This window comes from Rhodamnia argentea, chromosome 7 (genome assembly GCF_020921035.1).
Source record: "Rhodamnia argentea isolate NSW1041297 chromosome 7, ASM2092103v1, whole genome shotgun sequence".
Taxonomy (NCBI): domain Eukaryota; kingdom Viridiplantae; phylum Streptophyta; class Magnoliopsida; order Myrtales; family Myrtaceae; genus Rhodamnia; species Rhodamnia argentea.
In genome coordinates, this window is record NC_063156.1 from 22255529 (window position 1) to 22510135 (window position 254607).

Sequence of the window (254607 nt, forward strand, 5' to 3'; positions counted from 1 at the left end):
AAGATTCATTTATTCGAAGTTAATATAAACCTAAAAGAGCGAATTAGTCTTCTTATTATTTTTCTTGTTAAGGCTATCAATTCACCTTATTTCGATAAAGTTGATTTCAACTTTTAGAGATTCGATTATAACAAGTTTTAGTCATGTTTCAATTGATGCAGTCTACTTTATTGTTAACAATATTATATCGATGAATATTACATTACAACTCCTACTGCAATCACACAGGCAAGCTTATACCGTTGCGTGTGAGAAGCTTTCATGTGGATTTTCATATGCTTTCAAATTCTATATTATGGACACTAGTCCGAAGCGATTTTTCGTTACGATCTTTTATGTGAACACCCTAAACTTATGGACATCCGAGGGTCCTTACTAGAATATAAATCTTAAAAAATAAAAAAATTTGTGTGCGAGGTGAACTGTTTTAGTTTTTGTTTAACATTAATTAGAGGAAAGGCAGGTCTAATCCCAACTTAAGAACAAGTGGCAAAATCGAAATGAAGACAAATTCAGTATGACACTTCACGAGAAATAAATATAATGGAAGAACGATGGTGCTCCAACCAAGTCTTTCAACTCCACAATCCCAAGAATGGAGAAAACAGGAAGCAGAAGAAGGCATGCAAGGTGACATCAGCATTAAGCTGCCACTTTGGACCAATCAAATTGCGAAACCTCTCTCTCTCTCTCTCTCTCTCTCTCTCTCTCTCTCTCTTTTAGCATGACAAAGGTCGGTGGTAATTTTTCTTATTTTATTTAAGATCGAGCGCAGCAGCCCGCCGACAAAGAAATTACAGTTTTTCTTCTTACAAGACGGCGAACTCTAATCATGTCGTGAACGAACCGTCGGGTAGCTCGAGCACTGTTCAATGCATTGAGTGGCTCGGTCTCGTGGCTTTCATTCAACTATGGAAGAGGAAGATTAGAATGGGGAATAAGAATGAAAAAAAAAAAAAGACAGAGGGGAAAACCACAAAGTCCAACAGGCCAAGACGAAGAAGGAACACGTCCAAATCAGTCGCGATCGAAAGGCGAGTGGGGTGGCGATCTACCGTCCGCAAAGAATTAGGAAATGTGTTAATTACGGTTTAACGTGCTAATCTATGGCAGGAACATGGTTTAAATATTATAATCTTTCGAGTGTAATGAGGTAAACATTGGTTAGTGTGGGGGACTTTGATAGGGTTACGCCGGGATCGACATTGACTTTTTTCTATGATGCCAAGATTGAGTTTTATTTCCTTGTGCGGTTCCGATTCCAGTTTCGATTGATGAGGTTGATATGCCGGTTTAAGCATCAATAGTGATCCTTGGATGCTGCGCCGATTGATTGAGTAGCGACTATCAAATAAATATAACCCAAGCGGTCTACCTCCCGGGGAGGACCCCAATCGAAAGGCGCTAGACGGACTAACGGCAAGCGAGGTAAAGAAAGTAGCTGGCTCTATGTGTAAAACCTCGCCAAGGGAGAGTCTTTCTCCAATGAGAAAAAAGAAAGTTTTTGGGCAAGACACGACCTCTCACTTCGTTTCGTTCTTCTTCTGTATCGTCGCTTGAATGAAGAAGATACCGGATCAGCCCGATTGTTCACTATAGGAGGACTCACAGGAATAGTCTCGGGGTCCTTTTCGCGTTCGGAAGCGCTAGTTCAAATCCAGCTCGTGACAAAGGCGGAAGTCAAAGTCTAAAACTATAGCCTCGGAGATATTACAACCTGTTCTTTTCGAAGATGAGCGAAGATAATGGGACCGCATGCGAAACCGGCTTGAATATCACCAAGTGGACCGACATTTGACTCATGTCGAAAGACGGATCAACCAAATTCCGTCTCCATCCATCTCATTTTGTCTAAATAGACAAAATTGCCCTTAATCTTTCTAGTGGAATTTAGAGTGATGAGCTCCAAATTTATTATATTCTTCTCTTTTTAGTTCTCTTTCCCATGTAGGAAGCATAAATTGGGTAGGAAAATTGTCCAAAAATTCATAAATCTATTGCATTTTTATTAATTTAGTCATACAATTTTTAAATTTGTCAATTGAGTCTTAGAATTTTTTACCTTTTTTGCCAATTGAATCATATTGGTCGAGAATCGTTGGCATAAATGCCAGCAGTCCTACGTGGTACGATCAGGATCGACTTGGACAATCTTTAATCATATTTCAATATATCTTTCGAATGTTTTATATTAATTTTTTTTTGTATTTTTTTGTTTTTTCTTTGGTTTTCTTCTTCAACGGATGACGAAGGTTATCGGGCCCTTGTCGGCCATTGGGCAAGAGTTGCCTAGCCCTCGTTGGCTATGAGCGAAGGCCGCAACACCTCACCCGGCATCGCACACGGCCTTAATCTTTCAATCTCATTTTTCCCCTTAATATTTCTATTGGAATTTAAAGTGAGGGGCTCCAAATTTGTTATATCATTATCTTTTCTGATGGAAACATAAATTGGGTCTTATCGCATATTACAATGAGAATTTCACGCTTATACATGTTTCTTTTTCTTCGAAGATTTGTCGAAAGTATAGTAACAATCACATCCTCAATATGAAAATGTCAAACATTATCACAAAGCTACTCCAAAATCGGCCTAGTTCCAATACGTAGAATTTATGTCGAATCACCATTCAACAGGTTTACTAGGACTTGGATCTCTTTTTTAGGCGGGTCATCAAGTACACGTATCTTTGCCAATTAATCAATTTCTAAATGCCGGAATAGATCCTAAAGAGATCCCACTTCCTCAAATTTATCTTGAATTGGGATCTTTTGACTTAACTTTATCCTTAAATCAAACTCTGCATAAAATAAGAGGAGCTTTAAAATGACGACTAAATATGATTCGATTCAGACTAAAATAAGAGAGAAGGGATCGGAGGGTAATTTGGTCATTGCAATGTGAAGGTGGTGTTTTTTTTCGCAATACTAGGAGCATAGGAGAAATGCTAACTAAAGGTTGCGAGAAAGAAAAGCTTCTCCAACGTCGACCGGGTCAAATCAGCCAACCCGGCGACCGGGGCTCCGACACGTGAGGACCCATTGGGCCATATCAACTTGCACGTGGGCCCACAAGCCATCGTGTCAAAGGAATTCGAGCTTATCGTTTTGATTGGCCTCATCCGATCACTTGAAGCTTGCAATTTCTCTAATTAATTTTTTTATTGGATATGTTCTAGTCGATCGATGTCTTGTCGAGATGGATTGGATTTTAGGTTGCAATGCACCTTTCAATCCGCCTTCACTTCCTCTAGTTTTCGTATTGCCTTGGGAGTGTAGTGTAGCGTACCCAATTTTCATAATATAAACGAGACCTTAACTTTCGCAAAAAATTCTTATTATGAATACGGGTCTCCTCGCCAATTTAATAAGGATAAAACAAATTCGAGACTCGATAGACTCTCGATTATCCAATCCTCGCCTCTCCTATTTCAAATCGTAGATATCGACAGGACAACTGCAGCCGATGTGTAATCCGATTCATAATTCTATTTTTGCAATATACGGATAGTAGATACGTGCGCACACGTGACATATTGCACGTGTTTGCTAGGAGTCAGATCCAATCCCCTTTTCAATTTGGGCCTATTGACAAAAAAAAGAAAAATGGATTTTGGGCTTGTCTCTTGATCCATTATGGTAAGAAGCAAAAGCCCAATAACTAAAACGGTTCATTATTTTTGAAATAAGTATTTTTTCGGATCAAATATGAAATGACTTTTTAAGTTATTGCATACTTTTGAAAGGATTTTTAGGGAAGAGCCTGAAGTGTCATTATTTTCTTAAATAAGGGCATAAAGTGGACTTTGTTTCAAATAAACACATGAACTGGCCAAATCGTATTAAATAATAGTATGAAGTGGACTTTGTTTCAAATAAAAGCTTAAAGTGGTCATATTAGTCTCAAAGAAGAGCTTGACCTCACTGGTCGAAGGGTATTTTTATCTTTTTCCTTAGTGTTGTTTTTTTTCTTTTTTCCTCTTCTCTTCGCCGGCCATTGCCGGACTCAACAACCCTCGCCCAACGCTTGTGAGGAACGCCCTCACCACCTCGTCGAATTTGGAGAGGGTGACCCTCGCTGGAGGTCGTTGATGGCCGTCAATGGTCGACTATGGCCGAGAGGGAAGGAGAAAAAGAAAAAAGAAAAGATAGGAAAAAAGGAAAATAAAAGAAAAGTAACAAATAAAAGATTTTAGAAAATTATATAGTTAGAATTTTTTTGACTAAAATATCCCTTCTTTGATGGCCGAAATAGTCACATGCTCGCCACATGGCCAAAAGTCTTTATTTGATATGATTTGGCTACTTCGGGTTTTTATTTGAGAAGATTTGGCCACTTCAAGATCTTATTTAAAATAAAGTCCATTTTATGCTTTTATTTGAGAAAATGAGAGCACTTCGGGTCTTTATTTGAAATTTTCTCGAAAAATAATTGAGAAGTTCTTTTGCGCTAACGCGCGAGAATATGAATTTAAGCTATTGTTTTGATGTATCAAGAGGCGAACCTTTAGGTGGATGTCGATCTCAAATTTACCCGGGATTAAATTCAAAGATTGATTTGAGTTTTGGAAAGTGAGTTATGATGCAAATTCGTAAACATCTTGTATCTCTCATCCTATGGGCATTTAGATAGATTTTCCCAAATCTTAGATTTTCTAAGCATAATCCTATCCGATGAACGTCTCATGATTCGGGGATTGCGGTGACATTGTTTCTCATTTCAAAATAATTTCATCGCATCTCACTCTCCAAGATGAAAATATCGAAATTCCATTTAAATTTATAGATAAGTATCATTCAAATTAGTTCGTGGATGTGCTTCCAATCTCGAATCGGTTCAACTTCACGATCGACCCGCCACTCTCACTCAGATATTTGTTGCTTTTTCATCACCCTTCTTCAACAGGACGCCGAGACAGGCACGAAGGAAGGACGAGGGAGGTAAATTTTCCACCTTTGTTCTCTCGACGTTCCAGTCTCCACTTGGGTTTCTAGGAAACTTCAGGTGGGCACCATGTGCTCGCTTTCTTGATCATGGCGAATCGTTTTCTTGATGCAATCTGTGGGTTTTGTGAGTCCACAATCTGCACAGAGCGCGCGAGTTAATGTGCTCGTGCCTCTAATTTGCGACTGTAATCTCATCAATGTGTGAACGTATTGGGAACAATGCGAACTCAAACAAGTAAAAGCCAACTCTGATTCAGCTTGTCTCTGCGTGACGCCTCTGAATTGTGATTGGTAATAGTTGTTCTTGTAGTCTTGATTAGGACTTTCTTGTACATTGATTGTTGTCCTTTTATAGAGTTTTAAGGAAATATGCTGACGTGAATGTTGAGGTCTATCCTTCATGGTGGTCCGACCAAGAATAGTTTCTTAGGATGGAAAGCAACATAGTTGTTTCCAAAACTCTTATTATCCTTGTAGAGGCACAGCTCAGATAGTCAACCACGTTGTAGCGAGAATTTCCAAGTGGTTACCTGTTGACTTCTCATACGCTTTTATATCTTGATCTACGAAAGTGTTTTGAATTCTCATCTTAAGAGCGAACATCGTTTCTGAAAGCAATCAACAGCAGCATTTCTTTTGGTCTTGAAGAAGTCATTCTGTGCCCAGCCCTCCGAAGCTTTGCTCCTGAAAAGATGTAATTCCTTGTCTCTGCGTGTGTGATTAAAATTTGCAATTCCTAATTCCTAAATGGTGGTGGGTGCATCTTATAATTCCTAAATGATCCCTATAGGGACAATCCTACTCTTGCTCTCCATTGCTCCTGATGCATGTTATTGTGTAAAATATTATGTGCTTTTGATATATAATCTGGCCTGGGATAATTAGTGTTTTTACAAAACGTCCACTTAAATTACTGAAATATGCATACTTGTTCTGTCTATGATACTTTGGCACATGATCATCTTGGGTGAATTATTTCGTCGCATCTGTTTCCTTTTCAGAGTTATCTGGAGTGGTTGGTATGGCGTTCGATGTCTCGCCTTTGTTGTTGTCTCATAGGAATCGTAGTACTTTAGGCTCTAATGGGGATCATCTACTTGATGTTGCAAAAAGTTTGCTGATATTATGACTTATTATTATCTGCACAAAAAGAATTGGATGTGCCTCTAATTTGTCAGTGTATATTCATCAACGTTTTCAACCCAAGAGACTAAGTATAGCCTTGATGAGTAAAGCAAAGTTTTTTTTTGGTCAAAATAAAGCAAAGTTAGATTTAGCTTTCCTTACACAAGGACAAAGATAAGGGCTTCAGACTAACATTGTTTCTGTTTATGCATTAGCTGCAGTAGCAATAAGGATTGAGTGCAGAATCCTTTTCTAGCTATTTGGAAGATATTTGTGACATGACTTGTAAGGTCTATCCAAACTCCAAAAAGTGGTCCAAGCATTTCCTTTTTCTCCTCAAAATCCACTTATATATATTATTTTATATAATTATTTTTTTCCTCAATCGGTCTTGCTTTTATTTTATTTATTTTTTGGGTTCATCGACCGCCGATCCCAACTAGTTTGGGATAAAGGTGATGTTGATGTTGAAGATGATTTCTGTGTAAGGTTAGAAATTTACATAAATGTCAATTTATGGGAGGAAAATTAAATTGGTTGTACTGTCGATTCCCTTAGCTGGTCACTTCTATATTTATGACACACACCACAAACAAAGTTGCAGGCTAAGGTCTTTTAATGGGACATTGAATTAAATGCATTTACAGTGCGGGTTGTTCTTATAAGAAGTCTCTTATATTCATCATCCTCCAGCCATTTTTCCATCCATCTTCTGATATACAGTTACTGGCGGTAACTCTCTCTCACATTGTCCAAGTTTTATGGCATTCTTTCTCTGTTCCTTGACTTAATCGATCTTTCTTTCTCTAAATGATGCCATACCCTTTCTCTTATTGCGATTTAGTTTGCTTGAGGTGCACGAAATTTGGAGCTTTTTTCTGCGTCAATTGTTTGTTATGATATGCTTGGCATTAGATATTTCGCCTTTCCGTACACACATTGGTTAGGACTTAGAAGTAATGGTATAAGGAATGCAAAATACTATTTGAGCAGCATGAGCTGATGAGAGGTAATTTGCTGCTGCTTTTTGTGGACGATTCTTTTTCATGAGACACTTTCCGGGATTCTTCTTCTACTTGACATCCTGTGTGTCCTCTGTTTATCTGAATGGAAATGGTCTTTCATCTAAATGTATTTTTTTTTTCTTTCACTGATCTTGTGGTTCAGTTGAAAGTAAGATAAGATGGGTAATCTACTCTGCTGCATTCAAGTTGACCAATCCACCGTAGCTATTAAGGAGAGATTTGGCAAGTTTGAAGAAGTAATGGAACCTGGGTGCCATTGTCTTCCTTGGTTTCTTGGAAGTAAGCTCGCTGGCAATCTCTCACTCCGATTGCAGCAGTTGGATGTAAAATGTGAAACTAAGACCAAGGTTTGTTCAACCATGTAAATTTGTGTTGCAAAGTTATCTCCTTTTTATTGTGCAAACTTCCATCAGCATCTAAATTTTATTCTAGAGGATTTTGCTATAGTGCACAAATGCACCCGTGATCATCTTACTGGGAAACAAAAACATGTTTAAATTAGCACGTCGCTCTTTAAATATCCCGTGCTCTAACCATCATGAAAACTACATTTTCGGAATTAAACTAGCTTTCATGTTTTTATCTAGAAGTATTAGTACGGGTTTATTAATGTTAACTAATTTGTGAATTTAGAGTTGAATGTTGATGAATTAGTCAGTTTCCTTTTCTAGTTTCAGTTTTGTCACATCTTGTCACTTGTTAACAGTGGCACGTAAATGCTTGAATGGGCAATGACCGATATTCTTCTCACAGGACAATGTTTTCGTTAATGTTGTTGCATCTGTGCAATATCGAGCCCTTGCAGGCAAAGCAAATGATGCCTTTTACAAGCTCAGCAACACAAGGAGTCAGATCCAGGCCTACGTGTTCGATGGTATATGCCAAATGAATTTCATCAAATCCATACAAATATAATATTGGAGCAAATTTATGGTCCAAGTAACATATTTGAGTCCTTTAATTAACACTTCGAGTAAGCAACAGTTATTGCATTCTTTTTTTTTTCTTATCAATCATTGCAGTGATCAGAGCTAGTGTTCCAAAGCTAAACTTGGATGACGCTTTTGAGCAGAAGAATGAAATTGCCAAAGCTGTCGAAGATGAACTTGAAAAGGTTGTCCACTCTAGACTCCTTGATATTATTATGAGAGTTAATCTGACCTGGAGTTCTTTAAATTTCGCAGGCCATGTCGGCCTATGGATACGAAATTGTGCAAACCTTGATCGTTGACATTGAACCGGATGAGCGTGTTAAGCGAGCTATGAATGAAATCAATGCAGGTAACTGCAAAGTTCTTGAAATCCTTGAAATTTCAATCGCCAATTGATCCTAGATAATTGTTCAATATCGTAAAATTTCTGAAATGGTTAGTGATACATGTCGTTTGCAGCTCTAAGAGGCCATATGTCAAAGGTTTAAAGTTGTACTCACTTACTATGATTATCACTAAATACGGCAGCTGAAAACTGTGATAAATTTGATATGTGGTCTCCTTTCTTAACCAGTACCTAGTAAATCTCATGCTTATGGAGGACAAGAGAAGGATTTGCATGAAGCTCAACTATTGGAACCTTTTTTTTCATCTGCATTGGATGAGAAATTAGACTTTGTTTGGTGCTTAAAAGCTGCTTATCAGTAACATAAAAGTATATTTTGATCTGCATCAAATTCAAGTTTACTGCAAGTTTTGATTTTGTTTTGGTAGTCTATCTCCAACAATTTCATCTTTTTCAGCTGCAAGAATGAGGGTTGCAGCAAACGAGAAGGCTGAAGCGGAGAAAATTCTGCAAATCAAGAGAGCTGAAGGCGAGGCCGAGTCCAAGTACCTTTCTGGGCTGGGTATTGCTCGCCAGCGTCAGGCCATTGTGGATGGTTTAAGGGATAGTGTCCTTGGCTTCTCAGAGAATGTCCCGGGAACAACTGCAAAGGATGTCATGGACATGGTTCTCGTGACTCAATACTTTGACACCATGAAGGAAATCGGCGCGGCATCAAAATCTTCTGCCGTGTTCATTCCCCATGGTCCCGGTGCAATCCGTGATGTGGCCACCCAGATCCGTGATGGTCTTCTCCAAGCGTCGACACAGTGATTGTGATAGTATAAGTCTGTTTTGGCCTCTAAATAATTGAGATATGAACTGTTCTGTCTCAGCCAGTGTAGATATTTGCTTCAGAGTGCTAGAAACTACCATGTTTATAGGATGATCTATGCTTTTACATTTGGTTCTTATATCTGAGAATTTGGTACTGCAAATATGCATCTTAATCTATGATCTACTTAAGATGTTAGCTCTTCCATTTCCCTTTTTTTCAGTCAATAGTAAGATATCTTAAACCTTACGCAGTTGCTTTGTGATATGCTCCAACAGATAAGGTCCATTTTGTTGTGAAAAGCCAATTCACGCAATGCTATTTTCAGAAGATAATTAGTGATCAGGGTAGAACTGTTCAAACTGGTCTCATTACATCTTCTAGTACTTCTTCAAGAAAATTTTCCTCTGAAGAGTCTTAAATGGTGGTTTACATTGTGTCCTCGCTGCGTGTTTGTAACTATTTTCGATGCTATGCTTGTGCTCCTGAGCCTGATCCGTCGTAAACCTATACCGTTCATTGAGTGCATTTGGTTTCTTAAAGTTCCTTTCTTTTGAAAATTTGATCCGGGAAGATGAGACTTGATGGACTTGTTTTCGCCCTGAAAGTAACGATGAACAGGGCAACTAAATGAATGGTCATTATTTCATGTTCTTGAGGGTGCTCTTATTGCCGACTACATCTGAGACATATAACCTCCGGATAGTAAATCATTCAAGTGCTTTCTCATGGCCACCCAGATTGAGTTTACACGATACCCAGACCCCGAGAGAGAATGCTAAAGCAGCCGTAATGAGAACTCCCCGGTTCCTGTTAAGCATCTTCATTGCGCTGCTGAAGATGCTCCTCTCTTCTCCCCATTTCTCGATGATCTCATTGCTGTAGCGACATTCTCCACTAGGTTTTCTCCCTCTTGCTTCGCTCTCGGGTGGCTTGTGGGCTTCGTCATGGCTTTCTTTGTTCGAGTCTTGCTCATGGTGCACGGTCTCTTCCTTCTCCACCACGGTTGTAGCTCGCTTAGGCACCGTCACGGTGAGAATTCCATCTTCAATTCTTCCGCTCGTGTTAAGGATGTCCAAGTTCTCCGGAACTTTGAAGGTTTCTTCGAAGAAAATGTATTTGTTGTCTTTCACCAGTCTTTCCCCGCTGACCGTTATGTGATCGGTGCTATCGGTCTGAATCTTGATGTCATCTTTCTTGAAATCTACAATTTCTCGAGTGGGGGAGGAAAATCAGATCAGAACCCAGCATCATCAGTGTAGGCTTGGAGGGAAATTCTAACAGCTCACGAGGATCATTTTAGATGTAATTTCTCAAAGTCTTCTTCTACATAAAGTAGTTATGGGAGACTGATTAGAACATGAACTTCGTGATCTCCTCTTATTTTTCACTTCTTACGTGGGAAGGAAGAGAGCGAAAAATCATAGCACTCCCAGAATAATGTTGCCGCGAACAGCTCTAAGAATATTTTCAATGAAAGCAGGAATGGTCGGCACTTTGCCGAAACTGAACTCATCATGTCGAAACATGGTGTTTCACTGCATACAAAATGGTTAAAGAAATCATCATCACACAGTTTCCGTACCAGGAAGATCAACAAGGAGGTAATGGCAATTCGAGTCCTCGACCCACTCGGAAGAAGGTTTGAACTCTTCAACCGTATGGTCTTTGGAGCGCGTTCTGGCTGCAATACTCGCCATTTTTTCCCGAAGTTTTTTGAGATTAACTCGAGCTTCTCCGTGTTATCTAATGGTGTTATGCCGAGTTCATTTATAGCAGTAGATTGCTGTTGGAAGATATAGTGTTCTGGATGCGTAGAAATACAGAGATAGATTTCCTTGTAAGATTAGATAATCTTTTATTCCAAACCTATTCATCTAACCCTAAGAACAGATGTGTCAAACTCAAGCAAAGGGACGATTCTTTGCTTTCCTTGTGAAGAAGTACAAGCGTGCATAAACTCGCGTCGGGCTACCTTTGATCCCGCTTGATCGAACCAAAGAAAGATAGGACGAAAAATCAATGTGAACTCAAAACGAATGTTTGTAATTATCCATGGATAGAAAGAATGACCGAGAAACATCGCGCATTTGCGACTTGATATTGAATTGGAACATCCTAAGAGATCCCAGGTGTAGTTTTCAGTGAAAAGTTGTTTTTTTTTTCCTTCTGACTTTTTGTCCTTTTTCTTTGACCAACTATATTCTTTCTATTTGAAGCAATATTGCACTGCAAAATTAAAATAATATCTAGATTCGGGCATGTTGATAGATATTGCACTTTATTCAGTCTCAACACATTATTAGGTCTTCACAATCTATGCTTTGCCTATGTTTATCCGACTCTAAATCAACAGTTTATCAAACAGTAAATTGGATATGACAAAATCCTTAAATTTCTTATCATATTCTATCTAGTCTTGTCATTACTAGAAATCCGCACAACCATACGCAACCTCACTTCTTTTCTTTTTTCGCTCTTTTGGTGCATGATTAAGCGTCACGGGAGACTTAGATAGGTTCATGGGCTGGAAATCTGGGAAACAATCGAGTTGTTTACGGTTCGATTGCTCGATTGAGCCTTGAGCTTACTAGTTTTAATTGGGAACTCAACCGACTAGGCCGATTTACGTGTAGAATCGGTCTTGATCAGGGCATTAACTTTTTCCTAAAAGGTTTTGCAAATAACAAGTGAACAACTTGTAGTGAAAAAGGAAAAAAAGGCAAAATTTCAAAGAAGGGCCCGAAGTCCTTTCATTTTCTCAAATAAAGGTCCCAAGTGAACTATGTTTCAAATAAGAACTTGAAGTACTATCATTTTTTCAAACTAGGGCATGAAATGAACGTTATTTCTAATAAGGGCCTGAAATGGCCATGAAATCTCAAAAAATGGCTTGATTTCAAGGGCATTTCGGTCTTTTTCCTTATTTGATTTTTTATTAGATTTTTCTTTTTTCTAATTCCTTAAAAATATTTAAGAAATACGGGTTGGGTATGGGTTTGTTCAACCACGTAAATTTGCATTGCAAAGTTATCTTCTTTTTATGTGCAAACTTCCATCAGCATCTAAATTTTATTCTAGAGGATTTTGCTATAGTGCACAAATGCACCCGTGATCATCTTACTGGGAAACAAAAACATGTTTAAATTAGCACGTCGCTCTTTAAATATCCTGTGCTCAAACCATCATGAAAACTACATTTTCGGAATTAAACTAGCTTTCATGTTTTTATCTAGAAGTATTAGTACGGGTTTATTAATGTTAACTAATTTGTGAATTTAGAGTTGAATGTTGATGAATTAGTCAGTTTCCTTTTCTAGTTTCAGTTTTGTCACATCTTGTCACTTGTTAACAGTGGCATGTAAATGCTTGAATGGGCAATGACCGATATTCTTCTCACAGGACAATGTTTTCGTTAATGTTGTTGCATCTGTGCAATATCGAGCCCTTGCAGGCAAAGCAAATGATGCCTTTTACGAGCTCAGCAACACAAGGAGTCAGATCCAGGCCTACGTGTTCGATGGTATATGCCAAATGAATTTCGTCAAATCCATACAAATATAATATTGGAGCAAATTTATGGTCCAAGTAACATATTTTAGTCCTTATTAACACTTCGAGTAAGCAACAGTTATTGCATTCTTTTTTTTTTCTTATCAATCGTTGCAGTGATCAGAGCTAGTGTTCCAAAGCTAAACTTGGATGACGCTTTTGAGCAGAAGAATGAAATTGCCAAAGCTGTCGAAGATGAACTTGAAAAGGTTGTCCACTCTAGACTCCTTGATATTATTATGAGAGTTAATCTGACCTGGAGTTCTTTAAATTTCGCAGGCCATGTCGGCCTATGGATACGAAATTGTGCAAACCTTGATCGTTGACATTGACCCGGATGAGCGTGTTAAGCGAGCTATGAATGAAATCAATGCAGGTAACTGCAAAGTTCTTGAAATCCTTGAAATTTCAATCGCCAATTGATCCTAGATAATTGTTCAATATCGTAAAATTTCTGAAATGGTTAGTGATACATGTCGTTTGCAGCTCTAAGAGGCCATATGTCAAAGGTTTAAAGTTGCACCCACTTACTGTGATTGCACTAAATACGGCAGCTGAAAACTGTGATAAATTTGATATGTGGTCTCCTTTCTTAACCAGTACCTAGTAAATCTCATGCTTATGGAGGACAAGAGAAGGATTTGCATAAAGCTCAACTATTGGAACCTTTTTTTTCATCTGCATCAGACGAGAAATTAGACTTTGTTTGGTGCTTAAAAGCTGCTTATCAGTAACATAAAAGTATATTTTGATCTGCATCAAATTCAAGTTTACTGCAAGTTTTGATTTTGTTTTGGTAGCCTATCTCCAACAATTTCATCTTTTTCAGCTGCAAGAATGAGGGTTGCAGCAAACGAGAAGGCTGAAGCGGAGAAAATTCTGCAAATCAAGAGAGCTGAAGGCGAGGCCGAGTCCAAGTACCTTTCTGGGCTGGGCATTGCTCGCCAGCGTCAGGCCATTGTGGATGGTTTAAGAGATAGTGTCCTTGGCTTCTCAGAGAATGTCCCGGGAACAACTGCAAAGGATGTCATGGACATGGTTCTCGTGACTCAATACTTTGACACCATGAAGGAAATCGGCGCGGCATCAAAATCTTCTGCCGTGTTCATTCCCCATGGTCCCGGTGCAATCCGTGATGTGGCCACCCAGATCCGTGATGGTCTTCTCCAAGCGTCGACACAGTGATTGTGATAGTATAAGTCTGTTTTGGCCTCTAAATAATTGAGATATGAACTGTTCTGTCTCAGCCAGTGTAGATATTTGCATCAGAATGCTAGAAACTACCATGTTTATAGGATGATCTATGCTTTTACATTTGGTTCTTATATCTGAGAATTTGGTACTGCAAATATGCATCTTAATCTATGATCTACTTAAGAAGTTAGCTCTTCCATTTCCCTTTTTTTCAGTCAATAGTAAGATATCTTAAACCTCACACAGTTGCTTTGTGATATGCTCCAACAGATAAGGTTCATTTTGTTGTGCAAAACCAAGTCAGGCAATGCTATTTTCAGAAGATAATTAGTGATCAGGGTAGAACTGTTCAAACCGGTCTCATTACATCTTCAGCACTTCTTCAAGAAATTTTTCCTCTGAAGAGTCTTAAATGGTGGTTTACATTGTGTCCTCGCTGCGTGTTTGTAACTATTTTCGATGCTATGCTTGTGCTCCTGAGCCAGATCCGTCGTAAACCTATACCGTTCATTGAGAGCATTTGGTTTCTTAAAGTTCCTTTCTTTTGAAAATTTGATCCGGGAAGATGAGACTTGATGGACTTGTTTTTGCCCTGAAAGTAACGATGAACAGGGCAACTAAATGAATGGTCATTATTTCATGTTCTTGAGGGTGCTCTTATTGCCGACTACTTCTGAGACATATAACCTCTGGATAGTAAATCATTCAAGTGCTTTCTCATGGCCATCCAGATTGAGTTTACACGATACCCAGATCCCGAGAGAGAATGCTAAAGCAGCCGTAATGAGAACCCCCCGGTTCCTGTTAAGCATCTTCATTGCGCTGCTGAAGATGCTCCTCTCTTCTCCCCATTTCTCAATGATCTCATCGCTGTAGCGACATTCTCCGCTAGGTTTTCTCCCTCTCGCTTTGCTCTCGGGTAGCTTGTGGGCTTCGTCGTGGCTTTCTTTGTTCAAGTCTTGCTCATGGTGCACGGTCTCTTCCTTCTCCACCACGGTTGTAGCTCGCTTAGACACCGTCACGGTGAGAAGTCCATCTTCAATTCTTCTGCTCGTCTTAAGGATGTCCGAGTTCTCCGGAACTTTGAAGGTTTCTTCGAAGAAAATGTACTTGTTGTCTTCCACCAGTCTTTCCCCGCTGACCGTTATGTAATCGGCGCTATCGGTCTCAATCTTGATGTCATCTTTCTTGAAATCTACAATTTCTCGAGTGTGGGAGGAAATCAGATCAAAACCCAGCATCATCAGTTTAGGCTTGGAGGGAAATTCTAACAGCTCACGAGGATCATTTTAGATGTAATTTCTCAAAGTCTTCTTCTACATAAAGTGGTTATGGGAGACTGATTAGAACATGAACTTCGTGATCTCCTCTTATTTTTCACTTCTTACGTGGGAAGGAATAGAGCGAAAAATCATAGCACTCCCAGAATAATGTTGCCGCGAACAGCTCTAAGAATATTTTCAATGAAAGCAGGAATGGTCGGCACTTTGCCGAAACTGAACCCATCATATCGAAACATGGTGTTTCGCTGCATACAAAATGGTTAAAGAAATCATCATCACACTGTTTCCATACCAGGAAGATCAACAAGGAGGTAATGGCAATTCGAGTCCTCGATCCACCCGGCAGAAGGTTTGAACTCTTCAACCGTATGGTCTTTGGAGCACGTTCTGGCTGCAATACTCGCCATTTTTTCCCGAAGCTTTTCGAGATTAACTCGAGCTTCTTCGTGTTATCTAATGGTGTTATGCCGAGTTCATTTATAGCAGTAGATTGCTGTTGGAAGATATAGTGTTCTGGATGCGTAGAAATACAAAGATAGATTTCCTTGTAAGATTAGATAATCTTTTATTCCAAACCTATTCATCTAACCCTAAGAACAGATGTGTCAAACTCAAGCAAAGGGACGATTCTTTGCTTTCCTTGTGAAGAAGTACAAGGGTGCATAAACCCGCGTCGGGCTACCTTTGATCCCGCTTGATCGAACCAAAGAAAGATGGGACGAAAAATCAATGTGAACTCGAAACGAATGTTTGTAATTATCCATGGATAGAAAGAATGACCGAGAAACATCACGCATTTGTGACTTGTTATTGAATTGGAACATCCTAAGAGATCCCCAGGTGTAGTTTTCAGTGAAAAGTGGTATTTTTTTTTTCCTTCTAAATTTTTGTCCTTTTTCTTTGACCAACTATATTCTTTCTATTTGAAGCTATATTGCATTGCAAAATTAAAATAATATCTAGATTTGGGCATGTTGACAGATATTGCACTTTATTCAGTCTCAACACATTTTTGGGTCTTCACAATCTATGCTTTGCCTCTGTTTATCCGACTCTAAATCCACAATTCATCAAACAAGAGATTGGATATGACATAATCCTTAAATTTCTTATCATATCCTATCTAGTCTTGTCTTTACTAGAAATCCGGACGACCATATGCAACCTCACTTCTTTTCTTTTTTCCCTCTTTTGGTGCATGATTAAATGTCACAGGAGACTTAGATAGGTTCATGGGCTGGAAATCTGGGAAACAATCAGGTTGTTTATGGTTTGATTGCTCGATTGGGCCTTGAGCTTACTAGTTTTAATTGGGAACTCAACGGACTAGGCCGATTTACGTGTAGAATCGGTCTTGATCGGGGCATTAACTTTTTCCTAAAAGGTTTTGCAAATAACAAGTGAACAACTTGTAGTAAAAAAGGAAAAAAAGGGAAAATTCTAAAGAAGGGCCCGAAGTCATTTCATTTTCCCAAATAAAGGTCCCAAGTGAACTATGTTTCAAATAAGGGCATGAAGTATTATCATTTTTTCAAACTAGAGCATGAAATAAATGTTGTTTCTAATAAGGGCCTGAAATAGCCATGAAATCTCAAAAAATGGCCTGATTTCAAGGGCATTTTGGTCTTTTTCCTTATTTGATTTTTTTATTAGATTTTTCTTTTTTCTAATTCCTTAAAAATTTAAAAAAATTTAAAAAAAACATACAGAGGCGAGAGGGCTATCCCTCTTGCCTCGGGTCGCCGCCCCACCGCCGGGGGAGGGGCAAACGAAGGTCGGCGAGGTCGCCAAAGCCTTGGAAAGGGCCGACGACCTCGCAAATCTTAGGTGAGGGCCTACTGGCCCTCGCCAAAATAGGAAGAGGGTCGAACCCCTCTTCCGGATCCGGGTGGGGGGTCGCCGGCCCCTACCCCGACCCGGGGAGAGGTGGCGACCCCCACCCTAGTCAAGGCGAGGACCGGTGACCTCGCTAGGTCATGGGTGGGGGTCGTAGGCCCTCACCTTTGGTCGGCAGGATTGCCGGCCCGAGCCGAGGCGCCGGCGACCTTGTCGGCCTTTGTCACCCGCTTCAACCCCCCACCAAGCGTGGGCCGGCCGCCACGGGTGGGAGGGGCAGCTCTCTTGCCCATGTGGCTATTTTTTAATTTTTTAAAAATAGAAAAAGGAAAAAATAGAGAAAAAATAAACAAAATATCAAAATGGGAAATGACGAAAATGCCCTTTTTGAAACTCTATGGCAATTTTAAGTCCTTATTTGAAATATACTATGCCACTTATTGTTCTTATTTGAAATAAAATTTACTTGGGGACCTTTATTTGAGAAAATGAAAGGACTTCAGGTCCTTATTAAAAAATTTTCCAAGGAAAAATGACCACTAAGATAAATGCACAAAATCATACCCAGGCCCCCTAAAAGAAAGGGGGTTTTTTTTTTTCTGTGAAATAGATGGTCAAATGGGTGAGTGGGGTTGGGTTTAAGTCCGATCGAATATGGTCCGACTTATATTGATTTATTTTCATGCAGTACAAATTTCTCGACCCATACCCGACTCGACCTATACTCAACCCGTATTTCTTAAACATTTCCATAATTAGTCATATCATACAATACTTTTATCTTATAACTTGATAAAAAAATAACATCGCTAAAAAATTTAATGCATTATAATTTCAGTGATTTTTTTTTAAATTTTTTAAAAGTTATTTTCATTTTTATTTTATTTTATATTTTCTTTTAAAATATATAAAATGGCCAAATGATTCTTCAATAATAAATGAATAAAAAACAAACATGTTGGCAAAAGAAAATGAAAACTGCAAGAACTGTTTTCCTTGGCTAGGTCAAAGAGATGGTGGGACCCACCTTCAAAACAAAAGGGAGAAGGTTGAAAAGTCAAGAAAAGTAAAAAAAAAAAAAAATTGTTGAAAAGTCTATAAAGAAAGAGAAAAGTGCACGTACTTAAAGGGAAAAGAAGAGAATAGAATGCAAAGAGAGAAAGAGAAAACACAAATAGAAAGGGAAAGAGGAGGAAAGAAAGAAGGAAAAAAAGAGGGAAGAAGACAAGATAGGTTTCGCATACACGCCACGGAGGCTTTGTCGTGTCTGATCAACTACGAATCGCAAGCTCGATAAGTGCTCGCATCCTAGGTTCATCTAATCGGAGTAATATTTTGGGTTAGGGCTCAAATTCAAAGCCTAGTGAAATTCAAGCCACGAAGTCCAATTTTTGAGTTTTTGAGTAGTGGGATATCATGAAAAGGGTGGATTACGGTTTTGTAGAGCTGTGGGGTTTGATAAGAGTCAATTTGGGGCGACGGTTTGGTTGGAGCGAGAATTGAAGAGTTTCGCGTTGTGGACGGATTGAATAATCGCTTTGGTTGTTCGATTTGTTGGTGCGTATAAGTTATTTTATTAGCATTTCAGCTGAGTTAGCCGATTTGTAGTTGTTGATAGCATTTTGCTTAGTTTTGATGTCGATTCTCATTTAATTGTTAGGATTACGAGATCGATGGCTCATTTAGTTGCATGTCGTTCATTTTGGGTATTTCCAGGTGAGTGGTGCTATCTATTCTTTGAGTTTGTAAGCTCATATTTCAAAAGCGATGTGGATTGAATATGTTATGAATTATGAAATAACATTTTTATTGCATAAAAATATAGATCGAGCATTTACTACTTCTTGGCTATTTGCGAATAATTTAGAAAATGTGTTATGCAATGTATTATGAAGAAATATATGTATGTATCGCCTTGCGAACTAGTTTTATGGAATGAGTTATGAGATAATTTGAAAAACGTTTTGCGAAAAATGTTACGGAAGATTATATGACTAGTTCTACAAAATGATTTGAGAAATGCTTTATCGTAAGTATTTCTAGCGGATGAATTTTGTTTATGGAAGGATTATGAGCTTCGGTTTGTGAACCCAATTGAAGATATACATTTGATTTGGCTTTGTGGTTTTGGAGGATACTGGTATTAGTTTGTTGGTGCTCAATATCACTGTGAACCCATTGAGGGGTTTGTGGGTATGCAAATCGATTTTAAGATATATCCTTATGGGTCGAGCCACCAGTATTATAGGTGGAGACCTTGTCAAGGGAGGAATCTTGGTCGTCTTTTGTCACAAGCGTTATGGCTGCGTTTGGTCGTCGGGATTTCTGGTTAGGATAGGATTGGATAGGATAGGATAAGAAATCTAGGGATTTGGCCATATCCTATCCATTGTTCGGTGAACCGAGAGATTTAAAGTCGGATATTCTCATATCCTATCATATCCTGCATTTGGTAGAAACCGTATATCAATATAAAGAACATATATGCCCCTATGTGATGCTCATGAAATATTCCGATCTTATTACTATAAAAATAACGTTCTCATACAAAAAAAAAACTTGAAAATATACACATTTTATTAGATTTTCAAACCTCTTTGCAAAAAAAAATAAAAAAATAAAATGAAAATAGAAACAAATGAGACAAGCAAGTTGTAATCATTCTAAAAGTTAACTTTTATACGACGGATAAGAGAAATCCTATCCGACCTTATCCTACCCCCTCCCATCGGATTTTTTTATTCGGGTTATATCCCTTCTATATCCGACATTATACTATCCGGGACACCTACCAAACACGGGATAGGATAAAACATATCCAATCCCGAGTTTTATACAGACGACCAAACGCAGCCTATGTGTGATCAAGGTTAGATTCTTGAGCACAAGATTGGTCAATAGATGGACCATTGGCACGAGTTTTTGACTAGATTGGTCAATGGAATAGATCGTTGATGTTTTGTATTGCTATTTGTTGACACCTAAATTTTGATTTTTAGAAAATCATTCATAAAAATGAGAGTTATTCATAATTCTCACAAAAAATAAATTTTCGTGCATTGCATATTTATCGTCATGTCGGGTAGGTCCAGAGATGAGTCAATTAAGCATGATTCCAACGGACGACCGAGTTAAAATTGACCCGAAAGTCATTAGGGAGGGTGCGGAATTTTTTACTATGATTTTGGACTCAAAACAGCCCGTTTGAGATCTTAAAATTGCAAAAAAGGCCTTAATTAATTACCCATTTTATTAGTTAAGGTCTAGGTGAGTCCGGAATCACAAAACGAGCCCATAAAATATTGAAAAATAGCCCATTTCTCCCTCCTCATTCATTTGGCCGAAAATTGTAAGAGTCTAAGTCCAATAGGACTCTTCAAGATCAGAATTTTCGATCTAACGATCGATATCTAATTGGAGCTTTTGATCTAACGGTTTAAACCCTACAACTCAAAGCCCTAGTTTTCTCTATAAATACATCTTTATGCCTAGGGTTAAAGGGGGATTTTTTGGATTCAGAAAATTGAGATTCACGTGAGATTGAGGGAGACCAAGGAAAAGGCACACACAGCTGAGAAAAGGCAAGCGCAAGAAGAGGAGAACGAGGCGCGATCGAAGCTGCTGTCCATAGGCGTTTTTGCATCGAATTGGTTCGAGTTTTGTCTCGCGAACTAAGGTAATCTTCGTATACTTTCAGCCTTGATTCAAGCATGTTTTTTATCTTGTTTTTGCTGCTATTTCACACTAAAAACCATCGCTGTTTCATGCTGTTTAATGCTAAATTCGCCATGGTTTGATGTTTGATTTTTACTGCCATTAACGATACAAAATTGCTGCTGTTTTTGCCTCTGTTCAATGTTGCTATTCGCTTTATTCGCATGCTGTTTCGCTGCAATTTTCTTGCTGAAATCATTGTTGTTTTCACGTTGAAATCACCGTTGTTTTAGCACTTTTTTGGCTATTGTTTTAGGCAGGAATTCCTGCTGTTTAGGATGTTTTTGCATGCTGTTAAGTACTGGAACTTGCTGCAGTTTAATGACGGAAGCTACAACTGTTAAATGTAAAAACTTGTTGCTATTCATGGTTAAAATCAGCCGCTGTTTAGGGTTGAGGTTCGCTACCGTTTAGCGTTCGATTTGGCCGTCCCTCGTGTCGTTTGTTTGCTGATGATCATTTTTTTGGCACTTGATTTTCTGATCATATGCGACCTTTTGCTTGATCCATCGATATGCTGAAGATTGCTTGTTTGATTTGTTTATTTGGTGAATCTGATCACTTAACTTTTTTTCGAAATTGAGAATATATTGAGCATGTTATCTTCGGTCGATATATATTTCTGGATTTTAATTATCTTGCGGTTCGGATTTCGAAGGATCCGAACCACAATCTTTATCTTGAGCATTTACGTATAATCTGATGATCCTTGGAAAATTCGAAAATTAGAGCATTTAGGGATAAGAACACACTGGATTTTGAGGCAATCATATCTTGTAGAATATTGATATATTTTCGGAATATTCAAATAACTCAAGATTCAATCTGATTTTTTTTTTAGATATTGAACGCATCTTTAAAATTCGGGAAATTATCTGATATACTTTGAAAAATTTCAGAAGATAATCTTTCTAATTTTTAAAAGATGTCGATCCTTTTTGGATAGGAGCTTATCTCCTTGAAAATTTCAGAATCCCTTAAGGATTTTAAAAATTCAATAAATATTTGCACATCTTTAAACAAAACTGCCCATAACAAATGCTCCCTAATTGTGCCTTGTCCCTCGGAAAACGTACATTAAAGGCAACATATGACTTCAATCTCGAAGTACGATCGTGCCCGTACGTGTGAATTAGATATCAAATCATCGATCTCGAGGAGCGGATCGCTAATTCCTAAATAGAATTTCAAGGTTTGCCCTATGTATATAGGGACGACGGTAATTCTATAATATATTCACTTACTAACCCTAATCTCGGGGGATGTTGTGAATAAAAATCGGAATTTCGGATTTAAAGGTGTTTTATGGGCAATATTATTTATTTTTGTTCAAATTTCATTGTTTTCATGGTTTAAATAAATTCCTAAAAAATCCCAAAAAAAGATGTCACGTTTTCTTAAGCTAAATCACATTTCTCTTCACTTTTTGCATGAAAATAATGTCTAATAAAATTAGGACTTTGAGAAATCAATTTCTTAAGTTAAATTAGATGTTACTTCACATTAGAGTAGTTTTTACCTTTATTTTTTCATGACTCCGAAAATACACAAAAATATACCAAAAAAAATACCATCCACGTTGCATAGCATTATAGTTTAGTTTGCATTATTATATTTTCCTTGTCATGCATATTTGCCACGTCATTATGCCATGTCACGTATTTTTGCCATGTCATTACATCTCACATGTCATATAGGTAGATTGCATTAGCATTGCATTTAATAAAAGAAAACCCCAAAAAGAAATTTAATTCAAATCATCAAACTAAGGTTTTTTCATGAAAATCGGGTACCGAAAGGGCATTAATTGAAAAGTTAATGTAACCAAGTCCCCGAATCCATTTGATCTCTGGTTCGTATGAAATAAAGTATTTTCTCCCGAATACTTTATTTAGGTTTCTAATCTACCTACCATAAAAGATTAGTGGCGGCTCCAATTTAAAATCTTGGCATGTAATTAAACCTAAGTTGCGATTCGGTAGGACTTGGGAGAGTCCGAATTATGTTAGTTAATCTAATTAACCTAATAATCCGTTAACCTAAAAAAAAAAAAAATTTTTAGGTCGCGACACTATTATTGAGGGAATTAGTTTGTTGTAAAGATAAGCCTTGTTTTTGACCTAGTACATATGCTATATTGAGAATTTCTAATAAGTATGTAGTTTTGTGGAAGATATAATATGTATTTGGCATTACATGTATACGACCTGCGGTATTTGAGAGTAATGCGTATCGTAGTGTTGTACTACTCACGTGACCGCTTTCTTTATTGTGTAATTCATTGTTCTTTTTAATTGTACGCGTACAAATATTAGCTGGAAGTGAATAACTTATATTCGAAGTTGTACGTATATAATGAATCGAAATATTGAGTTTCGTTATAGTTTGTAAATATGTATCGTGGATGCTCGATTTGCTTAGAAGATATACGCACTACTCACTAAGCTGTGGTTGCTCACCCCCCTTTTTATTTCAATCTTTCCAGGTTCCCCGGTTAGTAGCCAATAGAACGAGAGCGATATGATGGGGACTTTGAGATTTGGATTTTAGGTGGTTTGAGGCTGCGTCCTTAAAGCGGAAGACGGCCATGTCATTCCCCCATACTTGATGGATTCGGGATGTGATATTTGTTAGTATCAGAGCTTAGGTTGTGATTTTTGGGTATAGATTCTATTGGACGTTGTGAGCTTGTGTGGTAATTTATAGTGCAATAACCTTTTGTTAGGTACTAGGATGTACAACTCATTTGGGTCCTAGGTAGTCATCGATTCTAATTTAGAGAAGTATGCTTAGTCTTGTAAGGGATAACAAAGGCAAGCGAGTTGTTACATTTGATACCGACAATGTATCTTAAGGTTTTTGATGTTTGTTTTGGCGAGAAGATAAAGGGGGTCATTGTGATCTAGGCTCTGACTTGCAAGAAGTAGAGAACACTAGATAGGGGTCTTAGTACTTTATGAAGTTGAGAACAGATATGGATGGAATGAATTTTTCAAAGAAAAGGAGAAGCCTTTAAGGTGGCTTGTCCTAGACCAATTCGATGATATCCTTGTTAAGATAATTTTTGGGTTTTCCATCCATTTCATTTTATTAACCTATATGCATGGAAGTGAGTTGGGTGATTATGGTATTGAGACATATGTTGAATTCTTTATGGTTATGTTCATTTTGGTAATCAATGCCATTGTCGGCATGTGGCAAGAAACTAATAACGAAAAGACACTTCATGCCCCAAAAGAGAAGCAATGTGAATTTGGAAAAGGTCTGAGGGATGGGTACTTTGTTCCTAATTTGCCTGCAAGGGAGTATGACCCAGGGATATATAGTGAAGGTCGTCTTTTCTTAGTTGCAGGATTGCCAATTGAGGTCGATCTCAAGGTCTTAGTTGAAAGGATGGGAGTTTCGGATGCTAGGAATAAAATTGATGATGCAAGGTTTGCTACAAAACTACTTAATTAATAGTAGATCGATGAATTTAGGCTGTTGTGATTCGTAGAACAAATGATCAAGGCGAATTGCCATTTCAGAGTTTGATTGCATTCGAAAATTAGTGAGTGTCATTGCCCGAGAGCCAATAGGGCGCAATCGCCTTCTTGTAAAGGGAGCTGTGGATAGCTTGCGGATTATAGTTAACATTTATAATCGACGGATGGATCTATTGTTCCGATTGATGAACCTTGCAATGAATTATTGCTTTCGGGACTTATGGAGATATCTTCAAAGGCGCTGCAATGCTTGGAATTAGCATATAAGGATGACCTCGGAGAATATTCGGACTACAATAATGATAGCCATCCAGCCCTTGGAAAGTTATTGGACCCCGCCTTCTACTACTTGGTTGAAAGTGACATTTATTGTTAAGTATGATATCCAATCTACTAACATGTCTATTAGAGTTCATGCTGTTAGTAGTTAACAATGTATGCATAGTAAGCTTGTAGTAGGTAATGGTCTCATGACAATTACAAGAAGAGAGAGCATTAGAAGTTTTTCTTTTTGAATATGCCGAAGAGGCTGAGGAAGAAGAAGATATTAGTCTATGGACGAAGATACGTATGCGCTTGATGGAGAATGCTCATGTCCTCAAATGCATGCAAGATTTCTGAAGTTGCTCGAAAGTTTCTTCTAAATATCGTAATTGTTGTATTCAAGGAGCAAGTTGAGAAGGCTTTTAGAGAGGGAACAGCACGGCAAAATGCATGCAACATAATTGTCCGTTTTGCCTTGAAGTTGCTAGAAGAGTGTATGCATATTGCTTGCTAAGGGATTATCCTATTACAAAAGCACTATGGTTGTATGGATAGATCTATTAGGTAGAGCAGGATATTTAGAAGAGCTTGAAAAGATAATCAAGAGCTTACCTTATGAGCCTAATGCAATATATTGAGCTCTTTCTTATTTCTGGTAGATACTTCAAGGATGTGATAAGAGCGGAGAGAATTGTAAGCAGAATAGTAAATATGGAGTCCCGGAATGATGAGAACTATGATATGTTGAGAAACTTATATGTAGCGGAGTAGAGACGGACTAATGCAAAGGAAATGAAGAGGTTAATGACTGTAAATGGAGAAAATAAGGAAACTAGTTGCGGTGTTATTGAATTAACGGGACAAAGAGTGAGCTTTTGGTTGGAAACAAATTGCACCCACATTATGAGATTATCCATTCAACATTGAGTTAGTTACTTATGCATAGGAGGAGACAAGTCATTGATCAAGCACAATGTTGATGGTAATGCTATGCGCATGATGATTAATGGGGTTTTGCATGACACTTCATTGCAGAGTTGATAGTGGAAAGAATTTCCGCTCCTCTTGATTTAAGTCTATGGTGGCTTTAGTAATAAATCCCCATATTTGCAAGATTCATTGTCAACGACTTTATTCCACTTTCACCAGATTACTACAACACCGTGAAAATCTAATACTTTGGATAAAAACCTCAAGTCATGGATAACGCCATGGACATTGGATTCAACCTGGCCGAAGCTATAAGCGTAAAGTTGTGGGAAGAATGTGCAGGGTGTCGTTTCCCATTATAAGCTTGATTCTCATGAGAGATATAAGACGACTTGTGGTTTATAGGTTGGAGTGATAGGTATGATATTCATAATCATAGCTTGTGAATGTTTTTTAGTAACATGTTAAAGAGCTTTGTGGAACTAATAGGCTAGGTCAATGTTAGTTGTAATATTGATTGATATTATGATGCAAGGCGAGTGCGTAAATCATTGATATAAGAAGTGATAAGTGATGAATCTTTATGTTAGAGAATTGAGGATTCGTTGAATTTAATGGAAAATACATTCCAATCTTGGTTATCTAGGAAGTTATATGTATTCGATATTAAGTGATGATCTCTTAAGTTGTGATTTTTCTTGATAAGATTTATGTAGTCCTTGTTTGGAAACCTTACATTCTAGAGAGAACTATGGTCAATTTGAAGAAATTGATCTTCATCTTAGTGTAATGATTATAAGTACATAATAGTCATTTTGTGATGATTTTATAGATCTTGTCTTGGGTGAATTAAGAGTGAATTATCTAGTTATGTTATGTAGGCAAGTTTTGAAATAGTGTTATCAATAATCTCTTCTCGTGGTGTTAGTAAGAACACAAAAGCATTTGCAAGTTTTTGTGCGATAGATAAGAGTGAGTTGCACTAATCTTTAGGTGGATGATGTCGTATTCTTAAGCTATGTATGCAATTGACGTGAGTGGAATGTTGAAAGGAGAATTGATGACTTGTGAAAATCCATGTTGTGATGTATTTTGAATGATGGATATTTTGTGGATTGTGTTTGAAGTGTCGACGGATGACGGTGAACTTTATGATAATGGGGAAAATTATCGTATGAGATTTCTTACGTTAAGTGATGATCTTGAGAGATATTAGAGACTATGTAGAAATTAATATAAGAAAAACAGTGGTGATTAGATGCTAGACTACTTCGTTATGTGATCCTTCAAGCATGTGAAATTAACTTACAAATTTTGGTGGATTGGTTCGAGGATAGTGATGTGAAATGGAAGACTAAGCAATGACTGCGAAATTAGAAATGCCTAGAGAATGAGATGCAAAAAGGGATTTTAGGATTCCGGTGATGCAAAAAAAAAAAAAATTAATAAGAAAAGAGGACAAGTTTTCATTGTTGGTGATATGTCCCCATTCATTCAGAGTGAAAAAGAAGATCTTGCAGAAAGTTCATAGATTTGATTCTAAATTCAGGGGAGATATTAGGATGTAATGGAATTATACAATTTACTTATGATATAATCAAATGAAGAACAATATTGGAGAATTTGTTGATCAATATTTGATTTGTCAGCAAGTGAAATTGAGCATTAACAAATGCATGAGCAGTTACAACCTTCTTGAGGTATCTAAATGAAAATTGGTCTATCGAGAGCGCGGAGCAATAACAACGTTATATCGTCAATTATTAATTGATTGAGCAAGGCCATTTGAGAACCTGTGATGGAAGCAAAATGCAAATACCAGCATTTGTTTGAAAGTTGAGGTTAAGTTCAAATTTCGAGGACGAAATTTCTTTTAAGGAGAGTAGAATGTAAGAACCGTTTTCCTTGACTAGGTTAAAGAGATGGTGGGACCCACCTTCAAAACAAAAGGGAGAAGGTTGAAAAGTCAAGAAAAGTAAAAAAAAAAAGTTGAATAGTCAATAAAGAAAGAGAAAAGTGCACGTTCTTAAAGGGAAAAGAAGGGAACAGAATGCAAAGAGAGAAAGAGAAAATGCGAACAGAAAGGGAAAGAGGAGGAAAGAAAGAAGGAAAAAAAAAGGGGAAGAAGAGAAGATGGGTTTCGCATATACGCCATGGAGGCTTTGTCGTGTCTGATCAACTACGAATTGCAAGCTTGATAAGTGCTCGCATCCTAGGTTCATCTAACTGGAGTAATATTTCGGGTTAGGGCTCAAATTCAAAGTCTAGTGAAATTCAAGCCACGAAGTCCAGTTTTTGAGTTGTTGAGTTATGGGATATCATGAAAAGAGTCAATTATGGTTTTGTAGAGATGTGGGGTTTGATGAGAGTCAATTTGGGGAGACGGTTTGGTCGGAGCGTGAATTTAAGAGTTTCGCGATGTGGACAGATTGAATAATTGCTTTGGTTGTGCAATTTGTTGGCGCTTATAAGTTATTTTGTTAGCGTTTAAGCGTAGTTTAGCCGATTCATAGTTGTTGATAGTATTTTGCTTAGTTGTGATGTCGATTCTTATTTAATTGTTAGGATTACGAGATCGATGGCTTGTTTAGCTACATGTCGTTGGTTTTGGGTATTTCCAGGTGAGCGGTGCTATCTCTTCTTTGAGTTTGTAAACTCGTATTTCAAAAGCGATGTAGATTGAATATGTTTTGAGTTATGAAATAGCATTTTTATTGCATAAAAATATAGATCGAGCATTTACTACTTCTTGGCTATTTATGAATAATTTAGAAAACGTGTTATGCAATGTATTATGAAGAAATATATGTATGTATCACCTTGCGAATTGGTTTATAGAATGAGTTCTGAGATAATTGAAAAACGTTTTGTTGTAATATAACAAACTCACGAAGCACAAATCGATTAGTGTTCAAGCCCAAGGCAATAGCTCGCGCACGATCGAAATACTAGAACGTCCCTCACGTCCTTTTCTCTTTCTCACATGGCTGCTCTTCGCCTTTTTTTCCCTTGGGCGGCTTCGGTCTTGTATTGTGCGGCCTCACTCTGCACAACCTTTTCTTTTTGTCCAGAGAAAAGTAACCTAAAAGCAACTCACTCTCTTTTTATTTTGCTTTTCTCTCTCTGACAAAACTTGGCCCCACAATTTCATACACATATAACTTACGAAGGCTTTTCTTCCCTTTTGAACTCTCCGGGGCCCACAATAACATAATAAAAATAATATATATGTACCTCTTTTTTCGTCCCGTAGTGCCAATAACAAATCTGGAGCAAGAAGAAGGTTTTCGCTGCACGCGTATGCGAGGATTGATTTTCCTTTAATAAACCGATTTAACAAATCGGTACTTATCCACAAACAATTTTAAACTCGAGATATATTTAACAATTCTCCACCTTGACTCGATGTTTGAAGCCAACTCATTATGCTCATTATCCATGCTGCTCTCCCATTGTCCCAATGGACGATCACTCTCTACAGACGCCAATAGTGCTCAAGCAAAACTTGAGCTTCGCCAAAGGAACCGGCTTAGTCATCATGTCTACTGGGTTCTCTGCTATAGCAATCTTTTTCACAACTTTACCCTTCGCTAAGACATCTCGGATGAAGTGGTACCCGATATTGATATGTTTCGTTCGCTCGTGATAAACAGGATTATATGCCGGATAAATCGTACCTTGGTTATCACAGTGTATGTTAACACTTTTCTGTTCTAACCCAAAGTCCATGAGCAGACCTTGTAACTATATCGCCTCTTTCGCTACAAAGGTTAGTGCCATGTACTCCGCTTCAGCCGACAACAAGGCCACGTGGTCCTATAAGGACGCCTTCCAACTAACCGCACCCACCGCAAGCGTAAACACATACCCCGCTAAAGATCTGTACTCATCCAAGTCACTTGCATGATCAGAATCCACAAAATCAGTGGTCTAACCGCCATCAATGTCCCTCCCGTATACAATACCAACGCCTGTTGTCCCCTTCAAATATTTGAGGATCCATTTCACAGCTTCCCAATGAGTTTTACCCGGACGCTTCATATAACGACTAACTACACTGACGGCTTGTGAAATATCGGGCCTAGTACATACCATAGCATACATAATACTACCCACGGCACTAGAATAAGGAACACGGGACATATGTTCCTCCTCCTCCTCGACCTGCGGTGATAACTTAATTGAAAGTTTAAAATGCTTCGCTAATGAAGTACTTACGGACTTCGCTGATCGCATATTAAAACGTGCTACAATCTTCTCAATATATTTCTTTTGAGACAGACGTAATAATCCTGCAAATCTGTCACGCAAAATCTTCATACCCAATATTTTCTTTGCAGCACCTAAATCTTTCATCTCAAACTCAGCACTCAACTGCCTCTTTAGCACATCAATATCGGACATATTTTTAGTTGCTATCAACATATCATCAACATATAATAGCAGATATATCAAAGACCCGTCCTCCAATCTCCTAAAATAAACACAACTATCTATCTGACTCTTCGAATAGTCCTGACTAGCCATGAAAGCGTCAAACCGCTTGTACCACTATCTAGGAGATTGTTTCAGCCCATACAAAGATTTCTTTAACAAGCAAACATGGTCTTCCTTACCCGGAACAGCAAATCCCTCTGGCTACCTCATGTAAATCTGCTCCTCCAACTCACTGTGAAGGAACGCCGTTTTCACATCAAGCTGCTCCAACTCGAGATCCCGTGCAGCAACTAAGGCAAGTAAAACACGAATAGAAGTATGCCTTACCACGGGAGAAAACACCTCATTGTAATCAATGCTCTCCCATTGGGTATATCCCTTCACAACAAGCCTCGCCTTGTACCTTGCTGCCTCGACACTAGGAATGCCCTATTTCCGTTTATAGACCTATTTACTTCCGACAATCTTCTGGCTCTTGGGTACTTTAACTAACTCCCACGTCTGATTTCGATGGAGTGATTCCATCTCTTCACTCATAGCTCCTAGCCATTGCGACGACTTAGAACTAGCCATCACCTTAGAGTAAGACGAAGGTTCATCTGTCTCCACCTCGTCACCTACGATCAAAGTATACGCAATATATGTATAACCATAACGTACCGGTGGTTTAATTTGCCTTCTTTGTCTATCTGCGGCTATACTATACTGCGGTTGTACTGGTTGTTCATTATCACCGTCTTCGGGAACTGCGGCCTCATCTGCAGTCTCAACATCTGTTACTTCCGAGGTCTCCGGAGTCTCCACCTGAAGCTCCACCTCACTACTAACACTGTGATCCGTGCGCTTTGCTGGTTATGTCTCGGAACTCCTCTGTTGAAGCATTGCGGTCTCGTCGAAGATCACATCTCTACTGATTAGAAAACCGGGTGATGCGGGATCGGTGCACCACAGCCGATAGCCTTTCACCCCATGTGCATAACCCGTAAATATGCACTTCTTCGACCTCGACTCAAGCTTACCATCACTCGCATGAACATATGCGGGACATCCGAATATTCGTAATCCGGAGTAATCAACGGGTTTCCCCGACCATACTTCCTCCGGAGTCTTCCACTCGATAGCAGATGATGGAGATCGATTAATCGTGTAACAGGCCATGTTCACTGCTTCGGCCAAAAATTCCTTGCCTATTCCAGCATGCGAAAGCATGCTCCGAGCCCGCTTAAGTAAAGTTCGTTTCTTCCGTTCTGCCATGCCATTCTGCTATGGTGTCCCAGGTGCTGTGCGGTGTCTCACAATGCCTTCTCTCTCGCAGAACTCGGTAAAATCTTTACCACGTAACTCCATGCCGTTATCGGTTCTCGGGCACTTGATCCGTTTATCCGATCGCTTCTCAATCAATGCCTTAAATTTCTTGAACCGATCAAACACATCAGATTTGTGCTTTAGAAAGTATACCCATACCTTCCTGGAATAGTCGTCGATAAATGTCAGCATATAACGAGCACCTCCTTTAGAAGGAACCGGAGACGGGCCCCCGACGTTTGAATGAATATATTCTACCGGTTGCTTAGTCGAATGAATACCCGTAGCAAACTTAATCCTGTGTTGCTTCCCAAAGATGCAGTGCTCACATAAGTCTAACTTACTTGTCTTCCGACCCTTTAACAACTCTCTATCACTCAGCATCGTCATACCCGCCTCACTCATGTGCCCTAGACGCATATGCCATAAACGAGTTAAATCAGAATCTGACTTACCCGATGAAACCGCAGTAGCTCCTGTCACGGTCTCTCCCAGTAGATGATAGAGAGAACTCACTTTCTTCCCTTTCATCATTATCATAGCACCTCGAAAAATCTTTAGCACTCCACCTTCAGCGGTGTACTTACACTCGATATCATCGAGTGTCCCCAGAGAAATAAGGTTCTTCTTGAGCTCTGGTACATGCCTCACGCCTGTCAATGCGCGCACCACGCCATCGTGCATCCGAATCCGAACTGTCCCTATCCCCACAACCTTACAGGCTGCGTTATTCCCCAACAGAACTCTACCACCATATGCAGCCTGGTAAGTAGTAAACCAGTTCCTATGAGGCGTCATGTGATAAGAACACCCCGAATCTAGCACCCATTCATCTCCCGACGAACCCGCAGTCACACACAAGACAACCTTTGCATCACTAGTGCTCTCTTCAAGAACGTTCGCCACACTAGTTGTGGCTTTACGCTTATCACCTATATTTCTCAACTTAGGACAATCTCTCCTGATGTGCCCCTCCTCGTGATACTCAAAGCACTTCACGCGTCCCTTGGACTTTCTATGGCATGACTTAGATCCGCTTTTATCTCTGCTACTCTTGGACCCTGGTTGTTGCTCTCTACCCCGAATCACTAGTCATCGCGCTAGGCTGTCATCTCGCAACTTTCTTTGCCACTCTTTAGAAAATAAGGCGGACTTTACCTCTTCCGAGGTAATCGTAGTACGCCCCCGCAATAGTGAATCAGTAAAGTGCTCCCATGACTATGGTAGGGAAGCCAACAACATCATGCCCCGCTCTTCATCATCAAGTGTCTTACCGACATTCTTCAAATCCATATGAGTTTATTAAATTCATCTAGATGGGTTCTGATAGACGTACCTTCAGTATATCCGAACCGGAATATCCTCTTCAACATATATAAGCGATTGTTCAAACCCTTCGTTACATAGAGCGCTTAAAGTTTTGCCCACAATGCTGCGGTATCCTTCTCCTTGCCTACCTCTATTAACACTTCATCCGATAAATTCAACATGATTAAACTTCTAGCTTTTCTCATTACCACATCATTTTCAGCATCTGTCATCGTTTTGCGCAATACAACCTTGCCCTCCAATACTACTGTTAAACCTTGAGTTGTCAATAATGCCTCCATTTTAAGGCTCCATAACTCAAAGTTGTTCCTCCTATTAAACTTCTTAATTTCAGCTTTCACTTCAGACATAATTGCAATCACAGGATATCCAGATAATAATTAGACAAGCAAAAGCCCCAAATCACAATCTAGAATATCCGAACCTGGCTCTGATACCAATTGTTGTAATATAACAAACTCACGAAGCACAAATCGATCGGTGTTCAAGCCCAAGGCAATAGCTCGCGCACGATCGAAATACTAGAACGTCCCTCACGTCCTTTTCTCTTTCTCGCACGGCTGCTCTTCGCCTTTTTTTCCCTTGTACGGCTTCGGTCTTGTATTGTGCGGCCTCACTCTGCACAACCTTTTCTTTTTGTCCAGAGAAAAGTAACCTAAAAGCAACTCACTCCCTTTTTATTTTGTTTTTCTCTCTCTGACAAAACTTGGCCCCACAATTTCATACACATATAACTTACGAAGGCTTTTCTTCCCTTTTGAACTCTCTGGAGCCCACAATAACATAATAAAAATAATATATATGTACCTCTTTTTTCGTCCCGTAGTGCCAATAAAAAATCTGGAGCAAGAACAAGGTTTCTGCTGCACGCGTATGCGAGGATTGATTTTCCTTTAATAAACCTATTTAACAAATCGGTACTTATCCACAAACAATTTTAAACTCGAGACATATTTAACACGTTTTGTGAAAAACGTTACGGAAGATTATATGACTAGTTCTATGAAATGATTTGAGAAATACTTTATCGTAAGTATTTATAGCGGATGAGTTTTGTTTATGGAAGGATTATGAGTTTTGGTTTGTGAACCCAATTGATGATATACATTTGGTTTTGTTTTGTGGTTTTAGAGGATACTATTGTTAGTTTGTTGGTGCTCAATATCCCTATTAACTCATTGAGGGGTTTGTGGGTATGTATACCGATTTTAAGATATATTCTTATGGGCCGAGTTACTAACATTATGGGTGGAGACCTTGTCAAGGGAGGAATCTTGATCGCCTTTTGTCACGGGCATTATGTGTGATTAAGGTTAGATTCTTGAGCATAAGATTGGTCAATGGATGGATCATTGGCACGTGTTTTTGAAGAGATTGGTCAATGGATAGACTATTGACAAGTGTTTTTCACGAGATTGGTCAATAGAATAGACCGTTGATGTTTTGTGTTGATATTACTAAGGGAATTAGTTTGTTGTAAATATAAAACTTGTTTTTGATCTAGTACATATTCTTTATTGAGAATTTTTAATAAGTACGTAGTTTTGTGGAAGATATAATATGTATTTGGCATTGTATGTTTACGACTTGCGGTATCCGACAATAATGAGTATTATAGTATTTTACTACTCACCCGACCGTTTTTTTTTTATTGTGTAATTCATTGTTCTTTTTGATCGTATGTGTACAAATATTTGCTGAAAGTGAATAACTTATATTCGAAGTTGTACATATTTAATGAATCGGACTATTGAGTTTCGTTATAGTTTGTAAATATGCATAGTGAATGCTCGATCTACTTAGAAGATATACGCATTACTCATTGAGCTGTGGTTGCTCACCTCTCTTTTTATTCCAATCTTTCTAGGTTTCCTACGTTAGCAGCCAATAGAGCGAGAGCGATACGATGAGGACTTTGAGAATTGGATTTTAGGTGGGTTTAAGGCTGCGTCCTTAGAGTGGAAGGATGATCATGTCATTTCCCCATACTTGATGGATTCAAGGTGTGATAAAAACCCTAGCCATTTAAAATGCTTGGGTTTTGGGATCTCGACGGCGATTACCTCAATTCGACGGCGGTGGCCCCCGACGACAACCCCTAATAGGATAAAGCTTGAGAAGGCTGGGGTTACGGACTTCAAGGGCGGCTAATCAACCCGATGATGGCGTCCCCCCCCAATGGGATGAAAAGCCATCAAATTGCGGGGGTTCGAGCCCCTATCGCGCCTTCGCCGCTGCCATCCACGTCCTCGCGCATAACAGACTTTTCATTCAAGGCTAACCATGGATGCCAGGATCGACTTTTTTCTCTCTCTACACCACAGTCCCTCTCTTTCTCTTCACTCTCCCACTTTTTCGTTTCTCTCACAGCAAACCGAGCAAGAAGCTCTCTACTTATCGAAACAGAAAGAGAACAAGAAGCTCTCTTTGAGGTGGACTGAATCGTCGAGTCTTCGGTGAACTTCTCCGCCTTTTGTCAATTCTGTTTTTGTTTGAATCTATTGCCTTTGTGTTCCATGAGCTTCCTTTGATTCCATCTGTTAGATACATCGTGCATAACAAAGCATCCAATCGAATCGCTAACCACTTCCTTGGAAGGGATCGAGTTCATGAGATCGCGAGGGTGCTTGTCTTGCTCGGACAATCAAACGATCCAAAGGAAGGGGTGGCTAGTGAGGGCAAGGCCATGGGTAAGCTCAGAGAATTTTGGGCTCTACCGTGTTGAGAATATGATCTCCGGTGCCACGGCTTCAACCAAGGAGAGAGGAGGAGAAAACCAGAAAACCAGCGGCTGTAATTCCCAATACGTGTCAACTGTTGAGTGAAATTCCACATAATGGCTTTCTGTTATGAGCACTTTCTGTTATGAGCGAAGGCAAAGATTCCACGTTCTGTTATTTTGTATTTTCTCTCTGCTTTTTCCCCGTACATGAACTATTGCTCCAGAATTGGTTGAGATCTATTCATGTAATATAAATAGTAGTGACGCAAGATAGAAGAGGTGCTCTCGGATGAAGAAAAACTAGACAAGTTCTCTGTGAAGATGATCAATGGAAGCGTGAGTTCATTTTCTGCAAGTCTCATTCTTCCTTTTCCTTCTATATCTCAAACTTTCTCATGGTATCGAGCCTTTCTCCCGAGAGCATAGCTGTGTATTCTGGTCTCATTCATTGAGAACACAGCAATGGCAACAAGAACACCACGATATCCTTTTCCTATTCATGTCAACATTGCGAACTTCGTTACGATCAAACTTGCTGAAGACAACTTCCCGCTCCGGCAAGCTCAGTTTTATAGATTCATTTGCAGTCAAGAGCTATTCGACTTCATCAATGGTGAAATTCCACCACCCTCTCGGACGCTACAAGTTGAAGTCGATGGACAAGAGGTAGAAGCGATTAATCCCGATTATGCCGATTGGGTGAAAACCGACCAACCGGTGTCTTCATGGATAAGTGGTGCAATTTCTGAGAATATCCTGGGGCTAATCATCGGCCTGGAAACATCTTATGAGGTATGGCAGACTTTCTTGAATCGATTCACACGTAAATCGGTAGCTAGGGAGTTTGAGCCGAGGGGGAAACTTCGGGCACGTCAGAAACGAAATAGACAACTATCCGATTATCTTAGGGAGTACAAACCGATTTGTGATCAGTTGAATGCAATAGGAAAACCTGTGGATGAAATAACTAAAGTTTTTGGCATCTTGGAAGGACTAGGATCGTAGTATGAAAACTTCAAAACAACCATGTATTGCTTAAAACCTCAACCTGATTATGATGAGGTGATATCACAGCTAGAAAGATTTGAAGCAAGGCTGCAAAACTACTCCTCGAACTAGTTTAATCCTAACTTGGCATATTTTGGAGAAAGAAATGTAGAATTGGAACCGAAGGTAGTAGTTAGCAGAGAACATAATCAGCCTAATCCGGTGTTCATGGGACAGAGAGGTGGTATCAGAGGAGGACGTAACTACGGCAGAGGTCGTTCCTTCAACAATCGAAATCGTGGTTATGGTTATCAGGGAAGAAGTCAGAATTACGGACCATTTAGTCCGAATCGGGAGCAGGAGGTTCAACATGTTAAACCACGGACTAACACCTATAGTGCGGGACACGGCTTTCGACCTCATGCTAGTTCATCACGGAGGCATCAAGAGACCACGTCTTATCCCTCTCAAAACTCAGCAACTTATAAGAACCTGCAAGTTGAGAAAGCGACAGATGGAGTTCGCGTAGCTTGTCAAATCTGTGAACGACCAGGGCATGATGCACTTCGATGCTGGTATCGGTTCGACAACTCTTATCAAGACGAAGCTATCCCTCAAGCTCTAGCTGCAATGCATCTTGAGGATCCTACGAGCGGTGAATGGTATCCCGACACGGGCGCCACAGCTCACATCATTGCCAATCCTGGTATAATTCATAACCTCTCAAAGTATACTGGAAATGATACTGTCATGATAGGAAATGGATCATGCCTTCCTATTACTTATACCGGTAATGCATTCTTACATTCTGAGCTTGATGTGTTACCTTTAAATGATGTACTGGTGGTTCCCGCAATCAAGAAGAATCTTCTTTCGGTTTCGAAACCGACCGATGACTTTCCTTGCTCCTTTGTGTTTGACAAAAATGGTGTTTATGTAAAGGACAATCGCACCAACACCACGGTGATGCTCGGGAGGAAAGTTGGGGGGCTCTACGGAGTGGATCAGCAGGAAACTAAGGCTCTGTTTACACGGAGAAATAAGGCAATCGAAGAGGAGATATGGCATCAACGACTTGCTCATAGCAACTCACGGATCTTGAAGCATCTACAACAACAACAAAGGATCTGCTGCATTAAGAAAGCTTCACCTGTGTGTGGTAGTTGTCAACTTGTCAAAAGTCTTGCACTACCTTTTCCTCTATCAGATTCTGCAATTAAAGTCCCTCTAGCAAGGATACATTGTGATATTGGGGGTCCATCACCGGTAACCTCATTTCGGGGATTCAGATTTTATGTTGTCTTTGTGGACAATTTTTCTCGCTATAGTTGGCTTTATCCAATGAAATTGAAGTCGGACTTCTATGATGTTTTTCTTGTGTTTCAGAAGTACGTGGAAAACCAACTTGATCATAAAATCAAAGTGTTTCAATGTGATGGGGGCGGTGAATTCACTAGTACCAAATTTCAGAATCACTTGGCAACTTGTGGTATTAAACAAGACATTTCTTGCCCCTACACCCCTGAACGGAATGGAATCTCCGAGAGAAAACATCGGCATGTAGTAGAATTGGGTCTGACTATGCTCTACCATGCTCGAACTCCACTACAATATTGGGTTGATTCCTTTTTGACCGCCAATTACATTATTAACCTACTTCCGACTCCAAAGTTGCGGATGGACTCACCTCATAGCAGATTGTTTAAACAAGTGCTGAGCTATGATCATCTCGGGGTCTTTGGATGTGCTTGTTATCCCCGCCTCGGACCCTATGCACAACACAAGTTTGATCCTCGCTCCCTTACATGTGTCTTCTTGGGATATAGTGAGCGCCATAAGGTTTATCGTTGTCCGGTCCCTACCGATGGTAGAATATATATCGGTCGAAATGTGAAATTTGATGAATGTTTCTTTCCTTTTACCAAGAAACTAAATAGCGACTATCCTCACTACACTTCTTTGTATCGAAAATGGGTTGATGAGGTAGACTTTCCGGATTCTAACAAGTCGAGCCCAATGCGACACCCTCCCGTCTGTCCCACTGGTCATTTACAAGAAAGTGGAGTACTGGAAGTTGGCCAAATTCGTGTCCCATACATCACCGAGCAGTGTCGACATATGTCACTGTCACCATCACATCATACTAATGACCTTGAGGCATCGGGGAGTTCCGCCCCAGATATCGCCATTCCTGTTGATATCCGTGATCAACCAAGTTTTTCCATCCATCATCTCTGTGACACCTCTGCTCACCCTATGCGAACTCGCCTCCGATCCGGCATAGTTAAACCAAACCCCAGGTATGCTTGCTTAGCTGAATACAATGTTCCAAGTGAGCCAAAATCACTTAAATCAGCTCTAGCCCATGAGGGCTGGACTCGAGCCATGCATGAGGAAATGAATGCCCCGCATATGAACCACACTTGGATATTAGTTCCAAGGACGGCTCGGATGAATGTCATAGGTTGTAAGTGGGTGTTTAAGAAAAAGTTAGCATCGGATGGAAGCCTTGACGGGTTGAAGGCTCGTCTGGTTGCTAAAGGGTTTCACCAAGAAGAAGGGGTAGACTTTCTTGAAACCTTTAGCCCCGTAGTAAAACAAGCCACAATTCGTATTGTCTTATCGGTGGCTATGGTAAAACACCGGCCCATTCATCAACTAGATGTCAAAAATGCCTTTTTACATGGCACACTCACTGAATCTGTCTATATGGAGCAACCCCCTGGTTTCGTTGATCCCACTTTGCCTCACCATGTATGTTTACTCAAAAAGTCTTTGCATGGTCTTCGACGGGCTCCACGTGCATGGTTTGAGAAGTTCAGCAACTTTCTTCTTGAATCAGGTTTTTTCCGCAGCACCATCGACCTTCTCTCTTTGTGTTTCATCAAGGCGCCGATACAATCTTGTTGCTTCTGTATGTTGATGTTATAGTGCCGATCGGTAGCTCACATCGGTTGCTTGCCGACTTCATCAAATCCCCGAGTACCTCTTTTCACATGAAAGATCCGGGCTCGCTTCACTATTTTCTAGGGATAGAGGCCAAACGTACTTCAATTGACCTTTTTCTCTGCCAAACCAAGTATGCTATTGACCTTCTTACACGAGCTCACATGCAAGACCGCAAACCAATAGCAACTCCATTATGTGTAAAACCCCTTCACACGACAAATGATGACATCTACCTTGCCAATCCACTTGAATATAGAAGTTTAGTTGGAGGACTCCAGTATCTCACCATAACTCGTCCGGACCTTGCCTATGCCACTAATCTTTTGTGTCGAAAAATGCAACGACCGACCATTGCTGATTTTCATAAACTCAAGCGAGTTCTTCGATATGTTAAGGGAACCGTGCATCCGGGAATCTTCCCGCACTCTCAACGTTCTATGAACTTATACGGCTTCTCCGATGCAGATTGGGCCGGCTGTCCCGAAACCGGACGCTCCACCACCGGCTTTTGCACATACCTTAGTTCCAATCTCATTTCCTGGTCTGCCAAGAAACAACCGATTGTTTCTCGTTCATCTACCGAAGCAGAGTATTCAGCCCTTGCATTTGCTACTGCTGATCTTACATGGATCAGTTTTGTTCTATGTGATATTGGCATCTCTCTGCACTCTCCTACAACTCTGTTTTGTGACAATCAATCTGCCATATCCCTTACCGCCAATCCTGTTTTACATGCTCGAACTAAACATATTGAAATTGATTTTCACTTCGTAAGGGAAAAGGTCTCTTTGGGTTCCTTACGCGTCCAGTATGTCCCTAGTCATCAACAAATTGCTGACATCTTTACCAAGGCTGCATCACGGTTCAACCGCCGTACTCTCGGAACCAAACTGGGTTTGGGGTTCAAACCTGTACCCGGTTTGTAGGGGGATGTTGAGAATATGATCTCCGGTGCCACGGCTTCAACCAAGGAGAGAGGAGGAGAAAACCAGAAAACCAGCGGCTGCAATTCCCAATACGTGTCAACTGTTGAGTGAAATTCCACATAACGGCTTTCTGTTATGAGCACTTTTTGTTATGAGCGAAGGCAAAGATTCCACGTTCTGTTATTTTGTATTTTCTCTCTGCTTTTCCCCTGTACATGAGCTATTGCTCCAGAATTGGTTGAGATCTATTCATGTAATATAAATAGTAGTGACGCAAGATAGTAGAGGTGCTCTCGGATGAAGAAAAACTAGACAAGTTCTCTATGAAGATGATCAATGGAAGCGTGAGTTCATTTTCTGCAAGTCTCATTCTTCCTTTTCCTTCTATATCTCAAACTTTCTCATACCGTGAAGCGATGGGAATCCAGTCCTAGTAATCCATCTAGAATGTTTAGACAAAAATAAATGTTAGTGACGAAAACCTAGTTTCAATTCTAGATTGAAAACTGTGAAAATAGGAAAAACAAAAAAAACAAAAATAGTCTTCAATCTGCATGCAAATTACCTAAATTTATGCTAGAAATTTAATGATTGTTAAATGCACTGGCCATGCTTTTGTTGATCTTGCTGAATCTTCCATCTGCAAAGGATTCGTTGCTATGGTTTCTCATTTTTCGTTTGTTACTCTTAAAGCTTGAGAAAAGACCAAAAATAGAAACAAGACATGAAAATCAAGCAATGGATTGAATCTGGTCAGCATTACGTGGGAAGCCTGCAAGTTCAACGAAGAGCCTGAGCTTCAAATTTCACCCTAGCCCACAAGCGCAATTAGTGACACGTAACGAATAATGTTGTAAGTAATTATGAAAATCACCAGCTACAACATAACATGAGTTTCTATTTATGTAGTAGCGCTTGCTAACCACAATAGCTATACATTTTGAAAGTATAGTTTTTTTAGGTAAAACGGAAACACATCGTAATCAATTTAACTCACTTAGTTGGGTCAATAGGTGAGAATTCACGCAGAGTCTAAATCCATCACAAGGTCGGCTGAAGCTAGCAAAGAATAGAAGGTCATTGATCCTTGGAATGTAACATGGGACCAATGAGAATTTGAAGTACTTATCCATATTGAGCAAGAAGGGACCAAGAAAATCTAGGTCAAAGTGTGTGTACGAATCTCAAAATTGGGGAAAAGTACACTAGAAGTGTCATAACTTTTGTACGGCTTTCACTTGAATGCCATAACTTTCAAAACGTTCACTTAAATACCATAACTTTTAAAAATCGTTTACTTGAGTGCCATGTTGACATGAACGCTAAAAAAGTTAACATAGCAATCGGAAAACCGACGTGGTTCGTCGGAAAGTTGAAGTGGCATGCCGCAAAAGTTGATGTGGCACTCAAGTGAACGATTTTGCTCCGATGTGATACTTAAATGAACGATTTTTGAAAGTTATGGCACTTAAGTGAACGTTTTGAAAGTTATGACATTCAAGTGAATATTGTATGCAAGTTATGACACTCACGGTGTACTTATCCCTCAAAATTGTGTTCCTGGGACACGAACATATGAGTCCTTAGCTGCTAAGTCTCGGCAAGACCCCAAAAGAACAAAATAAGATTTAAGATATGAAAGGGGGTTGTGGGCGAGAACTATTTTTAAGAGAGAAACTAAGATTTTCTTCTTGGAACTTTCTTAGATATTCACCAAATTTTCTTATAATTAAAGGTGACGAAGAGGGAGAACCAGAGGTAGGAAAAATTATCAAAAAAGTTCTAAATTTATTGTAATTGTACCAAGTCAATCCTAAACATTTTTTTTTTCAATTGAGTCCTAAACCTTTTATATTTATGCCAATTCAGTCAATTCGACTAATTTCAATCGAAAATCGCTGATGTTGCGTGGCCGATGCTGATGTGGATAATTTTTAATAATATTTTAATATTTATTTATTTATTTTTCTTGTCTTTCTTTTTATTTTATTTTCTTTCTTTTTCATTTTTTTTCTTCCTTTCCTTCTTCCTCCGGGCGGTCATTAAGGTTCAGCCGCCGGCTAGAGGTGAGGGCTAGTGAGGTCAACCTCATTAGCATTTGGCGAAGTCTGCCCTACCGGTGGTTGGCCGGGGCGAGCTTTAGCCAAGGCCGGCAAGGTCGAGTTTTGTCGACCAGCTAGAAGAAGAAGGAGGGGAAGGAAAAAAAAAAAAAGAAAGAGAAAGAAAAAATAAATAAAAATTGTATTAAAATTTATCAACGTCAGCGATTTTCTGGCAAAAATTAGCAAGATGTATTGAATTGACACAAATACAAATTGGTTTAGGACTCAATTGGCAATAAAAAAAAATTATGGGTAAATTGGTATAATTGCAATGGGTTTATGACTTTTTTGATAATTCTCTCATCACATGAAAATGTTGCTCCTGATAAGTTCTTGCATTTGAGGTGAAGTTGCATGCTCTTAGTCTAAATTTATATGCCATTTTTTTGAATTCAAAGGTACTTAAATGTTTGTCCCTTGAATACACGTGTTAAGTTGTGAAGAATTGAGGTGAAACTTGAACTGAAGAGGAGTGGAGCTTGCCTTCCGAGGAGAAAATTATCCAAAAAAATCCTAAACTTATTATAGGTGCTCAATTCAATCCTAAACTTTTTAGTTATGTCATTCAGTCTTAAACATTTTCATAACTTGCCAATTTAGTCCTAAATCTTTTGACGAATTGCCAATTTAGATAATTAATGATGCGGAAGCTAGTTGACCGTCGGCCATCCTACTCTTGTTGAAGCAGATATTTTTTTCTTTTTAAAATTTTCTTTTTTTTCCTTTTCTTTCCCTTTGGCCAATAAATGAATTTTTTTTAAAAAAAAAGATAAATTATCCATTTTCGCATTGGCCACGTAGGATGGTCAGAGTCCACGTCAATTATTTTCAGTCAAAATTCACCAAAAGGACTAGCTTGGTAAGTTCTCAAAAGTTTTAAGATTAAATTGGTAGATTTTCAAAAGGTTTGAAACTAAATTGACGCAAATGAAAAGTTTATCATTAAACTAACACATGCAAAAAGTTTAGAACTAACTTGACCACCATACTATAGGTTTAGGACTTTTTGGATAGTTTTCCTCCTTCGAAGTGCCTATTTTTTTTGCAGGTGTAAGACATTTAAGAGCAATTCTAAGTACGGATTGCTATCTATGCTTAGTTCGAGGCCTAAGTCATAGACTCTATTGGTAAGACATTTAAGTCTAGTTCTAAGTGCGAGTTGCTATCTATGCCTTAGATGGAGGCCTAAGGCATTCATTCAATTGGACTAGTAACACCACCAATCTTCAATCTCTCCCTCTCTCTCTCTCTCTCTCTCTAGATGGCTCGCTCGCATATCCGCATGATTAATGTAATTTCCAAGCGGTGCTGTTGGCCTTTTCAATTGTGATCTCAAGCCTCTGAATGAACATGAGGCTACTGAATCACTGGTGAATCATTAGCGATGCTGTATTGCATTATTGTATCATTAATAGTATGACTGTAATAAACAATTATATAGCTAATTAAAATTCAATTTCTTTGATTACAAGTTAACATGTTTATCAACTTATAATGCATATTTACCGCCCAATAATAGATTATACATCTTTGACGGGTTACGGTTCATAAATAGCTTGAAGCCAATGATAAGAGGACGAGAATTTGAACCAACTAGCCATCCAACATTTAATAGACAACCGCATTTATTGACCACGTTCCAAATCACCCACAAATTTAGCAAGATCTATAAACCTTGCGTACCTTGATTTTGATGTGCAATTATCCTAACTTGGAATCTGAGATCAAATGGATCAAATAGACAACCACGCCGATTAATGGTCAAGACCATAATGGACGTCGTTTCACATAGTCTATATTCATGCATCCTTATAACTAGGATAGTTATTTTTGCATATAGTTTAATTGCATCTCATATAGTGTAGTTTTGCATTCACATACAAAGAAAACTAAAAAATAATTATTTCATTCAAATTTAATGAATTATTGTTTCATTCAATGTTAATTAGAAATCATATTAGGATTTTCTATTTGATTTTTATTTAACAATGCAGATGCTTACTTTAAGTATTTCATCCTAATCCTTGCAATTTATTTAATATTTTTTATTGTTGGATGTTCAATACTTTTGTGCATTCGTGTGATGGACTAGCTTAAAATTGATCTATGTTGTTCGTTAAATGTTTTTCATGAAAGAATGGTATCGAAAAGGCGTTAATACAAATATTACCATAATCAAATCCTTGTACTAATAATCTCTGGTTCGTGGAGATAAAATAGTTTCTCCCGCTATTTTATCTAGGCATCTAATCAATCTACCATAAATGATTAGTGGTGACTCCAATTAAAAATCTTTATAGGTTAAATAATTAAACCTAAGTTGCGAATTGATAGAGTTTGGGAGAATTGGAGCTATGTTAGTTAATTTAATTGACTTAGTAATCCATTAGCCTACTTTTTAGGTTGCGACATATTTAAAACTAGAGGGACTATTTTGTAAATAACCAAAAGTAGCGTGAAACCCTAGTAAGCTCTATTTAAGCATGCTTAAGTCTCATTATTTTTTATTTTGGTCAGAAAAAACTTCCTACATTCATCAACGGGAGTTCGTAAAAAACATAGCAATGGGCTACGGAAATTGGACAATTATGAGACGGATAAAGTGTCTGAACGAGCTGCTTTCGCTAACCAATCTGCGACCTGGTTTGCGGATCTGCTGCAATGGGCTACGGAAATATTCTTGCAAACGTTGAGTTGGGCTTCGGCCTCCCGGACTTGAGCCTCTATTTCCCAAGGAATAATATCTTCTCCATGTACTGCTTTGACCAAGGCTACGTTGTCTGACTCCAAGTCCACCTTCTCTTCACTTCTAGATCTGAAAATTTTCACGCCTCCAACAGAGCTTCCGCTTCAGCTTGGATCGGAGATAAAGCTCTGATCTTTCTCACAAAACCCTCCAGTAGTGCGCCTGAGGAGTTTCGGAGAACCCCAGCGATTGACCTGACGAGACGACTAGCAACAAAGGAGCCGTCTACGTTAACTTTTAGCCCTCTGTTCTTCGGTGGGATCCAGACTGGTTGTGGGCAAGTTCTATCTCTTTCTAGATCAGAATTTTTCTTGTTCCATCTACTGTAGCTCCTAAGCACAGCATCTGCCGAATCCACTAGGGCTTCAAGTTGGGGGCTTTTCAGCCGAAAGACCTTGTCATTTCGTGACTTTCAAGAATTGATTTTTAGGACTTTCAGCCGTTTGGTTCGCCGAAAATGACTTAGTCATCAAAAAATACTTTTCAGTTAATGAAAAATTCATTGATGAAATTAGGAAAGTGCATTCCCCAATCTTAAGAGGTGAAAGCGCTTTCTGCATTTGCATCCCTCAAACTTTAATATATGTAATAAATACTTATTATTTTATTTCCTTTTTTTTTCTTCTTGATATGTAGGTTGACAAACCTTGGCAACTGGCCACATGAGATTGAGCCTCGCTAGCCACATGGCTGCTCGAGCTCGTCAGCTGCCTAGCAAGCTTGAGCCTCGCCATATCCAGCGAGGTCCGGCCTCGACACCCGGTGAACTCTGGCTAGCTAGATACCGGCGAGGCTGGAGCTCACCGGCCATCTCGTGTGACTGGTCCCAGGCCATCACCGAGGCTTGCCGATGATCAACGAAAGAAGGAAAAGACAAATGAATATAAAAGTTCAATTTGAATTTTTAATTAATATAATAAAAATAAAAATAAAAAATGCTTTTGATAGGAAGAAAGAAAAGAAAATAGAAAAAGAAAAACAATAATATATATATACATATACATATATATAATACCAAATAATATAAAATGAAAATGAAAAAATTGAAAATTGAATTTTTATTTTTTGGCCTCAGATAAAGCCATGAGATTGAAATTAATTATCTTACAAGTGACAAATAAACACCAAAAAAAGTTTTCGGTATCAATAACATATCACCAAATAAACGAAGACAAACCTTAAGATATAACAAGCACGTTAACAACTCACTTTCCTTTTTCATGAAGTTTTACTCCAACCAAGCGCACCCTTACTAATAGTAATCACGTGTAAAGATTCAAATCCTGAAATACCTCAATGTGAGTTGCGTAAATTTATAGTGGACTAATGAGTCATGTAGATGACCTCAAAATATCAAATGTGCCTGTGTCTTGCATAGCAACACATTTATGCATATAATTGAACTTGATTTTCCTATTCTTTTGGGTCTGTTGTTCTTCACAATATATCTCGATGATACTCAACTGTAAAATATTTGAAGTCGTGACATATTAAAGAAGAAGTCTCGGTGAAAGTCACCTGTAGAATATTAAAGCAGAAATCACAACCCAATAGGATTTGTCCAAAAAAAAAAGCTCATTTGTATAGATGGATTTAAGAGACCTAGTTATGACGATGCACTTACTTTTATTATGTTTCAGTTTAAACACTATATTTAAGGATAAGCTCACCAAAGGTCTTGAAATTTATCATAAAAGTTCACTTGAGACCCAAATTTGCAAAAAAGTATAATTGAGTCTTAAAACTTGTCAAATTAATACACAACAAACAATTATTAATGAGCTGAAGCTAGGTCAACCTTGATAGGGCGTACCACGAACTACCATAGATCAAGGTGGAAGTTTTTTGTTGCGGGGTTGGGGTGGGGGGGAGGGGGGTGGTTTGGGGAGAGAGAGAGAGAGCCACATTATAGGCAAATTTGTGTCGTTGAAATACAACCCTAACCTCATAGATCACGTAACATGCGAGCCAAACGTTCATGAATAACTCAAACACGGAGTTTGTTCGCACTTATTTTTTTCGGTCGACGTTTGTTTGCGCTTATTAATTAGTGAAATCATGTTGTGCATGCAGCTAATACAAAATAATATGATCACGTCTAATTAACAACAGAAGCGCAAACAAAAGAAAGTGTGCACGTGGACAAAATATATAAATCAATAACATTATTGCATGTGTCGTATATAGAACTGAGCTGCAACAATCTCCCAAATTATGAGTCCCAGGTTTCTTTAATTAGGAGTATCTACATGAGGAACCATGATTGCGGATCGTCCCAATATGCAGCGCAAAAGGCATTACAATAGTCATAGCATATCTTATCATACTTTCTACTTTGCTTATCTTTGTTACCGCACTCTCTTATGTGATAACATACATCTTGGCAATCACGTATCTGTTTCTCATAAAACGTCTTGAGTTCGTGCTTATCACGACTTGAATCTGGGGTTACTGCCATGGCAAACTCGAACAACGTGATCGCCACAAGAAATCCCATAATCACTTGCTTCGTGGACATATTTTTCAGTTTCTGTGAGGGTGCCTGCAATCACACGCTAAGATTTTTGAAATCATAGTTTTTGGTTTGTTTAATTCAACAAATTTTCTACGATGAGGAAAAGAATCAAGAACCCTGAGGATAAGAATGGAGAATACTCATTGATTTCAGTGTTATTGTAGCTCACACACCGATACAATCTTGATCGGAAAGTGATTTTTTTTTTTTAATTACTCAATTCGAAACAACCATTTGTATAGGAGTAGAGAGATGAAAGTTTAACGTCTGTATTTATTGAGTTATTAGATTTTCTTCTAACCGTCCTTCATAATATCTGCTTTCAATCTGCACCCGCATGATTTTCCAACAACTGAATGTTAACGCCCCTCGTTCCATTATATGAGCCGCATTAAATATCTTGTGCATACAATTTTTAATATTTTATTTTAATTTTTTTTTCAGAATATTTTATGCATTTGCTCTATTTACGATTATCTTGCTAATAAAATTATTTTTTTTGGCAAAAACAAAAGAAAATAATTGATCCACTTTGATGAATGGAGGCCTGATGTGAGCTCCTTTTAATTTCCATTTGCAGTTAATTTATTCACACAATTTTTATTAGAGCTGCACTATCTTGACCACAAAGGTTTAGTTATAGTCGACCATAATTTATATAGCCACGATTATTATTGAACATACCTCCAAGAAAGAGAAGAGAAAATTTTAAATTAGGGTTTGAAGTGCTATCGTTTTCTCAAAAAAGGGACTTGAGATGGACTTTGTCTCAAATAATGGCCTGAAGTAGTCATTTAGTTTCAAAAAAAGGTCTTGACTTGTTGGCCGGTCAAATTTTTGCCAGTCGCCGAGCACATGCATATCACATGCATATTTTGGCAGCCCAGACATTAACTTCTAAAGAAATTTTAAGTTTTTCTCGCTTCTTCCCTGTGCATCTTCTTCTTTGTCAATCTTGAGCATGGGCGCTAGAGTAATCCCCAGATCAAGAATGCCAGAATTAGTTGATTGGAGTCCATATTTTTCTTTTCCCTCTACTCATTTTCTTTTGATTCTAGGCCACGGCAGAGTTCCCGACTGTTCGTCGGAATGCTGCTGCACCTACGGAAATCCAAAGCAGATCCCCGTCGGCAGCAGACATTGGTGATGGACCTATTTTCATTGTAAACATCTCGCACCTTGGTGTGCAAATTGGAATCATTTGAAGCATGCATGTGTTGGGAAATTTAGCGAATGGGATGAACAAACGAATTTGACTTTGAGGCGTGATAACAATTATTTGTCCTACGATGTTGCTAATAGCTACCGGCAAAGATCCTCCCGAAGACAACAGAGTCTCAAACGAGAATATGAGTATCAATTCTAATATTTCTCCAAAAACTCTCTAGGAAACAATCGAAAAAGAATGATGTATCTCTTTAGGAAAGAAACAAAAAATATGAAATTGAAGATGTAAGTTCTAAAATGGACATAATAGTTGTATATATAATGAGAAACGGACACATCTTTTCGCGTTCAAAAAGTAATTAATTCTCATGCAACTATTCATGTCCGAAAATAGTTTTTCTGAAAGATTGCAACTTTTCGTATAAAAAATTGCTAACTCAGCGGACGCAACTCTTCATGCCCAAAATGTCAAGTATGAAGAAATGCAACCATTAGACATAATTAATCATTTAAAATTCGAAATTAATATTAAAAGTAACCACAACTCCTAAGTCAACAATTGCACTTTTTCGGAAGGACATTACAGTTAATTTTATTAAATTTAATTTAAAATTTAAAATTGATAAAATGATTGTTGATTAGTGTCGATTATTACTCGCGATTGCACAAGAGTGCCAAGTGCTAAGTGCGCCTAATAATTAGGCAGCTTCACGTGGGTATAGTGGGGTCTAGTCCACTTGCCAATTTCTTTATTTGAAAGACTATAGTAGCCTTCTAACTAATAAAGTGACTTGCACTCTTCCCTCCACCCTATGTGAGATGCAAAAAGTCACTATTTTGTTTGTTTTGCAAACAAAATTCAACAATCCTCCACTTTATTTGTAAAAAAAAATTACAAAAAAAAATTTCTCAAAAAATACAGCCAACATTTCCATGAGATTAATATGCCTACATAAAGGTCTCTTTCGAGTTAAACTTTTATTTAGTACAAGTATCTCAAAACGCTATCAAAGTTACAAGTAGTCGTTGCTTTAAATTGTTATTCTAAATAATAAAATCGGACATATCGCACATATACTAATATCTTATTTCAGTGAGAAGTTCATAATTATTCAATACTATCGTGGTTGTATGTTTATTCCTATTTCATGAGCTCTCTATAAAGTAACCCTAATTTTCATAAGAAGCGGTACCACTTCTAAGCTTATGTAGGAGAAGCATTACTATGTGTTTCTGTTACTAATAAATACGTTACTGAATCGTATTACTCAACCTCTAAACATAATAAATATTGACTTCCCATGACCGAACTAGTGTCATCACCAAACAATCACTTTCAATAACTTATTTTTACTCATTAAATCTTATAACTAGTGATATGCTAGCATTAGACCGGGTTACATTATTGGTGATTTTAAGTAAAGGGTTTCATCTCCATTTCTTTAAAGGTCACCATTACCACATCTCTTAGTAGAGTCTTTCTAAAGAGATTGGCCAGATTCTTGATTAACCTCACGTAAACAATTGTTATGGTACCATCATGAATCAATTATTTCACGTACTCATATCTTAGACTGACATATCTAAACTTACCATTATAAATGTTACTATAAGCCTTTACCAAAGAAACTTGATTGTAATAGTGAATAGAAATATGAGGCATAGGACTAGGCCATAATTTAATGTCCAGCAATAAATTTCTTATCCATTTAGCATCTTTTCCACTTACTGCTAAAGTAATAAATTCGGATTCCATTATTGAGTGAGTTACGCATGTTTATTCCTTGCTCGCGCTAGATACAACACATGCCTAACGTGAAAATCTATCCAAACGTGAAATGTTTATCTCCCACACCAGAAATCCAACTAGCATCGGTGTACCTTTCTAATATAACTAGATAACTATTATAGAACAATCCCTAATTTTTAGTTCTCTTAGGATAACCAAAAATTTTGATGACATCGCATACATTAAAGACCCTATAGTACTTGCATATTCAAGCTATGTTAGTGCTCTACCAGTATTATAATTTAATTTTATAATAGTATCAAATGGATTACTCATTTCTTTGAAATGAAGATGTCTCAATTTTTTTAACATCTTTTCAATGTAGTCACATTAGCTCAAAGAATAATTCTCACTATGCTTTTTAACTTTAATACCTAAGATAGTATCTACTTTACCCAAATCTTTCATTTTAAATTTTGAAGTTAGATACTTCTTAGTCTTAATGACTGGAGTCGTACTAGTTCCAAAGATAAGCATATCATCAATGTATAAGCAGACTAAAACACCATAGTCTTTAGTGAATTTAAATAAATACACTTATCAGGATTATTACGCTTGAAACCATTGGACAATATGATTGAATCAAATTTCTCATGCCAGTGCTTCGGTGCTTGCTTGAGCCCATAAAGAGATTTAACTAATTTACATACTTTCATCTCATTTCCAAGAAGAACAAAACTCTCTGGTCGTTCCATATAAATTTTCTCATTTAAATCTCCATTTAAGGAATCAATCTTGACATCTATTTGATGAACGTAAAGGTCATAAATGGATGCTAAAGTAAAAGGAATTTGAATTGATGTTATACATGCTACAAGAGCATACGCATCAAAATAATCTACTCCTTCCTTTTGTCTATAATCCTTAACTAGTAATCTAGCCTTGAAAGCTAGGATAGAACCATCATAATTGTATTTTCTCCTGAAAATACATATGGACCCAGTAGGTTTAGATCCTTTTGGTAAGTCTGTTAATACCCAAGTATTATTAGACATAATTGTATCCATTTCATTATTTATAGCTTCTGTCCAAAAAGAAGCATATCTAGAAGACATAGCATCACTAAAACTTTAGGATCGTCTTCTAAATTTGATATTAATGGATATTTATTTACCACGTTATTTTCTCTGTCTCCTTCAACAAAACAAACATGAGTAATAAAATCTAGACCTAAATCCTTCGCTTTTCCTGCTCTAGTGGTTTTCATAGGTTCAATTACATCTTCGGAATTATTTATTATTTTCTCATGAGAATCTACATATGTTCCTATGGTTTTGAGTTATTCTTATTTTGCAATTGAGCATTATTTTCAATAATTTTAGAATCAGTAGAACATTTATTCTCAAAGAATTCAACATCTCTTGATTCTACAATGACATTTGAATCTAAATCAAGAAACCTATAAACTTTACTATTTTCAGCATATCTAACAGCATGCACTTTTGATAGCTCTAGGACCAAGTTTCTTCCTTTTAGGGTCAAGTACTCTGCAGTATGCCAAACACCTTCACACTTTAAGATATGACGGGTTTGATTTCTACCTTTCCACAATTCATAATGGCTGATGTTATTTCTTGTGCATGGTATTCTATTATGAATGTAATGTGCGGTAAGCAGTGTCTCTCTCCAAAGATTAATTGGTAGTTTCGAGTTCGAGAGCATACGGTTGATCATTTCTCCTAAAGATCTATTCTTTCTTTCAGCCAAACTATTTTGTTGTGGAGTGTATGGTGCTGAAGTTTGATGAATAATACCATGTTCTTCATAGAAGCCTAAAAACTTATTTAGACAATATTCTCCTTCTCTATCTGAATGAAGGACTTTAATTTTCCTTTCTAATTGATTTTCCACTTCAGTCTTATATTTCTTAGATTTGATAAATGCTTCCTTTGATCTTAGGAGATAGACATATACATACCTAATGTAGTCATCCACAAAAGTTATGGAATACCTTTTACCACCACATGTTAACATGACGTTGAATTCACATATGTCACTATGGACCAAATGTGATAAATTCCAATTTCTCTTAATACTAGGAAATAATTTCTTTTTCAGTTTGGACTTAGCACAAATTTCACATTTATCAAAATTGCCATTAAAGTTTATTAAGTCTAACTTTTGCATATTATGTAAATAGCAATAATTAAAATGTGCTAATCTACTATGCCATAAATGGGGAGAATCAACAACATAAGCAGAAGATACGATATTCTTATTAATACTCTTTGATACATGCCATCGTTGGCATAACCCTTTCCTACAACTAGCCCATTCTTTGACAGGATAACCTTGTTGAACTCAAATAAAACCTGAAACCCCCTTTTACAATGCAAATCAATAGAAACCAGATTTCTACTGATTTCAGGTATAAACAGTACATTAGGAAGGGTGACCTTTTTTCTAGAAGTAAAGTCTAAAATGACCAATCCTTTGCCAGCAACCTTTGCAAGAGTTTTATTTGCCATCTCAATCTCTTGAAGATGCATGTCAATAGTCTCTTAAAAGTGCTTGAACATTGATCGATCCCTAGACAAGTGAACTATTGCACCATAATCTACCCACCAAGTAGATTCGACAGAAGCAGAATTAATCTGAAAAATCATGGCCATAAAATTGTTAACATTTTTAGAAATATTCAAGTTCAAAAACTTGGTTGAAACCATAGCCACGTAGTTCTCTTTAACCATGTTTACATCTGCCTTCATTGTTGAAGTGTTCTTGTCTTTGAATGTGCTCTTGCGGTGCCTGCAATCCTTTACATAGTGACCCTCCTTGCCACAACAACGTAACAACGTTTTTTTCTTCTTCTGCGGCTTCTTAAAATTTGGCTCTCTCTCGTGTTTCAAGTTCTTGTGGATTTCGGATTGAAATCCATTTCCCTCCATAACATTCACTTTGGTATCATACAAAATAAATTTATCACGTAAATGTGACTCTTCCTCGATGCAAAGATGTTTCTGTATTTGGTCCAAAGTGACGTCCTTTGACTTATGCAGCATCTTCTTTCCATAATTTGTCCAACTTGGAGGCAATTTTGCAATAATTACTCCAACTTGAAAAGATTCTGGAATGTTGATTTTGAGGATTTAGCATCAATGAACTTAAAGTTAAAATACTTCGCAATCAAATACTTGTTCTTACCTTTCTCTTCCACTTTGTACTTGAAGTCGAGTGCATTCCATATTTCTCTAGTACACTTCATCTCAATGAATAAGTCATAGAGACAATTAGATAATGTGTTTAGTATATGGCCTCGACAGAGCAATTCATCCTCTTCATGTTTCTTCCTCTCCTTGTTGACCTTTCAACATATTATGCACTAGGCTATCCTCTTTAAGATAAAAGGATCCTCTATAGGCAGCAAATTAGGATCCAATATGTAGGATCTCTTTAAAGCTATTAGAAGAAACATCATTTTGTCTCTCTAACATGCGAAATTATTGCCATCGAAGTGATCCAATTTCACCATATCCCGGTTCTTGACTTTGATTGATTCTGACTCCATTGTTGTGCGGATAATTCCTCAAAATTGTTGGGAAATTTAGTGGATGAGATGAACGATGAAATTAGACTTTTAAGGTGTGATAGCACTCTCTTAAAGGAATTATTTGCCCCACAACGTTAACTGTTAGTTATCGACAAAGATCCTCATGATACAATAGAGTTTCAAATGAAAACATTAGATAACAATTCTAATATTTCTCCAAAAACTCTCTACGAAATAATCGAAAAAGAAGGCTGTATCTCTTTTGGAAAGAAACGAAAATATGAAATTGAAAAAGTAAGTTCTAAAATAAACATAATGGTTGAATATATAATGAGAAACGAATACACCTTTCCGCGTTCAAAAAGTAGTTAATTCTCATCCAACTCTTCGTGTCCGAAAATAGTTTTTCTGAAAGATTGCAACTTTTCGTATAAAAAGCTGCTAACTCGGATGGATTCAACTCTTTATGTCCAAAACTGTCAAGTCTGAAGAGTTGCAACCATTGGACATAAGTAATCATTTAAAATTCGAAATTAATATTAAAAGTAACTGCAACTACTAAGTGAACAGTCACACTCTTTCGCTAGGACATTACAGTTAATTTTATTAAATTTAATTTTGAAAATAAAGAAGTAATAAAATGATTATTGATTATTGCCTATTATTGCCGCGATCGGGCAAGCGTGCCAAGTGTGCCTAATAATCGCGCAAATACTTTCTCACCCGCATGCGAGTATAATGGGATCTAGCCCACTTGTCCGTTTCTTTATTTGAATGACTGTAGTGGCCTTATTACTAATAAAGTGACTTGCACTTTTCCTTCCATCCTATTTGAAATGTAAAAAGGCACTATTTTGTTTGTTTTGCAAACAAACTTCAACAGCATGTAGTGCACTCACTCCAATTCCTCATGGTGTCAAACTTCGTTGAACGCAAGAAGCAATACGGAGTTGGGAAACTGAACCCTATCCTCAATCCTTGGCGACAACGAGAGCGTACGATAGTTGGGGCAAACGCGATAACGTGGAGGCGCCGAGGATGAACAAAACAATATCATGAAGGTGCCTGTGACATCCTAGATTAACTTATTTAGGCGCCTTTTGATGTAACGACAATATTTAATGTTAAATTAATGTCTCGAGTTTGAGTCTGTAAGGACACAATAGTGGGCACACTTATTTTATAATTGTCGTGACCTAAAAATCGATTAAGACCTTAGGTTGATAGATTATTATGCTAATTAAAGACTAACATAGTACGGACTCTCCCAAGCCCTATCAAATCACAACTTAGGTTAATTCAAATGATTTTAACTTTGAAGTTACTGCTAATTATTTATGGTAGATTGATTAGAAACCTAAATAAAATAGTGGGAGAACTATTTTATTTCTATGAACTAGAGATTAAATGAGTTCGGGGACCTGATTGCATTAATTTTTAATTAATTCCCTTTAGGTACTAATTTTATTTCATGAAAGAAGTTTGATCAAGCAATATTAATTGATTTTAATCTAAGTCACTAACAAAGTGACTACACGGGTGCACAATCAATGAACATAACAACCAGAATTCATTGGTTTGCAACAAGCATGCACCAAGCAATTATTATTATTTTTTTGGAATTTTATTTATGAAAAGTTGAAGAACTAAAATATATGCAATGCATGACAAGAATGATTTTTTTTTTAATTTTTCGGATTTAATTACAACGCTAAGTAAAACTATGCCAAAATACTTTATTTCTCAAATATTTTAGATTTGAATTTCCCTAAACCCTAACTTATTATAAATTAAGTATTTTTAACATGAATTACCATTTCAGAGATGCAATTTTTAAAGAAAATGCAATCTAACCTAAATATTTACAAGATAGTTTAAACATGCAATTATCTACATAATGTCAATTTTAAAGACACAATCTTTATCTTGACACGTCAATTGATGGATGCAAATATTTTAGAATTTTCAAGAAAAAATATTACATCATGTGACAAATATATTTCAAAATTAGATATGCAATCAATCAATTCAAATCAAATCCAAATCCAAATCCAACCAAGAAATTGGATATATGCCAATCAATTTTTTTGAAATATTTCGCAATATTTGAACCAATCTTTAATTTGTAATCTTACGATTAACAATTGAATTCAAATCCTTACCTAATCGAGTGTTCCATTAATAATCTTAGAGAAGGACTTCCTCGATCGTGTGGAAAGTTACGGATTCCGACAGATTTCCTAATCAACCTGTATTTTAAAAACAATATGCAAGATATGCTCAGATATGCAAATATATGTTATGCATATATGATATGCAAAATTTTATGCAATTATGGAAAAATAGGCAAGTGAATATTCTACAGATACTTAAGATAAAAATTTACTTTGTCTACAGATTACCTTTTCAAAATTCAAATCGAATCAAATTGGCTAGATCACGCTTGCGGACAGGCGGATGGATGAGCGGATCAGTATGGATGAAGATCTGAATTGAAACAGCTCGCGAGGTTGCTCGAGGGCTCACGGCCAAGGCTGGTTGGTGCGCGTTAATGAAGAAAAGCTGATGATGTATTTCTTCCTTCACTTGTGCTGCAGCTGTTGCTTTTACCCCTAGACTACAGTTGTGAGTAGAGTTGAACTTTAAACTTGTTTCTGAGCAACCATCTCGTAATTGTGCATTTGTTGTTGGGATTCATCAATTATATTTGTTTAACCTTTTGTTTCCCTTACTCCTTCTTTGGTGGTAATTAACTATTGTCTAAGATCCCTACTGAGCATATGAACCTATAAGGGCTAAGAACACCTTGTAGAACCTTGATCTTCCTGAGTGAGATACTTCCAAGGATTGCTAATGTATGTTTACCTTGTCTTTGTGCATGTGATCTTATTGGTGTGAATACAAGCCAACTATGGAACTTAATAGGATTGTAAAGTTGAAATTCAAAGAAGCAATAAAACATCATAGGTCAAGAAATTTGCGGAAGAATTGTATTGAAGATGAGAAGAGCAAGAGAGTTGCGTGCAATGGAAAGAAGAGCTTTAAGAAGAAGAACGAAAGTGGGATGTGCAAAAGAAAAAATAAACAAAATAACAAAGAGTTGATCAAATAAAATAAGGAGACCATTTTTTTTTAGAATTGTAACAAGAGTGGTGGGCCATACAAGAGATATCGCTAAAACATTAGAATAAGGAGTGTCAAAGCCAAAGAAAGAATGAAAAAAGCGCCACCACCTTGTAGAAATTATTGTTGACTATAAATAAATCTTTGGGATCAAGATAATGTAGCTCTAGTCTCTTTAACTTATGGTTTGTTAATGGTTGTTTTCAAGCATTGAATTTCTTCTCGAAAACTCTCTCGCCGCAGCTTCTACTTTGCGGGGAGACCAATAAAGAAATAGAGGGGAAGGAGAGAAAGAGAGGGTTTAACTCGACGCGTTAATGTGCAAATGTAGGAAGAAGCAATTGACAAGAGGACAAGAACTTGGACCAACTCGTCATCCACCATTCGATTAGAGAGGGACTTCCATAAATCCTCCCTCTCTACGCCCATACGCAACCAGCACTCATTAACCACGTTCCATGTCCCTCACAACTTTAGCAAGATCTGTAGCACCTTACGTGCCTAGACCTTGATGTGCAATCATCCTAACTTTGAACCTGAAATCGAATGGGGACTGCACAGATGACCACGCCGATTAATGGACAAGAGGCATCACAAAAATCATGAGATGGTTTACCATACTTTCTATTGGGCTCCTTTTTAATACACTCTCACGTGATAACTAGTATCTCGGCATACACCTTTCTGTTCTTCATGAAGCATTCTGATTATACGCTCGATATGACTTGACTCTGACTTTGACCCTAGGTTTATTGTTATTGTGTAATCGAACAACATAACGGCCACAAGCACTCCCATGATCACTTGCATCACGGACATATTTCTCCTGTGGGTTCCTGGAATCACCGGTTGAGATTTTTAAATTCATAAATTTTCATTTATTAAATTCGAGAAAATTGCTATGTATGAGGAGAAAAAAAAGATAAAAATGGAGAATAAGCATCGGTTCATTGTTATTGTTGCTCACCCACCAATAGGATCTTGAATCGAAAGTGATTTTTGTTGTTCTATTGAAGGAAAATCATTTTTATAGGAGTAGAGCGATGATATTAAATGCACGTATTTATTGAAGAGTTATTAGCTCTTCTTTTAACTATCCTACATAATATCAGCTTTTAATTCACACCGTTCAGTCCAACTGATTTAATGTTTATACTTGTCTAATGTATGTAGCTATTAAGGGCAACGAAGCCCTCGCCAACCACAGTAGGATAAACAAAGAAACGAAAATAAAAAAATAATAAAATAATAAAAAATTGTTCACTTTAGTACAGGCCATACCACATTAGATGTTTGGCTTCCATGTTAGTAATTTCTAAGAAAAATTAGTCGGATGGACTTAATTGGCAAAGCGTGAATAGATATATTACTCAATTGGCAAACTTAGAAGATTCGGGATTGAGTAGACAAAAGTGCAATAGGTTTAGGATTTTTTGAAAAAATTTCCCACCATTCAATATTCTAACAATTGAATGTCCAAGTGCTCGGGCCATTGGTTAAACTTAATCAAATATTCTTTGTATAAAATCTTAACTAATTGACAACTGTCGAGTGTTCAAATAAAATAATGCTTTCACATATTCATATCTTGGAACATATAATGATGTATTTCTTCTTTCACTTGTGCTGCAGCTGTTGCTTTTACCCCTAGACTACAGTTGTGAGTAGAGTTGAACTTTAAATTTGTTTCTGAACAACCATTTCGTAATTGTGCATTTATTGTTGGGATTCATCAAATATATTTGTTTAACCTTTTGTTTCCCTCACTCTTGCTTTGGTGCTAATTAACTCTTGTCTAAGGTCCCTACCGAGCATATGAACCTATAAGCGCTAAGAACACCTTATAGAACCTTGATCTTCCTAAGTGAGATGCTTCCAAGGATTGCCAATGTATGTTTACATTGTCTTTGTGCATGTGATTTTATTGGTGTGAATACAAGCCAACTATGGGACTTTATAGGATTGGAAAGTTGAAATTCAGAGAAGCAATACAGCATCATAGGTCAAGAAATTTGCGAAAGAATTGTATTGAACATGAGACAACCAAGAGAGTTGCATGCAATGGAAAGAAGAGCTTTAAGAAGAAGAAGGAAAGTGGGGCTGCAAGAGAAAAAATAAAAAAATAATAACAAAGCATTGATCAAATAAAATAAGGAGATCATTTTTTTTTCAGAATTGTAACAAGAGTGGTGGGCCATACAAGGGATATGGCTAAAACATTAGGATAAGGAGCATCAAAGCCAAAGAAAGAATGAAAAAGGCCCCACCCTGTAGAAATTATTGTTCACTATAAATAAATCTTTGGGATCAAGATAATGCAGCTCTAGTCTCTTTAACTTATGGTTTGTTAATGGTTGTTTTCAAGCATTGAATTTCTTCTTGAAAACTCTCTCACGCAGCTTCTGCTTTGCTAGGAGACCAATTAAGAAATAGAGGGGAAGGAGAAAAAGTGAGGGTTTAATAATGTGCAAATATAGGAAGAAGCAATTGACAAGAGGACAAGAACTTGGACCAACTCGTCATCCGCCATTCGATTAGAGAGGGACTCCCATAAATCCTCCCTCTCTATGCCCATACACAACTAGCATTCATTACCCACGTTCCATATCCCTCACAATTTTAGCAAGATCTGTAGCACCTTACGTACCTAGACCTTGATGTGCAATCATCCTAACTTTGAACCTGAAATAGAATGGGGACCGCATAGATGATCACGCCGATTAATGGACAAGACCATAAGGGACGTCATATTCGCACATGATGAACCCTAACGCTGTTTAATGGCTCATAGACTAGGAAAAAGATGGACCCCTAATCAATGAATCAGAGTGTCAATGCCCTGAATTAGTGACTTCCTATAGTTGGTTAGCTATATTTTTCTGCGGCATCCTAGCTTTTCAACGCCAATCCACCAATATCAAACCCCAACCTCATGGAAATATAATTCAAATGTAAGCGCATATACATCATAAAGAAGCAAGGATGCCTATAAAATGGATGTTGCACTGACAGATCTAATCACACCATCTTTCCAGTCCAAAACCTCTCTAACCATGAACTCCACCATGCACGGTCTTCTTTCCCTTTCAGTCTTCGTCCTCATACTTTCGCCAACGGCGATAGCAGTTGATGAGGAGGCCTCGAGTGATCGGATCACAAAATTACCAGGCCAGCCGGAGTTGCACGTGGCCCAGTTCTCTGGCTACATCCCTATCAACAGGGAGGCCTCCCTCTTCTACTGGCTAGTAGAAGCTGCTGGCGACCACGAGAAGAAGCCACTCGTCCTGTGGCTGAATGGAGGACCTGGGTGCTCCTCTGTCGGTTACGGCGCGATGCAGGAGCTTGGCCCGTTCCGAGTCTCGCCCAGCGGCGAAACTCTGGTCACCAACCCGTATTCGTGGAACTGGGGTATTTAATTAAGCTGCGTTCACAAACATGAACTAAACTTACATATTCAAAATGCACCTAACATTTTCTTTTTCTCCATTGTTTTCACTCAAATTGCTGGTTTTCCCATGCAGAAGCCAACCTCTTGTTCTTGGACTCGCCCGCGGGAGTTGGTTTTTCCTTTTCAACAGACAACTTCACTCGATACGGAGACCACTCCACTGGTGTGTACATTAATTTTCTTCTTTTTCCGCTCCAAAGTTTTGCCAGTCTTTTTGCCCACCAAAATATAAGAAACTGAATTTTTTCCTTGTCTACTGTGAATGAAATTCTAGCCCATGAATCTTATACATTCCTGAAAAGCTGGTTCAAGAGGTTCCCAGGTTATAAAGGCCGAGCCTTCTACATCGCTGGACAAAGCTATGCTGGTATGGATCATTCGATCCTCGTCTTTCCAAAGCCCAGATCGAGTTTTTAAACTCATGTTTTGATCTTTGATCTCAGGTCATTATATTCCGTCGTTAGCACAGGTCATTCTGAAGAAGAACTCTAGGAAAACAAATCCGGTGATCAATCTCAAAGGCCTTTTGGTAAGAGGGTAGAACTGTCTCATCTGTTAATTCATAACCAAGACATGAAAAGAAGGAGCAGATTAGTACTTAAAACAATTCCTTTTTCTGTAATATTTTTCCAAAGGAGTATGTTTAATGTTGACGGATGTATTTGTGGCCACTAGCCCCCAATAACTGTGCTTCTTAAAAACGTCCTTCAGATGGGTAACCCTAACTTGGACCGGGAGAGCGAACTGAAAGGCAGGGCTCTATACTACTGGAGTCACGGTCTTATCTCAGACGACACATACCAAGGGCTGTCGGGTGCACTGTGCAGCTCTCTGAAGACATACAGAATGGAGGCATGTAAGCCTTACTTCATCACACATTTGCTCGAGGAAGCCGGAAACGTGAATGCATTTGATGTACTTAGGACAGATTGCGAGAAGAACGAGGTAATGTTTCACTGTTTCCTCATGTGTGAAAACCTAACAAATGATTGATATTCGCTTTACTATGTTGAGTTTTCTAACACTGTGATTCATCCTGAACAGGTGTCTAAGTATTGCCTCGAAGGGATTACCTCCAAGTACATGAACAGGAAGGATGTGCAGCAAGCCTTCCATGCAATCCCCACCGCATGGACACTTTGCAGGTTCATTCCTTTTATCTTCCATTATGTCCTTTTCATTTTCGATCATTTTAAGCTTTGAGTAGCCACTCAAGATTATTGAACTATTTCTTCTGCCTTGCAGTAAACCTATACAACACAATTACAGCCTTCCTGCTAAAGACCAGTCGATGTTGCCCACTCTGAAGCTACTCATTCAATCGGGCTTGCAAATTTGGATTTACAGGTAAGTAATTAATGGGATTATCAAATCAAGGGGAAATGGATTAAAAATTGCGCTAAATCGTACGATGAAAATCAAGTTGCGAGAAATTTAGTAATGTCCGAGTGTTTGTTCAATACTACTTTTTCTGAAGTGTGATGTCCTGAATCCTTGTTATAGTAATGGAATCGAAATGATTTCATCGGAAGATCTTTTCAATTGGCTATAATCCGTTACTTGAATGAAACTAGATCTTGTAGATTCATATTGAATATTTGACAACAAATTCCAAAAAAAAACTGATCATTGCTTAGCAACGACATATTGTTGAACCAAATCCAATTCTCTCTCGATATGTTCCTTAAAAAATCCGATTCGGGTGGATTCTTCTACCCAGCTAATGAAGAGATCTTGGCAAAATTGCCATGAAATAGCCCACTTTGTTTCTCGAATGGCTGAGTCGTTTCCTTCTCTTCTCTGTGACTTATGAAGTAGCTGGAGCCCTCTAGGGAAGTTGTGCTTTATGGCTTTGTTCCTATTTAAGGCAGTGAATTATCTGGAAGCCTAGCAGGGAGTCAGAAAAAAAAAAAATGAAAATCATGTTTTCCTGCGCAATGTTTTTGCAGTTAAAGCGGTGATTTATTCGACTTGAACATCTTTTTCTCTGTTTCTTTTTTAATCAGTGGAGATTCCGATTCAGCAATTCCCTTCATAGCAACTCAGACCGCTATATCCAAGCTGCATCTTAAGAGGAATGCAAAATGGTATCCTTGGGGCCATAATAACAAGGTAATTTATTCATTGCTTTAATGTTCTCACGTATTAATAAATCGGGTTGAATTGATTTTTTTTCTCCTTCGCTTATGGTCAGTGTTGACATCAATGTCAGATTAGCGGCTGGTCCGAGATATATGAAGGGATGACCTTCGCGACAATTAGAGGCTGCGGTCATGATGTCCCGATGTACACGCCTGCTCAAGCGCTTTGCTTGTTTGAGCATTTTTTAGCTAATAAGCAATTGCCCAAGTATATTATGTGAAGTGAAGTTTGATGCCTCAGTGGGATTATGTTAAAGTACCAATCCGATTGCTACTATGGAACAATATGCTGTATGAAGTAATATGCTGTATAGAACATGATGTTGGGTTGTCAGATCCTTAACTGGCAATAGACTACAATGCAAATAATCTTTACTAGATGTGACCGTTTTCCCATCTTGATCACACCGAATGATAATATTCATATTGTCGTTATTGGAATCCATTCCATGGCAATTCAAGCTGCCAATGATTGTTTGGATGACAGCTACTAAATGAAAATGCTTGGGCTTGGGATTTAGTTAATTACGCTATTATCAAATATTGGGAAGGAAAAAACATTTGGAAACAAAGGAGAACTTGATCTGACTTATTTTAGATCTTATACGTATGAAAGAAAAAAGGATGCTGCATAAAATTCTGTGAAATATCGGGTCGGGTCTCCTTCTTATGCAGCCAATGTGTATGGAATTGGGTATAGTGAATGGTTCAGTTCGATTCGGATTTATAACCAATATGATCCTTGAATTTTTGGAACATGTTCAACTTTGTCTTTGAATTATAGGAAGATGGTCAATATAGCCCTTTCGTTAATTCAAGTTTAGATACGACATCGGACATTTTCTTATAGGTTAGAAACTAAGTTGAACATAATTTCGGGGACCCTTTCGGACAAATTGAAAGTTCATAGAGCACATTGGGCTAAAGTTCAGGGATCACACTGCACATTGAGCCAAAGTTTATGGATCATTTCTATCATTTTTCTTTATTTTTTACTGCGTTGGTCCTTTTTTATACATGAATATTTTGTTTTATCTCGATATTATTTTTTTAATGACGAGAGTACCCACATGTATAGGCAAACTTGCGTCTATGAAATATATCTCTATGCTCATGGATCACGTAAACCTTGGGAGATAACTCAAACATGGAGTTTGGTCACACTTCATTAGTAATTGAAATCAAATGGCGTATGCACCTAAATACAAAACAATGCCATCACATCGAATTAGCAACGGAAGAGCAAATAAAAGAAAGTGCGCACATGGAGAAAATATATAACCGGATGAAATTATTACGTGTGTAGTAGATGGAACTGAGCTACAAGAATCTCCAAAGTTGTGAGCCCTCAAATTTCTTTAATTTACATAAGAAACCACGATTCTGGATCGTACCAATATGCAGCGCAAAAGGCATTACAATAGTCATAACATAGCTTATCATGCTTTCTACGTTGCTTCTTTTTGTTCCCACATTTATTTATGTCATAGCATAAATCTCGGCACTCACATATCCGTTTCTCATAAAATTCCTTGAGTTCAAGGTCATTACGATTTGAATTTGGAGTTATCGCCATCGTGAACTCGAACAGCATGATTGCCATGAGAAGTCCCATAATCACCTGCTTCGTGTTCATATTGTAATTCTTACTGTGGGTTACCTGCATTCACAAGCTAAGATTTTTTAAAATCATAGTTTTTGGTCGAATGAGTACGAGAAAGTTGCTGCAATTAGAAAAGAATTAAGAGCCCTGAGGGTCAAGAATAGAGAATAGAGTAGTCATTGATCCATTGCCGTTGTGGCTCACCCACCTATACAATCTTGACCGCAAAGGTGAGATTTCATTATTCTATTCGAAACAAACATTTGTATAGGAGTAGAGCGATGAAAGTTTAACGTATGTATTTATTGAGGAGTTATTGAATTTTCTTTTAACCGTCCTACATATTATCAGTTTTCAATTCGCACCGCACAATATTCTCACGATTGAATGTGTGACGCCCTCGTGCCATTAGGTAAGCCTCACTAAATATCTTGCGCATCCAATTTTCACTATTCGAACTTACTCGTAATTTTTTTAGAATATTTTTATGCGTTTTTTCTATTTTATGCCTCGTTTCACTTAGTACGGGCTCAGCGGCACGCGTGAGGTCTAGGCGAGGGCCACCCGGCAACTCTTCGCCGGACTCGCTAGAAATACAAAGAAAACAAAAAAAGATAAAGATAAAAGATAAAAATTCGAATTTTCTTTCAAAAAATAAAAATGTTGTCCACATCAATACCGTTCATCTTATGCGGCACCACCGGTGTCCAAGTCATCGATTTTCGGTTCATATTAGGAGTGAGCAAGTCGGACCGATTGAACTGGGAATCGCTCGGACCAGACCGGATAGATGGCCAGGTTCCCAATTCTAGAAGGCGGCGGTTCGGTTCCCTGTTCCAAAGGTACAAGATCGGACCGGACTGCCCAGACCAGACCGAAAGATTTCATTTATTATTTAATTTCTTAAATGTAACCCCAAGAAGAAATATTAATTTTCCTACCTCTGCTTCACCGCGTCTGCTCAGTTCCTCGAGTGTTCTCTGATGGAGTAATGATCTGCACCATCTTCGCTGCCCCTCATAAAGTAATGATCTCCTCATACCTCGACATTGAAGAAGAAGGAGAAGATGGAGGCAAGTTATCAACTCCACCATCGTCGTCTTCATCAACACAACCCATTGAACTCTCGACAAGAAGAACAAGAACAACTCCAAAGCACCCTCCCTTTTCGATGCCCTTTACTGCTCGGAGGAACATTGAAGAGGAGAGGACGAAGAAGAGGAACTAGTAAGTGATGGGATTTTGTCGGAAGGTAGAGATCACATATTGTTGAGCTCTGGAATCATGCTCGATCAGGATTTGCTTTGGGAAGATGAGTGGTTCTATATGACTGCCTGGGAACCGAACCAGACCTACAGTCCGATCCCCGATTTCGGACATTGGGAACCAGTCCCTCTAGTCCTATTCCCGGTTCTTAATTGGGACCGGACCGGATCGAGAACTGATCAACCCTAGTTCATATTAGTCGGATGGAGTCAATTAACGTCAAAATGTTTGGGATTCAATTAAAAAAATTAAAGTGTAAGACTAAAAAGGAAAAAGTGTAATAATTTTAAGATTTTTTTAATAATTTTTCCTCCTAAGCTCATACCCTAAGATCTATTATGCAGCAAATCACATTAAGTACAGCAATGAATGTTCCTTTACCTCTTCCTCGTCAATATGCCTGCTCTAGCAAACCTTCCACGTGGAGGGTCAGCTGAACACAACAGTTGTGGATCATTTGTAGCTTTTCATTACAATGACCCCCAAAAAAGTTGCCCCTAGGCAAGGACCACCCAGCGACCCTTCATTTCTTTTTTTCTACTGCGAGATGGAAAAAAGTTTTCAAATCAACCAAACACAAATTTATGGGAATGAGAATGAGAATGAGAGTGAAAATGAAAATTGCCTTCAATGGCCATAATAGGTCTACAATATGTCCGATCTAGACCCGAGCAAGTCCTAAAAAGGCTCAAGGAGAGACAGGGGAAGGAACTTCCCAGTATGGTGGAGTGATCTCCCCGCAAGTTCTCACCGGTATTCCCTCTCTACTAGGGAAGAAAAAGATGTGGAGAGAACTTATGGGCTTTTGACAGGGAAAGGTAGACCCCCGGTCAGCTCCAACCGGCGACCGCCGATAGGATGTGTATAGAGTAGCCATCCGTGCCTAGAGTCACAAGAGGGTAGCTTCGGCCACCTGTTAGGTCGATTTGTGCTTCGTACAGTGTCTAATAACTAACTTGTCGGCCTAATACCCCTGGTTATTAGACACCGACTGAATAGGTCTACAATAGGTTTGACCCACGGTAATTATGCTACCATTTTGAGTCATGACCTATACACATCAATCTACATGCAAAACACCTTTTTAAGTCATGACCTATTCACATCAATCTACATGCAAAGTACAATGCATCGTGCTTTTCTTCATCTTCTTGAATCTTCCATCTACAGAGGATTCATTGCTTTGTGAAGAGAACCGATCACAATAACATACCCAATGGAATTACTCAGAAATAACATGCCCAAAATCTTACTTGAATTACTAATCAGATAAGTATATTACAATTAATGAACATATCTCAATAGCCACAGATTAGAGCCCCTCGAGTAGATGAGAAAGAATCTGGATCCAACGATCGCTTGTTTTTCGAGAGAATTCCATAGAGAGTTTCTAGAGAGAGTTTTACGCAAGTGAAAACATTGCTCATTTTCTCCGAGAGAATGTGCAATAAATTGTTCTTTAGAATTGGTAATCAAATCGCCCATTATTTCAATCAATCAAGACCTGCCTTTTTTGTCATCCTTATATGGTAATTGATATTACATATTAAAAGCAATTTCGGATTTGGTCTTTGTGGGCACAATTAATTCCAATATCTCCCACTCACCTATAAAGGGCTAAACATTTCTATTTCTCTTCTCACTGCAAAATTCATATGGACAAATAATCCGTGTGATTAGCATACTCTGAGAGCTCGTTGCCATACATCCGTTAGGAATATATAGCAGCTCACACCGAACATTATTACTTAGAGTAGATCCAGTATGTGGTATCCTAGATCAATCAGTCACATTTATATCTCCCATAATCTCTTCAAAATTTCGATATATATAGTATTCACAATTACGATTAAACTCATATAATCATAATTGGTCGACCCGTGAATACAAAATCATAATGTGACATCAACGACGAATTAATCTTCCTCCTTCCTTCAAATCTCTCCATTTCAACTCAATTCACTTTTTCAGAAATACCCCACTAGATCGAATCATCCATGATCATTTGCAACATTCTAGGATAGAAAATAATGAATCAAAATTTCAAGAATAAGTCGGGGTCGTGAGGGCACTAAGCTGAGGAACACATTTTCTCAAGAGTCTCACACGATCGTAGAGTTGAGATCAATAATCTTGCCAACTCTTCTTGGGTGTCTCGTGCATACATATTATGAAATACATATTATGGTATTCTTTCCTTTCACATGGAGCATATGTCTCTACATTCAATACCGTACATATGATAGTCCAGACATTCCTAATGTCTAAGTTGAGTTCACAAGTCTACTCTCTTCAAAGAATCCATCTAAACTCACATATGGCATCAAAGGCAAATAAAGTGAAATACGTGGGTTACTTCACTTTCGAGCATAACTAATTATGACCTCATCTTAATGATCCATGATCATGGGATCATGGGCATCAATGAACGGTGATAGATTAACTAATTCAAATCAATTAATTCCAACAATTGCTAATAATCGAACAACATGATGGCCACAAGCACTCCCGTGGTCACTTGCTTCATGGACATATTTCTCATGTGGGGTTCCTGGAATCACCGGTTAAGATTTTTAAATTCATAATTTTTCGTTTATTCAATTCGAGAAAATTGCTATGTATGAGGAGAAAAAAGGATAACAATGGAGAATAAGCATCGGTTCATTGTTATTGTTGCTCATCCACCAATAGGATCTTGAATCGAAAGTGATTTTTGTTGTTCTATTGCAGAAAAACCATTTTTATGGGAGTAGAGCGACGATATTAAATGCATGTATTTATTGGAGAGTTATTAGCTCTTCTTTTGACTGTCCTCCATAATATCAGCTTTGAATTCACACCGTTCAGTCCAAGTTGATTTAATGTATAAACTTGTTTAATGTATGTACTTATTAGGGGCAACGAAGCCCTTGCTGGCCACAGTAGGATAAACAAAGAAAAGAAAAGAAAAAAAGAAAAAGTTATTAAAAATTGTCCACTTTAGCACCGGCCGTACAATATAGGATGGTCGGAGTCCACGTTAGTAATTTCCGGCTAAAATTAGTCGGATGAACTTAATTGGCAAAACGTGAAAAGATTTATGACTCAATTGGCAAAATTAAAAGGTTCGGGCTAAATTGGCTGAAAATTTTTCCCATCATTCGGTATTCTAACAATTGAATGTCCAAGCTCTCGGGGCCATTGGTTAAGCTTAATCAACTATCCTTTGTATAAAATCTTAACTAATTGACGAGTGTCGAGTGTTCAATAAAATAATGCTTTCACGGATTAATATCTTGGAACGCACTGCTACAATGTTGTTTTTGTTCTTTCACTTGTGCTGCAGCTGTTGCTTTTAGCCCTAGACTACTGTTGTGTCTAGAGTTCAACTTTAAGATTGTTTCTGAACAACCGTTTCGTAGTTGTGCGTTTATTGTTGATTGTTGGGATTCATGAATTATATTAATTTAACCTATTATTTCCCTCACTGCTGCTTTGGTGGTAATTAACTATTATCTAAGGCCAGTATACCTACCGAGCATATGAACCTAAAAGGGCTAAGAACACCTTATCAACCTTGATCTTCCTAAGTGAGACGCTTCCAAGATTTGCCAATATATGTTTACATTGTTTTTGTGCATTTGATCTTATTAGTATGAATACAAGCCAACTATGAGACTTTAAAGGATTGTAAAGTTGAAATTCAAAGAAGCAATACAACATCATAGGTCAAGAAATTTGCGAAAGAATTTTGTTGAACGTGAGAGGAGCAAAAGAGTTGCGTGCAATGGAAAGAAGAACTTTAAGAAGAAGAAGGAGAGTGGGACCTATAAGGGAAAAAATAAACAAAATAACAAATAGTTTACCAAATAAAATAAGGAGATCACTTTTGTAGAATTGTAACAAGAGCAGTGAGCCATATAAGGGATAATATCGTCAAAACATTAAAATAAAGAGTGTCAAATCCAAAGAATGAATGAAAAAAGCACCACCCTATAGAAATTATGGTTGACTATAAATGAATCTTTGGGAACAAGATAATGCAGCTCTAGTCTCTTTTAACTTATGGTTTGTTTATGGTTGTTTTTGTTGAGATTGATATCTTGTATTCTGTTATCCAAGAGATTATGAGGCGGTTCCAAAAAGCCCCCGAGCCGCCAGAGGCGTTTTATGTTCGATCATAGAAGGATTTATATGGGAAAGTTAAATATTTTAGGCTATGTGGGCAATTTTGTAATTTGTGCCATGTAGGGTTTCGCTATATATATTTATGGCGAAATAGGTCTCTCAAAAGAGAGAGAGGGTGTGAGAAAGAATGGTTGTACACTTTCCTACGTTATTAGTAAAACCGATCTCATCTCCCCGTAGACGTAGGTTGGCGGAACATCTCTCCCGCTGAACCACGTAAATTCTTGTGTTGTGCGAATTTCCACTACTTTCTTGCATCGTTGATAAGATCGAATTTAGATATTCGACAATTGGTATCAGAGCCGGGTTTGGCAGGCTATCAAGATAGCAAGAAAGGGTTCGAGTGTCAAGTACGACATCGAGAGGTTTAATGGAAAGAACAACTTCACTCTCTCGCGACGAAGAATGATGGATCTTCTAATTCAGCAAGGCTTGTCGAAAGTGTTCTTTGGGAAAGGGAAGAAACCAAAAACGAGTGATGAAGATTGGGCGGAGATGGAGGAAAGGGTAGTAAGCGCCATTCGATTAAACCTATCTGATGAGGTTCTGCAGTATGTGGTGGATCTCAAGTCGGCTCCGCAGGTGTGGGCGAAACTTGAAAGCATCTATATGACCAAGTCCCTAACGAACAAACTTTTTTTGAAAAAACAGTTATACTCTCTATAGATGGAGGAAGGCTCAGATCCGTTAGAAGACATCAACACGTTCAATCAGATTCTGAGTAAACTTGCAAGTCTGGAGGTTTCAATGGAAGATGAAGACAAAGCCCTATTATCGCTATCGTCGCTACCAGCATCTTATGATCATCGGGTGACGACACTCTTGTATGGAAAAGAGACGCTTGAGACAGATGAGGTCACCGCTGCCCTATTATCTAATGATACGAGAAAGAGGGTTAACAGTGCTACGTCACATGGTAAGGGTCTCATCGGAAAAGCCAAGGAGCAAGAACGGGGGAGAACAATCTAGCGGGGATCCGGGAATAAGGGTCGATCGAAATCAAGAGGGGTAAAACAAAATTCTCTTGTTATTATTGCAAAAGGGAAGGCCATCCGAAAAGAAACTGTTATAAGAGAAAGGAAGACTTGAAGAAGCACGAGAAAACTTCTGATCAAGCAAGTGTGGATGATAGCTCGGACGGTGATGATGGAGATGTTCTCTCTATATCATCCGGTAAGAATCAGTTCATTGATTCATGGATTTTAGACTCTGGATGTCCTTATCACATGTGCCCGAATAGGGATTGGTTTGATTCATACGGTCATACAGTGGCGGATCTATTCTAATGGGGAATGATGCAGTTTGCAAAACCATTGGAATATGGACTATTAAAATCGGAATGTTTGATGGTATAGTCAAAACTTTGGTAGATGTAAGGCACGTTCCGGATCTAAAGAAAAATTTGATATCTTTGGGTGCGCTTGATATGAATGGCTGCAAGTACGCAGCAGCAGGTGGAGTTCTCAAAGTTATCAAGGGAGCTATGGTTGTCATGAAAGGAGAGTTGACGGGAAGTTTATACAGGCTCATAGGGAGTACATGAACAGGTGGAGCATCCGTGACTACAACTGCAGAGTCCGATAAAGATGACACTCATCCGTGACATATGCAGTTAGAGCATATGGGTGAAAGGGGTATGATGGAGCTTCATAAAAGGAAGCTGTTAAAAGGTGTCAAAAGCTGCAAATTGAACTTCTGCAAATACTGCGTTTTCGGGAAACAAAGCGGGGTTAGTTTCAGAACCGCAAAGCATACGAGCAAGGATGTACTTGATTATGTACATAGCGATGTATGGGGTCCCGCACCGATCAAATCAAAAGGTGGAGCTGAATATTTTGTGACCTTCATTGATGATTACTCAAGGAAAGTCTGGGTCTACTTCATGAAGCAGAAAAATGAAGTCTTCTCCAAATTCAAAGAGTGGAAGGCTCAAGTAGAAAGGCAGACAGGAAAGAAGCTAAAGTGCTTGAGAACGGACAACGGAGGGGAATACAGGTACACACCATTCCTAGAACAATGTAGAGATGAAGGGATCACACGTCACTTCACAACATCGGATACACCACAAGCAAACGGTGTAGCCGAGAGGATGAACATGACATTTTTGGAAAGGGTTCGGAGTATGAGGCTAAATGTAGGGCTGAGTAAAAGTTTCTGGGCAGAAGCGGTTAATATGGCATGTTATCTCATTAACAGGTCTCCATCTACAGCCATTGAATACAGAGTTCCCGAGGAGGTATGGACGGGTAATCCGATTGACTATTTTAGTTTGAGAGTATTTGGTTGTCCAACCTATGTTCATGTACAAAATGGATGTCGTTCCAAGTTAGACTCAAAGTCTAAGCGGTGCATCTTTCTTGGCTATGAGAAAGGTGTGAAAGGATTCAAGCTATGAGATTCAAATGCACATAAGACAATGATTAGCAAGGACGTTGTCTTTAATGAATTTAACATGGTGAAGGCAAGTAAGAGTTCACATGCATATGGTAGAAGTGAAGAAGGATCTACTGTGCGGGTGGAGTCGGGTGAACTAGAAATAGTGGGAGGAAGGAAATCATCCAATAACTTACCGGAATCACAAGAGACGGTAGAAGATACCTACACCATCGCAGAAGGTAGAGGAAAACGTACTCACAAAGCACCTGTGAGATACGGGTTTGAGGATATGGTTGCTTATGCCCTCACAGGAGGTACAGGTGATCCATCTTCCTATCGGGATGCGATATCTGATGCTGATAGTGATAAATGGATGTCGGCTATGATGGAAGAAATGGAATCCTTATAGAAAAACAGGACTTGGAAGATTATGGAGAAACCTAAAGGGTGAAAGATCATTGGGTGTAAATGGATCTTTCGCAAGAAAGAGGCGATGTCTGAGAATGAGCGAGTAAGGTACGAGGCTAGACTTGTAGCTAAAGGGTATGCACGTAAGGAAGGGGTGGATTATAATGAAATATTCTCTCCAGTAGTAAAGCACACTTCCATTCGGGTTCTACTTGCCTTGGTAGCCATATTTGATTTCGAGTTGGAGCAACTTGATGTGAATACGGCGTTTCTTCATGGAGATTTAGAGGAACAGATTTTCATGGAGCAACCCGACGGGTTCAAAGTGCCAGGAAAGGAAAATCACGTTTGTCCGCTTAAGAAGTTACTTTATGGCCTTAAGCAATCTCCGAGACAGTAGTACAAGCGTTTTGACTCTTTTATGGTGAAAATTGGCTCTTTGAGAAGTGAGTATGATTGTTGTGTTTATTTTAAAGTGTCAGATGATAATTCGATTATTCTTTTGATGCTTTATGTTGATGACATGCTCATTTCTGCTAAGGATATGCATGATATTGTCTCTTTAAAGTCCTTGTTGAATAATGAGTTTGAGATGAAGGATCTTGGTGCTACTAAGAGGATCCTTGGTATGGAAATTCATAGAGATAGAAGTGTAAGTAAACTCTGAGTGTCTCAAAAGAGGTATGTTGAAAAGGTGCTTGAGCGTTTCAACATAAATAAGGCTAAACCAGTGAGGACACCATTAGCTAGCCACTTCAAGTTATCTGAACAGCAATGCCCCACAAAACATGAGGAGATTGAGGAGATGTCTCGAGTTCCCTATGCTAGCGCAGTTGGGAGTCTCATGTATGCTATGGTGTGTAGCGAGCCAGATTTATCTCATGCGATCGGTGTTGTTAGTAGATACATGAGTAATCCAAGGGAGGAGCATTGGAATGCAGTCAAGTGGATCTTTAGATATCTGGGCGGGACTGCAGACTTGGGTATTATGTTCGGTAGCGACGGAGGTTCGAAGAAGCTAGCGGGATATGTTGATTCGGACTTTGCTGGTGACCTAGCTAGGAGGAGGCCTATTACGGGATATGTCTTTACATTAGCTAGTGGACCTATCTCATAGAGGGCGACGCTCCAGTCCACAATTGTATTGTCTACTACGGAGGTAGAGTACATGGCAGTTATAGAAGCCGCTAAGGAAGGGCTCTGGTTGACTGGGTTGGTTCATGAGTTGGGTTTAGAGCAAGCAGGTGCGGTGTTACATTATGACAATCAGAGTGCCATACATCTCGCCAAGAATCAAGTGTTTCATGCAAGAACAAAGCATATAGATGTGAGGTTTCACAAAATCGGGGAGCTTGTGTCAGATGGCAACATTCATTTGAGGAAGATTCACACAAATAACAATCCCGCAAATTGTTTTACCAAGCCAGTCACTATTGAGAAGTTTGGGTCCTGTTTGTGCTCAATTAATATAACTCGTTGTTGAAGGTGGGGGACACACTCAATGAGTGTAGGAGTGTATCACTTATGGAGGTACGGGGATGAAGACATCTATAGTTCATATTCTTTCACGGGTGGCTTTACGGAATCCAAGCCAAGGTAGAGATTGTTGAGGTTGATGTCTTGTATTCTGTTATCCAAGAGATTATGAAACGGTTCCGAAAAGCCCTCGAGCCGCCAAAAGCGTTTTATGTTCAGTCATAGAAGGATTTATATGGGAAAGTTAAATATTTTAGGCTATATGGGCAATTTTGTAATTTGTGCTATGTAGGGTTTCGCTATATATATTTAGGGCAAAACAGGTCTCTCAAAAGAGAGAGAGAGTGTGAGAAAAAGTGGTTGTACACTTTTCTACGTTATTTGTGAAACCGATCTCATCTCCCCGTGGACATAGGTAGGCGGAACATCTCCCCTGTTGAACCACGTAAATTCTTGTGTTGTGCGAATTTTCACTACTTTCTTGCATCGTTGATAGGATTGAATTTAGTTATTCGACGGTTTTCAAGCATTGAATTTCTTCTGGGAAACTCTCTCACCGCAGCTTTTGCTTTGTGGGGAGACCAAGAAAGAAATAGGAGGGAAGGAGAGAAAGAGAGGGTTTAACTCAGCGCGTTAATGTGCAAAAATAGCAAGAAGCAATTAACAAGAGGACAAGAACTAGGACCAACTCGTCATCCACCACTCGAATAGAGAGGTACTTCCATAAATCCTCCCTATCTACGCCCCTACACAACTAGCATTTATTGACCACGTTCCAAACCATCCACAACTTTAGCAAGATCTATAAAACCTTACGTACCTAGACCTTGATGTGCAATCATCCTAACTTAGAATCCGAGATCAAATGGATCAAAGAGACGACCACGCCGATTAATTGGACAAGACCATATGGGACGTCGTTTCTGCACCTAAAGGACCCCAACGATGTTTAATGCCTCGTGAACTAGGAAAAAGATGGACACCCTACTCAATGAATCAGAGTGTTAATACCCCGAATTAGTGAGTTCCTATAGTTGGTTAGCTATATCTTTTGCATCATTCTAGTTTTACAACGCCATTCCACCAATAACAAAACCTAACCTTATGGAAAATATAATTCAAATGGAAGCACATATACATCATAAAGAAGCAAGGATGCCTATAAAATAAATGTTGCGCTGAAAGACCTAATCACACCATCTTTCCAATTCAAAACCTCTCTAACCATGAACTCCACCATGCACGGTCTTCTTTCCCTCTGTCTTCGTCCTCACACTTTTGGCGACGGCGATAGCGATTGATGAGGAGGCCTCGAGTGACCAGATCACAGAATTACCAGGCCGGTCGGAGTTGCATGTGGCCCAATTCTCCGGCTACGTCTCCATCAATAGGGAGGCCTCCCTCTTCTACCGGCTAGTAGAAGTTGCTGGCGACCATGAGAAGAAGCCACTCGTCTTGTGGCTGAATGGAGGACTTGGGTGCTCCTCCATCGGCTACGGCGCGAGGCGGGAGCTTGGTCCATTCCGAGTCTCGCCTAGTGGCGACACTCCGGTCACCAACCCGTATTCGTGGAACCAGGGTATTTAATTAAGCTGCGTTCACAAACATGAACTAAACTTGCATATTCAAAATGTGCCTAACATTTTCTTTTTCTCCATTATTTTCACTCAAATTACTGGTTTTCTCATGCAGAAGCCAACTTGTTGTTCTTGGACTCTCCCGCCGGAGTTGGTTTTTCTTTTTCAACCGACAACTTCACTCGATACGGAGACCTCTCCACGGGTGTGTACCTCTACAAAGTTTTCTTCTTTTGCCTCTCCGAAGTTTTGCGAGTCTTTAATTCACCTATATATAAGAAACTGAAGTTTTTCCTTGTCTATTATGAGTGAAATTCCAGCCCATGAATCTTATACATTCCTGAAAAGATAGTTCAAGAGATTCCCGGGGTATAAAGGCTGGGCCTTTTACACCGCCGGAGAAAGCTATTCCGGTAAGAATCATTCAATGGTCATCTTTCCAAAGCCCCGATTGAGTCATAAATTCATGTTTTGATCTTTTAATCTCGAGTCACTATATTCCATCATTGGCGGAGATCATTCTCAAGAAGAACTCCAGGAAAACAAAACCAATGATGAATCTCCAAGGCATTTTGGTAAGAGGGTAGAACATTTTCCATCCGTTAAAGCATGCTTAAGAATTAATCTAGGAGAGCAGATGAGTATGTCAAGCAATTTTCTGTCTTGTATTTTGCGGAGGGTATGTGTTTAGTGTCCATAGGTGTATTAGTTACGGCTAACCCCAATAACGGTGCTTCTTAAAATGTCCTTCGGATGGGTAATCCTACCTTGGACTTGGAGATCGAATTGAAAGGCAGAGCTCTATACTATTGGAGCCAAGTCTCATCTCGGAGGGCTTTTTTCCAAATTATGCAAAAAAACAAAAATACTTACCAAATTACGTATAAAAAAAAGTTATTTACCGATTTAGGGTCCGCTCGGCAGTTTTAGTGCTGAGTGAGAAAGGAATCTCGCTCAAGATTGCTCCGCCCAGCAAAGAAGTCTGCTCTATTGGGCGAAGGACCCCCTCGCTCGGCATTCGAGTGCCGAACGGGGGGGGTTTTAATGCCTACCACCCCACCTGCTCGGCATTCTCAATGCCGAGCGGGTGGGGGCCCCTACGCAAAACACCGCAAAGGTGCCGCATGCGCTACAACACCTTCACGCGTATTACTGAGCCTTCGACTCTGTTTAAAGCAAAGCCGAAGGCTCTCTTCTTCTTCGCACTACGCATTCTCTCTTCTTCTTGATATACGTAACACCATTCTTTCTTCTTCTTCGCACTCAGAACGCCATTCTCTCTTCTCCAAGTTCAAAGCACTCTCTCTCTTCTCCGTGCTCAGACTGCTCAAAAACTCTCCCTCTTCTAGCACTCTTAGAGCTTTCCCTCTTCTCGCACTCTCAGAGCCTCTTGCAGCACCTCCATGAATACTGTCCTCTCCACCTTCACACACATTATAGAGCCATCAGCCTCATTTGTTCGTTGAAGGAGATCCCGCTCCCCTCAAGTGCCTTTATTGATGTTATTATAGGTTGTTAGTGTTTTTATTTTATTGCTAATATTTTCGTCATGTTTAAATTAAATTGGAACTCTTTTATTTTGCAGAAGTTGAGACAAAAGCAAAGCCGGCCTCCTTACTCAGTGCTTTCTTTTAATAGTTTGAGCTCTTTATTCGGCGCGTGCTTACCCTCAATAGTTTGAGGTAAATCTCTTGTTATAGTTATTTTTTGCAGTTTCGTAAGTATTGTTTTATTTATTTGATTATTATTTGTACCCTCAATTGTTATAATGTTTACGAATGTAGGTAAATAAAAAAAATCACCCTAATCTCCTAAAAATAAATTTTTTGGGAGTCATTTTTGCAACTATGTCCATATTCATGTTGACGATTTTCAAAATATGAAAAAGAAATTTAGGAGCGTAAAATTAATTTTTGGGAAAAAAAAAAAAGGTGATCAAATGGCCCGAAAAGCAGTGGCGGGGTTTGACCCGATCCTAAAAATATGTTTTTAATAATTTCAAAATTCGAAAATTAGAAAAATGGAAAATAGAAAATTAATTAAAAATATAAAAAAAGTCATAGAAACTTTCAAAAAAATGAGGAAAAAATATTTAAAAATTCAAAAAAATCGGAAATGGCCACAATTAACTAGCCATGGACGATTTTGGGTATTTTTGGCCTACGACTTTTAAAAAATGACAATTTTGCCCTTCCGGCAAATTGTCTCTCAAAAAAAAATATTAAAAAATTTGAAAAAATCGAAAATGGCCTCAATCAACTAGTCATGGACGATTTTGGGTATCCTGGCCTATAACATTTAAAAAATGACGATGTTGCCCTTTTGGAAAATTGTCTCAAAAAAAATTGTAAAAAATCCCAAAAATTGGAAAATGGCCACAATCAACTGGCCATAAACGATTCAGGGTATTTTGGCCGACGACTTTTAAAAAATGACGATTTTGCCCTTTTGGCAAATTGTCTCCCAAAAAATTGTAAAAAAATTCCAAAAATTAGAAAATAAGCACAATCAACCGGCCATGGACGATTCGGGGTATTTTGGTTGACGACTTTTAGAAAATGACGATTTTGCCCTTCTGGCAAATTGTCTCCCAAAAAAATTGTAAAAAATCTCAGAAATTAGGAAATGGCCACCATCAACTGGCCATGGACGATTCGGGGTATTTTGGCAACGACTTTTAAAAAATGACGATTTTGCCCTTCTAGCAAATTGTCTTCCAAGTAAATTGTAAAAAAATCTCAAAAATTAGAAAATGGCCACAATCAAGTGGCCATGGACGATTCAAGGTATTTTGGCCGATGACTTTTAGAAAATGACGATTTTGCCCTTTTGGCAAATTGTCTCCCAAAAAAATTGTAAAAAATCTCAAAAATTTGGAAATGGCCACAATCAATTGGCCATGGACGATTCGTGGTATTTTTGGCCGACGACTTTTAAAAAATGACGATTTTGCCCTTCCGGCAAATTGTCTCTCAAAAAAATTTTAAAAAATTCCAAAAATTAGGAAATGTCCACTATCAATTGGCCATGGACCATTCAGGGTATTTTGGCCGACGACTTTTAAAAATGACGATTTTGCCCTTCCGGCAAATTGTCTCCCAAAAAAATTGTAAAAAATCCCAAATTTTTTAGATTGGCCACAATGAACCGGCCATGGACGATTCGGGAACTCCAACAGTATGATGGCCACAAGAAATGCCATAATCACTTGCTTCGTGGACATAATTTTCATTTTTCTTGTGGGGGTACCTACAATCACAAGCTAAGATTTTTGAAATCATAATCATTTGGTTGATTTAATTCGAGAAATTTGCTACGATGAGGACAAGAATTAAGAGCCCTGAGGATACGAATGGAGAATAGTCATTGATTCAGTGTTACTGTAGCACACCCACCGATACAATCTTGACCAGAAAAGTGATTTTTCATTATTCTTTTTGAAACTACTATTTTTATAGGAGTAGAGAGATGAAAGTTTAACGTCTGTATTTATTGAAGAGTTACTAGATTTTTTTGAGCGGTCCTACGTAATATCAGTTTAACAATTGAATGTTAACGCCCCTTCCGTCATTAGATAATAAGCCTCATTAAATATCTTGCACATGCAATTTTTAACGATTGAATTTACTCGTAATTTTTATAATACAGCCTAGTCTAGTTAGTAGTTAATGGATGAATGAGTTGCAGGCGTTAAACACTTGTTAGTTTACACGTGACTGCCTGTGAGACTTTATAGGATTCTAAAGTTGAAATTCAGAGAAGCATACAACATCATAGGTCAAGAAATTTGCGAAAGAATTTTGTTGAACGTGAGACGAGCAAGAGAGCTGCGTGCAATGGAAAGAACAGCTTTAAGAAGAAGGAGAGTGGGACCTGCAAGGGAAAAAATAAACAAAATGAGAAAGAGTTGATCAAATAAGAAAAGCATATCACTTTTGTGGAATTGTCACAAGAGCAATGGGCCATACATGGAATAATATCGTCAAAATATTAAAATAAAGAGTATAAAAGCCAAAGAAGGAATGAAAAAAGCGCCATCCTGTAGAAATTATGATTGACAATAAATGAATCATTGGGATCAAGATAATGCAGCTCTTGTCTATTTAACTTATAGTTTGTTTATGGTTGTTTTCAAGCATTGAATTTCTTCTGGGAAACTCTCTCACCGCAGCTTCTGCTTTGCGGGGAGACCAGTAAAGAAGTAGGGAGGAAGGAGAGAAAGAGAGGGTTTAACTCAACGCGTTAGTGTGCAAATATAGGAAGAAGCAATTGACAAGAGGACAAGAACTTGGACCAACCCATCATCCACCACTCGAATAGAGAGGGACTCCCATAAATCCTCCCTATCTACGCCCCTACACAACTAGCATTTATTGACCACGTTCCAAACCACCCACAACTTTAGCAAGATCTATAAAACCTTACGTACCTAGACCTTGATGTGCAATCATCCTAACTTAAAATCTGAGATCATATGGATCAAAGAGACGACCACGCCGATTAACGGACAAGACCATATGGGACGTCGTTTTTGCACCTGAAGGACCCCAACATTGGTTAATGCCTTGTAGACTAGGAAAAAGATGGACGCCCTAGTCAATAAATCAAGAGTGTTAATGCCCTCAAATAGTGAGTTCCTATACTTGGTTGGCTCTATGCTCTGCATCATTCTAGTTTTGCGGCGCCAATTTGCCAAAATCAAACCCCAACCTCGTGGAAAATATAATTGAAATGCAAACACATATACATCATAGAGAAGCAAGGACGCTTGTAAAATAGATGATGCACTGAAAGACTAATCACACCATCTTTCCAGTTCAGAACCTCTCTAGTTCATATCTTCCACTGCTCTCATCTCTCGTTGTGTCTCTTGGACTCTCGTCTCCCTCAATCCCTCCTCTCTAACCATGAACTCCACCATGCACGGTCCTTTTTTCCTCTCGGTCTTCGTCCTCGCGCTTTCCTCAACGGCGATAGCTATTGATTATGAGGTCTCAAAGGACCGAATCACTGCATTACCTGGCCAGCCGAAGTTGCCCGTGGCCCAGTTCTCTAGCTAGGTCTCCGTCAACAGGGGGACCTCCCTCTTGTACTGGCTAGTAGAAGCTGCTGGCGACCATGAGAAGAAGCCACACGTCATGTGGCTGAATGTGAAGGGATTTATCGAAAATGAATCAGACAATCATATAGAGAATCAAGAAAAATTGGAATGACGCACGAGATTACCCAGGTTCACCCCAAGATTAGGGCTACATCCTGCAAAGAGATTTCACTATATTTGTCGATTTACAGCCGATTCAATTCTTACAATGATAAAACCGAGCAAAATATATATGCCCCAAAAACGGGCTAAAAAACCTAAAACCTCTTAATTTCAACCATACGAGCCAGCTTAAATAAAAGCCCAAACCCATAGAGGTTTCGGGGGCGCTGTCCCCGAACCCCCGTCGGTTCACCGGTGAGCGGGGCAGCCGTCCGCTGACCGGGCAGCGGAACCCCCGTCGGGAGGCACCGCCCCTAAACCCCCGCCCGCTGACCGGGCAGCGGGACACCCGTGTCGGGGGCGCTGCCCCCAAACCCTCGCATCTCGCGCGCAGGGATCACATGTCGTTGGGTAACACTTCAGTTTTCCTAAGCTCACGTGGGCGTACCCAGTGTGAGAAACAAGGGTCCCCGAAGTATTCGCCAACTCCAACAGAATGGAGGACCTAGGTGCTCCTCCATCGGCTACAGCAAAATGCAGGAGCTCGATCCGTTCCAAGTCTCACCTAGTGGCAACACTCTGGTCACCAACCCGTATTCGTGGAACCGGGGTATTCAATTAAGCTGTGTCCACAAACATGAACTGAACCTCCATATTCAAAATGCACCTAACATTTTCTTTTTCTCCATTGTTTTCACTCAAATTGCTGGTTTTCTCATGCAGAAGCCAACTTCTTGTTCTTGGACTCTCCCGCCGGAGTTGGCTTTTCTTTTTCAACTGACAACTTCACTCGATACGGAGACCACTCCACAGGTGTGTACCTCTCCATAGTTTTCTTCTTTTCCCTCTCCGAAGTTTTTCAAGTCTTTAAGTCATCTATATATGAGAAACTGAAGTTTTTCCTTGTCTACTATGAATGAAATTCCAGCCCATGAATCTTACACATTCCTAAAAAGATGGTTCAAGAGATTCCCAGGGTATAAAGGCCGAGCCTTTTACATTGCCAGAGAAAGCTATGCCAGTAAGAACCATTCAATCATCATCTTTCCAAAGCCCTGATTGAGTCATAAAGTCATGTTTTGATCTTTTAATCTCAGGTCATTATATTCCATCGATGTCGGAGATCATTATGAAGAAGAACTCCGGGAAAACAAAACCGGCGATGAATCTCCAAGGCATTTTGGTAAGAGGGTAGAACAGTTTCCATCCGTTACAGCATGCTTAAGAATTAATCTAGGAGAGCAGATCAGTATGTCAAACAATTTTCTGTCTTGTATTTTGCAGAGTATATGTGTTTAGTGTTCATGGGTGTATTAGTCGCCACTAACCCCAAGAACGGTGCTTCTTAAAATGTCCTTCAGATGGGTAATCCTCCCTTGGACTTGGAGATCGAATTGAAAGGCAGAGCTCTATACTGTTGGAACCATGGTCTCATCTCAGACGACACTTACCAAGGGCTGTCGAGTACAGTGTGCAGCTCTCTGAAGACATACGGAGTGAAGGCATGTGAGCCCTACTTCATCACATATTTGCTCGAGGAAGCCGGAAATGTCGATGCATTTAATGTTCTTGGGACAGAATGCAAGGAAATGGAGGTAGTTATTCACCATTTTCTCGTGTGTCGAAATCTTCGGACAGACTACGAGAAAAAAGAGGTAGTCACTATTTTCTTGTGTGTCGAAACCCATCGAATGTTAAATATTCACCGTATTATATCTAGTTTTCCAACACTATGATTTTTCCTAAACAGGTGTCTAAGTATTGTCTCAATGGGATTACCTCCAAGTATATGAACAGGAAGGATGTGCAGCAAGCCTTCCATACAATCGCCACCGCATGGACACACTGCAGGTGTATCCTCTATCTTGCCTTAATTCCTTTTAATTTGCTATTAGTTTTAGCTTTTGCTAACCACTTGAGTCTTGTTAAACTGTTTCTTTCGCCTTGCAGTTAAGGCTATACAAGGGAGCCACAGCCTTCCTGCTACAGAAAAGTCCATGTTGCCCACTCTGGAGATACTCATTCAGTCCGGCTTGCAAATTTGGATATACAGGCAACTAGCAATGGGATTGTTAATTAAATGGAAATGGATTCGAAGTTGCGCCGACTTGTACGGCAGAAATTGAGTCGTGAGAAATTCAGCAACGTTCAGGTGCTTCTTTAGTGAGAACTCTTTTGAATCTTCATTTCCATTCTTGTCCGAAAGAGGATGTCCGTTTGGTTGGACAGAAACAATGGAGGCTGGGAAAATATAACATGAAGCTTCATGCTACAACACGGTCCTGGCCAAGGACTCTTTTACTCTTTGTTTCCTTCTGTTCTGCTCCCTAACGAAGCTGGTCAAGCTTGCTTCTAGTTCTAGGGAAGTTATGCCTTTTGGCTTTTCGACCTAGCAGAAAGTCAAAGAAATGAAAATAATGTTGTCCAGTTAAGTCAGTTTTTTATTCACCTTGAATGTCTTTTTTGTTTGTATTAGTGGAGATGCAGATTCAGCAACTCCTTTCATAGCCTCTCGGACTGCTATTTCCAAGCTGCATCTTAAGAGGAAAGCAAGATGGTATCCTTGGGGCCATAATAGCAGGGTAATTCATCACTGGTCTAGTATTCCCACATCTTAAATGAAATCAGGGTTTATACACATATTTTTTTTTTATCCTTTGCTTATGACCAAGGTATATGTTGCGTACGATGTCAGATCAGTGGATGGTCTGAGATATACGAAGGGATGACCTTCGCAATGATCAGAGGAGCCTGTCATGAGGCCCCGATGTACGCGCCTGCTCAAGCGTTCGAGGTGTTGGAGCACTTCTTAGCTAACAAGTCGTTGCCTAAATATACAGAGTGATGCAAGATTTGTATTGAAACGTCAATCGAATTGCTATTATAGAACATCATGTACTATAAAATGGTATCTCGCGTCATCTCTAGCGACTTAATTCTGCAATCCTCCTTGTTATTACAGCACGATTAATGTCGTCTTCTTGTGCGAGTGTCGTATCTGCCGACTTAAGATTCAAGAAGCAAAGATGGATATGAGTCGTGTTCATCTAGCTCACCCTCCGATGTGGACCGGAAAGTGATGTTTTGTTATTATTCTATTCGAACAATTGAATGTTAACACCCCTCATGCCATTAGATAAGCCTCATTAAATATCCTGCGCCATAGAATTTTTTACATTGGAATTTACTCGTAATTTTTGTAAATGCGACTTAGTCTAGTTAGTAGTTAACGGATGAACGAGGTGCGGGCGTTGAATACTTTTCTGTTGAGTTCACCTATGGCTAATAGCAATGGCTAGTTGATCGTGGCTCGATTCTAGTTTGTGGATAAAGATGATCCATGCTTTCCTGATCTACTCTGCATTACAAGCACGGTTTTGTACTAAATTGAACGCCGTGCGAAAGTAACAAGACCATTGAAACTTCGCCTTTGCAAGTTGGTTCTAAATGGGTTGAAATTCCTTATCTGTTAGGAAGTGGGAAGCAGGAGATGGATTGTCGCCGCTCGGAGACGTGAAAGGACTAGTGCAAGAATTTTCATACGTTAGCAACGGCGTATCCTTCACCGGTCGGAGACGTGTGAAGCACCAATGATCATGGCTTTCCTTGGACGCTACTTTGGGCCGCTTCCTAGGAGGGCCGCAGATCGCCGTGCAAATAGGCTCTGCTACAGCCCTTGTTCTTGCTCCGGTTGACACCGCCCCTTATTCCTATTCGTTCAAACATGGGTAAATTATGTTTGGGGACAAGTTCAAGATAGTTCTTAAAATTTGCAGTAAAAGTTCAACTGAGTCACAAAATTTTTTATACCGTAATCGAATCTTAAAATTCGTCAAATTGATGGACCACCAACAACCATGTATGAGAGGTGAAGCTAGGTCAACCTTGGTAGGTTGCACACCACCAATGACCATAAATCGGGGGCAATTTGAGGTCAACGGAGAGAGAGAGAGGGAGAGAGCGGGCGAGAGAGATGTATAGGCATACATGTGCACGTAGATCATGTAAAATGCGAGCCAAACATCGGTGAATATCTCAAACATGGAGTTTGCTCGCACTTATTAGTAAGTAAAATCAAATTGCGCATGCAACTAAATACAAAACAATATGATCACGTCTAATTAACAATGAAAGGGCAAACAAAAGAAAGTGTGCATAGGGACAAGATATATAAATGGACGACATTATTGCATGTGTCTTATATAGAATTAAGCTACAACAATCTCCAAAGTCACGAGCCTCACCTTTTTTAATTTGGAGTATCTACGTAAGGAACCACAATTGCGGATTGTACCAATATGCAGCGCAAAAGACATTGCAATAGTCATAGCATATCTTATCATACTTTCTACTTTGCTTATTTTTGTTCCCACATTTATTTTTGTCATAACATATATCTCTCGACAGTCACGTATTTGTTTCTCATCAAATGCCTTGGATCTGCGCTTATCACAATTCGAATATGGATTTATCGCCATTGCGAACTCGAACAGTATGATGGCCACAAGCATTCCCACAATCACTTGTTTCGTGGACCATTTTTTTTTTTTTTTCTACGGAGTACCTGCAAATGACAAGCTAAGATTTTTGAATCATAGTTTTTGGTTGATTTAATACGAGAATGTTGCCACGATGAGGAAAAGAATTATAGGAATAGGACTTTTTGAGGAGTTATTAGATTTTCTTTGGACCGTCCTACCTAATATCAGTTTTCAATCCGCACAATATTCTAACAATCGAATGGTAACGTAGCTCCCCTCTTGCCACCATTAGATAAGCCTCATGAAATATCTTGTGCATACAATTTTTAACATTTGAACTTACTCATAATTGTTTTTCAGAATATTTTAAAGACTGTAATTTGGCAATAAACACAAGAGGAAAATTACTAATCCACTTTGATGAATGGGGGCCCGAACAATTGTATCAATTAGAGATGCATTATCTTGATCCCAAAGATTTGACAATACAGCTTAGTCCCAGTTAGCGCTAGTAGTTGACGGATGAACGAGGTGCAGGCGTTAAATTGTTGAGTTTACATGTCGCTGATTGCGATGATTAGTTGATCATGGCTCGATTCTAGTCGGTAGATAAAAGATGATCCCCGCACTCTTGATTCACTCTGCGTGCCGCGCACGTCGGTATTAAATTGAACGCCATACGAAAGTAACGAGACGACCGAAATCTCACCTTTTCACGTCGTGCCGTTCTAAATGGGTTGAAATCTAGAAAGCACGGATTTCATGTCGTGTTGGACACTTCGACACTCTCCGACATACGGTTGACACGTCTTCAGTACTCCGGACATTTCGGCGACAAGCGAGTCCAGCATCTCAACACGCCATTTGTACACACACGGGATCAATTTTAAGCATTTTCAATAAATTAGAGATCAAAATATAAATCTATCAAAAATAAAATACTTAAGTCATATACCCAGTTCAAATAAAAAAAATCATATACATAGTCACCCCAAAATTAATATACTCATTTAGTCCAAAAAAAAAAACCTAATCATGAATCACTAACGTAACAAGAACAAGAAACTCACTGTTAATATTTTTATATATACATGATAATTTATCTTATATATACAAAAAATATACATTTAATATATAACATATTCCAACGTGTCGGAATTATCTATTTTTAAAAAAATAAGGTGTCGGCGTGTCATGTCAGATCGTGTCGCGTTGTGTCGATGTCGGTGCTACTTAGGTTGAAATTCCTTGTATATTGAGAAATAGGAAGCCGGTGATGGACTGTCGCCGCTCGGTGAAGTGAAAGGACTGTAGTGCAAGAATTTTCGTGGGTTGGCAACGTAAATCCTTCGCCGGCGGCGACGTGAAGCACTGATAATCATGGGCTTTCTTTGGACGCTACTTTGGGCCGATTACTCGAAAGGCCGCAGATCGCCGTGCGGATAGTCTCTGCCACAACCCTTGTTCTTGCTCCGGTAGACGCAGCCCCTTTGTTCTTGCTTACCGTTGTAATCCGTCTCTCTCTCTCTCGCGGCGCGCTCGCGCGCTCAAGGAGGATCGAGTCATTTTGATTTTTCTTGGTTCTTCTTCGATGGAGAACAAACCCGGAAGCGGGAAATTTGAAGTCAAGAAAGAGTCGGTACAGGGGCCTTCTGAATCAGCAGACTTGTCCACAGACCACAGAAGTGGCAAGAGATTGATGATCGAAGGATACCCAATTGAGGGGTTGTCGATTGCGGGCCATGAAACGTGCGTGATTTTGCCGTCCCTGAAGGTGGCCTTCGATATCGGTCGGTGCCCACAACGCGCCATCTCTCAAGACTTTCTCTTCATCTCCCACGCTCACATGGATCATATCGTGAGTTCCTTCCTTCTTTTTCTTTGAAAATACAGTTCTTTGGGAGAACTTACATAGTGGGTTTCCTTTGAAGAAAATCATCTCAGTCTTATGTCATGTCGGCATTTGCTCTCTATACTGGACAGTTGATGTGGAGTTATATGATGGGATTTTGCTAAAGGATACTCTGGCTCTACATTCAGCTGTCTTTGTACACTCTTGGTCTGTCGAATAGAATGAATGGTCTTTGCAATATCGGAAAGTAGTTGAAATGGTCGATGCTTAGAAGTCATTTGAGGAGTTTTGTAGTTGTTGTCCACTCAATTAATTTCCCAATCTGTCATCTTTAAAACATTCCTTGAATTTTACGTGTTGTTTGCATTTCTGAGACTGCACCACTGTTCATACCGTGGTGTGTTCTTATGGAAAATGCCTTTGCTTTTTTCCTTGGTTATCAGGGAGGAGTTGCCATGTATGTTGCAAGTCGTGGATTGTTTTCTTTGAAACCCCCAACAGTAATTGTGCCAAAATGTGTAAAAGAAGATGTTGAGAGACTTTTTGAGGTTCACAGAAAGATGGACAATTCAGAATTGAAGCATAATCTAATCGGCATGGATGTCGGTAATGTCTATCTTTAACTGAATTTCAGTTTTGAAAGGGATCCCTCCGCTGTTGTTCTCACTTCTCTCAGTATTGTATTACTCTAGATCATTCCGCCTATGCATGCAGGAGAAGAGATTTATATAAGGAGAGATGTTAAAGTACGAGCTTTTAGGACTTATCATGTCATACCAAGCCAGGTTAGGCTAGGAGGCCTCATACTTTCTCTTCTCACTTACCTTAGAAATGCTTTCCCTGCCTTAAGGTAACTGAATCTTTCTTAATTACTTACAGGGTTATGTAGTTTACTCAGTGAAAGAGAAACTTAAGCAGGAGTATGTGGGCCTTCCTGGGAATAAGATCAGGGATCTCAAACTATCTGGTGTGGAGGTCAGTTTCCCAATTTGATTGTTAGAATCATGCCCTTTGAAAGGACATCGTTTCTCTTTTTATCACTTGCAGGCTCTCTGTCGAACTTGTTGTCTTTAATTTTAAGCAATTGCTGATCTCTTGACTATGATCTGAAACGACATAGCTTTGTGACCAATCTATTCTTCTCTTCTTTAATTTTTACCATATTACTTGCGTATTTCCTTCTAAAACTACTTGAGGCTCTTGCCTCTTTATGCATTTTCTGTTAAAAGTACTGGATGTAAAAGATATATCTGATATTTTTTTTCCTGTTAAGTGTTTAATTTACTAGTTGTGTGATTAATTTTGGTAACATTCCCATTGGCTTCACATGAATTGCCTGCCCAAGTTCAATTATCTGCCAGAAAGAAATTTCTCTGACTGAAATGCTTTCAGATAAAAGCTGCAGTCGCCTTGTGGCTTTTAAGTTAACGCTGGAATCAATCGATTTTGTCTTTGGACAGAGAAAATGGCACCTTGTGTGTTTTATTGCCTTTGGATTCATATTACTCATTGGATGCTTCACATTCTCTACGACATGACAATAATTGTCGTTTCTTATTTCATCATCTCCTGTGTTACCACTTTGTTATTTCATCTCTGCTTCATTCTTGCTTTGCCAGATCACATACACCACGACGACACCCGAAGTTGCTTTTACTGGAGATACCGCTTCTGATTTTATACATGACGAAAATAACGCTGATGTTTTGAGGGCAAAGATTCTTATTATGGAGGTAATGTTCCCTTGTCACCCTCTATTACCAAAAGAGATACAGAGTTGTTCAAGGAACACTAGAGTTGTCGAGTTTGAGTACAACGTGAATCGATCTACCCTTGTGTGATTCTTGTTGAAGCTGAGTCTACAGCTTAATTATTATCAAGTTAGTATTTGTCTGAAGTTCACTCCCAGAAATATAACCATCTCTGGCCTTAACGCCGTCCTTAGCATGGAAACATGGGGGTCAAAAAGGGTTTTTTCTTCTTCATGTCTGATCTGCTTGCACATAGATGGATTTCCTTTCTCTAATTGGAAATAAAGAAAAGAACTAAGCTGGAAGGAACTCTAAGAATGGTCACTGGCTATTATGCTGAATTTTCTGTGATTGGAACTTGTATTAGGTTGCAAAGCATGCATTTGGTACATTCCCGGAGAAGGTCGTTAAAGATAACGACTACCAGATTTGCATTTGCTAAGTTGAAAGTGGTTTAAATTTACCATTTGCTTAAGAAGGTAGACTACGAAACATAACACGGTGTGCAATCACTCATATGGTAGGCTTCAGTCTCTCCAATGAAGTCATTGCAACAAGAAACAGCCTTAGCCATGTGGTCTCTTTTTCTAATTTTGATATATGAATTTCTTAAGAGGCTGAACACTTGGGTTTTATTCACAATCCCAAGGGTTGATTTTGTCTCTGTTTTGTCACCTTTTTTCTTTTTTATCATTGATCTTTTTGTACAATCGATGGTTGAGTAGGTGTCGTTATGTTTATGTCCCTTCGTTTGGATGTAGTCTTCTTTTGTAAGAAGAACAACCTAAAATAGGTCATTCAAAGAAAGGGAACATCAACTTACAGTTAACACGAATCAGTTTGGTTGCGTTTACTTGAAACACGCATATGCAAAATTTTAGTACGCATAACCAATAGTAGAAAAAGTAAATGCTACTCTCATTAAGAGTGTTTGACAAGGGGTATGAGGGTTTCGGGTAGCATGAGCTACCCTCTGTGCATACGGCTTTGGATATAAGCTGTGTCCTTGCATTGAAGTGATAGTAATCCAGTCTTAGTAATTCATTTAGAGTGTTTGAAGACAAAACAATTGGAAGGGATGAATCTCGTTTCTCGTGCCTAATTAGCTGCCGGAGTGAGTGTCTTTGAGGGACAACATTTTTAAGCTTCCAGGAAGAAGCACCGTGCTTAATGGGGTATGATTTGACATCCATTTTGCTACTTCTACAGTCAGAATAAGGTATTTGTACCATACATGATATTTATTAGCTAGGTTTTCACGTAGAGCAAATTTGATATGCTATTCCTGACCACAAAAAAAAATGATATGTTATTGCTTATTAGCTTATCATGGTTTTGTTTTCATTTAATTGATTTCACTAGTGGTATTTCTTCATGCAGAGCACCTTTGTCGATGACAAGGTGACAGTAGAACATGCCAAGGAGTATGGGCATACTCATCTTTTTGAGGTAAGTTTCCAAGATCTAGTGTGATTTCTCCCAAACTGACATTGCAGGTTTGGTTGTGCTGCTTGATCACCCTACCTCTATTTCCATTCGATTTGGGGAAACCCAGATTGTTGGCTGTGCAGATAGGTTTGCAAACAAAGCTATTCTTTTGATTCACTTTTCAGCTAGACATAAACGAGAGGTACAACATATCTTTCTTTTTAGTTGGCTTCACATTTCTATGTTTGGTCTTGTGGACAAGTGCCTTCAAGGCATTGGTTAATTAGGCCTCCTATACATTGTGGAGTTTGTGTTGTCAAGGACATTGTAAATGAGAAAGTGTGCACACATCAAAAGACATCATTTCCATCTTTTTTATGGCAGCATGCACTTTTTATTTGTGCTTGTGTTGATTTAATCCTAAATCTTACTCTAGTTAGTATTTAATGGAGGAATGACGTGCGGGCATTAAATACTTTTCTTGAGTTAAGTCACATTGCTACTTCAACCTTTTTATCCACAGAAAGATAAAATATAAACTTGCAATTCTCACTTGCAGGAAATTGAGGCGGCTATCTCTGCATTGGGTCCGCCTTTAGCTGGTCGAGTTTTTGCAATGACAGAAGGTTTCTGAATGCGAATAGCTTATTAGAGCATATGCATGTTGTGAAAATATGGAACATTTCTGGTGATTTTATAGCTCATGATGTTTTTTAGTGGTCATTAACAACTTTGAACATTTCGTGAAATATTAGACAACGCAGTTTCAACCAGTCGATTTTTTTGGGCTCCTAATCATGGTAATAAATATTTCCCTTGATTTTGCATTGTCTTTTCGATGATGTTCAGTGTAAGACTGCACAGTGTAACACTTATATTCTCCATACTAAGTAAACATACTGTACCTAGGGCAATGTTAAGCACACCAGTCTTAGGAACTATTGTCAAGGATTGGTTGTTTCTCGACCGATGGCCAAGTAGACGGACCTCCTGAGCATATATGTTCAACTAGGAACAAGTTTTCTCCAGCATGTTGTTGATTTGTAGTCATCTTAGGGATTGTTGAGAAATGCAGTTCCGCTCATTGGATGAGAGACGTGCGGACTTTTCTCTTACGAGTGCTAGTGTTTCTCGTGAATCCTTAAATTCTCACTTATTAGTATCTCACAATTCCCGCCAAGGCAGCATTTTCGGTTTGTTCGGGCACTATCTTTCATGCATAGCATGCCATGATTTCTTTTTCTTCATCTAAAACCTGCTAAACATGGATATTTCATGCATTTTCCGTTGGGTCTTGCTTGAAAGTTTTTTGAGTTGAAGTTCAAACTTGAAAGCACAATCAAGCTCAAGAGCGTCTTTCCATTGGACGAGACGTGAGTTGTAAGTTACAAAATCTAAGCACAATCGTGCTCAAAGGTCTCAAACTTGTTTTGATGGAAAATGGTTTCCAACATTAACCAAACACGATATTATGGTTTCCACAAGTAAGTGAATTTTTTTTTTCATGTATAAAACTCTGTTTTTGTTGATAAAACATATATTGTAGTGTAAAATTAAGTCGGTTTTCAAACTGAGGAATGCGCGTGAGATGCACGGTCTTCAACTAGTTAAGATAAAATAACTTTTTGCGTAAATTGATAAAAAAAAAAAAACAAGGCAGATAAAAAAAATTGCAGAGTAAAATTGATAATTGTTATCGACTGTGAATCCTTTACAAAGATTTGTCTCCGATTATTTATAGCCAGGTATAAGGTAGTGATTACTTTTGTACATTCTATCATTAGATTCTCGGGTAGGCTTTGGTAACTACTCATTTTATCCATTGGATGATTGAACTTCAGACTTGTCTACTCTGCTTGATCTTCAGCGTCGCGTACCGATCTCGCAGTGTCACCGACGCTTCATCTAGTCAAGTGTTAGCCATGACACGTTATCAGCCGCTAATCTATTCTGTACTATCTGGGCTCTTCATTAAGTTTCCATCTTCAAGATAATCGATATTCACAGTATATTAAGAAATGAGCGCCCCCACGCGATACTTTCAAAAAGGCGCAGTTCCACTATTTATGCTTAGTCCAATTGAGTCTATCACTTAGGCAACACTTAGAACTTGTCTTCAATGTCCTACCGACACAAAATAGCTTTAACTAGATAGAAATGGGCGCTGCAAAGGCAAGCTTCACTTCACTTAAGTTCGTATGAATTACTTAAGCCATGATATAGTAGACATGATACGTGGGTATAAAATCTAATGCTCCGTTTGTTTCGCGATAAGTAATTTAGAAAATATTTTTATAAAAATGATGGCATGTATTGCTCTTTTAATTTTGCCAATTGAGTCTTAAATATTTTCACATTTTTTCAATTAAATCCAACTACTAATTTTGGCGAAAAATTGCTGACAAAAGCCTACCATTGTACGTGGCAACGCCGACATTAATATGGATAATTTTTAACTATATTTTAATATTTTTTTGGATTATTAAGTTTTTGTTTATTTGTTCCTTTTTCATTTTCTTCTATTTTCCTCTCTTTTTTTTTTTTTCCTTCTTTCCTCCCTTCTTCCCTTCGCCGGCCATTGACTAGGCTGTCGATGGTCGGCGGAGGTTGCTGCCCTCGGGCGATAGTCGGTTGCCCTCGCAAGCCAAGGCTCGAGCATCCCGGGCTCAAGGCCAATAGAGGGTAGAAGGGGAGGAAAAATAAATAAAAAAATATTTTAGAAAAAAATATTAAATATTATTATAAATTATTCACGTCGGTACCAGCCATGCCACGTAAGACGATTACAATAGATTTAGGATTTTTTGGACAATTTTCTAGAAAACATGTGAAATAACTACAACTTTCTTTCATTGATAGATGTATATAGTTGAAACATGCATGGAACATTTCAAGCACCTAAGGGGTCTATATGGTAACACTCCGTAAACACGTATGGTAAAAAATTGTTCCAAAAGTGTTCCGAGAACACTTTTAAGAAACAAAAACACTTTTGGAGCAAAAATGAGAAACAACAAAAACTTGTTTCTGAGTTTTGGAGCACTTTTTAGAAACAACTTGAGGGGGAATTTGTGCAAGCCACCACCGCTCACCATCGTCGGTGAGGAGTTGAAGCGGTCGCGGCGGCGGCGGCCGTGGCGGGGGCGGCCGTCGATCGCCGACCGTCGCCGCCGGTTGTAGATTATTCCTTTTGATGAAAAAAGTATTTTTTTTTTGTACTTACCAAACGCATTTATGTTCCCGAAAATCGTAGCCGGGAACAGAAACACACAAAAAAATGTTTCTATTCCAAATATGTTCTCGGGAACGTAAACGTTACCATACAAACCCTAAATGTATAGTTCATAATCTCTGGTTTCTAGAGACAACTTTGCACGTTCACTTGAATTTGGGTAATTATTTTCGACAGGTAATTCAATCAATAGCTTTTACAGCGGTCTCTGGTTAAACTAATAGTTTGTTATCGCTGTAATTGGCTCTACAACTACAATTGCTCCCATGCTAGATAGATAGATGATGATGTATGAATGCTAATACCCATGATTTTGTGATTTCAACGACGGGAGATGGTTAAATTCCCATTTTAGAGTCCAAATGCTAAAAGAGAAGACTAAAGTAAAATGAAAACAAAGTCAAATACCCGTTCTTACTTTCTAAATATATTGCTTTAAAGTCATAATTAATCGGTGACCACTACAAATCATGGTCCGTTAAATTTGTGAAAGCTCTCATAGTACTACGACTACGCACTAACACGTCGCAATTCAAACTTTGAGTTAAGATCAATGATGAGAATGAGTCGAGTTATATGTGAGTTACCGAATTCGACTCGTAGACAATCAAGTCCAACCCGGTTCTTTCCGAGTTCGAGCAGCTTGAGCACTTTATTGAGTTGAGTTTGAGGTTGGAAACACTTGGCTGCAGTACCTCGCCAGTTTGATCTTTTTTGTGTGTGCGCGCGTGTCAAAAGGAACGGTAAAATAAACACGAACCACTATAATTTTTCTTTCCATATATTGGAAGTGTAAACGTGCCCCGCGAGCCACGACCATATGGATTTTAGGCCCGCCCAATCAAACTGGCCCTGACGTTTATCGGCTCGGCCCAGAGCAGAAAAGTTGCTTGGACCGAGATTACTCGGTCCGGTCCACGCCGGTTTGAACGAAAGTATTTTGTCGCGAAAAATTCGAATCATTGGATAATTGAAAGAAATTGCACTATTTAAAGAAGTTGTAAGAATATATTTGAAACAGCAAAAAAATATCTCAAATTTTCATTTCTTTTTTCAGGAAAGTTGTTGCGGGATAGAAAATGTTCAAATTTCAATATTCATGTGAGGGATAAAATAGTTATCTGTTCACTATAAAATAGTTATTTGTTCACGCTTTTATCCATACGTATAATGATATGTAGACAAAGGCTTCGTTTGTTTCGTGAAAAATATGAAATTTTTTAAAAATGTTTTCTTAAAAGTTATTTTCTGGGAAAATGACAACATTTTCTGGTATGTAGTTAAGACATGAAAAATGAACTGGAAAATACTTCTCGTCATTTGGTAAGAAAACTCTAATTTGATTTTTCGGATCATCGTTTGGCCGGAAACCGATGACGTGGATGCCGATGGTCCTACGTGATACGACCGATGCTAACATGTACAATTTGCTTAAATTTTTTTAATATCTTACCGCCTTTTCTACTTTCCTTAATTCTTTACATCAAAGACCATATATTTTGGACATTCTATTTAGGAAAATTTCCAAATAAGGGCACGAAATGCTATTATTTTCTCAAATAAAAGCTCCAAGTGAACTTTATTTCAAATAAGACCCTGAAGTGGCATAACATATTTCAAATAAAGGCCTGAAGTGACCATAAATTTTCAAAAAAGGGCCTAGCCTAAACGGCATTTTTGTCTTTTTTTTCCATTTTATTTTTTTTATTTTTATTTATTTTTCCTTTTTCTATTTAAAAAAACATGGGACGAGAGGATTGTGGCCGCTGCCCTACCTGCGGTGGGGGGTCGGCGAAGGCTTGTAGGGTCGTCGGTTGAGCCCACCAACTAGAGGCGAGGGCCGGCGATGCCTACCCGGCCGACCCTCGCCTTGACCGGGGCGGGGGTCATCGGCCCTCCCCTAGTCAAGGCGGGGGCCAACAACACTCGCCCATATTCGGGAGAGGGCTCGGCGACCCCGCTAGCCTTCAACCCCCTCCCCCGGCGGTGGGGCGGTGGTCCCGTGTGTGTGCGCGCGCGCGCACGCGCGTGTACGTGTGTGCGTGTTTTTTTTTTTTAAGAAAATAGAAAAAAAAAAAAAGGACTAATAAAAAAACCAAATAAAAGAAAATGAGGAAATTGCCTTTGAAATTAGGCTTTTTTGAAATTTCATGGCCATTTCAGGTCCTCATTCAAAACGAGGTTCACCTCAAACCCTTGTTTGAGAAAATGAGGGTACTTCAAGTTCTTATTTGAAACAAGATTCACTTGAGCCCTTATTTGAGAAAACGAAAGCATTTCAATCCTTTAGTTGAAATTTCCCCTTTTATTTATCCTTTTGTCGTATTTATGTCTATTCGCTACTGATGTTATATATACTATTGCTAATACGATTCTTCATTGGAGAAAAGAAGGGAAAAATAATTGAACCATTTTGGTAATGGAGGCCCATTATGTGCTCCGTTTAATTGCCGCAGCAATTGAATCTATACACAGAGACATATTGATTAGAGCTATATCATCTTATTCCAAAAGCTCCCATTAAATTTGACCGTTCTATTTCCATAAGTTTTACGAAACATATCTCCACGAGTAGAAAATAAGAAAATCCATCGAGTACTAGCACATCATCTTGTGATAGAGCTTAAATAATCGCCGACCCGAACCGAACAATGATTCACTGTCTATATATGAAGTCATGGAGCGAACTCGTCGTCCTTTTATAAGTGCGGAGGTTTAGAGGAGAGAGCTGATGAACATTCTATGAACCTGATTAAGTAAAACAGAAATGCCCAAATTGAAGAAATACACACTCCCCCTCTCTTGTCAATCTTGTACGACACTGTCTAGTGTCTACCTACATTAACATGCTAAAAAAACGACAATTGGGCAAGTTTTTTCCTCAGTGGTTGAAGACATGTTCAAGCCCCAATGCTTGCAGATAGGGGAACAAAATGTTCTAATCTAGTAGGTGATTATGTGAATAGCAACTTCTTTATGGCTAAAAAGACATGGACCGACAGGAGGTTTGGTCATATGTAGTGGCTGGAGAATGTGTTCCTTGCGATGAAATTAATTAATCGTCACTATTTCCCAAGTATCTCTATAAGGGGTTTGACTTGGTACCCATCCCAATACTTAGTGCCATCTCCATGTTATTAAAAACTCTGTTTAATTTCACCCTCCATGTATAAGAGAGAGAGAGATGTCAAAGAATCATCTAGTATTATTAATCAGAACAAAAAATATTTGCCCTCACGTCACAATGTTGACAATTTGTGTTTCTCTAATATCGGGTAAGTTTTAAATTTTCATGAAACTGAAATCTTTATTTTTTTCATTCTGCTCCTTGGAGCTCTGAAAAAAAAAAAAAAAAAAAGATCTTTAGCTGCGTTTGATAGTCCAGATTTGAGTACGGATAAGACGACAAAATATCCTATTTAGTTTTTAGCAACATCTTTGGGACCAGATAAACCCAAATATGCCTGGATAAAATGTTGGATAAGAGATCCGAGTTAGAGAAGGGATAAAGTTGGATTGGATAAAAAAATTTGCGGCGACCAATCCGGCCACTACGCGCCTCCATGACAGCCGATTATTGTCACTTTCGACCACCGTGCGAGGTCATCACCTCCGACCATCGCCAACCGTCGTCGCCGTCTAGTTGAACATGCTCCGACGACTGAAGGTGAAAGGAAGAAGTTACAAGTCACAGGATCATCACCATATAAGAACTCGAATCCTTTCACTGAGTGCGCCAAATCCTTCAAGGTCGTCGTCCACAACAGAGGCGTGTTCGCCCTCGTTAATTGCTGCCACAGTAACATGTTTGTATATGTACATATTACTTTGGGAAATTAGGTCATATAAGAGGGGTTGTGTCTAAAAGTATCGACCTAGCTTAGAGCACGCGTTGTTATATACAGGAGAATCATTAGCAAAATTTCACTTACATTTTAACTCCTGTAGAAGTAAAGTAATATGTGGTTGAACTCATTAAGACAGTTGACCTACTAAGAAAAAAAAAAAATACAGATCATCTCCCATGTGTATTTAAATACTAGGACCAAACCGCCAAACAGGGCATCGGGTACCACATCGTCATGTGCTCCGTCTGACTGAAGTTTGACTTTGACGTACAATATTCTATGTACTTCCTCGCGCTCTACTGTTGAAATCCCGAGATGATACCTCTATGCAGCAATTTAATTCTAATTGACGAAGGTGACTAGTTCACCTTTGAGCAACATTTTTTGTACCCTACACTGAGATTTTTCTTTCGTTTTTTTCGATATATAAAGTTTACTTTCTGGTTAGGAGTGGATACCGACGCTCAAATATTCTAATTAAGTTCAGTGGCGTGATAAAAGTTGTTTCTTTACCCTAAGTTACTGTTATCTAAAGTGGTCACTTGAAGTACTCAAATATAACATTTTTTGTTACAATTCTCTCTCTCTCTCTCTCTCTCTCTCTCTCTCTCTCTCTCTCTCTCTATATATATATATATATATATATATATATATATATATATATATATATATATATATATATTTATTTTATTTTATTTTTTTGTATTGTGAGATTCACGATTTTGTAGCATAACAGATGCATGTTTAGGATTTGTACTTGCTTGCTTCTTTCACCTTTTTTCGCATGGACCATGTGTCATGTCAAGTTTCGTACTTACAGGGGCTTGACCGAAAATTTCCGAAATTACTCAAGTCAAAATTCCCATAATTTGGCAAATTAATGCACGATTGTCCGTGCTTGGCAGAATAGAGAATCAAGTACATGAAACCGCATAGATTCGTATACATGTATGGTCATTAAACATTGCACTACCTACTAGACATATAATAAGGTGAGTAAGACGGACCGACCGAATCGGGAATCGCCCGAACTAAGCCAACACTGGTTCTCAAAGGAGCCGGTCCGGTTCCGCAATAGAACCGGTGATTCTTAGTCCAATTCCCAATTCCAAGGGGTGATCTGAACCGCCCGGACTAGACTGATTATTTTGTATTTATTTTCCTATTTCTTAAATAATCCACTAGTTATTTTCTTATTTTTTAAGTGTAAACCTAATTTTAATATATTAAAAGTATAGTCCATATTGCTCACCCCGATTAATAATCCACTGGTCATATTGGACCACCCGAGAATCGGACCAAGAACTAATCACCTCTAGCATATAGTTTAGGGTTTATACCCAATTGTTGTATGCAAGTCTAGGTTATCTCTCTCTCTCTCTCTCTCTCTCTCTCTCTCTCTCTCTCTCTCATGGAGTCCAACTGCGTGGGAAAAGGGCTTCTTTACGAAGCTAAATTACAGAAGAAGGCTCAGATATATTGATCATGTTCTTGCAAGCTAGAAAGCACAAGCGTTACGAAATGTGAACGCACGAGGGAGACACCGAATCTCAGTTGTGTGAAGAAGCTGAAATTTTGGAATGCATATTATAAAACGATATTCAAATGCCCGATCGGAATCGTTGACTAACTCGATTAGAATAACCTCAACTTGACTTGTGCAGCCTCAGAATCTATCACGAAAAGCCCACCGAAATTTGGTGAGACTTAGTTAGGATGCAAATTGACCTAATCAATCGCTAATCCGGCGTAATTGGACCGCGCGATATCTAAGCTTTTGTCTTCTTGCGTTACATTCTGAAATTGGCAACGCAATTGGCTCGAAATCCATTTCTTAAACATACCCTTTGGAGAAGAAACAGATATATCACAAGAGGGTAGATTAGATCGAATGAAAATTAATAAGGGTAGTGCTCTTCTGAGATGTGAAAGCTTCTAATCGCTGGACTAAGAATTAAAGAATGCACGAATGATGCTTAGAAGCTGTGACAAGTAAGGTGCATGTACAAAGCGTTGACCTTTTTGAGGTCTTCCATGCTGATGTAAGGTCACTTGATTAAAATCTTGCCAAATCATTTCTATAATATATAGTTTTTTAAATCGTGCAAATGTAAGTGGCATGTGGCAATGCCGATCCATCACAGTCGAATTTTTTTTATCCTGTGCGAGCATTATAGAATTAGACAAGTCTCCTTCATATGTGTAGTACCATCACAACTATAATCCTCGAAGATGATGGTTTTCTTTCTCTAACTTGGTAAATTTTCAAACCTTGTTTTTCTTTTTGCGATGTTAAAATCAAGACGATCGCATTCTACCTAATCTTGGATTACTATTCAAGTGTGCTTGGCGAAGGAAATGAAGTGTTTGCAAATCCCATTTCAATTCACTCTGCGTCAACCCGTAGAGCAACGGTAGGGATGTGAAGACCGATTCAGAAAATCGAGGTGTGGTTATATGATACACGATGTGCAGTAAGAGAATTTTTGCAATAAGAGTCATATTCGAACCCAGTAAGAGTCTGTAACATCGCTTTGTAAGTTAATATATAAGGTTCAGTTTTAACTCAAAAGAGGTTTTACATGTTCATAAAGTCTATACAGATAATGGAATTTACTCTGGTGGATAAAGAATTGTATCACTACTAATCTTAGTCTCTCTATCCTAATTATCAAACTTACTCTGGTGGACCCTGAATGCAGAAAGTTAGATAGAGAGAGGATTATAGTCATCCTTCCAAATTTGATCAGCCAAAATGAACGGCTTGTGCGTGGGCAGTCCAAGTCTTGTTTCGCTCTGAAAACTTGTCCACCTTCATCAGCAATTGTCGGCCCAAGAATGCATGACAATTACGTCGAGGAGGCTAAGGATAGTGCTTCTTGTCTCTTGCGAAGAAGTCGTGAATTTTGGCTAGGGTTGGCTCATGTCCATGAAAAATATTCTCGTGTTAAATCTTAGTCTATCCTTAGGTTCCATTCACTTTCTTTCTTTTCGCTAGCAGGCATTTCTTGACGTTAATACGTTTCAAATCACCAAAACCATACAGGGTCAGTCAGGACGAAATGTTGAAATAAATATTTCACTTAAAGTATTCTTACTTAGGTTAAATTCAACAATACTCGATGGCTACGGGCTCAATGGACGTGCAGGAGCACATGTTCTTTCTTATTGGTTAAGGGATCGAACTCGAAAGTCCAAGCATTCGGGTGAGCATAATTATTGAGACCCTTCAAATCACATACGCGATCGAGGCATGGTGGTTCAACTCTGGCCAAATCCTTTGGTCGCTTCCACCTTCGTGCATTGCGTAATTCTCGCAGTGGAAACTTCAATGGAAACTGTTCAATGGAAGAACATGCTGCGGCTCGGAGCTGTTAAGAATTTCTATTATGACGATGCACAGGGGATTTTGATAAGAATCATTCAACAGAAGAACAAGCCACGTCTCGAAAATAGTAATATTTCTAAGGCCGCGATCGGTGGAAATCAGATCGATCCAAACAATATGTGCTATATCACTGTAGCTTGGCTGGGCTGGCTTATTCTGATGGACGCGGAATGGAGAAAGTTCAATTCCACAAAAATTATACCAAAGAATTGGCATATACTTGTAATTCCAGATGAGAACGATGGATAACAATATCAAAATTGCCTCAACACGAAAACATTGGAAATCTAATAGGACCGTTAGTGGAAAAAGAATGTATATACTTCTTTGAATGGCACAATACGGAGATTGTCTAAAGTAGCATGTCAATTGAAATAGCTATCATCCATTATCAGTCAATTTCTTTCTTTCTTTCTTTGTCTTGGCTCAAACTTTGCAGTCAATGTCAAATGTCTTATGTCAGACATATACATATGCGAACAATATGCGCTATATCCCTATAGCTTGGCTGGGCTGGCTTATTCTGATGGACACGGAATGGAGAAAGTTCAATTCCATAGAAATTATACCAAAGAATTGGCATATACTTGTAATTCCAGATGAGAACGATAGATAACAATATCAAAATTGCCTCAGCACGAAAACATTGAAATCCAATAGGACCGTTAGTGGAAAAAGAATGTATATACTTCTTTGAATGGCACAATACAAAGGTTGTCTACAGTAGCTTGTCAATTGAAATAGCTAGCATCCATTATCAGTCAATTTCTTTCTTTCTTTCTTTCTTTGTCTTGGCGCAAACTTTGCAATCAATGTCAAATGTCTTATGATCAAACATATACATATGCGAACAATATGTGCTATATCCCCGTAGGTTGGCTAGGCTGGCTTATTCTGATGGACACGGAATAGCGAAAGTTCAATTCCACAGAAATTATACCAAAGAATTGGCATATACTTGTAATTCCAGATGAGAACGATGGATGACAATATCAAAATTGCCTCAGCACGAAAACATTGGAAATCCAATAGGACCGTTAGTGGAAAAAGAATGTATATACTTCTTTGAATGGCACAATACAAAGGTTGTCTAAAGTAGCTTGTCAATTGAAATAGCTAGCATCCATTATCAGTCAATTTCTTTCTTTCTTTCTTTCTTTGTCTTGGCGCAAACTTTGCAGTCAATGTCAAAGTCTTATGATCAAACATATACATATGCGAACAATATGTGCTACATCCCCGTAGCTTGGCTGGGCTAGCTTATTCTGATGGACGCGGAATGGAGAAAGTTCAATTCCACGGAAATTATACCAAAGAATTGGCATATACTTGTAATTCCAGATGAGAACGATGGATGACAACATCAAAATTGTCTCAACATGAAAACATTGGAAATCCAATGGCACCGTTAGTGGAAAAAGAATGTATATACTTCTTTGAATGGCACAATACAAAGGTTGTCTAAAGTAGCTTGTCAATTGAAATAGCTAGCATCCATTATCAGTCAATTTCTTTCTTTCTTTCTTTCTTTGTCTTGGCGCAAACTTTGCAGTCAATGTCAAATGTCTTATGACCGGACATATACATATGCGAACAATATGTGCTATATCCCCGTAGGTTGCACGGGCTGGCTTATTCTGATGGACGCGGAATGGAGAAAGTTCAATTCCACAGAAATTATACCAAAAAATTGGCATATACTTGTAATTCTAGATGAGAACGTGGATGACAACATCAAAATTGCCTCAGCATGAAAACATTGGAAATCCAATGGGACCGTTAGTGGAAAAAGAAAGAATGTATACACTTCTTTGAATGGCACAATACAAAGGTTGTCTAAAGTAGCTTGTCAATTGAAATAGCTAGCATCCATTATTAGTCAATTTCTTTCTTTCTTTCTTTCTTTCTTTTTCTTGGCACAAACTTTGCGGTCAATGTCAAATGTCTTATGATCAGACATATACATATGCTAGTATAATTTTCACGTCAATCGACATCATCGTTTGAGGCTCTCCCACATCTAGACATCAACTAGTTACTATCTTTCTGAAATTACTAAGCTAAAATAATCCAATTCATTGTTGAATATAAGCATGAGCAATGGGTCATCCGATCAATCTCGATTCTTGGGGGGCCATTTAAAAGATAATGTAAGGTTCCCTAAGTCTAGGCAGGCGATGCCCATATGAAGACTTTCGCTTAACGTTTATTATTGATTGCGGTGGAGTTATAAGTGACAGGTTAGATTCTTGAGAAACCCTAAATTACATTCCTATTTTGCCCGATGACTTTGCCATGAAGGATGGGTCAGCACAACTGGATCGGGATGCCTCTGCACCTGATCCGAACTCGATCCATTTTTTGTCTGGAAAGCACAGTTTTAATATAAAAGTCAATGCGAAGGTCGACAAAACTGAATACCCCGCGTATTGAAAACCTTGTTTGACCCTAATGGCAATTATATATACCATGAAAATCAAACGCCCCCCCTCCCCTCTCTACCCTTCTAAGATTAAACTATGGACTTTGAAGGGTCTTGCTATTACAGTCAGTTTCGGTCCCCGGAAGGCAAAATGTAGAACGGTGGAAGACCATGGACCACGAACCCTTCGTAGAAAAGCAAACGAATAGTCTAAAGCACATGTATTTGAGAAGTTCTTTAAATTCCTAAAACCCCTAAAAATAGACAAGTACGTATATCCACATGAAAAATCAATGCCGACCATCTTCGTGGAACTTGAATCCCGGCTATGGCATACCGTGAGGAAAAATTCACGCGGTAACTAATTTTCGACTAATTTCGAAGCCATGACGAGTTTTGTTTTCGAGAACTCGTATATATGCTCGCATTTAACTCTAGAAGTTCGCCTGGTGTAAATTATTGGCGATCCTTTTTTTTTTTTTTTCCCTCTTGATGTGGCGTCACATGAGAATCAATAAACTTGTCTCATGCACGGCGTTTATTAAAGAAATTTGACAGCTGAAAAGACAATATTCTTGTTAAAGAGTGGAGAAAAAACAACGGAGGAAAAGAAAGAGAGGACCTGCGACTTTTGCAATGCAAGAAACTTCAACGATCTTGTCTCAGCATTAGGTTGTGTCCGAGCTTTGCGGCTTGAAGCTCTCTCTCTCTCTCTCTCTCTCTCTCTCTCTCTCTCTCTCTCTCTCTCTCTCTCTCTCTCTCTCTGTGACATGTTATCTCAAACGTTGAAGTTGAATTCTTCCACTTGTTTACAATAACAACCGGGAAATATATTTAAAACAAGATTAGAATAGCCGGTACTATTTCTTCGACCACGATTGGATGGGAGCTGTTGACATTTCTGTGCGTTTTGTGTGCGTGTATTGATGATGCAAGAGGGCAAGAGTTGAAACTCTTCTTTCCTCTTTTCTGGGCTCTGTAGTCAAATACTGCAGGCCTTATATATGCATAAAGAAGAAGGGGGAGGTGCTGTATCTCGGACGCTCTTATTGATTTTCTAGTCTGACCCTAGAAAGGAAAACACAGAAGGAGAAAGAAGGAGAAGAAGAAGAAGAAGAAGAAGAAGAAGAAGAAAGAACGAGAAGGTATGGAGGATGCTTTTGAAAGATCTGGCCATGGAGGTGTTGATGTTGTCAAGGGAGAGGAGACAGTCGATGAAGAAAATCCTGATCATCGTGACGGTGGCAGCGAGTGTAGCAGACAAGTAGTGCTTGCTCAAGAGGTGTGAAATTCAAATCCCTTCCTCTTACTCTATTTCTTCAGTTTAATTACAGCAAATCTTTCTTGGTTTTACTATCTACAATCTGAATATCTTTCCTGAATCTCATTGGATGCTTGTGTATTTCGTAAAGATAATCCTAATTTTATTTTTCCATTCAAAGACAGAAGAATTGATTCTTTTAAGTACTCGATCTCTGTCAAGTAAAGTGAATCGGTTCTTCTTCTTCTTCGGTGTCTTGGCTTCAAGAATGAACTGCCAACTATCCGGTCTCGGAGATCTCGTGCTTTGTTCTTTCGTATTCTTCACCCGTTGTCCTATTTTCGTCCTTAGGTTAAAAATAAAATGCCACAAAAAGAAAGCGAAAATTCAAAGTCGTCTTCTCCGGAGCAGATGATATTGACCCCGAGAAGAAAGGTATGTGAAGATGTAGAATTCTGCACCGTGCCCATTATCTTGATGTTACCCAATTAAGTTTATACATGTAAAGAAGCATCTTCTCTATGTTTTGAGTAAATGTATAGATCTCAATAGTGTTAGTGCAAGCACGTACTCATATAGATATTGCAAATTCAAGGCGTGCAACTCTGCGCTTCCAGAAGTGATGTATATTCTTGATCATCGGTAGGGATTAGCAACATGCTCCTATTATTCATTTCTGTAGTTCCCCCACAGGAGTTTAGTGAACAATTAAATAAAGTTCGGGTGATTTAATCTGGAAACTTCTTTTTCTCGTACAATCCATAACCATGATTGCATAGTTTATGCCATAAATAGATGGGATCGATGAAAAGGGCGAATGGAAATTGAATTTGATAGATGCGGACACCTTTATCTTATATGTTGAGCGGCTGAAAATAGGTGAGAATGGAGTGCATGATATATCATGGTTCAAAATGTGCTGCAGAGATCATTGACTTGGAGCTCTTTTATGTTGAAGATTCGGTCAATATCATTGATCAGTTCATGCTGACCAAAATTGCCGGCTAAAAACGACGGCTGATGACTTTGATCGCCAGTTGATTCTCTTCACTCCAGATACAAACAAAATGCTCCACAACTAGATTGCACATTGCACACCACAAAACATTGATCCGATATCGGTCAATGATTTCATATCGAACTACAGCCTGATTTTTGAGTTTTTGTATGTTTACAGTACATGGTTATGACGCGGCAATTAATTTGATTTATCTGTATTTACTTAGTTATAATCTTCTTTTTTTTCTTGGTGCAGGAAGATCAACATCAGCTTGAATCTGCCAGAGCTGAAATGAATCAAGTAAGAGAGGAGAACCAGAAACTCAAGATGTACTTAACTCAAACAATGAGAGACTACCGGACCCTCCAAATGAAATTCTTCGATGCCGTCAAGCAAGAAGATGACAGTAAGAAATCAGCCGATGCCGCCAAGGGGAATCGCCGAGAGATTGATCAGGAATCCGACCAACTTGTCTCACTCAGCCTTGGAAGAACGACGAGCGATTCGAAGAAATCTTTGTTAGAGGATAAGAATAAATCACTAGGCCAAGTGAAAGAGAATACTAATGAAAATAAGTTTGAAGAAGGGTTGGGCCTCGGACTGGACTACAAGTTCGAAGTGTCGAAATCTGGAACGACAGAATCGCTGCCGAACCCGAGCCCCGACACGAGTATAGAAGAAGCAAAGGAGGAAGCAGGAGAGACATGGCCACCGAGCAAAGTCCTAAAGACAATGAGATCTGGTGGTGATGATGAAGTCTCCCAGCAAAATCCTGTGAAAAAAGCTAGGGTTTCTGTGAGAGCAAGATGTGACACTCCAACGGTTAGTGTCATTTAAATTTATTCATCTCAAGTATATAGGAGGAGAAGATAAGATAATCAATTTATGTTGTTGAGTGTGTAACATGTCTTTTGTGAAAATCATTACTTAGCAACCTATTAACAGAAAAGCTTCTTTACCTAAATATATTTGCAGATGAATGACGGATGCCAATGGAGAAAATACGGGCAAAAGATTGCGAAAGGAAATCCATGTCCTCGAGCATATTATCGTTGTACAGTTGCACCATCCTGCCCAGTGAGAAAACAGGTATATGTCAATTCTTTAACTAGCTGGCCATATTGAATGCAAGGTGATATTTTCTCTCAATGATTGCAAACAAATTCATGTAAATTGTCCCTTTTGACAATACTAACATACCATAATTAACCTCATTCGTTTGCTGATGTGTACATTAGATAAACAACTTATATGAATCCGACACTTAACGGTCGCTCTACTAAGTTAAAAAGTCTCAATGTACCTAAAAGAAAATATTCACGAGCATATATATGACTACAATAATATAGGATATCATGCATGCATGTACTAAATTTGGCCAGCCAAAATTAAGACGTGATTAAAGTAACTTGGATCATATTTAATTGTTGTGCTTGACACTACCTTACCCAAATTAACTCTCTCATATCAAATTTAACACAACTAGATTCTCTCCCTCCCTCCCCTCCCCCCCCTTGGGATTTTGCTCTCAAGTGTCTCTCTATGGAAATTACTGACAAGAAAATCGATTGAAATCTAGCTATAATCTATTGATCTAATCCGAAATATAATCTACTACATTTCCTATTCTTTCAATCATCTTTTAACTCAATTTAAAACATTTAGGTTCAAAGATGTGCCGAGGACATGTCCATCTTGATCACCACCTACGAGGGCACGCACAACCACCCGCTTCCTATGTCGGCCACCGCCATGGCCTCCACCACCTCCGCAGCCGCCCACATGCTTCTGTCCGGCTCATCGAGCTCTCAAAATGGCAGCAGTCACAGCTCATCAGGCCCCACCATGGCACCGATGGCTGCCAATCTCCATGGCCTAAGCTTTTACCCTTCGGAGGCTTCCAAAGCAAGATCACCATTCTATTTGCCTACCACATCATATGCGTCCTCATCCACACCAACCGTCACTCTTGATCTCACCTCAAACCCTTCATCATCGTCGTCATCCTCCTCTCTGTTCAATAGATTTCCTTCACAATACCCTTCAACAAGGTTCTCTTCCACAAGCCTAAGCTTCAACAATTCTTTGGACTCTAGTGCCCTTCCCTTGCCTTGGGGGTCCTCAAATGGTGGCCTCATGAACTATAACACCCCTCAACTCTTCAATAAGAGCCAAACCCTAGACCTTGCAAGGCAAGCTCAAGAAAGTTACCATCAGTCCTACTTGCAAAAGAACATGTCAAGCCTTCCCCAACAAGCACTACCGGATTCCATTGCCGCTGCCACAAAGGCGATCACTGCCGACCCGAGCTTCCAATCTGCTTTGGCGGCGGCTCTCAAGTCGATCATCGGTAACGGCAGCGGCGGAAATGGTAACCAAGGAGGGGTTGATCATTTCGGAAGCTAGAAGGTGGGATCACTACTTGACCCTCTAGCATTTTGAAGAGGACATTTGAATGCTTCGTGGCTTGCAACTTTTGAAGCGGCTTTCTCACTTCTCAGTTCTCAACTCGTTGGCGTGGACTTTGTATACCTGCAAGAACATATTGATCCGCATTTCCTGTTGATAAAAAATAACTTTAGTGATTACTTGAACTCGAAATTTTGATTGTTGTGTGCAGCTCAACATATAAACGACGATGTTTAAAAAGTTTTAAGTGAATATGTCTTACGTGAACTGGTGATCGATGTATATGATCAAATTTTTATCTACTTTGTCTTATAGATTCAGGCTATCCAGCTTGCATTGTGCATAATTAGCAATTTCATACACGTACTAAAAAAATTATATTCCCCATCAATCATGATATACATGAAGCTAGAGGAAGTTTACCAATACATTTGAAATCTATATTATTTTCTACCCTAAAGTCAATGTTTGGCATATGCATGTTGTTGAACAAACCCCTGCTCAGCCGAGCTCACATAACTTAGGAAAATTGAAATTTTTTTAGGTGTAAACTGTAAGCATAGATGAAATACAGAAGCTTGGAGGCATTTCCCAACATTATAAATAGAACTAATAATGCAATAAGATGGAGATAGGAAATCTCCACATAGTAGCCAATACAACATTAGCCTGCGATATCAAAAAAAAAAAAAAAAATTGGCCTGCAAGGGTCCAATATTTTTTGTAGAATGAAGCTCTACTTCTAACGGTTTTACTTGTTCTGAAAACATCTACGGTTGCACTTCATCCAAATGCAATATATTGTTGCTAGGAATGATACATTGATGTGCCTTGCCACCAAGCCATTGCCCAGGCAGCCCTAATCATCCCTTGAAGTTCATCATTCCATCCTCCTACAAAACGGTAAATCCCATATGGTATGAAGATACTATGCCATATACTTCCAGTCAAGTTGCACTGGAAGAACAAATGTGTTCTATATTCTAAACGGGTCATGCAAATATTGCACTGGATATCGAATGAAGGCATCCATTGTGATATGATCTCTGCTGATGGAAGCCTATCTCTGCAAAGAAGCCAGCCAATGAAATTATGTTTGCTAATAGCGCTAGTCCAAATTACGTTATGCCACTCCACAATTGGTCCCACTTGTCTGAGTTCGATAAATCTCTTACAACAATACCTAAAACTACATATGACCAAAGTTAGGGCATGTCTCAACTTCAAAGACCTTGCCAACTCCAGGCCACAATGCCCTTGATGTTGAGCTGCTAATTGAAGCGCCCCTGCATTAAGTGCTGTAAACCCAATTACTTTGTTATGTGTGAAACAAAACATAGTGGTAGTCTATTAAGGTTGGTTTACAAATCAGTTTATGAAATTATATGATAGATCATACGTGAATAATTATAGAAATACTTCATATTTGATACCCATTAAGAGTTTATCATGTTATATATCAGCATATAAAATTTGTGGATTGGTTTATATGCCTAGCATGATTCCACTTTTGTTGATTTACTACATGTGTACTTAAAGAAGAGCGTGCCCTTGCAAAAAGAAAAGGTTAAGTGACAGTCCAGAGGATTGGTCATTTAATTAGGTTTATTAGCTTCATGGGCCATGTCAGAGACTTTCTATCATGTGAATACGTTGATTCACAAAGTAAACAGATTGATTAAGGAGACACCATAGGCCTGCTTGGCTAATTAACAGCTTATGTCAGGAAGAAAACAGATTAATTAAACCATCATTACATCCAGTGATTATGGTGGGAATTGCTGGAACTGCACAGCTAAGCAGCCATTAATTCTTTTCTATGGACTTGCAATGATTACTTTAACACCGGCTAAGAAATTACGGTCAAGACCGGTGCGAGTATGATAAGTCAAGGCCGGAGTTTGATTCTAAGATTGATCACGTGTCTAAATAGAAACGAGATTATTTTTTATATTATTATTACGGCTATTTGGTTTTGGTGTTCGTTTGTTGGGAAGTCAATTTCGAAGACCTTATATTGGAAAGAAGAAAACAGGAATTAGAGAAGAAAATGCATTCGTTCTTCTTCATACATTCTTTCTTATTATAATAATTATCTTAGGCGCCATTTGTTTTGCAAAAACTGAATAATTAAAAAAAATCTAAAAATAATTGTTTATACCATTTCAAATAATTAGCCAATAAAAATAATTTCATTATCGACAGCAATTTATGTGAAAACATTGTTTCAAGTGATGAAAATGTTTTTCGTTTATTCATTTTTATAAACGACACAAATGTCAGATTTAAGAAAATATTTTTCAAACCATTCATTTTTTACGCAACAAATAGAGCCTTAATTAGGGCTCAATTTATTACACGAAGAACAAATGATAATAATCGATTGTATTGCTTAGAAAAATGGATAACTATTAGATAACGTCCATGATAGGATGCGATTGAGAAAGGGCCCCATGAAGAGATTCTTTTCGAATAGGTGCCCCTTATCTATAAAATAAATAGATAACTTCCGAAGGGGTTACATTAGAGAAATAATGAGAGAACGTACAGAGAACTACGTACGTTCATTCTTCCTCTCTCTTTCACACAAACACAAACTAATGCAAATCATTGTTACTTTGAGTAACAATTAGCATTTAAAACAAGAATACTTTCCACTCGTGATTGTATTCGGACTGTCGTGGATTTAAAGATATATAGGTGCGTCAATGATTCAATGGCATTCCTGGGCAATTCCGCAATCGAACATCAATAGAGGTAAGTCGTACTTCTCAATGTTAAAAATCCAGCAATAACAAAAACCAATTTTCATTATATAAGAAAATATTTAATTATAAATTCTTATCGATAATAAAAATATTTTTTATTGGTTAATTATTTCAAACAATATAAATAGTTATTTTAAAAAAATTAGACCAAAAAAAATTACAAATCATTCATTTTCTGTAAAATAAACGGATCTAAATTATCGGTTAGAGTACCAAAACAAAGAATCTAATGACTTCTCTAGGACTAGACGACAAATTCATCCTCGAGAATCGATGTTTATTTTGTAATTTTGCGTCCGCGATCATCGCATTAGGGTAGATGTTCAATGTAAACATGGGTGAGTGATAAAAGTGTGGTTAGAACTTAGAACTGGAAGGTTATATGAAGACAACGAGCATATCAAGAATTAAAAAAAGGAGTGCACGTGATAACTCACATGGCTGGTCGGCTTATGATGTCCTTATGGCAATGACCCTACCCCTACAAAAATAATGATTTCTTTTCCCATGATTTTGCATATGATGAGGAGCTCAATTAGCTCGCATGCCCTTTGATTTTGTCTTCTTCGTTTGGTACACACTCAAGAAAAATTATCGGAAAAGTTTTACCTTTATATTATTTCAATCCTAATATTTTTAATTTGGTCAATTTAATTCTAACCATTTCGGCCGATTTTGGGTAGACATAATGCGTGAAATGGCCTCTGTTGATGTTGATGATTTTTTGCAAATTTTCTGATTTTTACGCTTTTTTTTTCCTTTCTTGTTGTATTTCCCTCCCTCGATCGCTGGCCACATGTGAGGCTGCGACGATCGAATCCGGCAATGGTAGGCTAGGGCATCACGGCTCTCGCCCGTGACCGGCAATCTCCGCTAATCATCGCTGAGTCCTCGGTGGCCGGAGGAGGGAAATAGGAAGACAATAAAAATCATTCAGGAATTCTTACAAAAAAATTGAAACAATCATCTACATCAAAGCTAGCCATACCATGTGGGACAACTCTCGCTGATTGAACTCTACATCCGTGATTTCCAGTCGAAATTGATCGGAATGATTACATTAAAAAATCTTCATAAGATTTAGGACTAAATTGGTCAAATTTAAAAGTTTATGACTCGATTAACAGCCATACGATAGGGTTAAGACTTTCTGGACAAATCTCCATGTGGGTTTGCTCGTGCATATTCGATTTTTGTCTCATTCATTTAACTATACAATATGTTTTTTTTTAATAACCGAGATGTTCGGGCCAGCTTGCACGTACCTCAACTATTCCTCGGGGAAGACTAGCACAGCAACCCATCGCCATGGCCCCCCACTTAAATCACGGGTACTCAACCGGGGAATCGAACCTGGGACCAGTGTGCCTAACCACACAATCTTAAGTGCGCCACGACCAACTGATCCACCCATGGGTGGGTAACTATACAATATGTTTATATACAACAATTTTTCAAAAACCACATATTAAAAATTCTTCGTTTGATTATTATCGTAGCGGTTTGATCTACAGAGTCAATTTATTTTCTTTAATTGGAGTGTTCACTAGCATTTCTATGTATCAAGTGATTGCATATCTTGTAGAGAATGATGCAATACAGTGATCAAGAAGCATTTTGTGAAGCTATACAATCGAGCCAAAAGTCCAAAGCTGAAGCAACTTCATAACATGCTGACCTTGCAGTGCGGAGTGTAGTAGCCTACAGAAGAAATAAACTTCTACAGCTACTCGATTGAAATAACAGCGGTGTGTGTTATTGAGGATAGGCAAGCAGTTGTTTGATCTGGGTCCAGCATGATCCCGTGAACTGGACCTGCGCGGCCGAAGAAACTACAACACACATTTGCTGCTGAATTCTCCGGTAGTTGAACCGACGGAGGAATAGGCGTTTCTGAAGAGTGTCCGGACATACGAACAGCACCGGAATCATCTTGCCCGAAGGACACCTCGACCATGATGCCTCCAGGATTCTCGGCAGATTTTGTTCCAAGGATCCCCGCCAATCGAGCTCCGACTGGGTTCTGTACCAAATTGCAGTGTAAGAACAAGCAAGGTTTTGTAAGGCTGATGAACTTTTTACTTTGATAAACAGGCTAACACAGCCTTCCAGCCAAATGGTAGCCGATATTGTACATGATTTTCCTTTTGGCACATTATCCAGAATGATGTGATGGAAAAGGAGAGTCGGAAATTGGCGCTAGAAAGAAGAGAAAGCCGCACTACAAATAACAAAAAGCTGCCTGCCTTATCTGCGCATTTGCAGTTTTGAAGAAGCGTTTCCAAGCCCACGAATCTGGACTGCATTAGGATCAACTAAGCCTTCTTTTGCTTGTGCTTTCACAGTACTTTCCTCTTGAATCGGTTAAACTCCATGGATAGATCGAGTGACGACCGATCCAGTTTCTTTCAATTGAAAAGTTTCGCTTGTGCATTGCCAATCAGTCGAGAAGGTTTTCATTATTTTGAAAACGGGATGTTTGCCTCTACATGTTTAGGATTTTATCAACGGGAAATGGAACAAGCATGCAATTCCGTGTGGCTTCATAACGCAGGACAACTCGAGAATTAATGACTGCACGAGAGAGACGAAACTACATACTTTTTTTGTGGGTTTGACATTCAAGCTTAATAATACCCTTAAAAAATGACGGACGAATCGCAACTAATGATATATGTAAATAGCTAGATTGATAAAGGAACAAAAATTGTTTGTAGTTCGAAGAAGATGATCGAGCTAATTTTCCGCCAAAATGTGAACCAAATATGTTCCGGTACAGCTAGTCCTTTTACAACAAAATAAATGCTGAGAAATTTCAGTGAACTCTATTATATCTTGTAGAGAATAATTTAATACATTGGTCAAGAAACCTTTGGTAAAGCTATACAATCGTGCAACTAATTCATGGCTGAAGCAACTTCATGGGATGCTGAATTTAAAAGTGCTGATGGTAGTTGTAGTACTCTATCGAAGAAGTGAACTTTTACGGGCGCTCTGATAAAATTTACAGAAGAATTTGTTATTGAGGATAGGCAGTAGTTATTTGATCGGGGTCCAGCACGATCCCATGAACTGGACCTTTGCGACCCAAGAAACTACGATGCATATTTGCTGCTGAAGTAGCTGGTAGTTGAACAGAGGGAGGAATAGGCATTTCCGAAGAGTGTCCGGAAATACAAAGAGCACCAGAATCATCTTGCTGCCAGTATACCTCAACCATGACGCCTCTAGAATTCTCAGCAGATTCCGTTCCAGGTATCCCCACAAATCGAGCTCCCACGGGGATCTGAACCAATTTGCAGTATAAGAACAAAAGCTTTTTTTCAGGCAAATCAACTTTTAGTCAGTTTTTTATAAGTCGTTCTATAAGTCGTTCAGAACTTTAATAGACAGGCTAATACAGTCTTCAAGGACAAATGACATTTTAAAGTAACTTTACCAACGCTGTAGCCTATACTCTTTAAGATTTTCCTTGTATTGAGTTTTACCTGGACTGAGGTTCCAGATGTCAAAGTTAGTGTCGCCAAGCTTCGTTCAGCTGCAGCATTTTCTAGCTCTGCCTGCTTTGCAATATTCAAGAAAACTTCCTCGAGAGTAGTCAAACCAAGTTGGATATCTGCTATGCCAAACTCTCCCTGTTTATCTTGGAGCTCCGCAAAAAATTTCTGTGGAAAGCATATAAGCTGTGTTAGGAAAAGCGGATAAGGAGTAGTATTGCTAGGAAAACAATCTAGATAATCTCCATACAGAAGTTTTTCAACCAAAGTGATTTGAAAATTAGCATTTCAAAGATTGTTTGTATCTATACGGCAGTGATCGATTTATCCCTAAGATACAAAAGTTAAAAGTTGACACTTGAATGAATTTCAGTGCTCCCATGACAATCTGGGCCATTTAATTGCCATTTCCAACCAAAAAACATACATCGGGTGCAACTGGCAAACGATTCTCTTGACTACAGACAAGGAAAATCCTGCCACCAACAGTGCGTCATAAGAAGGGTGTTAACTTCCAACAGAGGAGCATTTCTAACTTTTGGCAACAAGAACATCCTGCTAGACCAGGAAATGTAGCTGCCTACATCTCTCACAGAATTTGTAACAGCATCTGCAGCACTGTTTCCCAAATCTGTTTAAAATTTTAAAAGACAATTCTTGAAGAGCCTGAAAGTATAGGAGCCAGCAATGGGATTAGTTACCATCAAAAGTGCTTCTCTGTCATGGGGTATAACGAAAGTCAGAAAGGCCTTGTTCTCCTCTTTTGGTACAATATCCAGATGCTGTGAAGGAAAAGGAGAGTCAGAAATTGGCATTAGAAAGAAGAGAAAGCTGCACTACAAAGAACAAAAGGCTGCCCTATCTGCTCACTCACAGTTTTGAAGAATTGTTTCACAGCCTCCTGATCGGCCTTCGAGACCACATCTCCTCCAGGAGGACTTGCACCATTGCAGGCAGTGAAGCTCACATTGGCAATAAAGCCTGTTCCGAAGCGGGATTTGAGCCTGATTGAGGTTCCGATGCAGCGAAGTCTGCCCTTAGCCATTATTCCTATACGGTCACTTAAAATATCAGCTTCTTCCATAGAGTGTGTCGTTAAGATGATAGCGCGTCCTTTTTTGGCATCCTCTATTATGTCCCAGACATGCCTCCTTGTGATTGGGTCCATGCCTGTCGTCTGCAGCAGAAAACAAAGTACTTTTCAGAACACATGCACAAACATTTGTCCATTGACGAGAAAAGAGATTACACATCTTCAACGTACAGGTTCATCTAAAACCACTAATTTGGGGTCACCAATAAGGGCTATAGCAACACTTAAGCGACGTTTCATTCCTCCACTGTAGCTCCCAGCTCTCACTTTGCCTGCTTCTGTTAGTCTGACCTCCGCCAGTGACTTTTCAACCACCTGAGCAGAAAACTCAAATGGGTTCATTAAAATAAACAAATGGGAGAAATCTTCTCTTAGTGTAGGATTCAAAGCAGATTCACAAGTTCCAATAACAGAGAGTAAATTAGGAGGGATGTACCGATTTGATTGAAGCAGGGGAGAGCCCTTTAATATTTGCAAAAAGGTAGAGATGCTCTTCACCGGTCAACAAGTCCCAAAGGATATCAAACTACAATTGACAATAAACTCTTAGGACATCTGTTCATTTGTTTTTCCAATAGTTAACCATAACTGCTTGGAGGATAATTGAAATACTGCCAAAGTTATGTAGCAGAATTATTCTCCTCTGATGTATGAACTTAGAAACAAAGGTGATGAAGATGGAGGTGAAAGGTTAACCTGAGGACAAACTCCAATGATTTTTCTGATGTTTGACATGCCAACCGAATTTCTTATTGAATAACCATACACCAAAGCTGTTAACACAAGACAGCAATATCACATTATGGACCTCATTATTGATATAAAATTTTGTACTATGCAAAAAGAAAATAGCCAACTTAAAGCTGTTACCATCTCCCCCTGTAACTGGGGTGATTCCTGTCAAACAATTTATTGTTGTTGTCTTTCCAGCGCCATTGGGTCCAAGAAGACAAAACAGCTGATCTTTAGCAATGTTCACCCACAGCCCCTACAGATAATTTAAAAGTACCAGCAGTTACCCTATCCAAGCATAGATCAAGTTATACAACTCGTGTCTAGTGTTGCATCTGTCATCTGATGATTTCGTACTGAAGTGGTACCTCACGTAAGTTGATGAGCAATTAATAGAGGAAGGAAGTGCAGATAACTGGAATTGCTTAGTTACCTTAATAGCATGGTATGCAGATGTCCTTTTGCATTTAAAGCAACCGATTTGGGTAGTCCCAGGATAAGTCTTCCCAAGGCCATGAATCTGCACTGCAACATTGGTATCAATTGAGCCTTCTTTTGCTTGTTCTTTCACAGTACTTTCCTCTTGGAGAACATCTACGTCATCTGGGCTAACATGCTCCAATGGGGGAACTGAACCAATGCAACTACAAATGCCACCCTCTGTCAAGACAGGGAAGACTACGTCATGAAAACATGTAGGAGGAGGAAGCATGCCCTCACATCAGAAATTTCAAACGCTACCTTGCACTTTGCTTCCACCTTTCCCCGTCCAGTAGCCAGGATTTAAGAAATAAAAAATTGGCTTCCTCACACCAGATGCATTTGGGATTATATTATCAAAATAGATTGCCAAAATAAACCACAGAAAGAAAGTTGCCACAAGCCATCTGTAGATGTCATTCTGTTTGACAATAGTAGAAAAAGAAAGGTGAAAGTTTCTTAGTATGATGTAAGACGACAAGAAACCAAAGTGAAAATGCCTCAGCGGAGATTTAACTGACTGAATATTAATGTAGAAACTTTTGAATCAGAGATACTACATACAATTGATATCACGCATTCTATGTCATTTGGTGCACATTTCGCACGCCTACTCCAGCTAATTCCAGGATCGCCGGGGGTGGAAGTTGCATCAGAGAGCAGTTTCAGAGCTTCAGCAAGGAGATTAGGTGGAAAGAGTGACCAGATGATTCTGTAACCTTTACCAAAGGATTTTTTGTAGGGAAATCCAAACACAGTGACAAGCTGCAAGAGCCAAAAGCAAAGATTCTCGAAATAAAATATCCCTGAATACATTAACATGCTATCAAGTAGTCAGGATATCTTGCCTGAGTTAGAAAGCCAATGATAAAGTTGGAGAAACCCACAGTTGTGGATGAAGAGGCCTTACTAATAAAGGCTGACAACATGAAGGCAAATCCAATCTAGTAACAGAGAAGACCATGTCATCATATAAGGCAATGTCCTTTCTCGCTTGAAATAAACAACCCATTATAACATGGAATAAGACACATCGTACCATGTTCAGTTGGAATAGGAAGAACAACAGAAACACGACAGGGAAGCTGTTGTTCAAGAAAAAATCAAACTGAAACATCATCCCGAAGAGGACTATGAACAATGAAGAAAGAATGGTTATAATTCCCTCCCAAGTGAGCCATGAAAGCCAATAGGCAGTATCATAGAGGCCCATCAAGGTCATTGCCTGCGAAAAAGTAAAAAATGAAGGTGACTGCTCTATAGGCACATAACAATGTTTCTGTAAGCCAGTAGTGTTGAAAGGCAATACCTGGCGGAGTTTCAGCTCCTTTTCTGTGATCAAAGAACTGATTTGAAGTACAAAGCTAAACATGGCGACTGCAAGGAAGAAGGTTGGGCCCACAGTGGAAACTGCAGAGAAAATCTCAACTTCAGGGTGTGCAAATTCCTTCAGCCCAACCACCCAACTAAACTTTGTATCTGCAAAGTGAAATTTCAGGAGGCGTAAACAAAGGAATAGGTCCAATTTCTTCAAGCATAAAAGACTATTCCGTGAAGCAACACAAGGATGGGATACCTCCAATAAGAGACCTTGCAATTTCCCGCTCAGCCGCAATCTGAAGCGGTATCTGAAACTTGAAAGTGGGATCCTCAAAGAGACCTCGCTTAGCAACTGGAGTGGAGTTAGTTTGTATGCCATACCGGATGACACTGGTGTTCATTTCCGTGAAATGCAAAGCTCCAGGACACCGCATAGGATTACTATACAACCATGCGTCCACTTCCTCGGTCGTTCCAAATGACAAAACCTTCAGACACAACTCACAGTTCATCAACTAATCATGTAGCTTATGCACAAAAAACCAAAGTTTCAATGTCGTAACAAGTTTAAATTACCACCTAATTCGGAAGGCACAAACATTACTCATCATTTTTTTTTCCAAATGTTATTGACGTCCTGCTTCAGCAAATTACCACGCAGAAACTTGGAGTTCCACTCCCATCGCTTTCTAACCAAAAGAACCTTCATCATCTACAATGAAATACAAACTAAGCAAAGACCTCGTCTCTATGTACAATGTTTCGCAATTTTTCATTGAGACGTAGGATAGCAGAATGCGGCCTCCGTAATGTCAAAATACTAGTACACAATAAGAAATTGCAATTGCACCGAAAATCTAAAAAAAACCACAAATTGGCACATACACCGACACACCTTACTCTCAGGAATGGGCCTGCCGGGGTTATTGTTCCTTATGCCTTCCACGATCCTCGCGACCCTGTCGCTGCCGTTGCCGCTCCAGACGAAGTCGAAGCAGGGGGACTTGACGTAGAACTTGTCCTCGCAGGGCGGGATGGGCGGGGACACGAGGGGCTTGGGGTCGGCCACGCTCTTGAAGGCGGGGGAGTGGGCGAAGCGGGCGTCGATGGCCTCCTGGATGCAGAAGATGAGGAAGATGAAGAAGAAAGAGGAGAAGAGCTGGAGGAAGGTGGCCGGCTTGTTACGCCAGGCGAGCAACAGGTTCTTCTTGAACAGGGCCCTGTACTGCTGGAGCAGCAGCGGGGCTCCGCTCTGCAACTCCATGGGAAGAAGAAACCTCGAGCCCTCGATCGATCTCGATTTCGTTTTTCGATTTTCGATTCCGAGTTGGATAATTGCGGTTAGATCGAAGTCGAAGTTGAGAGCTTTTTCCGTCCTGATTCCTTCCGAGCTCTGTCCCAGAGAGAGAGAGAGTGTGTGTGTGTGTGTTTATAACGACTGAAAATGGAGATGGGACGTTTACGAAAGGGACGGCGGAGTCGAAAAGGGGTCTAGAGTTTCGGGAATTTACGGATTGTGCCACTGGTTGGTCGGAATGTAATAAACTATACGAAGTCGATATGTCATTTGATGCTGTCGTGTATCATGCAGCGGAATTTTAGCCGTTTGATCGCAGGTTGGTCAGGATGTGAAGTAAGGAACCTTCCAAGCATCTTCTTCTTGGATATATATACAAACAGGTTAATAATAATGAATCAGAGTTAATTAACTCAGTTGAATGGTTTATCTTGAAAGAGCTTTGAAAGGTTTAGGACCATTTATGTTCAAGATAACTCCCCATGGGAATAAAAAGTCAATAGGCTGGCTAACCAATCAAAACTCTACGCGGCTTGGAATTCCATCACATCTCAATATCCAATTTGCATAGTAAAAGCAGATTAGAAGTATCATATCTTTCGTATGGCACTTACCTTGATATCAAAACTTTTCGTATGATCACTTAAGTATGACTTTTCAAAAATACAATAATCACTTAAGTAACAACTCTAATTTGAAACACTAAAAATCCAACGTGACAATATCATAACATTTCTGTCAATTGGCGAGACACATAGGAATGCCGATCAGCATTAATAGCCATGAATGACGTCGTTTAACACGTGGTTTCACAAGAGATCACTTGGGGAAAAATTCAGCACCATCTCAACCCTAACCTCAATATTATGAATTTGTGACAAAGTAACTGAAACTTGTAATAGATGTTTACTATTTCATTTGTGTGATTTTATCTCACCCGAATTCCAACGTTCATAGTGGGATTTTGAGGAAGGATATGGAGTTGGGAGAGAAGAGGAGGAACCGCTTTTGAGATCGATTTGCGATGGATCCTTTCTTTCTAAAAGCTTGAGCTTCAAGCCAAGCGATCTATGCTCTAAGATTAGAGAGATAAGAGAGAAATGAGAGATCGAGTGAGAATGAGTTTTAAACCATGTCATCGTCCACATTGGACTTCATTTTTTTATACAAAAAAATAAATAAATCATGTAGACATTACAATTTCATGAAAAAAGTGACATGGGAATAATTGTCGGAATTTATAGCCGGAGACACTTAAGTATCGTTTTTTTTTTTTTTCCTTATTTGGTACTTAAGTGATTCGACTATAATTTTTGGCACCAAAAGTGAATACCATATGAAAGTTGTAACACTTTTGATATGTCATTTATGTTCACTCTATTTACGGTTGAGAATTATACGTTACTTGCAAACTATACCTAAGCATAATGGGCAAACTTGTCAAAAGGCGAAGAATAATAAAATTCGATAATCGGCAGGATTATTAAAGTCATCTGTCAAGTCAAAACAAAAGGGAAATGTTAAGAAGCTGACGTGAGGAAACGCAGCAACGACGGGCCGGATCACTTTCTCGCACGGCAAGAAACTTAAACGTCCAAAAAATGTCCCGCCCTTTGATCTTTCCTTCTGCCTGTCTTTTGTTCAAAAATCGGTTAAACTCTGTGGACTGTTCAATTAACGGTCGAATTGTCATCTCCACATAGCGTCGCCTCTTTTTGCGCTCAACTACTTTTACTTTCTTTACATCGCTTTTGCCCAAATCTTCCAAACATCAATTTTTTTTTTTTTTTACCAGAGCGACGTTGATTAAAGTTTTTTTCTCAATTGATAAACCCCACCAAAAATATCTTGTTGCGACTCACGTGACAGCTTTTCGATCCTTCGATGCTAAATTGAGTTTCTTTCAATTGAAAAGTTTCACTCATGCATTGCCAATCAGTGGAGAGGTTTTTAGTTATTTTGAAATTAGGATGGTTACTGCTATATTTTTAGGATTTTATCAACGGGAAATGATATAAGTATACAATTCCATATGGGTTCATATTGCACGACCTCTTGAAAATTAACGACCGCACGAGAGAGACGAACTACATTCTTTTTTGTGGGTTTGACATTCAGGCTTAATACCCTAAAAAAAAAAAACCCAACTTTAACTACAATCCCAACTCTACATTAATTTTTTTTTTGTCTCGTAAAAAAACTCAACTTTAAGTCCAGTCTCAATTCTACTATAATTTTTCTTGTCTCATAAAAAATCAACTTTTACTTGAGTCCCGAATCTACCCCCATAAATTTTTTGTCCAAAATCTCCCTTAATGATCTTAAGTGGCATTTCCACGTCATTGTTCTACTTTTTTTCCCAAAATTCAGATCCAAGAAGATGTGTTTTGGAGATGATTTTCCATATCAGCCCAAATAACGTCCTCTTGGATCTTAAATTTGGATAAACACTAGAACAATTGGGGTTAATTTTCTTCAATTGCTCTTACTCTTGAGAGAGTCCTCCTTCCATCTCGCTCGGGGATCTTCAATTTTGTGCTCCGTCTTCAATCTCCCATTCTCGGGAGTGTTCCATCTCTCATGATCGAAGAGCTTATGCTCAAGACACTTGGCTCGAATATCTCATGCTTGGAAGTTTTCTATATCTCAATCGTCAACGAGAAATTTTGGACAGAGCATTAACATGGGCATATTTGGGACTTAAGTTAAAGTTGATAGATTTTTATGAAACTAAAATTGAAAAAAAATTAAGGTAACATTAGGATTGGAAGGCGGAATTGAGACATGATCTAAAGTTGGCATTTTACATGGGACAAAGGAACAGGTCCAATCTCTTCAAGCATAAAAGACTCAATGACTCAATAGGAGGATTGGATACCTCCAAGTGCATGGATTGATAATTATTCATTGCCTTGCTTGAAGGGATTGGACGACTGGGATTATTGGCCATGACAAGACTCTCGATGCCCACGGTTCTTGCACTCTCATTTCCACTCCAAACAAAGTCAAAGCATGGGCGTCTCATGAAGAACTTGTCCTCACATGGAGGGATTGGAGGCATGATTAGAGGTTCGGGACCAAACACAGTCCTCAACATTAGCACAGAGCGAAGGCGAGAGTAGGGGTGTCAATGCCCGGCTCGAGCCAACCCAAAACTTAACAAGACCGAGCTCGGCCTGGCTCGACCCGGCTCAAGTCCGAATTACATGTGCCCCAACTCTTCGAGGCGGGTCGGGTGGGGTTGGATTTTTTATTTTCTTTTTTATTATTTTTTGAAATCAAAATCACTTCACAAACCTATCGAATGAAAGAAAATAAAAAATAAAAATAAATTAAATTAAAAAGAAAACATGGTTGTTAAAAAAAGCTAGAGCCACCCGACTCGAGTACCAAGCCCGGCCTAAAAAGGCCCAAAAATTAGGTGAATTTTGGGGCCGGGTAGGGTCGGGGCTATCACGGGCTTTTTTGACACCCCTAGGCGAGAGTGCCAAGGCTTCTTTTTGCAGAACAAGGTGAGGATGAAGAAGAGGGAAGATAAGATCCTAAGGAAAGTTGGCCTCTTGCTCCTCCATGAATGCCACATGTTGTTCTTCACAAGTGCCCAGAATTGCTGGCAATCCCGTTGGAACTAAGTCCCATTGACAACTCCTTTTCTTCTATGGGTATTGATCTTAGTTAAAGATAAAGAAGAAGAAAGGAATTGAGGAATTTTGTGTATTTCTTGATATCTCAACAATGTACGGAAGGAGCCTATTTATAGGCTTTCCAAGAAAACTAAATACAACAACTAAATAATGCACAATCCATCAGAATGATATCAATTAGAATGAATATTGAGGATCAATTAGAGTAACTCAGAATAACAATAATATCTAACATCTCCCCTGAAACTCAAGTTGATATAGAAGAAGTCAGCTGGAGTTTGGAGAAAAAATCATGAAAGCGCTCCGGTGGATGTGCTTTTGTGAAGATATCAGTGGCCTCATCAGCAGATGAAGTGGAAACAAATTGTACTATGCCATGGAGCACATGATGTCATATGAAACGACAATCAATCTCCAAGTGCTTGGTGCACTCATGAAAAACATCATTATGGGCTATTTAAATAGCGCTCTGGTTATCGCACTAAATGACTATTCCACCATTATGATGGACTCCCATGTCTTATAATAACCATCATAACCAAAATAATTTCCATAAGGTATCAACGAGAGCACAATATTCAGCTTCGGTGCTCGATTGAGCGACAACGATCTGTTTCTTGCTACGCCATGATATGAGTGAGGTACCAAGAAGGAAGCGGTAGCTTGTAGTGCGGTGACAACCAAGAGGGTCACCGGCCCAATCGATATCTGAATAAGTAGTCAACTCTAAAGTAGAGTAGGCAGAAAAATGGAGACCATGAAAAAAGGTTCCTTTGACATATCGAAGAATATGAAGAATAGCAACAAAGTGAGTCATGTGCGGTGCGGTCATAAATTGGCTGACTATGTGAACCGCAATCGGGACGACTAACTGTAAGATACGTGTGTGTGTGTGTGTGTGTGTGTGTGTGTGTGTGTGTGTGTGTGTGTGTGTGTGTGTGTGTGTGAGGCCGCCAATCAACTGTCAATAAAGGGGCGGGATTCAAAAGAACAGTTCCATCATTTTCATTAAATTTGGCATTTGCCTCAATTGGAGTTGTAGCAACCTTGATACCAGTGAGTGCCGCACGAGAAAGAAGATTGGTGGCGTATTTCGCTTGAGAAAGATAATAAACCGAGGAGTCTAAGGCAACCTCCAAGCCAAGAAAGTAACTGAAATGATTTTTCATTTCAAACTGCCGACTAAGATATTGTTGGAGTTTTGTGATACCGATATGATCATCACTAGTAATAACCATGTCATCCACATATAATAATAGTAGAATAGTCCCACGAGATGTTTTCTGAACAATAGAGCATTGTCATGAGGACTGGATCGAAAGCCAAGACTCTCTATGGTGGAGCTGAACTTTGAGTACCATGCACAAGGAGCCTCTTTCGGTCCATATAAAGCTCTGCGTAACCGACAAACTTTATCGGAAGAAATAGTGTACCCATGAGGAGGCTCCATATAAACTTCATCAGTAAGATCGCCATCAAGAAAGGCATTTTTTATGTCCACCTAGAATAGTGACCATAGCTTAATGGCTGCAGCAGGAAGAAGGCTTCGAACCGAAGTAAGACATGCAATTGGAGCAAATGCCTCATCATAGTCAATCCCATACTCTTGAGTGAAACCTTTTGCAACCAGTCGAGCTTATAGCGTTCCACTATACCATCTTCCTTAGTTTTGATCTTATACACCCATTTACAACCTATAGCAGACTTTCCAAGAGGCAAATCAACGAAATCCCATGTATGAGATTTGTCTAACACGCGTAACTCACTTGCCATTACTTACTGCCAAAGAGAGTTAGTTCGAGCTTCTCTGTATGTGCGAGGCTTGTGAAAAGAAGCAATAGTGGAATAACAATGGTAGTCACAAAGCCAAACAGAAGGTTGACTTACACGAGTAAACGACTAGTAGGAGAAGAGGGAATGACTAAGTCGGGAGAATCCGCAGATAGTGCAGACAAATCAAGAGATGCCAAAGTGGGTTCACTAGAGGTACCTACATCAATATTAGAGGAAGACAACTCCAAAGAGGAATATTTGGTTGATGTATCTTCAGGAAAAAGATCCACTGATGGATCAGTAAAGAAGGGAGTAGCAGGAGAGGAGTCGAAGGGACGAAGCGAAGAAAACATCGTATGTTCCCAAAAGATAACATGATGAGATACGCGGAGTCAATTAGAGATAGGATCCCAACATCGATACCATTTATACTCGACTCCGTACCCAAGGAAACAACAAAGACGAGCACAAGGTTCTAACTTCATGCGTTCATTTGAAAGAAGATGGACAAAACAAATATTGCCAAAGACTCGAAGAAGATTGTAATTAGGGATACTGCCATACAACTGCTCATAAGGAGATATATTACCTATAGTAGGGGATGGATGGTGTATATAGCAGTATGAGAAGCTTCTCCCCAAAACTGCTCCGGACAAAAGTCCGAGATTAGAAGAGTGCGAACAACATCTAAGATGTGTTGATGTTTACGCTCAGGTCGACCATTTTGTTGAGAAGTTCCTGGATAAGAACGATGAATGACAATACTATTTCGAGAAATAATTTTAAGAAACTCGTGTCTCTCGTGCTCCATGGCATTATCGGTACGGAAGATCTTGATGCTTTTGGAAAATTGTGTTTTAACCATAGCAACAAAATTAAGACAAATATGAGTCAGTTCAGAATGATGCTTGATAAGATAGATCCACATATAACGAGAATAATCATCCACAAAAATCACAAGGTAGCGAGATCCTCCCATAGTGGGAATAGGAAGGGACTAACTTTTGGAAATTTGTGTTTTAGAGGAAGGGACTAACTTGTTTTGCTGTTCCGGTTACAGCAACTACTTATAGCTGAGTTTCTTGAGAGGGTTTTAAACTTTCAGGTTGATGTTCAACCTAGTACAGTTTACGGAAGCTAATAGTTTAGTTCATTAAAACTGCTGATGTTGTCATCGAGTTCAAAAACTGTGGCCAAAACAAGAGATTCCTGGAAAACTTTTTGATCCGTTGACTCTGGAAAAAATATGATGGCATTTGTGATTGCTAACAGTGGAAGAGAGTACGTATTTGTGAGGGAATTATTATGCTTCAAGAAGAGAAGGTGGCATGGAGGTTTACTTCTGCATTGGAATGAAGCCATGGTTTTGAATGTGCACTGGTGCTGCCAAGCGCTAATCCTGGCAGCATCTTTTGCCAAAAGGAAAAATAGGACATAAATAGAATCTATTCGAAGACAAATTGAAGCTTCTCAGTAAGTTAGGGTTTCCCTCCTCTTATATCCGACTTTGTTCTGTCTTGATCAGGCACCAAACGTAAAAATAGGATAAATTTTATCATGGCTCCGAACATAGAGCATAAGCGAAATTTAAAAGACTGGATGCATTCGGAGCTCACATAAAATTACTAATTAAATTTTCTTTTCTTTTCTTTTCATTTTTTCCCCATCAGGAGCTTACTCTGAGTTCTTTAATGAAGAAGACAAATAAAGAACCTCCGCTTCTTATTCCGTTCCCGGTTTAGAAAAATCGTGAGAGAAACATAAGTTAGGATTGCTGACAGCTTCGAAGTTAGACAAATCACTCACAACTAAAAACTAACAGACAGAATCGTAACTAATGAAAAATGTAAATAGCTAGATTGATAAAGGAACGTAAATTGTTTCTTGTTCGATGAGGATAATTCCGCTGGTTTTCTGCCTGAATGTGAACCAAGTATAATATGAAATAGCACGTCTTTTGACAATAAAATAAATGTTGAGAAACTGCATTAACTTTTATTATATCATGTAGAGAACTAATCAATACTTTGATCAAGAAGGCTTTTGTAAAGCTATACGATCAAAAGCGACTAATTCCTAGCTGACGCAACGTACAGGATGCTGACGTTAACAGTGCTGATTGTAGTTGTAGTACCCTCTCAAAGAAGTAAACTTTTACAGGCACTCTGATAAAAATTACAGAAGAATGTGTTATTGAGGATAGGCAGTAGTTATTTGATCGGAGTCCAGCACGATCCCATGAACTGGACCCGTGCGATCCAAGAAACTACTACGCATATTTGCTGCTGAAGTAGCTGGTAGTTGAATGGATGGAGGAATAGGCATTTCCGAAGAGTGTCCAGAGATACAAAGCGCACCAGAATCATCTTGCTGCCAATATACCTCAACCATGATGCCTCTAGAATTCTCAGTTGATTCCGTTCCAGGAATCCCCACGAATTGAGCTCCCACTGGGATCTGAACCAAATTACCAAATAAGAACAAAAGCTTTTGTCAGCCTGATGAACTTTTAGTCAGTTTTTTGCAAGTCGTTCAGAACATTAATAGACTGGCTAGTACAGTCTTCGAGGACAAACGGCATTTTAAAGTAACATTACCAATGCTGTAGCCTATACTCTATAGGAATTTCCTCGGACTTAGTTTCTCACCTGGACAGAGGTTCCAGATGTCAAAGTTAGTGTGGCCAAGCGTCGTTCAGCTGCAGCATTTTCTAGTTCTGCCTGCTTTGCAATATTCAGGAAAACTTCCTCAAGAGTCGTCAAACCAAGCTGTATATCCACTATGCCAAACTCTTCCTGTTTATCTTGGAGCTCCGCAAAAAATTTCTGTTGAGCAAAAGAGGAGTATCACGAGGAAAACAATTTAGATAATCTACATACAGAAGTTCTTTCCCGAAAGTGATGTGAAAACAAGCATTTCAAAGATGGTTGAATCTATACGGCAGTGATATTACTCCTTAAGATATAAAAGTTAAAAGTTAGCACTTGAATGAATTTCAGTGCTCCCATGACAATCTTGAGCATTTAATTGCCATTTTCAAATCTAAAAAATACATCGGGTACAATTGGCAAACAATTCTCTTGACCAAGGACAAGGAAAATCTTGCCATTGACGGTGTTTCACATGAAGGGTGTTAACTTCCAACAGAGGAGCATTTCTAACTTTTCGGCAACAATACAATATCCATGCATATGTCAAAGGAGATAGAAGTTACAAGAACATCATCCTGCTAGACCAAGAAATGTAGCTATCTACATCTCAGAGAACATGTAACAGCTTATCCAGCACTGTTTCCCAATTCTTTTCAACATTTAAAAAGACAATTTTTGAAGAGCCTGAAAAGGATAGGAGTCAGCAATGGGATTAATTACCGTCAAAATTGCTTCTCTATCATGGGGTATAACAAAAGTCAGAAAGGCCTTGTTCTCCTCTTTTGGTACAATATCCAGATGCTGTGAAGGAAAAGGAGAGTCAGAAATTGGCATTAAAAAGAAGAGAAAGCTGCACTTCAACAAACAAAGAGCTGCCCTATCTGCTCACTTACAGTTTTGAAGAATTGTTTCACAGCCTCCTGATCAGTCTTTGAAATTGCATCTCCTCCAGGAGGACTTGCACCATTGTTGGCAGTAAAGCTCACATGGGCAATAAAGCCTGTTCCAAAGCGAGATTTGAGCCTGATTGAGGTTCCAATGCAGCGAAGTCTGCCCTTGGCCATTATTCCTATGCGGTCACTCAATATATCAGCTTCTTCCATAGAGTGTGTCGTTAAGATGATAGCGCGTCCTTTCTTGGCATCCTCTATTATGTCCCAGACATGCCTCCTCGTAATTGGGTCCATGCCTGTTGTCTGCAGCAGAAAACAAAGTACTTTTCAGAATACTCCACACACAAACAAAATTTGTCCATAAGACGTCATCCACATACGGGTTCATCTAAAACCACTAATTTGGGGTCACCAATAAGGGCTATAGCAACACTTAAGCGACGTTTCATTCCTCCACTGTAGCTCCCAGCTCTCACTTTGCCTGCTTCTGTTAGTCTGACCTCTACCAGTGACTTCTCAACCACCTGAGAGAAAACTCAAATGGGTTCATCAAAATAAACAAACAGGCAAAATTGTCTCTTAATGTAGGCGTAGAAGCAGATTCACAAGTTCCAATAACATCAGAGGAAGTAAGGAGCATGTACCGATTTGATTGAAGCAGGGAAGAGCCCTTTAATATTTGAGAAAAGGTAGAGATGCTCTTCAGCACTTAACAAGTCCCAAAGGATATCAAACTGCAATTGACAATAAACTTTTACAACGGATGTTCAATTGTTTTTACCAAATAGTTGCGACTCCTGGGAGGATAATTGCAATACTTCCAAACCTATGCAGCAGAATTATGCTCCTCTGCTGTTGGAACTTAAATACAAAGGTGATAAAATGGAGGAGAAAGGTTAACCTGAGGACAAACGCCGATGATTTTTCTGATGTTTGACATACCAACCGAATTTCTGATTGAGTAACCATACACCAAAGCTTTTAACACAAGACAGCAATATGACATTATGCACCACGTTATTAATAGAAAAATTCTGTACTGTGCAAAATGAAATTAGCCAAGTAAAGCTATTACCATCTCCCTCTGTAACTGGCGTGATTCCTGTCAAACAATTTATTGTTGTTGTCTTTCCAGCGCCATTGGGTCCAAGAAGACAAAACAGCTGATCTTTAGCAAAGTTCACCCACAGACCCTGCGGATAATTTAAAAATAACAGCGGTTACCCTTTCCAAGCATAAATCAAGTTATACAGGATACTTGTGTCTATTGTTGCATCTGTCATCTGATAAATTTTCGTACTGAAATGGTACCTCACGTAAGTTGATGAGCAATTAATAGAGGAAGGAAGTGCAGATAACTGGAATTGCTTAGTTACCTTAATAGCATGGTATGCAGATGTCCTTTTGCATTTAAAGCAACCGATTTGGGTAGTCCCAGGATAAGTCTTCCCAAGGCCACGAATCTGCACTGCAACACTGGTATCAACTGAGCCTTCTTTTGCTTGTTCTTTCACAGTACTTTCCTCTTGGAGAACATCTACGTCATCCGGGCTAACATGCTCCAATGGGGGAACTGAACCGATGCAACTACAAATGCCACCCTCTGTCAAGACAGGAAAGACTACGTCATGAAAACATGTAGGAGGAGGAAGCATGCCCACACATAGAATTTTCAAACTCTACCTTCCACTTTGCTTCCACCTTTTCCCGTCCAGTAGCCAGGATTTAAGAAATAAAACATTGGCTTCCTCACTCCAGATGCATTAGGGATTATATTATCAAAATAGATAGCCAAAATAAACCACACAGAGAAAGTTGCCACAAGCCATATATAGATGTCGTTCTGTTAGAAAAGAGTAGAAAAAAAGGTCAATGTGCCTTAACATGATGTAAGATGACAAGAAAACAAAGCGAGAACGGCTCAGCAGAGATTTGAATGACTATTTGTTAATGTAGGAAATTTTAACTTCAGAGGTACTACATACGATTGATATCACGCATTCTGTGTCGTTTGGTGCACATTTTGCCCGCCTACTCCAGCTAATTCCAGGATCCTCGGGGGTGGAAGTTGCTTGAGAGAGCAGGTTCAGAGCTTCGGCAAGGAGATTAGGTGGAAAGAGTGACCAGATGGCTCGGTAACCATTACTGAAGCTTTGACTGTAGGGAAACCCAAACAAAGTGACAAGCTGCAAGAGCCAAAAGCAAAGATTCTCAAATTTAACATCACTTTGAATACAATACCGAAATAACGGGTAGTCAGGATATCTTGCCTGAGTTAGAAAGCCAACAATAAATATGGAGAAACCCACAGTTGTGGATGAAGAGGCCTTGCTAACGAAGGCTGACAACATGAAGGCAAAGCCAATCTAGTAACAGAGAAGACCATGTCAAGATATAAGCCCTTGTCCGTTCACTATGGTGCCTCAAACAAACAATACATTATAGCATGGCATACCATATTGAGTTGGAATAGGAAGAACAACAGGAACACAACAGGGAAGCTGTTATTCAAGAAAAAATCAAACTGAAACATCATTCCAAAGAGGACTATGAACAACGAAGAAAGAATGGTTATAATGCCCTCCCAGGTGAGCCATGAAAGCCAATAGGCAGTATCATAAAGGCCCATCACAGTCATCGCCTGCAACAGTATAAAAGAGTGAAGGTGAACGCTCTATAGGTGCATAACGAAGATTTTGTAAGCCAGTAGTGTTCAAGGGCAATACCTGGCGGAGTTTCAGCTCCTTTTCTGTGATCAAGGAACTGATTTGAAGTACAAAGCTAAACATGGCGACTGCAAGGAAGAAGGCTGGCCCTGCACTGGCAACTGCGGAGAAAATCTCAACTGTAGGGTGTGCAAATTCCTTCAGCCCAACCACCCAACTAAACTTTGTATCTGCAAAGTGAAGTTTCAGGAGGCGTAAACAAAGGAATAGGTCCAATTTCTTCAAGCATAAAAGACTATTCAGTGAAGCAACACGAGGATGGGATACCTCCAATAAGAGACCGCGCAATTTCCCGCTCAGCTGCAATCTGAAGAGGTATCTGAAACTTGAAAGTGGGATCCTCAAAGAGACCTCGCTTAGCAATTGGAGTGGAGTTAGTTTGTATGCCATACTGGATGACACTGGCATTCATTTCCGTGAAATGCAAAGCTCCAGGACACCGCATAGGATTACTATACAACCACGCATCCACTTCCTCGGTCGTTCCAAATGACAAAACCTTCAGACACACAGAACTCACAGCTCATCAACCAATCATGTAGTTTTTGTACATAAAACCAAAGTTTCAATGTAAAAACAAGTTTAAATTACCACCTAATTCGGAAGGCACTAACATTACTCATCATTTTTTTCCACAACTCTATTGAAGTCCTACTTATAAAACCAAAGTTTCAATGTCGAAACAAGTTTAAATTACCACCTAATTGGGAAGGCACTGACATTACTCATCATTTCTTTTCCACAACTCTATTGAAGTCCTGCTTCAGCAAATTACCACGCAGAAACTTGGAGTTCCACTCCTATCGCTTTCTAACCAAAAGAACTTTCATCATCTACAGTGAAATACAAACTAAGCAAAGACCTCCTCCCTAGGTACAATGTTTTGCAATTTTTCACTGAGACGTAGGACAGCAGAATGTGATGTCGACATATCAGTACACAATAAGAAAATTTAAAAAACCTACAAATTGCCACATACACCGACACACCTTACTCTCAGGAATGGGCCTGCTGGGGTTATTGTTCCTTATGCCGTCCACGATCCTCCCGACCCTGTCGCTGCCGTTGCCGCTCCAGACGAAGTCGAAGCAGGGGGACTTGACGTAGAACTTGTCCTCGCAGGGCGGGATGGGCGGGGACACGAGGGGCTTGGGGTCGGCCACGTTCTTGAAGGCGGGGGTGTGGCCGAAGCGGGCGTCGATGGACTTCTGAATGGAGAAGAGGAGGAAGATGAAGAAGAAAGAGGAGAAGAGCTGGAGGAAGGTGGCCGGCTTGTTACGCCAGGAGAGCAACAGGTTCTTCTTGAACAGGGCCTTGTACTGCTGGAGCAGCAGCGGGGCTCCGCTCTGCAACTCCATGGGAAGAAGAAACCTCGCGCTAATTGCGGTTAGATCGAAGTCGAAGTTGAGAGCTTTTTCTGTCCTGATTCTTTTCGAGCTCTCTCCATGACAGAGTGTGTTTATAACGACTGAAAATGGCGCGTTTAGGAAAGGGACGGCGGAGTCGTAAAAGGGTCTAGAGTTTCGGGAATTTACGGATTGTGCCACTGGTTCGTCGGAATGGAATGGACTACACCAAGTGGATGTGTGGCGATGTCACGTGATGCTGTCGTGCGTCATGCAGAGGAATTTTAGCCGTTTTGACCGTAGGCTGGTCAGGATTTGAAGATAGGAACCTTCAAAGCATCTTCTTCCTGGAGGCCTAATTCCTTAAAAAAAACCGCCCAACTTGCAGGTTGGTTAATTATAATCAATCGAGTTAATTAACTCAGTTGAATGGTTTAACTTAAAAGAGCTTTCAAAGGTCTAGGACCATTTATGTTCAAGATAACTCCCCATGAAAATGAAAAGTCGGTGGGCCAACCAATCAAAACTCTAATATCCAATTACATAGAAAAAGAATACTATAAGTATCATATCTTTTGTACGACGTTCGCCTTGACACCAAAACTTTTCATAGGTTCAGTTAAATGTGACTTTTCAAAAACACAATAATCACTTCGATAGCGACTACGATTAGGAACACCGGAAATCCGACCGTGACAAAACCATAACATTTCCGTCGATCGGCGGGGCTCGTAATAGCCATGAATGACGTTGTTTAACCTAGGACATAGGGGCTGGAGGAGACGTCAATGAAGGCCGTGGAGCCGCAATGCAAAGAGGAGGAAAAGAGTCAAAGGAGAGGTTGGGGAGAGGGGAATGGGTTGCGCTTGCCGTAGAAAGTGGAGTTGGAGCTGCAGAAACCGCTTTTGAGATCGATTTGCAGTGGATCCTTTCTTTCTAAGAGCTTGAGCTTCAAGCCAAGCGATCTATGTTCTAAAAGGTTAGAGAGATAAGATAGAAATGAGAGATAGAGTGAGAATGAGTTTTAAACCACGTCATCGTCCACATTGGACTTCATTTTTTTATACAAAATAAATAAATAAATCATGTAGACATTACAATTTCATGAAAAAAGTCACATGGCAATAATTATCGGAATTTATTGCGAGAGACACTTAATTATCAATTTTTTACTATTTGGTACTAAAGTGATTCGACTGCAACTTTTGACATTAAAAGTGAATACCATACGAAAATTATGATGCTTAAGTATATGTCATTGATGCTCACTCTCTTTAGGGTTGAGAATGATACGTTACCCGCAACATGATCATGGATTTTTGTTCCACCCGGAGAATGTGAACGTGATGGGTGACGAGGCTAATTCGGTAATTGAAGGTGAAGAGCATGGAGGGCAAACTTGTCAAAAGGCGAAGAATATTAAAATTCGATAATCTGCAGGATTGGTGAATTCAGCAGTCAAGTCAAACAAAAGGAAAATGTTAAAAAAAACAAAAGGTGACGTGAGGAAACGTGGCAACGAAGGGTGCGGAGCACTTTCTTGGCCCGCAAGTAATCGCCCAAATGATGTCGCGCTCTTTGATCTTTACTCCTGCCTGTCTCTTGTTCAAAAATCGGTTAAACTCTATGGACCGTTCAATTAACGGTCGAATTGTCATCTCCTCTTTTTGCGCTCAACAACTCTACTTTCTTTACATCGCTTTTACCTTTCCTTTGCCAAATCTTCCAAACATCTATTGTTTTTTAACGAGAGCGATGTCGATTTAAATTTTCTCTCGATTGAGAAGTTTCTTTTTGTTTTCGATAAGCAAGTTAACTGGTATTTGCCAAGACCGGAAAGGGGGAGAGGCGGCGAGGGCAACCGATCTCTTCATAAACCCCGCAAAAAATATCTTGTTGCGACTCACGTGACGGCTATCTAATCCTTTGATGTCGGATCGAGTTTCTTTCAATTGAAAAGCTCCGTTTGTGCGTTGCTAATCAATCGAGAATGTTTTAACTATTTTGAAATCGGGATGTTTACAGCTGCATTTTTAGGATTTTATCAACGGGAAATGGTATAAGCATACAATTCCATGTAGCTTCATATTGCACGATCTCTCGAGAATTGATGACCGCACAAGAGAGACAAACTACATTCTTTTTTGTGGGTTGACATTCAGGCTTAATACCCTAGAAAAACCCCCCAACTTTACCTACAATCTCAACTCTATACTAATTTTTTTGTCTCGTAAAAAGATCTCAACTTTAGGTCCAGTCTCAATTCTACTTAACTTTTTTTTTTGTCTTAAAAAAAATCCTAGCTTTAGGTCAACTTCAATTTTTACCATAATTTATTTTTGTCTCATGAAAAATCAACTTTTACTTAAGTCCCGAATGTGCCCCCATAAATTTTTCGTCCAAAATCACCCTTAATGACCTTAAGTGGCATGTCCACGTCATTGTTCCAGTTTTTTTCCCAAAATTGAGATCCAAGAAGATGTCTTTCGGAGATGATTTTCCATATCAGCCCAAACAACATCATCTTGGATCTTAAATTTGGATAGAAACTAGAACAATTGGGGTTGATTTTCATCAATTGCTCTTACTCTTAAGAAAGTCCTCCTTCAATTTTGTTGAAGGATCTTCGATTTTGCGCTCCACCTTCAATCTCCCATTCTCGGGAGTGTTGCATCTCTCACAGTCGAAGAGCACACTTGACTCGAACAACTCACGCTTGGGAATTTTTTATTTATCAATTGTCAACGAGAAAATTTGGACGGAGGGTTTAACATGGACAGATTTGGGACTCAAGTAAAATTTGATAGTTTTTATGAAACTAAAAGTTAAAATTAAGGTGACATTAGAATAGGACGGCGGAATTGAGACATGACCTAAAGTTTGGGATTTTTATTGAACAGAAAAAACTTACTGTAGAAAGGGATCCGAGAAAAAGTTGTGAATTTTTTATGGCACAAATATATATATATATATATATATATATATATATATATATATATTAAAATTGAAGTTGGACCTAAACTTGGGAATTTTTTAAGAGATTAAGCCATGGCATTCAAGAAAATGTACGAGAAAAAGAAGTGGGAGGTTCAGCTGACGAACAGTCCACGCGCGCCAATGGCGATGCAAGGATGACTTTGACGACGACTATTGCACACGATAATTAGTTTGCTCAAGCCTGAAAATTTGGAATGTTCGGAATGGATGAATTTGGTCGTACCACGACTCAAGCCTGAAAATTAGTTTGTTCCCACGACAAGAATAAATAGATCCACGAATTTTTTTTTTATTTTTTTCATTTTCGTGGAATTGTCTTTGCAATTAACCAAGTTCCGCGTCGACCGAATATGGCGGAGCATTGACTTTGACTCGATTTTTTTTTGTTTTGTTTTGGTAATAGCTATTCAAGAAGCCAAGCTCTTGACGTAAGCCTTAAACCACACTTAGTTCAACAAAATCGTAAATAAGGTCGATGATATCACATTAAGGAGCATTTACATTTAGAGCAGGCTTTTTCAACTTTGAGTCGAGGGTTTTTTTTTTTTTTTTCTCTTTTAAATAGCTATTCTATAAGCCAATCTCTTGACCTAGATCTAAACCACACTTAGGTCAACAAAATCATAAATAAGCTTGATGATATCATATTAAGGAGCATCAACATCATGGATAAGGTGGAATATGCAAAAACATATGTCCCAGATGTAACTACGGAAATCGTAGATGGCCAATGTAGATTGCTTTGGACATGTATTTAGTTTTAAATAAACAAGGCCCAAATAAGAATGAGACTTTCCCTTACACTTATAAATCGCCTACCAGCCATTTTTATAATCGATGTGGGATAACCTAAACAATCAAGATTTCGATTTAGATGGCAAAAGAGTTTAATTCTTGTCGGGAGCACTCCAAATCCGTCCAAACAGGAGGGAAGAAAACTCAAATGTTGTCTTTGAAGTGCTTTTGCAGGAGGTGTTCTTGTCACGTTGAAATGTACAGGTAAAACATGCCGTCTCATAAGACATCAGTCTTGTCAGACATCTAATAATAAATTTAGAGCGGTGGGGCTGGAAATTGTGGTCTGTTCTGTGGACCACGTCCGAAGTGTGGCGTTGCAACTTGTACAATGAGAACCTGTGAATGCTCATTGCGTGAGTGTTGCAGATGTTGCCTCCGTCGTTCAGACTTCCAGCTAAGCAAACGAAATATCTATTCAAATCTGGTTTGGTCACTTGAAAATGTACTCCCACTTGCATTCTTGAAAATACTTCCGTGGTCAAATATAGTTTAGATACAAAAGTGAGTTGTGTCAAATAAGTCTCACATCAGAGAATTGGTGTTGTGTAGAGCAGTTAATATGTCCAAGTTAGCCCATAACTCATTAGCTTAAATTTTTTAATGAGGTAGGCATAACTTGATACGTTGATAGATTCGGATTTGGGCTCCCTCTTGACTATCTCCTCGGATGAAGATATCGGACTTCTGCTACGCGATCTCAACAGGCATCATTCATAGCGTTTATTTAGCTTTTTACTTTAGGAGTCTTTGACTCAGAACTGCTTTCCTGGAAACTCTGTTCTCTTTAGCATGAAATAACACTCCTAAGAGCTAAGACAATGCACTTTCTTTATTGCTTTTCTCTTGGACGTCATTGCATTTGCATCTGGTATTTGGCCATCATTTTCTTAGGAATTAAGGAAACAGCAACTGCTCACCAGGTTAAGGCCTGCACCACCGTCTAACCTAGTTGACTAATGCTCCATATGTGCACCGCTTTGGTTCTCCTGAAGCCACGAATGCCGAAGGTGCCGCCGTCCAATGCTTGAGCGCCACGTGCATAGTTTACTCGCTTTTTATATACACGAAATCAACATTTCCCATCGCATCTTCTGGCCAGTTTGCTTCTCTCAGCATGTTCCTGCGTGCTTCAATCATGTTTTAACTTGCAGCTTGTTAATGAAAACGACGGGCTTATTCTTCTGGCTGAAGGAAATGGTCAGAACGTCAAAACGTTTTGGCTTTAGACGAACACAAGCGTTTGATTATTACCAAAGCGTGTGGAATTCTGCAAGTATCACCTGGGAGTAGAGAAGTTCGAAAGCTGAGTCTGCTGGAATTTTCCGGTAGTTTCACGGATTAGGTGGCGTAATCTTTGTTTTATAATCGCACGGTCATGCTTTAATCCTCATATGACCTCTTAATCTGGTTCCCCAGTCTAGGGTGATCTTCCTGGAGATTAGTTTCTTGTGGGTTTTAGTAAACAAGCAGGGCCTTCTCGGTGTCTTCTAAGAAACCACATTTTTGCTAATTATATTCAAAGTCAACGTCATCAAATGCATTATAATTAAAGCAGTGTCTTCAGAGGCTGCACGTCATGGCTTAGATTAAGAAATCCCTCAGTATCTTTTGCTGCTCGGATTGATTCTGACCATCTCCGTTTGCTTATTCAACACGGTATTTGTCAATTTCCTTTACACGTGTAGAAACGTTTGTTCACGCGGTTTATACGCTCTATACATACATAATACATACGGTCTCCATCCATATAGCGACGGGAGGAAAAAGACTGGCGGTCAACAAATGGCAATCTACGGTGGGCGAACGGAAGCTGAAGATCAAAGACCGTGACCATCGAACAAGGAATGACGACCGAAGGTTGGCGGCCGAGACGTGATAGGGGTGATTGGTGGTCGGGGATCGAAGATTAGCGATAGGTAATATGGCAACTTGCAATAGGGATGCGTGAGAGAGGGAGTGAGTAATAAAAAAAATCTTATTTCTATTTATGTTCTAAAATTATTTCTAGGTCAAAAATTATTCCTGAAAATAGAACAATGAAATTGCATCACTAAGGCCCTACACGGTAACCACTCTGGTTCTCTGATTCTGTTCTCCGGAGTAAAAAAAGATGAGAATCTTGTTTGGTAACATAAATGATTCTAATTCTGTTTCTGTTTCCAAAAACAGTTTTGAAGCAAAAACAAGAACAAAAAAAATGTATTACTGAAAAAAAAATCACTTTTGAGAATTACAAAAGAGAATGAAGTCCCACATCTCTCATTTTCCCTTTTCGGTTCTCTCAATTTTTCCTCGACATAAAACAGAATGAAGTCTCATTTTCAAAGAAAAATATATAAGATAATAAAATATGACATAAAAATAAAAAAAATGGGAAATTTTTGGAAAAATTCTAAAAAATAAGAAAAATTTCAAAAAATCCCTAAAAATAGAAGAAGCTTAGATTAGGCTAGTTTGACCTCATTTTCATAAATATGGGCCTAGATTCCCTAGATTTTATAGATTTTGTTATTTTTTTGAAAAGTCATAACACATTTGCAATTAAACTCGAACCACATTTCTCTAAGCCCTTAGGGCTTCATTAGGGTTGTATGATGTGATTTATCAATTTTATGATTTCTTGATTGCACACTTGATTTCATTGGTTGTGATTTGCCTAGGTTTATGTACTTTAGACTTAGTCTAGTTTTAAAATTTTTTAGAAAAAGACAAAAATAACCATCGTGAATACTTAGCAAGCTCCCGTTCTTAAGTTTTCGATGAATTAAGACTGAGGTTTGATTTCCTAGAACCAAAAATGCGCACAATGTAGAGCAAGGCATTGCATTTTTTTTGTAAAAACGAAGGTGTCGCTCATGTCGATTGTCCGCTCGCTCAAAAGAGTTCGATGAAACTCCACAGTAAATGGCGAAAATGACTGGTGATGATTATTGATATTTACTTTTACATTTCAATATGCAATATGTTATATAAGAGAATCAATTATGAATTAATCTTCGATTAATTTGATATGTAGGATGAAATTTCGCAAAGTAATTACGTAATTATTTGACTTAAATGACAAAAATTGGAAGGAGCAATTGTTCCAGGGAGCAGAAATTTTGTGCGGTTATCAAACGCGTTTCTATTCCAGGAATAGAAATTTTGGGTAGTTACCAAACACGTTGTGATTCTTTAAAACTCATTTAGGAAACAGAATTAGAAAAAGTCATTTTAATTAGAATCATTTTTTCAAATCAGAATGATTGCCATGCAGGCTCTAAATGGATTTATGTTTCAAACTTTTTCTTCGGATTAGAAAAATGATTAAAAAAGAAGAAGAGGAAAATAGAACGGTTGGTCATATGGCAAATTCGTTATTTACATATGTGAAAAGAAAAGTGCCCCCGGGGGTGTTTCTGACCATCGAGTCAGACTTGAGGGCGGAGCAGGCACTTCGCGAAGGTCAAATCCGGTACATCGCTCGAAGCAAGAACAGTCGCTTTAGTACCAAAACCGAAATTAACGTTGTTAAGAGGGGCATATCCGACAAATGACGCCTGTGTCCCACTGCCTTCTCCTGTCTGACGCCAACGCAAGAAATAAAGAAGTGGGTGAAGTTCAGATTCTTTTAGAGTGCTTCTAAAACTCGCGACTATATATAAATGCAGAGACCCCCGAATCAAGAACTCCTCTTGTGGAAGATTTTCAATAACAGCTCAAGAAGACGCACTTAGAAAAAAAAAAAAAAAAAGGGAGGGGGGACTCTGCTTTGCAGGTTGAATTTGAAATTCCGTTACTCCTCGAGAAGCTTTAACGGTAGTGTTTAGTGCGGGATTCAATGGCGGAGCCGTCGCATGGTCCGGCGAGCTTCTGGACTCAGGCCAATGCTTTGCTCCGCAAGAACTTGACTTTCCAGGTTCGCTATCTCTCAGCGTCTTTTCTTTATGCCGGTTCTTTTCCGCGTTGAGTGGAGGGAGGGGCGCGTCGGCTTGGCTTTGGTGTGCGGTGATTAGAATCTCGAACGCATCATTTCAAGCCGTCTTGATAATACTTTGATTAGTTTAGTCGGGACTGTGGTTGGGTGTATTTATCGTCGTCTTGATGGATGGATGGATGGATGGATGATGCACGCAGAACTGATTCTCGCAATTTCAAGTTTTGATTTTGAGTTGGTGAATCGATAAACTTGGATATTTGCCTTGTTGAGAGTTGCTGTCTCCATTAATTTTAATACTATCTAGTCCGGTATAGCTCGTATTCGACTATTACGAATCTACTGTACCATCTAATACTGAAATACATTGTCTCTCCTCCTTTGTGGCACATGAATCGACTTTATTGGTGCAGTAAGGACCAATAATTTCTACTAAGGATGCGTCTGCTGACATTTTTATATTGTCCATTCACAGAAACGGAATATCAAGACCAATATCCGGCTCATTTCTTTTCCATTTGTCCTCTGTTTACTCCTTGTTCTCCTCCAAAGTTTGGTCAACCATGAACTGAACAAGGCGTCCAATAAGTGTGGCTGTAAATGTATTGATACGAATGGAGATGGACACTGTGAGAAGGTTTGTGGGATTCAGTACTCCACCATTGATCAAGTGGGAACCTGTCCGATACTAAATCCTCCTGAATGGCCTCCCCTGTTACAAATACCGGCTCCCCAATATCGTGCAGTGAAGACGGACTTTATTCCATTTAATGACTTGCCTAATGATTCCTGCAGAAGGACAGGGTCTTGTCCTGCTACCATACTTTTTACAGGAAATAACCAATCTCTTGGAGAAAGTATATTCACCGACTCCTCAATATGTTTTTTTTTTTTTTCCTTTCCTTTAAAATTAAGATGCTGCCATTTGGTAGTAGGATAGACATTGCTAAGTTTTGACTTTGTTTTTAACTTTATATTTTCAGTTTTGGTGGGGAATATGGTACCAACTTCTTCTCCTCTGAATTCTTCTGACGTTTTAGGCAGCTTAGCCCAGAATGTTGCGGTAGGTTTTCTTTTCATCTTTGTTTCACGTTATACTAGGATCAGCAATTACCGTATTTCCCTGCTGCTAATGTGGCTAATGTGGCTTCTGAAAATTTTCAGGGTTCTGCTTCCTGGCCCAACTTGTACAACTATCTTGAGCCTGCTTTTTTCTCTGACAAACCTGTTTATGAAGTTCAAAAGCAGTGCACAGGAAACTCTTCATTTTCTGTTGCTATTCAGGAACCCCCCATAACATTTCAACAGGGTAGGAAAATCCTTTGTTACTTCTTTTTGACGTGTGTGAGATGCATTAATCCTAATAGGTTTGCTGCTAATTCTTGTGATTCTTAGAGAAGGAAACAAAAATATGGATGCACATCAATTCGACAAAGTTGCAATCAGAGGAACTGATTCTGATTGCTAAGAATATACTTACACCCGAGGCACCAAGAAGAGTGAACGGGAACTTGATCAGAAGCAAGAATACTTACTTAAATGTGTGTCTAAACGCGCTTTGCTTTATGGACAATGTTCTAGAAGTGAAGATAATGAGTCCAATAGAAACCTATCCTGCGCTGGTTTTTTCTACTGATGCAAATAGAAAAATAGTACAAACAAGGAACAAAGAGGAAGAAATCGAGATCCATCTAAGAGTGCCTGTTTAGCTTCACTTCACTTTGTTTGTTGTGATATGGGAAACTTTGCATTCCTTCATAGAGAGTGCTAACTTTGTGGGTTTACTATCTTGATATAAGAATGGCTAAACCATCTGGCTGAAAAGGAAAGCCCTTGAATCGGTTAATCATTATATATTTATTCGTGGTCATTCCAACAACACCTATTCCTCCTACCCCTCCAAAACCAAGGGATTAAAAACCTTCACTTTGATAACCATTTATCCTTTTGTTGTGCATTTAGATGTAAGTTGTGCCCAAGGTTTACGTTTGTGGAGAAATAGTTCGTCAGCAGTAAATGATGAGCTATACAAGGGCTATCGGAAAGGGAACCCAGAACGGCAAATTAATGAAATAGTTGCAGGTCTGGCCGCTGCCTTTATTTCTGGCTTCATTCGCTGATTTATCCATATGTACAGACAATTCTAACAACATTTTTTTTTCTCACAGGGTATGATTTCCTTAATACAAATTCCAATAACTTCAATGTGAGCATATGGTATAACTCAACCTATAAGAATGATACAGGAAATGCTCCTATATCATTGGTGCGTGTTGCACGATCTGTGAATCTGGTAACTCCTATTTCTTCCTTTCTTTTTCTTAATCATTTTCCTAGATGTCAGCTTATATATTGTTCAGATAAACTAGGTGCAAGGAATAATCTTGGATAGACAAAATGAAGAGCCCTTTATTGTCTATATGACTACTTTTTTTTCTGTCAAGGAAACAATACATTCTTTCCTTGAATATTGCCCCATGTTCTAGCAGTGCATCTCCGAGTCCAATGGTTCTTCCCTTTGAAAAAAAAGTGTTTTCAGATCCACCTTGCAATTTTTTTGAATAAAGCTCTGTTGAGATACTGAAACCAGAAAGCCTGCTTGAACTTCCCTTTGAAAATGCCATGACTCTTGCACGTCATCTACAGTACTTTATGAAGGATGAGTACATAAAAGTGTTTGTCCTAGGGAAATATCCAAGGCTTGAATTACGAGCATTGATTTATCCAGTTACCATCTCTAAAATCAAACTTTAGTTTAAGGTTGTTCTCATTTGCATTGAAATTTGTCTAAGGTTTCTTTTCTCTTCTAGAGATATGCGAAATTTAGTATCTTCTATCATTTGCATAACCATCAACTTATTAGTTATCCTCGTATATGTCTTCAGGCATCCAATGCGTACATTCAGTTTTTGCTGGGGCCAGCAACAAAAATGCTGTTTGAGTTTGTCAAAGAAATGCCTCAACCTGAAACTGACGTGAGGCTGGACTTGTCTTCTCTTCTTGGCACACTTTTCTTTACATGGGTTATCATCCAACTATTCCCTGTAAGTGGTTGTGATAGTGTACACATAGTTTCAAATGGACGTTTCTGTCTCTTTCTCAGCCATACTGCTGTATTAGTTAAGGGGGGCTCTTGCGCCACAACATGGAGAAGTGTGGTAACTGAGTGGGGGAAGAACTTAAGTGAAAGTTAACTCTTGTGATCATTTCTTTCTGCTGACTTATGTTTTGGAACTAGATATATGATTGTTCATCACTCTGGTTCCAAGTCTGCTTCCCTTCCTGATGCAACCTTAATAATCTGGTGTTTTTTTTTTATTTATTTGCATAAATCCTACTACTAGACCCTCCTGTTAGTCCCAAGCTTTAGCATCTTGTCTCAGTTCATTTTTTTCGCTGATCATTACACCTCTGTAAGCTGCTTTTTTCCTTCTTATGATGCAGGTTATATTGACAGCTCTGGTCTATGAGAAACAGCAGAAGCTGAGAATTATGATGAAAATGCATGGGCTTGGTGATGCACCATATTGGTTGATTTCCTATGCTTATTTCTTTTGCATATCTTCAATCTACATGCTGTGCTTTGTGATTTTTGGCTCAGTCATCGGTAATAATCCATCTAGCTTCTTTTGTAGCTTCTTATTTACTTGCAGTTATCCTAATCGGTTGCAATTTTGCAGGTTTAAAATTTTTCACATTGAATGACTACAGTATCCAGCTTGTCTTTTATTTCATCTACATAAACTTGCAAATATCTCTGGCTTTTCTGGTGGCGGCATTTTTCTCCAATGTGAAGACTGCTACAGGTTTGACCGTGGTGAAATTGGTTTTATGTAGTTGGTATTTTTTCTTCTACCTTATGATTCCAACTAACATGACTGAAAATTTGAAATGTGATGACTGCAGTGGTGGGTTATATTTGTGTCTTCGGAACTGGTCTATTGGGAGCTTTCCTTTTCGAATTCTTCGTCCAAGATACGTCTTTCCCAAGTAAGTAAAAGTTATTACGACAAGAAAGGCAATCTCTAATTAAAATTGCTTTTGTATTCTGGACCTTTTGTGTGAGAATTACTTATTTCATGATGATTAAGGCAATTCATTAGTTGGGTGGTTGATTTCTTAATCAACTCCATCATCCCTTTTTTTCGCAAAGTTCATTCTACTTCCATTTATGTATGAGCTGCTTGTGTTTTTATTTTGCTGACCCCAGACACCACATAAGTGGCATTTTGAGCCACATTTTACATCGGCAGAGATAGATTCTCTTGGTGTATGGGAAGTACAAGGCGGTTCCATGGCACCATCTTCCCTGTGGTGTGCTGCTTGTGTTGGTAGCAAAAAGCAACAACCTAGTAGGCTTATTCCAACAAGTGGGATAAACTACCCAAATATTTGTATGACATTGTTTGATGTTCTTTATTAAGTCTTATGTAAGGTCTAAGTACTCTGTCTTTTCCTATAATCACGTCTTCTCACTAGAATATTTAGAGGCCATCATTCCATGTGTTCAAACCTCCTCGAGCGAGCTAAATCGAGAGAGGCTTGGTGTTTGTAGTAAACATGTAACTTCAGCAACAGTTGAGAGCAGTAAATTTATTTTGATGAGCATAAACTTTCTCCTCTATATTTTTGCACGAGAGTAATATACCTTTAGTGGGAAGACCATTGCTGCTCCTAGGGAAGGTGTTATAATAAGTCATCTATTTGCACAATGTCCATTTAGAGCAAGAGAAGGACTAGTTGATGCTTGCAGGATGTCATTTAGCTCTTTCTTTATGCATCAGGTCAAGTACTGCATGAGGGATTACTTTACTAGATGAAAGTCTGCAGCCCTTCTGAATTCAGTGCTCTGATGCTTTTATTTTTGGCCACTTATATTGTCTTTTCCTAACCAATTGTATTAATCTTCTGCAGGAGGTTGGATTATTGTAATGGAATTATATCCTGGCTTCTCACTGTACCGTGGGTTGTACGAGTTTGCACAATATTCCTTCACAGGAGATTCTATGGGGACTCATGGCATGCGTTGGGGTGATTTAAATGATAGCAAAAATGGGATGAAAGAGGTTCTGATTATCATGTTTGTCGAGTGGTTGGTGGTCCTTTTTGTAGCCTACTATATAGATCAAGTCACGTCATCTGTAAGTGGAAAAACTCCTAAGTTTCTCTTTGAAAGATTCCGAAAGAAGCATCCATCTTCTTTCCGGAGGCCTAGCTTGCGAAGGCAAGAATCTAAAGTCTTTGTTCAGATGGAGAAGCCTGATGTCAGTCAGGAGGTAACTAGTGCGTCTCCTTTAGTTGCTTTTTGGTAGTGGAAATACTGCATATTGACGGTTCTTTTAAACACTGGCCCCAATAGGCTTGACAGATAGATTACTTTTACAATTTCATCATATCTTAGACTGCAAGTGCAAATAGTCTGGTTATTCATATCTTTAAAGGACTTCATTTGTTTTGACAATCTTACATTTAACAGTCTTTAACCTGCATTCTATTTTCGACTGCTGATCATTGGTGGTTGGAGTGTTTCATCGATAATACAAAAAAATTTCTACATAAAGTGGATAATCCATACTGGATGTTCTCAAGTTCTGGGTGTGGTTGTTTTATTATTTGAGTTGACTTGATGACGTGAGATGATTGTTTTTCTTTTGCATGAATTTTTCTAGAGGGAGAAGGTTGAGCAGTTGCTGCTAGAACCAAGCACAAATCATGCTATTGTCTGTGACAATCTCAAAAAGGTGTATCCAGGAAGGGATGGAAATCCTGAGAAATTTGCGGTTAGAGGGTTGTCTCTTGCTTTGCCACCAGGGGAATGCTTTGGCATGCTTGGTCCAAATGGAGCAGGCAAAACCTCTTTCATCAGTATGGTAAGTGCAAATTTTTTCTATTTGGATAAATGAATCACGTCGGATTAACATTAACTTTGGAGCATCCCAAGGGAGATATATTTTGTTGGGAATATATATGTTGTCCTTAAAACTCAAGAGACATCATTCTATCTGTTGACAGATGATCGGCCTTACAAAACCAACCTCTGGAGCAGCCTATGTTCAGGGGCTCGATATACGGACTCATATGGACGGCATATATACCAGCATGGGTGTATGCCCCCAACATGAGTAAGCTGGCATTATGTTATCTTACTGAGAAATTACCAATCCCTCCTTTGTGCCTTCTGATTTTGATTTATTGCATGAGTCCTGAATTTTCCTTTCTTTATTAATTAAGCCTGCTCTGGGAAACCTTAACGGGGCGGGAGCACCTGCTATTCTATGGAAGACTAAAAAATCTCAAGGGTTCTGCGTTGAAACAAGTAAGCTGTTACTTTTCTTTTCTTTCTTGTTCTTTTCTAATGTCTGTGATTAGATAATTGAAGAAAAATATGTTTCCAAAGTGCAGCAAATTCTCTTACACTGTCATGCAACTTCCCGTGAAATAGAATAAGGATGAAAAAATCTCTATTAGCTGGTTACTATTGTATTGTAAGTGAATGAAGAATTGTTTAACTATGCTCCACTTCTTAGTCATTCATTCACTTTGCACACTCATTTTGTTGATCTAGGCAGTGGAGGAATCTCTCAAGAGTGTCAACTTATATTACGGTGGTGTTGCTGACAAACAAGCTGGAAAATACAGTGGAGGTATGAAGAGGAGGCTGAGTGTTGCCATTTCACTGATTGGAGATCCCAAAGTAAGTCTTACAGGGTATCTTATTTTGGAAGCACCAAAGACCCTTCAAGCTAACACTTCTGTACTAATTATTTTTCCTCCAACTTTGGCAAGGTTGTTTACATGGATGAACCAAGTACAGGGTTGGATCCAGCTTCAAGAAACAACTTATGGAATGTTGTGAAGCGTGCAAAGCAAGACCGTGCTATCATTCTGACCAGTATGTATCGAGAACTTAACCGCCCCGCCCCGCCCTCTGTCTCTCTCACTGTGTGCGTTTTCGCGTGCATGCTGCACACATGAGGCACATTTCAGACATTGCTTTAACTAGTTTTCCTGCACGTGCATTAGGGTGTTCGTAAACGCTGAACATAATAGATGCAGATCCCAATGGGTGAACATGTGTAGAGAAACTGAAACATCTTGATTGAGTAATCCTGGCTAAATGTTCCATAGCTTTAGCTATTCCTTCTATGATGAAGGATTACAAATTATATCTCACACTTGGAGGCTACATCACTGAAGAACTTCTCTTATTTTCAGCTCATTCAATGGAAGAGGCAGAAGTACTGTGTGATCGATTGGGAATATTTGTTGATGGAAGTATGCAGTGTATAGGGAACCCAAAAGAGGTAAATAGTAGATAATATGATGTCCCATTGGACTGTTAACTGGATTTTTTGCGTCATTTGAGTATTTTTCTCTTTTTCGCTTTAGTGATAATACAGAAAGATGTCATCTTTCGTTTCCTGATATAGATTCTTTCCTTTGTTTCAAATTTCTTTACGCGTGAACTGCCTGAGGTATAATTTTTCTGAACCCAAAGATAAATCTGGGTTTTGTTCCACCGTATCTAATATTTGTCTGCACCTGTATTTGATTTGGGTTTCTAAAGAAACACATTTTCACTCTGCAAATTCTGTGCAAACACCTGAATGTAAATTTTAACTTTTGACAGCTGAAGGCTCGATATGGAGGTTCTTACGTGTTCACGATGACAACATCATCCACTTATGAGGAAGAAGTGCAGAACATGGTGCAGGGTCTCTCTCCAGGTGCTAAGAGAATATATCAAATCTCTGGAACTCAAAAGTTTGAACTGCCGAAGCATGAGGTCAAGATCGCAGACGTATTCCAGGCGGTTGAGAATGCAAAGAGCAGGTTCACAGTTCATGCTTGGGGATTAGCAGACACGACCTTGGAGGATGTCTTCATTAAGGTTGCTCGCGGCACGCAGGCATTCAACGTGCTGTCATGATTGTTAGAGATATAAATTCTGACTTGATCAGAATGCTACACAGGATTTTTCTTGCCCCTTTTCGTCGTTTTGTAGCTATAGTCGCATCATTTCTCTACAACTACAATATGCACCATCTGGCCAGGATGCTTCTCAACTGGCATACAGATTAGCCCGCATTTAGAAAGTTTCCATGTTCCGTATATGTATCAATTACAGTCTTTTCTTTTGTATAATTGTTACCTCCCTAATGAATGAAATTTTTCTGTAAAATTCACAAACTATGGATCGACTATGCTCTCTCTTGTCCTTCCCGATAAGTCCGGTGAGTATGATTCGCTCCTACTGAAAACGCAGACTAGTGAATGTATTTTGAGTCACCTCATTAGTCATAGCAGGAAAATAGAGAACAGGGTGAAAATTTCTCCCATGATTTCTCTCCTCTGATGTGGGATCTGCAACATCTTGCGTTGCTCAAATCGAAGAATGAGTAAAAAATAGACAAAGACTGAACTTGTGTTTTTCTGTACATGGAGATTGCTTTTCAAGGATCTGAACTAATCATTATCATGGTTAATGATCGCCAAAACATGGATTTAATTGGAGATGGAGATTAAACAGCTTGGCCCTTTAGTTTAATTTGGTTTTCTGCCATGTGACTCGATTCTCACTTCTATGCTGTTCCGGTGAATTAGCTGATATTCCTCTTGGATATGATACCATTGACAAGTACAAGGTCAGGATCGATCTCACTTCCCTTTCTCCCTTCTTCTGCAAAAATTTACCTTTAACAATTTCTTTGAGTTATCTATAATTTTTTTTCTTTTTTTTTTCCCTTTTTCTGGATTAAAGTGCAAAAGGTTTAGGACTGAAATGATAAAGAAAAAAAAGGGTTTATGATTGAATTGACACAATTACAATATGTTTAGGATTTCATGGTAATTTTCGCCTATGCGGGTGTAACAAGATAAGCTAAGAGTTTTGATTTGAATATGGGCCACGTTTCTATAATAAAACAACATTAATCTTCGTGAAAGTATATTATTATTGTTATTATTATTATTATTAACCGACTATTTGGCTCTAATGTTTGGCTGAGAAGTCAAATTTTCAAAGTCCTTATATTGGGAAGAAGAAGAAGAAGAAAAGACATTCACTGTTCTTTCATACATTCATTCATCTCATAACAACGAAATCTAATGATTTCTCCTTGAGTAGACGACACATTCATTACTCTAAATATTCAGTATTAACATGCATCAGTGAGAAAGTGTAGTTGGAACTTAGAAGGTGATAACTCACGTGGCCTATCGGTACAATCTCAATCATAAACTTACACGTCGTCACCGCATGTTTTGCATAATACATTCATTGATTGTGAGATCGTGTGATAAAAAATAATTGAGTGAATCGTCAAACTGTCAAGCTAGTGGATTTCATTAGAAATTACCCCGTCCATACAAAACAAAAATAATTTATTTTCCCATAATTTTCCACATGATGAGGAGCCCAACTAAATGACATTCCCTCTTGATTTTGTCTTCTTCGTTTGGTACACACCCGAAAGTAACAAGTGCTTTGAGAAAATACGACCATCAATTTAGTCATAACATTTTCAATTTGGTTAATTTAGTCCTACACATTTAAATTGATTTCAACATAGTCACTCCGGCCTATTTTGAATAAAAATTTACTAACATGGTAGTCCAGTCAAAGCCGGTCATCCTATGTGGCTCGACCGGCGCTAATATGGACGATTTTGTTAGATATTTCTTAAATTTTCTTTTTTTTTCTTTTCTTTTTTCTAATTTTCTTATTTCCCTACCCTAGTCATCGACCGCAACCCCTTCCCTCGCCTCCCCTAGATCTAGTTAGGACCAGCTAGGGCGTTGAGGCCCTTTGCCTGTAGTTGGCGACCTTCGCCGGCCATCGCCAAGCTCCCAACATCCAACGAAGGGACATAGGAAAAAAAGGAAACAAAAAGAAAGAAAAAATAAGGAAAAAAAATTCAAATTCGCAAAGGAAACGTTCACGTCAAGGTCAGCCATGTCACTTAGGACGGATGGCGCTAACTAGACCGTCATACCATAAATTTAAGACTTTTTGGACAAATGGGTTTACTTGTGCATATTCGATTTTTATCTCATTAATTTAACTACGCAATATGTTTAATTTTTTAAAACAGATATTAAGATCTCTTCGGATGAAATGACTCGTAACAGGGGAGATTAAAAAAAAAAAAATGGATGTCAAAGTATGCAAGCTCTTACGAATAGTTTCCTTCATGGTGGCTTGATCTACGGAGTCAATTTATTTTCTTAAATTGGATTGATCACTAGCATTTCCATGGCCCAAGTGATAGGCCCAAGCCCAATGAAGTCACGCCAGCTTTGATGAAAAAAGAGATTATTGACCTCACCGAATTAACGACTGAAAATGGCGCGCTTAGGTAGATTTCGCGCTTCTGAAATTGCATTGCATCTTCATATCAATTAATTTCATGCTAAATCATATATATTATCGAATTTTCTCTTCGGTTTGGGTTGAGAATCATATGCTACTTGCTAATTGAACGAAATTCGCGACCAAAGAGTTAATTGAGTTGATTAACACACCTGACCTATCATATTACCTCTTCACAAAAATTTGATCGAGGTTAATTAGTCGACGGCGCGAATGCGACTTTTTTGCTCTTAAACTCCAGGACATCCGAAAAAAAAAACAATTTAAAGGATCTACGAATCAAGTGGAAGGAAGGGATTTTATTTTTCTATCCACTGTCGTTGTGGAGCTCGTGATTTTGGGAGGGCAACGGGGGCCGCTGAAGGCTAATTTGGTAATTGAAGGTAAAAGAGGGTAAAGGGCAAAATTGTCAAAAGACGAGGATTGTTAAACTTCGTCTGTCAGAACAAAATAGATCATGAAAAGCTGAAGCGACGATAGTCATCCAATCATATCTCGTCCTTTTATCCTTTTTCCTCGTGCTTGTCTTTTGTCGCTTCGGTTCAAAAATCGGTTAAAATCTCTGGACCCCGTTCCCAGCAACGGTCGAATTGTCTTTCATCTGCGCATAGCGTCGCCTCTTTTGGCGCCCGACACAACCTGTACAGCTTCACTTTTCTTTCTTTTACTACCCGCTTTATCTTTCTTTTTGCCAAATCTTCGTACATCTTCTGTTTTTTTTTTTAACCAGATAAGCATTGCTCGGAACTGGGAATGGGGTGAGATGATCATTTCATAGACTCGCAAAAGCATTTTTCACCGATTCATATAACGGCCGTTAATTCATTACTCGAGTGACGTCGGTTCAAGTTTAACAGAGTCGTAAGCTTTAACATAGAAGTATATATTTTCAGAGGACACGCTTTTTCAATGTCATGGTTAAGGTCGAATGTAGGAAAACATCTTGACTTGGTGATTAAAGCCGACTTCGATCGGTTTTGGAGGATTGAAGTAATGGGTATACTTAGGTCTTTTCATTTGCAGAAAAAAACTGTATTTAAAAACTTTTTTTTGGATTTTCGGATTTTTGGATTACGAAAGACGTTTTCTACGTGCTAATTTTGAGAAAGTTTTTCTTTCCTAAAGCATCGATAGCAATACTACAAGAAAGTTAATGTCATAAGAACTAGGGATATGTGCATTAAAAGTCTTAAAACTTATTGGGAAAGTATAATTGAGTTTTAAAATTTTTAAAAAGTGTAGTCATGTCCTAAAACTTGTCAAATTTGTGCAATTGAGTTTTTCCATTAGCACCGTTAATTTATCTAACGAAAAACACTAACGTGGCATTCTAAAATTAATTTCTCTCTCCTATGTGGCATTTTTACTATGTTATTTTCCAAATCTCATTTAAATTAATTAAAAACCCAAGAAAATGCTAAAATTTAATTTTAGAAAGCAAAAACTAAAAAAATAAAAAGAAGAAGTGCGGCTAGGCGGGGCTTCGACGGTGAGGCTAACCCATTGTTGCCCCCCATTGCCGGCCCCGACCAACGGTGAGCAATCGTCGCCGGCCTCGAGCGATACCTTTCCCGCCCGGCTCACCCGGATCCGGGTTGAGGAAATCCAAAATTGGGAGACACCCGCCCTTGCTTGGGGCCGGCATGCCTTGCTAGCGTTTGTTGATTACACACTTCGAGCTCAAGAATCCATTGGTGCGAGCCGAACTTGCCCTAGAGCTCAACCTAGGTCAAGCAGCCATGTTCACAAGCTCAAAGCTAGAACGGCTATGGCCGAGAGAGAGAGAGAGAGAGAGAGAGGGGGGGGGGAGGAGAGACCAAGGCAAGGGTTGGAGTCGCCCGGTTCTAGCGAGGCTCTCTGGCTCTCACCTAGGGCCTACAAGGTCTCACTTGGGGTTGGCAATGGCCGGCCGCCCCTCGGCCGGGGCCAGCAACCTCCTCCGGCGATGAACGGTGGAGCCTCGCCTCACCAGCGAGGCCCTACCTAGCTACTCTTCCTCTTTTTTTTTTTTATTTGTTTTTGCTTTTTGAAATTTAAATTTTAGCCTTTTCTTGGATTTATAATCAATTTAAATAAGATTTTAAAAAGACAATAATAATAAAAAATACCATGAGGAGAGAGAAATTAATTTTAATGCCATGTCAGTATTTTCCGTTAGGCAAATTGATGGTGTTAATGGAAAAATTTGATTGCACCAGTTTGACAACTTTTAGAACTTAATTGCACTTTTTGAAAGTTTTAGGACTCATTTATTCTTTCGCGATAAGTTTTAAAACTTCTAATGCACATATGACATATTATTGTGTAACTCTAACGAGTATTTGGCAAGAGAGTTTGCTTCTCTCCTTGTGGTCTTAGCTTCAAATCTTGTTGGGAGCATTTCAAGAGCAATATATTGAATGCACCAAGTTGATGTGAGGGAGGGTGCTCTTAAAATCGTTAAGAGAGGTAAATCGGTCGAGGTGCAAAAAGGTTGACTCGGACACTGCCTTAGCTAGGCTAACTAACCCCAATTGAATTGGATTCTAGTAATATTAAACATGTTTAGGTGTGCATGCAAACTGTTGATTATAGCTTTAAATGAATTCTGTTCAATCTGGAATCGCGATTCTCGTGATGCTTGGAGTTTATGCAGGGGCATGGAGACAGGGACGGACGATTGGAGATGCGAGGAAACGGGGCTTGCCTGGCGCTTGGACGGATCAGGCCACTGGGTGGAGCGCCTGAACAAGGAGTGGCCAGGCTGTCGGCAAGCTCCAGGTGCTCGGACGATGCCCACTAGCTATCGTCTTTTGAAGCGCAGTAAGCCAGATGCCCAAGCCCATCTTGGTGGGCATCCAATCCCTGACTCGGCCCGGATTCATAATTCCTAAAACCCTGTTTTCAAGGCTTTTTCACATTATAAACTTGAGGGAATCCTAGAAAACTTTTGAAAAACGTTATCCAAGAGAATTGGAGAGAAGTGTAAAAAAAAATCCTAAAACTATTGCATTTATATTAATTTAGTCCTAAACCTTTTGCATTTGTGCCAATTCAGTCCTAAGCATTTTATTGGTGCTAATTTAGTCGTAAACCTTCAGTATTATTACCAATTCGGTCCTAAATCTTTATATTTATGCCAATTGAATTAATTCGGCCAATTTTGACTGAAAATTGGTGACGTGAACATCGCTTGTCCTACATAGCACGGCTAGCGGTGACTTGGACATTTTTTTAAATATTTTAAATAGTTTTTTAAGCATTTTTTTGGTTTTTTTAGAAATTATTTAAAATATAAAAAAATTAAAAAATATCCACATTAGCGCTAACTATGTCACGTAGAATAATTGATGTCCATGCCAGTGCTTTCCAATCAAAATTGACCTAATTGATTCAATTGACATAAATACAAAATTTTTAGGACTAAATTGGAACTATTGTAAAAGGTTTAGAACTGAATTGATATTAATAAAATGTTTAGAATTTAATTGGCATAAATACAAAAGGTTTAGGATTGAATTGGCACAAAAAAAAAAGATTTAAAACTGAATTGACACTAATACAATAGGTTTATGACTTTTTTGACACTTTTTTCAAGAGAATTAAGAGTGTGATAAAACTCATTTCTTATAATTAATTATTGTGGGTGTATGAGAAAACTCATTTCTTACAATCAATTGTTATGGATTCAGGTATTATCGAGGATTAAGCACCAACAAAAGTTTGAAATTCCCGCCACCGACCTCCTCTCGCGTCCTGTCTCGACGGCGACCTTTTGCGAGCGAGAGAGATGGTTCGAGATCTGGTGAGGTTAATACACTCCGTGAAACGCCCGAGCCACTTTAAGCAGATCCACGCCCTGGTCACCACTGCGTTCCCTTCTCTCGCGTCGTTTCTGGTCAGAAGACTGTTGAGCGTGCCCCTCGTCGACTATGCCCGGGAAGTATTCGATCGAATTCCCCAACCAGATGAGGACTTGTCTAACTCACTGATTTCGATGTATGCTCGGCTTTCTTTGCACGAAGAAGCCATGGAAGTATTCAGATCGATGATACGGAGCGATGTTTGTATAGACTCCTACACGGTTCCGCCTATCATCAAGTCTTGTTTATCTTTGGCGGACTTGGGTTTAGGAAAACAAGTGCATTGTCTGGCGATTGGTCGTGGATTAGACACAGATGCCTTCGTCCAAACTGCTTTGATGAACTTCTATTCCAGGAGCGGTGAATTAGCTTTCGCTAAAACAATTTTCGAAAAGATGGGTACGAAGGATCCCATTGCTTATAATTGCTTGATTTCTGCCTATTCTAATTCGGGTGACGTTTTAGCTGCGAGAAAGTTGTTTGATGAAATGCCCAATAGGTCCACTGCTTCTTGGAATTCTTTGATCTCATGTTATGCTTGCAATGGGGATTATCAAGAGGCATTGAGGATCTTTGAAAGGATGAAGGATGAGAAGTGCAATCCAAATGAAATTACTCTGGCTTCAGTTTTTTCCATCTGTGCTAAGCTTGGGGACCTCAATGCTGGGTTGAGTGCAGAAAAGTTTATTGATGATAACAACCTTTGCCGAAATACGATACTTTCTACTGCAATTATGGAGATGTATCTAAAGTGTGGGGCTGTCGAAGAAGCGCGTCGACAATTTGACAAGATGAATAAAAGAGATGTGGTTACATGGAGTGCCATGATTGCTGGCTATGCTCAGAATGGGAAACCAGAGCAGGCTTTGGAGCTCTTTGAGAGCATGAAGAACGAGAATATTAAACCTAATGACGTAGCACTGGTTAGCATTTTATCAGTTTGTGCTGATTCAGGTTCTGTTGAAGCTTGTGAAGAAATTGGCTGCTATATAGAGAGTCAAGGCATGGCTTCTAATGTCTTTGTAGCATCTGCACTTCTTGATATGTATTCAAAGTGTGGGAATATAAGCAAATCACATCAAATATTCCTTAATATGCCCCAAAAAGACACAGTCACCTGGAACTCAATGATTGCCGGCCTGGCTACAAATGGACTTTCAGAAGATGCATTTGCTGTCTATAAGCAAATGATCAAAACTGGAGGGCGGCCCAATGATATAACATTCGTTGGACTCTTGACTGCCTGCAGTCATGCAGGTCTTGTTGAAATGGGGCTTGAAATTTTCAGACACATGAAAATTGATCATGAGATCGTTCCTCAAATAGAACACTACGCTTGCATTGTGGACCTCTTTTGCAGAGCTGGTAGATTAAAAGATGCCTATGATTTCATATGCGGGATGGAGGTAGAACCAAATGCTGTGATATGGAGCTCCTTACTGAGTGCTTCTAGAATCCACATGAATATTGAGCTCGCTGAGCTCTCAGTTAAGAAGCTGGCGGAGCAAGACCCCGATAGTTCTTGGTATTATGTTCTTCTGTCGAACATTTATTCCAGTACTAGCCACTGGCAAGAAGCACTAAATGTGCAAAAGATGCTGAAGGATAAGAAAGTGCAGAAAGCAGCTGCTTATAGTTGGGTAGAAGTGGATAACAAACTGCATAAATTCTTAGTCGGTGATTCGTCTCTCCCTAGAAATACTGAGGTCCATGGTACTGTCAATGGGTTGGCAATGCAGTCCACATGGGTCGGTCATGATTTTGACTCTAGCCTAGGACTGTAATGTTTCTCACATAAAAGGCTTGAAGATGCTTCATAGCTGAGGCAGCTGGACATCTGGCTGGACTGCGACAAGATCATTTTTCTGCGCAAACAGCTCTTGCTTGCTCGTCTAAGTTGAAGAAATATCTGGTGCTCTAGGAAAATGAGGAACATTGCCTAAACCTTTGAAAAATATTATACACCTCAACTTAAAGGCTGAGATGACAGACAGATATGCGAGAATTGGCCCCCCAATGTTGGTCCGGGAGGAAAGAAAAAGTAGAAACTTGTCTTGGTTTTGGAGCACATGGATTGCCCATGAACATGTATTTAAGTGAATGCTTAATCTCAACCATCCCTTCATTTACGCCAGATGCAGAATGGTGAGGCGATACTTTTGGCATATCAGCAGTGCCACTGCTAATTGTCACAATAGTTGGTTAGCTGCTTAAATTGACGTTCTGCATAAAGCCTGTGAAACTTAAGAGTTCCAAAATTACTTAAGACTCATTATATATGAGCAATCAATCATTTGTTGCTTACATTTTTTTTTCACAGATATGGAGCCGAATTGCTGTGGGTTTACATCATATCAGCCACCATTCAAGGTAATCGGCTCTAACCGTTGCCACGGAAGACAATCGGCGTCTACGTTAGCGATTTGCGATCAAAATCGGCCGGACGAACTCAATTGGTGCAGATATAAAAGGTTTAGGACTGAATTGGCACCAATGCAATAGATTTAGGACTTTTTTTTTTTACACTTTTTCCTTTAATAATTCGCGGCTTTAATGCCTACTGTTGCAAATGTTTTTCAGTCGCGTCCTAAGCAAATGGAATATCCATTCAAATTGATTTGGTCGCTTAGAAATGTATGTCTTATGTTTGGTATTTAGTGGTTTCGTTTTGATAGATGATGGTAATGAAAGTTCCTAAACAATGCAGTATTATTGCCGATGCCTCGAATTTGTGAAAGAAATCTTGTTTTGATTCACCACCCCTTAAATAAGATAAAACAAAATGGAACGAACCAAATCAAACTGTATTTTCGCTTAGGGTCATATTCTGTTCGAATCTCATTTGGGATCGCAACATACACATATTCAAAGGTTTTCGATTTCGTTCGGTTCGGGTATCCCAAAAATCTCAACCGAATCGATCGATTGACGCCCTTTATAATTAGTATTATTTGGTCGAAATTCCTTATGATTTATTAATTTAAGTTTTTGAGTTGGCCACGTTTCTATTACCCATACCATAATTATGTAATTTAAGTACAAACATTGCACGTGGACGGGGGTACATCTGACCGTAAAGTCCCCGGAGGGTTTCTGAACATTCGATTCAGACTCGGAGGAAAGTGCGTGGACGGCGAAACAGACATTTCGTGAAGGGCAAATCCGGTACACCGCTCTAAGCAGAAACAGTCGCTTTTAGTACCAGAACGGAAATTAACGCTGTAATTGGGGGGCATATCCGACAAATGACGCCTGTCTCCACTGTTTTTCCTTTTATCTGACGCAATGCCAGAAGTAAAGTGTTGTCGGCGGGTTCGGATTCTTGGAGACCCTCTAAAACTCGCGCATTATGCAAATGCAGAGACCCCTCCTCTGGCAGATCATCAGAGGAACATTGGCCGAAATCTTTCAAGAACAGCTCAAGAAGAGGCACCCAGAAAACCAAAAAGGCTCTATTTTGCAGGTTGGAATTTGAAATTCACTTACTCCTTGAGAAGTTTTAACGGTCGAGTTTACTGTGGGATTCAATGGCGAAGCCGTCCAATGGTCCGGCGACCTTCTGGACTCAGGCCAATGCTTTGCTTCGCAAGAACTTCACTTTCCAGGTTCGCTCTCTCTGAGTATCTTTTGTTTATGCCGGTCCTTTTCCGCGTTGAGTGGCGGGAGAGTGCGTCGGTTTGGCTTTAGTGAGCCGTGATTAGGATCTTGAATGCCTCTTTTCGTACCTTCTTGATAAGTCTTGGATTAGTTTAGTTGGGACTGTTGTTGGGTGTATTCATTGTCGTCTTGATTGATGGATAATGCACGCAGAACTGATTCTTGCAATTTCAAGTTTTTATTTTGAGTTGCGTCTCCATAAACTTCCTTTTTGGTATATGAGTCGACTTTGTCGTGCGAGTAATGCTTGCCATGTTTCTTTGTGCTCATATTTTAACGGGCTACGGGTATTTCAAGATCTAGTGCTGTATTGAATGGTGCCCATCTTTTGCATTTTCTCTCTTTTAAATTGCATAATTTATTTCAGTGTAACTGCATGAGTCAATGATGCTGTTCATAGAACCATTTGCGATCACAAGTCTTCCCAGATTCCACTAGCATGCACTGGAGTTATTACAAAGAAAAATATCATGCACTACCAATGTCTGGCCTTCTTATCTCCAGTTTAGCCTCGGGAATTTAATCTTTGCTATTTTACCTTTTTGGAATCCAGTGGCCAAATCCTCTTTTGTGCAGAAAGTAGAGAGTTAATTTGAGGCCAATATGACCTTCATAGCTATCAGTATAACTTCTTAAGGGGACCTGGTAAGGCTAAACAGAACATACCCATGCTTTATGTTGCAGTAAGGTCCAACAAATTCAACGAAGGATGCATCTGATGACATTGTTTTGTATTATCCTTTTGCAGAAGCGGAATATCAAGACCAATATCCAGCTCATTTCTTTTCCATTTGTCCTCTGTTTACTCATTGTTCTCATCCAAAGTTTGGTCAACCATGAACTGAACAATGCTGACAATAAGTGTGGCTGTGAATGTATTGATACGAACGGAGATGGGCAGTGTGAGAAGGTGTGTGGGATTCAGTACTCCACCGTTGATCAAGTGGGAACCTGTCCTATACTAAATCCTCCTAAATGGCCTCCCCTATTACAAATACCGGCTCCACAATATCGTGCAGTGAAGACGAGCTTTATACCATTTAATGACTTGCCTAATGATTCCTGCAGAAGGACAGGGTCTTGTCCTGCTACCATACTCTTTACAGGAAACAATCAATCTCTTGGAGAAAGTATATTCACTGACTCCTCTATATGGTTTTTCCTTTCCTTTAAAATGAAGATGCTACCTCATTTGATAGTATGACAGACATTTTTTACTCTATTTTTACTTAATATTTTCAGTTCTTTTGGGGAATATGGTCCCAAATTCTTCTCCTCTGAATTCTTCTGACATTTTAGGCAGCTTAGCCCAGAATGTCCTGGTAGGTTTTGCCTTCGTCTTTGTTTCACGTTATACGAGGATCAGCAATTACCATGTTTTTCTGTTCCTAATGTGGCTTCTGAAAAATTCAGGGTACTGCTTCATTGCCCGACTTGCACAACTATCTTGAACCCGCTTTTTTCTCTGACCAACCTGTGTACACGGTTGAACAGCAGTGCATAGGAAACTCTTCATTTTCTGTTGCTATTCAGGAGTCCTCGATAACATTTCAACAAGGTAGGAAAAATCTTTCTTTACTTCTTTTTGACTTGTCTGAAATGCATTATTCCTCTATAAATAGGTTTGCTGCCAATTTTTGTCATTCTTGAAAAAGGAAACAAAAATAGGGATGTGCATCGATGCGACAAAGTTGCAAGCAGAGGAACTGATTCTGATGGCTAAGAATATACTTACACCCAAGGCACCAAGAAGAGGGAATGGGAACTTGATCGAAAGCAAGATACTCACTTACATGTGTGACTAAAGTGCTCTTTACTTTATGGATAATATTCTAGAAGAGAATATAATGAGTCAATGGAAACCTATCCCGCACTGGTTTTTCTATTCATGCAAATAGAAAAAAAAATGTAAAATCAAGGAACAAAGAGGAAGAAAACGAGATCCATCTGAGAATGCCTATTTAGCTTCACTTCACTTTGTTTATTGTGGTATGGGAAAATTTGCATTCCTTCACAGAGTGCTAAGATAGGAGGTTTACGACCTCAACATGAATTAAGATACCCGGTTATCTTTATTTGTGAAGCAAAGAGAGACAGTCTTTTGAAATACATCGATCCCTAGCTGTGTTATCTGATATCTACCTACCAACTAATTCCTAATAAAAAAGTTTATGTGTAACCCATTAACCTAGCATCTTCTTTGACTCAAAAAGATTGCTCCTCTTACAGTTCCCTGAAATCCAAATGTATGACCTGTTAGACTATATATTGCATATTAGTTTTCTATGAATCCATGCTATTTCTGAGAAGCTTTGTTGATGGGTAAATCAAACTAGAGCAGATTGTTATAAATAAATTGTGGAGAAAGATTGGTGAAGTTCAGTTTCCTTGAATGCACATCAACCTTCAAAATAAAGCTGAATGATGCTTGATTAGTGGTTTTTCCTCAAAAAGTCTTTCTATTGGGACCTTATTTGTAATGTAAAAGGCGCAAAGAATGGTTAAACCATCTGGCTGAGAAGGAAAGCCCTTGAATTGGTTAATTTTTATATACCTATTTATGGTCATAGCCTTCAAAATAAAGGTGAATGATGCTTGATTAGTGGTTTTTCCTCAAAAAGTCTTTCTATTGGGACCTTATTTGTAATGTAAAATGCTCAAAGAATGGCTAAACCATCTGGCTGAGAAGGAAAGCCCTTAAATTGGTTAATTGTTATATACCTATTTGTGGTCATTCCCACGATACCTATCCCTCCTCCCCCTCCAAAATCAAAGGAGAAATAACCTTCACTTTGACAACTGTTTGTCTTTTTGTTGTGCATTTAGATGTAAGTTGTGCACAAGGTTTACTTGTGTGGAGAAACAGCTCCTCAGCAATAAATGATGAGCTATACAAGGGCTATTGGAAAGGGAACACAGAAAGGCAAATTAATGAAATAGTCACAGGTCTGGCTGCTGCTTTTTTTGCTGGCTTCAGTTGCCATTTTATCAAATATGTACTGACAATTCTAATAGCATGTTTTTCTCTCATAGGGTATGATTTCATTAATACAAATTCCAATAACTTCAATGTGAGCATATGGTATAATTCAACCTATAAGCATGATACAGGAAGTAGACCTATGTCATTGGTGCGTGCCGCACGATCTGTGAATCTGGTAATTCTTATTTCGTCCTTTCTTTGGAAGTCATTTTACTATAAGTCATCTTGTATAGTTGTTCAGATATACTAGGTGCAAGAATAATATTCTTGTATAAACTAAAGGAGGAGCTGTTCTACTTTTTCCTGTCAAGGACTCAATACATGCTTTTCTTGAATGTTGTTCCATGTTCTAGCTGTATTACTCTGAGTGCAATTGTTCTTCCATTTAATGATTTTGAGATCCACCTTGCAATTTGTTTGAATAAAGCTCTGTTGACATCCTGAAACCAGGAAGCCTGCTTGAACTTCCCTTTGAAATTGCGTGACTCTTACACGTCACCTCCAGTGCTTTGTGAAGTATGAGTACATAAAAGTGTTTGTCCTAGGGAATATCCAAGGCATGAATTACGAGCATAGATCAATCCAGTTACCATCTCTTAAAAAATTTAGTTTGAGGTTGTTCTCCTGTGAATTGAAGTTCAACAAAGGTTTCTTCTCTTGTATAGTGATATGTGAAATTTAGCATCTTCTTCATGTGCACAACCATTAACTTGTTAGTTATCCTGGTATATGTCTTTCAGGCATCCAATGCTTACATTCAGTTTTTGCTGGGGCCTGCAACAAAAATGCTGTTTGAGTTTGTCAAAGAAATGCCTAAACCTGAAACTGTAGTGAGGCTGGACTTGTCTTCTCTTCTTGGCACACTCTTCTTTACATGGGTTATCATTCAACTATTCCCAGTAAGTGGTTATGATAGTGTACTCATAGTTTCAAATGGCCTGTCCTGTTCTCAACTTTTAACCCATAAATCTCTTTTAGTTAAGGGATTCTCGAGCCTTGACATGGAGAAGGTGGTATTAGACGGAATGAATGGGGGAAGAACTTAAGTGACAAGCTAGCTCTTGTGATCATTTCTTTCTGTTGACTTATGTTTTGGAACTAGATATATGATAGTTCGTCACTCTGGTTCTGAGTGTGCTTCCCTTCGTGATGCAACCTTAATAATCTGGTTTTTTTTTTCTTTTTGTCCACAAATCCTACTACTAGACCCTCCTATTATTCTCAAGCTTTAGCCTCGTCTTGGTTCATGTTTTTTTCCATATCATAACACCTCTCTAAGCCCCTTTTTCCCTTCTTATGATGCAGGTAGTCTTGACAGCTCTGGTTTATGAGAAACAGCAGAAGCTGAGAATCATGATGAAAATGCACGGGCTTGGTGATGGACCATATTGGTTGATCTCCTATGCTTATTTCCTTTCCATATCTTCAATCTACATGCTGTGCTTTGTGATCTTTGGCTCAGTCATCGGTAATAGCTTCTTTCATAGTTTGTTATTTTCTTGCAGTTATTTTAATTGGTCGCAATTTTGCAGGTTTAAAGTTTTTCACATTGAACGACTACAGTATCCAGTTTGTCTTTTATTTTATCTACATAAACTTGCAAATTTCTCTGGCATTTCTGGTGGCAGCATTTTTCTCCAACGTGAAGACTGCTACAGGTTTGACCGTGGTGAAATTGGTTTTATTTAGTTGGTATCTTGTCATTTACCTTATGATTCCAGCTAACATGACTGACAATTTGAATGTGATGACTGCAGTGGTGGGTTATATATGTGTCTTCGGATCTGGTCTATTGGGAGGTTTCCTTTTCCAATTCTTCATCCAAGATACATCTTTCCCAAGTAAGTAAAAGTTACCTTGAAAAGAAAGGCTGAATCTAATTAAAATGCCTTGGTGTTCTGGACCTTTTTTGTGAGAATTACTTAATGAAAATTAAGACAAATGGTTAGTTGCATGATTGATTTCTTAATCAACTCCATCATCCATTCTTTTTTTTTCTTGGAGAGTTCATTCTACTTCCATATGTGTGTGAGCTGCTTGTGTTTTTCTTTTGTTAGCTCCAAACCCCTCACAAGGGGCATTTTCCGCGATAGTTTACATTGCCAGAAACAGATCCTTGGTGGTGCCTGGGAAGTACAAGGTGGTGCCATGGCACCATCTTGCCTGTGGCATGCTGCTGGTGTTGGTAGCCAACAGCAACAACTTAGAAGGCTTATCCCACCAAGTGGGGTAGACTACCCAAATCTTTTTATGACATTGTGTGATATTCTTTATCAAGTATCATGTAACGTCTAAGTACTCTGTCTTTTCCTATATCCTCATTCCACGTTTGTTTAGTCTTCCACCATCACTTTCAACCTGAATATCAACCCACAATCCCGTCTTCTCACTAGAATATTAAAGGCCATCATTCCATGTGTTCAAACCACCACTATATTCTTGCTTGTGAGTAATGTACCTTTTGTGTGAAGACCATGGTTGCTCCTAAGGAATGGTGTTTAATCAGACATATGTTCACACAATGCCCATTTAGAGCAATAGAAGGAAAACTTGATGCATGCGAGATGTCATTTTCACTTTCTTTATGCATCATGTCGAGTTGCATTAGGGGTTACTTTACTGTATGACAGTCTGCAGCCCTTCTGAAATCAGGCCACTTATTTTTTCCTTTTCCTAATCAATTGTGTTAATCTTCTGCAGGAGGTTGGATTATCGTAATGGAATTGTACCCTGGCTTCTCACTGTACCGTGGGTTGTATGAGTTTGCGCAATATTCCTTCACAGGAAATTATACAGGGACTCACGGTATGCATTGGGGTGATTTAAGTGATAGTGAAAATGAGATGAAAGAGGTTCTGATTATCATGGTTGTTGAGTGGTTGGTGGTGCTTTCCGTAGCCTACTATATAGATCAGGTCACGTCATCTGGAAGTGGAAAAAGTCCTTTGTTTCTCTTTGAAAGTTTCCGAAAGAAGCATCCATCTTCTTTCGAGAGGCCTAGTTTGCGAAGGCAAGGATCTAAAGTTCTTGTTCAGATGGAGAAACCTGACATCAGCCAGGAGGTAACTAGTGCATCTCCTTTAGTTTTTTTGTTGTAGTGGAAATAATGCATATTGGCATTGCTTTTAAATACTGGCCCCAATAGGCTTGATAGATAGAGTAACTTGACAATTGCGTCATAGCTTACATGGCAAATAGTGGGCTTATTTATCCCTTTCAAAGGACTTCATTTGTTGTTTTCATCATACGATATAACGGTCTTTAACCTATAACCTACCTATTGTTTTTTACTGCTGATTGTTGGCAGTTGAAGTGTTTCATCAACAAATACGAGAATTTTTCTACATAAAATGAATGGTCTATCCTGGATGTTCTCAAGTTCTTGTGTAGTTATTTATTGTTCGAGTTGACTTGACGAATGTAAGATGATTTTTTTCATTTGCATGAATTTTTCTACAAAGTGAATGGTCTATACTGGATGTTCTCAAGTTCTAAGTGTGGTTATTTATTGTCCTGAGTTGACTTGATGATGTAAGATGATTGTTTTTCATTTGCATGAATTTTTCTAGAGGGAGAAGGTTGAGCAGTTGCTGCTAGAACCAAGCACAAATCACGCTGTTGTCTGTGACAATCTCAAAAAGGTGTATCCAGGAAGGGATGGAAATCCTGAGAAATTTGCAGTTAGAGGGTTGTCTCTTGCTTTGCCACTAGGGGAATGCTTTGGCATGCTTGGTCCAAATGGAGCGGGCAAAACATCTTTCATCAGTATGGCAAGTGCAATTTCTCTCTTTGGAGTAACATAAAGTTTGGAGCATCTCAATGGAGATCTCTTTTGTTAAGAAGAATGTTCAGAGATTGTTGTAAGTTGTCCCTAAAACTCAGGAGACATCATTCTATCTGTTAACAGATGATCGGCCTTACAAAACCAACCTCTGGAACAGCATATGTTCAGGGGCTCGATATACGGACTCATATGGATGGCATATACACTAGCATGGGTGTATGCCCCCAACACGAGTAAGCTGGCATTTCGTGTTGTCTGACTGAGAATTTTACCCCTTCCTCCTTTTCGCCTTCTGATTTTGATTTATTGCATGAGTCCTGAATTTTCCTGTCCATATTAATTAAGCCTGCTCTGGGAAACCTTGACGGGGCGGGAGCACCTGCTTTTCTATGGAAGACTAAAAAATCTCAAGGGTTCAGTGTTGACACAAGTAAGCTTTTCTTTTCTTTCTAGTTCTTTTCTAATGTCTGTGATTCAATAGTTGAAGAACAATATATTTCTAAATTTTCAGCATATTCTCTTTCATCGTCATGCAACTTCCTGTGAACTAGAATAAATACAAACAATTTCCATTGGCTGGTTACAATTGTATTGTATATGAATGTATTAACTGTGCTCCACTTGTTAATTGTCCATTCACTTTGCACTCTCATTTTGTTGATCTAGGCAGTGGAGGAATCTCTCAAGAGTGTCAACTTATTTAATAGTGGTGTTGCTGACAAACAAGCTGGAAAATACAGTGGAGGTATGAAGAGGAGGCTCAGTGTTGCCATTTCACTGATCGGAGATCCCAAAGTAAGTCTTAGACTGTATCTCAATTAGAAAAACCCTTCAAGCTAACACCCATGTGCTAATAATTTTTGCTCCAAATTTGGCAAGGTTGTTTACATGGATGAGCCGAGTACAGGGTTGGATCCAGCTTCAAGAAACAACTTATGGAATGTTGTGAAGCGCGCAAAGCAAGACCGGGCTATTATTCTGACCAGTATGTTTCGAAAACTCCCTCCCCCCCCCCTCTTCTCCCGAGTGTCTCTCACTGCGGACGCTTTGGCGCCCATGCTGCGCACATGTGCATTAGGCTGTGCCTAAAGTTTGAACGTATTAGATGAAGATCCCAATTGGTGCATACATGTGTAGAGAAACTGAAATATCCTGATTTAGGACTCCTGGCTAAATATTCTATGGCCTTAGTTTTTTTTTTTTTTTTTTTCCTTTTTTCATTTTTTTTGGGTAAGATTCCATAGCTTTAGTTATTTCTTCTTCAATGAAGGAATACCTGTTTTATCTTACACTGGAGGCTACATCACTCGAACTTCTTTGCTTATTTTCAGCCCATTCAATGGAAGAGGCAGAGGTACTGTGTGATCGATTGGGAATATTTGTCGATGGAAGTTTGCAGTGTGTAGGGAACCCGAAAGAGGTAAATAATACATGATATGATGTGCCATTGGACTTTTAACTGGATTTTTGCTGTCATTTGAATATTTTCCCCTTTTTCCCTTAAGTCTGCAATACAGAAAAATGTCTGTCTTCATTTTCCTGATGTAGATTCTATATTTGTTTTCAATTTCTTTTTGCATCTACAGCATAAGATATAATTTTCTGAACCCCAAGAAGTACCTGGGTTTTGTTCCTCTCTATCTACTATTTGTCCGCACCTGCATTTAATTTGGGTACCTTAAAAGACACAACTTACTCTGCAAATTCTGTGCTAGTACCCAGTTGGATATCTTTGTGTGACTCGAGGTGACCTTGTTGAGGGGGAACCTTGTGATGGCTAGTCAACCTGATTTGCATGAAAACACCTGAATGTACATTTTTACTTTTTATGGCAGCTGAAGGCTAGATATGGAGGCTCTTATGTGTTCACGATGACAACATCATCACCTTATGAGGAAGAAGTGGAGAATATGGTGCGGTGTCTCTCTCCAAGTGCTAAAAGAATATATCAAATATCCGGAACTCAGAAGTTTGAACTGCCAAAGCACGAGGTCAAGATCGCGGATGTGTTCCGAGCGGTTGAGAATGCAAAGAGTAGGTTTACAGTTCATGCTTGGGGATTAGCAGACCCAACGTTGGAGGATGTCTTCATTAAGGTTGCTCGCAACGCGCAAGCATCCAACGTGCTGTTGTGAGTGTTAGAAAATACCGTATTCTCAACTGGCATACATATTAGCCTGCGTTTAGAAAGTTTCCCCTTTCTGTATATGTATCGATCCCAGTGTTCCGTTTGTATAGCCATTACCTCCTTAATGAAAGAAATGTTTCTGTTGTATTTACTTAGTACAAGTCACATGCCATTGATGTTTTGAATTCCTAAAGGAAATATCCTTTAACTTTTGCCTAATTTTCTGTTCTTAGCATCTAACTGTACCAGAAGATTGATCATGCACTGTGCTTTTCGATCAACATTAAGCATCCACTCCAGCTGCCAAATGGTTGAGACAGTAAGACAGGGACTGGATGAAGATCCTTTGGGAGGTCTTAGAACAGTTACCTTGTATCCAAATAAGCTCCATTGATCGAAGCAGATTACTCTTAAACAGCAATATAAGTTGCAAAGTACGTCATGATCCTATAGAGGGAATCTGAGTTTTCAACCGAATATAAAGTCAGAAAGCTCCAAGAATTCTTTGCCTCGCCATAAGCTATGATGCTCCAGTCATGACAGAACAAATGATTTGGCTGAATTTGGGGTCATCCCAACCAAGAAAAGATGCAGAAGCCATCAATTGCAACACATTCATTGTTTACATTTTTCAAAGCTACAGGGACTTACGGTAGTGTTGTAGCACACCAATTCAGAGAAGTCGCAATTCAAATGGTCATAACTGCACTCTGAGCTACAATGGCAAAGACTAGTTTTCATGTTGTGTTTCTAGTGGAGTTACTGTAAGCTTTTCAAGCCTGTGAAGCAAGCAAGGAAGTTGGAGTTTATGAGCTAAAAAGAGGGAATTTTTCAGTGAAATTCACGAACTGCGGAGCCACTATGCTCTCCCTTATACTTCCTGATAAGTACGGTGAGTATTATTCGCTCGCTACTGAAACACTGATTAGCGAATATATTTTGAGTCACGTCATCAGTCATAGCAGGAAAATAGAGAACAGGAAGCAAATTTCCCCCATGATTTCCCTTTTTCTGGTATGCGCATCATCTTGTGTTGTTCAAATCGAAAAATGAGTAAAACAAACAAAGACTGAACTTTGTGTTTTTCTGTACATGGAGATGACTTTTTCAGGAATCTGAACTAATCAATCTCATGGAAATGATCGCCAAACATGGATTTACTTGGAGATGGAGATTAAACAGCTCGACCCTTTGTTTAATTTGGTTTTCTTCCATATGACTTCCTTTCTAACTTCTATGCAATTCAGGTGAATTAGCTCATATTGTTCTTGGATATGATACAAGGTCAGTATTAATCTTACTTCCTTTTTCCCCCATCCTCTGAAAAAACTTATTTAACTACGATGAAACTGTGGAAGCTATAATCGAAGCCAAATTCCCGTATGAACATGTAGGTTCTAAAGCAAACTTGCTCTCGTTATAACTATTAAGATAAATCTGTCATAGCAGAGCGATCTTTTGTTCAAAAACTGATGATGCATTGCAGAATGATTCTACCTATTTCAGAGCCATCGTCGGCCGAGTTGCAAATAGGATCGGTGGGGCTCAATTCACTCTAGACGGAACTCGCTACAAGATAGTTGCTAATGAAGGGAACAACACACTGCATGGTACTGACAACTTCCTGATCCTCATACAACACCCATCACCATTCATCAGCAGTATCAAATTTAACCAGATGAATCACTTCAGGTGGCCCGATAGGATTTAGCGACGTTATCTGGACAATGAAGAGTTACAGAGAAGAGAGTCATGTAACTTTTGGTTACGAGAGCTATGATGGAGAACAAGGTATCTAGACTTGATTTCAACCCCCAGATCCTCGGTGTATGCTTCGAACTCTTGGTCTAGTATACTTGTTGGGCATACATAGTCCTTTTGCTCAATTGAACATGAAAAGGATGAGTTCCACTCAGCAACCATAAAATCCTGCAACACGGTGTTGAAAGTGAAAAGTGCTTATGATTGCTGTTGCCTCTCTTTGTCCACCCATATACAGGCTTCCCAGGTGATCTTTCTGTCTCTGGGACCTACATGATTATTGAAACAAACAAGCTGGGTGTGAAAACGGAAGCCAAGGCCCTAAACAAGGCCACTCCAGTGAACCTAGCCCTGCACACCTACTGGAATCTTGGTAGCCACAGCAATGGCGACATCCTCTCGCAGACTATCCAACTATTCGCTTCCAAGATCACTCAAGTTGATGAACATCTCATACCCACCGGTGGAATCATAAACATTGAAGAATTGCCATACGGCTTCCTCCAACCACGCCAAATTGGAAGCAGAATAAACGAGCTACCCCATGGATATGACATTAACTACATCCTCGACAACACGGGACACAGACATCTAAAGAAGGTCGCGGTTGTCGAGGACAGCATAACAGGAAGAAAGATGGAGCTGTGGAGTAATCAGCCTGGAGTGCAATTCTACACTGCTAATTATCTGGAGAACAAGAGAGGAAAAGGTGGGTTTGTTTATTCCAGTCATGCAGGTCTTTGCTTGGAGACTCAGGGATTCCCAGACTCTGTGAATCACCGAAATTTCCTTCACAGATTATTAGTCCCGGACAGACTTATGAACATGTAATGGTTTTTTGATTCACGGCAAAGTAAAAGATCTAGACAAGCCGAGAAGGAACAGTTACAATACTTGAAATCTTTATTACATTTTAGATGAGTCAAAGGGAAAAGAGAAAATTGATTTATCTTTCGCATTGGATAGGATATGCAGCAAAGTTTCAAAGGAGATCAGTAATCAAATCTAGTTTGTTTCAAATAGCTAATGGTTGACCTAACAAGCATATTAAATGAGTGCTCCAATAAAAGCATGATTCTCACAAAGCCACATAAAGCAATTCCCGGGAGAGTGTAACAGATACTTCTCTTCAGACTTCCAGTTCAAAATCAATATCTCCAGCAAACCCAAGCAATAGCAATGATGAGATGAAGTTCAACAAACCAAATGAGAAAACCTGCTCCATGACTTTTAACTGTCCATATTCATTTATCAAGACACCCACTTTTGCATCTCCCTAGGTATGACCCATCAGTCAGAACTGAACTCGAAATATATTGCAATGACCAAAGCAGTTGCTGAGCATCAGCTCATCAATGCAGAAACCAATTGCTCGATCAACTTCAAGCCCATCTACTGGAACGTGGCATTGACGACAATCAAAAGAGTGTATAAACAAGTCAAATTCTGCTGAAATCACAACTGTTCACCAAAATCTAACATGAGGAGTACATGTACAAGATGTTCAATAAAAAATATCCCGAGCTATCTAAAATATGAAAAATTCCAACAAGCGAGTCCATGGTCATTTGACAATGACAAAGATGTATAAGCTAGGATTGCTTCAACAAAATAAGACAGAATTTCAGGTGTTACGGTCAAAGCTATAAGTACATAAAATGGCAGTCAATGAGCAGTCGTCGTAGTAGTCTTCTTAAAGTCAATCTTATCGACCTTAACCTCCCCATCAATGAGTTCATAAACATAGACCACCACACGCAGGCCATCAATATCCATGAGCACAAAGCTAGGATTCACGTCGTAAGTGATGCTGCTGTATGCACCAGTAGCAGAACCTGGGTTTATCACGACCCCTCCCTCATGCTTGTAGGCAGTGAACTGGTGGGTGTGACCCGTTACAAGGATATCAACGTCCAGCTGCCTCTGGAGCATGGCTAGAGAGTCCAGATCTCCCCAGGGAATAACCTACAAAGCACCAAAGGAGAGGGAATAAGATAATTAAGATCAATACAAGAAACTTCAGTGTCAACTAAACAAGACACTTCTCTTTTATTTGGGTTCCAATTTCCGAGTGCCTTTCAAACTATTATAGTACTATGACACTAGAACAGGAAGTGGAATTGACTTTGATCACTAGCAAGCAGCAATGATGCTCCATGATAGGGTGGAGATAGGTTCCAAGGAATGTCTTTCGAGGAGCAAGTTAGATGAGGACTTCCTACCATGCACTGTGACTTATAAAGCTATTTGTCCATATCACTAGCCCGCAATAAATTCATCAGATTGATGTCCTTTTTGGCAAAACAAGTTTAGAAAGCTTCCAAGGTTGCCAACTTAAGTTCAAGTTTATCAGGGACAATCAACATAGGAAGGCAGTGAAATATCAACAACTTCCTGATAATTAATCTAGCATCATAATCCCTTAAGCATTCTAAACTTTACTGCTTGAACCATCTCATCTCTGGTTTCATGACACCCATCAGTTTCACAGTCAGTTGCATATTGAACATTGATTAATGAAAAAGCTTCAGCCCCAAGTTCGGATTGCAGAATAAAAAAGTACAAAAAATAAAAATCTTTTGGGCTTGTAAAAAAGTACAGAGAGAGCGAAATAGTAAGAGCATCCAACCTGATGACCGTGGCAAAGTCCAAGCTTGAATTGGCCAATAGTTAATGTCTTAGTCTCTGGATATCGAGTTTCCTCGTCATACTCGCCTCTAGCAATATGAAGGTCCGGGCAGAGAGTTTTCAGGTAATCATGAACTTCCTGAAACACGTCAGAGAGCAACTTTCAGCTAGTAACAATAAAGTGTGCCCAGCTAAGACAGGTAATGGAAAAATGATTTGTCCATGTACCAACTCTAGACAGAGACCGCTAAAAGAAATGTCAAGATCAGGCTAAGAAATTGTTATGCGTCATTTGAAAAGGTAAAAGTAAGTAATTGGAAACTCCTATAGTGACACAAGCGATAATTACTGAGTATTATGACAATGCAAATGTTAGATTTCCTTGTAGACAGCAACAATCAGGATTTCCAACAAATTGGTGACATAATGAAAGAAGGAACACCACCTCAGCCAAGCATTCACATCTGAGGGAAAGTGGTTGTTCTATTCTAATTGGGTTTACCAGCCGTACATAACAAACAGCTGATGGAGAAGGTACTTGCTAAGCTTCATTCAAGATCAAGGCAGCTCAATAACACACTTTGAGAATCCCAAGCCTTCATTTCCATAACCACGCTACAACATATAAGAATTTCAGGCTGCTATAGCTGATCTAAGTTCCTTCTAATTCATACACCACCAAAGACGCAAGGCACATGGTAACTTGGTAGTCAGACTCTTTATGAAAGACAAAACCCTTCATCATAGACATGCTGCATGGAAGACTTCTTCACACTACAGGCAGCACCTAAAACCATTCTTTCCAAAGTGTAATTTTGTTAGAGTTCAGTGGAAGCTAAGGAGGATATGACAGATAAAGACACATTCCTATCAAATAGCACGCCCAACAGAGCTCTCCTTGCAACTCACATGTAAGTGAACTGTCATTTGCAACACAAGTGAGAGACTATGACACAGTAACTGCACAACAAAAGAAGTGAAGAACGTCGCCAATTTCTACAAATCACAGAAACTTGCAGGACAACCAGTAATTGCACAATAAGCCACTTGAGGACAGCAATCTAAACGCCTCCTCTCTCAGGAAATAGACTGACCCCGGGAGTGCCAAGAATGCACCAATCTAGTGATTCTAAACAACACTTTCAAATGCATCCATGAGCAGTAAGGTAAGGCCCCATAAGTAAGGCAAAAATAAGGAAAGAAAAATCACCAACAGAACAATGCGAGTAAAAAAAATCCCTACAATATGCTAGAGGGCATAGGACTAAGATTACATAAAAATGAAAACAGCAGTAAATAAAATAAAATAAAAAAACCATCGCTACATGACTCCATGGGAACTGCAGCCAAAAACGAGAAGGAAAGGAAAAGACAGCATTGACCGAGCAACACGTAATTGATAAAAGAAAACCAAATGAGATCACGATCGTAAATGGGTTGGGGAATCAAATCGACAAGAAGAAGAAGAGAAGGAAAAAGGAACAAACTTTGATACACAAATTGCCGGTGCAAATGATGTGTTGAATCTTGCCAGGAACGAGCATGGACTTGAACTTGGCGGGCAGATCAGGTGCCCTGTGCGGTACGTGCAGATCTCCCAATGCCAACACCAACACCATCTTTCTCGTTCCCCCCCACAAATTCGCTACTCTCTATCAAATCAGAACAACGACGATCAGAAAAAAGGGCCAAACAAACAAAGAAAAATTAATATTTTCACACCCAAAGATGATCCTTTTTCTCTTTCTCCCTCGATCGACCTTCCAAAATCAATCTCTTTCGTTTCCCCTTAATGCAGCGCATAAAATTCAGATTGTGGAATTGGGTATGAAACTAACAAGGTGCGAAGAGAGAGAGAGAGAGAGAGAGACGTTGACTCGTACATACCCTGGAACAGAAGCGGACATGGAAGACCCTCCTCCGTCCCTCGTTCTTGTCGTGCCCTGAAATTTCCCTTTTCTTGGGCTCGTTCCTTTCCTTCCTTCCCTTTGGTTTTTTCACTGTCGGGCTGGTTTTTAACCTTACCATACTCTTGCAAGAGCATGTAACAGTGGCTTATTTTGTACGCGATACGACGTCGTGAGCCCCTGTTTTCCTTCGAGGAAAAGTCAAAAATAAGTTTCCTTCCTACTAAAACTCAAAAATTTTGAGAGATAAGTCTGGTGGAAGTATTAAAACTTGTCACGAAAGTATAATCGAGCCTTAAAACTTATCACGAAAGTATAATAAAGTCCTAAAATTTTCAAAAAATGTAATCAAATCTTAAAACTTTTCACACAAGTATAATCGAATACTTGAACTTTCAAAAATTTCAATTAATGGAAGGATTTGATTTCACAAACTTAATAAGTTTTTTGATTTGATTGCACTTTCGTGATAAGTTTTAGGACTTTATTGCATTTTTTTTTTACAGTAATTGCACTTTTATGACAAGTTTTAAGACTTTCACTTATCACAAATTTTCATTTTAATTTTAGAAATTCTTTTATCAAAAAGAACAAATGCACTGAAAATCCTAAAACTTATCACGAAATTGTAATTGAGTGTTAAAACTTTCAAAAAGTATAATATAATCTTAAAATTTGTAACAAAAGTAATCGAATCTTAAAACTTTCAAAAGGTGCGATCAAATTGTAAAACTTATCACGAAAGTGCAATCGAATCTTAAATTTTCCAAAAAGTGCAATCGACAGAATGACTTAATTTCATTAATTTGAAAAGTTTTGTAACTCGATTACACTTTCTAACAAGTTTTAAGATTTCTAACACACTTATCCAAAAAAAAAAAAAAATCGCCTCACGTGCTAATATTTGTATATTGTAAGAAGTATGAAATCATCATTTCGCAGTAAACAAAAATTTTGTCGTGAGAACTAAAAACTTCAACGGAAGTCATTATTCGTTATCAATTTTTTCCAAGACGTGCATGTATTATAGCACTATTTCTCGTTTTAGTCAGTAATGCGTCATGGTATTTCTGCGAATAAAGACACTGACAGCAGAAATGTGATTTGGATCATGAATGCCAAATTAGATTCCCATGGGAATTGGAGGAAGTGAAGTCTAGTTCCACTCCACCCCAATTCAAAATTTTCCCTCTTACCGTGTTATACAGTTCGTTACAAAACAAAAGCTTCCAAAGCTATGCCTGATCAGAGTCCAGGATGTCGAAAATGGGAAGGATGTACATTGCTGTTAACCGTGTGGGGTACGAAAGAATCTGCCGTAGCTCTTCATTCACGGGGCGATCTCATAGCGGAGCGCGGGGTTCTCGGCGTCACTAACGGGGATGATCCTCTCGGTGTCCTGAACGCCGGCGAAGGGCTGTTGCATTGCGACGGAGATTTCAGTCCTGGAGACGACGAGCCGAGCTGCTGCTGCTCCTGTCTAGCAGGAGCCGTCAACTCTTTTGGCACCGGGATCTTCTCTAGTCTTGCCAGGACCTCGGTCATTGAAGGTCGACGTTTGGCATCACCGATACACTCAAAGGCAAGGAATGCGGCCATAAATGCTCCTTTGTGAGGATACTGCCCCTCCATTTTTATGTCCATTATGCGGTATAGCTTCCGCTTGTCGCTTAAATACGGTTTAGCCCAATCCACAAGATTTTGCTCCACCCCAACTTTTGTTTTATCGACAGCGCGGCGTCCTGAGAGCAACTCCAGCAGCACAACCCCGAAGCTATACACATCGCACCTCGCAGTCAGCCGCCCTGTTCAACAGAAACAGTGTATATCAGGACATAGAGAGCAAGAAAAGTTCCCCAGAACAGGAATTAACCATTCCATTTAATGAGTTAACGACTCATTTGTCAGTCTTTCCAAGTTCCAAACTTCGACATTGATGACATTTACGATATAAGAAATGCCTCATAGGCCATTTTTGACTCATGGATCTAAGTGGTGTATGAGGTGATCAACAAATTCAAGAATTTGACAAACTAGGATTTGCAATTTAAATGAAATGCATCAGCATTGTACTTCTTGGGTATACTTCAGTAGAAATCCAATCACCGTCCACGTTCGGATACCATGAAACTCTAGGTCAGCACAGACCTCATACTTCGTTCGGCAGTGACAGATGTGCTAAGGCCGTTTCAATCAACAATTGTAAATAATTATGGTAGAATCATCCCGGTGATTGAGGAGGAATGGCCATTCAAAACCCAGGTCTGACTTTCAAGTATTGGCATATTGAAGCCATTAAAGAACTCATGCCAACAAGAGCCATATTTTCTGGAATTAGTCAGCGTATCGGTCCTGATGTTCGTCAGTAAAGGATTACCTCACGTATATTATAAAAGACCATGCCAATCGCACCTGTTGCTATGTACTCAGGGGCAGCATAACCTTGAGTACCCATCACTTGAGTCGAAACATGAGTCCGATCACCGGTGGGGCCTGCCTTTGCCAAGCCAAAGTCTGAAAGTTTTGCATTATATTCCTGCATCAATGTGACAATGAACATTAAGTACAGAACCAATTTACCTTATAAAACACAAATGAAGCAGATTTCCAAAATAAGTAGTGTTTACGTGCATGCACTCAAGCATGGGCATGGGCACACATCCGCATGCCCACGCACGAAATCCACAAAACAAATAGATAGACAGAATCTCTCCGTTTGATAGGTAGTTCATTGGCAGTTGCTATTCTTTTGAGTGCACATACTAAATCCAGCAGAATATTGGAAGCCTTGAAATCACGGTATATGACTTGTTGCTCTGACTCGTGAAGGAAGGAGAGCCCCCGAGCAGCACCTATAGCAACTTTGATTCTTATTGCCCAGGTAAGTGGCTGGGCACCCCCTGCATTCATATATAACTCGATGAGCTCACCTGTACATCTCCTTTTGCTGAGCAAGATATGAAATACCAAAAACATTCACTCACTCCGAAAAAGATGATTTTCGAGACTTCCCCTGGGCATATACTCGTACACCAATAGTCGATTATCACCATCCAGGCAGTACCCGATTAGTTTGACCAGATTCGGATGATGAAGTTGACCAAGGTAATTCACTTCTGCCTGCGGCCAGCAGGCAACAACAGTGCTCAGAGTTTTGCAAAGAGAAAACCTAGTCCAACAAATGAACTTACCAACCACTCTTTGTGACCCTGAAAACCCTCAGGCTTAAGCTTCTTGATAGCAACAACCATTCCACATCCTGGCCTTGCAGGACCAAGGGTTTGCACATCAATCCACCCTTTATACACGCAACCAAAGCCCCCTTCTCCAATGAGGCTATCATTACGGAAGTTTCTTGCGGCATTCTTAAGCTCGCTGTACGCGAAAGCTTTTAAATGTGGAGATGATAGTATGTCCCCTTCAGATCTTGGAGTGGGAAGACTTACAGGTTTGCACTTTTCACCTTGAAGTTGAACACTAGGACTCAAAGCAGTTGAAGAATGGATACTGCTCTGAGTAAGTTTTAAACCTCCTGGAAGAAGAATCTTGGTTACTACACAAAAAGTTGAAAGTAGGCACAATAAAAATGTAAAACCATGCACCCCATGACACACTACGTCTTCGTGACTCCTCTGTTGGATGATTCACTCATAAATGAGCAGAGATTCCCCAAAAGAAAAGATGCAACTAAAGGAAGAGATGAAAACAACGAATCAAAAGGTCCAAAACACCAAGGATTATTCCAGTGACTTCTTCCAAGTTTTGGCAATAAGCATTCAATACATCTGAGCAACAGCTAGCAAGAAAAGCAAATTTTTTGTTCGTATTAAGAAAACTGGAGTCGATGATTAAACTTCGGTTCTAACAGAAAGCACCAACTCATCCATAATGCTGCAGGGTAAAGGAGTTCTGGCTCGGACAGAATGATAGCTATATGCCTGATGCAGACTTCCATGTCCATGACGGAGCATGTGCAGCCCGAGGTGAATGAGCAGGTGAATGTGTATTTGTTCTGGCTGGCCAAGCAGCCCTGTCTTTCATAGACAGAACTGATTCTGGCACCGGGGACAATCAGCGTAAATATGAGAATTTGCACTCCTAAAATAAAACCACAGTTTTAAACATCCTTCGTATGCTAGTACCAAAATCAACTCCCACATAAATGCAATAGCTAAATTTTAGGAAAGTCATGAATCAGTTGATTATTTGCCTATCAAGCCGTCTATTAATTCGGATCCATCTGAAAAAATAAGAAGGATCAGAAAACAGTAGGAACAATTAAACCCTTTCATACATAAATAGCTGCTGGCTTTTCAGATGTCAAAAAGTTACAAAACAAAACTGAATCTACAATCTCAATCTCGTGATCTCCCAAAGCACTCTCTGCCATTTTTCTTTTTCAGAAGCAAGATGAATGATCGCCGACCCCAACTAGTTTGGGATAAAGGTGATGTTGATGTTGAGAAGCAAGATGAATGATCCGTCACATACAGTTAATATATCCTCCGTTTCCATAGTCATCGACACCTCGTGCTGTTATAGGTGCTTTCGTCATACGGCAAAGAACAAACATTAGTATCTAAAACCACTCTCTGAAACAAAAAGTCAACCAATTCACCAACACTGCCAGCGTTATCAAGGCATCCTCAAGAAGCGCAGGGGTTGGAGAGGCCACCTCCTAGCACCATGTGGCTACCTCGGACAGTCGTTCTCTAAACATCCACAAGTCAAATCAACACACTGAAATCCTGTTTCTAACTTGATGGAGTGATTCTAAGCTAAAAGCGAAAATTTCTTCGAGTAATGACTCAAACAAATTCCTCTTTATGAGCCACGTAGTGACAAACCAAGTGATGCTGACTGCACACCAGTAGATCTCCTAAAAACATCCAATTCTAACCCAACAGATTAAATGTGGTGATAACCATCCATCCACCAGAAATAGTTCACGTGTCAAGCCAAAGGACGTTATAAATGCACATGAAAAGCAAAGCTTAACAATCATAACCAAACCCATCCTGGGACAATTGTCCACATGGAAAAGCACAACTGCAGCCAACAACTTTGCGAATGGTGCCGCTCTGCTCTTTATTTTCATGCATTTTAAAGGATGGAGACTTTCGAGCACAAAATCACCGCAGCTCTCCCAAGCACTCAGCATTCTTGGGCAAATAAGCACTTGATATTCGGTAATCGATACAGTGCAGTTCATTGAAGTAGACCAGAGCGTAAAAGCACAGCACGTTTCTAAAGACACGTCGGGATAGCGTCAAGATTTTCAAAACCAGCTCTGTTTCTGCGACTAAAGAGATGAACATCGGCCTAAGCGTTCAAGTGTTTCCCAACGTTCAAAAGTTGCATTGCGCTCGAAAACACCCAACACCGGAAGAACAATAGATAGATCCAAGAACAATCAAACAGGAACTTCAGGAAAAAAAAAAAGATTCGAAAACCCATGTTCCTACCGAACCGTTGATGAGAAGACAGTGAAAAGGAAAGAAACCCAAAGCAAGAAACAGAAGTAAAACAACAGAAACGACCAAAATAGAAACCATTTCCGTCGGCAAAAATCTTGTAAACCAAGATGAGCTGAAAATAAGCGAAGCAAGCCCAGTGGCGCTTAACGTGAACATCCAAAGAACTCGGTGAGAACGATTTACCGGAGGTGGTGGTAAGCGACGTCTCCGACTTCGCTTCCTTCTTGCGAGAGCCGCAACAATTTCCCATTTGCCAATCTGTATATCTCCCCCCCTCGATTTCTTCCTAACCAAGAATGAGAAAAAAAAAAAACAAGAAACTCTCGACCCCCAAAGAGCTAGCGAGAGAGAACGACCATAATCGATAGATGTCTACTTCCCAAACGGGATTTTGGTAAGGTCCGTGTTGATGTCTCTCTCCTCCTCGCTCGCCTCCATGGTTCTTCTCCTGCTCTGGAGAGGAACGAACGCGACGAAGAAGACAGAGAAAAAACCGAATTTCCTATTTCTCTTCTCCTTCTTCTTTTTTTTTTTTTTTTGGGTGTTCCCTTTTTTGGATGTTCTGTTTTGTGGAAAACAAGGAAAATGACAGTGAACAAAAGGACAAAAAGCCCGACGTGTAGCGACGTGCTCGCGATGCGGGGAGCATCATCTGCCCCCTCGCAATGACGGAACGAGTGCCCCCTTCTCCGTCTATTTACGGGACTTACCACGAGGTCCGGTCGTAAATAAGTGGTTCTTTCGTGGCCGAGGAAGTGAGCGGGGCTCCGGCGACGAGACGATCTCGGGCACCGGGGTGGTCCACGTGGCGGGCTTGTGGGCCTGGGGAAGGGTAATTTGGACTATTCCGTTGGGAGCGGGGACAAGTAGGCTGTTGCGTGATTTTGACTGCACTCGCCGCTTATTTTTAATTAGAAACCATTATCCGTGCATCTCCATCGACTTGATCATTTAATTAACACTAATGATTCTTGCGCAAAGCTACTCCCACTCTTAAAATAACTAATAATACCGTGCACTAGGACCCATCTCTTGCATTAATTCCATGACTACCGTGGTATCATGCGAGTTCAAAAACATATTTCGAAACGAGCTTCGACCCCGCATTTTAAATTACGTCGTTTCTTATTTGTTACATTTGCTCGATATTCGAATAAACAGGTGCCGAAATCATTTAATTTGGTGCGCTCCACTTACTTTAGAAGTGAAATTTATTTGAGAAAAGAATCTGAATATCGATTAAGCGCGTGAAATCGGGCCACAATTATCACGCACGAGCTTGTCCGTTTCGAAAGTACATTTGGATGTGAATCCACATTGGGGTCTCCATGGTCATGGTGACTAACGTGGGATTCACGACCGACGAGATTAAAATTAAATCTAGTATAACGATGCATGAAAAAAAGGCACGGGGGTTAACACCATGTGGCGTGACCGGCATATTACGTAGGCATGCCGCGTCAGCTGGGTCCACGCGTAGAACGAAATACTTCTCCGGGGCCCACGTAAGAAATCTCCTCCACGGAAAGAGGGGGCCGGTAAGGCTAGAGTGAGGTGGCGTCATCGCGTGGACGCCACGTGGACTCCCTCATCATTCTTGGAGGACCCCACTCGTTGGACGTCACACACAGCTGGCGTGTGTTGTACTCAGGATAGTGGCAGCAACTTTGAGGCGCTGGCGATTGGCGGATTATTTATATTCCTAGAATGGATGAAGGAAGAATTGGTTGCAAGTTGCAACACCAGCCTTCAAGATCCTATGCTACTTAAACGAACTTTCGAACAATTAAAAATTAGGTAAAATTTCGAGAACAGAAAAATTATCAAAATAAGTCTAAACTTTTCATACTTTTGCTAACTCGGTCATAAACTTTTTAAGTATGTCGATTTATACTAAATATTTTTACTTTCAATCCTATTTACCGAAAATCGATAATATGAACACCGGCCATCCAATGTGGCACCATCAACTCTGATGTAGACAAATTATATTGATTTTTAATGTATTTTTCAAAAAATTTTAATTTTTAATCTTTTTTTCTTTCCTTCTTTTTTCTGGGTTTAGAGGTCGATGTCCCCGCGGGCATGGGTCGCCAGCCCTTGCAAAGCCTTCGACTTCTGAACACGTAAAAGAAAGAAAAGAAAAAAGATTAAAAAATTAAAAACTATATATATATGAAAAAAATTTCACTTCAGAGCCGGCGATGCCACGTGGAACCGCTAGCATTCACGTCTGCAATTTCCGACCAATAAAACTAAACCGGCAAAAGATGAAAAGATTTAGGATTAAATAGGCAAACTCTAAAGGTTCAAAACTAAATTGACAAAAGTGTGAAAAATTTAGGACTTTTTCAACAATATTCCATTTTCGAGAACCGTAACATTAATATCGCAAAGCTCATTTCACGAACAAAAGAATGCACTTTCTCTATAACACCGATAAACACACAAAAAAAAAAAAAGGGTTATCTCATACAAAAATTTGTCCCTGATCGACGGCAACAATCGAGGAAAATCGAACACGAGTTCCCCACTTATTCAATTTCCTTATAGTAGCAAGGATTATTTCATGTCACCTTAACTCTACATGCACAAATTAATGCTCGAATAATTAATATTACCAAACGGGTCCAATGCTTAAGGATGTCAACTGGGACAAGGGGTCAACATCAAGAGAAGGACAAGTTCTTCCTTGGCTCTTAGGGATTCCGCGTTCGTAGACTATCTCCAGATGATTAATGCAGGGCTTTTCATAGCGACGTGACGCTTAGGGCAAAAGCGTATGGGCCGAGGAGAGTCTCCAAACAAGACGTCAATCGCACAAATGTTAGGACACGGCATATGATGCGCGGGGTTTAGTTTATCAAATGATGAGGTCCGTACCGCAACTTTAAATAGTTGTTTTGGACATGTTTGTTTAATTTAAAGCGCCTGGCTTCTAGTTCATTCAGGTGTTCGATTAACAACCCATCGCGCCGTTTGACTGTAATTTTGGGTGAGTTTGGCGATGCTTTTTGACGGGAGACATCGCGTCCGCTCGAAGCAAGCATTGCTCGATAAGCGCCACGTGAAATGCAAATCCATGGCCAGATGATCTTCCGAGGCTGCGCGACTCCGAGTGATGATGCGACGCTGCGCCGTGGTAAACTTGCAGTTGAGTCGTGCAAAAGCAAAAGAGTTGACATATCGTAATAACGATATGATGAGTTTTGTAAGCTCTTAGTCCTCTGGTCAATCATTTGTGATATATGATGGCTCTTTGAAACCAAAGAAGAAAAAAAATCCTCAATTTGAATTTTTTTTTTTCCAAAAAGATCCTGAGAAAGAAGCGAAATTTACACTACAGAAAAAAGTAATATGCACCTACATAAAAGTAAAAGCAAATGTCATTGTTATTATAGCATGGAGCATATTAAACAACACTAATGTGATGGACAAATCACTCTATTTTTTCCAGCAAAAACAGTAAAGAGAATTTTAATTCACTTTAAGGAAAGAAGTAGCTTATCGTTGCTTAAGTAAAGAAGAAGAGATTTATTTTTTTGGTCGAAAAAGGAATTCATTCATTAAGCAAAATGAGAGTTACAAAGACAGCTTTCAAGCATAGCAAGTCCCAAATAATTGCATAACAAAGCAAGTCCAAGAAAGTAAACGACAAAGTATATTCTGCAACTAAGAGCACGCTTTCACCCTTTAAGAACATATCTGTAATCATCAATAATCGGTGACCGATCACCAGGTTGGGTGAAAAGCACACACCGAGATCTCCCACACCATTTGCAATAGCTCGCAGTGCGCATCTAGATTCGATGTCCCCATCACCTTCGTCGAGCAATAAAACCAACATCAAAATGTTGAAAAAACATAGATTAAATATCTGTAAGGAACTCTCGAATCTATATCTAGATCTAGTTTGGGATAGTGAAACTCCAAAAACTAAACCTAAATCTAACTCGAGATGGGAGAGTGTCCTAATCTCGGAGTAGTTGCGAAGCCACGTTTCAAACATCTTCCTTGATGGTTGTTGACTTGACGGATGGTCGAACTGAAATTCACATTCACTCAAAATCAGCTGCAAAAAAATTTTCACACAAAAAAAAACTCTCAAAACATAGTAAGAGAGAAAAGAAAGCCAATCCAAGTAAAGAAAACGTGGTCTTCAACCTCCCCACAGAAGATCCCTAGAAGTTCGGTGCTTGAATCCGACCGAAAACTAGTAGAAATCTTAAAGATGGGGGTGATAGCGAGAGGAGGGGGGTGGGGGTTGGCGAGAGGGAGGGGGAAGCAAAGATGAAGAGATCAAAAGAAATCTTTTCAAAAGTAAGCGAATCCAATTATTCCTGACAGCTTAATGAATTGAGTATCCAAATTTATTCCGCCAATAGCAAAATTTAGATTCCATGACAGTGAATAGTATGATAACTTTTTTCTTATTCATGGTGACCATGCTTTCAGGGTAAAATCGAGAACCGGATCAATAGAAATAAGATAGGTTCAAGATTTCAAGAAATGTAAACTAGGTTTCATGTTCCAAAAACTAGGGAATCGGTTCCGACAGGTGGATTCCACCTTCCGGAACCCGGAACCTATGATCTTGAACAAATCTTTGTGCTTTTCTTATTTTATATCTTCGTACGATCCTTCAGTTTCTATGGCATCCGAAGATGAGTGTGAAATCTGAAATCATTTGTTTGAGATACTATTTCTGATGACATTCATGATCAAGACTTTTATTTTGTTAGTTTTATATTTTTTCGTGTGTCTAAATATAAGTTGTAGTCAATGGATTCTAACAGAAGCAAATGATTGTCATTAAAGGCAATAATTCACCGTAATTATTCAATTAAGAACACGGATAAAATCTCAATAGATCCCGAAATCCGTGATATGGTAGATTTATATGAAACATGAAATCGCTCACTGCTGTCGATTATGATTTTGTGGCGAAGGTACGCATGAAATCGATAGTATAAACGCAAGCAATTCAACGCGCGCTTCGCCGCACCACGTTGGACCGGCGATGGGGACTCGAGCCGTCCGATCTGTGGCTAACCTCCACGGGCAAACCGCCAAACCTGTGTAGTCCAGAACCGAAAACGGATTGACTTTTGCGAGACGCGAGACTCCCACGTGTCGTCGAAAACTACGTTTCTGATTCCTCTTTACCAAATCCGAGGAGTTCAAACGTGTTGCGACTCTTCCGGATTCAAATGACTGATGTGGAATATCTACATATAAATATGCTAAAAAGTCGATGTTGTTAATGCCGCAGATGTTGTTGTAGGGACAAAAGAGACGAGGAAAGTACGAGGGGAAATAATCATCATCGGCTCCTTTCCCAGACAACCCTTATTTGTGTCGCCTCGTTGAGCTTGCTTTAAACCACCTATTTTCCCCGTCCCAAAAAGACAGGAAACATCACGTCTTGATTCAGTTTTTCACCTTAACGACAGAAAAAAAGATTGATCAAATTTGGGAGGGTCGTTCTAGCTATATATGAAATCCTTGATTATTAATAAAATGAATAAAATTATTTTTTGTTAGCCCACGAATTACAATTATCTGAAAAAGCTCTAATTTTCGTTATTGGGAGAATTCAAGTACTCACTTTCGGATTGAGGAAACTATTTCATATATTTTTGTTTGTCTAAGGATTCCTAGTAGGGGGGAAACATCACAAGTTGGGCTTTGGCTTCTGGTTGTGTTTAGAAGGCTAGGACCCAACAAAATATACACTTACAGCCCAAAACCAAAGCCCACAAGGTCAATAGAGTCTTTACAGAGTCAATATCAATCCTAACGTTTTTGGGGAAAATTGTAAAAAAAATCTTAAACTTATTGCACTTTTGCCAATTCAATCATAAAACTTTTAATGTTACCAATTCAGTCCTAAACATTTTACATTTACGCCAATTCAGTCCTAAAATTTTTTTGTGCCAATTTAGTTCTAAACCTTTTATATTTGTGTCAATTCAATTCATCCGGCCAGTCGGCTAGTACTGACGTGGACTCGACCGGCGCTAACGATGTAATTTTTAACAATATTTTAATTTTTTTCTTTCTACTGTTCATCTTCTACAATCATTTCTATTCATCTTCTTCCTCCAAAGGACCTCACTAGCCACCAGCACTGTCGCCGCAAGCGAGAACAGGCACCGCCGCTGCTGAGCAAGGCCGGTGCAGCAGCCGCTAGCCACGGCCGAGCCACCCCATGGCTTGAAGAGGCTCGGCCTCACCAGATCTGGGCAAGGCGGACCTCGCGCCATGGCGCTGCGTCACAGTTGCTGGGCTAGCTCGGGTTTGCCAAGTGACGGCAACACCATGGCTAGGCAAGGTCAAACGGCGGCGGTCGAGCTTCTTCGTCGCCCAGCTGGGCGCCATCATTTTGTTTTTCTTTCTACTTTTATTCTCTAAACCCATGAACCACTACACAACAGAAGCACCAAAAACTTAGCCCTTAGTAAGAAATGGCAATTGAAAGTGGATTCATAAGTTTGCTTGTTCGGTGAGCGCGAGCTGGTCTTGAGAGGTGTCGGGGAGGCCAGATTGTTGGGGACAGAGTTTCTCTCACTCTTGAGCTTCGCAAACCACCTAAAGATCCCATTGTTGTCTGACCTCGCCCAGCCACGGCGTCGCCGTTGCTTGGCGAAGCCGAGCTCGCCTAGCGACGGCGACATGTCGCCATGGCTGGGCGTGGTTGGCCTAGCCCAGATCTGGCGAGGCCGAGCTTCTCCCGGCCACAGGTGGCTCAGCCGCTACTAGTGGCAGCTACATCGACCTCGCTCAACAGTAGTGGCGCCAGTCTCCCAGCGACGATCTCGCTAATGGCAGCGACGTCGATAGTCAGCGAGGCCCTTTGGAGGAAGAAGACGAAAGAAGAAGAAGAACAGTAGAAAAGAAAAAATAAAAGGAAAGGAAAAAAATAAAAAAATATTAAAATATCATTAAGAATTGCCTCGTCAATGCCGGTCGAGTCCATGTTAGCACCGATCAGCCAACATTGGTCGGATGGACTAAATTGGCATAAATATAAAATGTTTAGGATAAAATTGGCATAAAAAACGATTTATGACTGAATTAACATAAATGTAAAATGTTTAAAACTGAATGGGCAAAATTAAAAAGTTTGGAACCGAATTGGCAATAGTGTAATAGATTTAGGACTTTTTTGACAATTTTCCCAACGTTTCTGCCATCATCGTCATCCCAACCCCGACCAAATTGCTGCTCCAACGCCGTGATTATTCGAGGGGAAATTACATGAAAATCCGACGAATCTTGGCGAAATCACGCCTTTAGCCTCGAAACTATTACACGATATCCCGAAAGATTTTTCTTTTTTAACTTTCTTATGACCAAACACTTCCGTTACAAAACCCATCCATCGGTGGTCGCGATGGTTTGAGCCCGGTTCCTTTCACGAGAGGTCCCAGGTTTGAAACTTGTAGGCGTCGGTGATTTAAGCGGGGGGTCGTGGTGGTGGGATCTTGCGCTAGCCACCCCTCGAGGACTAGTCGTGCTTCATCGCTAGTTTGAGCCATAGCTCGTCGGCCGCATGGACACTTCGGTCACAAAAAAAAAAAAAAAAACACTTCCGTTACAAATGCAAATTGACTATTAATCGGTCACTAAAGTCTTTGGCATGAACCTGCAGAAGAAATTCCGATTTGACGGACTTGAAAAGTGACGACAAACAATATTCCATCGTAGCGGATAAGCTCATTGGGGGACGGGCATGTTCTCTCGCCCGACACAATGTGAACATTGTCACCAAGTCAAGGCGGCAGAACTGAAGCTCGTCATGTAAAGTCAAAATTTCGGCGAAGAGAGTTGCGTCGCAGCTTTTTTTTTTTTTTCTTTTGGGTCAGTGTTGCGTCGCAGCTTGACAAGGCCTTTTTCCATTTTACTTATTTGTATTCCCACGTGAGATAATTGCCAAAAAAAAAACATATAAATCTATTGCAATTATGCTAATCCAGTCCTCAACATTTTGCATTTGTACCAATTTAGTTATTCATGCCAACTTTGGCAAAAAAACCGTTGACGTGACACGATTGGTGCTAACGTGATAATTTTTAATAATTTTTAATAATTTTCAATTTTTTATTTTCTTTCTCCTTTTTTTTTATTCTTCTCTTTTCCTTAGCCGGTTGCCAACCGGCGACCGGCTAGAGCCGTGGGCGGGTGAGGTCGCCTTGTCGGGCACTGGCGATGGCGCGGCCATGCTCACGAGAGGCGGCAAGGTCCGGCCTCGCCGTCGCCTGGGCGAGGCTAGCCCCCGTCGAATCTGGTGTTGACCTTGCCGGGGGCTAGGCGAGCCAAACCTCATCGCCCCTCCCAAGGCCGGACTTACTAGGGACAGCGGGGTCGGGCTTTGCCGCCGCCCGGGCAAGGGTTGTCCCCACCGGATCTAGCGAGGGCTAGCCTAACCCACGCAGCGGCCGGTGAGCCTCACCTAGGCAATGGCCAGCAAGGTGACCTTGCCCGTCCACGGCTCCGGCCAATCAAGAACCGGCTAAGCAAGAAGAGAAGAATAAAAAAAAGGAGAAAGAAAATAAAAAAAGAAATAACTTTTTAAAATATTATTCAAAATTTGTCACTTAGTGCCAGTCATGCCACGTCGGCAATTTTTGACTAAAATTGGTCGAAAAGACTGAATTGGTACAATTGCAAAAGATTTAGGATTGAATTGACAATAAAAAAAAATGATTGAATTGCCACAATTGCAATAAGTTCAATATTTTTTTGGTAATTTTCCCATTCATACGCACATCGAATTTTAGTGACCTTTATCGTTGAATAATATCTGCAATACCTTTTCTCTATTAGTATTCCAATTAATTTGCTTTCCTCCTTTTTGTTTACTATTTTAATTTGGTAAGAAATCAAGATAAAAGAGATATTTCCCGATATAAAAATGAGATGGAATGCGCTTTTACCCATTGAAAGTCACGCGCATTACACAAGTCTAATAGAAAATACAACGCAGGGTTAACAGTTGTGCCCAAATGAAAGTTCGAGGGTGTAATGTGCAACACTCGGAAGTTTGGGGCCAAACTTCTCGTTCTCGCTCGGGAGCCAAAACCGAACACGCCCTCTACCTACTGTACTGGCCTCAAAGTTCAGGCGAGCCTCGTAAGGTTTTCTGATCATTCGTGTTGGAGATATTTTAGAAATCTTCTAGAAATCTATAGGATATTTCCTCTGATTTTCTATATCTATTTTGATTATGCATATCCTATTTGATTTTTTTTTAATTGAATATTTGATTTCCTTAGATAGTCATCTAACAAATTCCGTAAATAGGCAATGAATGTACTTTTTTCTATACATCGAAATATACGAGAATTCCTATTTTCCGTCTTACATTCTTTAATTATTATTTTCTAGCATGGAACGCCGATTGGGCTTGAGAGAAAGGCTCCTCCTTGTATAAGATATGTCTCCATGCACTCGCACACCCTCTCGTAATTTCTTCCCCTGTTCTTCCTTTGTTTAGTATGAAAGTACGAAAGATCTTTCATGGAGGATAGAAGAGTCAAACAACAACTGCTCAACGTGCTCATCTGATCTGATCTCAACCCCTCCTTATCTTGGCTCGCAGCTCTTTTCTTTTCTTTTCTTTTCTTTTTTTCTATAGAGGCTTTCTTGTTCTCGGGTGCGCGAGCCTGGAATTCTTCACCCATACTCCCAACAACAAGAAGATAAACACAGGTTATACCCATGCTTCCCAGTCCCCACCAAGACAGGCGACTAAATTTCCACTAGGAACAGCAATAGCAAACAGCAAACGTTCATGGGTCAAACTCGATCGGTTTATTACATCTGCTTAACACAGATTTTTCGAAGGAAGTACACGTCTGCAGCTAATGAAAGCCTCTTTCTAATCTGGTGGCACGCAAAAAAAAAAAGAAAAAGAAAAAGAAAAAAGAAGCAGAAAACCCTAGAAAACGAGCCCGAGATCGACGAAAGGGAAAGACCAGGGGGAAAAACAGACAACACCTGAAGGGAAGGTGACACAAAAATGTCCTCTAGAGGACTTAAAGCCATGCCCACCAGCAAATGAACTCCTAATTAATCCGTAAGTAATTGTAAAACTTAGGGTCTACTGCTGCATGAGCAGGTTTCGGATCACGGCAGCTTGGGCGCTGTCGCTGTTGGCCAGCAGCTCGGAGAGTCGCTCGCTCAGGTCGTCGACCTCTCGGTGCAAGCTTCTTATGTAGTTGCACGTCTCCTGCAGCACCTTTGCGGCTGATACCTGCACAGTTCCGTGAAACCCCTTTCATCAACTGTCAATTAAGGATCTCTTTAAGGCTTGCGCTTAGGGCATCTATTGCGCATACTCGTAGTCGAGCGAGCTTTCCTTGATTTTCGAAGCATCGATCGCACGTAACCCGTATATGTTTCCCTTATTTAGTTGTTTAGAAAGTGTCGCCGGCACTATTAGCAAAAGTCGTTTAATACACCTAATTAAGCCTGATCAGCTTTGTCACGTCTAGAAGGGGTAGGAGAAAGCAACATGAAGGGAAAGACTTTCCAGACAAACGACTCACTTAAAGATCTTGATTGTTTCCACAGGGAGTTAATTCCATAGGGTCCAAAGTCAGATTGAACCCTTATCAGCTTGAATTTGACTGCAATAACTTACGTTTGCCCTAACACATAAAGCAACTTTTTTTCATTTTTCTTTGTGAAGGGAAAAGAGATAAATCATTTTGAATAAACTTGGGTACTCTACTATTTGGGAATGCTCGTAGTCTACAACGTTGGAAAACTGAATGATACTCCTTTGGAAAATCCACTGCCACAACTTCCAAGCAAGCTTTGTGTTCAGACAGAAGGCTGTTATTGTCTCAAAAGTCTTCGCGAAGTCATGAAATGCTTCGACCAAAAAAAAAAAAAAAAAGTCATGAAATGCGTGCCTTTTCTAGGCTGGAGAAAACGATATGTATCTCGAGAGATGCGGGAAGTGAGGTTACCGTGTCGGAGCGGCGGTTACGGATTTCGGGGAGGAGTTGCTGCAGCTTGGAGACGAGGTCAATGATCTGGTCATCGCTGATTCCGGAGCTCCCGGATTGTCTCGATCTTGACCTCCTGCTAGACATGGTCGGCTTATGAAACTGAAGCTCAGACTTGGGAGTTCTCCCCTCTGAACTGCTGTAGTAACTGAAGCGGGACAAGTGATGGGTCGAAGAAGAAGAAAGAGCCCTCTTTGTCAGAAAGCAAACGAGACGAGCTGATCTCACTCAGGAAGCTGCAGCCGAGAGAAGTGCCAGACTCTGAAGTCTGAACTCAAAAGAGGTGGATGGATCGGATCAGACAGTGGGGGGAGATACAGTCGACTGTCAGAAGGGAGACCCGCATGGACGGTACATGCACATTAGCTTGGAGGACTGGATTATAGGTGCAGAGAGAGAGAGAGAGAGAGAGAGAGAGAGAGGGTAAGGCACAAGAGAACACAGGGAAGGGAAGTGGGTTATGTGGAGTGGAAGAAGACAATGGTACTTAAATAGGGGTCGAGAGATCGAGAGAGAGAGAGAGGGGCCATGGCAATGCCATGCCATACCGTCTTTCGCTCGTGTTTGAATTGCCATTTCTCAAGTGGGCTTCTTCTTCTCTGTTGACCATGTTTACTTCAGAGAGAGAGAGAGAGAGAGAGAGAGGGGTTTTGAGCGGGCTCTTGTGCCAGCAATGCGGGGTCTGTCTGTCAGACTCTACACGCAATACCATGTTATTTTTTTAATCTGGTTTTTCTAGGACTACTGGTGAATCGCCTGTGTTTTTCCTACTTAAGTCGAGTTCATTATCATTATCAAAAGCCTAGGAAATCTTAGGTTCAATATCCAAAAAAACTCTAATTTTAGTATTTGTGATAATTATATCCAAAAATCTTTTTTTGTCTCGTAAAAATTCTCAACTTTTACTTTTGTCCCAATTCTACTAGTCTAATACCCAAAAAAACGTCGACTTTAGCATTTGTCCCAATTATATCCATTTTTTTTTATTTCATAAAAAATCACCAATCTTTACTTTGATCCCAATTCTACCACTGTCAACCTTCTATTCATAATCACTTTTAGTTAATCCCGGCAATATTTAGGGGAAGCAAGCAACATAAGAGAAGTTCGGGATTTTTTTCATGTTATCTTTGCTGAGGTGCAATTCATTAATGACGTGAAAATGACACGTAAGATTAAATAATGGTGATTATAAACGGAAGGCTAACGGTGGTAGAATTTGGACAAAAATAAAACTTGAAGGTTTTTTATGAGATAATTTTTTTTTGGATATAATATGGGACATATGCTAAAGTTGAGGGTTTTTTGATATTAGGCAGGTATAATTGGGACAAAGGTAAAATTTTGAGATAGAATTGGGACAAAAGTAAAAGTTAGAGGCTTTTTATGAGTAAAAAACAAAGTTTTGGATATAATTGTCACAAATGCTAAAGTTAGAGGTTTTTTTGGGTATTGAGCCAGAAATCTTATGACCTCCGAAGCTAGCCGAGTTAGGCATAAATGATCTAGCACTCTGCAATTTGACAAGTATCCATATGCTCAAGTTTGAGATCGTTAGCAGATCGATGCTAGACATGATAGCGGGACGACAATGAAAGGGTTTATCCTTATCCGTGAAACTCAATCCTCGATTAATCCCGAATGTTGTCAAAAGTCATCTCGAACGTTACAAGATCCGTATTACTCTTGATACTTAAGTACGTTCAAAGCCGGAACCTCGCTTGAGACCCTAGTTTTATTCTTTTGATGTTGTCATAAATCGATACATTAATAAAGAATAAATAGCCTTATCAAATTATGCTAACTATATTTTAGTAATTTGACTAATCGAATTCAGGTATCTGGGTATCGACTAACCATATATCAAATTCTCTAAACAGGATTCCCAACTCATCCTTTTAGCCCAAAACAAAGGATTTGTATGTTAGGAATCATATTTAAGCCACATATGAACTCCTTGATTATGTGTAAGGATTATACGGCTAACGTGATGAAGAAACCAATCTGATGAAGTTGTCTTGTATAATGAAAATTTTGAGAAACCTTTGATTACGTAAGACTTATACCATGGTCAACTCTAATTAGTCGATTAATGGAAATTGGGTTTATGATCATTTGTTAAGGTTTATAACGAGGAAAATTACAAAAAAAGTCCTAAATCTATTTTTTTTTTTGTACAAATTCAGTCATAAACCTTTATATTAAACCAATTTATTTCTAAACTTTTTGCATTCGTGCCAATTTAGTTCATTCGGCCAGCTTTGACAAAAAATTGCGGACATACGCATTGGTCGTCCTACATAGCACAAGCAGTTCTGACGTAGATAAATTTTATAATTCATTCTTTTTTTCAAAATTTTAACTATTTTTTCTTTTCTTTTTTTATTTTTGGCTGGCGAAGGTCGGTGACGGCCCTTTGCGGCGTGACCATTGGCGAGGGTCGCGACCATCACTAGATCTAGCGAGGGTCGCCCTCTCCTAGGAGAGGGTCACCCTCGTGGCCTAGGTGAGGGTGCCCTCATAGGATTTGAAGAAGGCTCGTCCCTCACGGCCGGGAAGGGCCGCCCTCGCCGGATCTACCGAGCGCTTAGTGGCCCACGCCGGTGGTTGAAGATGGCTTGGGCGAGGGTCACCAGCAACCTATGTCGGCAAAAACGAAAAAAAAACAAGAAAATAAAAATAATAATATTAAAAGTTATCAAATCGCGAGCGCCGGTCACGTCATGTAGGATAATTGATGTATACCTTAGCGATTTCCGGCCAAAATTAGCCGGATGAACTAAATTGGCACAAATACAAAATGTTATAACTGAATTGGTCCAATTGAAAGGCTTTATGACTAAATTGGTATCAACAGAATATGTGTAGGACTTGTTCGGTGCTTTCCGCTTAACAACGTTAGACAATGATATGTTTAATTTATATCTTAACACTTCTCTCACGCTAAAATCAACAGCATGGTGAAGACTGTCGGGACGAAAAAGCGTTGGACATGCGATTACTGAATAGGTACAAACACAATGCTGGAGTTGATTGGAGAACTTTTTGTTGGAGTGCATACTTTGGCGTATCAAGCATGTGTGTCCAACCAAATACACCTGGCTAGGCTAGAAAAAATCAGGCAAATAGTGCATCCACGTGAAACTCACATTATCCTTTTGACTTGGACTGGTGCACATCCAGTAAAAATCCAACACGAACGCTAGTGTAGGAGCCTAAACCTGGTTTCGACTGGACGGAACGGCTCCTCTTTTTCCTTACATGGTGGAGTTTCGACATGCACCATGATCGCCACAATTTGTGCCGCAGATCCCACCCGGCTCTACGAACGCACAAGCGCCGAATTCACGTCCGGCGAAATCGAAGCGTGTTCCTCACTAAACGCGACACGCCACCCTGGGAGAGAACTGGCGTGCTTTCGAGATTGGGGAGCTCTTGAAATTAACGTGGATCATGTGGTTAGGAAAATTATTGTTCTTAGCCCATCGTGGATCGATGTTTTGTTTGGTAGTCGGTTTCCTTTAATATTTCGAACGGTGAGAAACGAGGAACGGGGTGTATAGCATGTCTCGACGCTCGACGCAATCGCATTCGAAATGGAAGGGCTCGAAATGTGCTGAAACTGGTTTGTCCCTAGCCAACTATGGCAAACCCAGATCGGAATAAACTTCCTAAATCGCGAAAGTTGACTAGTCAAAGTTGACACACAGCATGCACATCATCGCACAATGCGCCTGCCATCGCGACATGTGGGCTCAGCTTCTTTGGGGAAAATTATCGAAAAAGTCCTAAACCTATTGCAATTGTGCCAATTCAATCTCAAACCTTTTTTTTTGCCTAGTCAGTCCTTAACATTTTGTAATTGTGCCAATTAAGTCCTTCCCGCGAGTTTTGACAGGCCAGTGCTGATGTGAACGTCGACTGGCCGACAAACTAATATTTAATTATTTTTTGATTTTTTTGATTTTTTTCTTTTCTTACCCTTTTCTTATTTTATTATTTTTTCTTCCCTTCCCCTCCCTTGTTCTTCGACTTCAACTTCCCTGCTCTTCTGCTTCTACACTAGTTCACTGTTCTTCTGCTTCAACACCAGTTCACCAAAGAAGAAGAACCGAACCAGCAGGCCACCCACCATGCCACCGTCTACAACCACAACTTATCGTCTCCACCTTCATCCCGCCCTCGTACCTCCTCGCCGCAGCCCTTGCCAAGCCCTCGCCGTGATTCTACGTGTTGAGGGCTACAACGCCGCTCCACAGCACGCACGGCTATGTGTTCGCGGGACCTCGGCGAGGCTCTCGTAAGCCTCGCCATGGCTGGGCGAGGCTCGATCTCGCCCTCTCGGCCGTGGCGAGGCTCAACCTCGCCAGATGTGGGCTGGCGAGGTCAGCCTTTGATCGGCCATGGCGAGGCCGACAAGAGCCTCGCTGGTTGGAGGTAAAATGGGCAAGGGGAAGGGGAAGGAGGAGTTGAACGGGGAAGTGGAAGACGAAGGGGAGGGGAGGAAAACAAAAAAAAAAAAAAAGGGAAAAAGGGAAAAAAATTATAAAAATTCACAAAAATTATTAACATATTGGGTCGCGGGTCCGTCGGCGTCCACGTTAGCGCCGGCTGGCCAAAATTCGTCGGGATAGACTGAATTAGCACAATCGCAAAATGTTTAGGACTGAATTGGAAAAAAAAAGATTTAGGACTGAATTGACATAATTACAATAGGTTTAAGACTTTTTTGATAATTTTCCTGCTCCTTCGCAACGATTCACGGTGGGCAAACGGGTTACGTGTCGTCTACCATGTTATAAAGACATCAGACAACATCAGCACCTCGTAGTTCAGCAACCAAAATGAAAAATTTTTGGTCACGAGCTTTGGATTCCTTTTTAGTGGCTACATATATTTATATATGTAGCATTAAGAAGAGATGTAGAGTACAATTCTGCAGAGAAAAAGAAATCAGTGGGGGGTTGCTCTCGAAATCATTAAGCGACTCGTCGCAGTCATCGCATCATCATTGCCAGTCAAGAGTCGCCCTAGATCTCTTCGTCAACACGTGGCCACCCTTTAAACACAGTTATGATCCGGCGGATCCGTACTAATAGCACATCCAATAAATCACAGGCGTTGAGATTTAATGCACAAACCCCAGCTGGCTCGGTGCAGGGGTAAGCAGAGGACGATCATCTCCTTCATCGGCTTGAATGGTTTCAGATTTTTGCTGAGCGCAAAATCAATCGCTGGCCCAAGTTGGCACGCACTACATGATGCGCACGGAATCACGTTGCATGTTGGGGTGTTGGGGGAGGAGGGAAGATTTTAGCTTTCTTTTTTTTTTTATCTGCTGAACCCCACGAGATCTGCTTCGTTCGAGCCGATTAGATTAGTGAGGATTACCTGAAGATGTTTAGTCATAAACACGTGCTCCGTCCTCGGCCAATGATTCCCAGGGCGCAAGATTCAAATCGAGATTAAATCTCTCTCTAATCAGTGCCAACCTGAAGGAATCTCCAGAAAAATGATAATAATAACAATGCCAAAGCTCATTAGTTTCGTCTCATGTCTGTGTTGAGTGCAAGAACTCTCTCTAATCAATACCACCCACTTGCAGATTTGTGGTCCCTCGCGGTTGTAGTCTTCTTCTTCTTCTTCTTCTTCTTCTTCCACCAACTATATATTAATAGAGGCTGCACCAGCCGCGAGCTCATGCATGTTAAGAACCCTAATTACATCTGCTTCATATGTTAAGCGCACAACTTAAGTCAAACAAGCGCCCGTCGCATCGGTGATGACCTTAAACATGATTGAAGAAGTTTGTTAATAACATAATTGAATACATGAATCACGGTCGATTGGACTATGCATGACTGAGATTTCGCATGCGTACAAAAACCCTAATCCTATCTAAGATGGTCAAATCACATGTCGTATAGTGACAATGAAGAGTTGTGATTTTCTCAAAGTTGTGACAGTTTTTCAGACAATGGAGAGTTGTGGCTGAATAAATTGTTTTCGAACAGGAAGCGTTATGTTCCTTTCTTATTTGTAAATTAAACGATTCTGTTCATTATCAAAAATCAACTTCCACTTTCGTTTTTTTTTCTCAAAGTAGCATTCTTCTCCAATTGTTTCTCTTTAGAAATCTTGAAGAAATATCAAAATTGCTATATGCTATTTTCACTCGAGACTTTGTTATATCCTGAAGGATATTTGCCGGAAACCATTAGCAACATTGTGGGCGCAAATTAATCTTTAAAGAAGGCGTTATCGGGCCTCAAAGTCTGATTCCATTTCATAACATTGCCGACGATATTTTCCAACACCGAGTTCTGGGTCTTGCGTCGTGGTTCACAGGCAGATCAGATTACAGTTTGAAGCCTCATTACAATATGATAGAAGTGAAAATAATCATGGAACTTTGTTGAGGAGGAAATTTGATTACGGGGTTTTGCTCAGCGTGCATCTCGGGCACACATGACAGTAATGACACTGATCCAATGGACAGCGAGGTCCGTGCTCGATGTCGCGAGACACGCCCGTTTCTTTAATCTGTCAAATTCAGTGGGCTTGGCTTAATTTATTCGGTAAACAAGGGAAGACAACAAATGAAATAAGTAAAGAAGACGAAGAACAGTACTTCATGTTCTTGGAGACTCCGAGAAAAATTATAGATAGCGATAAGGAAGCGATCTTCTCAGCATATGCCCTCTCTCTCTCTCTCTCTCTCTCTCTCTCTGTGTACTACTTCCTCTTACTCTTACAAAAATAGATGATGTGCAGACAATTATTGCAAGATTTTTCCCTCTATTTCAAATAAAGAACATCGGGCTACATCTCCAAGTCGGCGAAAAGTCGCCCCTTGGAATTTGGAAATGAAACTTATGTGAGGCCTTCGAGAATTTTCTGTCACCGGGTGAGATATCCATGACAAAGCTTGATGGAAGTGAGAAAGAACAGCACCGACCAAGATGGACGATGCTTCTTGCGAGGGAAACTAATTAATTTAAAAAGTTTCCGATACTAACTATACCGACTTTGTCCCAAAATTCTGATGATTGATTAATTTAGTCATAAATCTTTCAACGATTTGTCACGTAGAGGTCTAGTCAGCGTCGGTCGTCCTACGTGACGGGGGCCAAAAGGAAAAAAATAAAAAATAAAAGGACATAACAAAAAAAAAAATACAAAAACTTGTCCACATCGGCGATTTTCTGACAAAATTGGCCGGAATGACTAAATTGACAAATCATTAAAGGCTTAGGATTAAATTAACACAATGAAAAAGTTTAGGGCTAAATTGATAAGTTGCGAAACTCAAGATTGAATTGGTCGTCGTACAATGGGTTTAGGATATTTTTTCCCCTCTTGTGATATAATTTTCTTAATGAAATGCAGACTGTAGAGAGAAGTAAGTCTTGTCCATACTTTGTATAATGTCCATAAGTAGAGCGCCAAATTGATTAAAAAACACACATACAGTTAAAAACATAATGTCACCCTTTAAAAGCTATAGCTACATCTCCAAAGTCATTAGTCTTCTTCATATGTCTCGTGTGGGACTCACTTCCTTCACCAAATTTTGATGACGATATCCATTATATACTAAGGTTAATTTACTAGTAATATACCGGTTGATATAATTGATTGCAAACAAGTGCAACAGATTCAAGATCTAATAAAACTTTGCCTTATCGCTTAATAGATTGATTTGGTAATTGGATATTGCGAAATGAGGTATACAGGACATATTACAAGCTTCAAAAATTGGGGAACCGGTTTCGGAGGGCAGGATGTAGGCTTCATGTGGAACATAGAAGGAACTTGAAACTTTGAACAAGTATTTGTGTTTTTCTTATTTTATGTCTTTGCGCGATCCTACAATATTCTTTGGTGTCCGATGATGAGTATATGATTTGGAGCCACTAGTCCGAGCTTCTATTTTCGTCAATATCCATAACTGAAATTTTTACTTTGCTAATGTTGTCATACTCTTTGCATATCTAAATATAGGTGTGGTAAGTGGATTGCAATAGCAAATGTTGGCATTTTAGGTGACTATTCACATCAATTGTTTAATTAAGAATTCAAGTGATAGGTTCAGGTTATGCATGATGGGGTCCATATTTCAAAAATTGGAAAACGGGTTAGATTTTAAGTGGAACTTGGATCAATCCTGGAACTTCGCATCAGAAAACTTCTTATTTTTAATTCACTGACTCTCTTATGTCATGTCGTGCGTAACCAGTAGATAATTGAATCATTTTCTTATTATGTTCTGGTTAAAATAGCGTTCCAAAAGTGACTTGTCCACGAGATAATACCGTTCAACACGAATATGTCATCCCCTTTGATTTCTGTAGAAGCTTTGTGTTTTGTCGGTTCCTCCTTCCCATGTCTCGTCTCATTGGGGATCGTGAACACAAGCTCTTAGTCAAGTCACTAGCTAGCTAGGATATGATTTCGACACCTGAATTCAGATGCCGTTCATGAAACTAGCTAGGGTTTTGATTTCCCATGCTACTCGAGCTAATAATGAAGTAATACCCATGCGTTAATTGTCGCTAATCACCTGTTAGGACTCCAGTAATTATCTTTGATAGTTCGGGTGCTCAGTACGAGGAATAATAGGCTAGTTAGTGTATATTCCTACTTACACGTACTGACCCACGGAAAATTCGATCTTCAGCCAAAGATAAAGTGATCCGAGTATAGTAGTTTCAAATGAAAATTTTAAAATAGTAACACGCACAGAGTTTCATTTAAGGAAGGTGTTGTCCATTAAATTTGCATCTTGCGAAAATAACGCACTCATACGGATGAATGAGATGTGTGTTATATATCGGGACTTTGTTAATCGGTATCATGTGATTGTGAAGCTTGACCCTTCCAACAACTATGTGGGCACTTCGAATTTATGCGGCTATCCTTATTAAAGTCTATCACTTGTCGGTAATATTCAAAAGTTGATCATTTTTTGTGCTAACACAAAAATTACACAATTCTCTCTTTCGCATTATATTTATCTTGGTATCAGAGCTAAACAATCTTAAAGTGTGCCGAGTGCTATGTGCGCCCGATGCACACCTGAGTCCTTCCCCTTGCACACTCCGAGCACACATCTTATCTCCTTTCTCAAAGTCGATCTTAACATGTCCATCTCATCCGCTAGCCATGTCGGTCTGTTCTATTGTCACATGGTCTACATAGTAGCCATGACAGGCTCTTTGCCGCATGACAGCCTCCTCATCAAGTCAGCAACCTCCCGCCCCGATGAAAGCCTTCGGCTTGACAGTAGTTTGCTGCCTCAACAAATGCCTCCCGCCTCGATGATAGCTTCCCGAGCAGCAACAACCTCCTACCGTTTAGCTTGCGCAGCACCACAACAACACACAATAGACACAGTTCTCTCTTCATCACACCAAACTACTTGGCGCAACCCATCCGTATGTGTTTTTTTTCAATCCTTTATCCAAACTCAAGTTGACTTTTACGTCACTTTGGAGGGGGGATGTTAGAGATATTGATGATGTTTCCCTTAATTTCTCATATCTTCTGATGTCGCTTACACATAGGAAATTCTCCATTTGTTCATTTGATTGTGCATATACTTGATCGATATACCACATAAATAGTAATGTAGCAAAGCATATAACTATGTTCATGTACTCTTCATCAGAACACAAAATTTACATGATTCTCTATGCGGCATTATCCATAATCTTCAATAATTAAAGAGAACGAGTTGGCTTTGTAGGTGAATTAAACAATTAACGTCCTAAACATATCAACCTAACTTAAAAAACGGTTGATGAGGTTGGCCGTTAATTGGAGTAAGTTAAAAAATAACAGTTGTGGACCCTATGCTAAGGGTCTGAGACTAAGAGTTATAGGCTGCTATAGCTCTAGCTTGGAAGCAAGAGTTTGAATTGGGCAGCGCACGTGCAGGGGAGTTGGACTAGGAAAGCAGCATCTTTCTCTCTTTACCCCATGCATTGAGGGACGAGATTGATGAGGTTAATTAGAGACACTAACCTTGGAATTTAAAACTAATATATTGATCAATCAATTTAACTTTAGCTTATATCTTTTTTGACATGGGTGGCTCCACATATCTAGGCTGCGGATAGACGAGACAAAGTTACCGGTCTTTCGAGGTCACCAAATTTCCCAGAGTTGCAACTCAAGTCATATTTGCTTTTCTGACCTCCTCCTTAATCCGCTCCTCGCATTGAATCTCTTGTAAATCCAACGTTAGCCTTAAAGTCTCTGGAAGTTTCTTAATGACTAGCACTACTAGACATGAAAACAGATAGGTTCAAAACCGAGCAAAGTACAGAAGTACAGATACTAAATAAGAGCTCGTTTGGTTCTTCTCATGGCACGACGTCGTGACCTAGTTATGTGCGTGATTTCCTAACGTTGTTCGAGCGTAGTGCCCGGCCAATGCCATCCGAAGGCAACAAAAGCCCCGCAACAATTGTAGGAACATCCAAAACTAGAGAATCAGAACCAAAATGGGGTTGATTGAGAGAAGTAAAAGCTGGCAGAACAGTCACTAACAAAATTACAAATGGTGGTATGAGCAATATTAGAGGCACAGAATCTCTCTTGACTGAGAAACGAGCAACTAGGGTTTGGTTGCAATGTTCAACTTGGCCCCGAGTTGATGAGGTTTTTTGAATGATTTGTCCAAGATTCTGAAACATGAATTAAACTATGCATTAAATTGGAAAAAAGAAAAAAAGGAGGCAGGCCCTGAGAAGAGGGTGTGCAATTTTTTGAGTTTTTGTATGGTAAGCTGCAATTATTTTTCAATGTACAAGTTAGAGAAATACCTTTTGATAGTCTATGTGGCACGGACACGCCGCCAAAGACAATACACGTGTACGTGTCCGACACGCCGGGACATGGCCGGACACGCAATCCACGTGTGTTCGGACTTTCGATTGTCCTGGCGTGTCGGACACACAATCCACGCGTGTCCGGAATTTCGACATGTGGTCAACTAATAAGACATGTAGTCAAATAGGACACACAAGTCCCAAAGGTAATTTGGAAAAATACTCAATACTTTTGAGGCCATCATTTGCCCTCCTCCACCCATGGGCTTTCTTGATGGCCCATCAACCAATCCAGGCAAGCCTGCTACTCTAGGACCAGCCGCCCCTTTATACTATGTTTTCCTTCTCTTTCTTGACTTATTGGCCAATGTGGGACACAAAAGTAAATGAAAAGCGCGAACTAAGTGGGAGAGAATGTGTTGGTCATGATACTGAAAACAAGTCAGTACCTCACGGACTATGTATCGTACGGCTCTTTTTTATTATTTATTTATTTATTTATAAAATCATAACAAATATAAAACGTGTCCCGACGTGTCGGAATTTTATATTTTTTTTTAGAGATCACATGCCGGCGTATCGTGTCGTGTCGTGTCCCGCGTCCCGTGTCGTGTCCCGCGTCCCATGTCGTGTCAATGCTACATAGCCGACGGTTTAATGCAGTTGGCTCTTGAGGATCTGTGTTCAAACCTTCTTCTTTTATAAAATTTCGGTGGATGGTAGAGAAAGGAATTATTGGGTCGGAATGACTCTAGATTGGAAACATTCATTTCCCCTAAAACTAACACACGCCATGCCATCGCCATCTAAGGTCTTTTGTACTTATTCTTTGGCCCAATGAACGTTTATCTACATCTATATTTAGTCTATTTGGAGGGTGTTTCTTCGCATACAAAGGCGCGGCGGAAAAAAAATAAACGTTCTTATCTATCACTCATTATCCCAATTGACACAGCAGAAATCTTTAAATGGCGCTCGGAATGATTGCTATGACATGATAAAAAAAAAAAGAGAAAGAAAGAAAAAAGAACGTGAATTACAAATTCAACTTTTTTGTGATCGATAACGCATGCTAGGATATGGTTTTGCTAGTAAGCGCGCGAGTTGATTTTTTTATCAACGACTAAGTTCTGATGAAACAAATTTTAAGGTACTCGATATTTGCTTCCCATTTTCTTGCGGCGCTCTTTCGTACTTCGGTGTGCTCTGTCACAACACGAGCATAGTTAAGGAATTGCCTACGTATCCACCTTTGCTAAAATAGGGGAAAGCGAAACTCGACTTCGTTATCAGCAAGTAATCATGTGTAGTCTTGCGATCAAAAAGAAAGTCTTACAAACTATAAAACCAAAAAAAAAACGAAAATGCAAAGGTCAATTACCATGAGAATTTGGACCCCAAAAAAAAAAATTACCGTGAGAAAAGGCCAGTAATGTAAGCCCAAAGCCCAAATGTAGTGAGGCTCCAATTGACCTCAGAACGCAGTAGGCCTGGCGGGCTCATTATGGGCCTCGATTGGAATAAAGAATGGGTCCGTGGGCTTAGGTGGCCTCAAAGTCCATATAAGGAAATAACCTACTCATCACGCCGGCCCAGATCGAGAGGGCCTATGACCGGGCCCGATAATCTCCTATCGACCCGACCCGAGTCTGACTCGATCCTGAGCCCGTCGAGTTACCTTCTCCGTGGAAGCAAACGACTGCTCTCTCTCTCTCTCTCTCTCTCTCTCTCCATTCGTGTGCTGAAATCCCCGAAATACTCGTCGCCGGCGAATCATATCTTCGCGCTCGACGACCTCCGTCGATGGCTTGACCATGGATCCAACGCCAACCGCGCCGGCTCTCCCTCCGGTCTCCGGCCTATCACGCGCCGTGATCTCTTTCCTCGACGGCGAGCTCCGCGAGAGGGAAGCTCTCTCGCTGGCGAGTGACCTCGTTGCGGGCCTTGAGACGCAGTGTCGCGATTTGGACCGAAGCTTAGTGGAATTGAGGTCGAGGCTCGAAGTAAATCTCGCAGCTTACAGTTCGTTCTCTGATCGCGTTCACGGCTCTCTCGGTGGCATCAGTGCGAAGTTCGTCGAGCTTCTCTCATTGGTTGGCCCATTCGATTCTCTATCAGGTTCGACTCTTCGTTGAAATGACATGAACGTAAAGTATTGTAATTTCTTCCGTGTCTCATATGTTACATAATCTGCAAGTTGAAGGACTCGACTCTGGACTTTTTCTATGTCGCTGCATTTTGTGACGTGTAATCGAGGTGGCGATACTGATGAAGTTTATCAATAAGAATTGTTTCTGGTCGTATAGACCGTTTCTTAACATGTGAAGCACTATCTAGATTGAATGGTTGAAATTGACTGAGTCCTTGGTTATTTTGATGATTGTGTTCTGGCCGATTGTGTGTAGATGGAGGAGGAGGGAGGAAAATACTGGGAGAAGAGTTGCCAGCACTGGCTAAGGAGGTGGCGAGGGTGGAGATGGTGCGAGCGTATGCTGGTGAGTTTTTAAATTTCTTGAGATATTCGGGTGCATTCAATGAGTTTCAAGATTTCTCCATTAAATTTCAATCCCCTCTATTGATGATAGTGCAAGTCAACATGGATAAATTTATCAGGGATTTGTTATTGTAAATTCTATGTAGCCAATGAAGGCCGAGTTGTAGAAGTCTTTAGTGGCGGTGGTTTCGTTGTGACATGAATACTTAAGCACTTTTTATTAGACAGATATGAGAATCTGAATTGGGCTATTTGCCATTGAGGGCTACAGCCAAATCCCGAACAGTTTATGTGAGTTCTATTTGGAAGCATAGGCTAAATAAACAAATAAATCATTGAGATGAAATTGGAGGTTGTTTAGTAAAATTAGTGTCTGTATTAGTTTGTTGATGTGGGATCTTCCGAATCAAAATTGCTTGGGATTCAGCCTCAGACCTAGGACTATAATTGAAGCCTTATTCCATGGTTATCAGTCAAGCTTCAATGCCAACGAGGACTGTTTAATTTTGCCCTATTAATAAAGAGCGGAGTTTCTCATCTACTATTTGACAATCAAAAACTAAAAGATTATGAATGTTCTCCAAAAATTTTTTAGGCCTGTTTTGTTGCAAAAAAAGTCTTGGCATGTGTTACAGACCGATAGTGGGTCTCCATGGGTTTTGCCTGCTACAATAGAGTAGTATGTTGAATTTGCATGGCAGAGAGGTTTTGGCCTCTCGTGAGATTCAACACTATACTGTTGTGCTGGCATCGTCATGGAATTCTTTAATTCATCAGGGCTTACTCCTAAGGACCATTGCTAAATACTGATGTTAGCCTTTTAAAGATCGACTGTGCAGACCTCTTCAGTTTTGATGTTCTATCACAAAGTTACTTATCAACATTGCCACTAGCAGACTTCAGGGGCCACATTACATGGGAAAAAATGGGGTGAAATTCATTAAAAAGTCATAAAACTTCTGTAAGGAATCAACCATTTAAGTCCTAACACTTTTTGAATTTATACAACATGGATATCCAGTGGTTTCTCTACCTGGAAAGTGACGCGTGGCATTTTAAAAGGTATGCCATGTGTGATATTCCCACGAGATAAGTTGCCGAAAATACTTAATTGAACCAGGTTAAAAAGGTGTGATAGGTAAATGATTGATTGAGAAGTTTTAGGACGTAGGTATACTTCGTACAATGGTTTTAAGATTTCTAGTGCACTTCTAACAAAGAAAATGGATTGGAAACATTTGCTTCTATCAAACTTTGTTTTGCCAAGAGCTTTGCTGGTAGTCTTTAGAGCATGAGATGTATCATTTGATAAGCAAATCATGGTTTTTGCTAATTCTTCCAAGTAAAGGTCCATATGCTGGCCTTCATGTTTAGAATCTACAGAGAGAGATATAGTGGGAGACCGAGAGAAACTTTCCCTTTCTGTATGGTTTTCCTGTACTTTTAACATTTCTTCTTGGAGATGGCAGAGGGTGGGTCGTTTGGGTGGATATAAATTCGAGAAATAATAGATTGCTCCACTGATGCATGTGTTTATTGGCCCCTGCTTACCAGTTTTACAATTGGTGTTTCCATTTCATTAAAGCGCATCTTTTTCTTCTATTTCTTTGTTGGTCTCTTTACAGTTGGACTTTCTATGGTCAAACAGGTGACCCTCCGTATTAGTTGGCTGATGCATTTTTTGTGACGCCAAACAAAGCAGTCCTCTCTTGATGTATCACTAGTGGGAATACTCACATATACTTTTTGTGTTTTGTCTCCCAGAGACAGCATTAAAGCTGGACAGTTTGATCGGTGATGTTGAGGAAGCAGTTTCTTCGACTTTGAAAAGAAAGCATTCATTTGCGCAAAGTTCCGAAGTGAGAACCAATCTTGATATAAATATTTAGTGGTGTCGGATTCATACATAACTATGCATATTCCCACAATTCAAATTTTTTTATTCCAGCACATACAAACTTGAATTTATTGCATGAAAGTTAGTGAAATAGGTAAAATCTTGTCATTGCAGGAGGTGCGCATGCATGCTATAAGAACACTCAATGAAATAGAAGGTGTTACAACTCAAGTCTCAAAGCTACGGCCTCGATGGACGCATCTTGTGTGTGCAATTGATCACAGAATTGATCGGGCTTTAGCCATTTTGAGACCGCAGGCCGTAGCAGATCACCGGGCCTTTCTTGCTTCACTTGGATGGCCACCGCCTCTTTCCGCTTCGACTTCTGCAAATCCAGATGCAGGGAGGTTAACAGCAGTCCCAAATCCTCTATTAACGATGCAAGGGGATCTCAAGCGCCAATACTGTGAAAATTTTCTCTCCTTATGCCACCTTCAGCAGTTGCAGAGAAGAAGAAGATCTCGCCAACTTGAAGGGCGTAATCGGGAAATCGCTCTCCATCAGCCACTTTGGGCAATTGAGGAGCTTGTAAATCCTGTATCGCTTGCGTCCGAACGTCATTTTTCGAAGTGGATTGATAAACCAGAATTTGTTTTTGCTCTTGTTTATAAGATTACAAGGGATTATGTGGATTCTATGGATGAATTGTTGCAACCACTGGTTGACGAAGCAATGCTAGCAGGGTACAGCTGCAGAGAAGAATGGATCACCTCGATGGTTTCTGCCTTGTCAACATACTTGGCAAAAGAGATATTCCCCCTCTATGCCAGCCAACTGGAAGAAGAGAGCATCACCGGTGTTAGATCAAAAGCTAGAACATCGTGGCTCCATCTCATTGACTTGATGATTTCTTTCGATAAGCAAATAAGATCCCTTATAGCTAATTCTGGGATCTCATTCTCTCTTATGGATGAAAGCAATTTGCAGAAGCTTTCCTCTTTATCAGTCTTCTGTGATCGACCTGATTGGCTTGAGTTATGGGCAGCAATTGAGCTCAGTGACACGCTGGACAAGTTGAAAGCCGATGTTGATAATGAGAGAAATTGGACAAAGAAAGTTCAGGGAGTTGTTCTTGTGTCTGGTCCAGAAGATTTCAGGTCCCCCCTTGTTTCAGATTTCTTCCTTCGGCGTCTGTCATCTGTTGTGGATCGCTCACGGTCTCTACCCAACATTCCTCTCAGGTCTAAGTTTCTCAAGTTAGTCGGTGCACCTATAATACTTAAGTTTTTGGATTGCTTGCTTGTCAGGTGCCAAGAAGCCGAAGGATTGACCGCATTGACAGATGACAGTGCCCTTATCAAAGTTGCCAATTCTGTTAATGCTGCACGCTATGTTGAATCTGTTTTGAGAGAATGGTGTGAGGATGTCTTTTTTATCGAGATGGGGTTGAGGGTAGGTGATGAACCTGGAAAATCGCAAGCAGAAGAAGGTGATTTTGATGGAACGGTGTATGGACCAGGAAGTGGTGTCTTCGACAAGGAGATCTGGAAGTTGGAAGAGTTCATAGTGGAATGGGTTGAGAAAATATCAGTTGTTGTCTTGAGGGGTTTCGATGTTAGCTCTCGAGATTACATAAGGAACAGGAAACAGTGGCAGGGAAAGTCTGAAGAAGGTTCGACAGTGTCTAGGACTTTGGTCGATGCCCTTGATCATTTGCAGGGTAAAATGTCGATAATAGAGGAAAGCTTAAACGGGATGGACTTTGTAATGGTGTGGAGGAAAGTGGCTGAAGGTTTGGATCAGTCTATTTCAAACGGTCTTCTACTGAGTAACATGAAATTTTACGACGGAGGCATTGAAAGGCTAAGTAGCGACATGGAAGTCTTGTTTGGGGTATTTCGCGCTTGGTGTCTACGACCCGAAGGGTTTTTTCTGAGAGTATGTGAAGGTCTGAAGTTGCTTAGGATGGGAGAGAAGCAAGTTAAAGATATCCTAGCGGGAGGGCTGGAAAGGTTAAAGGAGGAGGGCATTAGTCATTTGAGAGTCTTTGAGGCAGAAAAGATCGCAAAGAACCGGGTCTTTACGAGCTGAAGTTTCCGAAGCACAATCTCTCATTAACCCCGTAGCGTTAGAGAAGAGACAAGAACAATGTACCTAGGTGACGACACAATCGGTGTATCATATTCTTAAATTCACTCATTGTTTTCTCGAAGGAAGCTCAATAAAATCCTGTCAGCAACATGTTCTTCCGTTTGAATCGGGGAGAAGAATTGACCGCACATGGACATGACAGGCATACTCCCATGTATTGGCTACTCTTCTCTCCTGTCCTGTGTATATTGGGGTGTGAACATTGAAACAAAAGAAGTGACCTTTGATGTTATTTTATGCTCCCACATTTTGTGCTTTGATGGGAATTCATTTATGCCCAAGAGCTTCCGAAGTTGGTAAAAGATTCACCCAGAAAAGCTGCAAAGCGAGACGTTAAGCTGCAATGAAAAATGCTTAAGATGATGACTTAATTGCGATTAGCTGCAATGATCGGTTGAACCTGCCATTGTCTTTACTTGCTAATGTGAACGCTGATTTTGTTTCTCCCGAATTGGGAAGGACGAACCGTCGTCACCTATTTCGATGCTTGGCTCTATTTTCGCAACCATAGACACCTGAAACGTCGTGGTCGGACAGCAGAGCAACGTCTTTTCTTACACGAATATTTCCCACGGCCTGTCCATGTCAACCAGCAGGGGCAAGGGCATGACGTGTCAAGGGCAACGCACCCCTGGGAGTGCGCCACGTGGCAGGTCAATCATGGGACGTAGCCGCGACAGTTTGCCGAGAATTTAGGGGCGAGATAGGGGTTTGGTAGATGAGGCCAAGATCTCCAATTATTGGGCTTTTCCCCGTAGAAGGCCTTTCGTGTGTAGTTTTAGTCACTCTCCCTGCTTTTCGCATGCCTCGTCACATCCTTTCTTTTTATTTCATCTTCTTCCATCGGATTCAAATGGGTCATCACAACGTTGAAATTACTTGCTCTTTGAAATTAGAGGAATCCAACTTTGTGCAGATCCATTAATCGCCTTGATTGAGCCAATTGGTTATTGTTTTCCATGCACCACTCAGCTTCGGATAAATTGATGTTGCTATTTTTTTTTTATTTGTATTAATGTAGAAATCCAAACCAACATCGAGAGAGTATGACAAAACTCTGTTGCAGTAGAAGGCTAAGTTCTTACGTCAAGGGCATGAGACATAAAAGTTTGTCATTAGCTCTTTTTCAATTGGTTTGGTTCAATCATGACGGCTAGCGGGAGCTTTAAACATGACTTCTTTGAAAGCCACTCCTCTCCAGACAAAACTTATCTAGATATATGCCGCAGAGGTTTCCCCTGTTTCAAATTGAAGTTTGGCTAAGAGATTCTCTCTCTCTCTCTCTCTCTCTCTCTCTCTCTCTCTCTTTTCAGGTGTGCTAGCACACGAACTCATTTGCCGTCCTCCCAAGTTTCCCAAACCCTAAATACCATTTCAAAATGTGTTGTCGTGTTCGTGTGAGGAAAATTGCCAACCGTGACACTGTGAAATAGAATATGGGTGGTGTGATATATTGTGAACCAAGGACCCAAAGACAGAACAAATGGTGTCGGACAAGACCCAAATGTTTATGTAAATGATTTGTAACAAGAAAGCTGTGCAGGGGGACTGTGTCTTGGCCCTAAACAAATGCCAACATGCGACAAGGTATCTTCTTGGTAGCATGTAAACATCGAAACACAAATTAGATTGCGAAACTTAAGCTCACGAAATGACACGTATCCATGCATTGCGAATTATTAAGAAGCGACCTACCTTACATTAGATCACGCACTTGAGTGGCAATTTTTTTTTTCCCAATGACTGAATTGGCAAAATTTGCTGGACCCATTTGCATGTGAAGATGTGGGACAAATTGGGCCCTTCTCAGGTTTTACTAAAACTCACTTGTTCCATGTTTGATGTGTCTTTCCCAACTACCATCACGTGTCTTAGTCTCTCTCTCTCTCTCTCCCTTTATAAGCTTCCCTATTGCTGCCATGTACACTTCCCCGGCTAGTTTCTGAAAGCTTTTGTGAGAGGCTTGAGTGAAAGAAGAGAGTTGGGTCGGCGGGTTGATCAGCGATCGGTGATCATGTCCACAAGGAGATCAAGAACCTCTCAGTTCACAGAAGATGAGATCAATAACCTCATCTTCAAGTTACAGGCTCTGCTTCCTCAGCTTGAGCAAAGGAGAAACAATGGAAGGGTATAGGACAACTAGGACTTCTTCTTCTTCTTCTTCTTCTTCTTGCTCTTTCTCCCCTTGCCTTCTACTTCCAACTTCTTGTTAGTGGCACAGTACAAAAATGAAAATGACTAATGTCTTGAATTTTGCAGCAGCACCTATTCAACACAAGTTTTTCTTTTTCTTTTCCTTTTCCTTTTCCTTGTCCTTTTCATTTTCGTCAAAATTTGCAGCTCTAGGTTCAGCGTAGATGGGTCAGAAGAATAATATTGACCAGAAAAAGGGGAAAAAGAAAATGGAACTAAATAGTGGAAAAGGCCCTAAGGAAGAAACAAAAGGTCTTAATTCGGCTGCGCTAATCCGAGTGCAACTCAAAGAGACTATAATGACAAGCAGCTTCAACGAAGCATTGAATTATGATGTGAATCTGAGTGCCTTCCATGCAAATCTTCCAACTTCTTCGTACATATACACAATGACAACCAATTTTCGCCACGAAAAGATCTTGTTTTTTCCTTCTTCCTCTTGAATTTGGCATATCATATAAAAGGGTTTCTGTTTTTTGTTGGCAACAGGTAGTAGCCCCATCAAAGATTTTGAAGGAAACATGCAGTTACATTCGGAGGCTACACAGAGAGATGGATGAGCTGAGCGAAAGACTGACCTCGCTGTTGGATAATATGGAGATATCTAGTGTCGATGCCCAACTTCTTAGAACTGTTCTTCTACAATAAACCCTTCGTCTTTGCTTCTCTCTCTCTCTCTCTCTCTCTCTCTCTCTCTCTCTCTCTCTCTCTCTCTCTCTCTCTCTACATCTGTTGGTTGGTTTGAAGACAACCCTTCAGAGAGAGACATGTTTTGTATTGTCTACACCTAAATTTAAGTTTCTTCTTTCCCCAAACTTTCAGTCTGGAGTCCACTTAAAATCTGATTTTGTGTAGCACCCACTCTCTCCACTAGTAAGAAAAAGAAGGGAAGAGCCAAAAAGAACGAAAGAAAAGCTCAATCTTCTTTGTCCTTTACGTGTTTTAGATATTGCTAACTAGGTGCTAATAGTTGTGATATGAACATCGAAGTATGCCCCACATAGTACGTTGATAGATACAGTTAATGACCAGAGGCATCCTCTTATGGAATTGATAAATCGATAAAGTCGTCGGTCGATATACTTAAATAAAATTTTTAGGTAATGAGAACACAAGCAGACAAAACAAACAAGGCCAATGCAAGAGGCTTGTTGATTAATGGACTAAATTAATTTGCAGAGTGGTCAACTGAAGGATATCGCTGCAACACATGGGGAAAAAAGCACAGAACGGGTCAAAGGTACAGCAACCGCTTCTTTTGCCGTTTGCATGCAATGAAAGCCATCGTGAGTTTGAAATGAAGCTGATGATCCTAAAGACAATTTCTTTAGAAGTCTTTTGAGTGATTATGGTCAAAAAGGAAAAGAGGAGTTATTGAATCCTACAAGATCCATTCTTTCTTTGTTCTTTCCTCATGGCAAGTCTTTGTGAAAAATCCCCGACATGAAGAAGATGGTGGGCTGTTAGCTAGTGTATATTCTCATAAAGTGTAAATCAACCGGGATCCGTTTTTTGGCAATATGTGTCAAGCAATAACAAAAATATTTTGAGTGAAACATCTCTCACAATCCCTGTTCACTAATAGCCTTTAATGGAAGGAACTCGACAAATTCCAGTGCAAAAAGCATGTAGATCATTCGAGATCGAGATCAAGATTGAGAAAATGTCTTCAGAGTGAGTATTTTGCACCCATATATGTCTCCATGGAGAAAGGGTCATGATCCGTTTCAATTAGGCAAATGAATCCCTCATAAGTTTCTTCAGCTAGAAGTCGCAATTAACTGAACTCGGACTACTAAGTAATCACCTGTAATTCAACTGCCTCATCTCTTGAAATCAATCAGACCAAAAGACATTTTCCCAATCAAAATTCTCATCCTCTACTCTAATAATTGAAATATCTTTCCAGAGTACAAAAGTTCAGACCACAAATAAGGTGAAGGATCTCAACACAAGATGATGACCCGGCACTTTAAGTCACATGAGTAATCGGCCAAACATCAACAAAGCTTAAAGTTCTCAAACTAAAGCAACAGCATTTTAAGCAAAATAGAAACAGCAGGACGAGGTTGGGCAATAGATAATTCACTAAGCACCAGTCCTCCTAACAGAACAGCCTGTAGTTTAATCCTCATCCTCTTCATCTCCATCACCACCAGTAGCCTTCTTGGCGGCCGCCCTTTGGTTCTTTCTCTTTACCCTTCCAGGTCGCCCACCACCGAATGGACTAGTCAGTGAGAAATCAATATGTTTTTGTGAATCAACCCTCACCAGGAAGGACGGGATGTTCACGACTTGCCTACCAACCCTGCCAGCCCAAAACGAGATCCAACATCATGACAACAAAAACATAGTCAATAGCATGATAGCAGGCTGAAACACTGTGACGCAGTAGGCATTATTTTATTTATTTCATTAATGCAAATAAAAAAGAACTACAGCATATACCACGAAAATAACACACCACAGATAATTCACAGAGAGTCATAGCTCTAGATGGGCATGCCCTATAACTACATCAACAGAGATAAATACCAGCACTTCAATCTAACTGACTAATCAAAGCTACCGACATCGTTTATTTGACCAAATCAAAAACAACTTCCTATGCATGCAATGACAAATTGCCTAACCTACTGACATCAGAGGACATTGACATGAAACTTCAGAATTCTAGACTCTAGAGCTGGTATTTAGCATTTTCTGTTCTCGCCAGGGGATTGTTGCCATTAAAAGCAAGATCCAGGAGCTTGGTAAAGTCATAACCACAGGCAAAAACCAGTGATAGGAAGATACTGATGTGAATTAGCATCACGATCTGTCAAATTATCCACACATACAGCATATAACACAACACTCGTATCGAGATATGTCAAAACAGCTTTACCTGATATGCCTCTGCCTAATGAGCACCCTGGCATGGTGGATGGATTTGGCCATACCAGACTTGAACACCAATGTCTGCAGGCGGCGCTCGAGGAAGTTCTCCACAGTCAAGGCCAAGACATAATCAAGCTTATTCTGGCTCTCATCTAGAAGCCCATAGCGGTTCATCCGACGAAGAAGGGCCTCGCCTTCAAAGATACGACGAGGGTTCTTCTCATCAAGGGTCAGAAGCATCCTGGCGTTGTTACGGATCCTACTCAGCACGTACTGAACCCTCCATAACTCTCTCTTGCACCTCAACCCATACTCACCAACAAGTTTCAGCTCAGCATCCAGCCGCTCCTTCTCATATGGACGGCGAGGCTTCTTGAATGTCTTCCCATCTGCATCAAATCAAAACGGTACGCAAAAATCAAGCATCAGCCCACGCTCCAATCATTAGTCAGTGGCAAAGAAGAGCTTGTGAATTCGAATCAGCATCCTAACCAAACGAACAGAAGCACCAAACAGTTTATCTCGATCCGGGCTCGTTCTTGAAACCAAACTAAAAAGATTGCCCAAAAAACGAAATTTCTCAACGATCTGTACTTTGCAGCCCAGTGACGATCGCGGGGTGGACGGCGAAGTTTCAATTGCCGATCCCACAAACAAGTAGAACTTCTCTACTCAGTCGAAAGACACGCACTCCCAAATTTGATACTCACGGCCAAAAGCAGGCGGACGTTATATCCTAAAAACATGCACGTCATGACAGCGCAAGGAACTCAAGCTCCCTCTTAGACGCCGAGACCACAAAACTTCACATCATTGCAATCGATTTTCATTCCTCAGCAGATCCCCCATGGAAAGAGCGGACTGCTTCGAACGGCAAGACACAGCGAAGCGATCGTAAACGCAAGCAGATCCATCCGAAAGAACAAGAAGTACACCTACAATCATAGGAAAGAAGAAAGAGAGAACACTCACAGTTGCGGTAGAAGGAGACGTGAACCATGGTCTCTGACTCTGCTCCGCCGGTGGCGCCTCCGTCTGGTAACTTCTCTACTCCACGGAATGAAGGGGGGGAACACTGGAGAAAACCCTAGTTATGATGCCTCAATTCTCGTGGGACTGCGTCAAAGGCTCTCGGGCTTGATCTTGGGCTTAGGCTGGGCTTGGTCTCCGTATTGGGCTTGGGATATGGGCCTCCATTTTTAAGCTGGACCAGGAGTTTCTAACTTTTCTGCTGATATATGAGTAATCAATGTTTTTAAAACTTAACATTACCCCGTTTTTTTTATTTCGGTCGAAAACATTGCCCAGTTTATCCTAAACAAAAAAATATTTTTTTTTTCTATTAAGTACGCTTTCAAGTTACAAGTTTCCTAATCCGACGATTAACTCGGTTAAATACGAACTTGGTACTTAAAAAAAATTAGGGACGCAATCGATTCATGTGCCTTCACTCTCAGTAGATGACAATGGACTCGAAATTTAATTGAACCGCGGCTCTCCCCAAACCTAAACTCCGTTATCTCGCCTGGACCGTCAAACCTAATGCTACATACAAGTTATAATAGTTGAATTAGAACGCGAGTCGATGAGCGTGCATGCGCCAATCCCCTCCCCCTTCAACTCGAGATCCAAACTTGGCTGATTTGGTCGCCCAAATGAAACTGCATGATCCTATTGCCCCCATGCAGCAGCTTATCTCTTGAACCCCAAGGTACCGAAATTTAGAGCACCGGAAGACCGAAGATCGCCATAAACTTGAAATCTTCCAGGTGACCCTCTCACTTTCTCCACCCAGAAACTTCAACTAAAATGGCTTGATATCGAAAGAGGTAAGGAGAGGAGTTATGAAATGTGGGTAACTAGTCGCCAGTTTTCTGCTCTCAGCACTGAACTTTCGCGTTTACATTGCCAACACATAGAATAATCCACTTCTTTTGAGTGGTTGCAACAAATGACCGTCCTGTAAACAAAGTTGCAGAGGAACACAAAACAAAAACAGCTCGACCAACACGTCATGTCGCAATGGCTAAAAGTGAAATCGTCTCGGAGTACAGCGTCACACGTTTGATCATCGAGGGGCTCAGATAAGGAAACATATTGATCCACGCTGCGCGTAAATCTGAAGCCTTAAAGGAAAACGGCGAATATTCTCGTTAAAAAAACACTCAGCAATCCATGGAGAAGAAATTACAGAAAACCAAAACAAGAGGGAGACTCGCGCTCACTACGATAGCCACTAAAAGACCACCTTACCAAGGTCCTACTATAGAAGTAAAAATTATAATAATGCGTGCAGAGGAGACGCCCTTTGCCATCTCAGTCCTCCTCATCCTCTTCTTCTTCGTCGTCTTCTTCCGAGCCATCGCCATTTTCCTGCGAGTTTGGAAACAATTCAGGGAGAATTAATGTGACCTTGTGATATGGAGCCATAAAGAACTTAACCATCCCATTCTCTTCAATTGTGGAACTGACGGGAATCTTAGATTAGAAAGAGACCAGATCTTCATGCACTCACATAACATGGCTGAGAGGATCCATGCACCCGCATGATGTATTTATGGGAAACAGCAAAGCTGGTTTTTACCTCGGACATGTTTAAAGCGATACAGTACATCAGAAAGGCAGAGTATTAAGCATACTTAGTGAGATGAGGAACCGCTTGGTTTCGACTTTCATGATTGAAATGAGGGATGATCCCAACTATAGAACATGAAACGGTTTTTAAGATTGAGGCTCCGTTTGTTTCGAGGAAAATGAATGGTTTATAAAATATTTTTCTAAAAATCATCACTCGTATCGCTTACAACAATGAATGAACGAAAAATGTTCTCAATAATGAAAACATTTCCTATTAACTAACTATTCCAAGTGATTCACATTGAACTTGCACACATGAACTAGTTGTGAAATTCTGAAAGGTTCTATTATCAATAACATCTATATCATCATAGGTCATTTTGCCCCAGAAAATTTCTTATTTAGAAGAAAATCACGATACTCAATAAGCATATTCACAAGCAATCGGAAAAAGCAGGTGTGGAACAGAGAGAAGACGAAGGGCAATAGAGACAGAATTAAAAGTATAATTATAGAGGAATGCCATATATATCCATTTGGAATTTAGTACAGGTTCATTTACCTCTTCATCATCGTCTTCACCATCAAAATCTTCCTCATCAGCATCCTGCGTCAGAGCATTCGTGAAGTACCAAACAACATGAGAGAAGGAATAACAGCTTCAGATTATAATTGGGAAAGAGACCAAAAATAACATGAGTGAGGTTAACGAAGAAAGGGAAAAAGAGAAAGTTACGTTGTTGAAATAAGTAAGTGGATTGGGCCACAAATCCTCCTTAATGATCTCAGCTATCTGCAATAAGTCAAATCAGCTCTCATTATACAGATGTAGCGCCCGAGAGAATTGGGAGTTGCCAGCCTTGACAAGATAAAGCTTCCACATAAGCCAAAAGGAACTCACCTCATCACTTATGTCCTCCATTTCCTTCTGCTGAATATCAGTAAACCAGTGAAAGAAGCTGCACACAGGATGGCAATCGCAAATTAATTATTAAGAAACAAGCAGACGAAGTCATCCAGAGTATGTCTTTCACCGAAAGAAAGGCCATTTTTTCCTGAATTTGATGATTAAGACGTGCATGAGCAATTAAGAAGAGAAAAGTAATATCTACACCATCACTTCGCATATCTCAATTTTCATACCCCTACTTGGAGCAACGGCTTGGCCCAACTGTGGTCCAAGCTCACCAAGTTTTAAGATTTTCCGGGTTCGAGTCTTACCCTCTCCATTCCATTCATAACAATACAATTAAAGGAAAAAACAACTTTGAACCACAGCAAACCAGACGAGGAGGCATAAAGCAACTTCCAAACTATCATACTTGGGAATAGAATGCAAAAACAAGTTAAATGATAAAACTATTTGCCAAAACTGCAGGTAAAAAGAATAACTTGAATTTAGGAGGAAGATACATCCCCCACACAGTTCATCTTGTAACTATGGAATATTACAAGGAAAACAATATAAGGAAAATGATCGCTTTCATTCAATTAATTGATGCGTAGGAGTAAAAGCCCTACCTTTCCTCAGTCAAAGGTCGCTTATTTCCTTTCTTTTCATGAGAGACACCATTAGGCAACCCCTATATATCAACAAGCACCACTGAGTAAAATCACAAAAGTAAAAGAGCAATCCAGAAAAAAAGTACATGCATAAGCATGGACATCAAGACTCGAGAGCACCTACCATACCCTCCTTCCACTTAATTGGGGTGGCAGTAATTTTTGTTCCATCATCATGGAAGGTAAAAGTCTTCGTAAGCTTGGCATCTTCGAAATAAGGATTGGGATTGAAGTTCTAAACAGACATTGAGAAAACAATTAGCTAGATCATCATAAAGAAAAACAGGATGCTCTTCCGAAGTAAATTGAATAGCAAGAAGGCTGAGCAAACTCACAAAGGTTATAGAGTATCCCGATTTTACGTCCTTAAAATCCTCCACTTCAAGGGAGCTTAGATACTTGAATATCTATAAAGCGAAATGACAAAAATCGACTATGAAGTCAGCAGTGAAAGCACATAAACAGTGACTGAGACCTCAACAGTCAATACTCAATCTCGCTAGTCCCGACGAAAATTGCATCTCAGAAGCTCATAAATATCACTTCTGATCTTTAAGTTTAGATATAATCCAAGACAAACCTTTTGGTCGTCCTCAGTCAAAAGTTCACAGAGAGCGGGATGACTCAGAAACTACAAACAAAAACAGGTAAGTTAAGACAAGACCCTTAGGCAGGTAATGCCAACGCTATCATAAATCCCTTAATTAACCAGAACTGTAACATATTGTAGCAAAAAGATCAGGAGAGATTACTGACAGCGGTCAGCCAGAAATCAGGAATCGATTTTATGATATCGCCCCTCTTATCATAGACAGGCCTCCTTATCTCGTTATACTTCTGCTCTACTTCCAAAACTTTGTCACTGGCCTCCTCATTGATCTGGAAAGAGTCAAAAGGAGAGAAGGGTGAGAAAATATGAGTTACTTCTCTTTAATGGGTTCTTATCCAACCGACAAAATGTAAAGGACTGAATCAAACGGCAGTAACAAACAACTTCCCAGAGACAACCCCGCTTCTGTAACGTAAGCTACAAAAAGATGTAATCACAGCCCTACATAACTCGAACGGTTACAAAAGTGTGAAACCAGACAACTAGATGACAAGCAGCTTATCATCCCAAAATCTACAAATTGAATCAGAGAAAGCCCATAATGCTCTTAGGAAAAGAAGAACAGAAACAAGGAAAGCGCACGGGAATCTGATACGTAGTCCTTGCAACTAAATTGCCCCATTGAAAGAACAATATCTCTCTTTCCCACGAATAATTAAAAAGAAGAACTAAATTCTTTTCATCTCCATCCATTCCCATCTCAACACCAAGGAGAGACATCACACGAATCCAACCCCATAGAAAGAACCGCGACTGAAGATTCCAAATCTCTTCACATGCTCAAAAAACCGAATCTTCGCATCAACTAATCCAGAGTCGAAACAAAGGCAACGTTTTTAGGAATGCATTAACCTTCTCGAGCTCGTCTTGGATCTCCTGCAGCTTCTCGATGGAGAGAACGAGCTCTCCGTCAATCTGCTCCGAGTTGTCCTCCGACCCTTTCTCGCCCACCTTCATCTTCTTCCCCTTGTCTGCAACCATTCTCACCGAACCCTGAAACCCCGCCTCTCTCTCTCTCTCTCTCTCTCTCTCTGTCGAGAAAATTGTGTGGAGTTGAATTCGCTTCTTGCAGCGGTACACTGCCCTCAGCTCTGATGAAAGGAGAGAGAGGAGAGAGAGCGAAGCCTTCAGTCAGAAGTAGAAGTACTCTGTGTTGTGTTAGGGTTTTTGGTGGGTTTATGTAATGAGGTTAATTACTTTTTCTTTTTTTCTTTTCGGATTTAATCGAAGGAACAAAAGGTGATTTACACGTGGACCAACAGATGTTTGACAACTCAGACGGCGGATCTTGAACTGATTCGTGGGACGGCGAGGGTATTCTCGGCATTTCGGCGCTGCGGCCCTAATCTGGTTGGTCGGTTGTAGATCTTTAAGGCGAAGGCATTCCAACGTTAGTGAATCTACTCGGTCGGAGTTATCTTAGCGCTGCCGCAAGCGGAACCCTTTTAAAGTTCTAAGCTAAGAGATGACTCGTCTATTATTAGACAATGGCCTTGGTTACGAGTTATTTTGGTTAAGGTAAGAAAGAATGTACAAACCGGCAACTCCAGCACGTCATGCGTAATCTGTGAGTTCCTATTTTCGCGTGTTGTCGTAATCATATCATGTTAAGTTAGGATTCAGTCCAAATTCGACATATTTATTATCTCCGTGACGATTTTACGAAACGTATCAACTTTTTGTATTGCCCCTTTTCTATTTATAATTGAATTCAACTATAGCCCGAACACCACACGTTCAATAATCGTGTCAGATCAAAATCGCTCTCTTGCATCATTTTCTCAAAAAAGGATCGGCAATCTTGCAATTTAATCCCAATGTTTTCAACTTGACCGCCAACATAAGGAAAGAGACTTAACTTACATATATTGAGTGTAATCCTCCACTCATATTATTGCAAGTCAAGCGCAAATTAATGATATTTGTATATATAAGTCGATTTAGTTTTATAATGCTATCCAAATGATGGCCTAGCAATGGATAGGTCACGGGTTCGCTAACCCATCGCTAAATTGGGTAGTAATACCATCCAAAAGATGGCCTCACGATAGATAGGTCATAAATCCATAAGATTGTTAATTCATCGCTAAATTAGGTCGTAACTTCGTGAAGAGATTTCCTAATCGCTAATTAGTTGACGGTGAAGATCATTAAGATAGCGCATGCAAGAAGTCGGGAGCATTGATTGCTTGTAGGACTAATTAAAATTGGAAAATGCGAAAGCATGCAAAAGGCTGTTTTTCTTTCTAATTTTGAGAAGAAGACGAAGGAAAGGAAGGAAGAATGTGGAGAGTGGGATTTGAACCCACGCCCTTTCGGACCAGAACCTTAATCTGGCGCCTTAGACCAACTCGGCCATCTCCACCTTGGCGGCTGACCTTTTTTAATTATTATCCATTTAACAATTTTTTCTCGTTTATGTAAATGTTCGTCGATCCGGCAACTGCCCTTCGTTTCATTTCATGAAACCTTCGATCTGCCATCAATGGCTGACCACTCTCCTCCATGTGAGAATTACGCACTCCTCCGTCCCACACCAATCCCATCTCTTCACTTGTAGCCCATTCTCTCACCGCCGTCAAGGCTACTCTCGCTTCGCTCTCTCCGCATTACACAGACGCGGTGTCGCCACCGTCTTCGTCCCCACCCGAGCACCCAGCAGACCCACCTGGAGCTCCACGGTCCGAAATATCGATCTTGAAGAGGACCCTCTGCAGGTGATTTCCTTTTTTAGCGACGCCCAAAGGTTCAAGCAAAGTGGGTATCTTTGGGACCCTTACGTGTATGCTTCACTGATCAAAGCCTGTAACAAGTTGTCTGCCACTTTGTTGGGAAAGTCGATTCATTGCTGGGTTTTGAGGCGTGGTATGGGCAATAATGTGAATGTGTTGAATAGCTTGATACACTTCTATTTGAGCTCGAGCAGGTTGGCGGGTTACGCTCGTGCGTTGTTCGATGGAATTCCTGATAGAACTGTCGTTACGGTGAACTGCATGATTTCTGGGCTTATGAAGAATGGGGATTTCACTGCTGGTTTGAGTTTGTTCAGACGAGTCCTGGGTTGTTCTGTTGGGGTGGTTGTGAAGCCAAATCATGTCACTTTGGTGATTGTAATAGGCGGGTGTATTGAATTTGGGCAATTTGGAGTGGGGAAGGTCTCTCATGCATATTGCTGGAAGGTGGGAATGGTTCTGATGATCGAGGTATCTAATGCTCTTGTGGATTTGTATGCAAAATCAGGGTTTATGGAGGATGCAGACATGATATTTAGTGCTATGATGTGCAAGGATCTTATTTCGTGGAATACTATGCTGGCAGGATATGCTAGGGATCATAACTTCACAAAAGCTCGGGCTTTGTTCAAAGAGATGAGAGCCCAAGACATGCTGTGTGACAAAGTGTCATTGATTAGCATGCTCGTGGCTTGTGCTAATAGTAGGAATTCTTATACGGGAAGGGCAATACATACTTTAATTAAAACAAGGGGAGTAGAGGTGTCAGGTGCTCTTGGGGCCGCACTAATCAGCATGTATTCGAAATCCGGCTTGATAGACTGCTGTAACAATGTCTTTGATGAATTACCACGTCATGATCTCGCATCTTTGAATTCCATGATTCATGCTTATGTAGAATGTGGACGAAATCTCGAGGCAATTAGCCTCATCCATGTTATTCGTTCTAGTAAACTAAAACCAGATGAAATGACAATGCTAGGTCTTATCTCTGCTTGCCGAAATTTTGGAGAGATTTGTCACAGTATCGACATGGAATCCTTTTTCAATCAGAATGATCATCTCCACGGAAGTATTGTACTGCAAAATGCGTTGATAGATATGTTTGGAAGATGCAGCTGCATGCCTAAAGCTAAATCTGTTCTCCAGAATATGGTCAAAAGGGATATTGTCTCGTGGACATCAATTATATCGGGTCATGCCATCAATGGCGAAGGAAAGGAAGCTCTTGCTGCATTTCAGCAAATGGTTGTCGAGAATGTAGTGCCAAACTCTGTTACATTCATCGCAGTTTTGTCAGCATGCGCCCATTCTGGCTTGGTTGATGAAGGTCGAAGGTTGTATGACACTATGCGTCACGAGTACCATATTGAACCCAAGATTGAGCACTGTGGATGTATGGTCGACATGTTTGCAAGAGCAGGTCTATTGGAGGAGGCATACAAGTTTGTGACCAACATGCCTGTAGAGTGTAATGCTGTCATTTGGAGGACATTAATAAGTGGGTGCAGAGCTTATGGTGATTTTGATCTGGGGGTAGACTTGGTAAGTAGGCTTATGGATGGAAAGACACGGAAGGATGGTCAGGATCATGTTGCTTCATCTAATATTTTTGCTGAAGCAGGGAGATGGAACGATGTTCTAAAGGAAAGAGGCTCAATGGCTGCGCGGAAAGCTCAAAAGATACCAGGGAAAAGCTTGGTCCCGAGTTTAACATAGATGTATACATGATGACCAGAGGTAGTCACGGTGAAGTAGTAGAAGGGTTGAGGCCATGATTCAATATGCTTATCAGCAATGAGCGCCACCAACTCAATACGAGCAGCTTACGTATGTTATGTTCAACGTGCAAGAGCTTTTCCAGAGGCAGGAACGACCAATGCACTCGCTTGGGATGAGCACTGTTTAATGCTTCCAAAAGTTTCATTCAAAGAGAGGCGATCCGATAATCTGCGGTTAGCTCGGTTGAACCAGCGCAAATAGCGACATTTCATGGGAGTAAACACTGTCAATTGGTTATGGTCCTCTTTCTTAGCTTGGGGAGACTAAAGGACAAGTTGCACCAGTTCACTGAGCATATGTATATTTGCAACTCGAACAAACATCGCTGTTGAATATCGACTTTATCTCAGTTTCTGGTGTGTTGAATAAAACTACAACTGAGCAGATTTTTGCGTGATAGTGACCCGAAAATAGGAGATTAGACCGCTCTCTATGCTTGAATCTTTGTCACGAAGTCCCGAGTAGGAGGAGATACGCCTTTCTTGATTTCTTGATTGCAAGTATCACTTTAATCTCTCCTGGATTTGAATTCTTTAAGAAGTGATGACGATAGAATGATAACTCTGGACAGGCGAGGCGTGTAATTTGGAAGAAAAGAACTATAATACGTTCTCACACGCATTAAAACAATGGGGTGAGCAATAGTAAATGAGATGAAGTTGTCGTTTTTTAGGAGTTTCCACGATTTTTCTTTCTATAAAATCTTGGAATTTCACTACAAAAAAATAAGGATTTAACCACGGATTTTGCCACGAAAAATTGACCAAAATTCGTCGCTAAACCGCTTTGCGACGAAAATTAGCGACAGAAAAATATTCGTCGCCAATTCGGCGTCGCAAAATTTAGCAACGAAAAACTAAAGTTCGTCGCTAATTAGCGACGAATTTTGCGACGACTACTTATCCGTGGCTAATTAGCGACGAATAAGTTTTGTCACAAATTAGCCACGAATTTTGCGACCAATTACTCTCCATGGCAAATTAGCGACGAAACTTATTCGTCGCTAATTAGCCACGAAAATAAATGTCGTCGCTAAATTTAGCGATGAATTTAGAGACGAATTTTATATTCGTCGCTAAATTTAGCGACGAAAAAATAATGTTTCGTCGCTAAATTTTGTGACGCCAAATTAGCCATGAATTTTTTTTCGTGGCAAAATTCGTCGCAAAACCCAATTAGCCACGAATTTTTCCGAATTTTTCGTGGCAAAATTAGCGACGAACTTGTGATTTCGTCGCTAAATTTGATTTACTTTTGGACGAACTTTCTGACGAATTTTTTCCGTCGCTAATTAGCACGAATCAAATTTAGCCACGAAAATATTGTTCGTCGCTAATTTTCCCGAATTCGTGGCAAAAGTCATCGCCGATTACGAATTTGAAAGTTTAGCATCGTCATTTGCAACGAAAATAGCCACGAAAAGTATTTAGTGATGAAATTTAAAATAATTTAGCGACAAAATTAGCAACGAATTTTTATTAATTCTTTAGCGACGAACTCTCCGATGAATATAGTTTAGGGACGAATTTAGCGACGAAATTTTATTTTTTTCATGATAAAATCATTTCTTTTACTTTTCGATCTTAAATTTAATTAAAAGCAAAATTAATTTCTACAATTTATATTTAACATTGATTAAGCACTTAATAATATCAAAATTTATAATAATATGAAAATGAGATACATTCATCTACATTTTTCACAAGAATGACATAAATATTTTTCTTTAGGGAATCTGCACATAATTAGTTCCTCGTATTACAGTAGCTCCTCCATAGAGGTGATATTCACTTGTTGACATACAATGCCATACTGAATTAGACCATCCTTGGCAAATCTCCCCCTCTGCATATCAACACATAGCTCAATGTACTTAAACATAATCCTCTCAAGGGTAGTTTGCCATGCTCAAGATCTCTTTGAGGTAATAAGATCGTGAAGTTCTTGCAGAGCACCTTGCTTCTGCCCAATATTTATCAGCTCTGCATCCACACACGAACATTGCCAGCAAAACTCCATGTCGCATAAAAGGACTGCAGCAAAAATGATAACTATTCTCTTATTGTAACTGTACTGAATATGAGCACAATGTGGGTCAACTCAAGAAATAGACTAAAACTGGTCTCACAACTGACTTTCGCAATTTTTATGCCAATTGCATGTAATTTTTGTTTTTAACATACCAATATGGCATTCAAACTGTACGCATCATGAATTAGTGCATGGAATCATATCAAAATTTTGAACATGGAGTAATAATCAAGAAGAAGAGGATCCAAGTTTTTACCTCCCCTGGTAAACAGTTGATCACCTTAAATTCCCATCAGTAAGATTAAGGAGAAAAACAAATTCCACAATTGTAAGAATTTCATACCTCGAAGCATCTTCTCAATTGATCAAGCTTTCCTCTAACTATACCCTGAAAAGACAAATAACAAATATAAGCACATTCATTGTGCCTCAATTGTTCATTATGCAACAAGAAGTTTGCAACTTCTGTAATATTTTCACTTCTCTTCTATCCAAAGGAAAGCCAGCTACCATTCAGAAAGTAGATGCTCAACCGAACATGAGGATTTGCAGATTTGTATTATTTTTACTTTTTTAGCAAGAGAAATATCTCAATGACAAGGAAAGCCAAAGTTCAAACAGCAAGATGTAAATCATGGTGATGCAAGGATATATTTGACGAAGTCGATGGAGAACTTACCGCATACATGCACTCGTTGATAAGAAAATCTTCAAGTTTTCACACATTTACAACATACCTTTGCCCATGCTGGTTTTCTCCATTGAAGTATGTCAAAACACGTTCAAAGTACTTGACATATCTCTGGAAAGAAAATACGATGATGTTATCAAACATAACGAAAAAGGTTGAGGACATTAAACCAAAGTGTATCACTAATTGTTATTCAAAAAGCAACTCACTATCTAACTTGGCAAGACAAGCCCTTTTTCCATCTACACATCTGTTCTGGTTGTAGTAGTCAATAGACTCCTCAGCAGTGGGGAAGAACTACAAAGAATGTCCAACAAATGAACAATGAAAAATATGAACCAATGTATTCTTGAATCTTGATAAGAAGTCTATGGAATTGACCACATGTCAACCCTTAATCACGAATGAGTAAAGGAACGATGAAATCAAGCCTAAAGGACCTAGAATCACATTAAGTTAACACCATTAGGCAGCCTCCAGAATTGAAACAGAGTATACAAGACCCCCAAAATCACAAGCATTTGGCAAGAAACCAACCCAAGATTGATGCAATATTTTCTCACATGTGTATGTAAGCTCTTATCATCAGTACAATTACAAATTAGGATCAAATGGAAGTTAAGTTGCAGCTCTAAAGTCACGGCCAGCAAATTCCTTTCCTGTTTAAGATGAGTACGCATGTGATTGAAGCTCATCTTTACCTGGTATAACTTGTACTTGAATGCCTTGTTGTTGCAGAAAGTCCATCTCCTCCCCACCTCTCCCAAATACCTACAGAAACCATGTTCAAAATCCACATATAAACAGGAACGAAAGGGCATTCCAAGTCGACATTAGAAGAACTGCAGATTAATAAAATGTTAAATCTGAAATTTACTCACCAGAGGATCACCACCTTTGAGTCTAACAATAGTAGCCCCCGCCTCCGCAAAATTGAGAAGCAACTCATGGATCTCCTCCTGCCCACACAAGTACCGAAAAGATCATACCACCTTTCACAACCCAACAATACATTCACCAAAACTCAAACACGTGGTGGACAAAAAATAATGCCAGCAACCACCATAATAACTCACTTCCAAATGACACCAATCAAAGCAAAAACACCATTCTAATTCCTCAAAACCTGATAGAACACAGAAGCAGAGCGACGAGAACGGTAAATTAATTTGCCTGAGTGCGGCTATGGTACCCGGCAGTCTTCCCTACGTAGAGTACCCTCACGTCGGGGCCAGCCAAGTCCAGCACGTCGTTCGACACCAACCGGTCGTAGAGCAACAAATCGGCGCCCTTGATGACCCTGACCGCCTTCAGAGTCAACAACTCGGGATTGCCCGGCCCCGTCCCCACCAAGTAGACGTTCCCGGGCCCGCATTTCTCGCCGCCGCAGCCGCAGGAGCGCTCCCTCTTGTCCTTGAGCACCCGGAGCAGGTTCTTCAGCTCTGGCAACTGGAGGGCGAAGTCGTCCCGCCTGAGGGAGTCGGGATCGGAGCCGGAGGAGGAGGAGGAGGGGGGGAGAGAGGAGTCTGGCAGAGGGAGTCGCTGCAGAGTCACCCGTCGCTGCGGTACCTCTCCGGCGAGTGTTTCTCGGTGAACGGCGAAGAAGAAGAAGAAGGAGGAGGAGGAGGAGGAGGAGGGGAGGAGGGGGTGTAGTGGAGGGAGCAGATTCAGGGTTGAGCAGGGGAGGAGCTCGGTCGAAGACGAGGTGACACGGACGAAGCGAGCCTGTTGACAAGAGCCATTACAGTCACAGAGAGAGAGAGAGAGAGAGAGAGGTTGATGAATGGAGACGGGAATGTATATAAGATTATAAGGTGAGAGAAACCTTGAGTTGAGTTTGGAAGGTGGGAGGAAGAAAGAGAAGCTCTCTCTCTCTCTCTTGGGGAAGACGAGAAGGCGAAATCAGCTTTTGGAATTGTGAGACGAAAAATGAATTTCGTCGCTAAATTAGCGACGACAAAGCTAATTTGTCGCTAAATTGAATATTTTATTTTTTATTTATATTTCTATAAAATTAGCTATAAAAAATGTGATTCGTCACTAATTTTACTATTTTCTTTCTAATTTTTATTCATAGTGCTAATTTTGCGACGAAATCAACGTTCGTCGCTAATTAGTGACAAATGAAAATTTTCGTCGCTAAATTTTAAGAAGAGAATTTGCGACGAAAAACGTGGTTCGCAGCTAATTAGTGACGAAATAGGTTTTCGTCGCTAAATGATAGCAACAAATTTCCGAAGAACTTTTTTTTCGTTGCTAATTAGCGACGAAAAACATTGCTCATTGCTATTTTTTTTAAATTTTAATTTTATTTATATCGTATTAGCGACGAAAAACAAATTCGTCGCTACCGTAGCGACGAAAAAACTAATTCGTCGCTAAATTGAACATTTTCTTTTTTATTTTTATTTCCATTATATTAGCGACGAATAATACATTTCGTCGCTAAATTAGCGACGAAAATAATGATACGTCACTAATTTTAATAATTTCTTTGTTAATTTTATTCATAGTACTAATTTTGTGACGAAACTAAAAGTTCGTCGCTAATTAGCGACGAATGTTTATTTTTGTCGCTAATTAGCGACAAACGCTGATTTTCATTGCTAACTTTTAAGAAAAGAATTTGCGACGAAAAAACAAGTTCGTGGCTAATTGGCGACAAAGTCCATTTTCGTCTCAAAGGAGATAGCGACGAATAATCTTTTCATGGCCATTTTCATGGCTAATTAGCGACGAAATATTTTTCGTGGCTAGTTTCATCGCTAATTAGCGACCAATTATTTTTCGTGGCTATTTTAGTCGCTAGTGTGCGACAAAATATTTTTCGTGGGCATTTTCATCGCAAATTAGCGACGAATTATTTTTTGTCGCTAAATTCGTCGCTAATTTCGTCACAAATAGCGACAAATCTTCATTTTGTCGCTATTTTCGTTGGAAATTAGCGATGAAATTTTTTCGTCGCAAATTTTTCGTGGCTAAATCCATGTTTTTTTGTAGTGTTTGCAACTTATTAGCATTTCTAGTGTTCTGTTAGGTCCAACGGAGCGAATGGGACCTAATTGCCAATGGGTCGGGTATGTCTGTACTTAAACAAGCGAGTCTTTCAATGAAACAAGCGAGACTTTGAATGAAAAATATGAAACACGACCAAACTTAGTAGAAAGTCAAGACCGCCGAGTTGGTCCAAGGCGCCAGTTTCAGGTACCCTTTCGAAAGGGTATGGATTTTAATCCCACTCTCTACAACCTCCTTGCTATAATTAAGGACCTTAAAAAAGAGGGGGGGGTTGGAAGAGTTATATAAATGATTCATCAATTTTGGCTCAATATATATGATATCCCTAAATTGATTTGTTCAATATGTTCCATGAACTTTAACTCAACGTGAAATATTGTTGCTACATTAGGATTCAATCTTCAAAAGATTTGAATTAAAAAAATTCCTTTCGAGTTTTCGATCTCTCAATCCCTTACCTCGGATATTGATTAAAGATTCATAAATCCTCCCATGAATTTTTCTTATTTGATTGGTTAGTGTATATATGGTATGTACACAATACAAAATGGGCATTTATTCTATTTTCATCATAGAATGATTATTCTATTCTTTTGATGATAATTCAATCAAAACTTCTCAAATTATCTTAATGTGTAGGAAAAAAAAAGGGGGGGAGATAATTATACAAATGATCCATAAACTTTGGCTCAATGTATAATAATATCCCTAATTCCTTTCAAGTTTTTGATCTCTCAATCCCTCACCTTGAAGATTGATTAAAAATTCATAAATCCTCCCATATTTTTTTATTTGATTGGATAATGTATATGAGGTATATACACAACACAAAACGGGCATTTATTCTATTTTCATCATAGAATGATTATTCGATTCCTTTGATCAAAATTCAATCAAAACTTCTTGAATTATCTTAATTTGAAGGAAAAATTCTCCGATTCTTCCATTTCAATTGAATCAGAATAGCTTGTCTTATTCATTACTATACTACTCGATTTGTATGAAATTCAATATTTTATTTGGATGAAATCCAATCGGATTTCAATATTTGTTATTTTTATTGCTATCTAAAAGAAAGAATTTGAGTAGAAGGTCATGTCTCTCCTTTTTTTTTTATGTTTATGAATCTATTTTTTTGTTATTTCATACTATACAATTTTGATGTTTGTGGGATCATTTTCTAACGAGAGGTAGTGAAATCAATTAGAATGATTGCTATCTATGCCTAGATCGAAGATAAATGAAAATTTTATCGAGAAGAGCTTTTTAATGGTAGCCAATATCTTATTACGAATAATTCCGACAACTTCAGGAGAAAAAGAGGCATTTGCCTATTACAGAGATGATGCCATTTCTTATCAAAAATCTAATTGTCTTCTTTCATTTGGGATATGATCATATTGTCTTTTGAGAGATTGGAACGTGGGTATTAGCCGATAAGGTCCATGGAGAGCACAAGAGGAGCTTATTTCATGCGAGAGTCATTTGGGCAGAAGTATGTTTCTGTTTTTGAGTCAATTGATGAGGAACCCATGGCTGTCAACAAGTTGTCCGCCACTTTGTTGGGAAAGTCGATTCATTGCTGAGTTTCGAGGCGTGGTATGGGCAGTGATATGAATGTGTTGAATAGCTTGATACACTTCTATTTGAGCTCGAGGAGGTTTGGGGGTTACGCCTGTGCGTTGTTTGATCGAATTCCTGTGAGAACTGTCGTCACGGTGAACCGCATGATTTCTGGGCTTATGTCACTGCTGGTTTGAGCTTGTTCAGACGAGTTCTGGGTTGTTCTGTTGGGGTGGTTTTGAAGCCAAATCATGTCACGTTGGTGATTGTAATAGGCGGGTGTATTGAATTTGGGCAATTCGGAGTGGGGAAGGTCTCTCATGCATATTGTTGGAAGATGGGATTGGTTCTGATGATGATCGAGGTATCTAATGTATCCATAATCAGGGTGTATGGAGGATGCGGACATCATATTTAGTACTATGATGTGCAAGGATCTTACTTCGTGGAATCCTATGCTGGCAGGATATGCTAGGGATCAGGACTTCACAAAAGCTCGGGCTCTGTTCAAAGAGATAGCGCCCAGGACATGCTGTGTGACAAAGTGTCCTTGATTAGCATGCTCGTGGCTTGTGTTGATAGTACTCCTGGGGCCGCGCTAATCAGCATGTGTTCGACATCCGGATTGATAGACTGTGGTAAAAATGTCTTTGATGAATTACCAAGTCATGATCTTGCATCTTTGAATTCCAGGATTCGTGCTTATGGATTTGAAGTTTCTTTTAGCTTGTCTCCTTGCGCATCCAAAGATAGAAATCATTCAGTGCAGAGAATGTGGGAACCACCAGCAATCTGCAGTGCATTCTTACCACGACTTACGTAGCAACTAGGCAACATACACGACCCGTTCAAAAGTTGACGAGAATTGACATCGTTATTATGTGGAAAACGGTTGGCTTATCTATTATTGGACAATCTCCTTGGTGATAGGCTATGCTGGTTTAGGTAACAGTGTCTTCATATATAGTACAAACCGGCAATTCTAGCAAGTCATGCATAATTCGTAATTTCTAATTCTGTGCGGTGTCGTAATCGTGTCATGCAAGTTAGGATTTAGTCCAAATTCGACACATTTATTATTTCTGTTACGATTTTAAGAAACATATCAACTTTTTGTGTTACTTCCTTTCTACTTATAATTAAATTCAAATATAACCTGAACACCACACTTCATCACTCGTGTCGGATCAAACCAATATTTTGCATCTATTACTAAAAAAGGTCGGCAATCTTACAATTTAATCCCAATGTTTTCGACTCCCATAGAAGGAGGGCGACTTTTCTTACCCATATTGGGGTGTATAACCCTCTGCCCATATTGTTGCAAATTATGTGCAAGTGAAATTGACATGAGTATACTGCTCCGTTTAATTTGTGAAAAAATAAATGATTTAAAAAATATTTTTCTAAAAATAATTGTTTATATCGCTCATAACAATGAATGAATGAAAAAAAAATCATAATCCGAGAAAATATTTAAATAAAAATTATCGTAGATAATGATTTTCTTTTCATTGGCTAACTATTTGAAGTGATTCAAACAGTCATTTTTAGGAAAATATTTTCAAATCCAGCGAAACAAACGAAATTCTACACGCGAAACTAAAATAGTCACATCTTTAAACAAAAGTCAATTTGATTTTATAATACTACCAAGATAATGACCTACTGGTACATGGGTCACCTTTCCACAAGATCACAATCACGATCACGTTGTGGATGAGCTTGCTGGCATAATGGCGAGCATAACAATGTAACTATAACTCAAATCAAACACTCTTAATTAATGGTCGAAATCATTAGGATGATGCGGAAGTCGTTCGGGTTGATTGCGTCCCCCCCGACCTTGTTACTGATACAAAATATGTGGCTTTGTAATAATCACAGTGGATGGGATGAGAACTATCACGCCCTTGTGGGACTAATTAAAATTGGGAAAATTTAAAGGCATGCAAAAGAATGTTTTTCTACTTCAATTTTGAGAAGAAGATATATATATATATATATATATATATATATATATATATATATATATATATATATATATATATATATATATATATATATAAAGAAGGAAGAATTTGGAGAGGGAGTGGGATTTGAACCCATGCCCCCTTTTGGAGGCACAAGTGTCAAAAAAGTCCTAAACATATTGTATTAGTGTCAATTCAGTCCTAAACCTTTTTTTTTTTTTTGTCAATTCAGTCCTAAACCTTTTACATTGATGTCAATTAAGTCCTAAACTTTTTATTGGTGCTAATTTAGTCCTAAACCTTACGTATTGTTGCTAATTAAATATTTTATATTTATACCAATTGAGTTAATCCGATCAGTTTTGATAAAAAAATCGCTGACATGGACATCGATTGTCCTACGTCGCATGGCTAGCGCTAACTTGGACATTTTTTAATATTATTTTAATATTTTAAATAATTTTTAAGCATTTTTTTGGTTTTTTTCAAAATTATTTAAAATATCAAAAAAATATTTAAAAAAATTCAAGTTAGCACCAACCGTGCCACGTAGGATAATTGATGTCTATGCTAGTGATTTTCAATCAAAATTGATCGAATTGACTCAATTGGCATAAATGCAAAATTTTTAGGACTAAATTAGCATTATTGTAAAAGGTTTAGAACCGAATTGGCACTAATAAAAGGTTTAAGACTTAAATGGCACAAATACAAAAGGTTCGGGACTGAATTAGCACCAAAAAAAGGCTTATGACTGAATTAGTACTAATGCAATAGGTTTAGGATTTTTTTGATACCTTTCCCCCCTTTTGGACTAGTAGGGCACAAATGACAACACTTTCGGAGTAGAATTTCTGCTCCAAAAGTACTTTTGACATAGCAATCTGTTTCGTTGCGAAAATTTGTTTGGTTACATAACTTCATTTTTATACTTTCGGAAGTAGTTTTGTAATCACTTGAAGAAAAAAAAAGTTACTTCTCTCCGGAAAGGTGGAAAAACCAACTACTCCTCAGTATTAGAAGTAGAGAAATAAAATTCTGGCAAGAAATTGATTTCTAGAACAGAGATGTTGCCATGCGCGTCCTTAATTGTAACACGTGTTGACTTAAAAATAGTAGAATTAACGTGGCAATCTTTTCAATGAGGACAAAAGGAGGAGATTGGTAATAAAACATGGAGAATGATGGTAGGTTGAATTGGTAAATCCATTGAAATGTTTAAATTTTTTAGAAAACTTCCAAGAACTTTTGAAGCTGACAAAATAATAAATAAAATCATTAATATCCCAGCGAGCCTCAAGCTCAGCCGAGGCCAACGAACTCGAGGCTCGCTAGATTCGGATGAACCTCGGCAAGCTCGAGGAAGATGAGCTCCAGGTCGGCGAGCCACGAGATTGACCAAGGCCGAGAAGCTATTCCATCACTTTGGACACAATATCAACAAATGTAGTGTCGCTGCTATTAGGGGGCAAAGATCCTTCCACTTCTTGAACAATTTCTGCGATGATCTACCGCCTAGTCCAGTTCTCTCTGCACATGATGTTCCCAATAGCAAAGGGAGTGAGGCCTCTTTCTACACCCTTTTTCAGCAGCATTGTGGAGATGCGGAGCACACAATCACATGTGATGGGAAGCTCCAAACCATGGAACTTCAAAAGCGCGATATCTTCCTCAGCATCCAAAAACCTGATGTAGGTGATTGTGTCATGGGAGTAAGGCTGGTGAGCTTGTGACCAGTACAGCCAATCAAATGTGCAATCTTCAAATTGTAGGTGGAGCAAAAAATTTATATATGAGTGAATAAATAATCAAGAAAGAGTGATTAGCATAAATTGGAGAACTATGATCATTCAACATTTAGGATCTCACCCAATATTTGGAAAAGAAACAAATCAAGGAAGTTAAGAAAAAACTCATTGTGAGTGAATTAATACTTGGAGGGCTTTTTTATTCCACGAGAGGCACTTGAATTTCAAGCACCATTTGCAGAAGCACAAGTTAAAAGTAGCATCAGATCTTAATTCAATGTCAATACCCAGACTATTATTAAAATACCTGACTAATTTCATCTACGTGTTAATTTATCGGGCTCTCACAAGCACCTATCTATTGCATATTACTATAGTGTCACATGAAAAAAGAAACCAGATGGTCAAGTGCATATTATTTTAAATTAGATGGAGACTTTAAGGGTGATAGAGGTTGAGAGTATTTACAGTATCCGTGATCAATTGGAATCAACAGTGCTTGGCCACTGGCTCCCTCTTTTTTCTAGAAAATATTTCCAATATGCCGATCTGCATTAGCCAATCTTATGTGCAAAACATAGATTTTGTGTACTTCATTTGCAAGAAACCACCTAGGTCCCATGTCCTCACATCTGCCCTCATTCTCCATGTATATTTGCGAGGACTCAATCTTCATACTTACATTGTTTGGATGGTTAAATCCTGTGTTCAAGCACTTGACCACTACAGTAGGTGGAACTCCAGCAAAACCTTCTGCATCTCCATATAATGTGCGGTGCCTAGTCTTTGGGTAATCTAAAAGGTAAGCCCCAGCTTCTCTAAAGGCTCCTTTTCTAACCTTAAATGAGAGCAGATTCCAAACCAACTTCACTCCGAACCTTAACTTCGGCTTTAACTCAAAAAGTGACCGAGAACAAGTCATGTAGTTCTTATCTTTGCAAAGCGGGACTCCTTACTCCAGTCAGCGAGAAAATTAGAGCGGACCAAGCCCGGGCCCATCTGATTTCATTTTTGAATTTCGCCCATGGAATTCATTCATAGCCCGTTCGAAGCTCAAGACATGTAAGCGCATTTTTTCTCCTTAACACAAAAGAACAGTTTCAGCTCCCAGTTATGCCCAACCTCAGTCTTTCCAGATATTTTTTCACGTATGAACTGTGAGAAGGGGAGGACACACGGAGACGGCCAAGAGAGATAGCAAAAGGTGGAGGAGGCGAGAACCATTCATTGCCTTCCGACGACGCCGTCAGTCATCATCACCGCCACCGCTTCTCTGTTTTTCGGAGCGACGCGTTCAAGGTTCTGCTCTTCGCTGTTTCAATACGGAGAGATTTATTGAGACTATTTCGTGCTCGATCCTCGTTGGTAACATTTTTAGAATACCTACGTTCTGATTTTCCCTCTTTGCAAAAGTAAGAACTACATGACTTGTTCTCAGTCACTTTTTGAGTGAAAACCAAAATTGAGGTTCTGAGTGACGTTGATTTGGAATCTGCTGTCATTTAAGCTTGGAGAAGGAGCCTTTAGAGAAGCTGTGGCTTACCTTTTGGATCATCCAAACACTGGTGTCACACATTATATGGCGATGCAGAAGGTTTTGCTGGAGTTCCGCCTACTGTAGTGGCCAAGTGCTTGAGTACAGGATTTAACCAGCCAAACAAAGTAAGTATGAAGATTGGGTCCTTACAAATATGTTCATGGAGAATGAGGGAAGTTGTGAGCACGTGGGAATTGGGGCGTTTCTTGTAAGTGAAATGCACAAAATCTCTATTTTGGACATAAGATTGGCTAATGTAGATTGGCATGCTAAAAATATTCTCTCTAGAAGAGAGCGAGCCAATCGCCAACCGCTATTGATTTCAATCGATCACGAATTCTGCTTACCAGAAAGTGTGAGTACTCTCAACCTCTATCATCCTCGATTTCTTTTTCCATATGGCACTATAGTAAGGTGAAATAGATAGGTGCTTGTGATATCATGTAGCAATCGATAAAAGAGCCCGATAGATTAACATCTAGATGAAATTAGTCAGGTATTTGAGTAATAGTCCAAGTACTGACGTTCAACTAAGATCTGATACTATTTTAACTTGTGGTTCTGCAAATGACACTTAATGCTCAACGGCCTCGTGGACACTATCAGTTTTTTATTAACGTCTATAATTTGTTTCTTTTCCAAATATTGGGTGTATTCTTAGGAGATCCTAAATGTTGAATGATCATAGTTCTCTAATTTATGTTAATCCAGCTTTCTTGATTGTTCATTTGGTCATATATAAATTTCTTGCCTCCACCTATAGTTTTAAGATTGCACGTTTCATTGGCTGCGCTGGCCACAAGCTCGCCAGCCGTACTCCCTTGAGACAATTGACTACATTAGATCTTTGGATGTTGGAGAAGATATCGCCCTTCTGAAACTCTATGGACAGGACCTTCCCATTAGATGTGCTCGTGTGCTACGCATCTCAACAATGCTGCTGAAAAAGGGTGTCCCAGGGATCGCTCGCTTGCTCATCCGAATCGCAGAGAAAGAAAGTGTTTAGATAGAGAAGCTCTGGGAAAGAATACTTTTTGTTGCTCAAGTGTTGAGTTATACAAATGAGGGGAGGACACCTCTATTTATACTAGAGGACCTCTCACGAAAACCGTTGATCGACTATGGGTTAGAATGCCTCTCCCGACCTATCACCTACCGACATTGAAGATGAGAATTCTAGAATATGGGTACATTTACTGTATCGTCCACCCCTAAGGATTCTCTGGAAGACTTTAAAAAAAAAAAACCTAGAAATCAAGACACTTCAAGTCTTGTTGGAATCTGCTGTCATTTAGACTGAGCTGACGATTTAAATTCCGCTTGACTCGAGTCCCCTCCATAGAGTCCCCAATGTGGTGCAGCGAAGCTTGCCGTTCGATTTAATTGCGTTCATATACTATCGATTCCATGTGAAAAATTATTTATTTATCAAGCTCCGTTCGTTTCGCAAGGGAAATTGTTTGGTGTTTCGGTTTCCAAAAAATAATGAGTCAAGGAAAACATTTTCCGTCAATGGAAAAAATACCTCAAAAATAGAGAAAATAATTTTCTCCTTCAAAAGTAAAACATGAAGGACGGTGAGGATCATGTTGCTTCGTCAAACATTTTTTGCTGAAGCCGGGAGATGGGACGATGTTCTCAAGGAAAGAGGCTCAATGGCCGCACGGAAAGCTAAAAAAACGCCTGGGAAAAGCTTGGCACCGTGTTTAACATAGGTGTATTATGTATCCGTGATGACCAGAGATAGTCCCTGTGAAGTAGCAGCAAGGGTTGGTGCCACTGATTCAATGTCCTTATCAGCAATGAGAGCGCCACCAACTAGCTTCCGTACGGTGTGTTCGACGTGCAAGAGCTTTTCCAGAGGCAGGAACAACCAATGCACACGCCAGGGATGAGGACCGTCAAATGCTTCCAAAAGAGGCGATCCCCATAATCTGCGGTTAGCTCGCTTGAACCAGCGCGAAGAGTGACATCTCCTGGGAGGAGGAAACACTGTCAATTTCGTATTGAAGAGTCGATAACATTCCTCGTTCTTAGCAGGGGGAACAAACATAGCTGTTGAACAGCGACTTTTTTCCAGTACTGTCTCAGTTTCCCACTTACTAGTGTGTCGAATCTAACTACGAGGAAGCAGAATTCTGCATCATTGTGACCCTGAAAATAGGAGAAAAGACGGATCTCTCTATGCTTTTGAATCTTTGTAACGGAGTCCCGAGTAGGAGGAGATACGCCTTTCTTGATTTCTTGATTGCGAGTAGCACTTTAATCTCTCGAAAAAGAAAATTTTGTTGCAGTGAAGGCAACTTACGCTCAGAAACTCTACGTAGGTCTCTCCTGGATTCGAACTCTATAAGAAGATGATGACGATGGAATCATAACTTTGAACACGCGAGGCGTCTGGTTTTGCAGAAAGGAGCTCTAATACGTTCGAACGCACATTAAAACAATCGGGTGGGGAATGTCTAGTGTTCTTTTAGAACCAACGAAGCGAATGAGATCTAATCACCAACGGGTCGGGAATGTCTGTACTTAATAAGCTCTCAATTTAATCTTAAAATTGGACCTCTTCCGTAGAGAGTCAAGATGGCCGAGTTGGTCTAAGGCGCCAGTTTCAGGTACTGGTCCGAAAGGGCATGGGTTCGAATCCCATTCTTGACAAGTTCCTTCCTTTCTTTTTTTTCCCTTTTTTCTTTGATAATAATCATAACTATAATAATAAATGCAGCTTTCTAAATAAAATTAAGAGGAGCAATGCACATTTGTTAACATAAATGCAGCTTTCTCAGTAAAATTAAGAGGAGCAATGAACATTTGTTAACATAAGGCGATATGAAGAGCCCACTTTAATTCCCTTTAACCCTTTTTGAAGCAGCTTTCTAAATAAAATTAAGAGGAGCAATACACATTAACATAAAAGAAGCTTTCTCAGTAAAATTAAGAGGAGCAATGAACATTTGTTAACATAAGGCGATATGAAGAGCCCGCTTTAATTCCCTTTAACCCTTTTTAATTTCTTCTTTCCATCTCCGTGGTTGGCTTTGCCTTTTCTCTGGGAAAATTATTCAAAAAGTCCAGAATTTATTACATTTTTGCTAATTCAATTCTAAATCTTTTGATTTGTCAATTCAGTCTTAAACATTTGTGCTTGTTACCCAATGAGTCATATTGGCTATAAATCACCGACGTAGACGTCGGTCGTGCTATGTAGAATGTGGAGTTAACGTGAATAGTTTTTAATAATAATTTAATTTTTTTTAATTTTTTTATAAAAATGTTCTCTTTTTTTCTTTATTTTTTCTTCACTGTTCTCATGACCGGCGACAATCGTCCGCTTGAAAAAAAAAAAAGACAATGTTACTAAAAAATTTGAAGAAAATATTATACTATTATTAAAAATTATCCACGTCAACTCCGACCGTGTCATATAGGACAATTAACATCCACGTCAATGATTTCAAGTCGGAAGGACTCGATAGACAACAAGTGAAAAGATTTAAGATTAGATTAGCAAAATTAAAAGGTTTAAAAATGAATTAGTAAAGTTAAGAAGTTTAAAATTGAATTGACAAAAGTGCATGTTTATGATTTTTTGGATAATTTGCCTCTTTTCTCGTCTAACCATCTTCCATGTCATCATCATAAGCACAACCACCATTGCCTAAAAGTTTTTATCGAATAACATAGAGGAATGGCAATGAGATTTCCACGTGTTAAGGAAAGGATGTAATTGACGAGCCTAAAAAAAATGAGGTAATTACACAAATGATTCATGAAATTTGGTTTAATGTATAATGTCATCACTAAATTTATTTTGTTCAATGTGGTCCTTAAACTTTAGCCTAATATGGAATACCATTTTTAAAATTTTAATTTGTTTGATGCGGTCCATAAATTTTTAGCAAATATTCGATTTAGTCCCCGGATTATGATATCTCTGGATTATCTAGTCCAATAACTAAATCAAACATGTTTCAAAATTTTAGGGGTTATATACAATTAGAAGTTCGGAAACGACATTACGGATTGGGTCAAAATTTATAGATTACGGAAGTTCTTTTTATTAGTAACTGCAATTTTTTCTATAGTTTTTTTCCATATGTAAGGGTGTGCAATTTTGATTAGTACATAGTGGAAGCCGAAATTGAGAGAGTCGTCGTTTCCTTGCCCGCCACGCGATACTTCACTTTATGTTGGTGATTGCCACGTGGTAATTTCTTGATAATTTTTTTTTCTAATGTGGTAATTTCTACGCTTGATGAATAACAATGGTAAATACTATTATTGATGCTAAAGTCACCGACATAAAGTGAAAAATAGAGAGAATAAATACATGTAAAAAAATATGTTAAAGAAAAGGAAGAAAGAAAAAAGAAAACAACAGATCACCGTCGGAAGTGAGCTGGCTCAAAGGTTGACTTTTCTGGGCTAGGGGCAGGAGTAAATGCGCCCAACTCATCAAGTCAAACACCTCCCTCCCTCTAAGATCTAAGATCATGCCCGCATTCACTCATCTGTCGGAGACCGGTCCCACGACATGGACACGTGTCGCCTGTAGCGTGGTCCATGTGTGATATCGATCATGTGGCTGTCAATTATTGTCATCATTACAAGGTACGGCTCCTTTTATTTTCCTTTGGGTGGGGGCAGCAATTAATTAGATGTCAATGAATCTGGCTAATCCCAACAAATCCACCTCAATTTTAGACAAACCCTCGCAGTATTAAGATAAAACCCCCTTCCTTCTGTATACAAATGTTCAAAGACTGAAATCTTACGGGAAATGTCCGTATGATGACCAGAATCTTATGAAACATGATGAATCGAGATGGCATTTTGTAAAGATATAATTATCTTGATGTTTTCTATTTTCACAATAGTCGGAACCCACCCTTTAAAATGATTGGCGATCCAACGATCAATAATGATTATTGATGAACTATTCGTGAGACAATCGGCTTCACTCGTCCAACCATTTGTAAAGCACCCGACAATTTGGCCATCGTAGAACAGCTCGACCAATTTTTATCCGAAGATAGCATTCTTCATACACTTATTAAGCCATCAAACAAAAGAATTTTCATATGCTAGTAGAACTCGATGTTCCCAGCTTCATTGTCCTGACTAGCTAGCGCGGAATGAAGATTGTTAGGACACGCCACATAGATCGGGCCTTTCTCTAATAATCTAAGTTCTTAAGACAAAAATGGTGTACATTCGCTTGGGCTATTAAGCCGCGGAGTTACGCAACTTAATCTTTGAAAAAGACGATATGCACTGAATCGAGTGGAATAAGTACCTCTGATCGGTGTGAATCGATTAATTCTCGTCCCTGAATTAACTTCTAGTCGAAACAATTTCCGAAAACTCATGTCCCAACTTGAGAAATCCTAAAGGTGAAATTGGTCAATATTTGGAAATCACAAGCGTATGACGCATGCAATGACCGGGACGCATGCCTCGATCGTCCGTGCCTGTATCAATTTTTCCGGCCAATAAATGAGAATTGCAACCCCTTTCGTAATCAAGAAAAAGTCACACCTCACATACGTCAACCCGCTCTTTAGATCACCTTCTCGTATGGTATATTTTAACACAGAGAATAAACGACTTAGATTAATTAAGTGTAATTACGTACGTCAATTGTATTTATGCAGAATTTCAAATATATTCACTTAAACTTTTGTAGGTCGTCCGCACATTCTTGTAATCGTATGTTTCATAAGCTAAATATGAATGTGTTCGAATGTAGCGGATCTCTAGATTATTATTACGTACTCGGGGTGACCTACTTGCATAATACAATCATGTCTCGATCCACAAGCTTATTAACATTTAAATGGCAAAAAGCACCGAAAAAAATCCTAAATATATTACACTTGTTCCAATTTAGTCATAAACCTTTTGCATTCATAACAATTTGGTTCAACCGGTCAACTGTGGAAAAAAATTGGTGACATAGATGCTGACCATCCTCCGTGATACGGTCAACTATGTTACACGGACTCGCTGTTTGGAAATTTTTTTTCGTGTCGAACACGTGTCCGACACGCTGGGACACGGCCGGACTCTTCTCGGACACGCGGTCAATGCGTGTCCGAGTCCGGACTCCCGGTCAACTCCGCGGACACGCGAGGGACTCGTGTGTCCGACGTTAAAATAAACAAAACACCCAATTTTGACCTAATTTCAACTCACCCCTCTCAGCCGCCAGTCTCACCTCTCCCTTTCCCTCTCGCGATTGTCGAGTGTCAATCGGCCTCCATCTCGTGACTCACCACCGTCGCCGGCTCCCACCACCGGCTTTTGCTCACGCCGGCCTCTCCCTCTACCTCTCGCAACCGTCAACTAGCCTCGCCTTGCCACCTCAATCACACCTCGGCTCGCTCCTTCAGCTCGCGCCTCGGCTCGCGCATCTGCTCTTGCCACGCCGCCTCAAGGTATCACTCCTCTGCTCCCCCTCCTCTGCTCACGCCTTCGCTTGAGATAGGGGTTTTGGATCTCCTCTGTTGCGCCGCTGCTCAAGACGGGGGTTTTGGATCTCCCCCTCCTCTGCTCACGCATCTGTTTACCCGCCTTTCATCTTGGCTCGCGAATCGCGTACGCCCATCTCACTCCCCCACTTAATTTTACTGTTCTATGCTTTTTTGATTCCACCGTTTCTGAAATTGCAATGAAAGCATTCTGGAGATGGAGAAACTTTCCCTAGAAAGACCCACAAGTACCAATTCTTCGTCGCCTTCGTTGTAGATTTTAGATGATTGATACTGGTACAAGTTTTGTACTAATTATTAGCTATTGATTTGCTCCGGATCTACTAATTCCAAAATATACATTGTTCAAAATAGTAGTTGATTATCGGCTCTTGGAATAATTATTGTGAACTTTTCTTTTTGTTTTGGTGTTGAGTCCTGTCGGCATTGTTAAGGGGAAAGGGCGCTCGGCGCTTGTGAGGAAGTCCGGCACATAGTCGGATCACTTGATAATATGACATACAACTCTTAGCGTTTTTCCTTATTGTATGTTCAACTGGTGTCTTTGTCTTCTGTGCATATCTCTGGCTATGTTTGATGTCTATTTTGGGGACCAAAACTTATACGTTGAAATTTATAGTCCTTGTAATTGCATTTTTGTAGAGTGATATCAACTTATCAACTTATCAAGCATGGACAGCAGTAGCAATGAAGATTTAAATAAACCATTGTGGAGGTATATTACTAAGTTGGCTAATCATGGAGATACGAGGGGGAATTGTTCTTGGAAATGCAATTTTTGTGAAAAAGATTTTAAGAGTTCATACACGAGAATTAGGGCTCATTTGTTGATGATAAGTAGAAGAGGGATTACAAAATGCGGAAAAGTAGAAAAACAAGATCTTTTGGAGATGGAAATATTAGATAAGGAGGTCAATGATAGATTACAGAGTAATGCTCCTAGAAATGTGCCTTTGCCACCTTCTAGTTGTAGTAGTGTGCAAATGGATTCAACATTTGACTCTAAGAAAAGGAATGGGCAGTGGGAGTGGGAGTGGGAGTGGAGGAGCAATTGAGAAAGCATTCAACATGTCTCAACGGAAATATTTAGATCATTTGATTGCTAGGATGTTTTATTCGGTGGGCTTGCCATTTAATCTAGCAAATAACCATTACTTTCATGAAGCTTACACTTATGCCGCTAATCACAACATTGCGGGATATGTACCACCGAAATTTAATTTGTTGAGGACTACTTTATTGCAAAAAGAGAAAGCAAATATTGAGAGCTTGTGTACACCAATTAAAAAAATGTGGAAGGATAAGGGTGTAAGTATCGTGAGTGATGGATGAAGTGACTTACAAAGGAGGCCACTTATTAACTTTATGGCGGTGTCGGATGGAAATCCTATGTTTATAAAATCGGTTGATTGTTCGAATGAAAGGAAGGACATGCATTTCATTTTCAACTTATTGAAAGAAGTAATCATTGAAGTTGGACATGAGAATGTAGTGCAAGTTATTACGGACAATGCTTCAAATTGTAAGGGCGCGAGACAACTCATTGAACAAGAGTTTTCGTCCATTGTTTGGACACCTTGTGTGGTGCACACGCTTAATCTAGCTTTGAAGAACATTTGTGCCGCAAAGAATGTGGAGGCCAATGAAGTAGCATACGATGAATGTAATTGGATTACAAAGATTGTTGATGATGTTATACAAATCAAAAATTTCATCATGAACCATTCGATGAGATTAGCAATATACAACGAGTTTATTCACTTAAAGTTGTTTTCCGTGGCGGATACTTATTTTGCATCGATGATTGTGATGCTTAAGAGGTTTAAGTTGATAAAAAATGGTCTTCAAAGCATGGTTATTTGTGAGAAATAGAGTACTTATCGAGATGATAATCAAGGGAGGGCTAGGTTTGTCAAGGAAAAAGTGTTGGATGATCTTTGGTGGGATTCAATAGATTACATACTTTCCTTCACGGCTCCGATTTATGACATGCTTAGAGTTTGCGACATCGACAAGCCTTGTCTTCACTTGGTTTATGACATGTGAGATTTGATGATTCAAAAAGTGAAGAAAGTTATATATATGCATGAAGTGAAAAGGCTAGATGAGGAGTCTACGTTTTATGAGGTAGTTCATAAAATTCTTGTGGATCGTTGGACTAGGAACAACACTCCACTTCATTGCTTGGCACATGCCTTAAATCCTAAGTAAGTTCTAAACTTATATTATATTGGTTATTCTTTCTTTAACATATTGATATAATGCTCCTCTTACTTATTTATGTTTTGTTAAATAAGGTATTATAGTGATCAATGGCTCAATGAAGATTCTACTCGAGTTTCTCCACACATGGACTATGAGATCAATGAAGGAAAAAAAAATGTCTTAGGAAATACTTTTCTAATGAGGATGAGCTCTACAAGGTGAGTGTGGAGTATGCAGATTTTGCATGCAATAGTGGGCGTTTTCAAGACCCTCATTCCATTCGAATCGGTATTTTATGGACCCTAAGATGTGGTGGGTTGAACATGGTGCATGTGCACCTATGCTTCAAAAAATTGCCTTCAAGCTTCTTGCACAACCTTCTTCTTCATCTTGTGCCGAGAGAAACTGGATTACCTACTCCTTTGTGCAATCGGCAAGAAGACATAGGATGACTCTAAGACGTGCAGAAGATTTGGTTTTCATTCATAGCAACCTTCGTCTTCTATCAAGAAAAGACCCACGATATTTAGAAGGAGAGATCAAGATGTGGGATATAGGCGGAGATGCATTTGACACGTTTCAAGATGTTGGGGTGCTTGAAGTTGCAAGTCTTTCACTTGATGAGCCCGATATAGAATCCGTTCTTTTGTCGGGAGGAGCGGATAATGTAGATCCATGACTTCTTGTTATTTTTTATGGTGAAATGAGATTTGTTTTTTGTTTTCCACCTATGGTTAAATGTTAAATTTAAGGTGGAATGTGGATTGCTTTTTTATTCCCCTCCACGTTTTATGGACTATTGAAATGAAATGTAGTTGAATTCTTCACATGATGTATTTTTTGATCGCAAGGTATGGTTTTGCTTTGCCTACACATGATATATTCTGTGAGACCTTTCTAAGGAGGAGATTAATAATAGTTTCGACATCATCATGTATTATTGTTGAAATTATAAAAACAATGATTTATCGTGTATATAAAAAAATATACATACAATATAAAACGTGTCCTAGCGTGTCGGAATTTTCTACTTTTTGAGAATTCACGTGTCGGCGTGTCGGGTCGTGTCCCGTGTCCATGTAACATAGACGGTCAATGCTGACGTGGACAAATCTTATAAATTTTAAATATTTTTTTTTTCATTTTGGCCAATGAGGATTGTGGTCCTCACCTAGGGCATTGCCGGCCTCTAGCCTCACCGAGACGAGGGCCTCCCTCATCGAATCCGGCGAGGGCTTAGCAGCCCTCACCCGCGGCTAGCGATGGCCTAGGTGAAGGCTGCAACTCTTCCCGGGTTAAATACCAAAATACTAGAAAATTATAAAATTTATCCACGTCAGATCGGGTCGTACCACATAGGACATGCGGATTCTATGTGATGAATTGAATTAACACAAATGCAAAGGTTCATGACTAAATTGGTTAAATTAAAAGGTTTAGAACTGAATTAGTGCCAATCCAATATATTTAAATCTTTTTTTTTTGTACTTTTTCCCGTTTAAATGAATTAACTGCTGCAATCATCTAATGTTTATGCGACACTAAATATTGTGTCGAAACAGAAGATCCTGTTGATAAAGACTTTAAACCACCGATTAAATTACTCAACCCCCTCTATTTTCTTTCGAAGGTTTGTTGTGGCTAACCACATCACAGAAAAAATTGCTTGCATTTCCTCTCATTGATGTGAAAGAACTGAAGTTGATGAAAGCTCATTTCTCTCGTTCTTTCGTTGTTCGATTGTTGGACGTTGGTGTACTGTCGCAAATTGCTCATTTGTCCATTCTAGTAAGTGGACCAAACTAAAAAAAAAAATTCCTATTGTTCTACAACAAAAAACCATTGGTAAAAGAAACGGCCAATGCCTTTTTTTTTTTTTTAGGTAACTGGTTAACTCAGAGAAAATTGCCCGAAAATTTCTAAATAAATTACATTTTTGCCAATTTAGTCCTACGCCTTTTAATTTTGACCGGAAATCATTGACGTAAACGTCAACTGTCCCATGTGACACAATCGGTGCTAAGGTGAATAATTGGAAAAACATAGAAGTGTTTAGGACTCAACTAGCAAAATTAAAATATTTAGGACTAAATTAGCAAAAGTCCAATAGGTTTAAGGCTTTTTGGACAAATTTTCCCTATTAACTTTCCAAAACGTTCATGAAGTTACCATGTTGTTTTATAGTAAGTAAATTACTAACATAGGCACTCACTTACATTTGCTTAACTTTTGACTAAAGTTTCGAATTTACTAACTCTCACACAAATTTGCCAACCAAAATTAGTGGGGCTACGAATTTATATCAGATTGAGTTACCGACCAATATTGGATTACCAACTTTTGCTTAGTGATGTGCAAGTTCTTTTTTTTATTATTGTTTACCAACTTTTCTATCGTATGACCAACTTTATTTGTTGTGATTAGCCATTCCTTACAACTGAGTATGACTCAGCCAACTTTTCCTCCACTCAAGCGATGCAAACATTCATTTTTAGGAATATATTTTTTATATTTATTTTTCGCGAAACAAACGGAGGCTAAATGCTATGCTTTTTCAACTGAACTCATCGGCTTTTGTGTGAATATGAATGAACATGTTTTTGGTCAGTGCTTTCCCCATAGGAGTAGTAGTTCCAATGGATATAAATACAGCGGCGGCAAAATGCAAACTGGCTGGATTAAAAACACTTTTGAGAGGGGTATATTTCTGATTATTTGACCTCATTTGACTAGTTAATGAGACAGTGTCTGAAAACATGTAGAAAAAAGAAGAAGAAGAGAGGTCGAACAAGAAAAACAAGACGGGACTCGTTCGGAGTCATTAATGGGGGAGGAGAGTAAAACTTGTAAAAGTAGGGTTTGAAGATACGTTGCCAGCGAAACCCACCTCAAACGAGCGCCACACGGCTTGCGGGAGGCAGGAGAAGAAGAGGTCCAAACCAAAGCTGACCTTTTGCAATCCCCGCAGTAAATGCACTTTGCTGTCCTCTTTGACTCTTCTTGAACCTCCTCCTGCTCCTCAGTCAGCATCAGGAACAGCCCCCTACGCTTCGCTGAGCTCGTTCTCATCCCCTTCTCTATATATACAGGAACCCCACAAACAGACAAGCAAACGCCTTGGCGTTAAGCTACTAAGCTCAAGTTGCCTCATCTGCAGCTGAAACCAAAGGAAACTGCTCGTGCACAGGACATCGCAGAGAGATGGGAAGACCACCGTGCTGTGACAAGATTGGAGTGAAGAAAGGGCCATGGACACCAGAAGAAGACATCATGCTGGTGTCTTACGTTCAAGAGCATGGACCTGGGAATTGGAGATCTGTTCCTACTAACACAGGTTATTACTCTTACTTTTTTAGAAGAAACAAACACATGGTCCTTCCTTCTTCTTTTTAATTACCAGTTTTGTTGTTTATTTTCTCTTTGGGGGTTGGGTTCTCTTTTGCTGGTTGGTTGAATCATTAAATTGCTGCAATCAATATATGTCCTACGCCAGCTGAAGCTAGTTCGAGTGGTGGTGTGTGTCCTCTGGGTTGGTTCTTTCTTTATCTTTTCACCTTTTTCCCTCGATATACTTGAGTCTCTTGCCCTAATTAATATGGCAGATGTACTGCATGTTCATTCATTCGTATCCATACAATTCTAAGCTTTCCAAGCGTATGTGTGAATCAGGTTTGCTCAGATGCAGCAAGAGCTGCAGGCTCAGATGGACTAATTACCTCCGTCCCGGTATCAAGCGCGGTAGCTTCACCAATCAAGAGGAAAAGATGATCATCCACCTTCAGGCTCTTCTTGGTAATAGGTATGTACCCAAAAGGTGTCCATTTCTTTTAGGGTTTCCTTTCAACTCTACTGTGGCTCCACAAAATAGAAAACCGTCTGTTTGCTAAACAAACACTGTATGTTCCACCGACAGTGTATAGAATAAAACTCTTGTGTTTTTTACATTTATATACGCATAAAGATCTCTTTTTGTGTGTATAACTTTTTTGGTTTAAAATTTTGATTGTTAACACTAATGATAGAGATTTATTTTTGGTGGCATGGGCAGGTGGGCGGCCATAGCTTCATACCTTCCTCAGAGGACTGACAATGATATCAAGAACTACTGGAACACCCACTTGAAGAAGAAGCTGAAGAAGCTTCAGGACCAAGCAAGTCCTGATGAAGACGACTGTAACCACCACCAACAAGGGTTCACTACATCTTCAAACTCCATTCCCAAGGGCCAGTGGGAGAGGAAGCTCCAAACCGACATTCACATGGCCAAACGAGCCCTCTATGAAGCCTTGTCATTGGACAACCAAGAAAGCTTTTCGAATGAAGCAACAACAGCACTTGGCGATGGCGACGACATTTGCAACAGACCGCCACACCAAGAATCAAGCTACGCATGGAGCACCAAGAACATCGCGAGATTGCTCGAAGGATGGATGAAGAGCTCGCCGAAACCAGGGAAGACCAAAGCGGAAACCGCTGCCTGCTTCTCAAATGTTTCTAACAAGATGGCTGCCACTGCAGGTTCGAGCACCAGCGAAGGCGGCGTTACTGGCGTGGCAACCCCAGAGTGCTTCGACTCGCTCTTTAGCTTCAACTCCTCGAGCTCCGACGCGTCTCAATCTGTGTCGGCAGACGAAAACAATGTCAATTTGACGCCGGAAACGAGCGCGATCTTCCAAGAGGAGAGCAAGCCGAGCTTGGAGAGCAGTCATAACCATCCAGTGCCAATAAAGTTGATTGAAAAATGGCTGCTTGAGGATGGTTCAGCTCAGGGACTCCAAGATGACTACCTCATGAGCATGGCATTAGATGAGGATGTCTTTTTCTCACACCACCTAGATCGAAATTAGGGAAGCGACCAATTCTTGCATGGACAAGGTCCAGTTGAATGGAAACTCCAGGTTTAATCATGTTCCAGTGATTGATCCGGATCGCCGTGGACCGGGTCTATGCAAGAATTTGGCTAGTTAGACAGACTCTTTGTTTGTCTTTTCTGTGTAGCATATATAGGTCCCAAGCTGTTGTAGCCCAAAACTGAGGTAAATATTCCCTTTCTAGGAGAAGAAGGAAGCAAAGTGTGCAAAATTGATGTGTAATGTGATTCTGTCTACTTATTATCAACAGGAGAAACATAAATACGTGCTTTCACGTGTGATTATTACATGCTCTCTTTCTCTTACACATAGGTTCGTTTTGATAAAACTGAAAAAAAAAAAAAAAAAGGTGCTGAAAATATGAGTACCGACTACCGAAATGAAATTAAAAGTTGTTTGATATGGAAACGCAACCACACATTTCTATTTGTGCCTACTGGAAATGGAATATTGAGAACTATTAGAAGGTTTTGACAGAATGATTGGTGACATTTTCATTTCGATTGAATATTCTACCGCTCAACCAATGAAGTAAGTTCTTTATTGCGCGTCACCATAAATGATTTTTCCACTCAAAACAATCAATTAAGTTGCGTGTCGTTACGGGTCTTCAAAGGTGCATTTTCTTTTTAACAAATAGAAGAGTGTTAGGATGAGTCGGGATCTACCTCACCCGCTGCTAAATTGAGCCCTAAACCTTCTTTTTTTTTTACGTTTAGCCAATTGAAGTCATCCAGACAATTTTGATTGAAAATTACTGACATGGATACCAGCAGTCCTATATGGCAAGGCCGGCGTTGACGTGGGTAATTTTTTTTTATAATATTAGTTAATATATTTTTGAATTTTTTTATTTATTATTTTCTTCTGTTTTCCTTCTTTATTTTTTCCTTTTTCCCTCAATTGGCCACTGCCGGGCCTCGTTGATGGCCGGCAAAGGTCGTCGGCCTCGGGCGAGGGCCGCTCGAGAAGTGTCTGAGTATTGGACACACCCTTAATTCAATAATGAAATTAAGCCTCGCTTCTATATTACTATGTCTCCCTCGACATGGGTTCGAGGAAAAAGGCAAAAGAGAAAAGAAAAGGAAGTGACATTAATCGGTGGCTTGAACTTAGGACATTATGTAAGAAGTGAACGTGACATGAAAACAATTATGGCCCGACTCATATGACCAGAACTTGGGTACATCTACAACGAGTCAAGGCAAGGAAACAAATGACTAACGACTAGGGTTCCTAATCCTCCTTTGAAACTTGGTGCCACGCAATACCTCCATGCGTCCTTGATCCACACTTCTTACGATCAATTGCTCACCTACATCGATCTCCCTGTGGATTCATTAGCTAGGGTTTTCCCTGTCATTTCCACTCCCTATCGACCTCTCTGCCAGGGGAAAAATTAATAAATTTCCACATATTTGCCTTTGCAAAAGTGGCATGTTTTGGGGGAGAGGACCTTTAAAAAATCAGAACTTGACTATGACATAGTGTCGTCGCTATTAATTCTCGATCTTCCCACCAAAGTATGGTCTCTATTAGCATTTCCCCTGTCGGTAGGGGAAGCCGAAAGCCAGCTCCGAGTTGATTATCGCCTGTGGTTTTTTAGATTCATTTCACGGGAAATCGATAACTTGAAAATTTTTTCCGTTTTCGTTCATAGAATGGCTGTGCATATCGCCTAAAGAAATTAGCGAAAGAGACGTATTTCCGTTATCGACATCAAGCGATGCCTGCAGATTTTCATCGACGATGGATCAGGCTTCTCTCGATCCGTCCTTGTGAACGGCATGAGAGATCATCGCTAGAACAACTTTGAAACAAACCCTCCAAGCTTGTCGACAACGTCACTATTTTTCTCGGTGATTTTTATTTTTTTTATAAAGAAAAAATTAGCCAGGTGAACATAGGGGATTTAGATTCATTAATTGAGTCATGAGACCAAAACCTAACTTAATGGTCGATTTATTGTGTAATTATTTTAATGTGCAATTGCATACGGTCTTACTCTGAAACAGCTTCTCGTGACATTTGTCAACCATGCCCATCTGACTGCGCACATAGAGTTCAAGTTGTCCTGCCTGACAAGCAAAATAGCCCTTGGGAATATGCAAAGATGATGCCTTTAATGCGAAAACATGTGAAAAGGGCTTTGAGTCCAAAGTTCTTAATGCCTGGATCATGCACACCTTTGCGTGTTTAGCTCGACTTGGGCAATAATGGCATCCAAAAGAAGGAAGGGAAAAAAAAAAATGAAGACTTCTAGCTAGGTACGCATTACGACGAATACTTACCTTTGTCTAATTCAAGGGTGAATCGAGCTATTACTATAAACTCTTGAACCTTTAATTATGTACATCTCACGTGAATCTTCTGTAGTGGCCTATAAGTGTTCGTATATGTAGAATAACTTTAATGGACAAACTTGAAACTAAACGCAAATGAGTAGTTTGAATGTAAATGAATGATCAGAGCCCAACGAAATGACGTTGTGTCCTTAAGATAAATTTATTCCCTCAATCGGTACCCAAGGGTCTTAGACAATTGCCTCCCAAGATAGAACGGATCGCCTTTCCTCTAAAGCAGTACTTCTTCAAAGGAAACCTTTGAACACACTTCGTAGAATAATTGTACAAATAATAAATAATGAAGTAAAAATGGCGGTAGTCTTTTAATGCGACGGTCAATGCTTTGTTTATAGATAATGATGCGAAGAGTCATGAAAGAAGAGGTTAAGAACCAAGAGTCACTAATCCGAGCAGTTCTTTTTCAAATGAATGAAGAGTTACGAAAGTCATGAAACCGTACGGTTTCATCTATGAAAGATTATAAACCGAAATACCTCCTTTCGAACAAACATGTTTGCTCAAAAAAGAAAAAATTCTTGAACAAACACGTCTGTTTGGATTAAGGAAGTGTTCAGAAATTTTAATAATGTCTGTTCGAATTATGTCCATTCGGTTTAAAAAGAGTAGAACAAATTAAAAAAATAATGGACCGCGCGGGGGCTCGGGCCCGGGCTCAGCCCGAACCAAACAACCGGCGGTGGGGCGCGCGTGTAGGTCGACTTAGCTTTGCGTAGGTTCTCTTCCTTCCACAAAAATGAAATGCCCCTTGGGGCTTAAACCCATTTGTGAAGTTTCAATATTTAAACCCATCTCCCATCTACTCTTTTTCTAATGTGGGACTCTCCATTCTTCATTTCTCATCCAACTTCTTATGAGACTTTGAAATCAAAGTCCCAACAATCCCCCACATAAATGAGAAGTTCAGTTATCATTACTCTTCATAATGCATGAGATGCAGCGTGCGATTATTCAATGAGAGATTATTGCATCGGGATAAGTAGTCCGAGATTTTGAACTTTCCTTAGTGAGCTCTATCGGACTTACTCGGTCAATCGATAGACTTGATGTCCTTGAACCATCGACCTTTGGTATAAGTCTAGATAATAGAAATCACACAATTATCTCTAGAACAAAATTGGTTCTCACTATTGTGTTCGTTTAACTAAGTTTCAATATCGGACTTATAAGTTCTAAAAGCATTACAGCTTCATCTTTGCTACTAAGCAAATAAACATAAAAATATCTCGAACAGTCATCTATAAATGTGATAAAATATTTCTTACCACCCCTTGACGGTATTGCTTTCATGTCACATATGTCTATGTGTATTAAATCTAAAAGTTATGTGATTCTATTATCTACAGAATAAAATGGAGGCTTAGAAAATTTAGACTCAACACACACTTGGCATTTTTCATTTGGACAATCAAACTTTGGCAATAACCCCATATTCATTAATTTCTTTATTGAATTATAATTAACATGTCCTAATCTAGCATGCCATTTATTAGGAGACTCAAGCACATAAACAGAAACAACTTTATTCATATCATCATTAAATACAACAGTTATTACATTCATCTTGAAAAGACCATCACTAAGATAACCCTTTCCTACATACATATCATTTTTGGAAAGTACAAACTTATCGGATACAAACACTAACTTAAAGCCATTCTTGCTAAGGAGAGATCTTGACACTAAATTTTTGCATATCTCTGGCACATGTAGCACATTGTTTAGTGTCGCTATTTTTTCAGATGTCATCTTCAAAGCAACCTTTCTAACACCTTCAACCTTGGAGGTTGATGAATTATCCATGTAGAGTTTTTTATCACCTCCCACGGGCGTGTAGGATGAGAACATCGATTTGTTAGCGTAGATATGACGAGTTGCTCCAGTATCAATCCACTGTTCTTTGGGGTTTCCCATCATGTTGCACTCGGATATCATAGCAGTAAGATTGATATTTTCAACGCCATTGGAAATCTATTCCACTACATTCACCTGAGTCTTCTGTCTTTTCTTGGCTCTATAGTCTTTGGCACGATATCCAGACTTTCCACAATTGTAGCATTTGTCAATGAACTTTTTCGGGCCTTAAGCGGATCCCTCTCCGTACTTTTTCCTCTTCTTGTTGGGTTTCGAACCTTCTTTAACAACAATGGCCATTGAGACCTCTTGATTTCTGCCAACTTACTTTCAAAAAGTTTATTGTCTTCCTTTATCCTCAATTGAACAATTAAGTCTTCAAGTGACAACTCATTTCTCTTATGTTTGAGATAATTCTTGAAATCTCTCCAAGACGGTGGTAACTTTTCAATGAAAGTAGCCACTTGGAATGATTCACTTAAAATCATACCTTCAGCATGAATATCATGTATGATCACTTGAAGTTCCCGAACTTGACTTAAGAGGGTTTTATGATCCGCCATCTTGAAGTCTAAAAATTTGCCGACGATGAATTTCCTCAACCCAACATCTTTTATTTTGTACTTCTTATCAAGACTTTCCCATAATTTCTTAGCCATTTTCAGCGGACTATAAACATTGTAAAGAGAATTGTTGAGACCATTAAGGATGTAATTGCGACACAAGAATTCAGAATGCTTCCACGCATCTACTGTAGCAAACCTTTCCTTGTCTACCTCTCTTTCATCCAACTTAGGAGCATCCTCATTGAGGAACCTTGCCAGATTCAAAGTCGTGAGATAGAACAACATCTTCTGTTGCCATATCGTGAAATCGGTTCCATTGAACTTTTCTGGCTTTTCTCCATGAGTCGGAACCAATGCAATAGGCGTTATTGATGTTGATGCCATTTTCTAATACGAAAGCAGAATTTAATAAAAAAGGCAAATATACGAACCAAGCAACTAATACGGAAGAAATTTGTCTTAAAATTGTAGTGGCCTATAAGTGTTTGTATATGTAGAATAACTTTGATGGACAAACCTAAAACCAAACGGAAATGAGTAGTCCGAATGTAGAGGAATGATTCGAACCCAACGAAATGACGTTGTGTCTTTAAGACAAATTTGTCCCCTCAATCGGTACCCAAGGGTCTTGGACAATTGCTTCCTAGGATAGAACAGATCGCTTTTCTTCTAAAGCGGCACTTCTTCAGAGGAAACCTTCGAACGCACTTTATAGAATAATCGCACAAATGATGAATAATGAAGTAAAAATGACAATAGTCTTTTAATGCGATGGCCAATGCTTTATTTATAGATAATGATGCAAATAGTCACGAAAGAAGAGGTTAAGAACCAAGAGTCACTAATCCGAACAGTTCTCTTTCAAATAAACGAAGAGTTACCAAAGTTACAACACCGTACGATTTCGTCTATGAAAGATTACGAACCGAAATACCTCCTTTCGAACAAACATGTTCGTTCAAAAAAGAAAAAATTCTCGAACAAACATATCTGTTCGGACGAAGGAAGGGCCCGAGCCCGGCCCTAACTAAACCGAGCCGGCCGGCGGCAGCGCGCGCGTGTGGGTCGACCTAGCTTTGCGTAGATTCTCTCCCTTCCACAAAAGTAGGGTGCCCCTTGGAACCCAAACTCATTTGTGAAGTTTCAATATTTAAACCCATCTCCCATCTACTCTTTTTTCAATGTGAGACTCTCCATTCTTCATTTTTCATTCAACTTCTTATGGGACTTTGAAACCAAAGTTCCAACATCTTCGTGACTAAGAAAGAACCTATAATACTAATATTTGGCTTATGGACTCGATCCTTACATGAGGTATTTCTTGAATCACGAGACACCGTGAAAACCTCTAGTGAAATGACGGAACCACGGGACGCTATGAAAACCTCTAGTGAATCTATCAGGTCGGTGTATCTCATGGTAGATGAAAATTATCAAGCAATTAGAAACCAGGCTTTTCAATCTAAATTAAAAACATCTTTTTTTTTGTAAGGGGAAAAAAAAAACTTCATCTTTTGATCCCTCTAATTTCTCTATTTTTTTCTTATTCTGATCCCCGTGCTTCATCTTTTGATCCCTCTAATCAAGTCCTTCTAGTTTTGCACATTTTTTAATCAAGTCTTTTCAACTGTAAATCCAGTCAAATTCAACTGGTGCGACCTTTGAACGATGTGGTGTGTGACGTGAACATGCACATTGGTTGAATTTTGTCGCCTTGGATTCCAACTTAGAGTATCGTTGGCTAATATTTTCTACCAATGTCCCCGTCGGCGTCCACATATTATAATTTGAGATCATTTGACGGCCCCGTTGTTTGAGTTTGATCGGATTCGAAATCTAAGGGATGCGATTTAGGAAATATTGTGCACGCAAAAGGGCTTGATACAGAAAGAGTAGTTTTCCTTTTTTCTAATGAAATGGATTATGAGGGACCAGAAAGTCAATGTTCCACACTGACACAAGAGCCAGCTTTTGTACCAATCCTCATTTAAGTACATATGCATGGGACTAGCACCGTCACAAATTCCAAAACCGCATTCATTGTTTGCACATTTTTAAGTGAAAAGTCCATTTTCTAGCCCTGAATGGCAAATACAGCTAGCCCTCCAATTTTATCTTATTTTATTTTTGGTCCCTCCTAACTTCTAATTTAAACAATTTGTCAATGACAGCGGCGTCGTTTATTTATTACACATATGGACCATGGAATGCCCCGTTTTTCACGGACACCTCCCTATCCCCAGATAAGGACACCCACATGCCCTCGGACAAGAACCACATGCATGATAGACATGTTGGCTAAAGTTGTGTCCCCTCGAAAACTTTAGTCCATGTTAGCTTATGTATGCCATCTTACCATAAAATAGAAAGGAAAAGAAAAAGATGTGTCCCAGACCTTGGTCCCAGATGGAGCACGAGATGCTGACATTAGATAGAATCGTCACGACGGTTAGTATATTCAAGATATTTAAAACTCAATTGCCATGCAAGTATAAGTCTTGTAGTATTATGAAGTGTCGACATTACAAATCCTTTTGTTTTGATATCGTATCCTTAAATTATATCTACCAAGAATATTACGAATCATTAATTGGTTAGGATGGATTGGTAATGTGGGGCCTAAAAACTTAGCGTGACTTTAATGGCGAAGAAACCATCACCATTTTTAACTCAAATATTCTTGTAGATAACGCATGTAGATATCTAAAGGTGGTTAAGAGCACGCATGACAACACTTCTACTTCAGAAATCAACTTTTGATTAGAAGTTAATTTTTCTGCTTAT

At 39.5% G+C, this 254607-nt stretch overlaps 24 protein-coding genes, 2 non-coding genes and 1 pseudogene across 37 annotated transcripts; 16 read left to right on the plus strand and 11 right to left on the minus strand.

Moving 5' to 3' along the window:
• Positions 1-4848: 4848 nt before the first annotated feature.
• LOC115734892 (hypersensitive-induced response protein-like protein 1) lies at positions 4849-9399 on the plus strand. 6 transcript variants are annotated; one of them, XM_030665868.2, is made up of 6 exons: positions 4849-4940; positions 7239-7443; positions 7850-7970; positions 8119-8210; positions 8281-8377; positions 8832-9399. In XM_030665868.2, the coding sequence occupies exons 2-6, from the start codon at positions 7255-7257 to the stop codon at positions 9185-9187; spliced, it is 855 nt and encodes a 284-aa protein (XP_030521728.1). In that variant the 5' UTR covers positions 4849-4940; positions 7239-7254; the 3' UTR covers positions 9188-9399. The 6 variants fall into 6 exon arrangements, with proteins under 6 accessions (XP_030521728.1, XP_030521730.1, XP_048139060.1 ...); XM_030665870.2 differs by having other exon boundaries at positions 4855-4940; positions 7225-7443; XM_048283103.1 differs by lacking the exon at positions 4849-4940 and adding an exon at positions 4952-5237 and having other exon boundaries at positions 7225-7443.
• A 403-nt stretch (positions 9400-9802) lies between these two features.
• LOC115734918 (22.7 kDa class IV heat shock protein-like) lies at positions 9803-10914 on the minus strand. The gene is made up of 2 exons (XM_030665924.2): positions 10774-10914; positions 9803-10392 (listed from the first exon to the last, which is right to left on the minus strand). Exons 1-2 carry the CDS (start codon positions 10886-10888, stop codon positions 9899-9901), a joined length of 609 nt encoding a protein of 202 aa, XP_030521784.1. The 5' UTR covers positions 10889-10914; the 3' UTR covers positions 9803-9898.
• Positions 10915-12181: 1267 nt separating this feature from the next.
• Positions 12182-14024, plus strand: LOC115734718 (hypersensitive-induced response protein-like protein 1). Its single transcript, XM_030665615.2, has 5 exons — positions 12182-12199; positions 12591-12711; positions 12858-12949; positions 13020-13116; positions 13570-14024. Exons 1-5 carry the CDS (start codon positions 12182-12184, stop codon positions 13923-13925), a joined length of 684 nt encoding a protein of 227 aa, XP_030521475.2. The 3' UTR covers positions 13926-14024.
• A 528-nt stretch (positions 14025-14552) lies between these two features.
• Positions 14553-15709, minus strand: LOC115734919 (22.0 kDa heat shock protein-like). The gene is made up of 2 exons (XM_030665925.2): positions 15510-15709; positions 14553-15129 (listed from the first exon to the last, which is right to left on the minus strand). The coding sequence occupies exons 1-2, from the start codon at positions 15622-15624 to the stop codon at positions 14636-14638; spliced, it is 609 nt and encodes a 202-aa protein (XP_030521785.2). The 5' UTR covers positions 15625-15709; the 3' UTR covers positions 14553-14635.
• Positions 15710-60084: 44375 nt separating this feature from the next.
• On the plus strand, positions 60085-62843 carry LOC115734719 (serine carboxypeptidase-like 28). The gene is made up of 9 exons (XM_030665617.2): positions 60085-60441; positions 60555-60644; positions 60756-60848; positions 60925-61010; positions 61193-61426; positions 61526-61626; positions 61727-61828; positions 62488-62593; positions 62694-62843. The coding sequence occupies exons 1-9, from the start codon at positions 60087-60089 to the stop codon at positions 62841-62843; spliced, it is 1317 nt and encodes a 438-aa protein (XP_030521477.1). The 5' UTR covers positions 60085-60086.
• Positions 62844-75987: 13144 nt separating this feature from the next.
• Positions 75988-83675, plus strand: LOC125316074 (serine carboxypeptidase-like 25). The gene is made up of 6 exons (XM_048283110.1): positions 75988-76070; positions 82060-82293; positions 82449-82549; positions 82650-82751; positions 83175-83280; positions 83394-83675. Exons 1-6 carry the CDS (start codon positions 76047-76049, stop codon positions 83541-83543), a joined length of 717 nt encoding a protein of 238 aa, XP_048139067.1. The 5' UTR covers positions 75988-76046; the 3' UTR covers positions 83544-83675.
• Positions 83676-86654: 2979 nt separating this feature from the next.
• Positions 86655-91133, plus strand: LOC115734961 (tRNase Z TRZ1). Its single transcript, XM_030665996.2, has 8 exons — positions 86655-87037; positions 87475-87637; positions 87746-87816; positions 87911-88006; positions 88651-88764; positions 90163-90231; positions 90338-90412; positions 90770-91133. The coding sequence occupies exons 1-8, from the start codon at positions 86771-86773 to the stop codon at positions 90842-90844; spliced, it is 930 nt and encodes a 309-aa protein (XP_030521856.1). The 5' UTR covers positions 86655-86770; the 3' UTR covers positions 90845-91133.
• Positions 91134-104147: 13014 nt separating this feature from the next.
• LOC115734591 (WRKY transcription factor 72A-like) lies at positions 104148-108029 on the plus strand. Its single transcript, XM_030665424.2, has 5 exons — positions 104148-104382; positions 104713-104796; positions 105617-106183; positions 106337-106450; positions 107027-108029. The coding sequence occupies exons 1-5, from the start codon at positions 104248-104250 to the stop codon at positions 107765-107767; spliced, it is 1641 nt and encodes a 546-aa protein (XP_030521284.1). The 5' UTR covers positions 104148-104247; the 3' UTR covers positions 107768-108029.
• A 5353-nt stretch (positions 108030-113382) lies between these two features.
• Positions 113383-119056, minus strand: LOC115734842 (ABC transporter A family member 2-like). The gene is made up of 16 exons (XM_030665799.2): positions 118556-119056; positions 117917-118148; positions 117650-117819; positions 117380-117565; positions 117189-117284; positions 116905-117105; positions 116602-116761; positions 116294-116520; positions 115999-116116; positions 115825-115901; positions 115565-115654; positions 115300-115443; positions 114910-115212; positions 114737-114817; positions 114027-114203; positions 113383-113824 (listed from the first exon to the last, which is right to left on the minus strand). The coding sequence occupies exons 1-16, from the start codon at positions 118922-118924 to the stop codon at positions 113558-113560; spliced, it is 2898 nt and encodes a 965-aa protein (XP_030521659.1). The 5' UTR covers positions 118925-119056; the 3' UTR covers positions 113383-113557.
• A 7293-nt stretch (positions 119057-126349) lies between these two features.
• On the minus strand, positions 126350-132013 carry LOC115734841 (ABC transporter A family member 2-like). 2 transcript variants are annotated; one of them, XM_030665797.2, is made up of 16 exons: positions 131634-132013; positions 130912-131143; positions 130645-130814; positions 130374-130559; positions 130189-130284; positions 129904-130104; positions 129602-129761; positions 129295-129521; positions 128994-129111; positions 128820-128896; positions 128563-128652; positions 128299-128442; positions 127919-128221; positions 127746-127826; positions 127023-127199; positions 126350-126831 (listed from the first exon to the last, which is right to left on the minus strand). In XM_030665797.2, the coding sequence occupies exons 1-16, from the start codon at positions 132000-132002 to the stop codon at positions 126565-126567; spliced, it is 2898 nt and encodes a 965-aa protein (XP_030521657.1). In that variant the 5' UTR covers positions 132003-132013; the 3' UTR covers positions 126350-126564. The 2 variants fall into 2 exon arrangements, with proteins under 2 accessions (XP_030521657.1, XP_030521658.1); XM_030665798.2 differs by lacking the exon at positions 126350-126831 and adding an exon at positions 126845-126945 and having other exon boundaries at positions 126987-127199.
• LOC115734844 (ABC transporter A family member 7-like) lies at positions 127261-147877 on the plus strand. The gene is made up of 19 exons (XM_030665803.1): positions 127261-127271; positions 139469-139683; positions 140177-140558; positions 140685-140764; positions 140866-141010; positions 141664-141783; positions 141870-141994; positions 142587-142745; positions 143146-143308; positions 143382-143507; positions 143608-143691; positions 144616-144977; positions 145371-145571; positions 145714-145823; positions 145933-146017; positions 146267-146395; positions 146488-146593; positions 146917-147005; positions 147332-147877. The coding sequence occupies exons 2-19, from the start codon at positions 139606-139608 to the stop codon at positions 147629-147631; spliced, it is 2844 nt and encodes a 947-aa protein (XP_030521663.1). The 5' UTR covers positions 127261-127271; positions 139469-139605; the 3' UTR covers positions 147632-147877.
• On the plus strand, positions 147875-169248 carry LOC115734847 (galactose mutarotase). The gene is made up of 5 exons (XM_030665807.2): positions 147875-147931; positions 148293-148346; positions 167954-168077; positions 168160-168258; positions 168467-169248. Exons 1-5 carry the CDS (start codon positions 147905-147907, stop codon positions 169057-169059), a joined length of 897 nt encoding a protein of 298 aa, XP_030521667.1. The 5' UTR covers positions 147875-147904; the 3' UTR covers positions 169060-169248.
• LOC115734845 (pentatricopeptide repeat-containing protein At1g08070, chloroplastic-like) lies at positions 153765-156561 on the plus strand. Of its 2 annotated transcripts, none has more exons than XM_030665804.2 (2): positions 153765-156116; positions 156236-156561. In XM_030665804.2, the coding sequence occupies exon 1, from the start codon at positions 153843-153845 to the stop codon at positions 155697-155699; it is 1857 nt and encodes a 618-aa protein (XP_030521664.1). In that variant the 5' UTR covers positions 153765-153842; the 3' UTR covers positions 155700-156116; positions 156236-156561. The 2 variants fall into 2 exon arrangements, with proteins under 2 accessions (XP_030521664.1, XP_048138722.1); XM_048282765.1 differs by having other exon boundaries at positions 153765-156060.
• On the plus strand, positions 157207-166496 carry LOC115734843 (ABC transporter A family member 7-like). Of its 3 annotated transcripts, XM_030665801.2 has the most exons (18): positions 157208-157520; positions 158321-158702; positions 158815-158894; positions 158986-159130; positions 160399-160518; positions 160606-160730; positions 161296-161454; positions 161861-162023; positions 162088-162213; positions 162313-162396; positions 163256-163617; positions 164125-164325; positions 164463-164572; positions 164685-164769; positions 165006-165134; positions 165219-165324; positions 165671-165759; positions 166175-166496. In XM_030665801.2, the coding sequence occupies exons 1-18, from the start codon at positions 157443-157445 to the stop codon at positions 166472-166474; spliced, it is 2844 nt and encodes a 947-aa protein (XP_030521661.1). In that variant the 5' UTR covers positions 157208-157442; the 3' UTR covers positions 166475-166496. The 3 variants fall into 3 exon arrangements, with proteins under 3 accessions (XP_048138720.1, XP_030521661.1, XP_048138721.1); XM_048282763.1 differs by lacking the exon at positions 160399-160518 and having other exon boundaries at positions 157207-157520; XM_048282764.1 differs by lacking the exon at positions 162088-162213.
• Positions 169249-169672: 424 nt separating the features above from the next.
• LOC115734848 (vacuolar protein sorting-associated protein 29) lies at positions 169673-172867 on the minus strand. Of its 2 annotated transcripts, none has more exons than XM_030665808.2 (4): positions 172744-172867; positions 172344-172508; positions 170858-170995; positions 169673-170193 (listed from the first exon to the last, which is right to left on the minus strand). In XM_030665808.2, the coding sequence occupies exons 2-4, from the start codon at positions 172473-172475 to the stop codon at positions 169894-169896; spliced, it is 570 nt and encodes a 189-aa protein (XP_030521668.1). In that variant the 5' UTR covers positions 172476-172508; positions 172744-172867; the 3' UTR covers positions 169673-169893. The 2 variants fall into 2 exon arrangements, with proteins under 2 accessions (XP_030521668.1, XP_030521669.2); XM_030665809.2 differs by lacking the exon at positions 172744-172867 and adding an exon at positions 172579-172731.
• A 982-nt stretch (positions 172868-173849) lies between these two features.
• Positions 173850-178760, minus strand: LOC115734846 (probable serine/threonine-protein kinase PBL3). Its single transcript, XM_030665806.2, has 6 exons — positions 178424-178760; positions 175955-176295; positions 175748-175883; positions 175527-175663; positions 175176-175299; positions 173850-174568 (listed from the first exon to the last, which is right to left on the minus strand). Exons 1-6 carry the CDS (start codon positions 178488-178490, stop codon positions 174090-174092), a joined length of 1284 nt encoding a protein of 427 aa, XP_030521666.1. The 5' UTR covers positions 178491-178760; the 3' UTR covers positions 173850-174089.
• Positions 178761-187933: 9173 nt separating this feature from the next.
• On the minus strand, positions 187934-189706 carry LOC115734830 (transcription factor PRE3-like). Its single transcript, XM_030665782.2, has 2 exons — positions 189220-189706; positions 187934-188498 (listed from the first exon to the last, which is right to left on the minus strand). The coding sequence occupies exons 1-2, from the start codon at positions 189343-189345 to the stop codon at positions 188346-188348; spliced, it is 279 nt and encodes a 92-aa protein (XP_030521642.1). The 5' UTR covers positions 189346-189706; the 3' UTR covers positions 187934-188345.
• Positions 189707-201793: 12087 nt separating this feature from the next.
• Positions 201794-206807, plus strand: LOC115734641 (RINT1-like protein MAG2). Of its 2 annotated transcripts, XM_030665507.2 has the most exons (5): positions 201794-202211; positions 202499-202588; positions 204352-204446; positions 204599-205012; positions 205097-206807. In XM_030665507.2, the coding sequence occupies exons 1-5, from the start codon at positions 201908-201910 to the stop codon at positions 206513-206515; spliced, it is 2322 nt and encodes a 773-aa protein (XP_030521367.1). In that variant the 5' UTR covers positions 201794-201907; the 3' UTR covers positions 206516-206807. The 2 variants fall into 2 exon arrangements, with proteins under 2 accessions (XP_030521367.1, XP_030521366.1); XM_030665506.2 differs by having other exon boundaries at positions 204599-206807.
• A 1677-nt stretch (positions 206808-208484) lies between these two features.
• LOC125316095 (transcription factor ILI4-like) lies at positions 208485-209445 on the plus strand. The gene is made up of 2 exons (XM_048283235.1): positions 208485-208703; positions 209258-209445. The coding sequence occupies exons 1-2, from the start codon at positions 208590-208592 to the stop codon at positions 209414-209416; spliced, it is 273 nt and encodes a 90-aa protein (XP_048139192.1). The 5' UTR covers positions 208485-208589; the 3' UTR covers positions 209417-209445.
• Positions 209446-210623: 1178 nt separating this feature from the next.
• On the minus strand, positions 210624-212773 carry LOC115734642 (40S ribosomal protein S9-2-like). The gene is made up of 3 exons (XM_030665508.2): positions 212621-212773; positions 211656-212037; positions 210624-211076 (listed from the first exon to the last, which is right to left on the minus strand). Exons 1-3 carry the CDS (start codon positions 212646-212648, stop codon positions 210893-210895), a joined length of 594 nt encoding a protein of 197 aa, XP_030521368.1. The 5' UTR covers positions 212649-212773; the 3' UTR covers positions 210624-210892.
• A 960-nt stretch (positions 212774-213733) lies between these two features.
• Positions 213734-217544, minus strand: LOC115734950 (NAP1-related protein 2-like). The gene is made up of 10 exons (XM_030665980.2): positions 217251-217544; positions 216545-216667; positions 216369-216419; positions 216124-216195; positions 215913-216023; positions 215747-215808; positions 215127-215184; positions 214962-215018; positions 214788-214832; positions 213734-214021 (listed from the first exon to the last, which is right to left on the minus strand). The coding sequence occupies exons 1-10, from the start codon at positions 217377-217379 to the stop codon at positions 213965-213967; spliced, it is 765 nt and encodes a 254-aa protein (XP_030521840.1). The 5' UTR covers positions 217380-217544; the 3' UTR covers positions 213734-213964.
• A 1138-nt stretch (positions 217545-218682) lies between these two features.
• On the minus strand, positions 218683-218763 carry TRNAL-AAG. Its single transcript has one exon. It is a non-coding gene; the product is annotated as a tRNA-Leu (tRNA).
• An 82-nt stretch (positions 218764-218845) lies between these two features.
• Positions 218846-235521, plus strand: LOC115734720 (pentatricopeptide repeat-containing protein At1g77170, mitochondrial-like). The gene is made up of 2 exons (XM_030665618.2): positions 218846-220895; positions 235243-235521. The coding sequence occupies exon 1, from the start codon at positions 218861-218863 to the stop codon at positions 220847-220849; it is 1989 nt and encodes a 662-aa protein (XP_030521478.2). The 5' UTR covers positions 218846-218860; the 3' UTR covers positions 220850-220895; positions 235243-235521.
• Positions 222821-226238, minus strand: LOC125315997. Its single transcript, XM_048282637.1, has 10 exons — positions 226227-226238; positions 225266-225359; positions 224808-225235; positions 224516-224593; positions 224311-224405; positions 224053-224074; positions 223881-223931; positions 223681-223745; positions 223096-223111; positions 222821-222985 (listed from the first exon to the last, which is right to left on the minus strand). Exons 1-10 carry the CDS (start codon positions 226236-226238, stop codon positions 222821-222823), a joined length of 1026 nt encoding a protein of 341 aa, XP_048138594.1.
• On the plus strand, positions 228608-234479 carry LOC125315998 (annotated as a pseudogene).
• Positions 235522-236050: 529 nt separating the features above from the next.
• TRNAL-CAG lies at positions 236051-236131 on the plus strand. Its single transcript has one exon. It is a non-coding gene; the product is annotated as a tRNA-Leu (tRNA).
• A 9082-nt stretch (positions 236132-245213) lies between these two features.
• LOC115734744 (myb-related protein 306-like) lies at positions 245214-247324 on the plus strand. The gene is made up of 4 exons (XM_030665639.2): positions 245214-245503; positions 245839-245968; positions 246218-247061; positions 247094-247324. Exons 1-3 carry the CDS (start codon positions 245371-245373, stop codon positions 247014-247016), a joined length of 1062 nt encoding a protein of 353 aa, XP_030521499.1. The 5' UTR covers positions 245214-245370; the 3' UTR covers positions 247017-247061; positions 247094-247324.
• The last annotated feature ends 7283 nt before the right edge of the window (positions 247325-254607 follow it).

What these genes read in the sequence shown, in the direction of transcription:
- LOC115734892 (XM_030665868.2), top strand. Translation starts at nt 7,255, where the DNA reads ATGGGTAATCTACTCTGCTGCATTCAAGTTGACCAATCCACCGTAGCT. An exon ending in CCAGGCCTACGTGTTCGATG is followed by an intron (nt 7,971 to 8,118) that starts GTATATGCCAAA and finishes CAATCATTGCAG; the next exon opens with TGATCAGAGCTAGTGTTCCA. An exon ending in TATGAATGAAATCAATGCAG is followed by an intron (nt 8,378 to 8,831) that starts GTAACTGCAAAG and finishes CATCTTTTTCAG; the next exon opens with CTGCAAGAATGAGGGTTGCA.
- LOC115734918 (XM_030665924.2), bottom strand. Translation starts at nt 10,888, where the DNA reads ATGGCGAGTATTGCAGCCAGAACGCGCTCCAAAGACCATACGGTTGAA. An exon ending in CCTCCTTGTTGATCTTCCTG is followed by an intron (nt 10,393 to 10,773) that starts GTACGGAAACTG and finishes GAGAAATTGTAG; the next exon opens with ATTTCAAGAAAGATGACATC.
- LOC115734718 (XM_030665615.2), top strand. An exon ending in TCGAAGATGAACTTGAAAAG is followed by an intron (nt 12,950 to 13,019) that starts GTTGTCCACTCT and finishes TAAATTTCGCAG; the next exon opens with GCCATGTCGGCCTATGGATA. An exon ending in TATGAATGAAATCAATGCAG is followed by an intron (nt 13,117 to 13,569) that starts GTAACTGCAAAG and finishes CATCTTTTTCAG; the next exon opens with CTGCAAGAATGAGGGTTGCA.
- LOC115734919 (XM_030665925.2), bottom strand. Translation starts at nt 15,624, where the DNA reads ATGGCGAGTATTGCAGCCAGAACGTGCTCCAAAGACCATACGGTTGAA. An exon ending in CCTCCTTGTTGATCTTCCTG is followed by an intron (nt 15,130 to 15,509) that starts GTATGGAAACAG and finishes GAGAAATTGTAG; the next exon opens with ATTTCAAGAAAGATGACATC.
- LOC115734719 (XM_030665617.2), top strand. Translation starts at nt 60,087, where the DNA reads ATGAACTCCACCATGCACGGTCTTCTTTCCCTTTCAGTCTTCGTCCTC. An exon ending in ACCGCATGGACACTTTGCAG is followed by an intron (nt 61,627 to 61,726) that starts GTTCATTCCTTT and finishes TCTGCCTTGCAG; the next exon opens with TAAACCTATACAACACAATT. An exon ending in TTGCAAATTTGGATTTACAG is followed by an intron (nt 61,829 to 62,487) that starts GTAAGTAATTAA and finishes TTTTTTAATCAG; the next exon opens with TGGAGATTCCGATTCAGCAA.
- LOC125316074 (XM_048283110.1), top strand. Translation starts at nt 76,047, where the DNA reads ATGATGAATCTCCAAGGCATTTTG. An exon ending in TGAATCTCCAAGGCATTTTG is followed by an intron (nt 76,071 to 82,059) that starts GTAAGAGGGTAG and finishes AATGTCCTTCAG; the next exon opens with ATGGGTAATCCTCCCTTGGA. An exon ending in CTTGGGGCCATAATAGCAGG is followed by an intron (nt 83,281 to 83,393) that starts GTAATTCATCAC and finishes GTACGATGTCAG; the next exon opens with ATCAGTGGATGGTCTGAGAT.
- LOC115734961 (XM_030665996.2), top strand. Translation starts at nt 86,771, where the DNA reads ATGGAGAACAAACCCGGAAGCGGGAAATTTGAAGTCAAGAAAGAGTCG. An exon ending in TCAAACTATCTGGTGTGGAG is followed by an intron (nt 88,007 to 88,650) that starts GTCAGTTTCCCA and finishes TTGCTTTGCCAG; the next exon opens with ATCACATACACCACGACGAC. An exon ending in CAGCTAGACATAAACGAGAG is followed by an intron (nt 90,413 to 90,769) that starts GTACAACATATC and finishes TCTCACTTGCAG; the next exon opens with GAAATTGAGGCGGCTATCTC.
- LOC115734591 (XM_030665424.2), top strand. Translation starts at nt 104,248, where the DNA reads ATGGAGGATGCTTTTGAAAGATCTGGCCATGGAGGTGTTGATGTTGTC. An exon ending in AAGTAGTGCTTGCTCAAGAG is followed by an intron (nt 104,383 to 104,712) that starts GTGTGAAATTCA and finishes TTTCGTCCTTAG; the next exon opens with GTTAAAAATAAAATGCCACA. An exon ending in TATTGACCCCGAGAAGAAAG is followed by an intron (nt 104,797 to 105,616) that starts GTATGTGAAGAT and finishes TTCTTGGTGCAG; the next exon opens with GAAGATCAACATCAGCTTGA.
- LOC115734842 (XM_030665799.2), bottom strand. Translation starts at nt 118,924, where the DNA reads ATGGAGTTGCAGAGCGGAGCCCCGCTGCTGCTCCAGCAGTACAGGGCC. An exon ending in TGCAAGGTCTCTTATTGGAG is followed by an intron (nt 117,820 to 117,916) that starts GTATCCCATCCT and finishes TTCACTTTGCAG; the next exon opens with ATACAAAGTTTAGTTGGGTG. An exon ending in TGAAACAATTCTTCAAAACT is followed by an intron (nt 114,818 to 114,909) that starts GTGAGTGAGCAG and finishes TTTCCTTCACAG; the next exon opens with CATCTGGATATTGTACCAAA.
- LOC115734841 (XM_030665797.2), bottom strand. Translation starts at nt 132,002, where the DNA reads ATGGAGTTGCAGAGCGGAGCCCCGCTGCTGCTCCAGCAGTACAAGGCC. An exon ending in TTGTTGGCTTTCTAACTCAG is followed by an intron (nt 130,105 to 130,188) that starts GCAAGATATCCT and finishes TGGCTCTTGCAG; the next exon opens with CTTGTCACTTTGTTTGGGTT. An exon ending in CAGAATGCGTGATATCAATC is followed by an intron (nt 129,762 to 129,903) that starts GTATGTAGTACC and finishes CTTTTCTAACAG; the next exon opens with AACGACATCTATATATGGCT.
- LOC115734844 (XM_030665803.1), top strand. Translation starts at nt 139,606, where the DNA reads ATGGCGGAGCCGTCGCATGGTCCGGCGAGCTTCTGGACTCAGGCCAAT. An exon ending in TTATCATCCAACTATTCCCT is followed by an intron (nt 142,746 to 143,145) that starts GTAAGTGGTTGT and finishes CTTATGATGCAG; the next exon opens with GTTATATTGACAGCTCTGGT. An exon ending in AAACCTCTTTCATCAGTATG is followed by an intron (nt 145,572 to 145,713) that starts GTAAGTGCAAAT and finishes ATCTGTTGACAG; the next exon opens with ATGATCGGCCTTACAAAACC.
- LOC115734847 (XM_030665807.2), top strand. Translation starts at nt 147,905, where the DNA reads ATGCTCTCTCTTGTCCTTCCCGATAAG. An exon ending in ATACCATTGACAAGTACAAG is followed by an intron (nt 148,347 to 167,953) that starts GTCAGGATCGAT and finishes GATGCATTGCAG; the next exon opens with AATGATTCTACCTATTTCAG. An exon ending in AGGGAACAACACACTGCATG is followed by an intron (nt 168,078 to 168,159) that starts GTACTGACAACT and finishes GAATCACTTCAG; the next exon opens with GTGGCCCGATAGGATTTAGC.
- LOC115734845 (XM_030665804.2), top strand. Translation starts at nt 153,843, where the DNA reads ATGGTTCGAGATCTGGTGAGGTTAATACACTCCGTGAAACGCCCGAGC.
- LOC115734843 (XM_030665801.2), top strand. Translation starts at nt 157,443, where the DNA reads ATGGCGAAGCCGTCCAATGGTCCGGCGACCTTCTGGACTCAGGCCAAT. An exon ending in GCTTAGCCCAGAATGTCCTG is followed by an intron (nt 158,895 to 158,985) that starts GTAGGTTTTGCC and finishes TGAAAAATTCAG; the next exon opens with GGTACTGCTTCATTGCCCGA. An exon ending in AACCTGACATCAGCCAGGAG is followed by an intron (nt 163,618 to 164,124) that starts GTAACTAGTGCA and finishes GAATTTTTCTAG; the next exon opens with AGGGAGAAGGTTGAGCAGTT.
- LOC115734848 (XM_030665809.2), bottom strand. Translation starts at nt 172,659, where the DNA reads ATGCGCTGCATTAAGGGGAAACGAAAGAGATTGATTTTGGAAGGTCGA. An exon ending in CCGGCAATTTGTGTATCAAA is followed by an intron (nt 170,996 to 172,343) that starts GTTTGTTCCTTT and finishes GACGTGTTTCAG; the next exon opens with GAAGTTCATGATTACCTGAA. An exon ending in GACTTTGCCACGGTCATCAG is followed by an intron (nt 170,194 to 170,857) that starts GTTGGATGCTCT and finishes GGTGCTTTGTAG; the next exon opens with GTTATTCCCTGGGGAGATCT.
- LOC115734846 (XM_030665806.2), bottom strand. Translation starts at nt 178,490, where the DNA reads ATGGGAAATTGTTGCGGCTCTCGCAAGAAGGAAGCGAAGTCGGAGACG. An exon ending in CGAAAATCATCTTTTTCGGA is followed by an intron (nt 175,664 to 175,747) that starts GTGAGTGAATGT and finishes ATATGAATGCAG; the next exon opens with GGGGTGCCCAGCCACTTACC. An exon ending in CCAATATTCTGCTGGATTTA is followed by an intron (nt 175,300 to 175,526) that starts GTATGTGCACTC and finishes ACATTGATGCAG; the next exon opens with GAATATAATGCAAAACTTTC.
- LOC115734830 (XM_030665782.2), bottom strand. Translation starts at nt 189,345, where the DNA reads ATGTCTAGCAGGAGGTCAAGATCGAGACAATCCGGGAGCTCCGGAATC. An exon ending in GTAACCGCCGCTCCGACACG is followed by an intron (nt 188,499 to 189,219) that starts GTAACCTCACTT and finishes GGAACTGTGCAG; the next exon opens with GTATCAGCCGCAAAGGTGCT.
- LOC115734641 (XM_030665506.2), top strand. Translation starts at nt 201,908, where the DNA reads ATGGATCCAACGCCAACCGCGCCGGCTCTCCCTCCGGTCTCCGGCCTA. An exon ending in CCCATTCGATTCTCTATCAG is followed by an intron (nt 202,212 to 202,498) that starts GTTCGACTCTTC and finishes GATTGTGTGTAG; the next exon opens with ATGGAGGAGGAGGGAGGAAA. An exon ending in GATGGTGCGAGCGTATGCTG is followed by an intron (nt 202,589 to 204,351) that starts GTGAGTTTTTAA and finishes TTTGTCTCCCAG; the next exon opens with AGACAGCATTAAAGCTGGAC.
- LOC125316095 (XM_048283235.1), top strand. Translation starts at nt 208,590, where the DNA reads ATGTCCACAAGGAGATCAAGAACCTCTCAGTTCACAGAAGATGAGATC. An exon ending in AAAGGAGAAACAATGGAAGG is followed by an intron (nt 208,704 to 209,257) that starts GTATAGGACAAC and finishes TGTTGGCAACAG; the next exon opens with GTAGTAGCCCCATCAAAGAT.
- LOC115734642 (XM_030665508.2), bottom strand. Translation starts at nt 212,648, where the DNA reads ATGGTTCACGTCTCCTTCTACCGCAACT. An exon ending in CGTCTCCTTCTACCGCAACT is followed by an intron (nt 212,038 to 212,620) that starts GTGAGTGTTCTC and finishes GATTTGATGCAG; the next exon opens with ATGGGAAGACATTCAAGAAG. An exon ending in ATTAGGCAGAGGCATATCAG is followed by an intron (nt 211,077 to 211,655) that starts GTAAAGCTGTTT and finishes TTGGGCTGGCAG; the next exon opens with GGTTGGTAGGCAAGTCGTGA.
- LOC115734950 (XM_030665980.2), bottom strand. Translation starts at nt 217,379, where the DNA reads ATGGTTGCAGACAAGGGGAAGAAGATGAAGGTGGGCGAGAAAGGGTCG. An exon ending in CTGATTTCTGGCTGACCGCT is followed by an intron (nt 216,420 to 216,544) that starts GTCAGTAATCTC and finishes TTTTGTTTGTAG; the next exon opens with TTTCTGAGTCATCCCGCTCT. An exon ending in TTAAGTGGAAGGAGGGTATG is followed by an intron (nt 215,809 to 215,912) that starts GTAGGTGCTCTC and finishes GTTGATATATAG; the next exon opens with GGGTTGCCTAATGGTGTCTC.
- LOC115734720 (XM_030665618.2), top strand. Translation starts at nt 218,861, where the DNA reads ATGAAACCTTCGATCTGCCATCAATGGCTGACCACTCTCCTCCATGTG.
- LOC125315997 (XM_048282637.1), bottom strand. An exon ending in GATGAGCTTCAATCACATGC is followed by an intron (nt 224,075 to 224,310) that starts GTACTCATCTTA and finishes ATGTGATTCTAG; the next exon opens with GTCCTTTAGGCTTGATTTCA. An exon ending in ACTACAACCAGAACAGATGT is followed by an intron (nt 223,746 to 223,880) that starts GTAGATGGAAAA and finishes TTTTCTTTCCAG; the next exon opens with AGATATGTCAAGTACTTTGA.
- LOC115734744 (XM_030665639.2), top strand. Translation starts at nt 245,371, where the DNA reads ATGGGAAGACCACCGTGCTGTGACAAGATTGGAGTGAAGAAAGGGCCA. An exon ending in ATCTGTTCCTACTAACACAG is followed by an intron (nt 245,504 to 245,838) that starts GTTATTACTCTT and finishes TGTGTGAATCAG; the next exon opens with GTTTGCTCAGATGCAGCAAG. An exon ending in CAGGCTCTTCTTGGTAATAG is followed by an intron (nt 245,969 to 246,217) that starts GTATGTACCCAA and finishes TGGCATGGGCAG; the next exon opens with GTGGGCGGCCATAGCTTCAT.